Genomic DNA, 287,595 nt, shown 5'->3' on the forward strand with positions numbered 1-287,595 from the left:
ATTAAATAACTTGTCCAAGGCTACGATGTTTCCTTGGGGCAAAGCCTGGTTTGTGCACTCCTGGCCACACCCTTGCCTGCCCTCTGTCCTCAAAAGGGAAGAGGCAGATGCCCAGGGCTGGGCATCCACTGCAGCTGGAGGGCTAGGACCCCTGGGTACCACAGGTGATCTAGGACTGTCTCACTCCCTGGTGCTTCTAGAGACTGGCAGTCCGCCAGGAGTCAGGTTGAAATTTCTGCCAGATTTTGCTATGTGACTTTGGGGACAGTATTTAGCTTCATGGGGGCTTCACCAATGCTGCTTCAAACCTACAAGTCCCAGTTGCTCCCCTCCACCCTGGGTTTAAATGAGAGACTAGATGCAGCTGGGACACATCTGGACCGCTACTGAGAGCCAGGAGACTAGACAGGGGAAGGAGCAAAGGGCTGGCTGGCTGCTGCCCTCTGGTGGTGAGAGTGGGTGACACTGGGTACCCCTCTGACTTTGTCAAGGTGACTCTCCCCAGACCATCCCAGGACAGCAAGGAGAAGCAACCGTTTCTCAAGAAAGAGACGGGGACTTCGCAGGAGCAGGGCACCAGTCAGAGGAAGGGCTCCCTCCATCTTGAGGTACCCCATCTGTCCCCACTCCCTGGCTACACATGCAATGTGGATTTCAGCCTTTTCCCTAAGAATTTGTAGTCTAGGAATCTAGTTGTGGACAAAGCTGAATGGGGCAGTGGGCAAAAAGAGGGAAGGGATTAGGAGAGGAGACACAGGTCAAAAATATGGGAGAGAAGAGGAGGGAGGCATGTGAGGTAAAGGAAGGGCATGTTTGGGGGGTTAGAGGTGGGAGGGCTGTCCCAGGTCCCATCTAGATGGACTTTCAGCCTTCCAGAATCCTGGCTGATATCACATGTCCCCCAGGGGACAGGTGAGTCCAAAGAGGAAAGGTCAAAGGATGCCACACCCCTTGTAAAAGCAAACATGGACAGACACATGCCAGGCAGATATGAAGATAAAAGGGTCTCCAGGAATCACCCAGAGACCAGATTTCATTTCTTTGCTCTTGATTCTTTTTTTTTTTAATTTGGTGGAATAGTCTACTTGTTTTTAATCATGTTCAAAACTTCTCAGCAAAAGTTAGGTTCTTTTCATCTAATACTAGTATTCAGGAAAATTAGACAAACGTTTATTGTTGGTGAGTTGCCCTTGTTTTAGTCCCTAGAGGTCTTCCCGTCGAAATTGAGAAGGCCATGCTGCAACACCCACCCCTACCCCACAGTAGTCAGAGATACCCCAGGCCCCGCTGAAATCTGGCTCTTGGGACATTCAGAGAGGTCACTCACCTCTGGAAACTTTCTCCTGAGTGATTGAATCCTCTTGTGGTCACCAAATAGAGTCCCTCAGAGGAAAGGGGGACAGGACCTCTGAGCTTTTCCAGCAGGCTAGAGCAGAGGACAGAAGGGTTTCATTGGGCTGGCAGGGAGTCCATATTCTGGTTGTACCTAAAACCAGTGTTTCCCCCACCTCCACACTGGCCCCTCGCACCCCTGCACCTTTTTACGCAAGTGCTGTTACATTATATCCATGGGAATAGGATGGGAGGACACCTTTGGGGTGGGGAAACAAAGTTTGAAAATTCCCATGAATGGATGGTTGGAGGCCACAGGGCAGTGTTCCACAAGAAACTGCAGGATAAGGATGTGGCAAGGGGCAAGGATCCCAGAAATACTACAGTAACAAGTCCTCTGCTCAAGACTAGGTCTCCTAGTATCTATCACTAGAAATCACTTTCCACCACTAAGCTGGAATTCTCAACCTCCCCCAGACAGCACTCCCAACTTCACCATGGTTTCTTCCTTGGTCCCTTCCTTCACCACTAGCAATGCATTAGAAAAACAAAAGCCCAGAGAGGTCAAGCTAACATCCTGGGTCACACAGCATCAGAATCAGGATTAGAACTAGAATTCAAGGGTCTCTGCTGCCTCTTGGGAAAACTGCAGCCAGAACTTCCTCTATTGCCCTGGAGACTCCCCTTGGGTTGTAAGCTTGTTGTCCTGACAGCTGGGTTGACGTCCTGGAGCTCTGGTGCCAGTGAGAAAGATAGGACCAGGAGTCACCTCTGTGTTTCCCTGCCTGGGTAGACAAGCTAGGAGGGGATCTTCAGTGGACAAGGAGGTGGCAGCTGCCGGTGGAGTCTGGGGAGAGATATTTTTAGAGGTGGCTGGAAAGCAGGCACTCTGGCACACCCCCAGCTGGCCGGTGCTTCGCTCCAGTGCGGGGCGGCGGGGGGTGGTGGAGGGGGGACAGTTCGGTAGCCCAGGGGACTCGTGGGTGGCAGGGAGCAAGGAAGCACGGATTCCTTCGCCTTGTCTGTGTCGGGAATGTAGCGATAGCCAGACACCTAGTCCCTCGGGTAGGAGAGGAACTCATTCCTCTGCTCCAGCGACTCCCCCACGGACACGCGCGTGAAGGAGCGCTCTTAGACCCAGCGCAGCCCCCACCCCACGCTGGGATCCCAGCCTTCCCCTACCTCGGCGAGTCCAGGACTCACGTGGGGAGCGGCGGCAGCAGAGGTCTGTCCCGGCTGAGTTTGGAGTGTGAAGAGTAGGGGGACACGGGCTAGCTGAGGTATTTGGGCTCAGGATGGAGCAAGGGGTGCTTACGGGAATTGGAGGGGATGCGGTGTCTTATCCACCCCCGGATTTCTGGGCTTCGGCTCTCACGAGTCCCTCCAGTCCGGAGGGGCCGTGGATGATATGCGTCTGGGCCGTCCCCTCCACTTGCCCCCCATCCCCCCAGGCCGCCGCCGCGTCCCCTTTAAATACCGGGGAGCCGGAGCCGGAGCCGCGGCTGGCGCTGCGGCTGCCGCAGCACCGGAGCCCACCGCAGTCTCCGCACGTCACAAGCGGTTGTCCAATCACAGCGGCGTCGGAGCACATCAAAGGGGCGGGCCGCCGGTAGGCCACGCCTCCCGGCTGCTCCACAGGCTCCCGGAGCGCGAGCGAAGGTGGGATTGGGTGCCGCCGGGAAGGGTAGGAGGGTGAAGATGTAGCGCATCCCTTCAGAGGAGCGTGGGTGGGGGGCACCCTGATTAGAGCGGCTGCTGGGCTCTACGTAAGTCCCACCGACACACCTGGAGGTGCCAGGGCAATGGACTTTCTCCACCCCCGCCCCCAGAGCTCAGATCCCCGGGACTTGCAAAAATGCACTCCCACCTCCAGCCCTCATTCTGTTCTGCGCTCCTAAGCCCGAGGGCAGGCTTCGGTTGACCCCGCCCAGGGAAAAGCGGTTCCTCTCCCGTGTGCGCAAAGCTGGGCTGGCTGGGTGCTCTCAGCCCTCCAGGCGCAGTCACTTCGCCCCGCTACTTGGGACCCTTGCCCCGGTTACAGGTTACAGAGGACTGCGGACTTTCCCGCTCTCCTATCCTGTATACACTGAGTTGGGGACCAGACTCTCTGCCCCTTTGCAAGTAGTGTTGTAAATAAAAAGCCCGACTTTCTCCTCGCTTCCTGAGTCCTTTCCCAGCCACACCCGCTCCACCCTTATGCCCTCCCACCCTGGTGGTGAGGAGTAGAGATCGTGTTGAGAGAGGAAAGACATTTACTGAGAACACACTATGAACCTGGTATAGTACTAGGTCGCAGCACTTAACGTTTGAATGTTGACGGCAGGAGAAATTGAGTTCAAACCCCCGCGCAGCTAACTCAAACGGGGTCACAAAGGGACTGTGTTAGCTAGGAAGAAGGTGGTCACCCCTTCTAACTTCAGTCCTCCCTAGTCTCCCTGGCTCCATTCCTAGAAGAAGAGAAGGAGCAAATGCAAAGGGCCTGAGTCATCTGGGAGCTGGTAGGGCTGGAAACCAAAGGTAGCAGGGTCTGTCAGGGAGTACCCTAATCTCTGTGCTAGGGGTTAGGGGTTCATCGATGAACAGGACAAATGTGTGCCATGCTTCCATATATACAAAAGGAAACAGACGCTTTAAAGCTGCAAACCTGACCGTTGATACTCTTACCAGTAACTCCCAGTGTCCCAGCTCCTTCAACTGATTGGCTGCTTCACTTCATCTCACAGCCCTGTCTTCACACCTCACCTTTTTCTCTAGCTCTCCTGTTGGGGCCCTCTGCCCCTCAAGACCAGGTCCACCGCATTTGCTGAAGGAGCTCAGCCTGGACATCATCTCTTGCCCTGTTGTGCACCCTGCAGCCCCTTTTATTATCCTGCCACATGCACTAACAGAGCACACAGTAGACGCCCAAGTGCAAGCGCACAGGGTAGGAGGGCCCCAGAGGAGATCAGGCATGGCCTTCTTGACCCGAGAGGCCTTTTTTTTTTTTTTTTTTTTTGAGAGGCTATTTTTTCCTAAGCCATTTTGTGATCTTAGCCTGGCCACAATGATTATTATTGATAGGTCTCAGTAATTAACGAGCTTAAGGAAAGAACACAGGAAAAGCAGTCAAGAAAAAATAGTTCAGTGATAAAACAGAGTCCAAGTTCACCCTCAAGGGATACATAGCAATCTGATACATACCTTTGAGTTCTGCAGGAACTCTGGCCCCAACCCAGGCGGAGGATGGAATGATGGTGTTGACCCTTCCAACTTCAGTCAAGTAAAGCTTGAACTCTGTTGACCTTTGCCCCAACTCTTTGCTGAATCTCCTCTGCTCAAGCCCCTTCATGAATACTCATATACCAGACAAACCCCTTCAAAAACGCATGTACCCTTAGCTTAAAACTTCTCCAGTTTTGCTGATCAGAGAGACACTGCTTTGGGAAAGATCTCCTTGCTTGCTGTAAGTAATAAATCTTTCCTTCTTCCTCTCTTTGGCTTGGTTGTGTCTAGTGGCTCCACACCCACCAAGAGTTTTCAGGTAACGTAAGTATTTTTCCATGTATCAATTAATGGAATCCTTACCACCCTATGAAGTGGGCGCATGGCTTACTTTACTGTTGGGAAGTCAAGGCACAAAGAGTTAGCTGGTCCAGGGCCACCCAGCTGGTGAATGGTGGCGCTGGGCCTCCAACCTAGTTGCCTTAGTCATCACCCCACACTATCCCTTCTCATTTAGTGTCTGCCACCCTACTTCTCCTACAGGAGACATGAGGAGACCAAGTTCAGCTTATTTATTAATGTCCCCTAGTCTCTAGAATATCGGAGAAGGCAATGGCACCCCACTCCAGTACTCTTGCCTGGAAAATCCCGTGGACCTCCGGAGGAGCCTGGTAGGCTGCAGTCCACGGGGTCGCTAAGAGTCAGACACGACTGAGCGAGTTCACTTTCACTTTTCACTTTCATGCATTGGAGAAGGAAATGGCAACCCACTCCAGTGTTCTTGCCTGGAGAATCCCAGGGGCGGGGGAGCCTTGTGGGCTGCTGTCTATGGGGTTTCACAGAGTCGGACACGACTGAAGCGACTTAGCAGTCCCTAGAATATAGACCCTGGCACCGTAGGCCTTGGATATTTGTTATTGGATGAAACAAATCCCCTGCTGTGTTCTTGTCTCAATGTTAGTGCTCCATTTGTGTTCCTTCCTTAACTCTTCACACCAGTGTCCCTTCAGATTTATTTCCACTTTACAACAGGAAATTGAGATCAAATGACTTGTCCAGGGTCACATGCTCCCAGGAGGCTCTTAATGCAATTAGCCCTTTTAATCTTGTTTCCAGATTCACCCCTGGGGCTGGGGGAGGGATGGACAGAGAACTTACTCTGTCAAGAAAGTAGAGAGAACTCACTACTCTCTGTAGTGAGTAGCTGGGAATACCAAAGCTCTTGGGGGCTTCCTGCAAAGTGCCTTTGTGGAATAAATGTGGAAATTGCTAGTTCTCCCTACACTAAAAATTTCAGGACACAAATCTATTTCTCTTTAAACTTTCTCGTCTCATCGTGCCAATGAGTCAGCAAGTTGGATGATCAGTCATGTGTCTAAAGAAGGGGACAGAAGGAATGGGAATTCCTACTTGCTGCCCCACCCTATCCCTGCTCCCAGCAGGTTGAGGCCTCTGCCCAGCGTTCGGGCTGCTGAACTTCCTCCCCGACTATGGGGTTCACCTTAGAACTCAGGCTAGTCCATCTGGCAGAGAATTTGTGGGGACAGGAGTCATCTGAGGTGACAGTGACAGGAGTCCCTGATGAACTCTGACTCAGGCAACCAGGGAGGGAGCTTTCCAGCTCGTCCTCACAAAGAGGGTGTGATTCTTGCTGGAGGCTTCTGTGGTGAGCTGGGGTGGTCAGAAGGCCAGGAATGTGGCCTCTGACTCTCTGGTCAGCTTGGTGGGCAGGAGGGCCACAGACCAGAGAGAGGAGCGGATCACCGCCGGGAGAGTTGCATTTCAGACAGCAGGCACCAACTGGTGCCAGGCACATAATCCCCACATCAATCCTGGCAGATGGGTTTTAGCATTTCCATCTTACAAATAAGAAAGCAGAAGCACATTAAGAAAGCACCTTGCCCAAGGACACTGTGTAGCAACCCCAATCGTGGTCAACCCCAATGTTCAGGTCAGCATTTCTCTGTCTGCAAAAGGCACAGGTCCTTGGGGATCTGGCAACTGATGCAAGTGGGCTCAGTGGAAGAAGCCACTGGGAGTGACCCCATTCAGGCATTGTAGGTGCTCAGTGTCTAAGGCATTGTGCTGGGGCTTAAGGATCAGGGCTGGATAGATTCCTTTCCAGGTGTCTCATTTCCTTCCTAGAGAACAATTGCTGACATTGATAGAGCGCACTGTGTGCCAAGCAAGTGTTCCAAAAGCCTCAGCTTTCTTCATTCTCACGTCAAGCCTATGATCTATTAGTTTTTACAGATGAGAAAAATGAGGCACAGAGTGGTATGTAATTCATCCTATGTCAGTAGAGCTAGGAAGAGGCAGAAACAGGACTTGAACCCAGGCAGTCAGCTGCCGGTCTCTATTCTTAATCAGAACATTACATGACCTGCATTAAAAGTCTCTTGGGTTTTGAGTTGTCCTTTTATAGATTCTTCCCCCATCCTTGGAAGAATCTGGTCATAACATAGATCAAGGCTGAGATCTTCAGTAAAGTCAGTAGCTGCTGGCTGACTCATGCTCTCCAAATCACCACTACAATACAGGATTCCTGTGTTTGTGCTTTCATTCATTCAACAAATATCTGCATCCGGTACTGGGAGATATGACATTGAACAAGACAGAGACCCTGCCATCCAGGAGTTATAAGTTACAGAGAAGACCCAGACAAGCAAATAGTTCTTTCCAGAAGGGTGTCAGAGGGAATTCCCTGGCAGTCCAGTGGTTAGGACTCCGTCCTTCCACTGCAGGGTGCATGGGTTTCATTCCTGGTCAGGGAACCAAGATCCCGCAGGCCACGTATATTATGTGGCCTGGCCAAAAATAAAGAAAAAAAGGAGTGTCAGAAAGAGTGTCAGAGAACAACCGGCAGATCTGTTCTATTTGTGACTGTCAAGCCATTCTGTCTTGTCCTTCAGCAGGTAAGGCAACTGGAACCTGAGGTGCCTCCAGGAAAAAGAAGAGACTCATAATCCAGGGCTACGATCCCCCAGAGATGCCCCATCCTGGCCACTCTCCTTCCCTGGCCCACCCCAATGCCTATTCTTGGCTACTGCTGGCTGTCCCCTTCCCTCTCTTTTCTGCCTTCCCTAAACAGCCTGGAGATACCCTAGAACACCTCTCTTTCTGTGAGCAGATATGTAGGGAGTCCTTGGAGAAAGAGAATCAAACCTGGCTTTCTTGACATCAGAGAGGCCATTTTTGACCTTAGACCATTTTGCGATCTAAGCCTGGTCACAATGCATGCTCTTAAACAGGTCTCAGTCATTGAGATTAAGGGCAGAAACAAAGGAACAAGGATAACAAGAAGTAATAGCTCAGAGATAAAAGAGATCCAATTCCTTCTTAAGGAATATACATAACAATCTGATCCATGTCTTTGAGTTCTGCAGTAACTAAGGCCCCCACCCAGGTGAAGAATGATAACTACATGCTTAGTTCAAAAGGAATGATGGTGTTGATCTTTTCTGACCTCTATCAACTAAAGCTTGAACTCTGTCCACCTTTGCTGAATTCTATGCTGAATCTCTGCTCAAGCCCCTTCCAGAATGTGCGTATACTGCCCAAGCCCCTTCAAGAATATGCATTTACCATTAGCTTAAAAATTCACTGCTTTGGGAAAGGTCCCTAGTGTTCTCCTTACTGGTTGTAAATAATTAACCCTTCTTTCTCCTGCTCTTTGGCTTGGTTACGTCTTTGGCTTCTCACCAGCCAAGAGGCGAAATCAGCTTTTCAGGTAACATTTACCCTACTTCCTTCCCCAGCCCCAGTCCCTTCTCCATACAACAGGCTCACCCGGACTGAGCTGTCCTCTTTCACTTAGCAGGAAGGAGGGGGAGTAAGGTGGCAGGGGCAACAGGGCAGAGCAGAAAATGAGCAAACACTCTTTCTCCTATGTGGCAGACCCCCTGTAGTGGGGACAAAGTAATCCCGCAGGGCCTCCTCTGGGCCAGAAAGTCCATGCTGTCTGACTCAGATCCCACTTGCTGGGTATTTCCTCTCATTTCACTTCTCAGACTCTCCTGTGAAACAGCTTCAGAAACTTGAAATGTGCCACTCCCGTCTCTTCGTTTTTGCAAAATGTCACATTAAAGAGAACAAAGTGATTTAGTCTCTGTCTGCTGCCTCATGTCCGTGGTTGGTTCTTGTACCCCTCTCCTCCTCACACTGGGCTTCCCTGGTGACTCAGATGGTAAAGACTCTGCCTGCAATGCAGGAGTCACGGGATCAATCTCTGGGTTGGGAAGATCCCCTGGACAAGGAAATGGCAACTCACTCCAGTATTCATGCCTGGAGAATTCCATGGACAGAGGAGCCTGGTGAACTGCACAGTCCATGGGGTCATAAAGAGTCAGACACAACTGAGCAAGTAACAGACACACCTCCTCACACTGAGCCCTAGTTCAGAGCCCCTTTCCACCCCAGCCATGGTCTTTCAGTGAGTTCAGAGCCCAGCTCATATGGCACTTCTAAAAGAAAATTTGTTATGCCCACGGTCCCTTGATGTCAGGACCTCCCATTCTACATCTCTAAAGTACCCTGAGCTTGTCCTGGGTGATTAATATCTGCCTCCCACCAGACTGTCAGCTCCACAAGGATAGGGCCAGGGTGTGTTTGCTCCCACAAGTATCCCCAGAACTAGCACAGGCCTAGATCTACAGCAGCTGAACAATAAATACTTGTTGCCTGAAGGGCTGCCGAGTCTCCCTCTAATCTACTTGTGCGACCTGAGGCCTGGAATAGACCAAAGCAAGCTGCCTCAGTTGTGTTGCAACCTGGCCAGCTGACTGTGAATTTGCTAACAAAGCACAGGGTTGGCAGCTCAGCCTGTTTTTACACCTTCCTCTGAGCAGACTGCCCCACCCTGAAATCTCCCAGTCCCCAAGGCAAGCCTGTGCTGATGGGAGTCAGAGGCCTTGAGGGCAGGTTGACAGGAACTTTTTTTTGGTTCCTTTTGCCTAAATCCAACCAGGAGATCCAACCAGTCCATCCTAAAGGAAATCAGTCCGGAATATTCACTGGAGGACTGATGCTGAAGCTGAAACTGCAATACTTTGGCCACCTGATGTGAAGAACTGACTCATTTGAAAAGACCCTGATGCTGGGAAAGATTGAAGGCAGGAGGAGAAGGGAATGACAGAGGATAAGATGGTTGGATGGCATCACTGACTTAATGGACATGAGTCTGAGTAAGCTCCGGGAGTTGTTGATGGACGGGGAAGCCTGGCGTGCTGCAAATCCGTAGGGTCGCAGAGTCGGACATGACTGAGCGACTGAACTGAACTGAACTGAACTGCCTAAATCCAGGTGCACCCAAAATAAGAATTCCTCATATTTTCAGTGGCTTTTGGAGCTTTAAAACACTCTCTGGGAAATTTCTTGGTGGTCCAGTGATTATGACTTGCGTTTCCACTGCAGGGGGCATGGGTTTGATCCCTGGTTGGGGAACTAAGATCCCACAAGCCACACAGTGTGACCAAAATATAAATAATTTTTTTTAATTTAAAATAAAAATGACTCTCTGTAATTCACATTATTTTCCTGATGAGGAAAATGTGGCTGAGAGAGGTTAGGTGACAAGTCCAAGGTCATACAATCAGTGGGGTGGATAAGGCAAAACTTGAACCCAGATCTTTTGAAGCCAACCAGTTGTCCTGAGGTGATTATACCAAGGAGGATGATGTGCTGCTAAACAGCAAAGATTCCAAGATTCCCACCTTGGAGCAGTTCACACATTTTTTTTGTTGTTCATTAATACATTCATTCCTTTGATCAGGAGACACAAGGTTCGCATTGCCTTCAAGAAGACCACAGTCCAGTGCTAGCATTTTGAATCTGTGGTCCATCGGTGATTGGCCTGAGTTTATTACATACACTTTCTGTGTGTTTATGTACCACGGTGCATTTTTAATGTAAATTTCCCAAAAGTTTCCTGACACCATCTGGCCTGCTCTCCCCTTCCTGCAAAGAGGTTAACACGTCTGGTATTAACACACGCTACTTAGTGTAAGGGCTTCCCTCATGGTTCAGGTGTTAAGGAATCCCTTGGCAATTCGGGAGACCTGGGTTCAATCCCCGTGTTGGGAAGATCCCTGGGAGAAGGGAACAGCCACCCCCTCCAGTATTCTGGCCTGGAGCATTCCATGGACTGTGTAGTCTGTGGGGTCACAAAGAGTTGGACACGACTGAGCAACTTTCACTTCGTGTAAATGGACAGCAGCCCATGTACTCAGCAGTCTGTCCTGCTTTTTGGGTGACTAAGGCTCCATCACGTGACCATTTCTGGCCCAAGAGATAAGTCCGGTATCTGGACCACATGACATCCTCGGCACTGAGACCCTGGACAGCTCCGTTCAGCCACTTCTCCTGGAAGAGTAAACATATAGAAACACACATACACACCCAGTTCTTAAACTGCTCCTGACCTTAGGGAGATACTTTGGTTCCCCCTGCAACCCCACCGCTGGTATTTGTAGTACACAGTGCTGCCCTTGATGGCTACATTTCTTGAGGACTGTGTGAGTCAGACGCTACTATGCTTAAACACGCCTCTCTTTTCATCTCCCAACAGGCCTGTGAGTTTAGGAGCCTGCCCAGGGTCACGTGGCTGGGAAGTGGTGGAATTGAATTGTAAGAGGGCATCATGGGGACAGAGTGGGGGGCTGAGGGAAGCTGAATGTGGTCCAGACCCTTCAGCGATGGGGCAGTGGTCACAGCTCTTAGCTCCTCATGAGAACGGATACCTGCTGAAATCATTCTTACCTTCATTCTCTCACTCTACAACTGCTTCTTGAGCATCTTCTCTGTGTTGAGGATGTGTTGGAGATTGGTAGCCAGCTTCCAAGATGGCCTCAGTGATGCTTGCTTCCTGGTGGCCACACCCAGGGATGGCTTGAGTGACCTATGGCATTGGGCAGAACCAAAGGGACGTCTCTTCCAATATAGGCTATAAGACTGTGGCTTCCCTCCTGGGAGCTCTCTCACTCTCTTGCTCTTCCTCTTTTTGTATCACTTGCTCTCGTGGTAGCAAGGCGCCAAGTCACGGGCAGTCCTATAGGGAGGCCCACAGGGCCAGGAACTCAAGTCTCTGGCCAGCAGCCAGTGCACACCTGAGGCCTGTCAGCAATCACACAAGTCTGGATGCAAACCCTCCGCCTTGGTCAGGCCTTGTGCTAAGTCACTTCAGTCGTGTTCAACTCTTTGCGATTCTATGAACTGTGGCCTGCCAGGCTCCTCTGTCCACAGGATTTTCCAGGCAAGAATACTGGAGTGGGTTGCCATTTCCTTCTCCAGGGGATCTTCCCGACCCAGGGATAGAACCTGTGTCTCGTAGGCCTCCTGCATTGGCGTTGGCAGGCAGGTTCTTTACCACTGGTGCCGCCTGGGAAGCCTTGAGGTGACTGCAATTTTGTGAGGATTCCTGGTTCCCAGAAACTGTGGGAGATAATAAACACTAGTTTTAAGCTGCTAAAAATTTAGGGTCATCTGTTACATGGCCATAGAGAACTAAATAGATAGAGATGTATCTGTATGTGTGTTTCTTACATTCTGTAGAAAGGAGACAGACAGTGGAAGGAAGAAAAGGAGGGAGGGAGGGAGGGAGAACAGGAAGCTGTATGTTAGATAAGCAGCAGTGCTATGGAGTGGAGAAGGAAATGACAGCCCAATCCAGTATCCTTGCCTGGAGAATCCCACGGACAGCGGATCCTGGCGGGCTACAGTCCATGGGCTTGCAAAGAGTCAGACACAACTGAGCGACTAAGCGCAACGCAGCACAGTGCTATGGAGAAAAATAAAGCAGGGAAATGGGGTGGGAGTGAGGGAGGTTCATTTTTAAATTTTTTATTTTATTTTTTTTGCCCCATTGTGCGGCATGTGAAACTTCCCCGGCCAGAGGTACCAGGGGTCAAACCTGTGCCCCCTGTAGTGGAAGAGTGGAATCTTAACCGTTGTACTGCCAGGAAAGTCCAGGACTTTCCATTTAGTTTATTTATTTATTACTTAAATATTTTTTAAAAAATTTATTTTTGGCTGCATGTGGGCTTTCTCTTGTTGTGGTGAGTAGGCTCTAGAACTCAGGCTCAGTAGTTGTGGCACATGGGATTAGCTGACCTTGGAAGTAAGTTGCATATGGAATCTTCCTGGACCAGGGATTGAACTGGTATCCCCTGCATTGGCAGGTAGATTCTTAACCACTGCACCACCAGGGAAATCCAAGGACATTCCTTTTAAATAGGGTGACCAGAGAAGGTCTAAGTGCGAAGGGGTCAGTTAAACAAAGACCCATGGGAGTGAGACCTAGAAAAACGTGAGGGGAAGAGCATCAGCAGAGGAAATGGCAAGTGTAGAGGCCCTGAGGTGGGCTCATGTCTGGATATGGACCTACCAGAATTCACACTCTATTTTTCACTGCTAGATTGATTATCCTCACCAGGCCTGGCTTTGGCCACTCATCATGCAGCCTCAGGAGCAGGGAGGCGGTGTGCATAGCTGCCACCGTTGTCTCTCTAAAAGGCCTGGGCCCTAGACCTTGGCTTTATGGCTGTACACCTAGAAATGGGTCTCAGGCTCTCAGGAGGTAGAAGCAGCTGCAACGCCCACATTTTCCCAGCCTCCTAGGCTGGTGGTCTGGGACAAGTTTGAGTGAAACTTCAGGGTGAGAGAAATGATGGAAGAGATACAATTTGGATGCAGAAAGACTCAAATTTCAAAGATCCTGCAATAATTAATGGGGGTTAACATGTAGAATAATCTTACTCCAGCCTCACTGCTGTAGTTGTAGGCTGTTCTTTGCAGTGTCTGTCTTTGGAGCAAGCAAAGTGCAAAGTGTGCGATTGGAAGAGTGAAAGTGAAAGTTGCTCGGTGTCTGACTCTGCAATCCCATGGAATTCCAGTCCATGGAATTCTCTAGGTCAGAATATTGGAGTGGGTAGCTGTTCGCTTCTCCGGGGGATCTTCCCAACCCAGGGATCCAACCCAGGTCTCCTGCATTGCAGGCAGATTCTTTACCAGCTGAGCCACCAGGGAAGCCCGTGATTGGAGGAATCACAGTACAAAGTGCCAAAATAAGAACCCACTCTGCCCATTTGGCCGGCACAGCCTCCCTGCCTCTTAGTAACAGAAATGTTGCTTGTAAGTGACCCATGGCCTGTGGACTCCTTCCTTTTGTCCCTTCCTCCCTCTCACCTGAAGGATGTCTGCCTTATCGCGCAGTGCATCTTCACGGTCCCTCGGGGCTCCCCTCTGGCAGGCCCAAGGCCATAGCAATTGTATTTTCCAGATCAGAACAGACAGGCAGTGCAGCAAGACTGAAGGTATACTTAGAGGACAAAGGGACAGAGCACTGAAGAAGGGACTTTCTGGGAAAATGAAGGGCCCAAAGTAGCAAACACCCCTCCCCAAGAGACCCACTCATCTTGGAGGGCGGATGCGCCATCCCTTTACTCATCAGTGAGTTCTTTCAACTAACTTTTCTTGAACCCCTACTATACAGCAGAACTGGCCTGGGTGCTAGAAACAATCTGAGCAAGTCAGACTTCCTGCCCTGGGAGCCTTACGGCCAGCAAGGGAGAGAAACAGACCAGGGAGGGACTCTCATCTGAGTCCAAGGGGAGGACCTAGGAGGAGCGCGTACGTGTGGTGATATCAGGGGAAAGTGCCATGGGAAGTGACCTCTAAGCCGAGATCAGCAGTATGAGTAGGAACTAGATGAAGAGAAGAACTAGGCAGGGGAAGAGCTAGTGCAGAACTCCTGAGGTGAGAGAGGTGGTAGAAAGGGCAGAGAGTCTTGAGAGTTTCATCCCTAAGACCCATCGGGCATTTTATTTTTTTGTTTGTTTGTTTACATTTGCATTTTAGAAACATCACTTTTGCTACTGTATTGACTGCTCCCCACCCACTGCCTGCCCCTTCCTGGCCCTGTGGCTGGGCATGAGCTGAGGCAGAAGCCTCTGGGGAGACCTCAGCCCAGGCTGACCCAGTCTCCCCACGGTGTTGGGGGTGTAATGACAGGCTGTCCTCTTCTCTGCACCCCACCCACCCAGCAGACCACGGGGTCAGTTCTGAGGGCCGCTATATTGGGCTCTGGTGGGTGAGGGTTCCGTCCCTCCTCTGCCCGCATAGGCCGGGTTCTCCCCCGGGATTGAGGGGTCATTTATATCTCCAGGGTGGCAGGGCCTCCTCCCCAGAGCCACGGGCGCCTGAGATAACAGGGCAGCCCAGGCACTGTTTATGAAAAGGCAGTCTAGTGGCAGTGGGCAGGGCCTGAGGGAATGGTGACTGCTGCCACAGATAGCAACTGGGGCGGGGAAGGTTGTCTAAATTACAGCTCCCAGAATAGAGGGACCCGGAGGGAGTGGTGGGGCATCCTACCAAGAAAGCACTGGCTGCCTGCCAGGCACGTCCAGGCTCCGGGCCCTGCTGCAGGCAGAGGCGGGATGACCACACGCCAGCCAGGCCCTGGGGGATGCCATTCATCCCTGGCCAAGGCAGCGGGCAGCTCTGGGGTGGGCTGGGCAGTGGCAGGGAGGCTTCTGGGGCTTGGGAGAGAATCAGCCCGGTGTGACCTTCTCAAGGGGTGAGAGCATGAGAGGAGGGAAAACCTGGGAATGGGGGTGGGGGGCACTGACATCTTGCTCGCCCCGGAGGAGACTCCATCACACGCCTCTCTGGATATTTCACATAAGAAGTGTGAGATACTGTAAAAATAACAAGAATGACAGGCATAAAAATAGCAGCTACGTGTCGGGCATGGCTCTAAGCAATGACATACTTCACTTTAGTTCACCCTCATAGCTTAAGTGATGTGGGTATTATCACCCCCATTTTACAGCTGAGGAAGCCGAGGCCCACAGAGGTCGAGTAGGTGCTGAGTAAAGCCAGTGAGTGGGAAACCTTATTTGACTCCAAAGCCTGGGCTCAGTCAGGAGTCTGGTTGGAGCCTTTACCCACGGGGTTTGGGTTTTTTCTTCTTTTGTGTGGAATGCAGCTTCCTGCTTTGTATCAGCCTCCCAGAACTGTTGTACGAATCACATGCAGACAGCATGCTGGGCTGGAAAGATCTTCAGCTCTGAAAACCTGGCCAAACTGTATGGCTTACCCGCTCTAGGCCTCTCTGTTCTCATCTGTAAAATGGGGATTTCCTAGGGCCCTCTGATAATCAGATGAGAATATATATGTGGAAAAGTATTCAGAGCTTTGAAGGCAGGTTATAAAGAGAATGACACATTTCAAATGATTATTATTGGGAAGTTGAATTGTCATAAAGGCGACATTTCCAGTTCACTAGGGGAGCTCACCCACGCACACCGTCCCCAAGGAGCATCCTTCAATTTTTCTTTAAAAAATTATTTACTAATGGCTGCACACAGGCCTTCTCTAGTTGCAACTAGCAGGGGCTATTCTCTAGTTGCGGTATGTGGGCTTCTTATTACGCTAGCTTCCCTTATTATAGCATGGGCTCCAGAGCACTGGGCTTCAGTAGCTGCTGCTCGAGGGTGGATTCTTAACCACTGGACCACCAGGGAAGTCCAAGAGTCCTTCAATATGGACTTGCCCCTTGGTTTATCCTTGGGAGCGATTTAGTTTTCCTGTAAGCGGTGGCTTAAAGCAAGGCATACTCACATTCATTTTCCATGAGGATTTGCTGCTCTGAAACTGCCTTTCTTCAACTGCTTCTCCTCTAGTGCTGATTTTCAGCTGAGATGGGGGTCCCTCCCCACCCCCGAGTTCTCAGCACCAGCTGTGTTTGGGGCTGGGATCTCCATACAGAGACCCAGGCTTGGCCCTGGGTGACCCTTGTACCCAGGCTCCTCTCGGCTTCCTGAGCCTTCTACCCTGCCCTCCCAGGTGTGTTACTTAATGTTGTGCAAGATCCTCCAGTCCAGCCCCAGGGGGAAGTGGGGCAACAAGCCCCAGAAGCTGGAACTTGCTGACTCATCCAGGAGTCAAGGGCAGGTGAAGGAGGAATAAGCAGGGACACCTGGCCACCAGCCTCACCGACCTCCCTGCACACATGACTGCCTCCTCTCCCTTGGTCTCTGGCTCAGGGTCTTTGGTGACCTAGCTTTCCCCCTGTTTCTCCCAAGCCCAGTGGTAGTCTTTCCCAAGACCAGGTCTTCCTCCTCCCCCGAGGATCCTTGTCACTCACTGTGAGAAGCTGGTTCAATTGGGCTCCTACACCTTCTGCTGAGATTTATGTCGCACTCTCAATGACCTCAGAGGTGGCAACGTTCAGTTTCGGAGAAAGCAATGGCACCCCACTCCAGTACTCTTGCTTGGAAAATCCCATGGACGGAGGAGCCTGTTAGGCTGCAATCCATGGGGTCGCTAAGAGTCGGACACGACTGAGCGACTTCACTTTCACGCATTGGAGAAGGAAATGGCAGCCCACTCCAGTGTTCTTGCCTGGAGAATCCCAGGGACGGGGGAGCCTGGTGGGCTGCCGTCTATGGGGTCACACAGAGTCGGACATGACTGAAGTGACTTAGCTTAGCTCAATGACTACTCCTGGTGAAACTGCCCCTGCTGCTGCTGCTGCTAAGTCGCTTCAGTCATGTCCGACTCTGTGCGACCCCATAGACAGCAGCCCACCAGGCTCCCCCGTCCCTGGGGTTCTCCAGGCAAGAACACTGGAGTGGGCTGCCATTTCCTTCTCCAATGCATGGAAGTGAATAGTGAAAGTGAAGTCGCTCAGTCATGTCTGACTCTGTGCGACCCCATAGACAGCAGCCCACCACGCTCCTCCGTCCATGGGATTTTCCAGGCAAGAGTACTGGAGTGGGGTGCCATTGCCTTCTCCAAAACTGCCCCAGAGCCTATTAATGTGAGCAGCCCTCTCCATCCTAGGGAGGATTCTATGGAGAATCCTTAAGGGGAAACCATTCACCATCATTCACCCACTCACCCATTCAACGAATGCTTATTGCCTACCTATAGTGTCTATGGTGCTATTCTGGTCACCAGGGACACAAAACATTTTGCCCTCATGCAGCTCACATCTAATGGGAGAGGCAACTGATATGTAAATATACAGAATGCTAGCCAGCTAGATACTCCATGGAGAACATAAAGCAGGGAAGGGTATTGAGAGTGGGGGGAAGGGTGGTATTTATTCAAGGACAACTGGAAGAAACCCAGCTGGTAAAGTGTGGGGCAGGATAAGGGATCCAGCTGTGCAGATGTTTGGGGACAAGCCTTCAGGCAGAGGGAACAAGCAACAGGAGGCCAGAGCTTGTGAAAGAGTCCAGAGAGCCAGTGAGGGGCAGGGGCGGGGGCGGGGGGGGGGGGGGGCACTGGAAGAATAGAGTTGTTGTTTAAGGAGAAGCAGGTTTGAAAGATGGACATTTTGGCTGTAAAGCCCTAAACTCTAACCCAAGTCCCTCAAGCCAATTAGTTTAAATCAGCTGGGGTTAAATGTTCACGTCCTGATTTGCCGCTTCCTCGACTCTGACCGTGTCTGCTGGGAAAGTGATCTAGCTCCCCTGTCTGGCAGAGTATCCTGCTGTCTCTCCCACCTCTCCACCCCACGCCTCCTCCAGCTCCCCCAGATCCACAGAGGAGATGACTTACCTGCCTGCTCACCTCCCTTAACCCCCGACCCGGCACATACCTGCTTAATGTCATCACTTCTATTTATGTCTTTTCTTTCCAGCTACATTGAAAACAATGGGAGGGCAAGAACTAGTTTTAAACGGCTTGGAATTTATTGCACTGGACTTAACAGAGACGTCTCTATAAATATACTTGAATTGATCAAGATGTAGATGCTCAAAGGAGGCTATCTCTCATCCTGGGGACAATGGGCCTCCAAGCAGCCTTCTCTCTAAACTGCCTTCATGGGTTTGAGGGATGTGAGGAAGTCTGGTGGGGTTTACCAGACACCAGGGGTTTCCAGGGTTCTCCCACCTTGAATCTGAACATCTGAACACCAAGTTCTTGTCACCACTAGGATGTCACCTAAGATGAGACTGTGGTCTCTCAATCCTTGGGCTCCAAGAAGGTGCTGTAGGGGTTGCAATAAGGCAGAGGAAGCTCGCTAAACACCCACTACCCACCCCACTTCACCAGGAGGAGGAGCTCTGCTTTTCTTTACCTATATGCTTCCAGGTATGATTTCCTTTTGAAAAAAGATTTGCTACTAATCACACACACACACTCAGAGTCTGTAAAACACTGGTGTAGCTGAAAGTGTTGCAAACTCTGGTTCTAGATCTTATATGAAGCTGACCAGGTTTGGCCACAGTCTCCTCATTTAGAAATACTAACAAACATATGGAAATACCTTTCCACCACAGGATGATAAATGTCAAATTCTTCAAATCAATGTTCTCCAGCTCTAATGATTGTGGCCCAAGGAGCAGACACTCTGAGATTCTGACTCAGGTGATCTATAGAGCATGTCTTGACAAACATGGCTTTGAAAAATTCCTAAATGGGTAGGAGAGATAATTAGGATTAACATATACATACTCAGTTCAATTCAGTTCAGTCACTCAGTCGTGTCTGACTCTTTGCGGCTCCATGAATCACAGCATACCAGGCCTCCCTGTCCATCACCAAATCCCGGAGTTCACTCACACTCACATGCATCGAGTCGGTGATGCCATCCAGCCATCTCATCCTCTGTCGTCCCCTTCTCCTCCTGCCCCCAGTCCCTCCCAGCATCAGAGTCTTTTCCAATGAGTCAACTCTTTGCATGAGGTGGCCAAAGTATTGGAATTTCAGCTTTAGCATCAGTCCTTCCAAAGAACACCCAGGACTGATCTCCTTTAGGATGGACTGGTTGGATCTCCTTGCAGTCCAAGGGACTCTCAAGAGTCTTCTCCAACACCACAGTTCAAAAGTATCAATTCTTCAGCGTTCAGCTTTCTTCACAGTCCACCTCTCACATCCATACATGACTATTGGAAAAACCATAGCCTTGACTAGACGGACCTTTGTTGGCAAAGTAATGTCTCTGCTTTTGAATGTGCTATCTAGGTTGGTCATAACTTTCCTTCCAAGGAGTAAGCGTCTTTTAATTTCATGGCTGCAGTCACCATCTGCAGTGATTTTGGAGCCCAAAAAAATAAAGTCTAACACTGTTTCCACTGTTTCCCCATCTATTTCCCATTAAGTGATGGCACCAGATGCCACGATCTTAGTTTTCTGAATGTTGAGCTTTAAGCCAGCTTTTTCACTCTCCTCTTTCACTTTCATCAAGAGGCTTTTGAGTTCTTCTTCACTTTCTGCCATAAGGGTAGTGTCATCTGCATATCTGAAGTTATTGATATTTCTCCCGGCAATCTTGATTCTAGCCTGTGCTTCTTCCAGCCCAGCGTTTCTCATGATGTACTCTGCATAGAAGTTAAATAAGCAGGGTGACAATAGACAGCCTTAATGTACTCCTTTTCCTATTTGGAACCAGTCTGTTGTTCCATGTCCAGTTCTAACTGTTGCTTCCTGACCTGCATACAGATTTCTCAAGAGGCAGGTCAGGTGGTCTGGTATTCCCATCTCTTTCAGAATTTTCCACAGTTTATTGTGATTCATAAAGTCAAAGGCTTTGGCATAGTCAATAAGGCAGAAATAGATGTTTTTCTGGAACTTTCTTGCTTTCTCCATGATCCAGCGGATGTTGGCAATTTAATCTAAGGTTCCTCTGCCTTTTCTAAAACCAGCTTGAACATCTGGAAGTTCACAGTTCACGTATTGCTGAAGCCTGGCTTGGAGAATTTTGACCATTACTTTACTAGCATGTGAGACGAGTGCAATTGTGTGGTAGTTTGAGCATTCTTTGGCATTGCCTTTCTTTGGGATTGGAATGAAAACTGACCTTTTCCAGTCCTGTGGCCACTGCTGAGTTTTCCAAATTTGCTGGCATATTGAGTGCAGTACTTTCAAAGCATGATCTTCCAGGATTTGAAAGAGCTCAACTGGAATTCCATCACCTCCACTAGCTTTGTTCGTAGTGATGCTTTCTAAGGCTCACTTGACTTCACATTCCAGGATGTCTGGCTCTAGATGAGTGATCACACCATTGTGATTATCTTGGTCATGAAGATCTTTTTTGTACAGTTCTTCTGTGTATTCTTGCCACCTCTTCTTAATATCTTCTGCTTCTGTTAGGTCCATACCATTTCTGTCCTTTATCGAGCCCATCTTTGCATGAAATGTTCCCTTGGTATCTCTAATTTTCTTGAAGAGATCTCTAGTCTTTCCCATTCTGTTGTTTTCCTCTATTTCTTTGCATTGATTGCTGGGGAAGGCTTTCTTATATCTCCCTGATATTCTTTGAAACTCTGCATTCAGATCCTTATATCTTTCCTTTTCTCCTTTGCTTTTCACCTCTCTTCTTTTCACAGCTATTTGTAAGGTCTCCCCAGACAGCCATTTTGCTTTTTTGCATTTCTTTTCCATGGGGATGGTCTTGATCCCTGTCTCCTGTACAGTGTCACAAACCTCCATCCATAGTTCATTAGGCACTCTATCAGATCTAGTCCTTTAAACTATTTCTCACTTCCACTGTATAATCATAAGGAATTTGATTTAGGTCATACCTGAATGGTCTAGTGGTTTTCCCTACTTTCTTCAATTTAAGTCTGAATTTATTAAGTCTGTATTAATTAAGTCTGTATATATATATATATACACACATATATATATATATACTACTATATGAAAAATGGGGCTTCCCTGTTGGCTCAGTGGTGAAGAATCTGCCTGAAATGCAGGAGACACGGGTTCGATCCCTGATCTAGGAAGATCTCACATCCCACAGAACAACTAAGCTTGTGGGCCAAGATTATGGAACCTGCGCTCTAGAGCCCAGGACCCACGAACTACTGCAGCCCTCGAGTCCTAGAGCCTGTGCTCTGCAGCAAAAGAAGTCACCACAATGAAAAGTCTGTGTACAGCTAGAGAGTAGGACCCATTCCCCAAAACTAGAAAAAAGCCTGTGCAGCAATGAAGACCCAGCACAACCAAAATACATAAATAAATAAAAATTTTAAAGATGTACCTTTATACGTAAAAAAAGATGTATTTAGTTTTTCATTTCCGTGTGGGCTTTTCTCTAGTTGTGGTGAGTGGGGGCTATTCTCCAGTTGCGGTGCATGGGCTTCTCATTGTGGTGGCTTCTCTTGTGAAGTATGGGCTTTAGGGCGTGTAGGCTTCAGTAGTTGCAGCACATGGGCTCAGGAGTTAGCTCCCAGGCTCTAGAGCCTGGTGTATGGCCTTAGTTGCTCCAGGGCACGTGGGACCTCCATCAGGGATCAAACCCTCATCTCCTGCATTGACAGGCAGATTCTTTTACCACTGAGCCCCCAAGGAAGCCTCCCTTTATACTTATTTATAGGCTTTTATTGAGTGCTACTATGTACACGGGTGCTAGGGAGATAAGTATAATTATGATGGGGAGAAAAGGGAGAAAATTTAACTCTTTACATCAGAGAAAGTATGTGAATTAGAATCTTGGAATATTAGTGCTGCAAAATTTCTTAGGGGTTTATATAATCCTTCTTATATGGGTGGGAAAACTGAGGTTCATGATGGAGAAGGAGCTTACCCAAAGTACCACGAGTTAGAACGCTTATGTGGTCTTTAATCAGATTTATTAATGAGAAAATAGGAGTGGCCCTTAGCCTCCCACCCTGATGGAGTGAAGCCAGGAAAGGTGGAGACAAGAGGGGGAAAGTGGGGTCATCCTGTAAAAGGAAGCCAGGGAACATAAAGCAAGGTCCAGGACCTAGGTCCTCCCTCCCTCCCAGCTTAGATCCTTGAAGCCTGCCATCCCCTCACCAGGGGATGCAGGCAGGAAACAGGGAGATTGGCCTGTTCGATTCTGAGCCCTGCTAAGGAGGGTTTTCCAGAACTTCACTCCAGAGACTGACAATGGAGGGACAGCTCCTTTCTGTTAGTTGTATCTCGCAATGCGTTTTTGGCCAAGTGGCTTCGCTCCTCAGTTTTGCCATCTGTTAAAGGGAGTTATGGTCCCGCCAAGTCGCAGACGCAGATGGCAAGAGAATCAAGAGACCAGAGGCAAGGTTATCTGTACCCGGCTTTTCCTGAAAACAGATTCCGCCCCCCTCCCCCAGGACCTGTCCCAAAGAGGCGTCTGGAAATTCAACAGAGCCAGCCAGTCTAGGAGTTAAACAATCGGCAGCCTTCGCGGGGATCTGCAGAGACAGAATTGCTATTCAGACGGAGGGGGCGGTGAGCGGGGGCCGCGCAGTGACACGTGGAGGGAGCAGTGTTGCACACGCGTCCCCTCCCGGCCCCACCCGTTGCCATGGCCGCCCCCACCCCACCTCGCCTGGCGTCCCCGGCTTTTCCCGGTTCGCGGTCGCTGGAGAGCGGAGCCTGTCACGTCCAGGAAGGACGAGTTGGCCCGCGGCGGGGCCGGCATCAGGCTCCGGCTGGCAGGGGCCCTTTGGCTCCGGCCACGCCTCCGGCGGCGCCACATTCTGGGTCGGGTGCGGCCGCCAGGAGAGTCGCTTCTCGGGCCGGGGTGCCCGCGCGCCTCCCAGCCACACGTGGCGCTCCTGGGGCGCCGGGCGGCAGCTCGCGGTTGCAGGGCGCAGGTACGTCACTGGCCCCTTTGTCAGCGCCGGACACTTGCTCAACTTGAGTTGGCCTCTTGGGGGCCAAAACCAACGGGGAAGGGGCTCAAAGGACTTCCGCTGGGCCCCCCGCCTCTGCTGCCCCGGGTGGGGTTCCCGAGCAGAAGCGGTTCCCGAGCAGAAGCAGTTCCTTCGCGCTTGTGTGACACTCCGCCTGCCCCAAGGGTAACACTTTGCCTGCTCAGATGAACCAATCGTAGAACTGACTGCAGGAGAGCATTGCCTGGTGGAGCACGGTGGAGAGAGCCTAAGGGCACACCTGTGTGTTTTACTGCTGGGGAAACAGAGGCCCACCCAGAGAAGGGGGTTGATTTGTTCAAGGTCAAGGTCCCAAGGTAAGTTACTACCCAGCCTGAATTGGGACCTCTGTTTTCTATGCCCAGCGCAGGGCTCTTTCTCCAACACTCTCCTATCTACATTAAATTAAATCTCACCCACCTGGGGCTAAGGACAGTCAGACTTTTTGCCAAGAGTGGCTTGGGTAAATTAGTGAAATGCCAGAAAAATGGAAGGTTTCTAATAAAAGCTGTCTCCAGGGGCCCAGAGTGTTAGAAGGTCTCACTCACTGACTCCACAAATCACCTGCACAGCCTTGCTGGATGTTTGCCACCTGGCAACAGCAGACGGTCCAACACCTCCCTCCCAACCCCTCCCCTGCTCCGGACTCGCAGACACAATAGCATTTTCTTCTCTGGCACTTGGAAGGAGTGGAGATGTCCAGAGACCTGATTTGACCTCTTACTGCCTGTTTTTTCTCTAACTTTAACAAATCCTAGAACTGGGAAAGTGGGAGTCGGGGGGTGGGTTTGATTTTTCTCCTGTCTTGTACCTCTTGATGGGGTTCTTGCATTCTACCCACAGGCAGTTCTCAAAACTGTGTCCCAGAGTTATATTTAGATGTCCCTTCATTCCCAGTCTTTATGAAGGGCTAATTTAGCTATTATCCAAGCACACCATGGCAGCGTTTCAACCCGCATCAAGGAGGACCTTTTGTATGTGAGTCCCACATCAAAAGTATTGAGTAGCTCTTCCTAGGTCCCTGCCCTGCCCCCACAGAGTTCAGAGAGGAAATGGCCAGCTGTGTCTGCTGCAGTAGATTGAAACCTTAACCTGGTCGAGATTTTCTTTGGTCAGGAAAACCCAGAGTAGAAACTGAGAGTGTCAGCTGAGAATCTGGATCACCCCTCAAGATGTGTGTGGCTCAGCACATCACTCAACTCCTCTAGATTCTCCTCCTTCCATCCCCTTGGGGAAATGCTCCATCTTCTCACCTATTAAAGAAACACTATCTCATCTCACACTGTGATGACAGACCTCAAAATGCTTTCAGATGACTAATCTATGCCCACAGCAGGGGTGGGGGGAGCGGGGAGAGGCATGTCTAATCTCCAGATCTCTGTCATGCCGGTGTATATGATGTATGCATGTATTTCCCCAGACACCGGCATCGGTGTCCCAGAGGTGACTTCTGGGGTTACCTCTCAGAGAGGTAACTTGTCGAAGACCAGCTGGGTTGGAGCATTTGGATTGAGTGTGCTTGGTCTGAGGGTTTAAGGATCCTAGGTCTTCTACCTCTCTGTGCCTCTCAGGCATTGGGGCCCAACCCCTGAAGTGGAGTTGGGGTCATCATAGACTCTGACAATAAGGAAGCTATCTTCAAGATTACATTGGGGCAATTCCATAATTTTTTATTTGTTATTGAGTACCTAGAAAGATGAGATGATCAAGACAATTCTCTTCCTTCAAAAGCTCACAGTAGGCCCATACACAGAGGAAGTGGTGCTTGAGCTGGGTTTTGAAGGATGGACAGTTGGCCCAGAAAGGCAGGTTGTGATAGAGGCTGGAGTTAGGACCTGTTTTCTAGGCTGGTGCTCTTTATTTGGTCACTGCTTCTGTCATCATTTAAACAAATTATTTAAAAATATTTTAATTGATTTATTTCATTATTTATTTGGCTGCAGTGAGTCTTAGCTGAGGCATGCAGGATTTTCTAACTTTGTTGCAGCATATGGGATCTTCCTTTATTTGTAATTTTTATTTAGTCATTTAGTTATTAGTTTGGGCGGCACTGGGTCTTCGTTGCTGCACACGGGCTTTCTCTAGTTGCAGCGAGGGGGGCTATTCTTCATTGCGGTGCATGGGCTTCTCATTGCCTTGGCTTCTCTTGTTGTGGCTCAGAGGCTCTAGGCCTACAGGCTTCAGTGGTTGCAGTGTGCGGGCTCACTAGCTTGCGGCTCGTGGGCTCTAGTTGTGGTGCATGGGCTTAATTGTCCCATGGCTGTGGAATCTTCCCAGACCAGGGACTAAGCCAGCGTGCCCTGCACTGGCAGGCAGAATCTGAACCACTGGACCACCATGAAGGTTCTTCTTTTTTTTTAGTTGCAGCACGTGGAATCTTTATTTGCAGTATGCGAACTCTTAGTTGTGGCCTGTGGGATCTAGTTCCCAGAAGGCCTCCTGCAATGAGAGTGTGGAGTCTTTAGCTATTGGGCCATCAGGGAAGTCTTTGTTTCTATCATCTTGAGATGACTTGCTAGGGAAGCTGGAGACCTCAATTCCTAGCAGCCTGAAAAGGGGCACCGATGCAGCAGTCTGGGAAAGGCCCTTCTTAAAGGCCTTGATCCAGTATCCATCAGAAGACCAGAGGTGTCTGGGCAGTAGAAGGAGGAAATAAGAGACAGCCTCACAGATTCACTGTGCTAGGCAGCAGCAGTGGAGATTTGAAGCCTTCAAAACCTTGGCATCTCCTGGAGGGAAACCATGGTCAAGTTGTTCCATTTTTCCTAGGCAAAGAAAGGAGAGGTAGTTTCCATTTCTCTTTCCACTCATAGGCACCACAAGGATAACCTGCTGAATCTGAGCATTTGATTCTTGATTATCTGACTGTGGCTTATCCACTAGTAAAGAAGCTATTTCCTAGACCCCTTGGTCCCTGCCTTCTGGCATGGGTGTTCAAAGGATGCAAATATCTTAGCATAAGACAAACCCAACTCAGAATGGCAACATGCCACATTAAACACATGCTTATAGAATGAATATCTAGTAAAAATGAAGTTGGAACCTGTTGCTGTTTTGGATTAGTCTCTATATTCCTTCCTCTCCTTTGAAATATGAATGAATTAGAATTTTCATATTATTTTGAAAAACTGAAATGAGAGAAATACCAAGGTAACAGAGCACGGTGAGCGCAGGCCATAGCTCACAGCCATTGCTCAGCATCGTCAGGCACCCTGTTACTAGGCAACTGGTCCTGCTCAGTCATTGGTCAGTGCCTCAAATGGGCCCCTCCCACTGGCAATCAACAGTCAAGAAATGACAGTGAGCAGATTCAGACAACAGTAGAGTGGTGGTTGTGAGGTGGAGAGTAAAGTAAGAGGCAGATCCCCGCCTTCTCCCAAGGCCCTCCTACTCACCGGGGCCAGTGGCTGAGCTGGGGGGCCCAGAGAACAAGCTTGGGACTGTGTCCTACAGGGACACAGGGCTCTGTGTCCAGAGCCCTCACCAAGGCCACCCACTAGCCTTGGCCCAGGCCTGGAGGCAGCAGTGAACCTCTCCCCCATCCTTGTCTCTGCAACCTAATAGCAGTGGCAGTCTGCCTGGGTTGCAGTCTGTGGGACCTTGTCTCCCTGCCTTTGGGCGGCATGAGGAGCCTGAGGGCCAGATGGGTTGGGCGCCTGCCTCCTTCAGCAATGACAACTGGGTAGGGTCTGGGGACCTGGCCCTGAGGAAGCTGCCAGCTGAGAGCTGCCTCCTCTTAACCAGGATGGGGACCTTGGAGGGTAAAAGTTGTGCCTTGGGACCTGGCCCTTTCTTGTCAGGACAGAGAATAATATTCATTTGGTAGAGATTTACAGGTACTTGATTTGGTAGAGATTTACATCGTTACTTGACCATGACCTGACTTCAGGAACAAAGGATCTGATACCAAGAAATTTGCAACAATTAATTACACCCCTCCCTCACTTTTTGCTTTTAAAAGGGCTATGATGAAAGCTTTCAATAACTTTGGGGTTGTTAAGGCACGAGCCACCCATCTCCTTGCATGGCCCTATAATAAACCTTTCTGTGATCCAAACTCCAACATTGTAGCATTATTTGGCCTTCCTGTGCATTGGGCACGCTCACCTGCATTGTTTGGTAACATCAACATGCAAGTGGAAGGATGAGAAAGGAGTGCTCCATTGTGGTTCTGGAACTGACCTTCCAAGGGTCAGCTCTGCCATGAACTTGCAATGTGGCCTTGATTGGTCACTTCTCTCCAGGAGTCAGTTTCCTCACCTATAGAATGGGGGCAGATACTCCAGGGACTATGAAACATGGAGTTTAGTCCTAGAAAGCTCAGACTCCTGAAACTGAAACCTGTCTGACTTTATCCCCCATCACGTGGAAATGTCTCCTGGTGACTGTCCTGCACATCAGTCTAGAACACAAGAGCAAAAGTGGAGGGTGAGAGTCTGAGTCTGGAGCCCAGGCCTGGGTGAGCACACAGCGGGTGAGCTCAGGGCCAGGCAGAGGGGCCCATGTGACCGTAAGAGGGCTGGTCTGAAGGGAGGTAGAGGTGGAGGCAGAGGGGCTGGAGACGGTTTGGCCCGTTGCTTGTTAGGTGGCCTTGATGGATCCTGCTCTCCTGTCATTCTCACAACATGTGATTCAACTGATGGGGCAGCCCTCAGGATTCTCTAGAATGGGTCCCCGAATATGGTGGAGTTTTCAGATGCTCCACCGTTGGTCTCCTGAGGTGAAGTCCCCAGCTCTCTCCTTGACCCTTCTGTAGGGTCTGGTAACTTGGATCATAAAGAGATGGAAAAAAACAAATCCTTTGACAAGGGCTCTGTTCTTTCACTGAAGACAGCCGGTATGGTCTTCAAAGGCCCAACCCAAACATGTCACATCACCCCCAAGGACATCATTCTATTCATTCTGCTTGTGGTGCAGACCTGGACAGAAAGATGTGGCTCCCTGAGGGTGAGGAAGGTAAATAAAATGGTCTTAATTTGGTAACTAGCTAATGTCTGAAGTTCTAACTTTATAGCTTTCCAGGGTGAGCACTATTTTGTGGTCTGAGATTGTCTGGAATATTATTTGCTAACCCAAGCCACCGTCATTTGCCTAAGCCTGCATGCATTCCTGTTCTTTAAAAGTTCTGCTGCTCCATGCCCGCATTGGGCTGGCGTTTTCCCAGTGAGTTCCCTGATTTTAACCCTCCACTGGGTTGGCCTACGGTAATGAATGTCCTTTCATGGGCCCAGCATGAGACGAAGACAAACCCAGTTGTGGAATCAGAGCATCAGTCAAGGCAGATCAGTGGCTTCCTAAACTGATTTTTACAAAGTCACAACCGGAAAGCAAGAAAAGTAATTTTCAAATGCTGAATGCTGACTGTTCTCATTTTTTGGTTCAATATTCCTGACTCCAGAGGAGCATCTCTCATTACTCTGACTGGTCAACTTCTCATTCCTCTGCTTCTGACCCCTTTCAGGGCTTGATGTGGTCACTTCACACATGAGGGGCTATGGGGGGTCATGCATTCATCCTGCGGGGTCACCTGTCTTCACCCCAACTTCAGCATCTGCCCATTTCCTCAAGGGGGAGACTTTTCAATGAAAGTCTTCTTTGGATGAATGTGCCTGCACCCCGTCAGGCTGGCCACACTCTCTGGTTACCGTTTCTATCATCCATTGATAACATTGCCAAATGCGATTTACCACCATCTGTGATTATTAGCCTGGAGAGTTATGATCCTGAATAGTTTTCTTCTTCCTTGGTCTTGTCTTTAACATCAAATCTGTATTAATGGATACCACAGCAGGTGCTTGGGACAGGTGAGCTGTGGACTTATGAGTTCCCTGGAAACTGGTGATTTGGGAGCCAGAGGCTTTCTGTCCACTCACATGCTTTTTTTTTTTTTTTTAAGTGAGCCCTCAGATAGTGATGCTGCACAGGCCTTAAATCAGCCAGGGCTCCACCAGAGAGACAGAACCAGTAGGAGATATATATGTGTCTACCTATGGTTTTAGAGACTTATTGCAAGGAACTGGCTTATACAATTGTGGGGCTAGCTAGACATGTCCATGATTTATTAGACAGATCAGCAGTCTAGAACTCTTAGGCAGGGGCTGATGCTGCAGTCCACAGTGGAATATCTTCTTCCTTAGGGAAATCTCACTGTTGCTCTTAAGGCATGGTAGTGGTTTAGTCGCTAAGTTGTGTCTGACTCTTGCGACCCCGTGGACTGTAGCCCTCTGTCCATGGGATTTCCCAGGCAAGAATACTGGAGTGGGTTGCCTTTCCTTTCTCCAGGTGATCTTTCTGAACCAGGGATCGAACCTGGGTCTCCTGCAATGCAGGCAGATTCTTTACTGACTGAGTCACCAAGGAAGCCTTGATTAGATGCTACTGCTACTGCTAAGTCACTTCAGTCGTGTCCGACTCTGTGCGACCCCAGAGACGGCAGCCCACCTGGCTACGCCATCCCCGGGACTCTCCAGACAAGAACACTGGAGTGGGTTGCCATTTCCTTCTCCAGTGCGTGAAAGCGAAAAGTGAAAGTGAAGTCGCTCAGTCGTGTCCTACTCCTAGCGACCCCATGGACCGCAGCCCACCAGGCTCCTCTGTCCATGGGATTTTCCAGGCAGGAGTACTGGAGTGGGGTGCCATTGCCTTCTCCGTGATTAGATGAGGCCCATTCAAATTATTGAGAAGACTCTCCCTAGAGTCAATAGATGTTAACTATCATACAGCAAAACCTAGATTGAATTGGTGTTTCACTGAATAAGGGTGCAATAGCCTAGTCAAGTTGATGCAGTCCCTGTTAACTTCCCTGTGGCAGGAAAGGCAAACACATAACCAGAATATGTGTTGATTCCAGTCAAGATTAATTGCTGCTGCATCCAGAGTAGAAGGGATCCAGTGTGGTCAACCTGTTATCAAACGGCTAGTTGATTTCTTTGAGGAATGGTAGTGCTGTATCTGTACCATGGCCTTGGCCTCTTAGAAGTAGGTTGGTTGGCAGTAACCAGAAGAATCTTGGTGAGTGGGAGTCCATGCTAGTTGGACCAGTTACAACTTCTATTCCCTGCTCTCATGGATCTCCATTCATGTACCCACTGGGTGAGCACTGGATTGATCAGTGTTAATGGTTAATGTCAACTGGCCCAACCATTCGTTCTACTTGGCATGTAGAGGTAGACATGGTGGATGTCTGGGATAGTCCTTAATGTGTATTGTGAAGATCTTCACACTTCCCACCCATTCCCTTAAGTCCATCTGCATATCTCTTTACCATGCTTCTTTGTTCCTGATCATCCAAACTTTATTTCTCAAGCCCCTGGACAACTAGTCAGACCATTTGTGCCTATGCGTGTCTCTGGCATATTCTTACCGCAGGCTTCTCCATTTTCCACATGCAATGGATGTTGGCATGCGTGGCCAAAGCTCTGCCCATGGAGGATTCTCCTTCATTGCTCTTCCTCAGGATGACCCAGAGAGGGTGGCAATGTAACAGTAATCTATCCCAGAGTGTGTCCAGCAAGCCAAACCCTCTGTGAACCAAGCTTTTCCTTCAGATGATCCTAGAGGGCCCTCACCCCCCACTCCGTGTATCCACCACACATGGATAACTGGAGGAGAAGTGCCCATGTGGTGGGAGACATGGGGGTTTGGGCTGCGCTTGTGTGGCTTATTTGTGTGTTTTACTTGTGCCCTCTGTCTTTGCTCAAGTTCAACCCTGAATATATTCCTTACGTCTTAAAGTGCTGCTCAGCCCACTGACCTTGTGAGCTGGTGAACCTGACAGACTTGAGCTCACGATGGGAAGTTCTGGCTGCACGAACATTGATAGCTGAGTTCAGGTGTTCTGTGTATACCAGGGTTCAGTGGCATTCCAGGTAGCTGTTTTGCAAAAAATGTATAATGACCTTATGCAAATAGATCTGCTCCAGATCCCATAAGCAAAGTGTTAGTCATTCAGTTGTGTCCAACTCTTTGCGACCTCATGGACTGTAGCCCGCCAGGCTCCTCTGTCCATGGGATTTTTCCAGGCAAGAAGACCCCATGTCTATGTAATTCTATTTGGGCTTGCTATAAACGCCACATAATTTCACAGATACCTCTAACGCCACAGTTGTATGGCCCTAAGGTGTGAAGTGGTAGGCCCGCTTGCACCATGGCCTGGACCTGCCGAAGAACTCTTTTAAACTCTGGACCCCACTCAAGTTGGCATCCTTTTGTGCCACCATTTATATGAATTGAAGCCAAGTATGGAAAGATGCCTCCAGAACCCACTGAAGCCTACCAGGCATTATACTTCTTTAAGTTGAAAGGTGCAGGATGAAACAATTTGTCCTTTATTATGGATGCCCTAGGGGGCTTCCCAGGTGGTGCTAGTGATAAAGAACCCACCTGCCAATGGAGAAGACATAAGAGACACAGGTTTGATCCTTGGGTCAGGGAAGATCCCCTGGAGGGGGGCATGGCAACCCACTCCAGTTTCTTTGCCTGGAGAATCCCATGGACAGAGGAGCCTGATGGGCTATAGTCCATGGGGTTGCAAAGAGTCAGACATGACTGAAGCTACTTAGCATGCACGCATGGATGACCTAGATCACTGGACCCCTAAACATTTCACTGATGTGGCAGGCCCTGGAATTTTAAGGATAATTTTCCACTCTCTAGAGCACACGTGTCTTAGCAAAGCCTACAAAATACTTGCCACTTCTTGGCCCTGCAGTCTGATTAATAATGTCATCAATGTAATGTATCAATGTGATGCTTTTCAGGATGTCCAGTCATGTCCCTTTGGACTATATTATATCAGAGGCAGGAGAGAGGACACAGATGGAGGGTAGAGGGAATAAGGCTATAAAATATACTTCTATCCATCTAAAGTGGATGTAAATTTTTTTCTGCTTCTCTTTGACCGGCATAGCCATTCACTAGGTCAATGGCCATAAACCATGTATTAACACTTGAGGCTGTATTAATTACCTTTAGCAAAGATACCAAGTCTGGCACAGCAGTTTCAATGGAGCTACCATTTGTTGAGTTTGCAGTGAAGCCTGTTTTAATCCCTGAAGCCCAGTCTGTTTTTTTGCAAAGGCCAGACTGGTGAATTTAGTGAGGATATAATGGAGATTGTCATTCCTGCCATGTTCTATTAATCATCTCTGTAACTCTTTGCAGATCAGCTACCCTGCCCCCCAAATCTGACATGGCCACTCATTATAACTGAATCCACCTTGCCTCTGATGTTTAAGTGCTACCATCTGCCTCCATTATGTAAGGATCCTAGCATCCCCATTGCTGTTAGGAAGTCGAGTTCTGCACCATCAGCTCTAGTCAGCAGAGACAGACACATGGAGCTTCTCAGCCATGGTCTCCCTCTCACCAGAGATTTCTAATTCCTCTGGTAAAAGGCATGAGCTCCAGGTCCTCCTGTGGAATACAGTTATCTGTTGAATGTTCTAGCTTTTCATTGTATGTTCCACTCAAGCATGCCTACTTCTTTGAGCCTCCCATAGCAATTTCAGCTTATCTACTTCTCTCAGTGTAGGCCGTTTTCTCTCTGCATTTCCAACAGTCATCCTAGCAGCAGTATATTAGCACCATCTCCTGTGGGATCTTTGCTAGGGTCCATTTGCAGAATGCTCCCATATCAATAAACTGTCATCTATTCAACCTTACACCACTCTGTATCTCTTGATCTTGATCATAATACTGTCCTGGGTTCTGTCAGTACATGCTGGCTAGGTCCTACAACTTCTGAATATAGAGTCTGAATCAGTCAGAGTCCAATCAGGAGTCAGAAACCACATTGTAATTTGGACATGGAAACTTTAATATGTAGAATAATGAAGTATAATAGGGAACAGGAATGATAAATGATTGGCTAGTAAAAAAACAAAGAGAACTGAGAAGAGTATAAAGCAGCAAACTTTATATGTTGCTGTTGGGATGGAGCAGTCAGGAAGAGGCCAGCCCAGGGCTGAGATCCAGATCTTGTTTAGAGGATATAGTCATGACTCGCAGGATGGCAGAGAAGTCACTGTGGTGCTGAGCAAGTGGAGCAGGAAATTGGCCCTGCAAACTCACCAAATCCATCCTCCAGGCTGCCTGGCTCAGTCCACTATGAAACTTTCTGATGGGAGTGCTGGGAAAGGCTGCTGGCTGCTGGGTGCTGCTGACTGTCCTGCACCAAGACTGGACATGGAAGCTGCCCATGCTGCAGAAGCTGGGAGCTGGAGAAGCTGCAGGAACCTGCCAGGAGTGGCACATGAGACCTAGGAAGGAAAGCCCCTTGCTCCTGCAAAGGTTCTGCATGGCCCTCTAGTGCTGAAACTTAGCATCATGCCAGCTGCCAAAGAAGAAACATTTAAAGGGCTCAGATCCACTCCTACAGAGCAGGCAGTGAAGGTTATTTCCGGAAATAAGAGGCAAAAATTGACAACTGGCACAACTCTTTTCTTCCTTTGGCAAGGCCAGCATTTCCCTGGTTATGTTATGTTGTGACTTGATCCTAGTTATTGGTCTGGTAGCCAGGAGGAGAGATGGAATAGACCCAGAGAGGTGTGCATTATAGCAAGGCAGAGGTCTCTGCATCCTTTTTAAGCAAGAGGGGGATATTAGTTTCTTCCAGGAAGGGATGAGGTGTTTCTGCAGTGCTAGAGGGTTCAGGGAGACCTGGGATTCCTTGGCCCAGATGTCCCCATTACATCTCTTCCCAACCAGACCCCTGGACTTGTCATAGTAGACAATGGATGAGAATTCATCGGTTGAGAATGCAATGGATGAGAATGCAATGGATGAGAATTCAACTTTACCTGGAATTCTGCTACTCTTACATTTAAAAACTGGACCTGATCTTCAGCTTTTCTCCTTTCTGACTGCAGAAGATGAGGATTTGTCCTTATATGCTGCCAAGGCAGTTAGTTTTCTATTGCTGTGTAACAAAAGACCACAAAGAGTTGCTTTAAAAAACATCCATTTAGTATCATGCAGTTATGTGGTTTAGGAGTCTGGGCAGACTGGACTAGGTTCTGCTCAGGGTGTCAGGTCAGCTGTGCCATAGTATATAACATAAATATGGGGGTAGAATCTCATCATATTAACAGGTTCCAAGGATTAGGGCATAGAATCTTGGGAGGCCATTTTTAGAATTCTGCCTTCTATAGTCTATCCTGTGGTCCCCAAAGATTCACATTCCTCCTAAATGCAAAATATACTCAACCCCTTCCAAAGTTCCCAAGGGTCTCATCCTATTACAGCATCAATTCAAAGTCTAAAATCTCATCTAAACATCATCATATCAAAAGTACAAAGTTTTATCATCTAAATCAGGTTCAGATGAATCTACTGAGTGTAACCCACTAAGTACAGCTCCTGGGCACAATTCTCTATCTATTGACCCATGAAACCAAAGAAATAACAGGCTCTGGTTCGAAAAGCAGGAAATGTCATCAGTCCAAAGCAGTCATTAAATCTAATCAAGCAAGCTCTTAGATTTCAAGGTTTGGGACAACTGGCTCTTGACTCTGCCGTTGGGGCTCTTGGATCCCCTATTCTTCATTTTTCATGAAAGATAGCACATGTTTTCAGCTGAGATGTTTTATCAGCCTGCTTCTTGCCAGTGAAATTTGGGGGACCCAAAAACCTTCTTTCATTTTCCACTCTCTTTCCCTGTGGGTATAAATTTCTTGAGAACCTTGTGGGTTATGCATTGATTGCACAAGGATTAACCAAACATCTAATGAGACAAAAGTCTCTCCCATACATCTTTCTGGAATAATCCCTTCTCTACATTTGGCTTCTGCTGAGAAGGCTAAGGAGCAATAACCCCTAAGCTTCCTACAGGACCCCTGGTTTGCTTGAGATCTATGACAATGACAGAGACTGAACTGTGTCCTCCCAAAATTCATCCTTGAAATCCTACCTCCCAGTACCTTAGAATGTGATTTTATCTGGAAATAGGGTTACTGCCGAGGTAATTAGTTAAGATGAGGTCAACCTGGAATTGGTGTACCCTTAATCCAATATGACTGGTATCCTTATAAAAAGGGGAAATACACACACACACACACACACACACACACACACACACACACGGAGATGCAATGAGAAGATGGAAGCAGAGATCAGGATGATGCTTCTACAAGCCATGAACTCCAGAGATTTCTAGCAACCTCCGAGAAGCTAGAGAGAGGCATAGAACAGACGGTCAGTCTTCAGAAGGAACCAACCCTGCTGATACCTCAATCTCAGGAACTGAGAGACAATACATAATTGTTATTTAAGCTACCAAGTTTGTGGTACTTCACTGCGGCACCCCAGCAAACTAGTACAACCCCTGATCTCTGGTGACTGGCTCGTGAATCTTTCTGAAGTTTCAGCAAAAAGTTTTACAGCCACATATCAGGGCTTTTCTTTAGGCCAGTTTTTGGCAGCCATTTGGCTTCCTCTGTGGCTCAGATGGTAAAGAATCTGCCTGCAATGTGGGAGACCTGGGTTCCATCCCTGGGTTGGGAAGATCCCCTGGAGAAGGGAAAGGTTACCCACTCCAGTATTCTGGCCTGGAGAATTCCATGGACTGCACAGTCCATGGGGTCCCAAAGAGTTGGACATGACTGAGCAACTTTCACTTTCACTTTCTGTATTTTACTATCTTTTGCAATCTCGATAGGCTGAGAATTTGCCAAATCATTGTCTCCGTTCTCTTTCAACAATTCTTCCCTTAATTTCTTTCTCTCCTCTTGTATTTTACTATCATTAGCAAAAAGAAACCAGGCTTTGCCTAGAGAATTTCGGCTATGTATCTACATTCCTTGCTTGTAAGTTCTGGTTTCCACGTAACTGCCAGACACAGTTCTGCTAAGTTTTCTGCCACTACATAACAAGAATTATCCTCTCTCCAGTTCCAATAACATATTCCTCACTTCTGTCTGTGCCCTGCCAGCATCTTGTTTATGTTTCTTTTAATGATTTGTTCATGGAGATTGAGGCTTTCTCTAAGGCAGTTTAGGATCTCTAAATTTTCCTCATGTTCTTTTGACCTGCAGCATCTTGAATGTACATATTTCTACTAAGAGTGGGTTCAAGGCAATCTAGGTCTTTTCTGTCATGTCCCTCAAAATTCTCCTGGCCTCTACCCGCTGCCCAGTTCCAAAGCCATTTCTACCTTTTTAGGTATTTGTTTTGGTACCCTGCTTCCAGGTACCACATGTTTTAACCTTCTATTGCTGAATATCACAAACTGGGGTGGCGGAGGGGGGTGGTGCTTGAAACAACACAAGGCCCTTGGCTTTCACACTTGTCTTCAGTTGGTCATTAAGCACCCTCAGCCATTCATTATCTTACTCCAATGCGTCAATGGCATTCGCCAGTAGCCTTCAGATTCCCCTGTCTTTAGAGTTAGTACTTATTCCGCCTCTCAAAAGCCTGTGCCATCAACAACCGCACCCCTCAACCGCCATGCCCAGTGCATCCCCTTCTGCAGGGGCATCACTAGTGAGAGTCTGAACAGTTGTCCCACCTATCACTAGTGATCGTGATAGGTGCCCAGCTGCCCAGCAAGGGGCCAAAATCCCATTTTTGACTCTGCTTCCCTGAGCCAATCCTAATACCAACTGTATTAGGTCAGGTCCCGATAAAACTTGGAAAGTCTTCAAGGAAGAAGGACTGGACAGAGGTCAAGCTGGGCAGAGTTGAACTGTGATGCATTCACTGCAAAGACCTCAGCTGATCTCACAGGAGGTCAGGAGAGGGCAGCTCTTTAAAACTCCTGCCCCCTGAGGCAGTAAGTCTGGGTCTTTATACCTCTGCACCAACCAGTCACTGGAAGTGGGCTGCCCTTGGGGAAGGGAGGAGGTGTGACTTTGGGGGAGGTGGCTGTCTTCAGCTGAGAGCAATCCTGGAGAGAGACTCAGAAGCTGAGGCACAAAGGCTTTGGAGTGACTGGGAGAATGAGTGCCTGGACCCTGAAGCGGTGGCAGTGGGGTGGCAGGGGGTGCTTCGGGGGTAGAATTTGGAAAAGCACACCACAACATCTACTGCAATGATTGTTTTCTGTATCTGCTAATAGGTAACATTTATACTTTGTATTAATTCTTTATTGTTGCACAAAACTTAAAACAACAAACATATCATTTCATCGTTTCTTGGTCATGAATCTGAGCTCAGCCTAGACAGGTGTCTCTGGCTCAGGATCACCAAGCTACTGGCCTGGGCTAAGTCAATTCCAGACTGTACTGTGCTGGACAGCCCACTTCCAAGCTCACTGATGTGGCTGTTGGCAGGCCTCAGAAGATCACTTCCAAGTTCACTCACGTGGTTGTTGGCAGGCTTCCGTTCCTGGGCAAGTCATCCATAGGCTGCCTTAAGCGTTTTCATGACACAACAGCTGGTGATTAAAGAGGGAGAGACCACGACGAGGAGTCTTTTTTCTTTGCTCCCAAGTCTTCTTGTAACTAATCTTGGAAGTGAAGCTGCATCATTTCTGTCATATTCAATTCCTTAGAATCAAGTTTCTGAATCCAGCCCAACTAAAGGGGAGAGGATTGCATGGGGTGGAAATATCAGGAGGTGTGGGGGTCATTGGGGCCACCTGGCACAAATACTGCCTGGCAAACACTGAGCTGAGCATTTTACCTGCCTGGTTTTATTTAATCCTCACAGTGAACTTAAGGGAGCTGCTATTAATATCTTCTTTGCAGATGTGGAAATAGGCACAGAGTGGTTAGATAACTTGCCCAAAGCCATACAAGGGACTGTCAGAGCAGAGAAAAAACAGAGTCCAGTTTTGCAGACACACACAAGTCTATGTGTTTCTAATTCTTATACTGTCTCCATTAATAACAACTCAGGAAAGTCAAAATTGTTGCAAAGATCAAAGCTAGATTGGGGGCTACCAGCTTTAGGTACAGGGGCTGGGAGTGAGAGGTACCAACCAGAGGGGTCTAAACCCAGGCAATTCCTAACTCAGGAAGCTCAGGAAAAAGGCTGGGGACACAGGGGGCAGGCCAGAAGTCTGGGTAGAGGGGAATTTTGAACTGGTTATGTTCTTGATGAAATCAGCTATGGACATGAGGAAATCCCTCCTTCCTTTGCAAGTTTCTAGTTGCTGAGTAGGGACTAGAAATAGAAGTGGCGGGGTTACAAGTGAGCTACAACTATCCCTCAGTCATGCCCCCCAGAGTTCTTGCATAATGGGCTGTGCAAAGTTATAAGCTTTTAATTGTTAGACTTAAGTTTTAACCGTTCTGTTAGACTTAAATCTTAGGGCCTTTCCAAGTTATCTTATTGCTGTGTAACAAACCACCCCGAATCTTAGTGGTTTCTAACAAAAATAATTTCTAGTGATTCTCTGAGTTGGCTGGGCAGTTATTCCGCTGGCATCACCTGGGCTCTTAAGCAGGCGTTTAGTTAGAGTGTTAGCTCAGTTGAAGGGTCTGTGATGCCCTCACCCACAGGCCTGGAATCTTGACAGGGACACCTGGGACGTCTGTTTCCAGCAGTTCTTGTCAGTCAGTGGTCTTACCTGAGTTACTTCAGTCATGTCCCAAGAGAACAAAGGCGGCGGCTGCAGTAGGCTCCAGAACCACAACATCACTTCCTCACATTCTATTGCTCAAAGAAGTCATGAGGCCAGCTCAGGTTCAAGGTAGTTGAGAATGGCCACTAAGTTCCTACTGGGAGCTTAGTGGAGAGAGGGGCAAGGCCAAGACTACAAAAGGGTATGGACACAGGAGGCATGGCTCATCAAGGATCACTAGTATTACCATTTACCATGGAGACCTCGACACTGCAATAAGGTAGTTCTAGCTACCTGGGTACAGGCAGCAGTCATCAGTGCAGCTGAAAGTGTCTAACGAGGCCCCACAAGATAGGACTGCAGTGTGCCCAAGACTGACCTGTCTTCACTGCAGGGCACTGGAATAAGCAATGGCTAATCTGTGCCAGGAGCTTCAGAGTCTGGACCCGATCAGAAATAGAAACATGTTAAGACTTAAGATGTTGGAAGACCCAGTTAAAATAACCAGATTCTACATGACATTGAATTCAGGCTGCTATTGGGATAAAATAATACACATACACATATACCCTGCTTTAGAAAGATTCTTCAAACTGCAGGCAGAACTTAGTGGGTCTTAAAATTAATTTTGTAGTTCAAGGTCAGCATTTAAAAAACAGAAAATATCAAAGTAGATATTTTTATTGAATTTTTAATTCACTTATACAAACTCATCAATATATATATTGATGAGAAATAGCCAACTAATGAGAAAATACATTTCTTACTATGGGCCACAGCCAACGTTTGAAAGCCACTGATTTAGTATATGCTGGGGTCAGGGGCTATCTACTTTATATTCATGAAAAAAGTGTGTTAACATCAGTATTTAGAGTTACAAAATGATAGAAAATAAGAATGTCAATTCTCTGATTTGGGCAGTCATGCTCCATTCTAAAAGGCTTTAAACAAAAGGAACATTGAACAAGGTTTCCTTTCTGTGTGCTTAACTCCCTCAGTGGAATTCTTAATCTGAATCAAACAGGGCGCATCCTGAGCTGAAAGGCTCCTGGCAGAAAACGGTTGCTCCTCCAGTGGCTACAGCAACAGCTCATGTGTTGGAGAATGATTTACTTGCTTGTTGTTGGGTTTCCTCCACTGGAACACAGGCTCCATGAGAGCAGAGACTATCTTGTTTATGGTGGAACCCCCAGTGGGCAGATCAGTGCCCAATACGTGTTGAGCACTCCATAAACATTTGTGGAGCAGACAAACGAGTGCATGAACGAACGGGGAAGTACCTCATCCAAGTACCACATTTATAATCATTGCTTTTCACTGAATGTGCTTTGTAAGCGCTTTCCATCTGGCTTCTTTTTCTTCAGACTGATTCAGAACCCAATCATGATCCTTTTTTCAAACACTGTTTTCTAGGATACGTTCAGATTATTGCTCAGTAGACAGAGTAGTGTTACTGAAACCAATCAGCACTAAGCCAGGCAGCAGAGAAAAGAGAGAACTAATCACTCTAACTTTGGCCAGCAGCCATGAAAACATGCTACCTTTCATACAGAGGTCAGCAGGATTCGTGGGCTGCCAGCATGTTATGAAGACTGTCAACTGAGCATAAGCAAGAAATGAACTGAAGAAAGACACGCAATGGATATGGCTACTTTTTTTTTTTTTTACTGTGAACATTAGCATTAAATTGGTTACCGTACATATCCAAAGGCCCAGCATCTTGGAAATATCATGAAATGGCACATCTTGTACCAGAGTCTCACAAGAATAAAATAGACAATGCTACATCAAGTGGTTAAAAATACACAAAAAAGTAGTTTTAACAGTCTATAAATTTTTATACTTAAAATCATGATTGAGTTGAAATAAAAAAAAAAGTGCATTTCAATTGCTAAAAAAATATTGGTAAAGTTAACACAAGGGGGGTAATCAGTACATTGAGGGATCTGACAGGATGCTGGAATACAGAGGACTCCGGGAAGCTGGGCACGTTTGGAGATGCGGGAGGGAAGCGTGGCTCCCCCTCACCATGGTTACCTGGGGCCAAGCAGCTCTCCCTCCCCAGTGTCTTTCCCATCTTACGAGACCCTGTCCCATTACCTGTCACCTCCCCAACTGAAGACTCCTCTAAACTTCTTTGCAGCATGAGAGGTACCTGCCCTATATGAGTCCAACTTGACCTTCAACTGCACCCTCACAGAGGTAGGAGAGGGACACTGCCCTCTTCTGGACTTGACACAAGTACCCCAGCCACATGGCCTTAATCCTTATGACCTAGCAGGCAGAACAGGGACTAAGCAGCTTCTGTTTCGTCAAACTCCTTTGGACAAATGTTCAACATTCAACCACAAGCTCTGTAAACCTAACGCTGAACAATTCCTGGCAAGCAAACTGGATTTTTTCTTTAAGAAATGAAGAAAAGTGCAAGTGATTTCAGTACTGTCAGGGAAAACAAAAATAAAGACAAACAAGTTACACCTGGCCCCATTACCTAAACCGATCACAGCTTCAGTTCTCTTTTTCATCAAATGGGAGTTACAAGCAGACGCCTTTGTCTACCTATATTGCTCAGGGTCGGATTTGGCTGGGGAAGAGGGGCCAGCAGACACCTGTTTGGAAGGCCATTTCAGGTGCAAATGCCTCCCAGTTCTACAGGCTAAATAGTTAGGCTCTGGGGTTTCCTCTTGGTTGATATCTGACCTGCTTCTTGTGAGGAAGACGCCACTATAAGCACAAACAAACCTTGTGATCAGAGAGCTGATGAGGATTAGAAGCCCGAAGACAAATAACTGACACAGAGGGAACATGCGCTGAACTCTAACTGGGCGGAGTGGATGCCATAGCAGACCTCCCACAGGTCAGGATGCAGAGCTGACCCCAGTGACTTGCTCTCTGCTATAATGGACATGTGCTTGGAGCAGAGAAGGTAAGAAGCATTTCCTCATTCATACTCCAGTTATCCCTGCCGCTCTTCTTCTCAGAGACGTGATGGCCCTGCACTGGTGGTGGGATTTGGGAGGAAGAAGTAAGGAGGGTGGCCTTCCTACTTTGCATTTAGCACATGACAGATCCCTCAAGGGAAGGTTCTGGCTTTCAATTCAGATGCCTGACCCCCAAGGACACCTGACCCACACATCAACCTTTGTTTCCGTAAGGCTGAGCACTTAGTAATATGGGGAAATGTCTTAAAAACCAAGATCTGAAAACAAATATTGAGCCAAGAAAGAATATTCTGTAAGAGACTTAAAAGTGGGATGTTGCTTTAGAAGGTGAGAATCAAGAAGCTGAAGTATTTTGTTGCTCCCTTGTGGACAAAGCCAGTACTGCTGGTGGAGCAGAATCACTGCCCATGTCAAGAAAAGAGGAAAAGGCATACTCAAAACTTGCAGAAGATTGAGAATTCCTCTGAGGCTGCATATGTATGGTTGGGGATACAATTCTAGCAGGAAACACCAAAATTATGCCACATACTTTCTTTCTTTTTCACTTTTGGAAAAAGTCTCAGGAGTTGAATGATCAAGCATAGAAAAGGTATTTCCAGGTCAGGTTAGAGATTCTAAGAGAATAAAGTATTTCCCCATGAGCTTTCAAATGCAGTTAAACACAGCCTCAAGTCCTATGCAGAATGTGAGTTGGAGTCTCTGGCCTTGCAATCACACAGTCCCTTTCCACCCGTAAAAGGCCGGTAAGAAGGAAGCTGTGTTTGTCAAGGGAGCTGGATATTTAGAAACACCTGGACTCTCTGGCACATCCACTACAGAGACAGGCTCTTTGGTTGACCAAACCCAACAACACAAGTATCAGACTTCCTTCCAACTTTGGAAGGAAAACTCAGCTCCTACCCCTTCTTGCCCTGTCCCCCAAATCATTTTCAAGTAATTTGTAACATCCCTGATCTCACCAGGGAAGCTCAGATAGTGTGAAACTAGAAAGTGGAGGCGACACTTCTCCGGGGCAAAGACCCTTTGATACCTGTGCCAAATGTCTCATACAGACATGGACACGAAACAGGTCAACAGTCTGTCTCAGGGATGCGGCTTCTCAGTGTGAGCCCCCCATCACTCCCACTGCTGTACTGCCTGAGAGTCCCAGGAGAAAAGCCAGATATACAAAGCAGTTGCTTTTGGTAGAAAGTTACTACATAAAAAAGGCAAACTTCTAGGTCAGTAATGGGGACTACCAAGGCATATTAAAGTAAAAAGATTTAAAACAACAAGAAACTTTTGTTACTTACTTCTGTAGAAATCAACTTTTTGCATTTTGTAAACTGGTATTCCCATTCCAAATACCCATTGAAATCTTCAAATGTCTAGAATGTATTCATTATCAAACATAAGCATTCTCACAATTTTGCACTATCCCATCAATAACATACTGTCACCAGATAAAAAGCAGTAAGAATTTATTAACAGCTGCCTTCTTAGACTCCCACTTCATGTGGTTATTAGTTAGTCTTGAAAACCTGAGTATTAGAACTATTAGCTTTAAGGAAAGAGACATGACATTTCAAGTCAGAAAGGAAAGATTTTGACTAAGGCCAACATACTCAACTCAACAGCCTTCTTTTACTCTGATTTCCTCATTTGAAAGAATTGAACTTGTTTTCAGTTTTGGAGGAGAACTGAAAGGGAGCAAGAGACCAGTCAGTACACAGCACAAACCACAGTGCTGACCGTGAAAGGTGAGCCAATGACGAAAATGTTTTTAACAGTAAGGTGCTCATATCACATGGAGAATAAAAGGAAACCTCCTTTTTATTACATCCTTCATATATTACGTATCAACAATATTTTAAAAATTAATTAATTGAGAACAAGCAGAAGAGAAACTAACTGGAAGTTTTTGAGGGATAGGATAAAAGAGGCAGATCAAAAATCAGTAAGGGACTTCTGATAAACCCAGAGAGCAATTTGAAATTAGACTAAAATAATGAGTACAACCTTGCAAAATGTTTCTAGAAGAGAGAGAGAGCACATAGAAAGAGGGTATAGCAACAGCAGCATTCACGATCCCTTACTCAGAAAGGGGAGGCATTCAGGAAGACTAAGATGAGAAAAAGATGTTTGGAAGAGATACTTAGTGACCTTTAATTTGAAAGGACCATCTGGTTTCTGGTGAAAGAAAAACACATGAGGAGTAAGATAAGGATAAAATATTTCATCATTAGAGATGTAATACATGAAGAAACAAGATATAAATAAAAGTTTAAAGTATAATCTAAATGGGGGAACAAAACAGAAATGCATAAAAAATTCACACCCAAGGTTTCAGCGAGCTGGTAGAGACAAATCAACTGGAATATAGGTGAGTTCCAACAGTCATGGAGGATGAAATAATCAGAGGTAGGATTCAGATCAGGAAAAGAATGTTCCAGGATGCTGGCTTTTTGAAGGCACTCAAGAACAGAGTGAGAGAGACTGAAGCTGCAGCGAGAGAGATTAGAGAGATGTACACTCACTAACCTGTCATAAGAAAATTAAAAACAACTCCAGGAACATTGTGACAATACATATATTATCAAGTTATACACAGAGTCTAACAAGGTAGAAATCCACTTTGTAAGTAGTTTCTGACAACAGTATAGCTTCTACCTAGGGGATAAGGAAGAGAAGTTTGTTTTCTGGATATGCAATTCTGCAAATGATAAATGGTATATTATCTAATTCTTTAAACAAAAGTACCGAGTTACAGCTTCAAAGCTGGGAAAATTAAGGAGTGTGATTTTCCTTTGAATACTGTAAAACCTATCCTCTAAGACAAAAAGATCTGATCACAAAGTCTATAAAAAGTCCAGAGAGTATAAAAGTATAGAACTATGAAAGTAGATATCTTGATGGCAAATTTTATGGCTTCCATAGAAAGTCTAGAGAGGATCTCTGGTTTGCTTTATCGAGGTAGTGTCCAGGGTTGGAAGGTAATTGTCATTTGTCACACATGCTACAGATGACGGAAGCACGTTAGCTAGGGTGTTGCTAGTACATAATAATGCCAGTATCTCTTAATGGCTAATGACCTTTCATTCCTGAAAAAAAAAAAAAGAAAAAGATCTTTTGGGAAATTTCCTATCTTGGTTCAGGCAAAGGAAAATTAAAACCCAATATTTACTTGCTCAATTTTAATAGTCTGAAGGAATCCAAGTGAGTTGATTTTTGTAATGGGACATAGTTCATAAAATGTAATTTATCCCTAAATGTAATTTATCCCTTTTTCATCAAATACTTCTCATACAGTCTGGAACAGCATCAAAATGTTCATCATGTTGGTCAGCAACATAATAATAATAAAAGTTGTCTCTTCTATACAGTAGCTCAAACAGAAGGATTTCTCTAACTTTAGTTTTTCTTTCTCTCTTTTTTTCAAACATTAAAATCCCACCCACCATTCTGTATTTCACTAACTGAAATCTTTAAGATGTGGTAAATACACACACACATACACATATATATACACACACATCTGTAATGTATTTCTATTTCTGCTTGATTTTCTTAAAATTTAAAATTTCCAGTGAAATAAAAATTAAGCTAAACAAGCATATCCATTCAACAAACATAAAAACTGAAAAAAAAAAGTCAAGAAATAGAAAATCAAAAGTTTACAAGCATCTCTTCAGAGTATTTTGCCTTTAGAATACAAGGGACAATCAACCATATATATAGAGTGTATATAGGGAACATTCTAACCACAATGAAAATTTTCTTCCAATCAATGTTGGTTTAAGAAAGATGGTATGATTATGGCAATGTCCATGCTCAGTCATTAATTTAGAACAGGAAATGTAAATGGTAGACTGTAAAAGTATATGTAACTGATTTGTAAAGGCTACTGTGAACTATGTAGTAAAGTTTTATGTGGAGACTTCCCTGCCTGCTAAAAATAGGAATCAAATCACAAATATACATGGAAAGGAAGCCACATATTTTAAACTGTTCATCTTATTTTCTTCATTCAAATGTAAAAAGTCTAACTCTGTATAAGCCTGCCCCTCTCAATTTGAGAAAGCAACAAGCAGCCTTTCACTAAGGCTAAGGAAGAGTTTATATTTGAATGACAAATCTACGTGAAAGAATAGAAAAATGTAAAAAGAAAATTAAAAAGCAGTATCAACTCAAGCTGGGAATTTCTAGGTAAGTCTTAATTCTAGCAATGGTACAAGCCTTTGAAGACAGTAAAATTTAAGTCATGAAAAACAGCCTCAATTTGATATCTATATAATGCTGAAATGCGGCCTTTGTTGTCTTTAAAATTTAAGTACAGATAAGGGCTGAGAACTCAAACTCCTCCAGAGTTCTTTTTTTCATAAACAGATAACAAATAGGTAATAATTTCTGAAGAAGTCACAGGGTGCTGTACCATAGGTGAGAGGGAACACGCCACACAACTGTTATCTTAGTAAAGGATCCCATCAAATGTTTAACCCTGAGTTCGAGTCTTAAGCATGTTAAACCTGATGCACATATATGTTTAAGGCTTCATCCTGCAGTTCTTCTATTTAGAAACATTGTTATGAATATTCTTAATGCATTTCATTAGGCATATGTAATCTGACACTGATGAGCAGCCAATATATTCTGAGCAGTTTTCCTGAAGACCACAAACCCCAAATCAGGGAAGGTATACTTAACTAGGGGAAAAATGTGAGTTTCCAGATTGTTCTGTAATGTATTTCACTAAGAAACTGTATTGTGTGACAATGCTCATTTTTTAAAAAAGATAATCCTTTTTTTTTGCTTCTATTAAGGGTGGTAGTGATTTTTTGCTTAGTATTGGTTTTCCTACGTAGCAGATGTTTTATGGCTATATTCACTTGAATGAAAAAAGAAATATGACTAACTGGATTTTCCAGTGTATAATTTATAGTACACCTCATAAAATGATTGATTCTGTAAGTCTCCAGTTAGAATTCAGAACTGCAGCCCAATACTGTAAATTTATTTAGAATAAAATAACCAATTAATTAAGCTCAATTTACATCTTAAAAATCATTTTAATATTATAAGCTTGGACATGAAAAAATGGTTATGTCCACACAAAGGTGTCATGGAATGCCAAGGAAATTGTGGAAGTAAGGGGAGGCAGCCACCAAAGATAGAACAGTCATAAATTAACTTTTCTTATTGGTTTGGGTACTTGAGTGTTCAAAGAATGTATACAAACATTTAAAACAGCATTCTTTAGAAGTTACATCCAAAAATAGGGAGAAAAATATGATACTGAAGATACTTTTCTGCCTCACTTCCAAATTTTCCTATGCTCACTATAGAAGATAAAGGCAATAATCAGAAAGAAAAAAATCTGGAAGTATTAAACCAAAAAGCTAGCAGAGAATACAGCATTTTAAAAATAGGGACTTAACCTCAATGGAGAGTTCCAGTTTTTCCTACCACAGAGCTAATAAGCCAGAAAAGTGCTGCAAATATTTCTGCACACTTAATGTTAAAAATAAAAATAAATAAAAGTCAGGGTTCTGAGTCACGCAAAGATTTAAAAGCCCGAGGAAAGAAAAATGAAGAAATTTCAAGATTAAAAAAAACTGAGGAAGGGAGAGAGAGAGAGAGAGTAGACTTTCTGCTGGAACTCAGTTCACTGACATGAAAAATTACAAAACTTTTAGCTATACTGAGTCTGGATAAATGTGATCAGTTAAAAATAATCTGTTAGCCCTTCTGCTCAGCCTTTCCTATAATGAACCCCTGACTGACCATGCTCTTTAGAAGTTGCCCAAACTCTTCCAAACCTGCCCCAAATTAGAGACTGGCTCTTCTTATCACCAAGAAGACTGCTACCAGGTAATTACTTGCAGAGGACAGGGCAGCAAAATGTCACTTTCTTCCCCTCACTACAATTTTAACTGTGTTGAATAGCTTGAAGTTGTGACTATATCCATTGATACAAGAGACATTTTAGAAGTCATAACGCATTTGTGTTCTTATCCAAATTTCTCAGCCACTATCAGCAACATCATGTTTTGATTTTAATGTACTGTTTTATCCTTCCACAACAATTCTAGAAAAACAAGCAACCTCAAAATAAGCAGAGTAGCAGGAGACTTCAATCTATCATCCCACAAAGGTTGAACCTGAACACAGGTCTGAGGGAAGTGAGACGTGACTGAGATGAAACAGCCTCCCCAACTTCCTCCTCTTGATGGTGAACAGCTTGACTCAGATTTTCAAAACAGGCCAGCTTCAGGTGACTTCCCTGGAAAAGGCTCAACCCCCTGCAAATCATTCCATTTAACACACTAACTGAACCAAACGGAACATGGAGGATAGAGCATGTCCATAAGCCTAACAGACCCCCCAAGTGTTAAGCAGAGATTAAAAAACTACCAAGGACTTAGGTCAAGTTCTGAAAGCTAAACCTCATTTTTTGCAGTAACTTGGTCTGGAGCCCCTCTGAGATACATCTACTTTCTGAAGCACCTTTGAGTTGTACGGATGTAAGAATAACTTTGAACTATAGAAGTTATACGCATCTTTAAGAATCACATTTTGATGATTATAAAAATTTTTTCTATTTTACAACATAGGTCCAGCTACACTGAAAAAATTACACCGCTTATTGAAATACATTTCGTTTTAGAAACAGACTACTAAAGAAGTCTATACAAAAACTCTAAAATAATTTCTGTAGTAAAATAAAGAGTGCATTAGGAGAGCTACACAAAGAAGAAATTTTCTGTCTTTCTCTATAATGCTTGATATACTGTGAAACACAGCTAGCTCAACTCTGAAGCCAGCACCAAAAGCTGAAAATAATGTTACGATACACAGTGATACAATTAATGCTCTGGATTAATCTCACAGCCTTCCCGATTAGTACAAAGGAAACCAGGCCTGTCCCCTCTTTGAGGAGAAGTCCAGGATATAAAAGCAAGCATACCTCATCAGCTGATATGAAATTATAAAATTCCACAAGTCTGAGTATTTGAAATTTATAAAAGTCACCGGAAAATGCAAGCAAATTGGGCTTTACTTCGGTGGTTCCCTGGTTTAGATGACAGTTCCCTCCGTGAGCTCAAGGTCTTCTTGTTCACTCCCTCGGATGTGCTGATTCACCAAGACAATGACAAAGCTCTTGGTGGAGGCTGAGGGTCTGACAGCTACAGAAATGCTCACCAACCCCCTCTCTGCAAACTCAAACAGGGGCACGTAACTCGTGGAGAACACACTTAAGGAGATGGATGTTAGTGATGCTGTGCTGCACTGTTCTTCTCTGCCAGGTGCCGCAGAAACGTGTCCTCACCCTGGCCTCTGTTATTTAAAGGCTCACTCTTAAAGAGAGCTGGAGGTGGGGGCAGGTGAGGGACGGGGGGAATGGGAAGGTGGTGTGGGTGGTGAGGGTGAGCGTGGATGTGAAGGTGTGAGAAGGGGTGGGGGATGGGCCGAGGGGGCAGAGTGCCGACAGGGTTCATACTGACGGGAGGGGCGGGGGTCGTGGGGGTGTTCACCGCAGAAGGAACTGGGGTGGCTGGGGAGGTTGTGAGTGGGATCTGGACAGCAGGCGGCACGTTCACGGGGCTGGTCACCCGGAAGCACTTCTCCTTGTGGGCCTTAAGCATGTTGGAGAAGCGGAACCGCTGGCCGCACACGTCACACGGGTAGGGCTTCTCGCCTGTGTGAGTCCTACGGTGCCTCTTCATGTTGGGGCGGCTGGTGAAGCTTTTGCCACAGATTTCACAGATAAAGGGTTTCTCTCCTGAGATGAACACAGACACAAAGACATGATTAACACACTAGGCGGTAAGTATGTGCTCCAGCTACCCCTCATATTAAATAAGGTTACCACTCCTCTCCCTTACTGCATATTATATTCTGATAGTCATGAAAGAGTCCCCCAAAGTTGGGACTTCACAAAAAACAGCAGACACAACTAAAACTTATATACAACCTACCATCGGGGCTTGGGTAAAAGACTTAAAAAAAAAAAAAAGGCATCTACAAAAGTGATCTTCCACATCCTACAGGAAGAAGTGGTCGGATGGCTTTCCTGTGCTCAAGAGGACCAAGCCCACAGATGAATCTCCGCCTTTAAGCTAGGCCAGCTGATCTGTAAGCAATTTCTGGCATTCCAACACAACGTAGGACTTTGCTGAAAATGTCCCATGGAGTAAATGAGTCTCCTTATGTCTACACGTTCCTAATGCTTAGCATGTGGCTTACTTTTTGGTATTTGGGGAAATACTGGATTGACTCACCCTACAACATGGATTTCACAATGCAGTGTTTCTCTGCAGGCAGTTTTCTATCACATGAGACTGTCTGCACATCTGAAGAGCACTCAGTGGTCCTGGCTCCAGTTTACTAAATGCCCCCAAGAAATTCTGACCATCAAAAATGTCCCCATACCATTTCCAAATGCCCATGGGTGTGGGGAGGATTGACAGGCAGGCTACCGTTCTTGGTGGAGAACCTTTGGGATAGGGAGCCAAAAAGGAAACAAAACCCCATAATTCTAAGTGCACCTAGGGAGGAACTTGGGTTTGGGTTCTAAGGGATTAATTTTTAAGCTTTCCTTTGGACTTACTGCATAGTGGACTTACTGCTTATTCTATGCTGTTTGCCTGCCCCTTTCCCCACGTCATAGGGGAGAAACAAAAATATGTGTCTGTGATCACTTCACCCAGAATGCTGTGGTACGGTGTGCAGTACCTGTACACATGTGCTTCAGTGACCATGTGCTTGTATTTGTCAATTCCTTCACCAATGCTCAGTGTATGTAGCTTCTATCTTTACTGTAGCTCCTGCTACAAGAGTTTGCTCTCACTTCAATCACTGCTCCCTTTCTAACAGATGTCCTTATTCTATTCAGTATAAATAAAAGATACTGCATATTGTTCTAATATGCAGTATTACTTACTTACTATGTTCTAATCACTTAACATCTCCTTAACATCTCATTAACCTTTGGTGATCCTGACAGCCTTATGAGGGAGGTATGTTGTTATCCCTATTTTACTGATGAGGAAATTAAGAAACTTGCTAAAGATTCTATGGCTAGCGGAGAGGCAGGATTTAAAATTCTGCAGAATGGCTCCAGACACAAAAACCACAGCACTTTATACCTCAATGCTTTGTGCATTCCTGCACACACAAAGCAATGTTATTTTCTTACTGTTTTCCTCCACTTTGAGACTTCTAACCCTTTGGCAAACACCTCTTTATCCATATTGCAGTCTTTACTTCTCTCTGCCTTTGTAAAAGGAAATCTCCTGGTGCCCTCCCCTTCAATGGAAGCCAGAATTGCCCTCACTTCCTGAAGACTGAATTGAACTGTCAGGACAGACCAGTCTTCTCCACTGTTACCAGTACTATCTGCTGACTAGAATATTTCTTTTATCTTCCTACCTTTCATTCAATCACTGCCACTCTTCACTGTGATTCACATTCATCTTTCTAGATAAATTCTGTACTCATTTGCTTTCCTTCTTTTTAATCCATTTCCTCCAATTAAAAACTTAAAATTCTATGTTAAATGGAACTGATCAATTGTGATACACTTATCTAATGGAGAGTGTCATTAAAAACAATATTTTAAAAAGTATAGAAATGTAATTGTTAACATGAAAACCTATAATCTATTATCTATAGTCTATTAAATAAAACAAGCAAGTTATGAAAATGTATGCATGTGTTATCCACTTTTAATGAAAAATGCATATAGGAAAATATGGAAAAAAATACAACAAATGTTACAAGTGATTATCTTTAGATAATGGGTTTATGAGTGATGTTTTATTCTCTTTTATATGCCTATATGTACTTCCTGTTTTCTAAGATAAACATGATTCATTTGTATAATAAAATGTTTTAAAAGCACACCTATTTGATAACCTATTAATCCCCTTGACCCTTTCCTCCTTGACTCTCCAGAGTTAACATTCTTCATTCCTAACAGCCATATGAAACCAGAGCCAAAGGACCTAATCTTTGATTATTAATCTAATACAGGCAAACACTCTCCATTTCACTAATCACTTTGTTGGTTCACTATACATTTTACTGACTGAAAGTTTACTAAATATATGGACTTTCTGTTATGTGTTCAAACCTGGGTCCAAAACTGGATTGCTCTAATCATCTCTCATTTGTAGTCTTCCAGGCTATAATGATTTGCTACAGATAGATCAAAAACTATTAGAATTGGTCTACCACAAATCCATGTATTCAAATTTAAATGAGTCCTTTTTACTACTTACTAATCTTTTATCCATTTCTTGAGGTCCTACCAAATTTTCCACATTTGCTGTTCGAGACATAAACCCACAATTTCAACTAACTCTAACTCTCATTATTTATTAGGCCCAATCTTTCAACTGTGCTAATGACTGATGATAAAGTTTCCTTGAAACCTCAAGGCAAGATTACAATGAGGCTAAAACAAGGAAAAATAAAAATATAATACTTGAAATCAACCACCTGTACAATGTCCCATTTTAAGGAAATGCTAGTAAATGGGTGGCTGGAGGAGGTACTAGCATCTAAGTCCATCAGGGTAACTAGAAACACATATATCAATATACCTTATGATGTGACCTGTTACATACAGATAAAGCTAACCTAATTGTAAGAAATAGTATTATAGTGAATCTGAAGAACACACAATATAAACAAAGAGAGAATCTGCAGGGAAGATATAAAAGAGCAAGAATTTGGCTAGTTAGCTGTCTTCTGCACTGTTCAAAGGAAAAAGTGATCTGGCCAATAAACATAACCCCTCTAGTCTGCTTATAAATATCCGTGAGCAGCATCAGAAATCTGTATATCTATATATCTGGCCTACCGTAAGATTACAGTCCTTCACGTGGATTACTGCAACAGCCATCTGACTGGTTTCAGCTTATCTATTCTTGCCCCCACCCTCCAATCAGTCCACTCTTCACACTGTGAAGCCAGAGTGAACTTTCAGACAGTTGTGCCACACTCTGCTTAAAACCATTTAAGGACTTCCGACTGTCCTCAGAATAAAGCTCAAACTTTTCTACGTGGCTTATCCCGTGATCCAGTACTTGCTTACTGCTCTCAGGTATCATGTCTTATCATATTCCCTGCCTCCTCTCCTCCCCTAATTCATCAAATTCTAGCCAGTTTCATTTAGTTGTACTTCCTATGCTCTCATCACCAAACCACTGTTAGGCCTTGATTGTCTCTCACTATCACCCTAATCTGACAATAAGGTCTGTGAACCTAGGGACTATTTTAACCTTGTTCATTACAGTAACCCCATTGAGTAGATTCTTAACATCAATAAATAAATATTAGTTAATTCTAAGACATGCATTCCCCCCCGTATTGACATCTGTGAAACTGATATATACCATAACAATCGATGGCATTTCATTCTTTAATTTGCAGCATTTTCTTAGTGATATGTAAACTTAGCTTTGTCATGGAACTGATGACTTCTTGAATTCAATGAAGGTTGGGACTCACCATTAAGATCATTCAATTACCTTCCTTGCCTATGATTTCCTGTCCCTGACAATCTTGTGATTATAATTTAGCAACTAATATAAATTTTATTTTAGGCAAAGTATATTCTGACCAAAGAACATAAGAGTTCTGAACCACCTATCATTCAGGCTTTTTATTGTAAATTAGTAATTTTATTAATATATCATTAAGACTATTTAGCATACACACACAAAAAGACTATTTAGCACACACACACACAACGACTATTTAGCACAGATCAATCCCTCTGATCCTGACTGGGTACGCTGACAAATTCTGGAAGTTGAGAACCAGACTCTGGGATGGTGCTTTTTGCCCTCATGATGTCCTGTGTATCCTTCCATTTTATTACTTGCTTCATTAAATTTGTATCAGAATAACTTAAGTATGTGTTTCTGGAGTCAGATTGCCTTGGACAAGTTCTTTACTCTCTAAGCCTCATCTGAAAAATGAAGATAATAATAGGTTACTGTGATAAGTTAAAAATTTGAGGAGTATTTGATCAAATTCGACAGTATTTGATACACAGTAAACATTCAATGCATTTTATTGCTACTACTATTATTATTACCATTACTATCACTGGACTATAAGCTTTTTAAGGGCAAAAACCAGGCCTTAATTCATTCTGTATCTCTAGGTACTTAGCACTATGCCTGGTACAAGGAGAATCAGCAATTATTCTATGTTGAACTCACCCCATGTCCACACCATCCCAGGAAACCCTGCCTGAGGGCTGGTCGCTTCCCTAGAAAAGATCTGCCTCACTTCTGTTTAACTGCAAAGAAATAGCCCAATCAATGTCAGTTCCTGCAATGGCCTTAATCCCCACCAAAACACACTCTGCAAGTGGTTCCAACCAGCCGTAAAAGAGCTATCTTTTTTCTTCTGTAAAAGCTAACCCTTCTTGGGTCCTCTCCAAGGTACTACTGCCATCCTTATTTAATACTGATACCAACGGAACCAGAGGCCTACGGGGTTGCATAATTCAGGTAAGGCCACACTGCTAGTGAGTGGCAGTGCTTTCCCAAGGTGAGCATCATAAACAATATTAAAAGGCAGATGACCGACCGGGGGAAGTATTTTAATACTGCTGTTAAACAAGGTCCAGGGGACATAAATATATACAAAGAGCTATGATATAAAGAGCTACCACAAACAATAAGAAAAAGCCAAACACTGCAATGAAAGGATGAAGACAAATAAGGCACAAGCAATTCAGAAAAGAAAATACACTGATACCCAACAAGTGTACTGAAAGAAATGTTCCATCTTACTTAGCAATTAAGTACAAATTAACACAAAAAGAAGCCATTTTTCACCTATTAATTCAAAAATTATTTTATTTACATTGGACAGGGTTGGGAAAATGAGTGTTTTCATGCACAGCTGCTAAGAGTGTATATGGACAGCTATTTGGCAATACATACCACCAATTCTTAAAAATACACACATCCCTTTGCCCTAATAATCCCATTTCCAGGAATTTATCTAAGAAAATAATCATGGATGTGTTAGCCAGAAAGTTGTTTGTCACAGTACTATTAATACTTATAACAGTAGAAAACTTGGAAAAATCTAAATGTCCAATGGGGGACTGGTTAAATAAAATAGAGATAATGTCCTTAACAGGACTGTGGTAAAGGTTATATTAATTAAATGAGATAATGTATGCAGAGTGCTTAAGATAATACTTGGCATATATGTGCATAATAAATAATGGCTATTATTACAACAAATTTATAAGACTATTACACAACCATTAAAATGATATTACTGTTAATGACATAATACAGTAAAATAAAAGTAGGTTATAATAGAGCATAAAGACCCAACTTTGGTTTTATTACTATATATATATATATATATATATAAACAGTTTTTCACAGTGTCTGTATATATATTAAGAAATCACAGAATTTAAAAAATATATATGCTAAAATGTTAACAGTAGTGATCTTTCACTGATAAGATTATAGAGCATTGCATTTTTCATATTTTCTAATATACTTTCGTAAGTATGTACTACTGCTTTTAATGAGAAGAATAAACATTTAAGTGAATATAGGTGGCTATATTCCTTTAGAAGAAATAGGAAATGTTCAGGTTGCCTATTTGGTCAAAGAAGAATATGTTAAATATATAAAACTTTGTTTTTATTCAACAAATACATTAATCATGAAATGTACACTTCAGTTTCATACTCTGGGCATTTAAGGGCCTGAAAACAGAAAGAAGGACAAAGGAGAAAGAACAAAGAGGGAGAAACACAAGAGGAGAAGAGGGGGAGAAAGTCCAGGGAGGAAGCAGCACAGGGAGACAGGCAGGGAAGAGGTGAGCGCAGAGGCAGGGGCTCACACGGTGGACCCTTCCAGGCTTGCAGCAGACACTGACTGGGCGTCTACCATGTGCCAGGCACTGTTTGTGAGTGTGAAGCAGCTTCTGCCATCAAACAGACTTATTTTCTGCTGAATAGTTTCCTGCTGAATTAACAAAAGCTGTGCCCTAAAACTGACTCAGTTTTAGGATAGACTCTTGGATAGAGTCTATCCAAGAACCACCAGACTTTAAGGGGAGAATCTATTAAATACTCTGATATATACTGCTATCTGCTTAGGCTTCAAAGTTAGCATTACCTTTTGAAATGTAATTTACTTAAACTTCTCTCATGACGCTTCCTCTAGCTTATTCCTTAAAATCTGAGGTGCTCTGCTCTGAAGGGGAAAGAAGCCCATCAGGCAAGCATTCTTCCTTGGACTTTAAATATAGAAATGGGAACTACAGAGACCCAGACATGGGCAGAATTTCCTCACCACTCATAAGCAGGCTAAGCAAGATAATCTCTTGTGGTTCTTTCTAGCTCTGCTACTTTGCAGACTAATAAAACATAGAATTCTGTGATTAGATTTTATTTAAAAGCTTGAAAAATGTTTCATACTGTTCAGTTTGTGCAAAGACATCTAATTCCAGAGCATCAAGATGAGATGGAGATACAGTGCCCCAGTGTTTACACTGGGCTGTTATTCTAACCAGCTCTCTGAAGGCTGGGTGATCAAATGCTTACAAGACAATTCTATGCTATGAAGCACATACCCCTGAAAACATAAAGCAGTTAAAACATTATTTAACCTCAGTTGATGGTTATGCTCATGAAAAGTAGTGAATTTTGGTAAATCAATTCCAATCAAACTTTAAGAATACTGAGAGGGTTTTCTGCTAAAAGTAGTCAATAGCCTCCATTTTTTAAAGACCTAGAATCCTTTCCTCAGAAAAATAACATATACACATACACAAAATAAGTTTCATACAATTTCAGGAGATCCTGTGCCCCAAATAAAGAGTCCATCACACTGAAGGAACTCACAGTTAAAAGGCACTAACAATACTTTTTGAAATAAAATAAATTGATAAAAGCTTAATTTTTCAATATTATAAATTTGCATTGTTCAATATCAGATTTATGTAAAGCGGCATTTGCACTTAGGATGCAGGCTTGTGGTTTAGAATTTTAAGTAAACAGACTCACAGGTGATCATCAATAAGCACTCGAGACACATCTGTACCTTTCTCAAGAATTCCTTACCAGTGTGTGTTTTCATGTGCTCGTCGAAGTACTGCTTCATGTTGAAGTCCTTGCCGCACCACTGGCACATGAACTGTTTGTGCCCGATGTGGATGCTCATGTGGGAGCGGAGCTGGTACTTGTACTGAAACCTTTCGTCACAGTTCTGCATTGGACACAGTGGAGACTTCTGAGTGCCAGGCAGAGCAGCTTTACTTGCACCCACCCTATATAGTCTGAGATTAGCTTTATTTTTCACACTCAAAATAGAACCTGCTTGTGTCAACTGTTTGGCTCTGTCTGCTGTATTTCCCCAGCTGAGTTATTAATAAAAGGGAACATTTCTTAAATAATTATCACTGAAGTATATCCAACTTCTCTGAATTAGTGAGAAAAGTAAAATAATTCACCACGTGTTAGTCCCAACTTTAACCTAATCTAAGAAAGTCAACGCTGTGTTAAAAATGACTGCCCTTTACCCAGCAGTGAGCTAACAACACGCAGCACTCAGCACATGGGTCTGATGCTTCTGTGAAAACGCAGCCTGTGCCTTGCACAATGCATGCCTCTCTTCCCCTGCTCACCACGTACACACACACAAGCCAGCCCCCACACCGGGGCCTTGGGGGCAGCCCAGGCCTTACCTCGCATCTGAAGGGCTTCTCTCCAGAGTGCTGCAGGGAGTGCACCTTGAGTGACATGCTGCGTTTGAATGACTTTCCACAGGTTTCACAGGTAAATGGCATATCTTTTGTGTGTGCTGCAACACAGAATGCACTTAGAATCAGTTCACCAAAAGGCTGAAAATGGAAAAGAGATATGTTCTACTGTAAGGACATCTTAATTTACTACACTCTAATCTGTGAGGCTGTAACAGCAAAGGTGAAAGAATAACAATGTTGAAAAGAAAGCGCGCTTCCCTGGGTGTGGAAGACTCTACCATCCAGTCTGGTGATGCTTACTGAAGACATGTTGCATTTGGTTTTCAACAAGTCAAAACTGATTCAAATAAGGCCGTGTCTCATATGCTGCCCACTTTGAAGCATAAGACACACCAAAGAACAAGGGAAAATTATAGGTGTTAGAGAAAAGCAACTTACCAACCATATGTTTCCGTACATGAGCCATGGTATAGAATTTCTTCTCACAAATTTCACAGGAAAATTTCTTTTCTGCATATCCATGGACAATCTTGATATGTTCATGAAGGGACCAGAGTTTCTTGAACGATTTATTACAGGAAACACACTGAGCAGGATAAACAGAAATAATCTTTATTTATAGGGATTTCCAGAGAGCCTCACCTGTGGACCAGCAGCTGAAATTGGCCAAGTTGAATGGGTTGCAGTATCTTAGTTCCCTCGACCAAGGACTGAACCCAGGACACAGCGTAAAAGTGCAGAGTCCTAACCACCGGACTGCCAGGGAAGTCTCATGAAGTGGGTGTGTTTTAGATTTGTGGCACAGACCAGAATCCAAACCAATGCTATTCTTTCATGAAGTCCAGATTTCAAAACCAACATCTTTATGTTCCATTTCCTAAGATGAATTTTTTTAGAGACACTTTGGGAGTATGAAAACAATGGCAAAAAGTAAGACAAAAAGAAATACAAAGTTCCACTAATATCAAAGAATTGACTGCTTTTATCAAATTAGTATTGTACCTTTGAAAAGAACCTTCACGTTTTATTTTTTTTTTAAATATGGATTACCGTAAGCAGCTGTTTCCTACACATGGGTTACTATGTAGTTAATATGTGTTTACCAGAGAATACAAACTAATTTTAAATTAACATAAAAGCAAGATAAAACAAAGCATACGTGAATGGTTATAGATCTACAGAAGAATAACAATATTTTTGTAGCTTAGCGAACATATTCAGAGTCTTCATTAATACAAACTACTGATATTTTACTATATTTTCCTAATTTTCTCTATTAAACATTTCCCTCTGGCAGAATTTAACATAACCCCTCAGCTGCTGGTATCCTCCCTTTTCCTGAGGAGCTCAGATCCAGATCTCGCACAGGCATCTGTAGGAGACACAGGCAATCCACCTACTGCCCTCTATTATGCATCATTACTAGTCTAGGATATCATAACATGTATCAAAATAAAATATTTCTGGTTAAAAACAGTATTAGGACGTTCTAGGTAACTATCAGACTCTGTAATACATAAGGGAAAAACTTGTTACTTGCTGCAAAATTTAATAAAGATCTCTGAACACACTGTCACTTCAGGAAATGAGGACCAAGAAGAGTCACAGAGATAAGCCTCTGGCTGGATACCGCTGGAGGAAAGGACAGACAAACCCTATAAGCCATTCATTCTGTAGAGCACAGTTTTAATTTTTACTTGTTATTAGGTCATCAGGATTAGAAATGCAAAAAGAGTTCATTCAGCAGAATCCACAAAACTTAAATTATAAGTTTAAATGAAATTACGGTGAGGAACAGTGAATACAGTCACACAAAAAAAGGATTTATTAAATGTTTTCTTTTCTGCATTTCTTCTTGTTGTTTAGTCACTAAGTTGTGTCTGACTCTTTGGGACCCCGTGGACTGCAGCCTGCCAGGCTCCTCTGTCCACGGGATTTCCCAGTCAAGAATACTGGAGTGGGTTGCCATTTCCTCCTCTAGAGGACCTTCCTGACCCAGGGATTGAATCCGCATCTCCTGCACTGGCAGGCACTGGCATGCCAATTTTTAACCAGCAGAGCTACCAAGAAAGCCCCTCCTGTACTTAATGAAGCAAAGGTAAAAGAAAAAAAAACCAAAAAGCAACTACACAAAGATCAAGATCAAGAGACACCTTTTCAGCAACGGATCATTACAGAGCTAAGTCTGACCCCTAGGGTGCAGCACCGCATCGCACTCCCTCTGGCCTGAACTGCCGCAACCAATTGAGAACCAAGCCCGGCACCAGCAGTTACTGAGTTGACAGGCGCCACGATTCAGTCTTCTTTTATTTACCAAGTACGTCAGAGGTCAAGTCACAACTGATGGATCAAAACGCAGTGAATTTCTAGCAAATGTAATTTATATATATATTTATTTATAATTTATTTATTTTTGGCAGTGCCGGTCTTTGTTGCTGCGTGGGCTTTTCTCCAGCTGTGGAGAGCGGGGGCTGCTCTCTAGTCGCAGTCAGTGCTCAGGCTTCTCACTATGGTGGCTTCTCTTGTTGCAAAGCACGGGCTCTAGGGCACAAGGGTTTCAGCAGTTGCAGCACATGGGCTTAACAGTTGTGACTCTGGGGCGCTAGAGCACAGGCTCAATAGTTGTGGCACACGGGATTAGCTCTGGCACGTGGGATCTTCCTGGACCAGGGATCAAACCCATGTCTCCTGCATTGGCAGGCAGATTCTCTACTACTGAGCCAGTGGGGAAGCCCCTAATTTATATTTTTTAAAAATCTCTTTAAAGTAATGATTTCAGTTGTTGATTAAAAACAAGAAATAAAAATGAAAAATAAGGAACATTCCAAATCAGGACTACTCCAAGAAACACACTGAAACCAAATGGTTTCATCTTCTACAAGCAGTTCAGCTTAAGTATGGTACAAGAAATTTCTATTTTACATATCTTTTAGAGACATTAATAGACTTACCTTTTATGAATGAATATTCATAAATATGCACTTACATGTGCAAACCAACACAGCTCAACATAATATAGTTTACACAACATAATTAGCACACCTCTTAACCTATCACAATGTAGTCCTTTCAAGACACCAACCTGGTTTGAATACCGTGTTTTGTTACTTTAGTACTACACAGCAGCATTATATAAGCCTACCACCAGGTAGGCAATATTTTCAATCAGCTCAGCCTCCTTTTAAAGTTTGCATATTCCCATGAGCTTAGCCTCTTGACAAATTTAGTGCTGTCATCTCTCCACTGGTTTAGAAGCAAACTCACTCCTGGAGATCTTCCATTTCCACCAGTCTGAGTCATTATGGGTTTTGTCCCCAACAGCTGCACTAGAACCTGGCATCCTTTCAAACCTTAGAAAATCAAATCCTTAGAAAAGGACCTCTCTCTACTCCTGACTTTTACTTGGTATCTCCCACCTTGACAGTGAAGACACCAGAATGAACTATATTACGTGTCTTACAAGAGTAAATCTCAGTGCCAAGTCAGTGTTGACTATACCTCCTTGTCAATCACCTATAACAGATTCCCTTTTCCAATGGACCTGGGTTCCCACTAGTCCAGCGTCAGTTAAACTTATGCTTTTGAAAGAAAATGTTAAGCCTGGTTTTCAAAATACCAAAGCAGGGGCTTAAAAAAAAAAAAAGATAAATTGGTGAAAACTGTCCCTTCAGCCTCTACTGTATTTATTTTCTTGGGCAGATACCAGGTGAGTCTGAAACAGCCAGGTTCTATCCTGGAAAGTTTGCCCTCTTGGTGATAAGACCTACCTGAATATTTTTTTCACAGTCTGTTTGCTGGTGAAGGGACAGCTCACTTTCCAGGACAAACTTCTTGCCACACTTATCACAAATCTGCATGCGCCTATGAGTAACGTTCATGTGCTTCTCCAGGTACCAGCGAGTATTAAACACCCTGGGGCACTTCTCACAGGTCAGAGTCTCTTTCTCTTCACACTTAGCTTTCTGGACTGGTGCTTTGGGCTCCTTTGTGGCCCGCTTCTTACGCTTAGGTGGCTCTACACTCTTCCTACGACCTCTTGTAGCCCTGGGAGTAGGGGAAGCGGCAGCTGCGGCAACAGAGGCAGCTCTCCTCGTTCTCCTCTGTGTGACGCTGACCTTCTCCACCGTCTTCTCCTTTTTCTTCTGCCTTTCGTTCTCTCCATAGTCATTGCTGTCATCCGTGGCCTCTTCCTCACTCTCTTCCTCTTCCTCCTCACTGCTTGTCTTAAGAACAGGAGTCTCTTTGGACTGAGAAGAGACACCCTTTTCCCCTTTAGATACATTTAACGTTTGATTATTAAGGTTTACCTCCACTATGATCTGCTCCCTTTTGTAGGAGACTTCCTCCTCCTCCTCCTCCTCTTCTGTGTCATCAGAATTCTCTCGGTCTTCTTTAACACCGTGCACGTCAGACACTGCTCTTGTCTCCCTGAAATACGGCTGCTCCTCTGTTTCATGGAGATGTGGCTTGCTCATCTTGGTGTCCACTAACACAGAATAAGGACTTCCTGATTCCCTTTTGTACACTTTGGTGGACAGGTCGAGTTCTTGGTTGGCACCATGATAAAAGGAAGATGGCACTTGACCACGGCGGCTATCTTCTTGTGCCATTCCTGCTCCGTGCACAGCACGGTTTTCAATCAGCTCCTGACAAGAGCTGGCTGTGTGGCTCATTAGTAAGTGGCCTAATTTATTAAGCAGTTCAGACTATAGAGAATAGGTTTAAAACAGGATAATCATTTAGACTCAAATCTTTTTCTATCCATGAAGAATCACTCAAACGGGGGGGGAAAAAAGGTATTCCTGGAACCTCTGTGCAATTCTTCCAGTGTGTTGCAGCACCAATGCATAAGTCAAAAGGTTTGGTATTATGGCAAGAGCAGAGCACTAGCGATTTTCCTTTTGCAGAGAGCTGCAAGTGACTTGGAGCATCCTATCTGCAAAGAAAAGCAAAGAGAAAAAAGATCAGATATCTCTTATTTCCTTCTTATAGCATGCACTGACATCATACAACAAACATACCTTAAATGATTAAACTCTTTATATATACAATTCTTTATCCTGCTCAAATGGTTCAGTGTGGGCCATCATTTTACTGCATTACATGAATTCAACAAACATGTTGTTAGAATGTAAATTCTAAGACAGCAGGAGTCATTATCTGTCCCACTCACTGAGATATCCTTAGAGCTTAGTACAGTGACTACCAGCACTTAGCTGGTATTCATTACATACTTAATGATGCTTAGTGAACATCTGTTTTTGGATAGCAGTCATTCTCCTGGACATACTGACATGGAAGAATATACGGTCCATGTCCACAAGTTTACAGTCTAGATACACAGTATGTGAGGTCCATGAAACACACAAGAACCTCACGCTGGCTGGCTCTCTTTTCAACATCAGACACCACCATCCACCATAGTGAGAGCTTAAGGAACAAAGGAAGTAGTGGTCTAGGCACTGTGGACCCCAAAAATAAAGCAGCTAACTGACATAACAATAGAAGAGAGAGAGACAGATCCCTGGCCTTAAATAATTTATAATCTAGTTATAGATATCATTGTTTTCAGGTTTATTAGAATAATTTCAAAGTTGCTAGGTATTTTTAAGTTTGTTCTATGCATAGCTCTCTAGATTCACTCAATAACCAGATGATTTTCATGTGTCAGCTGCACAGACGTCTAAATTCTAAGAAACAGTAGCCATAAAGCTGATACGGTTCCAGGAAAAATAAAATCATCCATTAAAAAAAAAAAAAAGATGAGAAGGGTGCATAATTTGCTTTGTGACGTACCTCACATTGCTGCTTAGCCAACCACTTAACTTCTGAGTCACATAAATATTACTACAGGCAAATACCCCATCTAATGAACAAAAGGAAGGAAACTAGTCCTTACTGAATAGCTGCTGTGTGCACAGACACGGTAAAGGTGCTCATTATTTGTTATTTCTATTTAATACCTATTACAAAACTTTGCGGGTGAGTTTTAAACTTATTTTAAATCTTTCATCAAAGTAATCACTAATAAAAAAAGCGTCCGCAGTTTTACAAATCAAATATACTGCAAGGCTTATAACAAAAGCAGCCATCCTCTGCCTACTCCATCCCATCTGAGTCCTTTACCTGAGACAAAAGTGTTTCTTTTAGCTGCTCCTCTTCCCTTTCCCCCTGTATTTACTTTTATATTTCTAAACAATGTGGTTATATTTCTTTTCTTTTTCGTTTTTTTGGCTGTGCCACATGGCATGTAGAGTCTCAGATCTCCCATCAGGGGTTGAGACCAGGCCCCTGACAGTAGAAACGTAGAGTCTTAACTATCAGACCACCAGGGAAATCCCTGTGATGATATTTCTATTTCTTGACTTCCCCCCCCCAATTTGACACTACCCCTTATCTCCCACTATAGTTTTCTTACCTTATTGCTCTCAACTCTCCTTTCATCCTCCTAATATAGCTGTGTCACTTTTTTGTAAAGTATTTATTGCTTACATTATTATGACCATAATAAGTAATTCACAACTATTTCTATCATTCCTCTGCTACTGTCTCTCTTCCATTTTCTAAACAATTATTTTAGGGAATTCCCTGGTGGTCCAGTGGTTAGGATGCAGTGCTTTCACTGTCAAGGGCCCGGATTCAATCCCTGGTTGGGGAACTAAGATTCCATAAGCTGCGTGGCATGGCCCAATAAATACATTAATTAACTTAAAAAAATGTATTTTACTTTCATTTTAGTAAAATTTCAGAAAGGAGCAGCGATAAATGCCACCGTGCTTTACTTGACATCTTTATATAAATATATTTCTTTGTATTTATAAAAAAGGAAATTATGCCTATGAGAGATTAAATAATTTGTCTAAGATCACATATCTGTTAAATGACAGAAGCAATATCTGACCCCAGGCCTGACTCCAAAGCTTTACTTCTACTATGACAGAAGAATTCCAAAATAATTTAAACTCAACTCTTCCTGTAACCATATTGCTTTTTAATCAGTTTTATACCTTGTATTTTAAGTAGGAAAATCACAGTAGCTTTATTCTGCATTGCCCGAACTTCTGAAATAATGTAAACTACTACAAGTACCAGTAAATAAAACTGACCCACATTAATTATCTCAAATTAAGCAAGGGAAGAGGGACAGTAAAATTCAATTAACCAGCAAAAAAATAGCAACAGAACAAAATCATGAAGGAAAATAAATGAAAGGATATCCTCTATGGCAGTCAGTCATTCATGTGCTCTTCCCAAATATCCTGGCCCTCAGCCTTTGGACACATGACAGGCCTGCACTTTCTGCCTCTGCCCCTCCCCAGGAGTTGGGTGGGGCCGCAGGACTACTTTCGGCCAGTACAGTCGAGCAGAAGAGACACATGACGAGCAACGTGAGACCCTCCAGGCCTCTCCTCCCACTGTGACAGCGAGCAGCAACCCTCAAAGTGATGACTGCTATGGCTGCTATCAACCTAGGACCCTGGGTAACAGAATGACCCACAGGATATGCACAGTGCAGCAATCATTAAAATTCTTTTGTATTTTATTTAACTTGAGGGAGAACATGTTTTCAAAGCCACTGAGATCTTGTGTATTACTGCAGCATAACCTGGGTCTCTCCTAGCTGATACAGGTGGAATCCAGAAGTGTGGTACTGTCTCATCAAAAAACCTAAAGTATATGGTGAAGGCTAAGGACCTAGGGAGAAGGAGGTAAGGAAAAACTTATCAGAGGCTAAAAGGATATCAGTTCATAGTGTGCAGTGGTGAAGAGAGCTAATATGCCTTGAGAATTTATAGCTCTAGTGGGAAAATGGACCATTAAGAGATTGTGTTGGTTACTGCTGGCTGTATTTAACAAATTATTGGATGAATTCAGAAAAGAATCAATTTCCAGCGATTTGTGGGGTCAGAAGAATCAAGTGCTTAACCCAAAACTGAGAAGGTCTCTGAGCTACAAATGCTGATCAGAGTTCAGTCTTAAGGCAAGAATCAAATCAAAGATTTGGCCTTTACAACCACTGATAAAACCTCCCAATTGATTAAGATACTGCTGAATAAAACAGCTTTTCTAAAAAAAGACTAAAGAGGGGTTCTCTCATCAAAACAGCCTCTTAGTCTGTTTTGTTACTAAGCATGTTGCTTTGATGTGAATTAGTTCAAATGCTATTAGTAAATAAGGAAATGATGTCAATATAACACAGAAGTTGGTTTATATGCATTTTTCTCTTGTTGGAAGTAACCAGGCAAAAGCTTTCCCAAATTTAAAAGAAAGCCTTAGCGATATATGAAAACACTAAGAAAAAAGCTAAACATCCTACTTATGTACCTTTCTTTAATGCAAGTCGTGGCTGATTCAGTTGCTCCATGAACCACTGCATTTTCCGCTTTATATCTGGTGAAGCTGAGGATATATGTTTCTCCTCCTGTGTTTAAAGAAGAAAGTTTTTGACTACTGAATCATATACCACACCACAGATTAAATTTTTACTATAATGAAATTAGTTTCTATTGTAAGTGAATGTCTTGAAGACCCCAAAGTCTCAGAGGAAGAAACAAGCATTCGGGAGACTGAGTCTGTAAAGCTTCAGCCAACTGATGGAGATTTAATATGCTACTGTTTTGAATTACTTTGTTTGTATTCGTGCACTGGCTACAGTGGTCCACAGATTTTGAGTCGGCACAATCCTATTGTTTCCTATAAGCCCTGTTTATTTTAGTGCGCAATTTTGCAGAATTCAGGAAAGCATATATGGCATTATAGCAGAAACACCTGTACTCAAAATTAAGTCAAGAAAGAAGTATGAGACCAATAAGGCAGAGCCACACAACAAATCTATGAAGTATGGTTAGAAAGAATTATGGATGTGGCTAGGGCACATGGAGCTGACTGGAAACAAGTAAAAAGCCCAACTAAGTTTTTGAGGGTTATACTGATAAAAGAACCACCAGCCTACACTTGAGAGGCTGTGACTATTCAAGACTTTTTCTTTTTGGCCACATCATGTGGCATGTAGAATTTCCCTGACCAGGGGATCAAACCCATGCCCTCCTCAGTGGAAGCGGAATCTTAACCACTGGACCACCAGGGAAGTACTCAAGACTTCTAAAAAATGATCTTTGGGTTCCCAAGCATCCATGGCAGGAAGTGGATTAAAAAAGCTGTTCATCCCCTTTAGGGGGAATATTCCTCATTGTCCGTTTGGAATACAGCCAAGGAACATAACAGGAAAAAAGGAGGAGGATCAAGGAGATTAAGCCAGGGAGCAAACAAAGAGCAGACAACTGAGTTAAGGACCAAACTCGGGATCTTGTCAAGAACATTCACCATCCCTAGAGGGGTCCCTTCAATGACTGCTCAGAGGGACTGCCGTATTTGCTGTATGTCTCCTGTGCTTCCCCTTTTCAAATGGGAGTTTTTGTTTTTGTTTTTTTATCATCCTGCCACTAGTCACCACTGTACATTGTTTGTGAGGGCAGCCAATCATTTGTCAATTTTTTTCTTAAGTCTATGCATCAAAAAGAGCAACATTTGGGCCCTATGTAGAGATGACCATGCACCATCTCCTCACGAACAGACCACCAGGATCACATCCTTGCATATCCGCTCAGAGATCCTGGACTTCAAGCTTAATGCCATGATTGGATAGGAATTTAGGGTTTCCTACCTGGGGAGGAAGTGAGTATATTTTTCCTGTGTGAGAGAGTAGATCAACTAACTGGTGGCCAAAAGAATGGTGCTATTAATCAAATATTTTCAGCTGTCTGCCTGGCATAGGCATGATATGTTTCCTGGCCCTGCCTAGTTACATGGGACCATCACGTTGTGAAATAAGCAATGTGAGTCACTTCTGAGCTAATGAGAGACCCTCTGGACTTCATTTCCCTCTTAGCATGATGACCAGTAGAGTACAAAAAGGTGGCTGGTTGTTCCATCAGCCTGGATCACTTGGTGACACAGGCAGAGCTCCCCTGCTGATCTATCATGGCCACCAAGTGAGAAAAAAAGTCCTTCATTGCTTTAGTGAACCAGATTGGGACATGGTTTGTTACTGTAACACACAGCTAATGCAGTTCTTTATGAATATATATACATACATCAATGGTTTCAGTCTTAAGCTAAACAGAATTGCTAGGTGAAAGTTAAAAAATCAGAAAGATAATGAGATCAATTCTCTACTTAATAAGTTAGAAAATAAGACTTTTCCTTTTTTAAAAAAAAATTAGACTTAAAGGGCTTTATTCTATTTTTTTGTGGGGGTGGTTCTGCATGGCTTGTGGAATCGTAGCTTCCTGAGCAGGGATTGAACCTGGGCCCTGGCAGTGAAAGCACCAAATCTTAACCACTGGACACCAGGGAATACCTCTCCCCTCTTTTTTGCTTTATTCTATTTTTAACGACGTACGCATATATGGGAGCTTCTCTGGTGCCTGCAGTACAAGAGATACAGGTTAGATCCCTGGGTCAGGAAGATGCCCTGGAGAAGGAAATGGCAACCCACTTCAGTATTCTTGCCTGGGAAATCCCATGGACAGAGAAGCCTGGCAGGCTACAGTCCATGGGGTTGCAAAAGAGTCGGATACAACTTACCTACTAAAATTAGCAACACATATATGGATTTCCATATGAAGCTGAAAGTGACATCTCACTACTAATAAAATCAGGAAAGCTCATAGAAACATCAATAAATGACACTGTTACAAAATAAGAGGCAGTCTAATGGTTCACTCCGAAATACATATGGGCTTTCTGCTCACATTTTACTTTCTTCATTTGATTTTGGCACCTTTTCCCTTGTCTGAGTTTTGATGATAATCTTCCTGTATTTTCTTTCCAGAAAACTTAAAAATATCTCATAAGGGCACAACTGAGTAACTTTTAAAAAACCAAAACCACATTAGGGAAATTAAAACCTTCCATGTTCCATTATCCAACTCTTCATGTGTAACTGAGGATAGAGTTCTATCCTTACTTATAGAGTAAGAGCTCTAACTTACCTATTACAAATCATCTTAACTTAGTTTTTAAGAAGACTAAGTGAATATATTGAGCTGTAAGAAATTAAAGACAGACAGAAGAGGCAAATGAGAAGTAACTTTCACTGATATTTAAAGCTGTTCTATAGTATTAAAACAACATAAGTCCATCAGTTCTTAAAGATAATTTTCTAAAGTGTCATAAAATAAATTCCAAAATAAAGTCGGTCATTCTTTAGTGTTCTGTTATAATTAATGTATATAACTTGGGGGGAAATGTAGTATGTATGTCAGGGGTACACAAGCTGAGAAGCAGTCAGTCCTGTTACTCTATAAGTTGGACCAGCTATTGGGAAGAAAATACAATTTTTTTTTAAAAGTTAGAAAATATGTCAGCATATATATAGATAGTAAAGTACAGCCTCCAGAATGTGCTTTTTTCAATGCCATTTCCCCCCAAGTGGACTACAAAATAAGTTTATGCAGTCCTCAAGGGTGTTTATTTGAATTTAGTTTTAAAAGGAAAACAATTTTGTTCCCTGAGAATTTTAAGTTAATTTAAACAAATTTAACTTTTTTTTTCTACTAAAATATGTACCTGTGCATTCTCCTTGTATGTTAAAAAGATTCTATTTGGGATGAGTCTTTTCAAGTTGAAAAGGCAATCTTGTAAGGTATATCAATCTGGTACCTCTGCTTACTCTACTTCCTTCAGAGCTGTGGCCCCTGACCTGTTTCCAAAGCTCAAACCACCCATGTGCTGCCAGACCCTGGTCCTGCCAAACGGAGAGGTTTCTAAAGCATACAACTACCTACAAGGCTCAGGCCAAAACTAAAACCATCAAGAAATGGAAAGGAAAAAGGAGGGAGAGATAAATATGTATCAGCAAAGTTCTTTCGAAAAATAATCCATTAGGAAGAATGGATAAGATGGGTTTGTGATAGCAAGGGTCTGATGTTTTAGTCAAAGCTTTCTTGCTTTTGCTTAAGGCTATTCATTTCTTTCTTACTGGGAAAGTATGTTAGGGACACATTTATCAAATAACAATTAATCTCAAAGTCTTTGGATGGTCAAGTAATTATTTAAAACCACTAACTATATGTTTAATATGAATTTCAAAAGTAGAAATCTGAAAGTGTGGAAGATAAGTTGCTTTCAGGTGCTAAAATCAGGAAAGTTCTGTGAAGGATAGTACATTTCAGGAAAACCTGAAAGGCAGGCAGGTTTCAGAATGGCAGAAATGAAGGCAGAAGTAATAATTTGTAGTATAGGGAAATAAGAATGGGCTAACAGTGAGGTACACTCCTGAACAAGAGACAGTATAAGTTGTTTAGTTTTACTAGAATACAGAGCTTGAGCAACAGAGAGATGGCAAGATAGGTGAGTTATGCCATATAGTGACAAACCTTAAACCCTGGGCTGAAGAGTTCGTAGTTAATATGGATGACAAGATAGAGCAAAGGTTTTCCAAGAAGGAACTAATATAATTAGAGTCATGTTTTAGGGGTCAAATTATATCATAACAAACAATGGTAGACCTATATTTAAGTATGTCTTTTATATATATATATATGTGTGTGTATATATATATATATATATATATATATATATATATATATATATGTGCTGTGCTTAGTTGCTCAGTTGTGACTGACTCTTTGAGATCCCATGGACTGTAGCCTGCCAGGCTCCTCTGTCCATGGGCATTCTCCAGGCAAAAATACTGGAGTAGGTTGCCATGGCCTCCTCCAGAGGATGTTTCCAATCCAGGGATCGAACCCAGGTCTCCCACATTGCAGGTGGATTCTTTACCATCTGAGCCACCAGGGAAGCCCAAGAATACTGGAGTGGGAAGCCCTATCCCTTCTCCAGGGAAACTTCCCAACCCAGGAATCAAACCAGAGCTTCCTGCACTGTAGGAGGATTCTTTACCAGCTGAGCTAACCGGGAAGCCCAACATATACATGGTAAAACAAATATACAATTAAGCAAAATAGAAGAAATTTAAAATATGTAAATAAATTGAAGTAGAAAAAAACTAAAGTAGGAAAATAAGAAAATACCAGGAATTAGGATAAAAACAAAATGAAAACACAATTTTATTCTAAATACTATATTAATACAGACTAAAATTTACAATATCCAAATGGCAACTTTAAAGAGTTCTTTACAAGAATGCATTCTTTATGAAATAATTAATTCCCTACTTAGTGACTAAACTGAGTTTAAGACTCATGTTCACACTAAAATCTTTATATTATATATATATATAAAATACAGCAGGTTCTACTTTCAGTAGGCCTAAAGTAAGTGATATCTTACCATGTCCTGTTTTTTCCTTAAAAATAATCTGTGAAAGCAGCCACTATGAAAAACAGTATGGTGATTCCTCAAATTAAATTAAAAATAGAACCACCTTTGATCTAGCAATTCTACTCCTGGGTAATTATCTGAAGAAAATGCTTATGTTCATTGTAGTATTATTTGCAATAGCCAAGAAAAGGAAGCAACCCAAGGCACTGATATATGAATGGATAAAGAAGATACAGTGTGTGTTCACACACACACACACACACACACACACACACACACACACACACAGGAATATTACTCAGCCATGAAAAAGAATGGGCTTCCCTGGTGGCTCAGTGGTAAAGAATCTACCTGCTAATGCAGGAGATGCGAGTTCAACTCCTGGGTTGGGAAGGTGCTCTGGAGGAGGAAATGGCAACCCACTCCAGTATTCTTGCCTGGGGAATCCCATGGACAGAGAGGAGCCTGGCGGGTTACAGTTTATGGGGTCACAAAAGAGGTGGACATGACTTAGCAACTAAACAACAAGAACAATGAAAAAGAATGAGATCTCGCCATTTGCAACAGTATGGATGGATCCAGAGGGTACTATGCTAAGTAAAATAAGTCAGACAGATACTGTATGACTTCACTTATATGTGGAATCTAAAAAACAAAACAAGTGAACAAACATAACAAAACAGAAACAGAGTCACAGATACAGAAAACAAACAGATGGTTGCCAGAGGGGTGGAGAATGGGGGGAGAACAAACAGGTGAGGAAGATTAAGAGGCACAGACTATCACTTACAAAATAAATGAATCATGAGTATACAATGTATAGTGTAGGGAGTATAGTCCATAATTATGTAATATCTTTGTTTGGTGACATATTTGTAACTAGACTTATCGTGGTGAAATTCACAGAAGTACTGAATCACTATGTTGTGTACCAGAAACTAACATAATGTTTTAGATCAATTATAGGTCAAAACCAAACAAACACACTCACAGAAAATAGGATCAGATTTGTGGTTACCAGAGGCAGGGCATGGGAGGAGGAACTGGATAAGGTGGTCAAATGGCATAAACTTCCAGTTATAACTCAGTTAAGCAACATACAATATGATTAATATAATTAACACTTCCATACATTATACACGAAAAGTTGCTGAGAGTAAATCCTAAGAGTTCTCATCACAAGGAATTTTTTTCTATTTCTTTCATTTTGTGCTTATGTGAGATGATGGATATTCACTAAACTTATGGTAATCATTTCATGATATATATATGTCAAATCATTATGATGCACACCTTAAACTTATACAGTGCTGTGTGTCAATTACATGTCTATAAAACTGGGGGGAAAAAAATCTTTAGAAACCTTTCAGTATACAGTTGGCACCCCCTATCCAGGGGTTCCACATCCACAGATTCAACCAACCTCACATTAAAAATATATATATTTGAAAGCGAGGGTGGGATGATTTGAGAAATAGCGCTGAAACATGTATATTACCATATGTGAAATAGATCACCAGTCCAGGTTCGATGCATGAGACAGGGTGCTCAGGGCCTGTGCACTGGGATGACCCTGAGGGATGGGATGGGGAGGGAGGTGGGATGGGGGTTCAGGATCGGGGACACATGTACACCCATGGCTGATTCATGTCAGTGTATGGCAAAAACCACTACAATATTGTAATCAGCCTCCAATTAAAATAAATAAATTAATTAAAAAAAATTTTTTTAATTGCAGAAAGTTCCAAAAAGCAAAACTTGAACTTGCAGCACCCAAGCAACTATTACACAGCATTTACACTGTATACCTAGTACAAGTAATAAAAGTACTTAGAGATACCTACAGGAGGATGTGCACAGGTTATATAAATACTATATACCATTATATACAAGGAAGCATCCTTGGATGTTAGTATCATGGGAGTTCTGGAATCAATCCCTCATGGATACTGAAGGATGACTTTATCTTGTGGTATACACCAGAGGTCTGAACAACTTAAGATGATAAACTGCTACATAATTTTAATTAGTAAGAATCATTTAGACCCCTCTGTCCTTGTTCTTTTACATAAAACAAAGCCATATTATTATGGTAAAGAATGCATGATCAAACAGCCTTAATGATGGGACTGATAACCAGGGTTCATTTTTAACCTAAATTTTGGTATTGTCAACCCTTAAATTTTACTAATCTATGTCTCAATCTGCTAATCTGGAAGATGGGAGTTAAGAAAACAAACAGCAAAACTTGGTAAATTCTATTCTCTGATCTATGAAACATATACGGTAGTCGAGATAATTATACACATTTACATACTTTACATATTATATAAAGCACATTTATCATACATTTGTTAAACATTAACTAAGTGCCTACTTTCTAAAAGTGCTCACAAAATTGATCTGGGTTACACAAGAAAAGTTACCAACACCAACACATAAAAGGCAACTTTACAACAAACAAAACCTCAAATGATACGTATCACTGAACCGTACTTTAGATAAACGTCATAAAGTGTTCTCACATGCCTATACTGTATATAGTTGAAAAATGTAATTAATTTTAATGCTGTCTTATTTAACAAAATTTAATATGTCACATAATTATTTTTTAAGCAGTCCATTTAATCCATTAACTGTTAAAGATGAAATTGAGAAATGCCTGTCACCTCCAATTTTAAACAAACCTTCTGTAAAAATAAAATCTCACTGTGGTTTCTTACATATGCCTTTAAATGAGACTGTCACTGTGTTCCTTGGTAATATGCAAGTGAAGCTAGTGGAAGAGGACAGGGGAGAGGCACTCTTCCTAGGTACTACCTGATTACCTTCAAGCATCAACAGTCTCCACATTTCCATATAAGACAATAAAAACTAAAGTGCATTACTCATCACACTGTCGGCTTCAGCAACCTTCAGTTCAGTTCAGTTCAGTCGCTCAGTTGTGTCCGACTCTCTGCAACCCCATGAATCGCAGCATGTCAGGCCTCCCTGTCCATCACCAACTCCCGGAGTTCACTCAGACTCACGTCCATCGAGTCAGTGATGCCATCCAGCCATCTCATCCTCTGTCGTCCCCTTCTCCTCCTGCCCCCAATCCCCCACAGCATCAGTCTTTTCCAATGAGTCAACTCCTCGCATGAGGTGGCCAAAGTACAGGAGTTTCAGCTTTAGCATCATTCCTTCCAAAGAACACCCAAGGCTGATCTCCTTTAGAATGGACTGGTTGGATCTCCTTGCAGTCCAAGGGACCCTCAAGAGTCTTCTCCAACACCACAGTTCAAAAGCATCAATTCTTCGGCGCTCAGCTTTCTTCACAGTCCAACTCTCACATCCATACATGACCTTAACTTTCACCAATAACTCTCTGCTGCTACTGCTAAGTCGCTTCAGTTGTGTCCAACTCTGTGCAACCCCAAAGACGGCAGCCTACCAGGCTCCCCAGTCCTTGGGATTCTCCAGGTAAGAACACTGGAGTGGGTTGCCATTTCCTTCTCCAATGCATGAAAGTAAAAAGTGAAAGTGAAGTCGCTCAATCGTGTCCAATTCTTAGCGACCCCATGGACTGCAGCTTACCAGGCTCCTCCGTCCATGGATTCTCCAGGCAAGAACACTGGAGTGGGTTGCCATTTCCTTCTCCAATGCATGAAAGTAAAAAGTGAAAGTGAAGTTGCTCAGTCGTGTCCGACTCTTAGCGACCCCATGGACTGAAGAAGCCTACCAAGCTCCTCCATCCATGGGATTTTCCAGGCAAGAGTACTGGAGTGAGTGCCATTGCCTTCTCTGAATTCTCAGTCTAGCTTTGACCAAAGATTGTTTTATGGAACAGTTATTGCATTTAATGTACTAGCCTATTTTCAAAATTGCTATCAATGTGAGTATCTTGGTCATAATTAGTTGATATCCTGCCTATGAGAATGAGAAAAATTAAGACTTGAAAGGCCTTGTGCATCTTATATTTCTTAAACTCCTAAAGGTAACACGTTAAGTTAGAACTGAGACCTAATTAGCAGGTACAGATGTTCATACATGGCTACCTATATGGAAGCCATCATTAGAGGCCTATATGTATGTTGATTAGATCACTGTGAACTTGAATTAAAAGCTCATTTATAAAATGAAAATCAAGAAATTCTCTCATTACATTCATCCATGATACTTTACAAAAATAAAAACTGCAGTATTCAGATGCATGACCAACACCAGGAAATTACAGAATTTATATATTTGACCTGCATACATGCCTGCTCAGTCATTCACTCACACCCTACTTTTTGTGACCCCCCAGACTGTAGCCCACCGAGCTTCTCTGTCCATGGGATTTTCTCAGCAAGAATACTAGAGTGGTTACCATTTCCTCCTCCAGGGGATCTTCCTGACCTAGGGCTCGAACCTGTGTTTCCTGCACTGGTAGGTGGATTCTTTACACTGAGCACCTTGGGGTGGCATATCTGACCTACCAAAAGACAAAGGACTGTTTATGTTTTCTCATTGTTGCTGTTGTTGCTGTTCAGTTGCTCAGCATGTTGGATTCTTTGTGACCCCATGGACTGCAGCACAGCAGGCTTCCCTATCCTTCACTATCTCCTGCTCAAATTTGTGTCCATTGAGTCACTGATGCCAATCAACCATCTCACTCTCCTGCCCTCAATCTTTCCCAACATCAGGGTCTTTTCCAATGAGTCAGCTCTTCGCATCAGATGGCCAAAGTTTTGGTGCTTCAGCATCAGTCCTTTCAATAAATATTCAGGTTTGATTTCCTTTAGGATTGACTGGTTTGATCTTCTTGCAGTCCAAAGGACTCTCAAGAGTCTTCTCCGGCACCACAGTTTGAAGGCATCAATTCTTCGGCACTCAGCCTTCTTTATGGTCCAAGTTTCACATCCATACATGACTACTGAGAAAAACCACAGCTTTGACTATACGGACCTTTGTCAGTAAAGTGATATCTCTGCTTTTTAATATGCTGTCTAGGTTGGTCATAGCTTTTCTTCCAAGGAGCAAGTGGTTTTTAATTTCATGGCTGCAGTCACCGTTCCCAGTGACTTTGGAGCCCAAGAAAATAACATCTGTCACTGTTTCCATTGTTTCCCCATCTATTTGCTATGAAGTGATGGGACTGGATGTCATGATCTTTATTTTTTGAATGTTGAATTTTAAGCCAGACTTTTCACTCTTCTCTTTCAAGAGGCCCTTTAGTTCTTCTTCCCTTTCTGCCATAAGGGTGGTGTCATCTGCATATCTGAGGTTACTGATATTTCTACCGGCAATATTGATTCTAGCTTGTGATCCATCCAGCCCGGCATTTTGCATGATGTACTCTGTGTATAAGTTAAATAAGCAGGGTGACAATATACAGCCTTGATGTACTCCTTTCCCAATTTTGAACCAGTCTGTTGTTCTATGTTCAGTTCTAACTGTTGCTTCTTGATCTGCATAAAGGTTTCTTAGGAGGCAGGTAAGGTGGTCTGGTATTCCCATCTCTTTAGGAATTTTGACCAGTTTACTGTGATCCACACAATCATAGGCTTTAGTGTAGTCAATAAAGCACAAGTAGATGTTTTTCTTGGAATTCTCTTGCTTTCTCTATGATCTAACAGATGTTGGCAATTTGGTATCTGGTTCCTCTTGCCTTTTCTAAATCCAGCTTGTACATCTGGAATTTCTCAGTTCACATACTGCTGAAGCCTAGCTTGAAAGATTTTGAGCATTACCTTGCTAGCATGTGAAATAAGTGCAATTGTATGGAAGTCTGAACATTTTTTGGCATTGCCCTTTAGGACTGGAATGAAAACAGATAAATAAATGAAATGAAATGGGCTATCTGGACACTAATACTTCAAAGATGGTCCAAAAGAAAAGATGAAATTAGGTATTCTATATAAAAATGACATTATTGATTTACTGGATAGGTCATAAGTGATGAACTGGACTCTTAACAGGAGTGATGCAATGAGACTGAGTGGAAAATTTAAAACCACCCACAGTACTAAGGTCACAGGATTTAAACTGGCACTATTTGGGGCTCTTCCATACCACTGGGCAGGTTACTTTACCTTTCAAACCCTCAGATTTCTCATCTACATACTTAAGGGCATCACTTCCATCAGTGACACTTACTGTTTGCACTATTATTTCTTTCCATTCTCTTGCCTATTTCATCTGGTCACCTAATGCTGCATAGTAACCCTAATCTCTTCAACATGAAGGGCTATCATTTACACTCCCTTGCCACTCTCATGATGCCCCTTCCATGTGTGCATGCAGCATTGTTTTTGAAAGTTGTGTTTAGGAATTTGTATTTAGGTCATACTTTAAAAAAATTTTTTGTACTAACAAAATATCAAAACATAGCCTACCTTAATTTTTTGGTTAGGCTCTCCAGCTTTTACCATAATTTCCATTTGACTTTCAGAACACTAAAATTAGTTTATTAATCTCAGGATAGGGATGCCTGAGTTAAGGGTATATATTACCTACAGTCTTGAAGGAAGTATGAGACTAAATGGGACTGGCTCATAGCCTGAACCACAGTATAGGTAACTTATTCCAAAATCAACACTGGGTCCACCACACTTTCTCAGAGCAGAGAGAGATATGACCATGCTTAATACCGTTCCTTGGACAATTCAATCCTCAGCCTTGATCAGAAGGCATTTACGACAACATGCCAAATAGGATGTAGAAGAAATCTATGAAGCCTCAGATACCTGCCATATCCATTGCTACCTTATTTTTAATGGTACTTAAAAAAAATAAGTAGTAGGTTGAGTGAAACAAAACCAGGTAGCAATGCCACAACTGTGTCAAAAAGGTAGAGACACGTGGTAGCAAACTGAACCAATGGCTCTTCCTTCTCTTTTAGGAAGTACACTGAATATAGAGAATTGGTTGATACTGGGATGTGGGTTGTAACCCAAACCACACTGAGTTATGGTTAAAGAATTGTCACGAGACATCCAGTGAGTCACAGTCTTGGAAGTGATAGGACTCTACCAAAACTGCTGCTACTCAAACATAGGGTTTATTTGTGAATGCCCAGATATCCTTTCTTCCTCTAAGGAGAGAAATGTTTAACTTTTTTTCCTGATTATTAAAGGCAAAGTTTACAGGTCAAATGGGTTTATACACGAAGTGTTTTCTGTCCAATTATAGAACTCTACTCTTCATTCACATCTGTCATCTACACACAAGGTACCAAGAGTCTAATATAAGGAGAAGATATTTATTTATTCCTTCAAATAATTATTATATTGACCCCAGCCTTCATAGGCTTAAATTTGTTTGGAGAGCAAGAACAAAAAACAAGTCACAATTGCCCAATAAAACAAATGGTATTTTTTAAAGGCACCACATAACTATTTAAAAGGGCAAGAAAGATGGAGAATGTGCAGCTATGGGAGACCCCATGAAGAGCATGAGATCTGAGTGAGGTCCTGGAGGATGGAGGGATCTCAAGAAGCAGAGAGGAAATGAAAACACAGGCTGAGGAGAGTAAGGCTGTCATCATGAAGAAGCACAGTATACTCAGGCCCAGCCAAAGAGATCTTACCAGGGGTTATAAGCTTATAAATGTGATTAGTGCAGGGACAGAAAATGGAAGGGTTTGACTACAGGGCTGAGAGATACGGGCATTACTAAAAGTGGCAGAAAGCCACCAAAAAAAAAAAAAAAAGGGAAAATCAACAGGATTTTCTCATCAGATGTGAAGGATAAACAAAGAAAAGTAATGGACTTCCCTAGTGGTACAGTTCAGTTCAGTTCAGTCGCTCAGTCGTGTCCGACTCTTTGCCACCCCATGAATCGCAGCACGCCAGGTCTCCCTGTCCATCACCAACTCCCGGAGTTCACTCGGACTCACATCCATCAAGTCAGTGATGCCATCCAGCCATCTCATCCTCTGTTGTCCCCTTCTCCTCCCGCCCCCAATCCCTCCCAGCATCAGAGTCTTTTCCAATGAGTCAACTCTTCGCATGAGGTGGCCAAAGTACTGGAGTTTCAGCTTTAGCATCATTCCTTCCAAAGAAATCCCAGGGCTGATCTCCTTCACAATGGACTGGTCGGATCTCCTAGTGGTACAGTGGATAAGAATTTGCTGCCAATGCAGGAGGCGTACGTTCAATCCCTGGTCTGGAAAGATTCCACATGCTGCAAAGCAGCTAAGCCCGTGTGCCACAGCTACTGAGCATGCACCCTAGAGCCCATACCACAACTACTGAAACCCATGCACCTAGAGCCTGTGGTCCACAACAAGAGAATTCACCACAATTAGGAGCTCGCACACCACAATGCAGAGTAGCTGCTGCTCACGGCAACTAAAGAAAGCCCGCGTGCAGCAATGTAGACCCAGTGCCGCCAAAAGAGGAAAGAAATGAAAGTATCAAAGATGACTTAAGACAATTTGAATTTTCGTATCTAAGGCATCCTAATTTATACGGTCATGTTTGAGATGCAAATTAACCATGCAAGCAAAGACATCAAGTAATCAATTGGATAGAAGATCAGGGGTGAAGTCAGGACTGGAGTTACATATTTTGGAGACAGCAGCATACAGAAAGAATTTATATTTAAGGACTGGGAAGAAAGGATAGATAGAGAAAAGAAAGCTTTAGGGCACTCTAAGAGCAGAGGAGAAAAAGCCAACAAGGAAGAGTGAAAAAATTAATACTGAGGTAAAATGAAAATGCTAAACTGCAACACACAGAAGCCAAGAGATTAAAAAGAATTTTTTTTTCCCCCAAGAAAGAAGAACTGGTCAGCTGTATCAAATACTGTTGAAAACACTGAGTAAGACGGAGACCTGATGTGAAGAAGAGGCCCATTGGAAAAGACCCTGATGCTGGGAAAGAGTGAAGGCAGAAGGAGAAGCGGACGACAGAGGATGAGATGGTTGGATGCCATCACCAACTCAATGGATATAAGTTTGAGTAAGCTCTGGGAGTTGGTGATGGACAGGAAAGCCTGGCATGCTGCAGTCCATGGGGTCGCAAAGAGTCGGACACAACTGAATGACTGCACTGAACTGAAGACAGAGAAAAGTGACCGCTGAATTTAGTGGCTGAATAATTCCTTAACGTGAAGGGCCCCCTGTCCTTCCACAGCCTCCTTCTCCCTGGAAAAACAGGCGTGTTGAGTTAATTAGTACAATACGTCCCCTACATATGAGTGAGTTCCATTTTGAGAACATATTTGGAAATCCAATATGCTTTTAAGTCCAACAAAGTTAGCCTAGGTACCCAACTAACATAATCAGCTATGTAGTACTATACTGTTATAGGTTTATAATACTTTTCACACAAATAATACATAAAAAACAAACATAAAAAAATAAATAAAAAAGTTTAAATCCTACAGTATAGCACAGTAGTACCAGCTACATCACTGCTGCTTTCACGTTTGCTTCAGGACATCCTGGGCTTGAAATGTAGTACGGTATATTTCAAGCCTACATACAGTACTCTACAGTAAAGCACACAAAAGCACAACCACTTGTAAAGGATGCACGCCTATGACAAGGTATGGCCACATGCATACCAGACATGTGAACTAGCTTACGTGACTGGACATGCGAAACGTTTGCGTCTTGGAAAGTCTGCAACTTGAAGGTGCGTATGTGCAGGACTTACTGTGTAATGCTTGAGGGCTCAGGCTTAGGCCGAGTTCTAGAGCTTCCACTCCTAGCTGTGGGGCCTACTCAACTAACCAGCCCTGCCTGAGAGGAGGAGGGAATGGCAGCTAAGCAGTGGAAACAGAAACAGGACTCCAAAAAGACACAAAGTTTGATTTGGTTTTCAAGGATGGGAGAGATTTGAGTGCCATTAACTGCTGATGGGAAGGGACACCTTTTACCACAAAGAACCCACTACAAGAAAAGATTTTAGAATTTCATTATAGTAGGTTAGTTTAATAAGCTTTAAAAAATAATATACACAAGAAAAACTATGATAAAGTCACAAACTTAATCTCCACCTTATTTCAGAACATGTCAACCAAAAAAAAAAAAAAAAACCAACTATCTACCACAATAAGTAGTAACAGTAAATAATGAAAAGCAGAAAAGTACCTAATCTTCTCTTGGTTATACTAAAACAGTAATTCCAATATTAAAACACTGGGTACTAAATCATAAAAGTTCAGATATTTTAAAAGCTAAGGAAATCTATAACACAGCTACCTAAAACCTTTGGAAATACGCTCCTGAAACACTTTTCAGTCTTTAATAAACATTCTCAAATCTTAAGTATTTTTTCCCTGTGGTCTTATTGAAGAAATATGCTGTCTAGAGATAAGCTTTCTATAAACTTGTGTACAACAACCACATAAAAAATACTAAAACATTTTAATGTTCCCTTCAGAAACTTCTAAAATTTAAAACCACTCCAAATTAAAATATGACCACTTCAAAGAAAAAGGGATAATTTCAAAGTTAAGACCAAAACAGCTTTTGATACAAACCACGCATGTTGCAGAAGCAGTAACCTAGTTTCACTTTGAGTGTAGTGTTTGTTGCCCTCAAGGGAGCTGCAACTTTCAAGAAAAAAAATTTTTTTCACTAAATGCCATATAACAGGTAAAGCAGTGGAGAAAAAAAAAGTCAAACACATCTCAATAGTTCAGTTTAAGGAAAGAAAAGCACACTCCTTACGAACACATACATATATAAACGTGCATACATATACATGTATCATACTGACAAACTTATGCTAGTTATTGGTGACTAAACACTAAAATTTTAACTCAAGGCCAACCCATAAAACATGTGGCAATTTAACCATGTGTTTGTGAGGAGCAAAAATCCCTCAGCATCACACAAAATTATTCTTCACTATTTGCTCTGTGGTTCAGTAATTGGTCAGGGGTAACCTGAGCAGAGAAAGCTGGTGGAAGATGTTCAAATATACAAAGGTTTTTCCATACAGAATTTTTAATTACTTTTCCCCAAACATGGTTCTCTATATTGAGCTGTGAATGACTGTGCATATTTCAGTAAGACAAAAAATCCAAACATCCATATTTCCGAGTGAACAACCTGTTCCAAGGCACTATCTCTCTATAAGCCCCAGAGAGGTTACTTTGAGGGTATAAAATAAATTAACTAGTAACAATACACACTTTAAACATTTATATTTTAAATGCACTGGAATGTCTAGAAAATGGGCTTATGAACATCAAAGGCACTGAGCCCAAGAGGAAATGAACAGACAGACTCCTGGCTTGCAGACAAATGAGTGGGTAGAGGAAACGTTTATGTGGAGATGATTTTTACATGATGCTTTCCTTAATCTAAAGAAAACCACAGCTTTTCACAATATATGTGCTATAAATAGATGTAATCAGTCAAAAACCTGAATATCTATTTGCCTACTTTTTTCCTTTTAAATAACTTTTGTCATAACCCAAATCCAATGAGTGATCAAGATAAGCAAGCCAATATGACCAAGCAGGTTGCCCAATCAAAGCCTCATGGACATGTGACCAAGACAAATTCTCCTTCACCTAAACATTGAAGAAAATATTTTAAATAGTAATATGGATTTTTACTGTAATATCTTTAAATATACTTCCCTCACCAAAATCAAAGTGTTTTCACACTGGTTCACATCAATGCAAAATTTCTATCAACTATTTTTGGCAATACTTGAGAGTTTTAATCACATAACTATTGCTCAAGTAACTGCTTTCTCCTTCCCCAGCTCCCCCCTCCCCCGACAAAAACCCCACATAAATCTAAGAATTACAAAGTTCCTGTCAAATGCATATAAGTCTCCTTTATAAAGAGAGGAAATTAAGGTCCATTGGCTAAATGATGAGTGAGAGGGATTCTGAGAGTTAAGAACTAGTTGAGTATATAATTGCTATGCTCTTCTCTCCCTTAAACTAAAATCCAATCAAAGGATGTTGTTATTCTTTAGTTGCTAGTCATGTCTGACTCTTGTGACCTGCCAGGCTCCTCTGTCCATGGGATTTCCCAGACAAGAATACTAGAGTGGGTTGCCATTTCCTTCTCCAGGGAATCTTCCCCACCCAGGGATTGAACTGGCATCTCTTGCTGAGTCTCCTGAACTGTAGGCAGATTTTCTACCGTTGAGCCACCGGAGAAGCCCATAATCAAAGGATAGATGACTTTGAGGAGGGGGGGGAAGTAGAGGTGAGAGTTGCTGGTAAAGAGGAAACGTACATATTCTAATATTTTTACAATGAACATGTATTATTTCTATAATAAACAGAACAACAGATCCTAAACTTAAAAATTAAATGAATTCATCAAATCTATTCAGGTTCAACGTATAAGATCCCTTAGACGCAAGTGTTGATGAAAGCTGGAAGAAAGTGCAAACATAATTTAACAAAGCATAAAAAGCACTTAAATCTACACCAAGCCTCAAAATACCAGCAGATTTTCAGTAACACTCAACAAGTATTTACTGTGCACCTACCACATGTGAGTTACCACAGATATAACTACTAACATGCCAATATGATCCCTGGTCTCTGGAAGCTTACAATATTGCCAATTAGTTTATAAACAGGGTGGCGGTATAGTCCTGATTTATACCTGTTTCTCCCAGAGTAATTATTAATAATGCCTCTCTCACATTTCTCCCAATCTGGACAGTAAATTACATGGTTACACATTTATGCAAAAAACAAACATACTATTGCTCCTGCATGGCAACAGGTTTGTAAAATGTGTATCATTTCCAGGTTTTATCTTTTTAAAGTCATTCTATGAATTGTTATTACATATTAAATTTTAAAAAATTATTTTAGACCTTTATCTCATTCTGATATATACCTATCATACAATAAAATCAAAGATTTGCTTCAATCAAGTAAGAGAAAATCGAAATCTGATTTTACCACATCAAAATGTATGCAAAGTAAATAAACCAAATGAATAAAAAATAAAAACTTTAAAGACAATAAGCCCCTTGAGATCAGGTAGTTCTTTTTGAAATACTACTTCAGCATTCTAGCCTGTGTCTAGCTCAGTACTGAGAACATACTGAGGTTCAGATATTTCCCACTAAAAGGAAATAGGACAGGAAACATCTAAGTCTGAAACATCTTGTCATAATGGAAAGCAAAGAAGCTATCAGAGACTACCAAGGTGGTGTCAAAAGACTCAGAAGCCGGCCTGACGGATAAAAACAGGACAACTGAGTATCAACAAGGATGAGGAACAGAGTGCACTGAAACACATCAAACATGCTTAAATCCACTGGTTGCCTGTAGGGGATGACAAAAGAGCAAGCTCATGCTTCTGAAAACTGGTTAGTGAAGGACGAGAATCAAGCATTCAACTTGCCATTCCTACCAGATCTGTACTTCAAGGAAATGAAATACTTGTTGATGGGAAATTTCTTTCTATAGAAGTATTATAATGGAAGAAGAAATTATTTTTGTATCATTTTGCATCCTTTAATGAATTAATAAATATAGACAAAGATCATCAGTGGCTGGTAACAGTACCAAAGAAGAAACAACCGACACCGTACATCTCCTGGTAGCATTATACACCACCACCTGTTAGTCTTGCCCCACACCCACAAGAAAAACTGAACCTTAATCTGATCGAGTCCGTAGATCTAAAAACCAATTTACAGGAAATAAAAAGGGACCAAGGAACATGTTAAATGGTGTCACATGGATACAGTCAGCACAATCCAGACTATGGAAGATTATCCAATAAATGACATGCATTCCTCAACAAAAATTCCAAGGAAAAGGAAAAAGAAAGGAAGGAGAACCAATATATTTTATTTAATAGACATATTAACAAAGCTAGTGGAGGTGATGGCATTCCAGTTGAGCTATTTCAAATCCTGAAAGATGATGCTGTGAAAGTGCTGCACTCAATATGCCAGCAAATTTGGAAAACTCAGCAGTGGCCACAGGACTGGAAAAGGTCCGTTTTCATTCCAATCCCAAAGAAAGGCAATGCCAAAGAATGCTCAAACTACCGCACAATTGCACTCATCTCACATGCTAGTAAAGTAATGCTCAAAATTCTCCAAGCCAGGCTTCAGCAGTACATGAGCTGTGAACTTCTAGATATTCAAGCTGGTTTTAGAAAAGGCAGAGGAACCAGAGATCAAACGACCAACATCTGCTGGATCATGGAAAAAGCAACAGAGTTCCAGAAAAACATCTATTTCTGCTTTATTGACTATGCCAAAGCCTTTGACTGTGTGGATCACAATACACTGTGGAAAATTCTGAAAGAGATGGGAATACCAGACTACCTGACCTGCTTCTTGAGAAACCTATATGCAAGTCAGGAAGCAACAGTTAGAACTGGACATGGAACAACAGACTGGTTCCAAATAGGAAAAGGAGTACATCAAGGCTGTATATTGTCACCCTGTCTATTTAACTTCTATGCACAGTACATCATGAGAAATGCTGGACTGGAAGAAGCACAAGCTGGAATCAAGATTGCCGGGAGAAATATCAATAACCTCAGATATGCAGATGACACCACCCTTATGGCAGAAAGTGAAGAGGAACTAAAGAGCCTCTTGATGAAGGTGAAAGAGGAGAGTGAAAAAGTTGGCTTAAAGCTCAACATTCAGAAAACGAAGATCATGGCATCTGGTCCCATCACTTCATGGGAAATAGATGGAGAAACAGTGGAAACAGTGTCAGACTTTATTTTTCTGGGCTCCAAAATCACTGCAGATGGTGACTGCAGCCATGAAATTAAAAGACGCTTACTCCTTGGAATGAAAGTTATGACCAACCTAGATAGCATATTCAAAAGCAGAGACATTACTTTGCCAACAAAGGTCCGTCTAGTCAAGGTTGTGGTTTTCCCAGTGGTCATGTATGGATGTGAGAGTTGGACTGTGAAGAAAGCTGAATGCTGAAGAATTGATGCTTTTGAACTATGGTGTTGGAGAAGACTCTTGAGAGTCCCTTGGACTGCAAAGAGATCCAACCAGTCCATTCTGAAGGAGATAAGCCCTGGGATTTCTTTGGAAGGACTGATGCTAAAGCTGAAACTCCAGTACTTTGGCTACCTCATGCAAAGAGTTGACTCATTGGAAAAGACTCTGATGGTGGGAGGGACTGGGGGCAGGAGGGAAGGGGACGACACAGCATGAGATGGCTGGATGGCATCACTGACTTGATGGACATGAGTCTGAGTGAACTCCGGGAGTTGGTGATAGACAGGGAGGCCTGGCGTGCTTCGATTCATGGGATTGCAAAGAGTCAGACACGACTGAGCGACTAAACTGAACTGAAACTAAGGAATTACCGAGGTAAAATATAGTTTGAAAATCCCCCATATTATGACATTTTCTTTTCCATAACTTAAATTTCACATCTCTAAAAACTGTAATATAAAATGTACCAAATATGGTATATGTTTGATATAATAAAACTTTAATCCCAAATATGCTAACAGAGAATAATAAAAAAAAGTTAAATATGTTTGAATAAAGCAATTTGCCTAGTAAGATCATCACTCAGTCAAGACTGGTTAGACAGTAGACACTACTGTATTCTATACACTACGTCAACTTTTAATTTGTCAATGAAAGGACAATAAAACTGAACTACAAACATCTATCTTCATGTGGAACTCACTATGTAGCTCTGGCTACAGGTAAGGTTTTAGGTCTATATTGTTTACATGCTTAGCCAATGTTTTAGTAAGAACTGGCATTAAAGCTGCTTTACATGTGTTCTCTAGCTGATGGACTACACAATACATTCTGTCACCTTCATATACACAGGTCCAACTAAGAAGCCATCAGCCAAACAAAGTACGTGTATGTTTATAAACAGAGGCCTATGGGTGAGCAGAAGACCATTTTAGATGATTTTCTAAATCTGCTGCACTATGAGGCCACCAGGATTCTCATCTTCAGTCAGGGCTGTGGTGCTGCTATCGCCGTAAGCACGGTATGTGCTCAGTTGCTCAGTCACGTCCAACTCTTGTGAGTCCATTAACTGTGTAGCCTACTAGCCGCCTCTGTCCATGGAATTTTCCAGTTAAGAATACTGGAGTGGGTTCCCATTTCCTTCTCCAGGGGATCTTCCTGACCCAGGGATCAAACTCACATCTCTTGAGTCTCCTTTGGATTCTTTACCACAGTGCCACCTAGGAAGCCCAAGCAAGAATACTGAAGTGGGCTGCCATTCCCTTCTGCAAGAGATCTTCCTGACCCAGGTACTGAAACCAGGTTTCCTGCATTGCAGGTGGATTCTTTACTGTTTGGGCCACCAGGAAAGCCTGTAAATAAAATGGCCTACACCCTTTCAGCATATAAAAATCAGATGCAAGTACAAGCCATAGCAATGGTTCTCCACTGTTAAATGAAAAACTACCTTCTTCCTTCCCTGGTTTGCTTCCTCTATCTTGAGTCAGTTCTAAGCTGCATTTTATGGTTTCTGGAACAAGGAGACTACATAATTTTCCTCAGTTCTAGGATATTATTGATTTTAAGTTCTTATTTTATGGTCAATTTTGTGGAAGATCCAAACGAAGCAGCTGTAGTTTCTGACATAGGATCCAAACCTCAGGTTCATTCTGGGCTGTTCCTTCTACCTTACCCCAATACTTAATGAACCAACAAGTCCTGTTTTTAAAAACTGACATATCCTCCCTATTCCAATTGCTAACATAACCTCTGAGTTCAGGCCCTAATCATCTCATACACACATTACAATAGTCTTTCTGCCTCCCTCTTTTAAACCACCTTACACAGAGATTTTCTAAACTACATTTTCCTAAAGAATTTGGATCATGTCATTCCCTAGCTACAAAACGATTATTGGCTTCCAGCGCCTTGGAATAAAGTTCAATACCTTAGCAAAGCATTCCAAAGCTCTCCTCCATCTGACCCAACTGACTTTTTCAGACTTGGACCCCCAAATCCTTCTCTCCAACCTAATGTCATCATGCTATTTCTAAAGTGCACCCTGACTTTTTCCACTTCTAAACCTTTGGTTATGTCATTCTTTGCTTCTACCTAGAACACCACCACTCCACCCCCACGGCCTATATGACTATAAAATTCTAGGCACATTGCAGACCTAGCTCAAAAGTACCTATTTCCTTCATGAAGCTTTTGTTGACTACCACTTTTGTTTCCAAGAATGCTTAGGAAGATTTTTATTTACTTTTAAAAGGACATGTAAGCGAATGGAACACTCACCAGTTTTAAGCTGGGAGGAAAGTGATTTTTAAAAATCCATACCCATGTGATATTGCCAATCTCTTCTGCCTCTTCCATAATGTAAACTTTCAATAAGTCATTTAAATATAGTGAGTTTGGATGCCACAGTTTGCCACAGGAGGGATTCTCTGCATTAGCAAGTGAAGAGTGAAAGATAGCCAAGTAAGTACCCCCTCTATAATGGTTCAGTTCAGTGCAGTCACTCAGTCATGTCTGACTCTTTGTGACCCGATGGACTGCAGCATGCCAGGCTTCCCTGTCCATCACCAACTCCTGGAACTCGCTCAAACTCATGTACCTAGAGTCGGTGATGCCGTCCAACCATCTCATCCTCTGTTGTCCCCTTCTCCTCCTGCCTTCAATCTTTCCCAGCATTAGGGTCTTTTCCAATGAGTCAGTTCTTTGCATCAGGTGGCCAAAGTATTGGAGCTTCAGCTTCAGCATCAGTCCTTCCAATGAATATTCAGGGTTGATTTCCTTTAGGATTGACTGGTTTGATCTCCTTGCAGTCCAAGGGACTCTCAAGAGTCTTCTCCAACCACAGCTCAAAAGCATCAATTCAGTGCTCAGCTTTCTTTATGGTCCAACTCTCACATTCATACATGACCACTGGAAAAACCACAGCTTTGACTATATGGACCTTTGTCAGCAAAGTAATGTCTCTGCTTTTTAATATGCTGTCTAGGTTGGTCATAGCTTTTCTTCCAAGAAGCAAGCGGCTTTTAATTTGATGACTGCAGTCACGGTTCCCCAGTGACTTTGGATCCCAAGAAAATAATGTCTGTCACTGTTTCCACTGTTTCCCCATCTATTCCCCATGAAGTGATGGGACGAGATGCCATGATCTTCATTTTTTGAATGTTGAGTTTTAAGCCAGATTTTTCACTCTCCTCTCATTTTCATCAAGAGGCTCTTTAGTTGTTCTTCTCTTTCTGCCACAAGGGTGGTATCATCTGCATATCTGAGCTTACCGATATTTCTCCTGGCAATCCTGATTCCAGCTTGTGCTTCATCCAGCCCAGCATTTCACATGATGTACTCTGCACATAAGTTATATAGACTTGATGTACTCCTTTCCCAATTTTGAACCAGTCCATTGTTCTATGATCGGTTCTAACTGTTGCTTCTTGACCTGCATACAGATATCTCAGGAGGCAGGTAAGGTGGTCTGGTATTCCCATCTCTTTAAGAATTTTCCAGTTTGTTGTGATTTACATAGTTAAAGGCTTTATAGTAGTCAATGAAGCAGATGTTTTTCTGGAATTCTCCTGCTTTTTCTATGATCCAACAGATGTTGGCAATTTGATCTCTGATTCCTCTGCCTTTTCTAAAGCCCGCTTGAACATCTGGAAGTTCACGTACTGTTGAAGCCTAGCTTGGAGAATTTTGAGCATTACTTTTCTAGCATGTGAAATGAGTGCATTTGTGTGGTAGTCTGAACATTCTTTAGCATTGCCTTTTTTGGGGATTGGAAATGAAAACTGACCTATAATGGTATTCTGCTGCAAAACCAGCACCATTTTCTCTTTCAAGAACTGCTTAATATTCATATTCTCTCAGAGCCAGACAGTGCAACCATCCAGCACAAGATAATTTCTTAGTAAAACAAAAGGTAGCTATGTGCTCCTGGAGATAGAGACATAACTGGACTGAAAAGGGTATCACTGTGCAAGAACTATACTTACTCATATTATAAATTATGCTTCTGCATGGACACAAGAAGGGTAGGGGAAAAAGACCTCCAAACCTACCCTAATATGGCCTTGGGCAGACATCTGTGAACATCAAAAGATAACTTTCAAAGATAATAACGTCAAAGACACTTTAAACTTATCTAGACAAATATGGAGATCCAGATACATTATACACGGTACAAATGTACAATGTATGATTAAAATTAATCTATGAAAAGATATTCAAGCTTATTTAAGCACAGAGTTTAAAAGCTTGATTTAGGATGTTTCCAAATAGAAAAAGAATATTAGTTGAAAAACTAGTGAAATCTGAACTAAATCTGGAGTTAAGCTGATAGTAATGTACCAGCGCTGGTTTCTTAGTGTATGTAAGACTTTAACAATAACAGAACTAGATGAAGAGAAACATATTCAATATTTTGTAATAATGTATAAGGGAAAATAATCTGGAAAAAAAGATAAAGATAAATATCTGAATCACTTTGCTATATATCTGAAACTAACACAACACTGTAAATCAATTATACTTCAACAAAAATAAAGTTAAATTAAAATTTTTAAAAAAGAATTAATATATGAGAAAAGTATCTCAAAATCCTATTTGTTGTTGTTGTTCAGTTACTAAGTTGTCTGACTCTTTGCAACCCCATGGACCACAGCACTCCAGGTTCCCCTGCTGTCCTTCACTGTCTCCTGGAGATAGCTCAAATTCATGTCCAAAACCCTACACAAATGTTATAATTATTACTATGCTTTGTGTTTATATGATTTTCAACTTTATTCATAAGATATAATCATCTGGAATATTTTCATATTCTACCTTTATTATAACTTAACGTGAACAAAATGTCAACATAGTGAAGTAATTTTCAAATGCTAATTTTCATAGTTTGCCAAATATACAATAAAAATATACCAACTTTAATGTTCTTACCATTTTATTTTACCTGTTCTAACAACTATAAGAGAACAATGAATTTAGCTAAAAATAATTACAGATTCATTTCTCTAATATAAAGTACTTAACTTCTAAAATCTATGTAGAGTAAGTAATAAGCTCAGAAATACTGATATATAATTGTTTTTTAAGTAATCATTTGTTTTCAATTTGGTTCAGAGTAATGTGAAAGACTAAATTATATTATTTTAATGGCTGTTAGGTAAAACTCTCAGTATCAGGTTAGGAAACGGAAACACGGTCATAGAAAAAACAAAAATAAACCTTTAAAAGTACTGGACCTTAAACTCTACCATTATTCCATAAACCACAAGAAGACTATAAAGTTATTGAACATTATCAATAGCATTTATAATATTTCTATAGACAGTTAGTGGTACTGTGTTACTGTAACATTTTTAAGTGTATATTTTAACCAAAGGCTTTCTTTTTATAACCAAGCAACAAATGCATATACAGTCATCTTAAGAAAAAAGAGAGAACTAGATGAGGTGATATACACGTACTTGTTTTAGTCTACAAACAATAAATGCTGGAGAGGGTGTGGAGAAAAGGGAACCCTCTTACACTGTTGGTGGGAATGCAAACTAGTACAGCCACTATGGAGAACAGTGTGGAGATTCCTTAAAAAACTGGAAACAGAGCTGCCATATGACCCAGCAATCCCACTGCTGGGCATACACACCAAGGAAACCAGAACTGAAAGAGACACGTGTACCTCAATGCTCATCGCAGCACTGTTTACCATAGCCAGGACATGGAAGCAACCTAGATGTCCATCAGCAGACGAATGGATAAGAAAGCTGTGGTACATATACACAATGGAATATTACTCAGCTATTAAAAAGAATGCATTTGAATCAGTTCTAATGAGGTAGATGAAACTGGAGCCTATTATACAGAGCAAAGTAAGTCAGAAAGAAAAACACCAATACAGTATATTAACACATACATACGGAATTTAGAAAGATGGTAATGATGACTCTATATGCGAGACAGCAAAAGAGACACAGATGTAGAGAACAGACTTTTGGATTCTGTGGGAGAAGGCAAGGGTGGGATGATTTGAGAGAAGAGCATTGAAATATGTATATTATCATATGTGAAATACATCACCAGTCCAGGTCCGATGCATGAGACAGGGTGCTTGGGGCTGGTGCACTGGGATGACCCTGAGGGATGGGATGGGGAGGGAGGTGGGAAGGGGGTTCAGGATGGGGGACACATGTACACATGGCTGATTCATGTGAATGCATGGCAAAAACCACTACAATATTGTAAAGTAATTAGCCTCCAATTAAAATAAACTAAAAAAGAAAAAAAGTACCCCCTTTGCATCTTTTCTGTGAATCTAAAATTATTCCAAAATTTAATTTTTTTTTAATTTAAAAAAAGAGAACTTACAGGGGTAGTACAAATCGAGGTATAACCACATCAATGAAAAGATTTTCTTTGAATTAAAAAAACAAACTGCTTTATTAGTTTTTCTCAAAAGTGAGGGCTTTTTAAACTTTTTTTCCCATGCCACGTGGCTTGCACGACTTCAGCTCCCCTACCAGGGACTGAACTGCAGCCTTCAGCAGTGGAAGTACAGAGTCCTAACCACTGGATCACTAGGGAATTCCTTAAAAAACTGCTTTTTTTAACTTTGATGTTTTTCAACATTTTCAGGTTTACTTGGTAAAGACTATCAATTACCAAATGGACTGAGTTTTTTCAGCAGGATCCACCTACAAACATGTATAGATATGTTTTATGGCTTAAATCCCAAACTGGCTAATGCCAAGATAACCTGACTTCTGACATCAGCTGGTTTGGCCAATACAGACCAGAATGCTATGTGACTATGGAATAACCTTCATTAGAGCAACTCAGCACTATTTTCCTCAGTGTGAAGTGTGCATATTTTTGGACCCAGCTTATCGAGAATTCCTCATTAGTAGATAATAACACAAGTACAAAAAGATATGTATACAAGGGTATTCATTTTATAGCACTACTTAATATAACAAAAACTTGAAACATAAATAATGATACACACAGATCCTGGCATACTACACAGTCATTCGAATGATGATGTAGGTTTATACTAATTGACACAGAAATGTGTCCACATGAGAAAAAATAAGAGTAAAGTACATGTGGGAGTGGAATCACGCAATCCCACTACATAAAACTATGCATATGTATGCTCATACTGAGAGATACCTAGGATAGGGGTAAAGATGAAGGAGATACTTTGTTCCTTCATATTTTTCTGTAATCCTTAAATAATTTTGGATAAGCTTGTATAATTCTTTAGAAAAATAATAAACTATTCTTCATAACATTATAGAAGCAATTTGTTTCACGCTCAAGTAAGACACTAAGTACCCAAATACGTAATTTTTAAAAAATGATCTCCTGTTCATGACTGAAAATAGTAAAATATTTGTTACTGAACTTACTGTAAACAACAGCCTTTCTAGAAAGCTGAGAAATAGTTCTATTATGAAAACATCCAACATTAGCCAAAGACTCTCGATTGTCAATGTTAACTGCAACATTAGCTATATAATTTTAGCTTATAGACATGACAGACACATCTCAGTATTATTTCTGCTTTATTGACTATGCCAAAGCCTTTGACTGTGTGGATCACAATAAACTGTGGAAAATTCTGAAAGAGAGGGGAATACCAGATCACCTGAGCTACCTCTTGAGAAACCTATATGCAGGTCAGGAAGCAACAGTTAGATCTGGACATGGAACAAAAGACTGGTTCCAAATAGGAAAAGGAGTACGTCAAGGCTGTATATTGTCACCCTGTTTATTTAACGTCTATGCAGAGTACATCATGAGAAACGCTGGGCTGGAAGAAGCACAAGCTGGAATCAAGACTGCCGGGAGAAATATCAATAACCTCAGATATGCAGATGACACCACCCTTATGGCAGAAAGTGAAGAGGAACTCAAAAGCCTCTTGATGAAAGTGAAAGTGGAGAGTGAAAAAGTTGGCTTAAAGCTCAACATTCAGAAAACGAAGATCATGGCATCTGGTCCCATCACTTCATGGGAAATAGATGGGGGAACAGTGGAAACAGTGTCAGACTTTATTTTGGGGGGCTCCCAAATCACTGCAGATAGTGACTGCAGTCATGAAATTAAAAGACGCTTACTCCTAGGAAGGAAAGTTATGACCAACCTAGATAGCATATTCAAAAGCAGAGACATTACTTTGCCAACAAAGGTCCGTCTAGTCAAAGCTATGGTTTTTCCAGTGGTCATGTATGGATGTGAGAGTTGGACTGTGAAGAAAGCTGAATGCTGAAGAATTGATGCTTTTGAACTGTGGTGTTGGAGAAGACTCTTGAGAGTCCCTTGGACTGCAAGCAGATCCAACCAGTCCATTCTGAAGGAGATCAGCCCTGGGATTTCTTTGGAAGGAATGATGCTAAAGCTGAAACTCCAGTACTTTGGCCACCTCATGCGAAGAGTTGACTCATTGGAAAAGACTCTGATGCTGGGAGGGATCGGGAGCAGGAGGAAAAGGGGACGACAGAGGATGAGATGGCTGGATGGCATCACCAACTCGATGGACATGAGTTTGAGTGAACTCTGGGAGATGGTGATGGACAGGGAGGCCTGGAACACTGTGATTCACGGGGTCGCAAAGAGTCAGACACGACTGAGCGACTGAACTGAACTGAACTGAGAGCTAAATTACAGTTATAAATATCAAGTTATTTCAAATAGATTCTTCTTACAAATAGACATGTGTTGTTTATAGTGTTTATACCTTAGCTTAGATCCGTCAATAGATTTTTTTGCACAAGCAACACAGATCTTTCCTGTTGCCAAGGATTTATGCTTCCACACCAATGAACCAGGGAGCTGCAAAAGAGCTTACAACATATTCAGTATTCTCTATTATATGAGAGATGAGGAAAAATGAGGCTTTAAAATGTTAAATGGTTCCTGTAAGGTCAACAGTTAGTTGACGGCACAGCTTGGTCTATTACCCAGATTCTGGTCCTAAGGGTCAAAATGAATTATTTCTACATACTCATTAGGACTCAGGCTTCCTTGGTAGCTCAGATAGTAAAAAAATCTGCCTGAAATGCAGAACCGGGTTCAATCACTGGGTTGGAAAGATCCCCTGGAGAAGGGAATGGATACCCACTCCAGTATCCTTGCCTGGAGAATTCCCTGGACAGAGGAGCCTGGTGGGCTGTAGACCATGGTTTGCAAAGAGTTGGACATGACTGAGTGACTAACACTTTCACACACACACCCATTAGGACAGTGAAGATAAAAATACAATTTCAAGTGTCAGCAAAGATGTAGACCAAACAAGACTTTCATACGTTACTGGTGGAGATACAAAAGGGCACACTCTCTCTGGAAAACAGTTTGGCAGTTTGTTACAAAGTTAAACACACACACCTATCATCAAGCAATCCCACTCCTAGGTATTTACTCTAGAGAAATGAGAATTTATATTCACCCCAAACTAGAAACAATCCAAATGCCCTTTAAGAATGAATAAACAATCTGTGGTGTACCCACACAATGGGATATTACTTGGTGATAAAAAGGAACAAACTGTTGATAACCAAAAAACTTGGATGAATCTCATAGGCATCATGCTAAGTGGAGGAAGACAGTCTCAAAAGGCTACATACTGACTGATCCACTGTCCAAAAGAGAACACTACAGAGACGGACAACAGATCAATGGTTGCCAGAGTGGAGGGTGGGGGAGAGTACCAGTGCAAAGGGATTACAGGAAAGAGTCTTGAGTGACGGACTTGTTCTGTATCCTGACGTGGTGGTGGTAACATGAATCTATACAGGTACTGATACAAAGAACTGTACACATGCCAAAACATCAATTTTGCGGTACATTATTTTAAAAATAAAACAGGGACTCCCCTGGCGGTCCATTGGTTAGGACTTCAGGCTTCCACTGAAGGGGGCACAGATTTGATCCCTGGTCGGGGAACTAGGATCCTGCACACTACACGGCATGGCCAAAATATCTCTTTTTAAATAACAATTTAACAAAATTACTTACATAGTCTCTGGCTTCTAAAAGCCAGAAATATTTATGGGTTTTTAAATTTAATTTTAAAACTAATTTTTCAATTACCAAAATAAAATCATTTGACGGGTCTTTTCTACAAAATCTCAACACTAAGAAAAAAATACATTCACTTTGGCAAGTTACATAACCTCACTTTGTCTTAATTTCCCTGTTGAAAAATGGGGATAATAATACCTACCTCAAAGGGTTATATGAGGGTTAAATGGTAGCTAAATAAAGAAAAATACAGACATAGTCACAGTATACATAACTTTGGGTATGGAAATGAAAGACAACTCCAGCCAAGTAACTTTTAAGTTTCGTCCTTCCACTGAACCAGGTTCTGATGATTGCTTTTCTGACAGAGATATCTCTGAAATATAGTCCAAGCCCAGAGTCTGATTTTCACACAGAGGTAAAAATTCACTATTGAGTCGATAATGTATTTTTATTCTGTAACCATTTTACACAAGTAAATTGATATTTAAACCACACTTTGTGTTAAAGGTTATGCTGTATATATTTATTACATTTGTATATATTTATATGTATTTGTATATATTTCTTAATCCACTCAATTCTACCTAACAATGAATAAACAGGTAGCCAGTGTTTGACTGTGTGTGTGTGTATTAAGCAAGAGTAAGTGTCCCATCTTTTAGAAGAACATAGTTTAAATGTTAGGCAAAATGAGAATCCAATTTTAACCTTTCCAGAGTTTCATCTTTAAGAATTAATTCTCTTTATGCAATAACTGGGCTTCCCTGGTGAGGCTGAGCGGTAAAGAATCCTCCTGCCAATGCAGGAGATGTAGGTTCAATCCTTGAGCCAGGAAGATCCCCTGCAGAAGGAAATGGCAACCCGCTCCAGTATTCTTGCTGGGGAAATCTCACAGACAGAGGAGCCTGTCTGTGGGTTATATCGTCCATGAGGTCTCAAAAGAGTCAGACACAATTTAGCGACTAAACAGCAATAATGCAATAACTAAGGTCATAAATATGATGATTTCCTTCATGCCATGTTTCTTAACACTTCAAACTCATACCATTAAGCACAGCTTTTCATTTTATCACTCCCCCCATCCCCATTTACTCCAGTAAGCATTTGTTTAGCATCAACTTCAAGAAAATACTTTTTGTTAAGTTCTACTTAGGGCAGTGATTTTCAAACTGTCTGTCCCAACCCAAGTTTTACAAATGAAACAGTGTAAAATAACAGACTGTCTCACAGATGGTAAGGCTAAGTACTGTTTCTGGAGCTTTGTTTCAATTGTAGGTGGTGGAACACATGTGAGGGAATACACGTGGGCATGCATATACTGCTTCTCTATGTGGATTATGGTCCAAAAGTTTGAGAAACAGTGTTACAGAGAATTAAATAAACACCAGTTCTAGATTTAGAAGAGTCCAACCCTGCAACAGCTGGCTCCTGTGGAATGTCTTTAGGACTCTCTGTACCACCTGACCTTAGACACACAAGACATCTTTAAAGAAAAAAAAATCTAACTTTCCATTTGAGGTGATGAAAAGGTTGAGGAGTTTCTGAAAGGCAGAAAAAACTACCTTTTGGATGTAGTTTTAATTCCTGACAAGTTGGAATGGATGCATAGTGTATACGTTGTCTACCACAATCTGACAGGAGGAAACTAGCCATTTGAAATTATATAATTTTTAAATTAGAAAAATTTAGTATACATATGCAAGGATCAAAAAATTTAAGTACAGAAGAGAATATAGTGAATACAGCAGCATTAATCATGACAGCTACACCAGAAACAATCCAAATGTCCATTAATGGTAGAAAGTGAAAGTGAAGTGAAGTCACTCAGTCATGTCTGACTCTTTGCAACCCCATGGACTGTAGCCTACCAGGCTCCTCCATCCATGGGATTTTCCAGGCAAGAATACTGGAGTGGGTTGCCATTTCCTTCTCCAATTAATGGTAGAATGGAGAAATAAATTATAATGTATGTATACAATGAATATTATACGAGAATAAATGAAGCATTATTACATACAATATGAATGACTCTTATAAGCCATACTCAAAAGAGTACATACTGTATTACACTTAAATATGGCTTAGAGATTTTTCACAATATATAGCTTCTTCATTCTTTTTTGTAACCATATAAAATTTACTCAATTGCACGAATATACATTAACTTATTTATCCAATTCTTACTGTAAGGATTTAGGATTTTCCTAAACACTTACTGAGTTAATTTAAATGACTTTGTATGCCTAGTGCGTATGCCTGGTATGCTGAAGAAAACTGAAGAGCTCAGGATGCTTCAGGCAAGGTTAAGTTCAAACTCTTGTTCAGTCACTCATTCATGTCTGACTCTTTGCAACCCCATGGACTGCAGCACACCAGGCTTCCCTGTCATTCGCCATCTCCTGGAGTTTCCCCAAACTCAAGTCCATTGAGTTGGTGATGCCAATCAATCATCTCATCTTCTGTTGTCCCCTTCTCTGCCTGCCTTCAATCTTTCCCATCATTAGGGTCTTTTCCAATGAGTTGGCTCTTCGAATCAGATGGTCAAAATATTGGAGCATCAGCTTCAGCAACAGTCCTTCCAATGAATATTCAGGGTTGATTTCCTTTAGGATTGACTGGTTTGGTCTCCTTGCTGTCCAAGGGACTCTCAAAAGTCTTCTCCAACACCACAGTTCGAAGGCATAAATTCTTTGGCACTCAGTCTTCTTATGGTCCACCTCTCACATTCATACATAACTACTGGAAAAACCATAGCTTTGACTATACAGATCTTTAGAGGCACAGTAAATGCTGTCTACGTTTGTTATTGTTTTTCTTCCAAGGAGCAAGAAGCTTTTAATTTTATGGCTACAGTCACTATCTGCAGTGATTTTGGAGCCCAGAAAATAAAGTCTGTCACTGTTTCCATTGCTTCCCCATCTATTTGCCATGAAGTGATAGGACCAGATGCCATGATCTTAATTTTTTGAATGTTGAGTTTTAAGCTAGCTTTTTCACTCTCCTCTTTCACCTTCATCAAGAGGCTCTTTAATTTCTTTAATTCCTCTTCACTTTCTGCCATAAAGGTGCCGTCATCTGCATATCTGAGGTTATTGATATTTCTCCCCTCAATCTTGATTCCAGCTTATGATTCATTCAGCCAGGCATTTCACATGGTCCGTGAGCCGTGAACTTCCAGATGTTCAAGCTGGTTTTAGAAAAGGCAGAGGAACCAGAGATCAAATTGCCAACATCTGCTGGATCATGGAAAAAGCAAGAGAGTTTCAGAAAAACATCTATTTCTGCTTTATTGACTATGCCAAAGCCTTTGACTGTGTGGATCACAATAAACTGTGGAAAATTCTGAAAGAGATGGGAATACCAGACCATCTGACCTGCCTATTGAGAAACCTATACGCAGGTCAGGAAGCAACAGTTAGAACTGGACATGGAACAACAGACTGGTTCCAAATAGGAAAAGGAGTATGTCAAGGCTATATATTGTCATCCTGCTTGTTTAACTTATATGCAGAGTACATCATGAGAAACGCTGGGCTGGAAGAAGCACAAGTTGGAATCAAGATTGCCGGGAGAAGTATCAATAATCTCAGATATGCAGATGACACCACCCTTATGGCAGAAACTGAAAAGGAACTAAAAAGCCTCTTGATGAAAGTGAAAGAGGAGAGTGAAAAAGCTGGCTTAAAGCTCAACATTCAGAAAACGAAGATCATGGCATCTGGTCCCATCACTTCATGGCAAATAGATGGGGAAACAGTGAAAACAGTGTCAGACTTTATTTTTGGGGGCTCCCAAATCACTGCAGATGGTGACTGCAGCCATGAAATTAAAAGACGCTTACTCCTTGGAAGGAAAGTTATGACCAACCTAGAGAGCATATTGAAAAGCAGAGACATTACTTTGCCAACAAAGGTCGGTCTAGTCAAGGCTATGGTTTTTCCAGTGGTCATGTATGGATGTGAGAGTTGGACTGTGAAGAAAGCTGAGCACCGAAGAACTGAAACTTTTGAACTGTGGTGCTGGAGAAGACTCTTGAGAGTCCCTTGGACTGCAAGGAGATCCAACCAGTCCATCCTAAAGGAGATCAGTCCTGGGTGTTCACTGGAAGGACTGATGCTAAAGCTGAAACTCCAATACTTTGGCCACCTCATGCGAAGAGTTGACTCATTGGAAAAGACTCTGATGCTGGGGGGGATTGTGGGCAGGAGGAGAAGGGGATGACAGAGGACGAGATGGCTGGATGGCATCACCGACTCGATGGACATGAGTTTGGGTGAACTCCGGGAGATGGTGATGGACAGGGAGGCCTGGCATGCTGCAATTCATGGGGTCGCAAAGAGTCGGACACAACCGAGTGACTGAACTGACTGACTGAACTGACTCTGCATATAAGTTAAATAAGCAGGTTGGTAATATACCCTGACATACTCCTTTCCAAATTTTGAATCTATCTGTTTTTCCATGTCTGGTTCTAACTGTTGCTTCTTGACCTGCATATAGGTTTCTCAAGAGGCAGGAAGGTGGTCTTGTATTCCCATTTCTTTAAGAATTTTCCAGTTTGTTGTGATCTACACAGTCAAACGTTTTAGTGTAGTCAAGGAAGCAGAAGTAAGATGTTTTTCTGGAATTCTCTTGCTTTTTCTATGATCCAATGGATGTTGGCAATTTGATCTCTGATTCTTCTGCCTTTTCTAAATCCAGCTTGTACATCTGGAATTTCTTGGTTTACAAACTGTTGAAGTCTAGCTTAAAGGATTTTGAGTATTATTTTTCTAGCATGTGAAATGAGTGCAATTCTGTGGTAGTTTGAACATTCTTTGCCCTTGCCCTTCTTTGGGACTGGAATGAAAACTGACCTTTTCCAGTCCTGTGGCCACTGCTGAGTTTTCCAAATTTGCTGGCATATTGAGTGCAGCACTTTAAGAGCATCATCTTTGAGGATTTGAAATAATTCAGCTGGAGTTCCATCACCTCCACTATCTTTGTAGTGATGCTTCCAAAGGCCCACTTGACTTCACACTCCAGGATATCTGGCTCTAGGTGAGTGATCACACCATTGTGGTTATCCAGGTCATTAAGATCTTTTTTGTTCAAACTTCAGCTCTTAGTATATTAATATAGGAAAACTCTGTGGGCAGCTGGGGCATAGTTTTAAGAGGAACCAGGGGAAAAAAACAGATTTATGTACCAAACTGAAGTCACAAATGCTCTCCTTGCCACCCCCTCAAGAAACAAAACAGTACTTTACTGTATTATTTTTTACATTTCAATATTCATAGGCCACTGATATTATTCTAGATATATTAAAATGATATATTCAAAAGGGTAAAAACAATTTATAAGGGCCTAGTTATAAATCTCATTTTATAGCTCACACAGTATAATTAAGAAGTTATATGCTGGGACTTCCCTGGTGGTCCAGTGGTTAAGAATTCACCTGCCAATGCAGGGGACACAAGTTTAAATCCCTGGTCCAGGAAGATCCCACATGTTGTGGAGCAACTAAGCCTGTGCACCACAACTACTGAAGCCCCTGCGCCTACAGCCTTTGCTCCCCGAGAGAAATCACCACAGTGAGAATCCCATGCACCGCAACTCTAGGGCAGTCCCTGCGCCATGCAACTAGAGAAAGCCCATGAGCAGCAACCAAGACCCAGTGGAGCGAAAAATAAACAAAAAATGTTTAAAAGATTATTTTAAAAAAGAAGTTATATTCCATTGAATCCCCCAAACTGAATCTAAATCACAAAGCTGAAAAGTATAAATGTGTTGAAGATTATATTCTACATTAGCATTGAAGTCAAAAGGAATCACCCACACTGCCTATCTTGGTGAAATCCAGGTAGAGTCACAATTCTCTGATACCATGGTCTTTACATCCATGGTAAAGACCAAAAATCATGCTCAGGAGCCATTCTTTGCATTATTTCCATTCTTATTCTCTTCCAGCAATCCCTTCTCACCACACACTGACTGGCCTATCAAGAAACTGACAAAAGCAACAAGCCATCTACTGAGCCATTTGACTCCAGTAAACTAGACAGAAAAAAAAAAAAAAAAAAGCACCACTTCCAAAAAAAGTTTACTTGGCAAAATGTACTATAGTTGAGAAAAAATTATGCTAACTCATTCATCTAAACCTTGTTTAGTCAGTGGGCTCACATAGCATAAATGCTGCTGTTATACATTCTGGCCAAGACTAAGTTTTTTTCAAGTGTTCTGCAAAGTCTAAGGTGAGGCTAAGACCATTACTTGCCAACTCCTCTTTATCAGCAATCCAATACTAGTGACTGATTCCACTCATGGGCAAGCCCCTAGGTGGCTCAATAATAAAAGAAAATAAGGCTTAGCAGATTCCTTGAGCTATTTCCTAATGCATTACTGATGTGCCTACCTTATCTGAAAAGTCTCTAGCTAACTCTTGGGTTATGGACTTATCACAGTGATATTCTGCAAAAAGGACAGAATAATTTAATTCTATAGAACTCAAGAAACCCTATTTTTAAAGTTCTGTGTATTGAATAAAACTGTATACGTGCCCTGAATCTACTTTTCAAAGTAACCAGACTCTTAAACTATGTTTATGTATGTAAAGTCGCTCAGTCATGTCCGACTCTTTGAGACCTCATGGACTGTAGCCCACCAGGCTCCTCCATCCGTCCATGGGATTTTCCAGGCAAGAGTACTAGAGTGGGTTGCCATTAAAAAAAAATAATGTATTTTACCATAAACTTGCCTTTTTGACTAAAAACAATGCTGGGAACTATATACACAACCTAAAGTTATAGGTCTAAAGTGGAGAGCTGATCAAATTTGACAGGTAAGGGACCTTACTTTTCTTTCCTTCACCCATCAAAGCAAAAATGCCTTAGGCACTCAAAGTTATAGCCCTAATAATAGTTTATGATCAAAACCTCAGAAGACCAATGAGAATTTTTTAAGAAAAAAATGTTCATAAGTGTTTTCAAATATCAAAGATAACTGCTATATAAACAAACAGATTAACTAAAATAAGCATTGGATGTCTTCACTGATTCCACCAAGCACTTTATGACTTGCATTAACCATGAAAATTTACACAAGGCTTTGCACGTGATTCAGCTCTGGACACAGAACTCATTGAGCTACATTAGTGTCCTAAAACACCCCTTTCACCACGTAAGCTCTGAAAAGGCTTAAAACAAGCACAGCCTGTGGGTAACACTGTTGAATTTGGAGCTAAGTTTTATTGTCTCCACCAAGTTCAGCCAGCCATAGAGCAACAAATCAAAGTTCCAACAAGCACAGTGCACCTGCAAGACTTAGGTATGCACCAAGTTAAATATTTGCAATTTTTTCATCTCAAATCAGCACAAATTAAAGTATGCAGATCGCAGCACCAGACTTCTAAATCCTGTAAGCCAAAATGATCTGCAGTTTCCCTCCATCACTCCTGTCCTACCATTGAGTCCTTAATGTGTATATGTGCCTGTGTTCCAGAAGTTCATATCTATTATCTCTAATATCATAACAAGCCCCATTCTTCTGATGAGGAAACTGAGGCTATAGAGAGGTCAAGGTGACTAGTGCAATGCTGTAAAGGCAGCGGAGCTTTATTCAAACCTAGTTCTGCCTGGCTCCAAAGAACCATCTTCCTGATCATCCCTCAGCTAAAGTCACTAACTCCAACACCAACTTACTTTTATTAAAATAAATTCTGCTTATCAAAATCATTTTTATCAAAATGCTGTCTGAAATGATGACAATAGATGAGAAAAACATCATACCTAAAACGGTAGCATAAGACTCAGGAATTCCTGGCGAGGAAATGCAGTCACCTCCTTTAGTTCCAAAGGCTACGATTCAAAATACGAGAGAGTCCAGTTGAGTTCTTTTTTGCTTTTGGTTGTCTCTCAACTGACTTTTTAGAACAAGGGAAATGAAACTCAAGAGTATATTCACATTTTGGTGAAATTTTCCAAAACTCTTGAGAAAAGGGTGATTTGTTTTTAAACAGTTCACTTTTACAAGTTTGCTTCTTCGAAAGGCTTCAGACATTCAAAAACAAAATCACATCAGCAGCATTACTAATCAACTTTTTTCTACAGACTTGAAAAGTATTTTCTTACCACACTACAAGATTACTTCCCATACTGAAAGCAGAAATGGAAACAGCTCTGGGTGTCACGCATCAGATCTTGAGGCCACAGTTGCAGAAAGTAGGTGCTGTTTCCCTTGAGTAGAAGCTGCTGATCCGAAACCTCCTAAGGGAAGGGTGTCTGAAGAAGAGCGTTGAAAAAACTACAGCAAGCTGTTTGTGTTAATGAGGGTGAGCAGCCGGCACCACTACTCCATGTTTCACTGCTATGCAATTGTTTTCCAGCTTCCAAGCTCTGAATTTGTCAGAGAGAATGCTGTTCTCACAGCCATATGAGTTATATGATCAGCTGCTTTGTGGTGTGTGGGTGTTTACCTAGGTAAGTGACTGGTTAGAAGAGGTTCTGTGATGTTAAATCAAGGAAGCACACTGTCCCCTGAGATTTTAATGATTTGTCATATACTATACTGAGAAAGAAAAGTAACATATTTGCAATTTTGAAATTCCTTGGGCTTAGGATAGGCAAATAATTTCTGACAGTAAAACTTTAGGCACGACATGAAAGAAAACATAACCTGCAATATAAGCCACCTCAATCACGTTTATTAGATAATAAAAATGCAATATTTGCAATCTCAGCATGCTTTCAAATTTCATAGGATATACTGCATAATTATTAGAATAAATGCTATTCTTCAGGTGAATGAAACAAGTTTTATCCAAGATTCCAAGGCTCCCTTGCCATCCAAAATGCAGTTAATACCATAAATTCCTTAGCCTCTCAGAAACTCCAAAATATCAAAAATATGAACGTCCTAAAGGATTTTGTAAGCGAAAAATATTATCAGAATTACAAGCTCCTGGAGAGCTGGGGACCTGTTTCTTTTATCTCACTGCCCATCATAACACTATCACACACTGTCTCCTGACTGAGACATGGTCAAAAGGCAAAGGCTGAGGGCAGGGTGATTTAAACAAGAATAGTTGATATTTATCCCCTGCTTATTTTAGAATGGTGCAACATTCATACCTAGTTCTAGATTTTAAACATGGAGATTGAATTTCCTTATTATAATTAAAATCCTTCCATTAAAACAAAATTTAAAAATGGATGATTCTGCTGCTAACATCGCTCTGAAAAAGAGACATGAAATCACATTTAATAAAGTTGAAAAATCTTCACAGAGCAGGTACTCTACCATAGGAAAGATAAGGCCTTCTTTTAAGAGATCAGATCAACCTCAAACAACACAAATTGATTCCAGATAGGCATTAGAAAACGGACCACTGATTCTGCTGTTGAAATCTGCTATACTTAGAAGATAGTGCCAGGCACATTTAAATACATTTAAACAAGTTATTCTGACTCCAGTTTTAACTTTTTCTGAAATTCTCACATACATTTCTTTACTGCAAGACAGAGAAATGATACCTTACAAATACCTAACTCACTGTAATCAAAGAACAAAACACGAGGATACATATTTCATCTAGTTTGTTGCTTACTGCTCAGGACCAAAGTAATGCCAATCCTCAAGAAAGAAAGCAAAACACAAAACTCAAGGTCCTTTCAATACAGATTTTAACCTCAGGGCCCAGGACCAGGCTCAAGATGACTGTAATTGCATACAAAATTACGAGTGTCTATTTCCCCTGGAAGAGGGTCCTAACGGCTTCCATGAATCCAAAGAGAGGTTAGGAACCACTAAAATAGACATTTTCAGAATCCCGAAAACACAGCAGTGTACATTTTCAACAAAATTATACTAAAGGCAGTATCTATCTGAATATATGTGCACAGTCCTGATACAAACATCCCAGATGCCTGCCAGCCCTGTCACGGTACAGTTCACCACTCTCAAATCAGCCCTACATGGGAACACAACCAGCACTCAGTGCACACACTCTCACACGCCAACCACAGCAGCTCTTCATTCCCTAAGCACACACATGTCAACAAAGCATGTGCTATTTGCCATTCCCAGAACAATACGGACCATGCCATCTCTGGAAAAGAAGAAAAAAAAAAAATTCGTCCCAAAATATTACCCTATATATTTACTATGCCTTGACCACAGATGTTAAACATTACAACAAAACAAACGAAATTTTAAAAAAAATGAAATTCCCACACACCATACGTAATTAACTGGGGGGAAAAAACCCATCACTCAGGTATTACTGGGGATCCACGGGAGATGTAATGTACATAGGGCAAACGCTGGAAAGATGATACTTGAACACAGAGGCAACCTGAGGACAATCAAAGACAAGACTCACACAGCAATATCCTGAGAGCATGGTTGTGGAAAGCACCCTTCTCCAAAGGCAAAAGCACATTCCTTTGATTGGCACAAGCCATTCCTGACAATGGATCCGCGATGACAGGGACTGTTCAGCAATCAGGAAGTGTGTGTGTGTGTGTGTGTGTGTGTGTGTGTGCACGCGCGCGCGCGTGTTGTGGGGGAGGGATGTGCTAGATGTGATCAAAGACTGGCCCTCTTCAAGAAGAGCAGACGGGATCTTAAATCGTGAAGACAGTGTTCCAGGGTGAAGCAGGGGTTATTTTTCATTTCTGGCGGAGACATTCCTCGACAATGAACATGTTCTGTGCATATGTAACGGGGGTGTCACTACCTTTAGTGGCTCCCATCTAAGAATCTTAAGCAGAGCCTGATTGGAGGGGAGGCTGTGGTGGGGGTGGAGAAAGGTCTGCATTACCCTCTGGGTGAGTATTGGGCGGGTGTACACTTAGATGCATTTTTATCTCAGGCGGCACAATACTCCCGGGGGTTGGTGGTTTGGCCGCAGCCGCAGGGCAGGGGAGGCAGTGGGTGCAAGCCACCAGCTGCTGGGCAGGAGAATGCTCGAAGGAGGACCGGTGCAAACCTCCCCTCGGCCCGCTACCCCGTGCAACCCCAGCTTCCCCTCGGGCCTTTGGGCGAGCGCACTCTGCAAAACTGGAGCCCAGCCCGGGTCCGAGAAAGACGGGGCGAAGGAACAGAAGCCGGCGCCTCCAACCAGGCTCCGGGCCAGAAGAGCTCAACGCCCGGGGCCTCCCCTCCGGATGGGGGCTGCTCCGGCCTAGTGCACGCAGCTGCCTCGGCGAAGGGTTAACCCGGCGCCCAGAGCCCCTGTCGGCTCGGAGGGCGGCGGAGAGGAAGGGCTGCTGCCAGGGGCGCAGCCGCGACTGTGGCGTGTACGTGGGGGGCAGGGGCCCCTACTCACCCGGGCCGGCCGCCTCCGCCTCCGCCGCCCCGACCGCCGCCTCGGCGGTCCATCCCTGCGGCGGGGGGCCTGTAGCCGCGGCGCTCGAGTAACAACCGCCGGCCGGGCCGGCCCCTCCCCCCTGCCCAACGTCTGTCCTCAGGGCCGCTCCGCAGACCCGGCCTCGGCCGCCGCCGCCGCCGCCGCAGCGCTACGTGGCCGCCGCTCCGACGTCTCGCGACTCCCTTCCGAGCGCGCGAGGGCGAGCGGGGCTGGCGGGGCGGGCGGTGCGCGGGGAGGGAGGCAGGGGAGGGGGGGGGTGTGCGTGTGTGGTTGTGTGTGCAGAGAGGGGGGCAGGGAGAGAGGGAGAGCGAGCGGCGGCGAGAGCGCGCGCGCGCCCGCGGCCCCTTCCCTTGCCGGCCCCCCCCGCCCGCCCAACAGGGAGCCCGACACCTCCCTCCGCCCGCCCCCCTGGCATCCCGGCCGCTGGGCGCGGCGGCGCGCATGCGCAGCCCTCGGGGCCGGCCCTGGCGCACCTTTTCTCCCCGCTGCCACATTGTGAGCTCTTCGCCTCCCACACAACCGCCGACTCCCGCTCCACCCCCGCCTCCCCTACTCCGCCCACTGCCGAGCGCCCAGGTAAAGGCGTGGAGTGCGCGTGCGCGCCGCTCTCCTTGGGTCTGGGGGCGTGGCTGCTGAAAGGAAGCCAAAATGTAGAGTCGGAGGGAGCTTTGGGCTGGAGAGTGGGAGCGTTCCACGAAGTAGAGAGCGGGTTAAGATTAGGGAAAGTGAAGTTCAGAAAGGGGGCCAAAGTAGAAAAGTAGGTCCAAACGAGATTTAGTAGAAGTCAAGGAGGTTTTTTGGTTTATAAGGTAAACAAACAAAAAACAACTTGACTCTGGCCCCCTTGTTACTGAAGGGCGGTGTGGGTGACAGAAGACAGAAATAAAAAAGACGGAATGTAAGCAGTCGTGGGTTATTTGTCTGATGAATGAGACAGCTAATAAAAACGAGAAATATAGAGATCGCCCAGACTTGTCAGAAAAACAAATTTAGAACCCTGCTTGTTCTGCGGCCAGAAATAGGGAAGGGGATTGTGTGTGTGTGTGTGCAGGCGCGTGTGCGCTATTGTGCTTGAGATACGGAGCTGCCGAAAGAAAGGAAGCCTCCATTTAAGCATTACAGCATCATGACTAATTAGCTATTAATCATTAATATAATTAATGGTACTATTAGCTAACAAGGTAGCATTTATCCAAGTTCATCGCCAAGAGAAGCTGTCCATAATTGAAAGCGCTTGCAGTACAGGGAGGGGAAATGAACCAGGCAAAGTAAAGGCCTCCAGTGGAGTAGAACCAAGTCATGACCTTTCCCACCATAAACCAAAGTTCCCTGATGTTTTCCAAATTTTATCTTAATTGGAATTCTTTATTATTCTTACACTACACTTAATAAATGTTCTTGCACTAAATCTGAGCTCTCAACATTTTTAATATGTATGCAGCTACTTCTCCAAAAATTGCACCCCCAAAAATTCCTGTGGGGAATAAAATGACCTGAGTCTGGGAAAAGGGAAGAGATTGAAACTTTATAAATTAAAGGGTTCCAGGGCTGACTCTATCCTTGGCTACTTCTCAAAACAGATGCTTCGTTTTTATTACACTTGGACTCCAGGGATCATAATTTAGCAACTTTGGGTCAAGTTCTTCAATAGTGAATGTCTTCAGTGGATAAACACTAAAAATAATGTAATGTAAACACTAAAAATAAAAATACATTAACTAAAAATAATGTAATATTGAAGCAGGTGAGAGAAAATCTTCAAGAAAAACAGGAGGAAACAAGCATGAGTAGTAAAAGGAAAAACCTAGATTCAATGTGAGAAAAACCTTGGCATCCATGGAGGCTAGTGAGCCTAGAACATCTCACTGAGATGTCTAACTTTGCCTTCTTGGACATTTGTTCCATCCCTTCTCCCACTCTGCCTCTTGGAAGAGGGGTATGCAGAGTGAGGGCTGAAGAACCAAGTCTCTCGGAGTTTCTGCCCATGGGCCAAACCTCTGAAGGGCTCCTAGTCTTTGGAATAGTAGTAATATCACCTTCCACTTGAAGAGTGCTTTACGGTTTTTGCACACAGGTTATATCCATTATCAGATTTTCCAACAACCCCATGATGCAAACAGAACAGGTATTATTCCCAATGAAGGCAATTCAAGCCAAGGTGTGTCTACTGGCTCAGCCTAAATCACCCAGCCCAGTCAACAATGGAGGCAGGGCAGGACTCAGTCTTCTGACTCCCACATGCTGTCCTCTCAAAGGGCTTCTTGGAAAAATGGCTGCATTTTCCTGTGGAGTGAAAACAAGTAGCCGCACCATGTGAGGGATAATAGTTCTAATATTCAGTTTTACATATCTCCTTTATTTCATGTTTTCTTCCTCTTTGCTCTCTCCAGGCACTTGGGACTTGACCCGTGTATTTGAGGTGTTGGTGACAGGTACTTTGGAAGGCCTTGGGCCTGGCACGGTGATCCTAGTTCCTCTGCTCCCCCTTAACGCTTCCCCCTTGAGAACCTACCCGAAGAAGTGCTGTTGGCACTTGGCTAGTTTCAGTGCCTCCCTTCTTCTGCTTGGCAGTCATTACAGGCAATATTTAGCACCCACATCTGGCCTTATTGGAAAATGAGACTTCTGTCATCCTGGTTTCCTGGTCCTGGATAATTCTTCACCATCTCATTAAGGCCATCAGCCAAAACCAGCAAAACTCCCTTACCCCCACCCGTTTATTGGCCATGCCGTGTAGCTCGTGGAATCTTGGTTCCCCAGGGATTGAACCTGGGCCATGGCAGTGAGAGCCCAGAACCCTAACCACTGAGCAACCAGGGAACTCCCACCATTTTTTTTTTTTAATTTAAACATTTTAGTAAAAAGTTCTGTATATTTTGACAGCTCTGAAAATCTTACAGATTTAATTTAAACAGCAGCAGAGCTATCTGGTTCCTATAAGGTGAGCTGGACAGCCTAGTACAAGCTCCCGATTCACTGCATTTCTTTGCTCCCCAAGTTTCCAGGGATGCAGCCCTAGTCAATACTAGTTCTTTCCACGTGGAGGGGCAGTGGCTGTGGCTCCCTGCCTACCCGTTGACTAATGTTACCCCAGGTATTGCACCAGACTTGGGGCCAGAGTTCTGTTCGGGGTTTCCTAGGCCCTCAAACTTGTAGTGCTGTGACCTTTGTTCAATCACTCCACCTTTGAGGTTTTGTAAGAAGAGGGGATTATATGGCTTTTAGAGCCTTTCAGATGTAATACCTAGGATTCTCCTTTAGAAAGTTGACTGTGTTCCTTAATACCTTGTAATTCCATTCCTTTCCTAAGAGTTACTATCTAATTTCTCATCTCGAAGCCCTTGCTATAAGAAACTGCCCCTTTTACAGAATGGATAAAGTTGTCCTGGACTTCCCTTTGGTAGCCACTTTTTTCTCAAGTGATAATGTTTAGAGACAACCCAGAAAGCTGGACTCTTGGCTTGTCTGCCAGGGGGCTTGTGTGTGTGCACTTGTGTGTATGTGGTCCATGGGCGCTTTCATTCTGTACCGTCTCAACTTGCACCACCCCCACTAAAATTCCAATGAAAAGTTAAAACAAATGCCAGAATGCACTAAAAGGTCAGGTATGTGAGTGGAGCTCTTTTGCTTTGGGGACAAAGATGAGGGAGGCTCTTGAGGCTCTTGGCCACTTTGATCTCAGCTGATTTAGCTGCCGCATGGCCTGGGACCATCATCTGGTTCAGAATTCCATACAGCTGTGGTCTCTACACATCAGCTTCTCCAACTGAAACATCTCAGAGTTTAGGTCATAATTACTCTGGTGTCCTTATCATCAAAATGCATTTTATAATTTTTTTTTTTTAGTTCTACCAGTTTATTGCTATCAACCCATCTTCCTCCACCCTCATGCACTCATGCTCAGTCATGTAACCCCATGAACTGCAGCCTGTCAGGCTCCTCTGTCCATGGACTTTTCCAGGCAAGAATACTGGAGTGGGTTGCCATTTCTTTCTCCATATAATTTTTTTAAAAAACACACTCTATGTGACAACTTCTACAAATCTTTCTTTTACAATATTTCACTTAATTCTTCCTTCAACACTGGAAGGTAGGAAGGGCAGAAAATGTTTGTTTCTGCTAATTTTTTTAAAACAATATATTAAAAACAAGGTCCAGATTTTAAGGATAACATGACCAGAATGAAATCCTGGGTCTCTAGGGTCCAAGTCCAGGACTTGTCTGTAATACTGTACTGCAGCCCTTTGCTGGACACCATACAAAGCAAATGGAACACATGTGGTCTCTGCTCTCTGGAAGTTTGGACTCAAATGGCCAGCCACGATTCTGGCAAAGATAAACGGACAAAAAGATTCACAGGTGACTCACGTATGCCAATAAAGAAATGAGTTAAATAGAGAAGGAAAGCCACATTTACGTGGCCTACTAATGTGTTTGTTTGTTTGTTTTTTTAATTCCTATTGGGTAGAAAGGACAAAGTTAATGAGGCTGAGGTTTTAAACCAATCCCATATGTCTACTTGCTTTGCACATGGAAAACTGTTTGTAGATGTACTGCATGCTCTTACCCCTTTCTGTCTTCAGCATTCTATGAACCCTCCTGAAATATCTACCAAGTGTCTGTCATGCAAGGTGGGAATCAAGGACTATTAAGAAATTATCTCTACCCTCAAGCAACATCTGTGACTGTTTTCCTAATTCAAACCACTGTGAAAGCATTAGTTAAGCCTGTGTCTACCATCTCTATGGATGGAAGGACAGATTAACTTAGTCCCCATCCTGTTGTGTGAGGGCCTCAGATTCATCTTTATCCAGGCAAGATGACCAATTAGGACAGTAGAGAGGCGGGCTTTGGAATTTGAGAGACATTGTTACTACCCGAGAGAAACCACCTGAGCTTCCTGACTATTTAAGCAAAGGCCAAGAGGAACCCTGGGGTTAGGGAGCATGGGTGGCCCAGGGCAGGCACCCACAACAAGAGAACATCTTCCATTCCTAAGTGGACTGCTGCAGCTCGATTCTTCCCCTGGGGGTTCGGCCTCAAGGTGCATGTACAGCTGAGTGATCTAAGGCAGTTAGGCTCAAGCTGTGTTTGAGTTGTTTAAGAGGCTCACAGCTTCTTTAGGCAGCAGACTTAATTGTTGTGTGTAATTGATGTGACATGTGCCCCAGAGGCATGCACTGAGGTCCAAATGAAGAGATGATTTTTCAAAAATTGGAAGTAATTAATTAAAGAAGGCAGCTGCACGGGGCTGTGAGTTAGTGCCAAACTCTGTAACCCTAAACCAAACCCACCCAACCGGCCTTGCCACCTGAGGAGCACTCCGGAAGGTCTCACAAAGGTGGGATTCGAGACCTGGGATGCAGTGGAGGACATGGGGAATGCAAGGGTGAAGGACAGGGCTCAGGGAACCCCCTCTTAGCTTTCGTGATCCTCAAAAGCCTTGGCTCTGGAGAGCAGTTTGGGAGTCAAAAGAAATGTGTTGGGAGTGCTAGAAAACTGCAGAAAAGGGGAGACAAGGTCAAGAGAGGTGTGTGAGATTCCATGGGGGAGAGGTGGCAAAGGGGATGCGGGTCTCTGGAGCTGGGAGCAGTGGGAGCTGGAGTGTTTGCGGGACTGAAGAACGATGGAGTCCCTCAGACAGGGCCTGGGAAGATCTGCCAGGTTGCTAGGACCCTGAAGGCGGAGCTCCAAGGAGGTGGAGCCTGGATGTGGAGGCGGGAACATAGTGCCTGGGGCCTCTGGCATTCAGAAGAGGTATTCATTAAACCCCTGACCTGAGGTCACTAACAGAGCTGTGGCAGCTTTTCACAGGAGTTGGGTTAAGAACAACAATAACAAAAATAATAACAACAATTAACGATAATGAGACCTTATCTGCAGCAAGTTGTTCCTAGAGCTTTGTGGGCATTAAGTCATTAATTCCCCTGGCCCCTCAGGGTCACTTTTTCTAGAAGTAATGGAGGTGCTAGAGAACACAGTTAATCCTGTGTGGTTAGGCCTCCTGCCTTCAGCTGGGTGGGTCAGTTCACATCCAGAGGGGGTAAAATTCCTTCCTGTTTCATAAACTGTTATAATCTTTTGCATTTACTTAGAGTTTCTGAAATGATGCTGAAATGGGGGTGAGTACAGAAATGTAGAAACCAGCCATCACAACATGTCTAAACAACTTGGATGTGAAAACTCAAGTCCCACCTAACAGCACCAGGCTGAACAATATGCTGCAGTGGAGAGTGGCTGCAGATGACCAGGGAGTGACCTGGAAGTGATCATCTGCTTGAAGCCCTAACTGGCGGCAGGGCTGAGCCTCAGCCTGCAAACAAGGTAAGTTGGAAGATTTCAGGTGTTTACCCCCCACTCCCCGCCACAGACCGAAGTTTAGAGGGCTCAAGTTGAATAAAAAAGGAGGGTCATTCTAGGTTGGAGGAGTTACATGGGATGGAGCTGCTGCTGCTAAGTCACTTCAGTCATGTCCGACTCTGTGCAACCCCATAGACAGCAGGGATTCTCCAGGCAAGAACACTGGAGTGGGTTGCCATTTCCTTCTCCAGTGCATGAAAGTGAAAGTGAAGTCTCTCAGTCGTGTCCGACCCTCAGCGACCCCATGGACTGCAGCCTACCAGGCTCCTCCATCCATGGGATTTTCCAGGCAAGAGTACTGGAGTGGGGTGCCATTGGAGCCTGAGAGCCAAACCTTGAGCAAACCTAGTGCCAACAGTGACTAGGCTTGCAGATTTCAGCTGTTCTTTCGTTTATGTGTTCCATATAACAGTGAGTGCAAATTATACACACCCAATCCAGAGACAGACTTTCACTTACATCCCATAGATGGTGAGAGTCATCATCATTATCCTAGTCCAGATCAAAGGCGGCCATGTAGACAAAATAATCTCAATATACTTAAGCAGAATGGGTGTCCTGGTCATCCTTGGGTCCTGGAGCAGCAGCGATGATCCTCCACATTAAGGTGGAGGGCAGATGCTATACGGAGCAGGAACTGAGCTTCTCTGAATCTCAGATTTGGGCAGAAGAAGAAACTGTATCACAGTTATCACCATTCATATCAGAGAAATAGAGGGACCAGTCCTCACTATTTGGACCCTTGCCATCCCTCTGGAAACAGTCTTCCCTCCTTTTCCTGTGTTAGTACAGAGAATGTCTACCCGCAGAAGGTGCGAGAACTTTCAGGGCTTGAATACCAATCTCGCTTGTAGATTACATCAAAGAACATAAAGTATTATATGATGAATTTAGGGAACAGAGTATTCTGGTTAATCAAATAATCTGGTTTTTAAAGTATTACTAAACATAAGGCAATGGCAACCCACTCCAGTACTCTTGCCTGGAAAATCCCATGGGTGGAGGAGCTTGGTAGGCTGCAGTCCACGGAGTTGCTAAGAGTCGGACACAACTGAGCGACTTCACTTCACTTTAAACTTATAGTAACATTTGAGACATACTAAAATCATTCATTGTTTAGCTGAAAATTCAGGTTTAACTGGGTGTCCTGTATTTTATCCATTTGCAGGTAAACTTCTAGGCAATCCAAAACTGCTCCTTTAGAGTTCTGTAGAGAAAAATAACAGGGAAGGCAATGGCACCTACCTCCAGCACTCCTGCCTGGAAAATCCCATGGACGGAGGAGCCTGGTGGGCTGCAGTCCATGAGGTAGCTAAGAGTCAGACATGACTGAGCGACTTCACTTTCGCTTTTCAGTCTCATGCATTGGAGAAGGAAATGGCAACCCACTCCAGTGTTCTTGCCTGGAGAATCCCAGGGATGGGGGAGCCTTGTTGGGAGGCCGTCTATGGGGTCGCACAGAGTGGACACGACTGAAGCGACTTAGCAGCAGCAGGAACAGAGAAAAACAACAGAAAGGAGAGATTTTCTTTGATAGCTTCAGGTTCATTGGTACCAGAAAATAGGGACAGAGAAGATAGGGAAGAAGAGGCCCCAAACCAGTTGTCCATCAACTCAGAAGCACACTCATGGTCACACTGGGTATGTGGCTGAGATGTTGCCAGGTTTTTCACTGGCCCTGTGTCAAATCAAATACTTGTTCCAGGGATCTCAGGGAAGAGCTTAAGACAAAGCATCACCTACTACAGCCATGAAATTAAAAGACGCTTACTCCTTGGAAGGAAAGTTATGATCAACCTAGATAGCACATTGAAAAGCAGACATTACTTTGCCAACAAAGGTCTGTCTAGTCAAGGCTATGGTTTTTCCTGTGGTCATGTATGGATGTGAGAGTTGGACTGTAAAGAAAGCTGAGCGCCAAAGAATTGATGCTTTTGAACCGTGGTGTTGGAGAAGACTCTTGAGAGTCCCTTGGACTGCAAGGAGATCCAACCAGTCCATTCTGAAGGAGATCAGCCCTGGGATTTCTTTGGAGGGAATGATGCTGAAGCTGAAACTCCAGTACTTTGGCCACTTCATGTGAAGAGCTTACTCATTGGAAAAGACTCTGATGCTGGGAGGGACTGGGGGCAGGAGGAGAAGGGGACGACAGAGGATGAGATGGCTGGATGGCATCACTGACTCGATGGACGTGAGTCTGAGTGAACTCCGGGAGTTTGTGATGGACAGGGAGGCCTGGCGTGCTGCGATTCATGGGGTCGCAAAGAGTTGGACACGACTGAGCGACTGAACTGAACTGAACACTCTAATATTATCCAACACAGACAGAACCCCACCTAAGGACAGGAACAGATTGGTGCAAATTCTTTCTCTCATTTCATTTTGCCAGCAGAGAGGAAGAAGGTGAGAGCTCTGCTGAGCAACATGGTGCCATTCAGAGGGCCTGCATGATTCCTCTGTGCCATAGAATCCCCTGCCACTTGGAGACCTCCTTCCTATCGTGTTGATGGTCCTGTGGAAATGGGTCCCCTAGAAGCTATGTTCTGCTCTGCATGGCGTTGACTGCAGTCTTTTTCCTGGCCAGATTGCTGTTCTTAGCATGTACTGAGCACCAAGATGTCCCCAGCTTGAGTCCTTTCCACTCTCCTAAGTGTTGCACCTCTGTTAGTCTGCAGAATCCTTCCGACTGTCTTTTGAGGTAGATATTCTCATTTCACAGATGAGGAAACAGAGAGAAGTGAAGTAGGAAGTGATATAAGGTCACATAAGTCTTACATGATGGAGTCAGGATTGAATCCAGGAGGTCAGACTCCAACAGCTGCTCTTTGAACCACGATGCTGTACTACCCAATACTCCAATTACCCCCACCCTCCTGCTCAGAATTCTGGCATGCCTCCTGTGATAAGCAGAATAATAGCCTTCTAAATATGTCCACATCCTAAACCCAGAAGCTGTGAATATATTACCTTATGTTAGTGAAAGGGATTTTGCAGATGGGATTAAGTTAAGGATCTTGAAATGCAGACCTTAACCTGGATAATCCAGTGAAAGAAAAAAGAAAGTGAAGTCACCCAGTTGTGTCTGACTCTGTGACCCCATGGACCCCATGGGATTTCCCAGGCAAGAATACTCGAGTGGGTTGCCATTTCCTTCTCCAGGGGATCTTCCCGACCCAGGGATTGAACCTGGGCTCCCGCATTGCAGGTAGACTCATTACTGTCTGCCAGGGAAGCCCCATTATCCAGTGGGTCCAATCTAATCACAAAGATCCTTAGAAAAGAGAGGCAAGAACATTAGGGTCAGAGGAGAAGTGACCAGGAAGCAGAGGTCAGAATGGTGTGATTGCTGGCTTTGAAGATGGGAGAGGGACAAGCGCCAAGGAATGTCAGCAGCTTTTAGAAACTGGAATAAGCAAAGAGCTGACTCTTTCCTGAGGCCCCCAGAAGAAACACAGTCTGCTGACGCCTTGACTTTGGCCCAGTGAATCTCTTGACCTCCAGAACTGTTAGATAATAAATCTGTGTGGTTTTATGCTACCAAGTTTGTGGCAATTTGTTACAGCAGCAGTAGGAAACTAATTCAGCTTCCATTGCTTAAAGGGAAATCTGAACTGCTTTGCAGGACATTCAGGGGCCTCATGTTATCTTCCCCTCGTCTAACTGCCTGGCTAGCTTATGCCCACCCCACCCCTATGCCACCCTCACCATTCTTTACAGATTGAATTGCTTCACGATCCTCAACAGCCATACCCTTTCTTATGTCAGTGCCTTTGCCTGGAACACCCTCTCCTCACTTGTTTGTCTGGCAAACTCCTCATCCTTTATGTCTCAGCTATTATAAAACAATACCTCCTCTGTGAGGCTTATCCTACTTCCCCAAAGGAACGTGGGACTCCTTTCCTGTATCTCATGCCTCTGCTGTTTTTCATGTTCACTCCCGTTAAAGCAGATTGTAAGAACCTGTCTGTTCCCTTCCTGGGTTATGAGCTGTTTGAGGGCAAGGACCTCTCTTTTCAGCTCTGATCTCCTTTAGCACCTAGCATGGTCCCCAGCACATCAAAGAAAGGTCCCCAGAGAACAGAACTCTTATCCTGACCTGTGATGCAGCCCCTCCAACCCCATTTCACCATCAGTAACAAGCGTTCCAGGACATCATCCCTTCCCTTCCCTGTTGAGAAATAATGACAAAGAAAATCAGACATGGAAGTGTTTCAAGTTTTGTGTTTTTTTTTAAATAGCACTAATCAAAGTTTTGTGATATTCCAGCTGTACCTACGGTAGAAAATGCTTCCTGTCCAAGTCTCAATTTTTCAGCTGAGAAATGGATCAGAGACGAGCTGTACAGAGACAGGAGCTGTGGCCCCTTTGCATCCTATTGTATCCCCCGCATCTCCCCTGCTCTTGACTCAGGTGAATCCTCTGATGTTGGTTGGTAAAGGTCCCGAGGGAGATTTGTCCACATTCTTCAGATTCATCACTTCTCTCTAATGTGCACGCCAGTGTTGGGTCTCTTAAGCGAAGGTTTCTCCACATCAAGTTCTATGTAACTAAGTTCCAGAACACTGAGTCAGATGAGCCTTCCAAGCCTCCAGACTCACCCGAGGGCTCTCCCACAGACACATCAGATATGGGGCTTCTCTCCAGTAGGAATTCTCTGATGTATAAAATGGTTGACAACTCCACCCAAAGGAAGGCTTATTCACTTTTATTATTTTTATTTTCGTGTGTGAATTCTCTGATGTTTAATGAGAACTAAAGGGCAAGTGGAGGTCTCAATAAAGTCCTGTTAGATACCCAGCTCTGGGCTGAGGGACTCTAAAATGTAAGGAATGGCCCCTGCCCTCTAAACGTTTTCAACCTGGTTGGAGAAAGAAGACTTGTACACAAAACAGCTGGGGAACACCAGACACTGTGTAGTCATACCAAGTGATTCAGGGAAAGGAGTGGACAGCCGGAGATTGATTAGATGGGAAAGGTGTGTGAAAGAGGTTAGCCTTTAGCTTGACCTGGAAAGATGGTAGAATTGAGGCTGGAAGAGAGGAAGAAGGTGTTTCCATTGAAAGAGAAACAAAAGGAAAGATGGAAATAAAGAAGCAGGGGGAGGCAGGAAAGATGGAGGGAAAGAAACTTTCTAGTGTAGGGATTTGCCTGTTGGTTTAGGAAACCCCCAGCGACTTAGGGCAGTGGCCTTTGAAAGTTTTTTTCTGATGCTTTTCTTGTTTTAGCGCTCACGCCACTTTCACTTCTGCCAGGAGCATCTAAAAAGGAACACTCGACTGCTGCCTTGCTGCCTTGCGCAGGCCAGCCCCACCCCACCCACCACCTCCACAACATTCTTAGGCCCACTCCAGTTCCACAACCAGATGATAGAGGCCCCAAATGGGGAGAGACCCCCACCCACGAGAAGGCCCCGGGGAAGCACCCAGCAGGCTTATATTCAAGAATATGGGAGCTCTCTGCCCCCACCCTCTTACCCCACCGTCACGTCCTCTAAAAAAGTTTCTGCACAGGATCCTGACCCTTACAGAGAATGAGGGTCGTCAGCTCTGAAACCCTTTTATTTTTGTCAGTTTTATAGATGTTTTCTGAAAACATTAGGAGTAGGGGATACTTCATAACTTTTCCTTATTTTCCCTATTCCACAGAGAGCAGTGGACAAGCAAGTCGAGTGGAATATGTAGTGTCTCGTCTTGGTTAGATTGTTGGAGGACTTTTCTGCAAATTATAGTGGTTAAGCACTGACTCAACGTCCAACAACTGCATAAGAGCTTAGAGCCTTCGTTCATGGACAAGTTTCAAAATGAAACATCGTCACCACCTCTCATGGGCGGTGTAGTCAGAGAACAGAAGAGAGTGAATTTCACCCTTAACAAAGTGGCTGCTTTCTGGAGAAGTGGCAGGATCTGGTATTTCCCAGCACGGTGAAATTGGGAAGTGCCTTTTGCAGCCCTTCTCACTTTCATGGTTTGTTTGGACATGGAATTCTTAAGCTCTTAATTCCGTCCCTGCTTCCTGTGTCACTTCCCTAGGAGACTGAATTCAAGGAGGGCGGGACCTCCTCCCCAGGGGCGGGGGGAGAACAGAATGGGGACTGATGCCTTTGGGCTCTTACCATGTAGACATCCTGTTGGCACATTCTCCACTCCTCCCCAGCAAAGCATGCTCTGCTCTGTGAAGAATCCAGGCAGGAAGTAAAAGAGATCTGTGCAGCCACAGTGGAAATGCCCGGCCTCTCAGGAACCCCAGATGGCCATCCAGTCTGACCACACATCCCATTCTGTTTTCATTATTAGTGTCCGTCCTGTTTGTTCATGGGCTCCCCCAGGACAGGAGGCATATCTGCCCTAGTCACCATCAGAGCCATCTTAGTACGTCACAGTGCCTGGTACAGAGTGGCTGTTAGTAAATATTTGTTGAATAAATCAACTATGAATGTGGAAGTGGTTCTCTTAAAGAGCTCTTTGCTCTTTCTCAGCTACTGAGTTACAAGACGAGTGTGCTGATGGTGAGAAGGGACACCTTTGGGTTATAATAAAAGGAGCTAGAAATGTGTGGGAGGGCTCCTAAGTGTTCCAGTTGTATCTACTAAGCAACAAGGAACCTCTGCGACTTCTTTAGGTCACCAACAGGAGATGGCGAGCCGGTGGGGGCTGTGTTATTGTTGTTGTTCAGTCGCCCAGTTGTGCCTGACTCTTTGCAACCCCATGGACTGTAGCACGCCAAGCCTCCCTGTCCCTTACCATCTCCTGAAGTTTACCCAAGTTCATGTCCATTGCATTAATGATGCCATCCAGCCATCTCATCCTCTGACACCCTCTTCTTCTTCTGCCCTCAATCTTTCCCAACCGTAGGTAACCCCTGGGAGTGGGGACTTTGCAGGCTGTATTTGATCTGAAAGAGGGTAGGATCACCTGAAGAACAAGTACATCTTCTTGAAGAAGTCTAATCACAGTTGCAAGCTACAGAGATGACTTTTGTGACTGAAGGGTGACTATTTTAGCTAGGTAAGTGTCAAGAAAGTGGTAGGAATTCTAGTGAGCCTTGCTCCTGAGTGAACTCAGAGCTGGTGGTGGCAACAGAAGCAAGTGCAGTCATGGTCAAAAATGGCCAAAGAGGAAGATGCCTCGGGACTCAGCCCAGGATCCTGGTATTGCACTACGTGGAGTGGGGGGGACGAAACCAAGTAGGAAGATTTGTCTTTATTCTGAAGGCAGAGGCCATGTCTTAAGAATCAAAGCCACGGCTCAGAGCAGAGCACCTGACATATCATAGCTGCTTAACACATGCTTGGTACTGAATGAATTGGGCTTCCTAGGTGGCTCAGTGGTAAAGAATCTGCATGCCAACCCACAGGAGACACGGCTTCAATCCCCAGGTCGGGAAGGTCCCCTGAAGAAGGGCATGGCAACCCATACCAGTATCCTTGCTTGGAGAATCCCTTGGACAGAGAAGCCCCGCAAAGAGGCAGACGAGACCGAGCACGCAATGAGTGCTTGGGTAGTTGGCTGGCTCTGGGACTCGCTGAGAACGCGAGAGCTTGTGGAGGCCTCCGCAGCTGTGTCTACCATCCTCTCTCTTCATCCTTCTCAGCCTGCCCTCCGTGGTCCCACCTCTGTATTAAGCCAGAAGACGTTCCCAAAGCTCACTGCTCTCTCGGTGGACAGCACCAGCTGGGTCTCAGCCTCAGCTGATCAGGCCATTCCCTCCCTTCTCCTGGGGGTTCCCACTGCCAATAAGATTCCTCTCAGCCCCCCACCCAGCCATCAGATTGGTGTTCACATCTTTTGCTCTTCGATCTCCTCTGGGCAGGCAGGGACATGCCACTGCTAGAAGCCTGGCCTTAGCGAACGCGTGTGTGCATGCACACACTCCCCTCTTCCTGTCTCAGAGCCTCATCTGGCCCTCCGCCCCTGGCCTGGCCCATCTTTATGAGACTCGGGCTCTTCCTCTCCAGGTGCTGAATGTAGTGTCTGATTCGAGAGAACCGGGCATTTCGCAGGTCTGCATCTGTGGCCTTGGCCTCCCTCAGGGGCTTGGGTTGATCCACCCATAAGGAGGGACCTTCCAGAGAGACGCCAAACCAGGAGTCTGACCTCATGACGCCTGCAGCACCTGGCAAGGAGGGTACCAGCTCTGCTGTCCTGGCCCAGACCCAGTTCTCTCTTCTAGCATCCACACCTTCACCTTCCCTGGCTCCCCTCCAGGCCGACAGGACCTGCCCCGTCTGGGGAAGGATAAGCCTGGTCTGGTGAGTAGGGCCAGGATAGTGAGGACCCCCAGGATCTTGGTCAAATCATTCCCTGGCTCTGTGCCTCAGTTTCCCCCCTGAGAAAGTCTGTCCCTGGTTCCAGGGTTAGGAAGTTAATTCCCTGGTCTCACTGGGGAAGAAACCCAAACTAGTGTTGTGTTTCCTTGCAGCCAAGACCTGCCCGCCCCGCCCTGCCCCAGGAGGCTTTGCTAGTTAGTGACGCCTTGCTAGTTGGTGACTCCCGGCCAGCAAGGCAGGGTCCTGCAGGATGAAAGCTCAGAGAAGCCAGAGCAGGAATAATAATGATAATCATCAGCTGTGGCGTCTCAACCACCCGGGAATGCGAGGCACACGCCCTGTGCTCCCCACACCCTGAGACACTCTGAGGGCTCCTCTCCCTTCATTTTATTGCAGTGATCCCACACTCAGCCATTCCCAGCCCAACCTATTTGGGTTCCCAAGGACTGCAGTACAGCTACCTGCTCACTCAAGCCGCATGGGAAGAGTGAGCTCGACAAGACCCACTTGTCGAAGGCAGGACGCCCGGCTCCTTGGAGACTCAGGCTCCTGGGTTTCCCAGAGAAGCGTCTGGCCATCCCTGGCCTGAAGCACTTTCCCACAGACCCATTTCTGTCAGGTTAGCGTCAGGTCTAGGAGCTTTGCCTGTGTCAGTATAAATCTGCATTCAAGTCCTGGCTGGGCCACAGATTTACTCACGGTAGGACCCTGGGTGACTTTTGTTTTGATTTCGACATTTTGTGTCCACTACCTCAGCTGCCCCTTGCTCACTGCCGATAAACTCTGAATCTTGTAGTCCAGCATGTGGCTGTTGAAAATCTGGTTTTAAATCACTTTTCCAACCCCACTGTTCATTCTCTAGATGCCAGCCGAAAGTGACTCCTCACTGCTGGCCATGCATATCCCATGCCTTCCCATTCCAGAACTTCTGTCCTTCTTTGCGAATGTCATTTGCTCTGTTTCTACCTTGTCAGACCTTCCTAGCCTTTGAGGTCCAAGCCAGGGTCATCACCTCCATGACTGTGCCTGACTCCCCACCCTCCTTAGAACGCTTGCTGCTCTTTGTCTGAGCCTCAAGCCCCCGGGTCTGGCCTGTACCATGGTATGTGCAGATGTCAGGTCGCTCACTGAATCATCCGTGCACTGGATTCTCCATCTCTGGGTCCTCCTGGTGCCTCGTATAGCACCCTGCATACACAGCACATGCTCGATAAGTGTGTTGGGCATAAATTGTGGGAAATAATCATCCCCATCCTATTAATTTCCCCACACAAACATGCTTTGAAAAAGTAAAAGTAGTTATTTTAACATAAAATTGTATGCATGTGTGTTCTCCCCAGTTTCCTCGGGGGCAGTGGGATGCAGGTACTCAAGCAGCAGGGGAAGGCATTAGCTCCCTGGTGTTGGGCCACTAGGTGGAAGGCTTTCCTCAGCCAGTCTGGTCCAGTCTGGTCTTGGATTCCGGCTCAAAGGAGATGAGCGCTTCCCTCCTCAGAGAATAGCAGTCCCATCCCTTTGGAGCTTCTAAACCCTAGCGGCCTCCATGCCCCATGGGACTCACACCAGCAGGACCCCTAGATGCAAGTGTTGTAAAGAGATGAGTGGTTGGATGTGTTTAGAACCCTCTCAGCTGGATCCTTATGAGAACACCTTGGAGCAGCGTCCACTGCTGCTGCCTGTTTAGTGTTGCGAATAGTATTAATAGTAACGTAACTTCAGCAACGCCTTGTATACTTAATGCTTTTCTCTAGGGAGCTCAACTAATCTTTCCCTCATCTCCAGAAGGAAGAGAAGGACCAAGACAATGAAAAAGTGAACCACTGGGGCCACACTTTGAGTACAAGCATCCTTTGTTCTAAGAGGTAAATGCAATACGTAGCATTGCAGATGTGTGGAACTGGTAAAGTAGGAAACCTGTTCATGTCCTGGGACCTGGAACCTATGACTTAAGAATTTCCCCCCAAATCAAAGCCTGTGTGAGACGACAGCTCTCACACTGAGAAGGTGCATCTCATCAGTAATAAAGTTTGAGAATGCACCCTTGACAGAAGTTCAGTCACTGACAAATCATACACATGACCCACTATCATTATATTTCAAGACACAAAATACACTTGGGTGAGGTCTGTTTTTATCAATGGTAGGAAGTGTAATTCACATTTCGAACAGTGACCTTGATAATGACAAATTATAAAGCAAGTTCGCTGGCTGTCATTATTGAGTTAGACCTGATGAGCTTGTCCCTGTGTTACCCTCCCGATGGGGCTGACCAGGAGCTCCTGTGAGGAGCACCAGTGCTGCTCCTTTCTGGTGTGCTAGCGCTTGCTGAGTTACAGAGATCTTTAACCTGCAGCTCCCTTGCAGGAATTATTTTAATTCCCATGTCCACTTTGTGAAGGTAATTTAGTTCAAGTTGGATAATATAATCCATAACATCATTTAACCAGGCAATGGAAACTGTGATATTAATACTCTGTGGTTTTCTAGCCTCTTGATGAAAGTGAAAGAGGAGAGTGAAAAAGTTGGCTTAAAGCTCAACATTCAGAAAATGAAGATCATGGCATCTGGTCCCATCACTTCATGGGAAATAGATGGGGAAACAGTGGAAACAGTGTCAGACTTTATTTTTGGGGGCTCCAAAATCACTGCAGATGGTGATTGCAGCCATGAAATTAAAAGACGCTTACTCCTTGGAAGGAAAGTTATGACCAACCTAGAGAGCATATTGAAAAGCAGAGACATTACTTTGCCAACAAAGGTCTGTCTAGTCAAGGCTATGGTTTTTCCAGTGGTCATGTATGGATGTGAGAGTTGGACTGTGAAGAAAGCTGAGTGTTGAAGAATTGATGCTTTTGAACTGTGGTGTTGGAGAAGACTCTTGAGAGTCCCTTGGAGTGCAAGGAGGTCCAACCAGTCCATTCTGAAGGAGATCAGTCCTGGGTGTTCATTGGAAGGACTGATGTTGAAGCTGAAGCTCCAATACTTTGGCCACCTCATGTGAAGAGTTGACTCATTGGAAAAGACTCTGATGCTGGAAGGGATTGGGGGCAGGAGGAGAAGGGGATGACAGAGGATGAGATGGCTGGATGGCATCACCGACTCGATGGACATGAGTTTGAGTGAACTCCAGGAGTTGGTGATGGACAGGGAGGCCTGGCGTGCTGCGATTCATGGGTCACAAAGAGTTGGACACGACTGAGCAATTGAACTGAACTGAACTGAGCTATAAGCTAAGGATTCGGGGAGCCCTGTCAGCCCCTCTTTTGTCACCTGCTCTGGTATCAGCTCTTCTGGTGTCATCCCCTCTGGTACCAGCCCCTCTGATATCAGCCCCTCTGGTGTCAAACCTTCTAGTATCAGCCCCTCTGGTGTCAGCCCGCTGGTGTCAGGTCCTCTGGTGTCAAACCTTCTAGTATCAGCCCCTCTGGTGTCAGCCCGCTGGTGTCAGTCCCTCCGGTATCAGCCCCTCTGGTATCGGCTCCTCTGGTATCAGCCACTCTGGTGTAAACCCCTCTGGTATCAGCCCTCTGGTATCACCCGTCTGGTGTAGACCCCCCTGGTGTCAGCCCTCTGGTATCAGCCCTCTGTGTCAACCCCTCTGGTATCATCCCCTCTGGTGTCAACCCCTCTGATATCAGCCCCTCTGGTATTAGCTCCTCTGGTATCAGCCCTCTGGTGTAGACCCCTCTGGTATCAGTGCCTCTGGTATAAACCCCTCTGGTATCAGCCCTCTGGTGTAAACCCCTCCGGTATCAGCCCCTCTGATATCAGCCCCTCTGGTGTCAGCCCTCTAGTGTCAGTCCCTCTGGTATCAGCCCCTCTGGTATCAGCTCCTCTGGTATCACCCCTCTGGTGTAGACCCCTCTGGTATCAGCTTCTCTGGTGTCAACCCCTCTGGTGTAGATCCCTCTGGTATCAGCCTTCTGGTATCAGCCCCTCTGGTGTCAACCCCTCTGGTGTCAGCCCCTCTGGTGTCAACCCCTCTGGTGTCAGTCCCTCTGACATGCCTCCATGCCTCTCCCAGCAGCCCCCTGGTGTCTACCATGGCCTCTGGCTTCATGTCCCAACTTGCTTGATTCAGTCTAAAGCGAGTCTTCTGCAACTGCACCTCATTTCCATCACTGAACTACCCTTTCTTCCATCTCCAAGCCCCTCCTGGCTATCTCAGGCACCTCACGCTCACCCTTTTCTTTTCCTTTAAAAAAAAATTTTAGTTATTTATTTTTGGCTGCCCTCGGTCTTTATTGCTTCAGGCGGACACTTTCTGGTTGTAGCTTGTGGGCTCAGTAGTTGCGGCACACAGGCGTAGCCGCTCCACAGTTTGTGGCATCTGCACAGACTAGAAATCGAACCTGTGTCCTCTGCATTGGCAGGAAGATTCTTAATCACTGGACCACCAGGGAAGGCTCACTCTTTCTCTCTCTTTTTCTTTTTTTTGACTGTCCCATGGAGCTTTCAGGATCTTAGTTCCCAGACCAAGGATTGAACCTGGGGCCTCTGCAGTGAAAGTGCTGAGTCCTAACCCCTGGGCTTCCAGGCAATTCCCTGAAGCTCATCCTTCCTAAACCTCCTCTGTCAAGCCTAATGTGTTCCCTTTCTTCCCCATCTCTGATAAGGACACCACTAAACACTCAGACTAGAAACTACAGGGGCATTTCTTCTCTTTCGTCCTTGCCATCCTTCCAAACTAGTCCACTTTCTTTTGTTTTCTTGAGCAGTATTTTTATTATTATTTTAATTGTATAGTTGCTGTACAATATTATATTGGGTTGGCCCAAAAGTTTGTTCAGGTCTTTCCATAACATATTACCTAGTATGTTGCTGTTTAATTACTTAACCATGTCTGACTCTTTGCGGCTCCATGGACTATAGCACGCCAGGATTCCCTGTCCTTTACCATCTCCTGGAGCTTGCTCAAATTCACATCTGCTGAGTCGATGATGCCATCCAACCATCTCATCCTCTGTTGTCCCCTTCTCCTCCTGCCTTCAATCTTTCCCAGCATCAAGGTCTTTTCTAATGAGTCAGCTCTACATCAGGTGGCCAAAGTATTGGAGCTTCAGCTTCAACATCAGTCCTTCCAATGAATATTTAGGATTGATTTCCTTTAGGATTGACTGGTTTGACCTCCTTGTATGTTATAGGTGTACAATATAGTGAGTCACAGTTTCTAAAGGCTATACTCCATTTATAGTTATTATAAAATATTGGCTGTATTCCCCATGCTGTACTATATTTTTTATTTTCTAATTTTTTTACATTTATTATTTTATATTGGAATATAGTTGATTTACAGTGTGTTAGTTTCAGGTGTACAGCAACGTGATTCAGTTATATATATGCATATATCCATTCTTTTCCATATTCTTTTCCCATATATTACAGAGTATTGAGTAGAGTTCCCTGTGCTCTACAGTAGGTTCTTGTTGTTTCTCTATTTTGTGTATAGTAGTGTGTATGTGTTAATCCCAAACTCCTAATTTATCCCTCCCTGCATTAGTCCACTTTGTAAGGGTCCTCCTTTTGGTGTCTCTGGCCCTTACCATTGCTGGGCCAATAAACCAATTGGCCTCCCTGCCACTGTTCTGGTCCCTCTCATTTCCCCTCCACATTTATGCCAGAGAATTCTTGCAAATACATGAGTCTGATTTGGGTCTCTCCCTTCCTAGCCTCTGCACATGCCTCAGACTTAAAGGATGAAGTTCTACCTCTCAGCAAAGGATTGTATGGCTGGGCCCTGCTGACCCTTCTAAGCTGGACAGTCCCAGCTACTCTCTCTGCTCCCGACCCCCAGGCATTCACCCAGGAGCCACACCTTGATTACCATGCTCCCTTCTCAGCCTGCTGACTTACTCTACTTGACCTCTAAGACCAGTATACCAGGCACCTTCCAAACACTGAAAGCAGGGAAGTTACTCCATCTTCATGCACTCTAGCACTTAGTACAAAATGCTTTTGTTTAATGCTGAAATGTGATTGGCTGTCTGTATCCTCTTGGTTCCTGAACGCTTAGGCAGCATCTATCTTAGTTCTATCCCCTCCTTCCTCCCCTTCCTGCCTAGCCTGGGGTGGTGCGGGCTCTCTGCAAAGCGCTGTCCCCTGGACATGGGGCATTGGGAACTCCTTCCTACCCATCACCCGCACTGTCTCCTACTGCAGGCCCCAGTGGCTAATGCTGAAAAAGCAATACTTGGTACCAAGTACTGTTCTAGAAGCCTTGGGCAAACTAGCTCACTTAATCCTCCCCCAACACCATGAGGTTGCCCTTTTTGGCATCTCCATTTACTGACAAGGAAGCTGAAGCACAGAAAAGTTATTTGTCAGTCCCATGTGGTGGGGCTAGTAGGCGGCTGAGTCAGGAGTCAGACTCAGGATCCCGGGTACAGGGGCTGATGGTTACCTCTGGTCAGTGCCGTGCCACCTCACTCAGCCCTCTCACTCTTCTCCCTTCCCTCCAGAAGAGTGGGTGCTGTTCCCAAGGCCAGTTGAACCCCCTTCCACCCTGTCCAGGGGAGAGACTGAGGGTCTGGTGGCTCAGCTGGCTCTCTCCCCCCAGAGGAAAGGACAGACATGACAGTCTCCCGCTGGTCACCCCTGCCCCACTGTCCCTGGGGGCACTGATTTCCTGGGCCAAGGCTCTTTGCAGGGGATTTGAGCCCTGGTCTCAGTGGATCCGAATCATTTCTCTGGGAATGTCTGCCTGAACCCTGCCCACAGGTCCCTCGGGCACCTGGGGGGCTTTCCCCACCTCTTTTACCTGATCAACTTCTGGCATTACTAACATCTCATTCTCCTTCTCTGGGGCTTTTTTTTCTATTCTGCCTTGCTTCCCCACACTTCCTTCCTGTTCTTCTTTCTCTTTACAAGAAGACCGGGTATTTTTAACCTGAGGTTTCCACTCACCTCTTACTGTCCGGTTGGGACTAGGTGGGGCTGCTGGCATGGTTTGCCAACCATGGGGGTTACAGTCTGTGGCCTCCCTGCTGAGCCCAGCTTCAGCCCTTACCCTTAGCCATCTCCCTAAGCTCTCCCTTTTCCACTTATAGAGGAAACACCCTAAACGGGCTGTTCACTGAAGCTTTGGAAATTGTGCAGGTCAGGTAGGGAGCTGACTCCCCCCACCTCCGGCAATGCTGGGAGGCTGCTGTGGAACCAGGTGAGGATCACTCACACTGGAGCCTCACCAGGTTCAGCTCTCGGTCCACCTGTGTGACCCTCATTAGGAAGCGTCAGGGGGCTGCTGGTCCCTGGTCTGTGTTGTCTGTGCATTTTTGGAGAGGTAGCTCTGACCCCCTCTCTCCCCTCCCATGCTGTCCGACGACGTCTCTGCCTCCTGGCAGCACTTCCTGCTTCACCTTCCGCCTCAGCCCCAGCCTGGTCCCCAATCACTCTGTCCTCACCAGCCTCCAACCAACCCCCTGCTCAGGCTTCCCAGCCCTGCCAGTGCTTAAAAGAGAAACTTTTATTTGAAGACCAAACAAATGCAAAGGGAAGATAACTGGGCTTTTAGAGTTTCCCAGTTATCGTTGTTTATTTTTAAGTTTGGTTTCTGCTTTCTTAAATAAGAGAATAGTGGCAACTAAATGAGTTGATAGCTGAGATTCTCTTTTAAGCAGCTGACGGTGACTCACGGCAGGCTGCGGGGCCCACGGCTAATGTTCTCTAAATAATTGATAGGCGTAAGGGCCGCCCCGGGCAGCGCAGTATCCCACTGCGCCCTCTGAGTCACCACGAAGGATTAAAAGTATATTCAGCATTGTTTTTATCTTGTGCGTGTGTGCGTGCTGAGTTGCTTTTAGTCGTGTCTGACTCTTTGCAACACTATAGACTGTAGCCCGGCAGGCTCCTCTGTCTATGGCATTCTCCAGGCCAGAATACTGGAGTGGGTTGCCATGCCCTCCTCCAGGGGCTCTTCCTGACCCAGGGATCAAATCTGCATCTCTTTATGTCTCCTGCATTGGCTCACTAGCGCCACTTGGGAAGCCTGTTTTTATGTTGACTGTGCTTTAAAAATTTGAATTCCTTAAAAAACAGGCACTCCAGCTCCCCCCCCACCCTCCGCCCCATATAACCTATATAGTAACTAGCTGATTACTGATTGGAAATAGGCTTTTGGGCCTTGTAGACCTGACAGCAGAGAAGGCAATGGCACCCCATTCCAGTACTTTTGCTTGGAAAATCCCATGGACGGAGAAGCCTGGTGGGCTGCAGTCCATGCGGTCGCTAGAGTCGGACACGACTGAGTGACTTCACTTTCACTTTTCACTTTCATGCATTGGAGAAGGAAATGGCAACCTACTCCAGTGTTCTTGCCTGGAGAATCCCAGGGATGGAGGAGCCTGGTGGGCTGCCGTCTATGGGGTCACACAGAGTCGGACACGACTGAAGCGACTTAGCAGCAGCAGCAGCAGCAGCAGACCTGACAGAGTGCAGCCCTCATCCCTGGCCTCGGCCCCAACCACCTCTCTGCTTCACATTCTCTTAATTGACCTACCACTCCTGCTGGTCAGCTGCCCCACGGTCTGCTCCAGAGCAGCGATGCCTTCAGGCTCCACCATGAGCTTGGACTACAACCCTGTCCTGCCTCCCCTGTTCCCTGGCACCCCTTTTGGAGTTGGTCAGTCGTTCAGTCTACAGACACTTATTGGGCATTCCGCATGAGCAGAGTGCCATGCTGGGTAGGTGCTGGGAAGAGACAGAAGAGGTTGGTGCTGCCTTCAAGGGGAAAGCTCTGCCACCACAAACACCCAGAGAGCTGCTTACTGCAAGTTCACAAGAACTCTGTCTCACAATCAAAGAAGAAGGGGGAGTCAAACAGGGGTGAGCTTTATCAGAAAAGTCTTCTTGAAAGGGAGAGGCTGGAGTCTAACTTTGATTCTCAGTAGGGCCGTCCCAGCTGGGCGAGTAGATGCACAGGGCTGCGGAGCTCATCTGGGAGTGGAACCAAAATTCCCCACCACCTCTGCCCAGCAGCTGCCTTGTGAATCCTGGGCTGCCCCTTCCCCCCTGGGCCAACTGGGTGATAAGGACGGGGGACCAGCCCCAGCAAGGAGGAAGTGGCCTGGCTTCCTGTTTGTTTGTAAATCTCAGAGCAGCACCATGGAGCCATGAACCTCAGCTAAGCAGAGCAACCCCAGCCTGAGCCAAGAGCTCTGGGGAGCTCGCCAACCAATCCAGCAAGCCCTCAGCCAGCTGGGACTCAAGAGCAGGGACCTGTCCAGGGCAGCCGCGCTTGGATGGCCAGCCTGGTAGCAGCCATGCCAGCTTGGCAGGGACAGGAGGTGGAGTAATGACTTCTCCAAAGAAGTTAGAGTCACACACTCACAAAATGAAGCCTCTGGGCAGCTCAAAGGGCTCAAGTAATACCATCCTCCCACCCCAAAGATTATTTCCTAGGACCTGGGCACATCTCTTTTGCCCTAGGGGGAACCTTGTGCAGAGATCATTGGACCCTTTGAAAAATGGAGATGTGTGCATTGTGGTTTTGTTTGCAACACCAAAATACATGAAAAACCACCACCAAGTCATACAAAAGCCAATTGGTGGCAACAAAATATGATAGATTCAGGGGAAATGCTGCAGCCATTCAAAAGAATGGGGTGGATTTGTTTGTGCTACTGCGGTGAGATGTCCAAGATAAGTTCAGTAAATGAAAGCAGTCAGATACGGAAGAGCATGATCCCTTTTCTGTAAATAACCACAGAGGACATGTTCATATAAGCTTAGAGATGGATATGCTCCTGAATGCTTGACTTTTTGTTTTCTGAAAGGAAATTTAAGGGACCTAACAGTGATTATTTTGGGAAAAGCAACTGTGGGAGAAAAGTGGTGGAAAGGTATTCACTGTTCACTATTTATTTTCCTGTGCTTTTTTCATTTTTAAGTGATATATATACGATATTAAATATAATATTTAAAAAACACCACCGTGAGCACTGGGATTGTGGTTTACTCTGTTTAATTCTTTGTACTTCTCTGTATCATTTAAAATAAAAAATATTAGGCTTCCCTGGTATCCCAGTGGTTCGGACTCTGTGATTCCACTACGGGGCGCCTGCCGTTTGACCCGTGATGGGGGAAGATCCCACATTCTGTGTAGCCAAAAAAATAAACAAATGAAATTAAAATATCAAAGCAATAAGTATTATTTTTAAGCCAATTTAAGGAGTCAGGCAGCGTGCATTTGCAAGATTAAACAGAGTAGAGCTAGGATCACATATTCTCCAGAAAAATTGACCAGAGGAGATGGGGAGAATGCTTTGCTTTAAGATCTGTACACATTGGTAAGAGTGGAGCCAATTCAATGCTCCACTTTATGGATTCCTATGGCAAATGTTTGAACCGTCTCTGTTTTCCTTTTAACCATTCCATTTCCCTGTTTCTCCTCCCATTTCATGCCCTCATCATTTAACTTTTGACCTGAACCAAACAATAGGAAACAGAAATCTGAAGGGAGAAGAAGATACACAATATGACTTCAATACACACAACCCGATCACCTGTCATTTGACTTAAGTTGTACTCACTTCTTTACAAAAGATCTGTGTTTGACTCATCTTCTGGTCCCCCGAAGCATCTAGCCCAGGACTGCACCCAGTAGGCACTCAGTAATCATTGTTGGATGAGTAAATGGACCAGCTCGTGCATATGACACTTGTCCTTTTCAGGTCTATTCATTCACAGAGCATCCACGCAGTGCAAGTCCAAACTACTCCTAAGACTATCAGATTTGATTTTGCTTTTCCTCATGAGTGTTTGGGGAGTTGGAAGGAAACTCTTGGGGTCTCAGAAGGAGAATGTGATGTCTCCTCTGTGTCTCACTAATTCATTAAAAACTGGTTAATGAAACTGACCTCAGGCTGCCAAAGCCTGAGTATCCAACACAGTAAGAGCCTGTCTGGTTTTAGAAAGAGTTAAAGCTGAACGAGTGGCGATCTCCCACCTGGCAAAGAGAGGGGTAGCACCAGTTTGGCTGGTGGTTGGGGCAGAACATTTGGTATATTTACAGTCACAGATGCCCAGGGGGTTCTATATCAGGAAGTTGACTGCCGAGGGCCACCTCTATCTATTTACTTACCCTCTGGTTAAGGGTAATGTTAGCTGGCGCTAACATCCTCCTGGTCCTTTCCCTGGGCTCTTTTTCTGAACATCTTGTACTTGTCAACACAGCCTGGCACCTGCAGCAGCAGGCAGGTTGCTGCCACCTGGTGGAGAAGAGAGGCCACAGCCTTGCCGGGCTGGGCCTGAAACAGACTTGAGAGATGGAAGTGAGTGAAGTCGCTCAGTCCGACTCTTTGCGACCCCATGGACACCAGGCTCCTCCGTCCATGGGATTTTCTAGGCAAGAGTACTGGAGTGGGTTGCCATTTCAAACAGCTTCCACGGGACAGTGGATTTCAAAATTTTATAGCCATGGATCTCTTCCTTTAAGACCACTAAGTGACTGAGGCCTTCCTGTAAGACTGCTGAACTCAACACTGCTGTGGCTATAGCGGGGGGAGGAGGGACTCGGAGCCCCAGGGGACACGTTCCACACTCCCCTGAGCTCAGTGGGCAAACAGCTGTTTACTCGCTCATTGCAAGGATGGGAAAATGGAGACTTGGAGATATAATGAGATTTGTGCAAATCCTTTGTATGAAACACATTTTGGAATATGTGCGGCCAACTTGTACCCCCAATCTCAAATAAGGAAGGTCTGAACGCAGGTTTCTGAGTGCTAGATCAAGCCTCCTACCTCAAGACATCTGGGCTCTGGGGAGGAGGAGCCTGGAACTCAACTCCTCCAACATCTTCTTGTTTGAATCAATCCAGGGGTAGACCCATGATGGTCCCTATGCCCCCTCTTCAATAACTGGCCTTGAATCAGGGGCCTGTAGATGCCCAAAAAAGTTTTTTGATATCTGATGTTAGGGAGAGGCAGGCAGCACCTTCGAACACAAATGGGGATAGGAACGAGGAGATTTGGGGCATCTCCTGTGTGCTGAGCCCTGTGCTGAGCATTTTCACATCTGTCATCTCACTTATTCTTCAATAACCCTGCAATGTGGATATTTGTGCCCTTAGTTTTAATGAGACAAAAAGGATGGTTAAAGTTGTTGAGTAATTTACCCAAGGTCTCCCAAACTAATAAGTGGCAGAGTCAGAATCCCAAAACGAATCTTTCTGATTCTAGAACCCATATCCTTTTACAAACTTAGTTGTCTTCTGGGGTGAGAAACCTGGGACTTCCAGGCCAGCTCAGAGTTTCAGTGTCAGCAAGGCTGAACATAGTGCCCTGGCATGAGGGCCTTAGAAGGCGTAAGTGCTGTCTCTGCCTCCTAAGTGCTATGGTCTAGCTGGGGATGGAAGTGCGCCCACAAAGGGAATGAGGACCCCACACGCACTTGCACACCCATGAGTGCCAGGGATTTATAGGACAGGGGCTCCTGGGTATAGAATCCTGGAAGCTGAGAGATGGGATGGAAACAGTACTAAATGAAGGGTGGACGCCGGATTCCACCCTTGGCCTTACCACCTGCATCCTGTGGGATGCTGGGCAAGTCTCCTCCCCTCCTCCCCCAAATGACGGGCTATTCCTGAGGCCCTGAAAACCTTCTGCTCAATTCTGTGCTGTTGTGACTGCAGTGGAAATTCCCGAAGGAGGTGAGTGAGCTGGAGGGTTGTGGACGTGGGAGAGGGAAATAGCATTTCCCACTGAGAGGCCGGCAGAGGCAAGTAAGATAAAGAAGCCATCGTTAGCCAGAGACGGCAAGCTCCTCTGCTCTTGAATGTTTGGTGGAGAACAGGGTTGGCACAATCTACAGTGAGGAACATCTGTGGGTTCTTTTGGGGTCTCTGATTGTCCAGGATAGACACCTTCTTAACCAAGAGACTCTCCTACCCAGCGGCTAAATGTCCCAGAGGCCGCATCTCTGAAGTCATTGCTGCACCAGGCTCCCTTCCTTGGCTGTAGCCTCGCCTGGCTTGGAAAGGACAGTCCGGCAGCAAACCCTCCTGGAGGGCAGACAAATGGAAAAGAAGTGGTTTTACCCCAGGCCTGGAGATCCTCAGACCCCTCGATGACTATGGGGTCACCTAATTCCCATCTGTCTCCTTCCCCATTCCCACTCGGCCTATTCCAGAACCACGTGCAGCCATGGAGACGCTGGTGTTGCAAGTCTGTGCACCAGGGCCTCCGTGTAACTTTGCTTCCCAGTTCACTGTAGCCTCGGACACAGTCGAGGACTCGGGTGACAATCACATTGTATCTGACATAAAGCCCTCCGCCTGAGACTTCCAAATTTCAGGCTTCACCCCATCTTTAAGGCTATTTAATCTCCTTAAGTCAGAGGTCAGCAAACATTTCCTATAAAGGGACAGACAGTAAATACTTCAGGCTTTGCAGGCCATATAATCTCGGTTATAAGTATTCAAGTCTGCTGCTGTAGTGCAAACGTGCATAGTTATTTCCCAATGAAACTCTACTTATGAACACTGAAGCTTGATTTTCATATCTTTTTCGTGTGTCACAAAATAGTATTCTTTTGATTTTTTCCAACCATTGAAAACCAGTGAAAACCACTGTTAGCTCAGGAGCTGTACAAAAACAAGCAGTGGGCTGCATGTGGCCTGCATGCCAGACTTTGCCAGCCCCTGACCCAAATGTTTGCAGCTCATTCAGGCAAATTTAGATGATCCAAGCCTGTCATCAATAAAAGGCTTTTCTGACTAATCCAGGTGGTTTGTCTGATCTTCCCTGGATGACAACAGCTTCTAGTTCCTTCAAAGTAGCCTTGCCCTGTTAGCTGTACTCTCTCTTCCAAAGTAGCTTGATTGGAGGACGCTGGAAATACACCCTCCTCCTCCTCCACACAGCGTCCTGGGCAAAGTCGTCCTCTTTCAAATCTAAACTAGCTTCCCCAGGCCGGTACATTTCCATTCTCTCTTCCAGCCATGTGCGTCTGGGCCTTGCCAAAGCATCCCAGCCTCTACCGGCTGGGACAGGCCTCTTCACTCCTTTTTTTGTTCAATCCTCAACCCCTCTGTTGCCAGAGTTCCAGAGCTAAAGTCTTTTGAATAAAAAGAGACCTTCTGTGTAAAGAAAGGTGGGAAGAGGTCAGCCACAGGCAAATTTCTGGAGAAGAAGGATTTTAAGTTGGGCTTGAGACAAAAAGGGACCGGGATTGAAAGAGGGAGGTGAGAGAAAAGAGGTGCTCCAGCGAGAAGCAACAGAGGGCAAAGGAGAGCGAGAGGAGAGTCCGCACACGCAGGCCGCAGGAAGTGAGAGGGTGGTGGGACCTTTGTGGGTGGGTCCGTCTGCAGGACCGTGAGCCCTGCTTCAGAGCAGCCTGAGGCAACCTAGGGAAAAACCCTCACTTCACCTCTAACCTCAGTCCTGTATGTCTATTCTTCATCTCATCTGACTGACAAACATTCAGTAACTCCCACCAAGAGCCAGGCATGTTTGACTTGGGGGGAAAAGGTCACGGGGGTTGGGGGAAAGAAGAGGAAGGGGAAATGTTGACTCACATAAGGGGCCTGCCCTCCTTAAACGCACACACACCTGCAGCCCAAATGAGCACGAGTGCCTCCCGGGACTGTGGATCGGGTAAGTTTTGTGTGTGTTAGAGAAAGAAGCTGAGCTAGCACTCAGAGGATGTGAAGGAGGAAACAGAACAGGCTCCATCTTGAAAGCAGGACTCCATCTTGGGCCGGACTCTGGACTTGGAGCTATATGCCCAGTATCTATGGAAACGACATACCAACTGGAAAACCAGACCCCCTGGATGGAAGAGCCCCAGGGTTTGTACCTAGACTCTCCGTAGCCTGAAAGAATACCCTAATTATCTGTGTAACCGAATAGAATCATAAATTCTCTTGTGCTTATTGGGGTATGACCATAGGCCTATTAATAATTGTCCACTGTTAACTACCTAGGCTTAAGGCATATGAATCACGGGTTAACTTTGATTGTGTCTTTCTTTTCCTTTGTTCAGGCTAGTTTCAGGGAATTTGGGGAGGTGGGTTTGGGCATGTACACTTAGGGTATATAAGGTTTTCACAAAAGTGGTCAGGGTCCTAGGCTAAGAGGAGACTGCCTTGAGCCCGCTGGTGTAATAAACTGCACTCCACTATCTGCATTGTCCTTCTGAGTGAGTTTGTTTCCCAAACACGTGGCTACAACAGATGGGGGACATCTGGACTTGTGAAATGTGGGGGAAGGGCTGACTGGAGGAAGTGACGCTGTGAGCAGAGGGGTGCAGTGAAAGTGGAGGGTATGCCAACAGGAGCAAGGAACTCAGTTTGGTGTGTTTTCAAAGAGGGGTTTCACTGGCATTACATTTGGGACTTCTGTTGTGTGAGTCTGTCCCATACGAGGTAGGCCTCATAGTGTCCCCGCCACCTCCACTCGCCATCACCTAAAGCTAGTAGCAGCTGCCCCTCTCCAGTTGCATTTTCAAACAGCACTCCCCATCCCATGGGAGCCACTAGGTAGGTATGCGACAGTAAGCAGTCAAGTATGTTGGACTAGAAAGGCAGCGAGGGCCTTGAATGCCAGAACAAGGTATTTGCACTTTATTAACCAAGGGAGGCTTCCCTTGTAGCTCTTCTGGTAAAAGAATCCACCTGCAATGCAGGAGATCTGGTTTGATTCCTGGGTCAGGAAGATCCACTGGAGAAGGGATAGGCTACCCACTCCAGTATTCTTGGGCTTCCCTCGTGGCTCAGCTGGTAAAGAATCTGCCTGCAATGTGGGAGACCTAGGTTCAATCCCTGAGTTGGGAAGATCCCCTGCAGAAGGGAAAGGCTACCCATTTCAGTATTCTGGCCTAGAGAATTCCATGGACTGTGTAGTCCGTGGATCGCAAAGAGTCGGACACGACTGAGCAACTTTCACTTCACTTCAATCAAGGGAGGAGTAGCTGCTGAAGGTTTTTCAGGAGAAAGGGGACGAGACGTACTTAGAAAAATGAAGTTTGTTGACATATACTCATTACTGCATATAAAATAGAAAACTGATGAGAACCTACAGTATAGCACAGGGAACTCTATTCAATGCTCTGTGGTGACCTAAACGGGAAGGAAATCCAAAACAGAGAGGATATATATATATATATATGCATGCTAAGTCACTTCAGTCATGTTCGACTGTTTGTGACCGTATGGACTGTAGCCCACCAGGTTCCTCTGTCCATAGGATTCTCCAAGCAAGAATACTGGAGTGGGTTGCCAGGCCCTCCTCCAGGGATCTTCCCAACCCAGGGATTGAACCCATCTCATTATGTCTCCTGCATTGCAGGAGGGTTCTTTACCACTAGCGCCACCTGGGATGTGTATACATAGAGCTGATTCATTTTGCTATACAGCAGAAACTAATACAACACTGTAAAGCGACTATACTCCAATAAAAATTAATAACGAAAAATGAAGCTTGGAACAGTGTGCAGGATGAACAGGAGGCCAAGGAAAGGCAGGGACATCAATTACAGCTTCCTGTGACTGTCTCACCCAGGTTATTTTCAGTCAGGACGGGCTGCTTTGCCCACAGTATTAGCAGATGGCAAAGGTCCAGGGAGGGCCTAAACACTCTTCCCTGCTGATGGCTGGACCACTGGCTCATTACAAGAGCATTTGCTACACCAAGCTTGGACAATATTCCATTGCCTCTCTCTCTTTCCAATTGACCCACCTGGGGATGGGAGGAGCAGCACAGCTCCTCCCACTTTGGTCCACACCAGCAGAACTTGTATAAAATGCAGCAACCTTTGAGGGTCTTCTTTCCTGGTTCCCCCAGTTCAGGGCCCAAACAAGGGAACTATTCAGCCTGACCAAAGGAGACAGGGATGAAGACACTCCCTGCTTGGCCCCCTCCCTGGACAGGACAGGACAAGGCTTTTGATCCAAGGCCAAGAGAATCCCAAGCTGATAAAAGCCCATTGTGGCAGTGTCTGGAGAAACCCGGAGGCCTTCAGGGGATGCTGGGGCTAAGCAGTCAGTTAACAGCCCTTGAACATTTGTGAAAAGAATTACTTGGCGGAAGTCAAGGCAGAATGAGGCCCCGGGTTACCACTGGCACCATCCATGGCAGGGAGGCTACAGACAAAATCAGCAGGAACTGGCCTGCCTGCTGCTGAAGGGCTGACCTGGAGGCAGAAAGAACCCAGAAGCTGGGGAGGGCTCCCCTCACACACCTGGGTGGGAAATCCAATCTCCTGCCAAATGCAAGAAACAAGCTGCTCTTTTAAAAAGGGCCTGGGGAAGAGAGGCGCCTCCTGCACCGCCCCCCTCCAAGGGTGTCGGAGCAATAAACAGCAGGAAAGGAGGAAGGCCGCTGAGTGGAAGCAGGTCTGGAACCTATTTAGCAGTCAAGCTCTTTCTGCTCCAGTCTTCCACGCGTTTTGAGTTCAGGCACCTCACCACTTGCAGGCCTCGCTACTCTTACAGCATAAAAACACAAGTAGGAAGAGTTATTCCGAGATAACTGATGCCAGGGAGGTGGTGAAGTGATGGGCTGAATGAGGCTCGCTCAGCATCAGAATGAAGCTTTGGTGGGAAGTTCAGCCGAGGGTCACGGGCCCATCACACTCCTGTCGGCATGCTCACAGTGGTGGGAAAGGATGTGATCCCCACGGAGGGGCCCTGGAAGGGGAGTGGGGTGTAGTGCCGGGAGAACTCAGTCCCCAGCCAACCCCGAATTGGTGCATCTGTCCCCTTTCCCAGCTGACAGCTGGCCCTATCACTCCGGGAGAGGAAATGCAGAATCCAGGTCACAGACCAGCCTGCAGAGTCCTCTTAAGAGGCCGCTCTCCTCGGCCAGGTGGTGAGCCTGGGATTAAACCGAGAGCAGAGGTTAAAGCACAGTCCGTGTGGGTGCTGACCGCACTGCTGCTCCCGTCCTGCTCCTCAAAGGATGAGGCGGGTGACCAGCACAGCTCATTTCTCAATCCGGTCCCCTCTCCCCCCGCCCTTCAAAGACCAAGGCCTTTCCACAGCAGACTAAAGCAGAATAAGCAATACAATCCCGTGCCAGGCAAGGCACCTGAAGCCATCTACTGTGTCAGTCTAACCAGAGCGCACCAAGGGCTTGGCACAGTGTATTTTATGTCAATCCCTCTTTCGGTAAATGCGCCTACAACTCCCAACTTAAAGATAACAAAGGAAGTTAACAAGCCTCCATCCAACCTCACCTCCTAAGTACCCATGTCATGATAAACCTCACTTGACACCACTGATTAAGTTCAGGCTGGAGATGGATCTGGCACATGGCAACCCAGTGTTTTCTGAAACCAAAGCATTTCCTGCCCTGCTGGAGAGTCTGTCCTCTCTGGTGATACAAATGTGCACAGACTGCTGGAATGTTCTGTCCTGAGCCCATGGCTCCCACAAACAAACAAACAAAACAAACCCACACGACTGAGCTAGAAGGTCTGGGTGTCATTTATTGATAGTAGTTTACACACATTTGTCTTCCCATGGTCATTTCCTTCAAGGCATAGGCACAGAGCCCTCTAGAAGGGCAGTCTCTGAACCAGGGAGCCAGGAACACTGGATGCACACGTCTTTGGCAGGCCTGTACAGCTCTGGCCGGATGCAATCCTTCAAGCTGGAAATCCGCCGGGTATTTGAGACACGAAGGTGGGAGGCGGAGAGGAAGGCCACAGGACTCTCATCTCGGGCCAGGCCTGCTCACTCTACTCAAATCCATTCCAGGACTCTGGGGCGGGGCGGGGAGCAAATCAAATCAGGCCCACCCACCTTCACGGAGGCAGATTCTTCAATCCGTGCCGTTTGTACACACCTGCTTCTGCTGGTCCCGCAGTTAAAGAGCATCAGCTTTACGGTAAGAGATGGATCACTTCCTCTCTGACCCACCCCAACACCTCTCTTCCTCTGAGTCTGTGCAGGAACCACTGGAGAAATCCGAGGCCTGTGTTCACCATTCATCTGCGTGTGCCCTCTTCCTCAAATCCTGAATGAAGGGTTGGTTGGAGGCTCCAAGTTTACTCAGGCCTCCCACTGACTCCCAGCTCATTACACACAAGGCCCGGCCCTTCTTCTGCCAATTGTCAGTGCCTGGGCAGGAGTGCCAGCCAGCCCCAAAGACAGGAGCCAAGCTGTCTGTGTAGGCACTTAGCAATTTTGGGTAGGAAGCTAAATTAACAAAAAAGGGGGATGGAAATGAGAAGAATCAAAGAGCTTCATCTGATTGAGTAAATAAGAGATCTGAAGTGATTTTACTTTTATTTCCTTCACTTTAAGCCAATCATGAAGTTTCACAGTGATTTCTGGGGCAGGAGAAGGAAGGTGGTGCTGAGCGACTTTGGGGCTGTGGTCCAGCTGGCCCAGGAGGTGTGGGCCTCACTGGGGCAGCTGGAGGAGCACCGACTGCCCGGTGGGCAGGTAGGTGATGTTCCGGGAGCGCGACAGCTGGTACGCGATGTCTTCCGCGGCCTCCAGCTTGCGCAGCTCGATCAGGCCGTCGCCTGCAGTGGCGAGCGAGTTGGCAATTAACTCCGCCGCCTTGGAGTCGCCCTCTGCGGAGATGATGGCTGCCTTCTTCTGCTGCTCAGCCTGCGAGGGTGGAGGCAGAGACCAAGATGACACTCTGGGGCATGGATGGCCGGTTACAGCCTCAACAGCCCTATGTTAGGCACCCTCTCTGGGTCCTGAATGAGCTCTGGGATTTCACCTCTCCCTTCAAAAGGGCTCAACAAACACTGTTCACTCAATCCTCCTTGCCCCCGTCATGCCCACTGCTCACTACTATAGGGACACGTTTCTGTTGGCTGTATAGACAGCTGTCTTATTTCAAAGTCCTCAATAACATTAACAGCAACTGAGGCCAGCCACCTACTCTGAGCCTGGAGGATCCCAGGCCAAGGAAAGCAAGAGAGAAAGGAAGGTAGACTCAACCTTCATCTTTCCCTCCAGGCCCAAGTCAAAGTGACTTTCATCAAAACCAGTGCGGCCAAGTAGGAGCAGCAGGCACACGATGCTCCTTAGACTGTGGGCTGAAGGGGTTCCCGACCAGGAACTTGGGCAGCCAGTACAAGACCTCCTGGCTCTTCCAGCTCGTATCAACAGGAAGATGTCTATCTACAATGCATGACCTGCAGAAGGGTGGGAGGAGAGCACGGTGCAGGGCCTCCCTGAGGTTAACACACAGCTGCTCAACTGAGGCTCTGGGGCTGTTCACTCAACAAATGTTTACGGATACCTAGTATCTACCTTAGGCACGGTTTTGGTATGTTCTAGACACTGGAGAGACGAAGAAAAAAGGAAAAAAAACAACTCCACCCACTTGGAGTCTATATTCTCTAAAGTTAAACGTCTACCCATGCATCTTTCTTTGGTTGATTCTAAGGACTAAGGCATCTTGATTAGGAATAAAAATCCAAGTGTGTTAATGGTGGGGAGAAGGAGATACATGAAATAAATACACCTTCGCAAAGACTGAAAGACCAGGCCCTGTGCAAATCCACTGCATCCCAGCACACTCTGACACATCTGGATGGATTTAGTGCTTGAAAACAATCCAGCGACAATAGTGTATCTGGTGCAGCGTTTGATCCTTTAGGCTGTCAGCTTTCACTGTGTGACCAAGGTTAAAAACAACTTCTCAGTGAAGCTGAAAATATTCCAGAAGAAACATTTTTATTTGTGGGAGAGTGTTTTTGATCTTAGGGACGTGGAAAAGAAATTACTCTTCAATGATTTAGGAACATAACCTCACATATCTCTGACTAGACCCTAAAGACTCTGGAACCAATTGCAGGAGTACAGTCTTTTCAATCCCCTTCCGATGATCCCGGAAGAAGAGATGACAGATGATGAATTTCCAGGCCACCCAGCAAACGGGGCAGCTGAGCACAGAAGGGGAGAGAGGCTCCTGCCATCTGGTTGAGCACTCACCTTTTCCACCACAAATCTGGCCCTCTCTGCTTCCTGCTGAGCCACCTGTTTGGCTTCCACCGCTTCTGTGAACTCCTTCCCAAAGGTCAGATGCGTCTAAGGGGAGAGAGTGAGAGCAAGATGAGGCATTGTAATTGCTTTGACAGGGCTGCTGCAGAGCCCCCATGGCGGCTGGAAGAAGAGGCCAGGAATGGCTCTAGCAGCTGGAGATAACATGAGGCCAGAACACCCTTCCACCTCCACATCCGTGTCCAAACTGAGTTCACAGCCCAGAATCCTCAGTTGCCCAAGTGCTCCTGTTCATCACTGTCCTCAGGTAGGAAACAGCCATGGGCACCAGAAGGTGTCTGCTCAACTGACCACCTCCCCAGGGGAGGAGAAGGGTGGCTTCCAGGACCCCCAGCACCAACAAGTGCTCTTCCAAGGCCCTTTGATGCCTGCTCAAAGCCCCCAGAGAGACCAGACGGAAAACTGAGCCCCTGCGAGTGAGGCACGCAGCTGGTTCTCAGGGATTCAAGAGTGTGAGGCTCTCTGCTCATGGATTAACCAGTCCACTGCTTTCTCACAGCATCTCCATCACAAAACAGGAAGAGGAAGAGTGAGACTTCCAAATCATGATTTTGCAAATCACAGTATTCCTTATGAACAAGTCCTTCTGGTAAAGGGTTTAAAAGAAAGAGAAAGCAGGTAAAGATTGTTGCTTAGGGTGAAGGTTTAAAATTCTGATTATGCATAGGTCTTCCCTAGTAACATAAGTGACCAAGTGCAAATAATGGGAACAGAGCTCAGCACTCCTAAAGCCAAATTTATTTATCCAACTTTTTATTAAACGGGAAGAATAATGGGGAGAATAGTATGAGTTCTGCTATCAAATTCTACTTGTTTCATTCCACCCCCACACTCCCAATCTCTGCTTTAAAAAAAAATAAGCAGCTCAAACCCTCTTCTGGAGAGTAAATTGCAGTGCATTGTCTTTTCAGAACTTTTAACACTCCTAACTCTTATATTGCAGCTGTTCTACCTTGCTTGCTCCATTACTGGACTCCTGTTCAAAGTTTGGGGACGAAAATACGATCCTGAGCAATGAAAATGGAAGTGTGCAATTAAGGAATAAAATTTCTTTCCAGAAGGGCCAGCTGAAGGCAGCAAACTCCCCATGAAACCTAATTTTCTCCTCACACCTCTTAGACACCGTTTCTTGTGGTCAACCCGCATTTCCCCAGAATGGACTATGTGGTTAAAATTTAGCAAAATGCCAAGGTTCTCCTTAGGTTTTTACTATGTTCTCATGGCCAAGGTGTTTAGATTAACACTAAGTGGGAGGGCCTGAGAAACTGCTCCAGTCTCAGGGGCCAAGTGGCTGCAGCCTGGCATCTTGCCAGTAGAGGGAACCCAAAAGCCCTCCACGGAGGCAGAGCCCTGGGGTGAGCAATGGGTGTGCACAGGGTGACTGTTTAAACAGCTGCACAGATGCTGAGTGGGAAACGGTGCCTTTCCCCAGCGACGCGCAGGAGAACGGAACAGGAAACGCTCTACCTCACTACCCAAGCAAATCACTCCAAATGATTTTTCCCAGAGAATCAGAAACACGACCCCTTTCCCTCATCCTCCCTGATCTGAAATGCTATCCTGCCTGTATTGCTTTCTGTCTGCACTGCGGCATTCAATGTCGTATAAATACACGGACCACACAGTCTCAAGAGGGTAACTCATGCCTCAGAGATGCCCCCATACCAGGCTTTGGGGGACAGAACCATTCATTTACACTCTATCACCTTTCACAGGGAGTTCTCAGAGATCACGTCACTGCACTTCAAACCCTAAGTGTTAGGAAATTCCCAGGGGTCAGGCTGGGAGGTCTGTGCACGGGAGAAAAGACGATGCCAGCTGCTCCCCAGTCTCTATCAGGTAGTTTCTGCGCCAAACGAGGTAAACGTGACAACACTTTTGAGGAGCCGTGAGGAACACTCAGCCTGGGGAAGGGAAAAAACCTAGTGGCTAGGGACCACCTGGGCAGGACCAAAAACCAAAGTAGAAACGCCTGTGGCACAGGGCTGGTAAAAGAATCCTCATCTGAAAATAAACCCAAGGAGACTGTCTCATAGCACCAAGAAGGTTCCATGTTTTCCAGTCTTCATCAAGGAAAGTGGAAGGTAGGACCTTATAGTATTTACCCAGAAATGGAGCCAGGCACCCCCACTCCCCAAGACCCTTACCAAGGATACGTCATCCAGGATGAGCCCAAAGGTCGCTGCTCGCTCTGTGAGGTCATCGCTCACCTGTCTGGAGACCAGCTCTCTCTGGGTGATCAGTTCTCCAGCATCAAAGCGAGCCTGGTTCCAAGGGAAGGCAGAGGAGCCAGTCATGATTGCGAAGAAGCAGAATCCCAACCAGTCATCAACAAGCTCTTCCTGCCACCGAGTGCGCTCTTGGGGGCAGGGCTCGAGGACAAGGCCCTGCTCACTCACCACCACGGACTTGAGGATCTCTGTAGTGATGGATGGCAGCACGCGCTCGTCGTAGTCCTCTCCAATGCTGGTGAAGATGCGAGGAAGCTGACTAGCAACCGGCCGGAAGAGGATGCGCAGCGTGATGTTGACATTCTGTAAATCTGAGGGCAGGGCACAGATGCTGGAGTCAAAAATACACATCACATGGCCTCCTATGACCTCCCCAATGCCAAATCTGCTACAGTTTATAAGTAAAGTGGCTGATTAACAAACCCTTCAAGGTGAGGTGCACAGGTTCATGGTTTCTTTGGTAGAGAACCCAGCAGAGCACCAGCGCTAATAAGTTCTCAAAGGATTCTGGTGATGACAGCTTTTCCGTGTCCTGAATGCCCTCTGACATGAGCAAATTCAGATTATAGGTCTAGTAGTGCCATGGAATCTCTGGAATAACGAATATTTTAAGCAAAGAGATAAGCCAATGCCAAGAATTCTAGGATAAAGCCTCTCCAAGGCCAGGTCAATGTGGCTCAAGGCTGGAGTATGCCTCAGAGAGATGACTGTGAGCCCAGTGGACTGAGTCCAGGGCCTGGCTGTGCCTTAACTCTCATGTTTACTTATTACACAGCCTTAGCCTCTCTCAGCGTATTTCCTCATCTGTAAGAATAGGGATGATATCATCTGCCTTCTGGGCACGTTGGGGGAAACTGAAGGAGGAGACAGATATAAAGGCACTCTGTCAAATATGCAACAGAGGTGAGGGGTTATCAGACTCATTGAGAGGCCGCTTCTCATTACTGGTCAAAGGACCCAGGAAATTACAACTTCCCCTGACAATCCAGTTGTGCTTGGAGCTGAGGCCCTGCTTGCAGTCTTCAACAATATGGATCAAGTGCCCACGAGATGAGTTCTGAACCAGGCACCAGAGCGGGAAATGGTTACACACGCACTCGTTAAGGCCTTTAAGTTAAATTATTTAAATTATATGTAGAGTACATCATGAGAAACGCTGGACTGGAAGAAGCACAAGCTGGAATCAAGATTGCTGGGAGAAATATCAATAACCTCAGATATGCAGATGACACCACCCTTATGGCAGAAAGTGAAGAGGAACTAAAAAGCCTCTTGAGGAAAGTGAAAGAGGAGAGTGAAAAAGCTGGCTTAAAGCTCAACATTCAGAAAACAAAGATCATGGCATCTGGTCCCATCACTTCATGGGAAAAGATGGGGAAACAGTGGAAACAGTGTCAGACTTTCTTTTTTGGGCTCCAAAATCACTACAGATGGTGACTGCAGCCATGAAATTAAAAGACGGTTACTCCTTAGAAGGAAAGTTATGACCAACCTAGATAGCATATTGAAAAGTAGAGACATTACTTTGCCAACAAAGGTCCGTCTAGTCAAGGCTATGGCTTTTCCAGTGATCATGTATGGATGTGAGAGTTGGACTGTGAAGAAAGCTGAGCCTTGAAGAATTGATGCTTTTGAACTGTGGTGTTGGAGAAGACTCTTGAGTCCTTTGGACTGCAAGGAGATCCAACCAGTCCATTCTAAAGGAGATCAGCCCTGGGATTTCTTTGGAAGGAATGATGCTGAAGCTGAAACTCCAGTACTTTGGCCACCTCATGTGAAGAGCTGACTCATTGGAAAAGACCCTGATGCTGGGAGGGATTGGGGGCAGGAGGAAAAGGGGACAACAGAGGATGAGATGGCTGGATGGCATCACCGACTCGATGGACATGAGTTTGAGTGAACTCCGGGAGATGGTGACGGACAGGGAGGCCTGGCGTGCTGCGATTCATGGGGTCGCAAAGAGTCGGACACGACTGAGCTACTGAACTGAAGACGTTTCTTAATGAACCCCACCCCACTGTTGATTTCCTCTGATGTAGTAGGCAGGCCAGACCCTTTACAGGAGGCTCGGCCTCTCCCTAGTTGGGAGAAACAGGACAGATTAGACAATACTGTGTCCCCTCCCCTGTGCAACACACTTCTCACTCTCAAGCACCAGCACAGAGGCCTGTTCCTCACAGCTCCCCTCTGCTCCCCTACATGCTGCATTCACCACACCCCATTCCTAACGCCTGTCCACGTCTGTCTCCCTTGCCAGACTGAGCTCCTAAAGGCTCCCGCTTTATTCATCGCTGAACTACCCCACGCTCCGACCCAGCACAAAGCCTGACACTACTACAGAAAGCAAACATCCTCTGAGGACCAGCAACATCCACGCGATCCTCTCCTCCCACACAGAAAGGTCACAGCAGAGCCAGCATCTGCCACTCCATTTACTGCCGTGCACCTCTGTGTGTACGATGGGGAGGAGAGAACCATGATAGCAATTCATTTCGGGCTCCAACCAGGGAGTCGGTGGCATGTCAGACACCAGGTTGCTCTCAGGGATGTGGGCCTTGGCCCAGGAGGTAACAGTGTGAGAGCAGCACTGCTGGAAACATAGGCCTGGAAGCAAGGGCAAGCCAGCTGTGAAGGCAACACAACGGCTGCATCAGTGTACAGTCACCCTGGGGAACAAGGACGGATGGGGAGGGTCAACCGAGAGAGAGCAAAGGCGCTTTCAGATTTCTTTAAAACTGGATCGCTATGCGACTACTGAAATATATCCGTTCATTGCTCTAAATTCATACAGTTGTGTGTGTATCTTGAATATACAGGCACACCTCACATATTTGTGCTTCGCATACACCGTATTTCCTACAAACTGAAGGTCTGGGGCAACGCTTTATCAAGCAGGTTTATTACCACCATTTTTCTAACAGCACCTGCTCACTTCAGGTCTGTATCACATTTTAAAAAATATCTATTTGGCTGATTTGGGTCTTAGTGGCACACGGGGTCTTTGGCTGCGATGCGGGGACTCTCTAGCTGTGGCTCATGTGCAGCCTTTGTTGTGGAATCTAGTTCACTGACTGGGGATCGAACCGGTATCCCCTGCCTTTCAAGGCAGATTCTTAACTACCAAGAAAGTCTCTCTGAGTCACATTTTGGTAACTTACAATATTCCAAACTTTCCAATATTATTACATTCACTATGGTGATCTGTGATGTTACTACTATAATTCACTGAAGGCTCAGATGATGGTTAGCATTTTTTTAGCCATAAAGTATTTTTTAATCACGGTATGTACACTGTTTCTTTAGAGACAGAGCTGTTGCACCTGTAATAGGACACAGTATGGGATAAACATAACTTCTATATGCACTGGGAAACAAAAATATTTGTGTGACTCGCTTTATTACAATATTTGCTTTGTTGCAGGGGTCTGGAACTGAACTCATAATATCTCTTCAGGCATGCTTGTATATTTCTTTTTCTGTAGCTACGTAAAACTCTTCAGGAAAAATATTTAGGGAAGTTCAACCCATTCTGGATCCCACAGCTGAGACTCACCTTTGCTACCAGTGATTACTGGCACATTACGTGGTCGAGAGCGGCAGTCAAAGATAATTGGTTTCTGTACCCAAGGGATGAGGAAGTGAGTCCCTTCTCCTACGACAATGTCCTGCACTCCCCGGAACCGGTCAAAGATGACAGCTCTGTGCCCAGCATCCACTGGGAATGAAGGATAACAATGGGTCAGAAAAATCCCCTCACCCTTTAACCGAAAGGATCGCGTCTGAAAGACCCCTGGTGTTTTCTGTTCATAGTAGGTCTCTTGCTCTGTCTTCCCACATTTCAGGACTCCAGAGGCTTCTTAACAGCTACAAAACAAAGCAATCCCTTTCTGTCCCATGTCCTCCCAAGGACTTCGGTAAAAGGATATATTCTCAGCATTCTTCCTCCTTGAAACAACTGGCTGCTGGTTTTCTGATTAACCACTCCACCCATGAACTCCCACCAACACATTCCTAGGAACCAGCTCCCAAAACTTCCTTCTAAAACTCACAGTCCATCCTGGTTCCAATTTAACCCAGAGTTCCCAGAAGCAGCACCCTTCCTATGGCAATTCTAAAATTTGGAAGTCCTCATTTTTTCCTTTCCAACGGCTTGGTTTCTCTAAACTCTGAAGGGGTTATAGAGCTGTCTTGCTAATTTCAGAGAGCAATTAATGATGGTGATTACAGTCTAGCCATGCAGGATGGCCAAAAAGATCAGAGTATAAAGCTGGGCCACAGAAGCAGAGCAGGCTTTTCTGATCAGCCGCTTTCTGTCTCTGCCTTTTTGGACTTTATAGGTGGTCCAGTATCTTCACTCTGAAAGTACTCCTCCTGCTGTCAGAGGCTCGCATGAGATGGGTCAATCTACTGCTGCTTTCCAACAGTGAAAAGTTAAGAGAATTTCAAAGCAGGAGGGTCTTAGACATAAACTAGTTCAATCCTGCTGCTTGACCAATGAGAAAGCTGAGTCCTATGGAGGGGAAGGTGACTTGCCTAAAGTCACACAGGAAAGTGGAAGAAAACCTAGCTGGTTTTTTTTTTTTTTTTTTTTAATTTTTGGCCATACCGCTCCACCTGCAGGACCTTAATTCGCCAACCAGGGACCAAACCTGAGCCCCCTGCAGTGGAAGGACAGAGTCTTAACCAATGGACTGCCAGGGAAGTCCCCAAAGACAGCTTAAAGCCTGGTTACGCTAATAAAAGCTGGGCAATGCATCTCAAAGATATTTTCTCAGGAACAACTCAACTAGAGCAGAGCAAAAGTTTCTGCTCAGATCAAGGTCATCAACGGTCTAAAGCCCTTGCTGAGTTACTCCCCACACAGGCAGAAGAGAACAGACTCTCCATTTCAACTGGCCAGCAAAATCCTGACATACTGATGCAGCATCACTTTAACAAGAGAAGGTGGAAACACCCAACTAGGTTGGGAGGCTCTTTGTAAAGAAAGGCTCTGAGAGAACCTAAGGCTCCAAGGACAGAGGTTCTGATGACAAGGCCATCATATGGTGCAGGATGGCAGCAGGTGAGCCTTCTTGGTCAAATATGTTCACAGCAAGTGGTTCCCAGCAGGAGTGTCATATGGGCTAGGCAGACCGATGAAAATCCTCTGGCAAAGGTCAGTGACCTACCACCCCTCAGTGCCTCACCATTATACAAGGCAGAGTTCACCACGCCTCCTGCAACGGCTAAGGCAAGACCAAACTTGCCAATGGACTCAAACACTTTGGCAGCCATGTCTCCTTTGGCTGGACCCACTCACACCTAAGGGGGTAAAAACAAAACAAACAAAACAACTCAATCCCCAATCCTCAGAGGAAGCCCTCTCTGAGGCATCACATGCATTTCTCAAGCTAGCTATTTATTTCCCCAGTCCTGAGAGCTCTAAATCTTCAACTGAAAAACATTTCATAAATAACACTCTGCAGCTTGTAAAAGCATATAATCAATTCCTCTGATCTTCTTTTTCCGCTGCCTGCTTCTTTTTCTACTACTTAAGAAATGGCGTCTGGGGGTATTGGTTCAAAATGGGAAGAAGGCATGGGCTGGATTACCCATAGAAAACTTAGCACCATACCAAAACAGCCTCTCATCTCCTGGACCTGCAGGCCTCAGAAGAGAGGCTGTGGAGTTGGTTCTGTGCGATTTTGATTCCAAAAAAAACACGTGATTCCAACAACAAAACAACAGTAGCAGCTAACCTTTACAATAGGCCGTCTTCTAACAGCAATTGGTGTATTTAATCTTCACATCAACCCCTATGAAGTAGAGGACTACACAGATGAGGAAACTGAAGCACAAAGAGAGGTTAAGTTACAAGGGAAGCCTAAGATCAGGCAGCTATGAAGGAGGCAACCAGGATTAGAACCTGGAGGTCTAATTCTAGAAGACACAGCTTAACTCCTCACCAGGGTTTCTCAACATCAGGTATTAAGAATGAATGACCTGTTACTATGGAAGCAGGCCCTGATGACGTTCTGGGGCCAACAAATCACGAGAAATAACAGGGCCAAAAAGGTACTAAACAGCTGCACCGCGAGCAACAGCCCTGGAAGAGGTTGGGGTGGAGGCAGAAGTGGGGCGGGCGGGAGCGCGGCTGACCTCTCTACAATCTGCTCTTGCACTTAAACTTTGTCTTTCCCCGCCCCATCGTCGTCGGCCACTTCAGCCTCTCCTCTTTCTCAGGCCTCAACTTCTGAGTATCTTCATCTCTATCCGTGCACTTAACTATTCTATTCCCGTGATCAGGACGCCTAGTCCTGACCCCTCGGCCTTTCCATTCCTAATAGATTCTGGATTATTCCTCTCCCTGCCCCCATACACACCTACCTCACTCGACGCAACTCCAGGCTCCTCCCAGGCTCCCCCCCTTCCCCTCCGACACGAGGCGGACCCAGGCATACACTCCGCCCGCCCAAACTTGAGGAGAATGGGAACGCAGAGGGGAGACTGCAGGGACTCCAGAACGCGGACCACAGCCGCTCCCCAGCTTTCTCACCTGCTTCCACTCTGACCTCCACATGAATTCCCCAGCCACAGACAGCGCGTGCGCCGGACAGCTCCTCCACGTCCCCGCCCTACTTCCAAGATCCGCGCTTCGGATTGGTGAGGACGAGCGCTATGCATTCTGGGAAGGGTGGCTTGCTGCCTTACTGTTGTTCCCAGGCTCTTCGCAGATGAACTACAATTCCCAAAAAGCCATGCAGGGGCTGACCCGCGCTGAAAAACCTTTAGTCTTTGGTAGTACTGAAGGCCCAGAGGTTGCCGCAAAGCATTTGGGGGGCTGTAGTTTCTTGGGGGATAAATGCACGTGCCTGTTGTGAACTGAAGCTGGAGGCCTTCAGAACGAGTAGCTGGGCCTGCTGGGTGGTGGACGAGATGGGCAAGGGCAAGTTTATGGCTGATGAAAGAGGGCGGGTGTGCACCTGGGATAAAGTTGTGAAGTAACTGGTGGACTGAGAGACAGAGGAGATATCTTCTTTCCAAATCCCTGTCTAGAAGCGACCTGAGTTGTGGGACATTGATTGCCAGAGTCAGAGAGAACCTTAGAAACCATCTGGACTAGAAAATGAGGTCTAGAGAGAGGAAGGGAGTCATTCAGGGTCATGCAACAATTTAAAAGAGGGATTGGGCTTAAAGTCTGGGTTTGGGGGACACATTTTTTAAAAAGTCTTATTTGGAGAATTTGCAAAGATAGTACAAAGAAGATGTGTAATCTTTACTCAAATTCACCTACCGCTAACAATTTGCTCCATTTACTTTTTTGATCTAAAGCAATAAAATAGCCGGTTATTTTATCAGCAAATTGGGTTTACTTGAGAACAGCAAGGAATTGCAATTCTGGGTGAGCAATCCATGGCAACCCACAGGCAAGTCTGCAGAACAAGGAAGAGAACTTTCTTTTTTTAGTGGAGAAGGGTGGCTTGGAAGGGACTGTCATAAAGAGTTAGAGGGAACTGGGAATTTAAAAGTGTGGCTTTTCGTTGTCTCAATTGTGACAGTCTCTTTCTTATTGGCTGGGCTGTTTCTGAGCAAGGAGAAAATTTTCCTTCCTTCTGCTGGAAACTAGTAACCTTCCTATTGGAGATGCAAAGCTGTCTCTTCCTGTTGAGTCTCTACCTGTTGGTAGGTTGTGAGAGTTCCCCTTTCTGTTCTGCTGACTCAATTTAAAATGAGGTTTCTGCTTATTAATTTTCACATTTTATCCTTTGTTCCCTCCTTCTTTCCCTGCCTCCTTTCTTCTCTCTTTGTATTTTCAATGAATAAGGATATCCTCTTACATAACTTGAATAAATTTAATCTACCTTCTGCATTCCATTTTTTTCATTGACCCAATAATGAACTTTATAGCAGTCTTCTCTCACCCTCCAATATAGGAGGCAGTCAAGATTAGGTACTATATTTATTTTTCATGTCTCTTTAGTCTTCTTAATTTGTCCTCAGGCTTCCTTGCCTTTTGTTATATTAAAATAGAAAAAAAGAATGTCCTGGTATTGGGTTTCTCTGATGTTTCCTCATAATTAGATTTGTTGTTTTGCATTCTTAACTGAGGTAGCTAAGTGGTGTATGGAAACTTAATTTTAATGAAACCAAGCCCATTTCTGGATTCTAGTATGATGGGATTCTTTCAAGTTCTTTTTCCTGCATTCCTCTCCTCTCTTTCTCTCTTCTTTGTCCCCGCTTGGCACCAGTGGGGTAACAAAGGGCCAGAGATATGCATGGCAGCACTCTTCAGGTAGTGTGTATTTACCCTAAGTGCCCACAGGCTTTTCCTCTGCCTACCAGAATGCAAACTCTATGAGAGCTGAATATTTAGTCTACTGTCTTCATTGTTCTGTTCCCAGAAAGTACAACAGTGCTTGGCACACATTGGGCACTCAATAAGTATTTATTGAATGAATGAATAATGAAGAGCATTGAAGTGGCTGGTTAGGCAGACTGTGGCCAGGAAACGCAAGGCAGGATGCTCCAGAATCCTGCAAGAATAGCCTTAGTATTGTTTGCTTCTATTCTCATCTCACTAGCAGGAATGCTGAAAATATGAAAAATAAAACAATATTTGTATGTTTTATAACTTTCAAGTCTGTGTATCTACAACATCCCACATGAGCATCATTACAACCCCTTATGTTCTACAGATAAAGAAGTCAAAAGTTCAGAGGTTAAATCACTTGTTTGGGGTCATTCATCCATTCAGAGCCAGACTGGACCTGATCACACGTCTTCTAGGTCTAAGCCTTGTTTCCACTTCCCCTCTGTGTCCTGGGAAGCAAAGGCAACAGGAAAGCTCATGTGACATGAGGGCACTGTGTGGACCTGGGCTAGTTGTAGGTGGAGAGATGGGAAGGATAAAGGATAATCATACTGAGGGGGTTATCTGGGAAGAATTTAATTGGGCTGAGGCAAAAATTAAGAAAGAACAGCATTGGGGCAGTGTGGAGATTCCTTAAAAAGCTGGAAATAGAACTGCCATACAACCCAGCAATCCCATTGCTGGGCATACACACCAAGGAAACTAGAATTGAAACAGACACATGTACACCACTTTTCATCGCAGCACTGTTTACAATAGCCAGGACATGGAAGCAGCCTACATGTCCATCAGCAGATGAGTGGATAAGAAAGCTGTGGTACATATGCAAAATGGAATATTACTCAGCTATTAAAAAGAATGCATTTGAATCCGTTCTAATGAGGTGGATGAAACTGGAGCCTATTATACAGAGTGAAGTAAGTCAGAAAGAAAAACACCAATACAGTATATTAACACATATATATATGGAATTTAGAAAGATGGTAACGATGACCCTATATGTGAGACAGCAAAAGAGACACATATATAAAGAACAGACTTTTGTACTCTGTGGGAGAAGGCGAGGGTGGGATGATTTGAGAGAATAGCATTGAAACATGTATATTACCATATGTGAAATGGAAGACCAGTCCAAGTTTGATGCATGAAACAGGGCACTCAAAGCCAGAGCACTGGGACAACTGGAATGGGGAGGGAGGAGGGTGGAAGGCTTAGGATGGGGGACACATGTACATCCATGGCTGATTCATGTCAATGTATGGCAAAAAAAATCACTACAATGTTGTAATTAGCCTCTAAATAAAGTAAATAAATTAATATTTTAAAAAATTGGGAAAGAGCAGCTTTGGGGCACCAGCTTCAGGGGTGGATCCAATTTATTGCTACATAAGGCATTTCCCCTTCAGCTCTTCTTCCAGCCAGTTGTGCACGTTGGTGTTAAGAAATACATCTTGAACACTGACTGTGAACCACTTGCTTCATAAATACAGTCTTATTTCAATTCAGTTCAGTTCAGTTGCTCGGTCATGTCCAACTTTTTGCCACCCCATGGACTATAGCACACCAGGCCTCCCTTCAGTTCAGTTCAGTTCAGTAGCTCAGTCGTGTCCGACTCTTTGCGACCCCATGAATTGCGGCACGCCAGGCCTCCCTGTCCATCACCAACTCCTGGAGTTCACCCAAACTCATGCCCATCGAGTCGGTGATGCCATCCAGCCATCTCATCCTCTGTCGTCCCCTTCTCTCCTGCCCCCAAACCCTCCCAGCATCAGAGTTTTTTCCAATGAGTCAACACTTTGCAGGAGGTGGCCAAAGTATTGGAGTTTCAACTTTAGCATCAGTCCTTCCAATGAACACCCAGGACAGATCTCCTTTAGAATGGGTTGGTTGGATCTCCTTGCACTCCAAGGGACTCTCAAGAGTCTTCTCCAACACCACAGTTCAAAAGCATCAATTCTTCGGTGCTCAGCTTTCTTCACAGTCCAACTTTCACATCCATAGATAACCACTGGAAAAACCATAGCCTTGACTAGATGGATCTTTGTTGGCAAAGTAATGTCTCTGCTTTTGAATATGCTGTCTAGGTTGGTCATAACTTTCCTTCCAAGGAGTAAGCACCTTTTAATTTCATGGCTGCAACCACCATCTGCAGTGATTTTGGAGCCCCCCAAAATAAAGTCTGACACTGTTTCCACTGTTTCCCCATCTATTTGCCATGAAGTGATGGGACCAGATGCCATGATCTTAGTTTTCTGAATGTTGAGGCCTCCCTGCCCATCACCAACTCCTGGTGTTTACTCAGACTCATGTCCATTGAATGGCTGGTGCCTTCCAACCATCTCATCCTCTGTCGTCCCCTTCTTCTCCTGCCTTCAATCTTTCCCAGCATCAGGGTCTTTTCAAATGAACTGGTTCTTTGCATCAAGTGGCCAAAGTATTGGAGTTTCAGTGTCAGCATCAGTCCTTCCAATAAATATTCAGACTGATTTCCTTTAGGATGGGCTGGTTGGAGCTCCTTGCTGTCCAAGGGACTCTCAAGAGTCTTCTCCAACACCACAGTTCAAAAGCATCAATTCTTTGGCACTCAGCTTTCTTTATAGTCCAAATCTCACATCCATACATAACCACTGGAAAAACCATAGCCTTGACTAGATGGACCTTTGTTGGCAAAGTAATGTCTCTGCTTTTGAATATGCTGTCTAGGTTGGTCATAACTTTCCTTCCAAGGAGTAAGCGCCTTTTAATTTCATGGCTTCAGTCATCATCTGCAGTGATTTTGGAGCCCAAATAATAAAAAATTGTCACTGTTTCCACTGTTTCCCCATCTATTTGCCATGAAGTGATGGGACCAGATGCCATGATCTTAGTTTTCTAAATGTTGACTTTTAAGCCAACATTTTTACTCTCCTCTTTCACTTTCATCAAGAGGCTTTTTAGTTCTTTTTCACTGTCTGCCATAAGGGTGGTGTCATCTGAATATCTGAGGTTATTGATATTTCTCCCCGCAATCTTGATTCCAGCTTGTGCTTCTTCCAGCCCACCATTTCTCATGATGTACTCTGCATATAAGTTAAATAAGCAGGGTGACAATATACAGCCTTGACGTAGTCCTTTCCCTATTTGGAACCAGTCTGTTGTTTCACGTCCAGTTCTAACTGTTCCTTCCTGACCTGCATACAGTTTTCTCAAGAGGAGGTCAGGTGCTCTGGTATTCCCATCTTTTTCAGAATTTTCCACAGTTTGTTGTGATCCACACAGTCAAAGGCTTTGGCATAATCAATGAAACAGAAGTAGATGTTTTCTGGAACTCTCTTGATCCAGTGGATGTTGGCAATTTGATTTGTGGTTCCTCTGCCTTTTCTAAATCCAGCTTGAACATCTGGAAGTTCATGGTTCATGTACTGTTTAAGCCTGGCTTGTAGAATTTTGAGCATTTGCTAGTGTATGAGATGAGTGCAATTGTGTGATAGTTTGAGCATTCTTTGGCATTACCTTTCTTTGGGATTGGAATGAAAACTGACCTTTTCCAGTCCTGTGGCCACTGCTGAATTTTCCAAATTTGCTGGCATATTGAGTGCAGCACTTTCACAGCATCATCTTTTAGGATTTGAAATAGCTTAACTGGAGTTTCATCACCTCCACTAGCTTTGTTTGTAGTGATGCTTCCTAAGGCCCATGACTTCATATTTCAGGATATCCAGCTCTAGGTGAGTGATCACATCATCGTGATTATCTGAGTCGTGAAGATCTTTTTGTATAGCTCTGTGTATTTTTGCCACCTTTTCTTAATATCTTCTGTTTCTGTTAGGTCCATACCATTTTTGTCCTTCATTGTGCCCATCTTTGCATGAAATGTTCCCTTGGTATCTCTAATTTTCTTGAAGAGATCTCTAGTCTTTCCTACTCTATCGTTTTCCTCTATTTCTTTGCATTGATCACTGAGGAAGGCTATTCTTTGGAACTCTGCATTCAAATGGGTATATCTTTCCTTTTCTCCTTTGCCTTTCACTTCTCTTCTTTTCACAGCTATTTGTAAAGCCTCCTCAGACAACCATTTTGCCTTTTTGCATTTCTTTTTCTTGGGGATGGTCTTGATCACTGCCTCCTGTACAATATCACAAACCTCCATCCATAGTTCTTCAGGCACTCTGTCTATCGGATCTAATCCCTTGAAGCTATTTCTCACTTCCACCGTTTAATCGTAAGGGATTTGATTTAGGTTATACCTGAATGGTCTAGTGGATTTCCCCACTTCTTCAATTTAAGTCTGAATTTGGCAATAAGGAGTTCATGATCTGAGCCACAGTCAGCTCTTGGTCTTATTTTTGCTGACTGTATACAGCTTCTCCATCTTTGGCTGCAAAGAATATAATCAATCTGATTTTGGTACTGACCATTTGGTGATGTCCATGTGTAGAATCTTCTCTTGTGTTGTTGGAAGAGGGTGTTTGCTATGACCAGTGCGTTCTTTTGGCAAAACTCTATTAGCCTTTGCCTTGCTTCATTCTGTACTCCAAGGCCAAATTTGCCTATTACTCCAGGTATTTCTTGACTTTCTACTTTTGCATTCCATACCCTATAATGAAAAGGATATCTCTTTTGGGTGTTAGTTCTAGAGGGTCTTGTAGGTCTTCATAGAACTGTTCAACTTCAGCTTCTTCAGTATTACTGGTCGGGGCATAGACTTGGATTACTGTGATATTGAATGGTTTGCCTTGGAAATGAACAGAGATCATTCTGTTGTTTTTGAGATTGCTGAAAGAGATGGGAATACCAGACCACCTGACCTGCCTCTTGAGAAACCTATATGCAGGTCAGGAAGCAACAGTTACAACTGGACATGGAACAACAGACTGGTTCCAAATAGGAAAAGGAGTACGTCAAGGCTGTATATTGTCACCCTGCTTATTTAACTTCTATGCAGAGTACATCATGAGAAACGCTGGGCTGGAAGAAGCACAAGCTGGAATCAAGATTGCTGGAAGAAATATCAATAACCTCAGATATTCAGATGACACCACCCTTATGGCAGAAAGTGAAGAGGAACTAAAAAGCCTCTTGAGGAAAGTGAAAGAGGAGAGTGAAAAAGCTAGCTTAAAGCTCTACATTCAGAAAACTAAGATCATGGCATCTGGTCCCATCACTTCATGGCAAATAGATGGGGAAACAGTGAAAACAGTGTCAGACTTTACTTTTTTGGGCTCCAAAATCACTGCAGATGGTGACTGCAGCCATGAAATTAAAAGACACTTACTCCTTGGAAGGAAAGTTATGACCAACCTAGATAGTATATTGAAAAGCAGAGACATTACTTTGCCAACAAAGATCCATCTAGTCAAGGCTATGGTTTTTCCAGTGGTCTTGTATGGATGTGAGAGTTGGACTGTGAAGAAAGCTGAGCCTTGAAGAATTGATGCTTTTGAACTGTGGTGTTGGAGAAGACTCTTGAGAGTCCCTTGGACTGCAAGGAGATCCAACCAGTCCATCCTAAAGGAGATCTGTCCTGGGTGTTCATTGGAAGGACTGATGCTAAAGCTGAAACTCCAGTACTTTGGCCACCTCATGCGAAGAGCTGACTCATTGGAAAAGACCCTGATGCTGGGAGGGTTTGGGGGCAGGAGAGAAGGGGACGACAGAGGATGAGATGGCTGGATGGCATCACGGACTCAATGGACATGAGTTTGAGTGAACTCCGGGAGTTGGTGATGGACAGGGAGGCCTGGTGTGCCGCAATTCATGGGGTCGCAAAGAGTCAGACACGACTAAGCAACTGAACTGAACTGAACTGCATTTCAAACTCTTTTGTTGACCATGATGGCTACTCCATTTCTTCTAAGGGATTTTTGCCCACAGTAGTAGATATAATGGTCATCTGAATGAAATTCACCTATTCCAGACCATTTTAGTTAGGTGATTCCTAAGACGTTGATGTTCACTTTTGCCGTTTCCTGTTTGACCACGTCCAATTTGCCTTGATTCAAGGACATAACATTCCAGGTTCCTGTGCAATATTGCTCTTTACAGCATCAGACTTTACTTCCATCACCAGTCACATCCACAACTGGGTGTTTTTGCTTTGGCTCCATCTCTTCATTCTTTCTGGAGTTATTTCTCCACTGATCTCCAGTAGCATATTGGACACCTACTGACCTGGAAAGTTCATCTTTCAGTGTCCTATCTTTTTGCCTTTTCATACTGTTCGTGGGGTTCTCAAGGCAAGAATACTGAAGTGGTTTGCCATTCCCTTTTCCAGTGGACCATGTTTTGTCAGAACTCTCCACCATGACCCGTCCATTTTGGATGGCCCTACATGGCCTGGCTCATAGTTTCATTGAGTTAGACAAGACTGAAGAAATGGAGATTCAGATAAGCCAGGTAACTTGGTTACAGTCACATGGCTGGCAAGTGGCAAATATGTCTTAAGCCATAGCCTGTGCTATTCCAAGCTGTGGAACTGTGCAATCTGTAATTAATATCTAAACAGAGGTTGATTCTACTTCCAGGATCAGTGCCATAATGGGAAGGATGGTAACTAAAGCAAGTAATTATAGAAAAACAACTCTTTCTTTATTCATTTGACACATGTTTATTGGAGGCCTCTTGTATCATACAAGACACTGGAGATAAGTGATGAAGAAGACAGAGAAGGCCCCTGTCCTCATGGAATTTACATTATGGGATGAAGGGAGAGTGGTGTATTCAGGCAAAAGAGAAGTACACAAAGGAATAAATGATATGGAATTTTGACTAGCTTCATGAAGGAAATAAACAGACAATAAGACAATGATGAATCAGTAAGGAAGTACTGCAAATAACAGAAGAGTGGACTCAGTTGACTTAAACAGTAAAGAAATGTATCAACTAGCAAGTCCCAGGGGAGAGCTGGTCTGGTGTTGGTTAATTTAGTGGCTCACCAAGCCCTCAGTGACTCAGAGTGTTTCCATCTTTCAGCTTTGCCATCTTCAGGTGTTGACTTTCATCCTTCTGCTTGTCCCCACAAGGACATGAGATGACTGTAGAAGGTTCAAGTTTAATGTTCTCACACAACAATAACCAAAGGCCAGAAGGCAGGAAAAGGGTATGTCATGTTTTTGGTCCCTTTAGATGAGTGAGGTAAAGTTTCTCAGAAGCACGCAAACAGACTTCCACCCATGTGCTGTTGGGCAGAATTGTGTCATCTGCCCCTTTATACAACAGTCACTGGCAAAGGAACAGCATTACAGTGTTGGAATTTGATGGGCCAAAAGTCAGCCTCTGGAACTGGGTAGGGGGGGTGGCTGGCCTCTCTTCAACAACATGACAGGCTAATATGCTAAGAAAGCAAGATGAGGCTGCTTATTAGCAAGGAACAGGATGCAAGGGAGAATGGATGTTGGAATTGCAACCAACTGTGTCTGATACAGTGCGTCTGTTTTGAGTGAGCTAGTCAAGGAGGGCTCCATGAGGAAATAACATTTACAGCAAGAAGTAAAGAAGTTAGATGTGAAAGGTTGGGTGGGATGGGAAGAGAGAATAACATTGACATGTCCAGCCCAAGGAAAGGCATGGCAGAGAGATTTGGCTGGTAAGGAGACAAGGAGCCCTGTTTAGACTTAAGACAGTTTATTACTTATACAGACACCAAAAGGAAGAGTAGCCAAAGATGCTAACTCCTAATAACCTTTGAGTGGAGAAGGCAATGGCACCCCACTCCAGTACTCTTGCCTGGAAAATCCCATGGACGGAGGAGCCTTAACATTAGGCTGCAGTCCATGGGGTCGCTGAGAGTCGGACACGACTGAGCAACTTCCCTTTCACTTTTCACTTTCATGCATTGGAGAAGGAAATGGCAACCCACTCCAGTGTTCTTGCCTGGAGAATCCCAGGGATGGGGGAGCCTGGTGGGCTGCCGTCTATGGGGTCGCACAGAGTCGGACACGACTGAAGCGACTTAGCAGCAGCAGCAGCTGCAATGACCTTTGAGTAGTGCATCACAGAAACAAATGGGGCCAGAGGTTAGGACGCCCTGTTGCTGAGGAGCCCACGCCCTAACGGAGTGGTGGGGTGGGTGAGACAGAAAGCCTCAGGCCTCACCAGAACCCAGAGGCTAGGAGAAACTATCTCCTGACAGCTTTCCTGGTAGATAAGGAAATGAGTAAAAAATGGCCTTGTAGCAGCTCCTCACCGGCCTCTCTTTTGTCATAGGAGGATCACATGGTATTCTGCAAGACAAATTTCGCTGAAGTTCCAGCATTGCTGATATGGACTCTCTTGAGACGTGTAAGGTTGCCAGGGTGGAGCCGTTTCCCTACACTGTAGAGACCTCCAGGCAGGCTGGACCTTGGTGCCCTGAAGGAACCCAGTGTGGCCGAACTATAGCAAGTGAGTGGGACTGGGAGAGTTACCCACCACGACAGTGGTGAAATAAGCAAGCCCCAGATGCAGGCTTTCTAAAAACGTTCTAAGTACAGTGAGAGGTTTCTGAAAGTTTCTAAGCAGGAGAAAACCCCACAGATCCTGACAGTTGGAAATCCCCACTGAAAGCACCCTGGCAGGTCATCCTTATGCAATGGTTCTTAAACTTTTTGATCTTAGGAACTTCTGTGTTCTTCAAAGTTATTAAGTATTGCAAAGAGCTTTTAAAAATGGACTATGGAGGGGGCAGAAATAAGGAGTTTTGGGATTAACATATACATATTACTATATGTATATAAAATAAATATATACCTATACTATAAAATAGGTAACCAACAAGCACCTACTATGTAGCACAGGGAACTATACTCAATATTTTGTAATAACCTACAAGGGAAAAGCATCTGGAAAATACATATATTACTTATTTATATACATATACTTTTTCAGATATATGTTAATCCCTGGGCTATACACTGAAACTAATACAACATTGTAAAGCAACTATACTTCAATTTTAAAAAAGATGGATTATACGTATTCAAGATTGAAATGAAAAAATTAAAGAATATTTACATACTCATTTAAAAATAACAATAAATTATGTGTCAATGTATTTTTATGAAAAATAACTGCAGTTTTCAAGTAAAAATATTTAGTGAGAAGAGTGGCATTGTTTTACATTTTTGCAAATCTGAGGTTCTTCATTCATTCTGTTATGCTATCACAGGTCATGTAGCTTCTGGAAAACTCTGCTGACACTCAGGAAAGAATGAGAGTGAAAAAGGTAAATAATAGTTCAGTATTGTCACGAAAATAATTTTGACTTCAAGTACCCTCTGAAAGGGCCTCAAGGACCCCCAGGTTATCTGGACCACACCTGGAGAGCCACTGCCTTGGCGTGAAACTCACCCCTGGAAGTTCACACCTGAAGCTTCCAGCCAGCTTTTCAGTGCTTGTATTAGCTGAAATATCAGTTACAGCAGAGTTTGATTTGCTATACCAAGGAGACCCCAAAATACAGTGGACTAAAGAAGATAGAATTTAGTTTCTCTTTGTCCCACAGGTCATTCACAGACCCAGTTTCCTTTCATTGGTTGGTCATCTCCTAAAAGATTGTCTTCATTTAATCATGGGCCATCTGTGTTCCAGCTTGCAGGAAGGAAAACAGGAAAATCAGGGCAGCAATTTTGTTGTAAGCATATGAGGCAGAAGCAGCACATAGAAATTCCACTTCAGTTTATTGGTGAAACTTGGCTGCATGACCTCATCTAGTCACAGAAGAGGCTAGAAAATGTATCCTTTAGCTGGGCAGCCAACTACCCAGGAAGAAAGGATTTGGGGACTAACCAGCAGTCTGCAGTACCTCACTTTCAAATATGAATAGACAGTGATGTAAGTCCATTTGAGAAAGCCATAAAATGAAAAAGAAAAGCAAAACAAACAAAAACAACTAAGCAAAACAAAAGAACACAAACAAAAAACTTGGCAGAATCAAAAACAAGGCAAAGAGCATCGAAAATCTAAAACAACTAACCAACCAACACTATAACTTATATCCTCAAGTAAAGGCAAAGAACCTTGAAAGATGCATGAAATGAGAACAGATGCTATTAAGAAAAATAGGTAGAGATGAAAGGTGTTTTCCCTTAAAATCAAGATCAAGGTAAACAGGCCCACTTCCGTCACTTCTGTTCAATATTAGGAGGTCTTTGCCAGTACAAAGCTGTAACAGGCACAGAAAAATAAATAGGAGGCATACAGATAGGAAAAGATACAGTATAACTGCTTTTATTTATTGTATATGAAGAAAATCCTAAACGTTTTGGAAAGAAACAATTAGAACCAATAAGTGAGTGTAGCAAGGATGCAGGATGTAAGGTTGATAAACAAACTGAAAGATGGAAATTGAAAATTAAAAATACTCTTTATAATAGCATCCAAAAAATGAAATACTTAGGGATAAATTCAATACCACATGTCCAATAAAAACTACAAACATTGCTAAGAAAAAATTTAAAAGACCCCTAAAGAAATGGAGAGATCCACCATATTCATTGAATAAAAATTCAATGTTATTAAAATGTTATCAATTCTCCTCACATTAATAGATTCAAAGCAATCCCAAACAAAATTCCAGCAAGCTTCTTTTGGATAAAAATTGACAAGTTAATTCTAAAATTTAAATAGAATTGCAAAGGACCTAGAATTGGCAAAACTATTTTGAAAAAGAAAACAAAGAAGATATAGTGTATATGGAGGATATAGTGTCCATCCATCCATAAAGCTACAGTAATCTAGAAGATGTGGTATTGATTCTCAACAGAACAGAATAAAGAGTCCAGAAATAAACCCACACATCTGTAATCAGTTGTTTTTTGTTTTTGTTTTTTTTTTACAAAGATGACAATGTAATTCAATGATCAATGGATTGTCTTTTCAAAAAATGACACAGGAGTAAGTGAATATCCATATGGAAAAATGAAAGTACTTTACCCTAATCCTTCTCCACACACAAAAGTTAACCTGAAATGAATCATGGACTCAAACATAAAAGCTAAATTCATAGAACTTCTAGAAGAAAAGCAGGACAAAATCTTCAAGACTATGGTAAGAATTTCTTACATAGGACACAAAAGACACAAATCATAGAAGAAAAAAATGGATAAATTAGACTCCATTAAAATTTAAAATTTTATTTTTTGAAACAGACTGTTAAGAAAAAAATTTAAGCTGCAAATTGAGAGAAAATATCTGCAATGCATTTATGTGACAAAGGACTTGTATCCAATACATGTTAAGAACTCTTACAACTCAAGAACAAGAATATAAACTCAGTTTAAAAAAATTTTTTTAAAGATTTGAATGGATCCTTCATCAAAGTTTTTTAGCACCAAAAAGCTAACAAACACATGAGAAGATCAGTCACCAAGGAAATGCAAATTAAAATCCAACAAGTTACTACTATACATCCCCTAAAATGATTAAAATGAAAAAGCCTAAAAATATCAACTCCTGGAAAGAATGTAGAATAATTGGAATTCTGCTGGTGGAACTCTAAAATAGTACAACCACTTTGGAAAACTGTTTGGCATTTTCTTATAAACTTCAACATGTAACTATGCAATTCAGCAATTTCATTCCTAGATATTTATTCCAAAGAAACAAAAACCTATCCATACAAAGACCTGTGTACAAATTTTATTTCAACTTTCTTCCTAATCTCAAACTGGGAGCAACCCCACCGTTAGTCGCAAGGTGAATAGATAGAAATGTGCGAGGTGCAGTAGAATGCTATCCAGCCATGAGACGAAATGACTGATACAGCAGCCATATAAAAGCCTGAAACCATTTTCTTCGTGAGAGAAGCCAGGTGCAAAAGAGTGAACATTTAAAATTCCATTCATATGAAACTCAAGAAGAGGTCAGTCTAATCTGTATTGTCATAAAGCAGATTGGTGGATGCTTTAGACCAGGACAAGGGGATGATCAAATGCAAAAGGACTCAAGGGAACTTTCTGGTGTGGTGAGAATTTCCTATATCCTGATTGTGGTGGTGGTTACATGGGTGTATTAATTTGACAAATTTTACCAAATTTTATCACACTTAAATAGGTTCCTTTTACTTCATGTAAACTACACCTCAATAGGGTTGGTGTTGTTTTTCAAAGAAGTAGAGTATAAATAGACCCAAAGGAACAGCAGTTTTTGTCTTTCTTCACTGTTAGATCCCTGTCAGGGATCTAGAAGAATGCCTGGCATATGCTCGATTCTCCATAAATATTTGTTGAATGAGTTATTGAAAATATTAAAAAGCTCTTGGAGATTAACATTTTGAGATAAAATTTAACATGAAAAATTCAATAGAGGAAGTGGGAGATAAATTACTCCCAGAAAACAGAACAAAAGATAGAGATGGGTAGTAGGAGAGAAGAGATTGGAGAATCAATTCAGGTCTGACATCTACTAATAAGATTTGCAGAAAATAAGAACAGAGGAAAAAAAGAAGGAAGATATGATAAAATAGACAACATAGTGAACTGAAGGATATGATTTTCAGGCTAAAAGATCACAGCAAGTAGGGCACAGCAAATGAAAAAGAGTGCTTGACATCAGCACTCATCATCATGAACTTTCAGAATGATGAGGACAAAAAGGGGATTCTCAGTGCTCCCAGAGAGAAAAGAACTGGAATGGATAGTGTGAAGATTTTACCAGTCCCACTGGAACTTAGGATATAACAGAGCAATGCTTTCAAATTCTAAAGGAAACTGATTTGCTACCTAGTATTCTATGTGTGACCAGTCCATTCTGAAGGAGATCAGCCCTGGGATTTCTTTGGAAGGACTGATGCTGGAGCTGAAGCTCCAATACTTTGGCCACCTCATGCAAAGAGTTGACTCATTGGGAAATACTCTGATGCTGGGAGGGATTGGGGGCAGGAGGATAAGGGGATGACAGAGAATGAGATGGCTGGATGGCATCACTGACTCGATGGACGTGAGTTTGAGTGAACTCCTGGAGTTGGTGATGGACAGGGAGGACTGGCGTGTTGCAATTCATGGGGTTGCAAAGAGTTGGACACGACTGAGCGACTGAAATGAACTGAACTGATTCTATATGCAGCCTTCCGAACATGTGAGAAATCAAGACGTTTTCAGAATACAAAATCTTAAAATTTTTACCTTCCATGCACCATTTCTCAGGAAGCTGCTTACGGATGAGCTGCATTGCAGCAAAAGAAGGAGAAAAAATTTTCAAAGGACTTAGGAGATCTAACCACAAGAGAGGCAAATGGGATCTTTAGAATGATGGTTAAAGGAGCAGAAGGGAGCAGGTCTCCAGGGAGAATATTGTGAGGAAAAATATTTTGTTTGGGGCTTCCCCAGTGGCTCAGATGATAAAGAATCCGCCTGCAATATAGGAGGCCCAAGTTTGATTCCTGGGACGGGAAGATCCCCTGGAGAAGGGAATGGCTACCCACTCCAGTATTCTTGCCTGGAGAATTCCATGGACGAAGGAGCCTGGCGGGCTGCAGTCCATGGGGTCGCAAAGAGTCGGACATGACTGAACAACTAACACTTTCACTTTCCTTCTGTGGCAAAGCAACCGCCTGCAGAGGACATGGGTTTGATCCCTGGGCTGAAAGGATCCCACATGCTATAGAGCACGTAAGTCCATGTGCTACAAAGACTAAGCCAGTGCTCTAGAGCCCAGGAGCCACAGCTACTGAAGCCTGTGTACCCTAGAGCCCATGCTCTGCAACAAGAGAAGCCACCACAATGAGAAGCCCTTGCAGCACAACTGAGAGTATTGCACACAGCAACTAAGATCCAGCACAGCCAAAAATAAATAAACAAATAAAAATTTGAAAGTCTGAAAATACTGAGAGATTTTAATTTCTGTCAAAGAGTGTGGAGATTAGCAATAAGCACATAAAAATAAGCAAACTTTCTAAAAAGACAAGTTTAAGTCCAGAGAAAATGAAGTTTTTCAAGGTAGGAAATAGTATCATAGTACACTAACTGGCTCAATGTGAATAACATTCTCATAGTCATAATAATGCAAGCATTTAATGAGCTCATAAAAGGTGAGACAGCAGCTCTATTGGGAAAATGAGGGGTGAAGATGATGTGTACGTGTATGAGCTAAATCTCCAACTTCCATAAGTAATACTGGCAACTGCAAGGAGATCCAACCAGTCCATTCTGAAGGAGATCAGCCCTGGGATTTCTTTGGAGGGAATGATGCTAAAGCTGAAACTCCAGTACTTTGGCCACCTCATGCGAAGAGTTGACTTATTGGAAAAGACTCTGATGCTGGGAGGGATTGGGGGCAGGAGGAGAAGGGGACGACAGAGGATGAGATGGCTGGATGGCATCACTGACTCGATGGACGTGAGTCTGAGTGAACTCTGGGAGTTGGTGATGGACAGGGAGGCCTGGCGTGCTGAGATTCATGGGGTCGCAAAGAGTCGGACACGACTGAGCGACTGAACTGAACTGAACTGAAACATTCAGCAAATAGTTCTACAAGCATGTGGTTTAGAAATATGAAGGAAAATACCAAAAGAAAAGATAAAAGGACTTCTGTTTGTCTTTGTAAGGCTTCTGAAACTCTTTGAATTATTTAAGTATGTACATATATATCTTTGATTAAAATGAAAACTAAAAGAATAAGAAAGAAAGATGGTAAAAAGGAGAAAGCATACACAAGAATATATGACAAAAGTTGTCTTCCTAATCTTCTAACAAATAATTACAGGAGATAAAAAGCTGTGACAATTTCGCAGTGCAGGAAGATATATATTCTACTTAGGCAGAGACACAACAGACTTTTAGTTACAAAGAGGCTTCTACTCTCTCATATGTATTTTACTTTTTTGGATTATAAAAAGGTAAAATTTGTTCACTGAATAGGAAAAAAGAAAAGCATCCCAAGCAAACAAAAATCACCTCTAATCCCAACATTCACGAATGACCACCGTTAGAATTTTGTTCTTTCCTTTATTTTTAATGTATAAATAATTGGAATCAGACAGAATATGCAGCTTTATATCCAGCCTATATTCACTTTACATTCTCTTATGAGAATTTTCCTGTCATTAATTCACTATTCTTTGTAAGCATGGGGGAAGAAAAACAGAATAGGAAGTAGGGAAGTGGAAACTGAGCGTGTCAGCAATTCTTTGGGGAAGCAGAGAAGAGAAATGAGGCCAAAGCTGGAGAATGACGTGGGAAAAGGGGGGATCCCCACCCCTGGGAGTTACTCAGTCCTGTTTGTAGACTGACAGGAATTATTAGGTGGTGAGAAATGACGTTCAGTTCAGTCGGTCAGTCGTGTCCGACTCTGCGACCCCATGAATTGCAGCACGCCACCCCTCCCTGTCCATCACCAACTCCTGGAGTTCACTCAAACTCATGTCCATTGAGTCGGTGATGCCATCCGGCCATCTCATCCTCTGTCGTCTCCTTCTCCTCGTGCCTCCAATCCCTCCTAGCATCAGTCTTTTCCAATGAGTCAACTCTTCGCATGAGGTGGCCAAAGTATTGGAGTTTCAGCTTTAGCATCAGTCCTTCCAATGAACACCCAGGACTGATCTCCTTTAGAATGGACTGGTTGGATCTCCTTGCAGTCCAAGGGACTCTCAAGAGTCTTCTCCAACACCACAGTTCAAAAGCATCAATTCTTCGGCGCTCAGCTTTCTTCACAGTCCAACTCTCACATCCATACAAGATCACTGGAAAAACCATAGCCTTGACTAGACGGATCTTTGTTGGCAAAGTAATGTCTGTGCTTTTCAATATGCTATCTAGGTTGGTCATAACTTTCCTTCCAAGGAGTAAGCGTCTTTTAATTTCATGGCTGCAATCACCATCTGCAGTGATTTTGGAGCCCCAAAAATGAAGTCTGACACTGTTTCCACTGTTTCCCCATCTATTTCCCATAAAGTGATTGGACTAGATGCCATGATCTTAGTTTTCTGAATGTTGAGATTTAAGCCAACTTTTTCACTCTCCTCTTTCACTTTCATCAGGAGGCTTTTTAGTTCCTCTTCACTTTCTGCCATAAGGGTGGTGTCATCTGCATATCTGAGCTTATTGATATTTCTCCCGGCAATCTTGATTCCAGCTTGTGCTTCTTCCAGCCCAGCATTTCTCATGATGTACTCTGCATATAAGTTAAATAAGCAGGGTGACAATATACATCCTTGACGTACTCCTTTTCCTATTTGGAACCAGTCTGTTGTTCCATTTCCAGTTCTAACTGTTGCTTCCTGGCCTGCATATAGGTTTCTCAAGAGGCAGATCAGGTGGTCTGGTATTCCCATCTCTTTCAGAATTTTCCGCAGTTTATTGTGATCCCCACAGTCAAAGGCTTTGACATAGTCAATAAAGCAGAAATCGATGTTTTTCTGGAACTCTCTTGCTTTTACCATGATCCAGTGGATGTTAGCAATTTGATATATGGTTCCTCTGCTTTTTCTAAAATCAGCTTGAACATCTGGAAGTTCATGGTTCACATATTGCTGAAGCCTGGCTTGGAGAATTTTGAGCATTACTTTACTAGCATGTGAGATGAGTGCAATTGTGCGGTAGTTTGAGCATTCTTTGGCATTGCCTTTCTTTGGGATTGGAATGAAAACTGATCTTTTCCAGTCCTGTGGCCACTGCTGAGAAATGATGATCCCAGAGGCTAGTTCACGAGGGAGCAATCTTCGGAAAGGCAAGGAGTGTAAGTGGAGGCATTGCAGTCTCAAGCTGAGAGGAGGAGGAAGGACGGTGTGATGCAGGAAGTTCAGGGTTTGGTGGTGGGAAATGGCAGTCAGGTCAGATGGTTTCTCAGTTAAGTACATGTAGGGTCATTGGTTGAGAGGCAGGAGGAGGAGGAGAAAGCAATGAGATGTCTTGGGGAGTGAAACCAAAGCTACCAGAGAAACACAGCAAGATGGCTGGGCAGAGTCAAGCCCACTGAGGTCTGTGAGCATTAGTACCCAGTGACCTGCTCAGCATCGAGATTCTCTGCAGCCACGGCCAGGCTTGAGGAATGTGGATGGCTGACTGATTCCAGTGTTGGGATTTTGCCTCATGGGTTATGACAACAGAAAGAGGAGAAGGGTGGGTAGAGGGACTGACTGCCAGGGGTGGACCTCAGAATCCAGGCTGGGCTAAAACGGGGCAGGGGGCAAGTCAGGAAGGGCTTAATGGCTAGTGCGAAAGTGGTACCCAACAAGGAGGTCTCAATGAGCCTGAAGTGTGGGCATAGCAGGACCTGAGAAGCAAGTTGGAAGGACAGGAATTGGCGTTTGGAGTTAGAGATTTCAAAGGAGGTGCAGTTTCTGGTAAGGATGAGGTTCAGGGAGGTGGATTAAGGAACAGACAGTGACAAGCTTAGGAGAAGGTAGATGGATCGCAGGAGCATCAATAAAGAAAAGAAGAAGGAAAAAAGAAATTGGAAGCAAGGACTCTTGTCTCCCCTCCAAGCTGCAAGGTGTTCAGGGTGTGAGAGAAGAAAAGCCTTCAACTGAACAGGCTTCAGGAGGGGCTTCCACGTGGGACCAGTTGCTCCTGACAGAGGGGAAGGTAGAAGGGAGTCTGCCCCCCACAAGCTGGGAGCCCCAGGGGGCCCTGTGGGAGGGCCAGGAGGACTGGGGGCCAGGGTGGGATTTGGGTCCATTGGAGGGAAGCAGAGGGATGAAAGAGTGGCCTGGGGTGACTTCTGGGGGAGATGGAAGTGAAAGAGGAGTGAGGCTGGGGACTGGTCTGGGGCTTTGGGGGTGGGAGTGGGTAGGGCTCTCTTCCTGTCCCAATGCCCCCTTCCCTCCGTGGCTGGCCTTCCTTGGCAACATCTCTCAGATCCTGCTGCTGGAGGTGCCCAGTCACGGTCCCCTGCTCCTCTTCCTCTCACGGGTCTTCTGTGCTGCAGCAGGACCTGGACGTGCCCTGTCTTCCCTGCAGAAAGGAGCCGCCTCAGCCCTGGATCGTTCATGTATTGGCTTGTTGGTCCCCCTCGCCCTGAAACCTCTGGAGGCCACACTGATTTCCCTTTGAGTGTGCTGTGCTTAGACCTCGCAGTGCTCCAGGCGGTGCTCCCCAGGCTCCTGCTTGATTAAACTGAACTCATTCAGGAGGGGAGAGGGGAGGGAGCATGCTTAATGAGCGCCTTCTGCATCTAGACGTTCGTTAGACCATTTAAAATCATGTTTGTGGTTTCTCTAGCGGAGCACTGGCACTCGGCGAATGTTAAGGGTTATTATTGAATCTTCCTAACACCTCACTGGATAGATATTAACTATTCTATTCTATGTAGTCACGTGTTTCTTGAGTGCCCGCTGCATATCAGGCACTATGTTAGACTCCTGTAATACTACGTGTATGTGAGTGTGCTGGTCCATCTTAGTTTAATCCCAGATCCATTTCTTCCCTGCCTGTAGGTAGGGAGGCCAGTCATTTCACGAGCATCCACCCAGCTTGCCCACTACTTCCTGGTGAGTTAGGCCTGTGGGAGGCTCTGGTAGAAGATGGGGTGAGATAGAAATTGAAGTGGTTCTTCCTCGCTCCTCCCTTGCTTTGGGCTGGGTTTCTGGCAGTAGCACAAGTACCACACAGGGTCACCCCCTCCTTGCAGTTCTAGCTCTTAAGGGACTTTGGTAACAATATTCCCCTCCCTTCCTCGGTCTCTGAAAGGTCACAGATTGTGTAAAGGGGGCAACTCTGCTGGAGAAAAAAGACAGGGAACTTGAGAATCAGGAGACACAGGTCCCAGCTTTGTCCCTCTTGCCAGTTCTGTGACCTTAAGCAACATATTTGCCTCAGTTTCCTCCTCTGCTAAATGGACATGGGAGAACGTACCTTTCATGTTCAAAAGTCTTGCATGGAATCACTTCAGGACTTGTGCGGATGTTAGTTGCTGTTATAATCACATCTAACCCTGTCCCCAGGGCAGGACGCCCCCCTCACACAGGACCGTGACTTCTCGCTTCCTCAGAAATGCAGGCACAGCCAGGAGTGATGAAAACATTACACCCTGGTTGGATGCCACACACAACCGACTCTTTATATAAAAAAGGAGGAAAAAATCATGAAAATCACACCAGCTCCCCTCCCCCAGAATTTTTTTTAATTTTTATTCTTTTTCCTTTTTTTTTTTTCAGGATTGTTGAATAAGCAAAAATCTTCAATTTTTAAAAGACCATGTGGAAAAAAAGAGAAGGATGGGGCCTGGGAAGTGCTGACAAAGCCTTGATAGGGTCTCTGATTCACCTTCACTCTCTGAGGTGGAGTCGGGGAGGCGGGCAGGGAAGGCTGGAGCCTGGAGGGCTGGGGGCTTGGTACAGATCCGTTCAGACAGCTGGATGCAGTTCTGGGAGGTGCTTCTCCATTTCCCCTGAAGCCTGGAGGGACCTGGCACCAGCCAAGCAGAGTAATCTGGGTTTTTTTTTAAAAGGGGGAGCTTCATGATGAGCTGAAACCTAGAGGAGGATGCTGGTCCTGGGAGTGTGTGCAAAGAGGAGGCGATCTGAGCCCGGTGGGCGTTCACTGAGCACATGGTATGTGTGAGTCCCTGTGTCAGACTCTGAAGAAATAGAGGTGAAGTAAGCACTGTTCTTGCCCCGAGGAGCTTTCCGTCTGGCAAAAGTATCTAGGTATAACAGGGTGGGATGTGGATTATAAGCCATGGAAACACATCAGTCATGGCCCAGGAGTCTGTCCTGGAAGAGAGAGGGTCTTGCTGGGGTCAGGCCTCAGCTCTGGTGAGAGTGAACGTCCGACAGTTGCAGTCCTCTGTTGGGGAATGAGGAACAGGGAGTGGGCCCATTCTGGAGATTGGTCAGAGGGAACTGGGGTCCTATGCTCCAGGGACCTGGGACTCCACGCAGACCTGGGACCAAGAGCAGTGTTCCTTGTGACCACTAGGAGGAGCCAGTGTCCTCGAGTGGACTGCAGGGTGGCGCTCTCTAGGGAGAGGGAGCATTCGGCAGGAGGGAAGGGAGAGCCCCAGAGGCCTGACAGAAACACCTCCCCTTTGACCTGGGCTCTGGCTGCCTCCTCTGTCACACTCAGGGTGGTGGGGGCAGTGGGGTACCAGGTTCTGTGGAAATGGGCAGATTGAGCGTAAATCAGAAGCAAATCTAATCACCCCCAACCCAGAGGAGGAGCAACTTGGGGGGCAGTTTTAGCCAGGCCATTCTACCCACCTGAGCCTCAGTTTCTCCATCTGTAAGATGTGGGGATTCGATCAGCTGGATGGTTTTTGAGGCCTTCTGCTACGGTTGAAGAAAAGATTCCATAACCATGGGGCTCCTACCATCCGTGGTTCCCAGCACCGCCCCTTCCCCTGGACCCCTGGCCTTCCCTGATTTCTGCAGGTGAACAGTGCAGAGTGTCCTGCCCCTACTTCCCCCTCCGTAGCCCCCAGTTCAGGGGCAGTTCTCTGCGGAGGGGACTGCTGTGAGAGGCAGCATCCCTGGGAGACTGGGGAACCTACGCTGAGATACTCGCTACTCTCTGTCAGTATCTCATTTGCAAGCACAGCCTGCTTCCCAGCTGACAGCCAGACCCCCGCTGCCTGCATCTGAATGCACCCAGGCTGAACCCTCCACACCGATTCTAAGCTGCTCTTGTTCTGTGCTGTTCCTCCCAGGGGCGGTCCAGCCACTCTGCCAATCACCCTGACCTGAGGTGTGGGTATCAGCATCATCCTGTCTCTTCTCACGCTTCACTTTCTCATATTCACCAAAAGTCCCGACAGTCTTACCTGGAATGTGCCCTATTCTCACTCGCTGCCACCCCTGCCCTGGCTCAGCCTATGTTCTTTCTTTCCGGAACTGGTCTATCTCTCTGACTCCAGTCTGTCCTCTCTCTAATCTATCATCCATCTGTGTTGCTGCCAGAGAGCTCTTTCTAAAACACAAATCTGATTATGCACATCTCTGCTTTAAAATCTTGGCTGTAGCCTTGTGGCCTAAAGATAAATCCAAAGTCCTAACGAGCTTCCAAGTCCATTCATGGTCTGACCCTTGCTTCTGCAGCCAAGTGCATTTCCCAGCATGCTCCTTGATCCATCCACACCACACTTTGCCCCACCAAGTAGCCCATGTTCTTTCAGGGTTATCGCCTTGGCAGCCATCACCCCCTCAACCGAAAATTCTGACCCTGATTTCTGCTTGGTGAACTTGGGCTCCTCCTTGAAGTCTGATCTCAAAGCTATGAAGCCTTTCCCAGTTTCCCAGGCATATCTCAACTATCTGTCTGCCTCCCCCACTAGACTGTAAGCCCCTGTTTAGCTCTGTATCTCCATATCTAATCAATGCTTGATGTGTGGCAGCGATTCAATACCGGAGTCTGAATGAATGAGTAAATATATGAATGGCCTGGGAAATCGCACACTGGGTTGAAATCTTCTTTTTTCTCTGCTAGAGCCCAGTGAGAAAAGGAAAGGCAAGAGTGGTAAGAAACGAGCTGGGGAAAGTTGGGGAGGCCATTCCAGCTGGGTCCTGTGGATCAAAATAAAAGAGTTTGGATTTCTTTTTTCCTTACTGGCTCTCAGGTCCACATATTTAATCATTCAGCTCACACTCTTAGAGTGATCTAGTAGCATCACCCTCAGCCTTCTAATTTGACTATTTTCTTGATGTCTTCCCTCACACTCAGTGAGAACCCACCAACATTTATCTCCTGTGAATCTTCCATTCTCCCTGCTCCTATTGGATTGACAAAAAAGCTCGTTTGGGTTTTTCCATAATCGCTTATGGAAAAATCCCAAAGAACTTTTTGGCCAACCCAATAAAGAAGAATTTGAGTTTCATTCTCAAAGCAATAAGTCTTCAGAGATTTTTAAGCAAGGGTGTGACATGATCTAATTTTCACCTCATAAAGATTGCTCTGTCTCCTCTGTGAAAAATGCATCATAGGGGACAAAGTGGAGCTGGAACACCAGATAGAGGCCACCAAAGTGGCCCAGATGCCCAATGGTGTTAGCTGGAGAGTGATAGTGGAGGCAGAGAAAGTGGGCAGGTCAGTGTAGGTTTGGGAGGGAGAGCAGATCAGATGGGTGCGTTGGTGCATGAGTTGTGAGGATTAAGAAAGAAAAAGAGGAGGGGGGCATAAATTAGGAGTTTTGAATTAACACATACACACTGCTGCTGCTGCTGCTGCTGCTAAGTCGCTTCAGTCGTGTCAGACTCTGTGCGACCCCATAGACAGCATCCCACCAGGCTTCCCTGTCCCTGGGATTCTCCAGGCAAGAACACTGGAGCGGGCTGCCATTTCCTTCTCCAAATGTACACACTACTATATGTAAAAAAGATAATCAACAAGGACATACTGTATAGTACTGGGAACCCTATACTCAATATTCCATAATAACCTATATGGGAAAAGAATCTGAGAAAATAATATAACTGAATCATTTTGCTGTACACTTGAAACGGACACAGCATTGCAAATCATCTATATTCCAATAAACAAAAAGACTTCAATAGTGAAGCTTCCAGAATTTCAATATAGAAGGGTTTGGGGCGCAGTCATGTTTTTGGAAGAGGAGCCAGGGACCATCTAGCAATTGTGTATAGCAAGCACTGTTCTTACTTAGACTGCATTTATTTGGGGCAGGTGAAGAAGGATGCTTAGGGGTATAATGGAGAGGGCAGTTTTGGCCCTCCAAATTACTTCTTAATACCATCCCAGGCCACAGGGCCTTTACATGGAAGGCTCTCACTCTAGCCTCGCTGGAGAGAGGACCTCTGCATGCCTCTCCCACCAGCACTCTGTCATGCTCTTTTACTTTCTTTGTAGCATTTATCAGCATGTTGGCATCGTTCTCGGCTACAGCCCCTTTCTGGAGCTTTTGGTGCATTTTCAAGGCTCCTCTCTGTCAACTACCAACTGGCACTTGCCAGGGGCACTCACCTCTACAAGGATTAAGTCACATGCTGCTGTAGTTGCTAACCGTCAACCCCTGAAAGGCGCTCAGGGTAGAGAGCAGAAATGAGGCACTCTATGCTGGGAGTTAGGTATTTTCAGGAGCCAATTTCAAGAGCCCAATTCTTGTATCTTCTCATAATCCAGAAAAGTACTAAAATCCTTCATGGTGACGACGGCTGCTCATGACTAGCAGAAACTTTCTGGAAAAATATGTGCTTGATTGCAGGTATTCCTGCTTCACCGAAATGGCATATATACTGACCTTTCGCCCCCAGCCTCTTTGGAACAGTTTCTCAGAGCTATCTGAGCTGCTGTCTCCTGGGCTGCAGTCCTCATTTTGCCCCAAATAAAACTTAACTCGCGACTCTCACGTTGTGCATTTTTTATAAGTTGACATTCTCCCTGCTGGGGGACCTGGGCAGGTTGGATGGCAGCTGAGAACTGAACAAAACTGGGCTTTGTGAGGAACTGGTGCCAGTGCCGCATCCAGGCGCATCCAGGGCGGGAGGAAAGTGACCAGCTTGGCAGTCAGGCTGGAGTAAGTTAACCCCAGAAGGTGGTGACTGTCCCCTACCTCTACTGTCACCCCCTCCCCCAGCGCAGCCAGCTGCTGGGGAGGGAAGCTGGGGAGGAAGGAGGCCTGGTGATTAAGAGCTCCGGTTTTCAGGGCTGGGGCCAGGGGGCACGCCCCCTGGGTGACATTTTCTCGCATTGTGTCCTCAGAACAAAAACGAGTCTTATTTGAGGAGTTGGAGGGGGGCGGGGGCAAGGGGCCGAGTGGAATCGTGGCTCCAGGGAACGGCGATTACTCATCAAAGGCCAGGGCAGCCCGCGTCTTTGTGTGCCCTCCGCAGCCTGCCCGTGCCTGGCCACAGGCCCTCAGCCATCGACTCCCCCGCGTCCGACCTCCCAAGAGCCCGGCTGGGGATCGTGTGTGGGCAAAGAGCCGCTGCAGGCACGGTGGGGGGAGGGGGTGTCCAGGCAGACTTCCTGGAGGAGGGGAGACGGCTAAGGAGAGAAAAATGGAGTGGGTCTCCCGAGACCAGAGGGTGAGTGCACGGGGAGGGCGGGGCAGACCTCTAAGGTGTCAATTCAGCCCCCGGATGGAGAGTCCTGGAGGGGTCAGGGGAGGGGGCTGCTTCCTGCTACGAGGGCTATTTTGGGGCCTGAAACAAATCAAACCCGCCGCAGCCCCCAGAGCCCCCAGCAGCTGCGCACAACAGCTGTCCCTCGGAGGGCGCTGAGGGCTGGATGCTCGCTTCCTGCCCCCATCTGATCTCTCCCGCCGCCCGGGGGTGTGGGCTGCGGGGAAGGGGGAAGAGGATGTGAAAGGGCTGTAGGCGCGAGTCAGAAACCTGGGCGAAACCTGGGCCTTTCCTCCTGTGCTGGGCTGCCTCGGGGCTGAGACTGGCTACTCCATCTGTCTTTGAGATGCTCCTGATCATGGGAGGAGAGTCACCCCAGAAGCTCTTCCCTGTACCCCCCACCCTTCTTTGAGCCCCAACTGGGTGTCTCCCCAGGTCCAGACATTCCCTGCCCACAGTGCCTGCCCAGAAGCTCACCTACCTCTGGGAGAGGTAGGTGGGATGGGCCAGGTCCTTACCTAGCCCCTCCCGCCTCAAAAGCCAGTCACCACTCTCATCTCCCTGGGTCTTCTTGGTCTTTGTACCATGATGCATGGGTCCAAACTGCCCTAGTAGACTGACCCTTCCTCCAGTGAGGGCTGGGGGCTCTGAGAATGGGAGGAGTCTTAGCAAGGAGAGGGCAGGAGCCAAGTCCTTCGTTGGAGTAGAGGCTCCCTGGAGGCTGGGGACACATCTCCTTTCTTCAGGGCAGTGCCCAACTGGGCGGTGTCTCTCCACCAAACTAGCTTTGATTCCTTCCTCTTGACCCACAGGGACTGGCATGTGGGTGCTCTGGGACATTGTCAGCTCCAGGGCAGGTGCTATTCAAGCTCCCCATTGCTCTGAGCAGGGAGCCCCATGCCCACACCCCACCAGGCCCACCCACCAGAACCCCAGATGTGGGCATGTCAGGGAGCTGGAGGGCAGTATTGACCCCTCCTCCAGGGAGCCTTCTGGGACAGGCAGGAAGAACCTCTCTTTCGCTTTGGTCCACCCTGGCTCAAGGCCAGTCAGTGTCCACAAGTGTGACCAAGGCTGGGATATGCCCTGGGGCAGCCCTGTCCCTCAGGTCACAAGTCCATGCCAGAGTCCCTCGTGCCCATCTTGTGCAGAAAGAGCCCCGTTGTCCTGGGGGCATAGCTGAGGGGTGAGTTCAGAGCCCAAAGATGTGGACCACTTGACTGGTCACAGGCTTTCTGACCGCAGTAGGAGGGAGTCGGGGAGAATCGCTGGACTGCTTGTTGGGGAAAGGGGCTGGTACACACAGCAGTGCACACGGAGGGGCTGGTGCACACAACATGCATATGAGCTGTAGCCCAGATACTGCCATCTTCACTCACACGGGCCCACTTGCTCACAAGGCTCCCCAACACACACACACACACACACACACACACACACACACACACACAGTCTCCCTTCAGGACAGCCTCTCCTCGCCTCTTTCCACATTCCTGCCAGCAGATGCTCTATTCTTTCCTTCCGGGAGCTACTGAAGCAGAATCTCCCCACCTTCCGGGGGTGGGGGGTGGGCTCCGGACATGGCAACAACAAGGGGATTGTGGCACCTGTCCCTGGGGGCAGGGTCGTCCCTTGGAGCCCCACCCACACTGGGCTGAGAACCCAGGTGCTTTGATGTCCTGTCTGGGTGCGCTTGTGATGGGCGCTGCCAAGGTTAACGGAGATACACTCTTTCAGCCAGTTCTGCGTTCCTAAGCTTGAGTCCACATCTAAGCCCTCATCTTCCTCCAGAGCCCTCTCCCCTGATGAAATCCTCTCCCTCTCACTGAGCACCTCACCGTATGGAAACACCTGTCCCCTCACTGAATTCTCTTAACTCACTGAATTCCTCTCCTTTCCCACCCCCATCCGCGTCTCCCTTTCCAAGAGAGCAGCATCCTTTCCTTCTAATGTCTGTGGACCCCAGAGGCTCTGGTCTACAGCACAGTCTCCACAGATGGTGCTGAGACAGTTGCACTGGTCTGCCCAGGCCCTGTCCCCCAGCCTACCCGACCCAGTACGCCCATCACCACCACACAGGCCAGGCCTGGGCCTGGACGGTGGGCAGTTTTGGTACCAGCCATTTCAGCAGGTTGGGCCTCCTGGCCCAGCAGGGCCCACCACGCTTCAAGCAGACCAGTACTGAAGAGAAGTGAATGGCCGAGGGATAAGTTGAACTTGATTCAGCTCTGAATCCTGGCCTCCTTGAAGGATCATTCCCAGAAATCACTATTCCCCCTCGCGCCCCCGTACCCCGCTGCCCTGCCAAGCTTCCAAAAGCGGGGAAGTTCCCAGACAGCTCAGCCAACTGGCCTGGTCTTGGTGGCCAAGAAGTCACCATATCTGCCTGGTCCCAATCCTTCCTGCAGTGGTGGAGGCCCCACCCCAAGAGAAGCAGGGCCTGTGGGATGTGGGGGTCAGGGAGGAGGGAGGGTGAGACCCAGGGAGCCAGAGACAAGGACAGAGTCAGCGAGCCAGAGAGGAAGCGATGAAGACACAGGGGGCAAGAGGGAGGAGAAAAAAAAGGAAAAGATAAAATGAGCAGACAAGCAGGGAGGGGGCAGAGGAGATTGAGAGAGTAGCCAAGTGCTGAGCCAAGAGATAGGAGGAAGGAAGCTATCAGCCTCCCTCCCTCGCACTCTGCTCCTTCCTCCAGCCTGGCCATGCCAGGCAAGCTCCAGACCCAAATGCAGCCTACTGGGCACAGGCTCCAAACTGCTGCAAGGTCCTCCTGGGCTAACCTGGCCAAGGGTGTCAAATCACGCATCACCCATCACCCCACATCCCCTAGAAACACAGGCCATGAGTTCCACTGGGAAGATGATTCTGGGAATCAAAAAGAAGAAGGCAAATCAGCTCAAGCCCCCCCAGAAAGCTCAGCCCCTGCATGGCTGGAAATACTCTCCTCCCCTATAACAGGGCTGCACTGACCACCAGGCGGCCAGGCCTGCTTGCAGGAACAGACACCACCCCCAACCTTCTGCTGTGCCTTGCCAGTGACTATTTGCTGACTGTCTCTTTCATGTCGCTAATCGCCCGGCCCCATCTAATTGGTAATTAGCCTTGAGAGCCCAGCCTGTGCTTGGCTAATTGCTGTTTGTCTCACCCTCATCTCCGGCAGCGGAGCCGTGCCAAGGCTGCTGCCTGGGCTCTATCTGGGCTGCTGGCATCCATGCCAAGGCTCCGTGGAGGTTTCTGCAGCCCCACCCTGCTGTATTCCAAGGGGGCTGCAGGGTGGAGCATCTCTCAGCAGTGGTCTCTGCCCTGAGAGGAGTGGTCCCCAACAGGTCTTCTGGGTCACTGCAAAGAGTGACCCCAGCCTTCAACCATGTTCCACACCCAGTTGCAGAAGGAGATGGCCCTGAGTGAGCCATCCTGCTGGGGAATAGAGTCTGGGAGGGCTCCAGGGAGGGTGAGATGTCTGAGATAGTTCCTTGAAACTTGTCTAGGATTTAGCCATCAGAGAAGGGAGAAAGGACATTCCAGGCAGAGGGTAAGGCAAGGGCTGCTTGTAAAGAGGGTTCCACAGCAGGGCTGCACAAAGGCTGTTCAGTACCTGGAGGTGGTTGGCCCAGTGTGACTGGAGAGTCTGGCATGTGGGTGGTAGGAGAGGAGGCTGGAAAGGCAGGCAGGGGCTGGATTGTAGAGGAGGGGCTTTGGGTGCCAGGCTAAGGAGTTGGGTTTCATTTTTCCTGGCAGTGGGAGCCATGGATGTTTTTTCAGCAGGCGGGAGGCCAGATCTGCTCTGCTCTGCTCTGGAGGCCATGGGGAGGAGGAGGTTTGGTGAGGAGAGACCACTTAGACCAGGCTGCTGCTTTGGGTTGGAGGTAAAGAAGAGGGAAGAGTGGAAAAATCATTTTAGAGGAATCCACGGGATTTGTTGACTGATTAGAAGCAGGAGTCATCCATGGGGACCATGTGCTAAGGGTAGAACCCACCAAGAGTCCTCTCCTCCCTTGATAGCCCTGTTGAGGGGCAGGGCAAAGGGCGCCTCACATGCTTTCTGTGGCTCAGCGTAGCTTGGGGATCTGTTTTGAGAACTGACCCTTCTGGTCCCTTTAGGAGCCTCTTAAGGAGCTGCTGCCATTGTCACAAGACCTGACACTGGCTGGGCCCTTACCGTGGGCCAGTCACTGAGTGCCCACTTGTTTTGTGTTCAAAGAATCCTAGCTGGAAGCCCCTACTATTAACTTCATTTTTCAGATGACAAAACCAAAGCTGCAAGAGATTAAGTCACTTGCCCAAGGACACACAGCTAGTAAATGACTGAGGCTGGATGTAAACTCAGGTCTAAGTCCTCAGCCAGAACTGTAAATGTGGCTTCCACTCTCCTGTAACGATTGTGCTAGACTAGGGTTTATTTTATCTACTGATTTAGTTTAGCCAAAATGGCGCCAACCAGCTTGTCCCCTCTACCTGAAATCCCCTTCCTATTTAACTCTGGGTTTTGCTTAGTTGATCAGTCATGTCTGACTCTTTGCGACCCAATGGACTGTAGGGCTCCTCTGTCCATGGGGATTCTCCAGGCAAGAATACTGGAGTGGCTTGCCATACCCTCCTCCAGGGGATCTTCCTAACCCAGGATCAAACCCAAGTGTCCTTCATTGCAGGTGGATTCTTTACTGTCTGAGCCACCAAGGAAACCTAAGAATACTGGAGTGAGTAGCCTATCCCTTCACCAGGGAATCTTCCCAACCCAGGAATCACACCAGGGTCTTCTGCATTGCAGGCGGATTCTTTACCGGCTAAGCTACCAGCGAAGCCCTCTATCCAAATCCTATTTAAGTCTATCAAAATCCTATTGATCCATTTAAGCTCAGGACAAAGCCTGCCCCTCCAGGAAGTGATCCTGGATTCTGTAAACCCTTCTCCACACGCTGGAGATAGTCTCTCAGGTGTGCTTGATTTTGAACCTCATGGCAGCACTTTTCCCACCTTTCCCCTTGTCCCGGAGCACCCCCGCACCCGTGCACGGAAGGCCTGCCCTGCAGGAGGCCCCACATGTGTTGTCCACATTGCCCTAGACTGCTGGGGGTCTTCTTCCCGCACTGGACAGCAAGTGTTCTGGACCTCTTGGTCTTCTTTGGTCCCCCACGCCCACCCCAGCCTGGCCCTGCGCCCCTGGTTTATCCCTGCTCGCCAGCCGAGTGCTGGCTGAGTGATGCCTCCCGGATGGAAGCAGCACATCTCGCACACCATGCTGGACTCCAGGGCCTCTTGGCTGCCCCACACTCAAGCTGAGCCCTCACAACTGAAATCTTTGACTTTGTCCTAAAGAGCCAGAAGCCTGAGCTGCTAGCTCTAAGACAGGCCCAAAACCTGGGGTGGGGGAGGGGCTCCTAGAAAGAGGGCTTTGAAAGAGACCACACGTGGTCTGATGAGTGACTCCTGTTGCTTTTATCAGAACCATCAGTGACATCTTGTGCTTTCGTTTCAGGGCTCCTGTTTCCTCCAGCAGTGCTGGCCTCGAGCCCCTAGAAACCATGCACTCGTACTTTCCACCCAGCCTGGAGGGGCTTCGGTAAAAGCTGGAGGGGCTTCGGTAAAAGCTGGAGGAGCTGCAGTAAAGGTGGGCCGGTGGGCAGATGAGCCCATTGTCTTTTGCCCTCAAGTGGGTCCCAGACTAAAGCAATCTAAGACTCATCTAAGAGCCATGGGTTGGAGACCCCACTGAGGACAGTCTCCTGGGGGGAGATTTAGAATAGTGTTTTCAGTTGTGATCGAGACCTGCAAGATCCTTTGAGGTGCCTCGGGGGACTGCCTTGGGGTATGAAAGGGCATCCTGTGGCCCTGGTTCCCATAGCCATTGCAGATGTGGGCTCTGCGACTGAGCTGCCTGGGTTCCACCTGCTCTTCCTGCCCTGCCTGTGTAACCTCGGGCAGTCGCCTGACATCTCCAGGTGGCATTCCTCATCTGCAATACAAGGACATTGATAATCACATACACTTCAAGGTGGGCTGTGATGGTTGGAAAACCCATACCAGGGTGCCTGGTCCTCAGTAGGACTTTATAAAGTTAGCTTGTATTACTTTAACCATCTGCTCGTTTTTCGAATCCCCTCTAGCCTGTCTGCCAGACTTAGAGAACAGCTTGGCACAAGGCTGACAAAGACTGAGGAGGCTCCCACCACTGTCTTACTTCTGGGCACCCTTCTTCCTGGCCATCCAGGGCTCAGAGCCAAGGCAAGAAGAGCCAGGTGTCCCACAGCCTGGTCCTTCCGGGAGGCCCCTCGGCCTTCCCACCTCTGAGAACATTAGGCCTTTGAGATGTGCCCCCGGCCTGCCCCCAACCCCCCCGGCCTGACAATGGGGGCTTCAGAGGGGATGGGTGGCAGGACACAGTCCCCTCTGTGAACTGGAGCCGCCCGCCAAGCTGGTGAGCCTCTGAGGACACATTCCTCACGGGGCAGGGAAGGACGAGGGGAGGGGGCTGGGCATCAGCCCCTCGGCCTGGCCCTGACCCAAAGAGCTGTCATCTCTGGGGGACTGGACAAAGGTCCCCTCTTCCTTCTCTCTGCCTCTTGGTGCCCACCCGGGAAATGGTGCCAATAGGGCCAAGAAGGAAAGCATGAGGCTGGGATAGGGTAGGGGTCACCTCCAGGTTTGAATATAGCAACCATAGTTCTGTGAGGGGAAGTGGGGCAGGCTGGGCAGGCAGCCAGTGGAGAGAGTCTGCTGGAGTGTGTGGTGGCCCTGAGGGCATCCTTGCTGTCTTCTCTGCATCCCCATCCCCAGCCCTCTGGACCACCTCTTGGGCAACATCTCCATCATTCTCAAAATTCTCCTCTTCCTCTCGGGTCTTCTTGGATTAATGGGGGAGTGGGGATGGCTTCACTCAACCCCACTCAGTGTGAGGAAAGGAATTTCAACACCATGTGACAATCCTCTTCCCTCATCAAGATCGGTGTCCAGATAGCCATGTCCCTTACCCCTGGCAGGAGGAAGATGTCTGAACCAGGAAGCCCACCTTTCCCCAGCAGCCCCATCTCCCCTCAGGACTTAGCTCACCACTAAAGTGAACTGAGCCATCCCCACAGGCTGGACCTCTATAACATCACCTCACTTAGTCCTCTCACAGCCGAGGACCATCACTGTTCCCAAGACGTGACCCAAGGTCATGCAGGTAGGAAATAGAATAGCCAGGATTTGGACCCAAGCTGTGTGACCCCTGAGAGTCATTCACTTGAAGCAGAAGCTCAGGAATGATACCCTAATCCCTGTGCCAGGCCAGTGGTTCCAGAACCAATGACTGCTTGACTCCTACAGAGGATTCTTGCTGGTGAAGGTAACAAGCAGGATAGAAAGATGAGATCGGTACTGATGAAGAATGTGTTGATGAAGAGGTTGGATTCCTAGAAATTCCTACATGGGAGTCATTAAGTTGTTCATTCATACATTCCATCAACCATCTAAAGAGCTCTGTAGAGCGCAGTGGTGAAGAATGTGAGCCCTGGAGTCTGACAGACAGTCCAAACCCCAGCTCTGCCGTGATTCACTGTGTGACTCTGGCAAGTTGCTTTGCCTCTCTGAGCTTCAGATTCCACATCAATAAAAGTACTTGTTTTGTAAGGCTGTTGTGAATAATACATGATATAATATATAGGAAGTGGTTTGTATGGTACCTAGTACAGAATGAACACTCAATAAATGTTAGCTATTACTTCTACTCCTTGCCAGGCACTGGGCTAAGATGCCAGAGTTACAAAGATGAATGAGACTGCTTCTTCCCTGGAAAAGACTAGTGGAAGAGATAGAGGTGGACAGACAATATAATAGGTGCTGGGAGAAGGGCCTATACAAACAGCTACTAACTGTGCCTGGAATATTGAGGAAGGCTTCCTGGGGGAGGTGACCTTATCTGGGACTTGAAGAATAAATAGGAACCTGTCAGGGAGACAGGCAAAGAAAAGATAAAAACCAGACCAGCAAGGGAACAGCAAATGCAAAATGCTCTTGTACAAAAGGAGCATCATCAAGGGAGCAGGAGCAGTGTGTGCTTGGCAGGCAGCAGGCGCTGGGTCTGGCTCTAGTGTTGGGTGTGGGGTAGGTTAGCAGCAGGAGGTAAGTCTCTTACATGACTAGAACCATGATGCTTCTCCCAGACTTGGCTTCCTTAGTGGCTCAGTGGTAAAGACTCACCAGCAATGTAGGAGATGCAGGAGAGCCAGGTTCAAGCCTTGGATTGGGAAGATCTCCTGGAGAAGGCAATGGAAACCCACTCCAGTATTTTTGCATGGGAAATCCCATGGACAGAGGAGCCTGGCAGGCTGCAGTCCATGGGGCTGCAGAGTTGAACACCACTTAGCAACAGACTTTCTTACAGACAGGGATAACCAGTGAAGGGTTTTAGGTAAGGCAAGACATAAGACAATCTTAGTAAAGCTGATCCTGAGAAGATAGGGTGGACATGAGACAGACTTTCTGGTGATTGGAGACCCTTGGGATTTCTTACACAGGAAATATGGGGCCCTTTGCTGATGCTGAAGGAAAAGGTGGACAGCTCTTTTGTGGAAATGAGAGTCAAGACACATTTTTGGGGCTCTCCAAGCATGGACTGTGGAGATCTTGCCTGCCTTAGGGGTGTAGCGTGAGACCTGGAATGTATGTGTGTGCACATGTATGAGTGTGAGGACTCATGGGAGAGTGAAGGAAAGACCTAGAAACCATTCTGAATCATGGTTTGGACCTAGGAGAGGTGGACACTCCCAGGAAGTCAGAACCCTCTCCGAAGAATAAAGCAGAGACAGGGAGAGCGAGCATCAAAACCTCTTGCCACTCAGCCTAACTGAAACCCTTGTCTATCTAAACAACTCAGAAGCACAGACCTGGAGTCTTGCCCACGTATAGTGGAAGGTTCTAGAACAGTGACTCTCAAACTTCAGCCTGCTTTAGAATCCCCTGGGAATCTTGTTAAAATACTGATTCTGATTCAGCAGGCTGAATCAGAAATGTGCATTTCTAATAAGCCTCCCCTCCCCCTTGGTGCTGATGTTGCCAATCCAGGAACCACACTTGAAGTGGCCAGGATGGTTTTTCTTTTGGTTGCACATTTACAGTCACCTGGGGTCCCAGGTGGTGCTAGTGGTAAAGAACCCGCCTACCAATGCAGGAGACATAAAGAGATGTGGGTTCGATCCCTGGGTCGGGAAGATCCCCTGCAGGAGGGCATGTCAACCCACTCCAGTGTTCTTGCCTGGAGAATCCCTTGGACAGTTACAATCCATAGAGTCACAAAGAGTCAGACATGACTGGAGTGATTTACTACACACAGGGAGGTTTTTAAAAGGAAAAAAAAAAAAAAGGATGCCAGGGACTCATCCCAGACCAATTGTATCATAATTTTTAGGAGCAGCGTGTGGGTATCCATCCACTCCTGAAATGATTCTGAGGCACTGTGAGGACATGAAAGGAAAATTGCTCCAGAACGTGCCCATTCAGACGGGAGCAAGGGGTTCAGAACTCCCTTTCCAGGGCGGAAACTAGAAAAAGAAGGCAAGTCACACAAAGTCCCAGACCCTGATTCTGTGAACAGCATTCCTGGTAACTCCAGAAGGGCAACGGAGGGGTATCCATATCAGGAAGGGGAAGGGGCAGGAAGGGCAGCCCCCTCTCAACTCTGTCCCCACCAGCTCCTCGGAAAGTGGCTTTGTCCAGTGTTTGAGGCACGAGTCTAAATATAGCCTAGGCTGGGTGCTGAATTCAGGCTATTGAGGGAACAGGCCTGTTGCTGCCCTGCCCCAGGCCCAGGCCACAGAGAGCTGGTGCAGAAGAGGCTGGGAAAGAAGGCAGTAGGGGTGGGATCAGGAGCGTGGGCCTCCCAGAAGGTGGGGCGGGGTGGGAGACAGTTGGAAGGGGAGATCCGAGCTAGATCATCCCCCAAAATGGGGATACAATGTGGGGGAAAAAGGGAAGAGAGATGCCTCACCCTGTGCCGTGGACTGATTCGTGTCTCACCTGGGAATTGGTATGCTGAAGCCCTAACCCTAAAGTCATCATATTTGGAGATTACATATATATGGCCTGGAATGAGATAATTGAGGTTAAATAAGGTCGCAGGGCGGGCCCCTGATTGAATAGGATTAGTGTCCTTATAAAAAGAGAAACACCAGAGAATTTGTCACTTCCCTGGCCACCTGCATACATGCACCAAAGAAAAATCATCTGCAAGCCAGAAGAGAGGTCTCAGCAGAAACCAAAATGGCTAGAATCTCGATCTTGGACTTCAAGCCCTCAGAACTGTGAGAAAATAAATTTCTGTTGTTTAAGCCCCCCAGACTGTGGTATTTTGTTATGGTGGCTGGAACTAGGACAAGAGTCAACTTCCCTTCCAGAAATTTAAGGATGGTTACTCTAGTCTCCCATCCAACACACATGAGGAAGTTCCTCTTGCAATCTAGCCACAATCTTTACAGCTGCAACTAGACACATAGGAGAGAACGATGCTCAAATCCTAACCTGCAAAAAACCTACATTTCTTTGTTGGAGTGCCTACCAGAGGCTTACGAGAGGCACAGAGGTGTGGGCTGCGAGTACAGCAGAGAAAGAGTCAAACCCACTCCTGGCCTCTGGCACACCCACTCCTCTCATACGAAGCCACTGTGGCAGACAGGCACCCCCGTAACACACACAGCATCCCTGAAACTCAGCTTGCGGCGGTACCAAGCCCCACCCTGAGGCGTGTGAGCTCTGTGGCTCATCCCCATCAGCCTGGAGTGTTTAAGTGGTGAATTTGCACAGCAGTGAGGCCAGAGGCACATTAAGGATTAACTTCCTGGCTGCAGCCAGCCTGGCTCAGTCTTCCTGTTAGAGGATTCTGTGGGCAGCCTCTGCCCAGAGACACAATTCTGCAAAACCACAGCCCCCTCCCTAGCCTGGGCCCCCACACATCCACCACAGCCCCCTCTGGCGCCCAGGCAGGAGCTGTTCCTGTGCCTCTTGCCAAGGCCTTCCAGATGTCTTTGAGCAGCCAGCCAGAGACTTGAGGGGTCTCAGGTTGGGGGGAGGTGTGCAGAGTTGTCTTGTCTTTGCTGTTTCAGCTCTTAGCAATTATGCTTAACAAAGTCCAAAGGTCTAATTGGCCTGACTACCTTATGGAGGGCACACTCCACTGTCTGCAGTCTGGATTTCAGGGTTTGGGGAGACAGCTCCAGTCTTCCAGAGCACCCTCCCATAGAGAAGAATGTCTCTGCTGCTTAGGGGGTCCCAGACCAAGGGGAGAGACACAGTCTGCGTGCTTAGGGCTCCTAATCTGACAAGGGAGTATGCACACATCTGGAGATGGGTGAAATGAAGTTGGGAGGATCAGAATGGGGGAGACAGGGAGGGGCATGCTGGGCTAGGCTGGGACAGTTATGGTGGGGGGGTGGTGATGGCAGATGTCAGGGAGAAGAGGATGTGGTGACAGGGTATAAGTTGGTCTCACTGCATACCTCTTTTAACAGTCACCAGGAGAGCCCCATCTCAGGAGAGCTGCGCCAGTCACCCCATTGAGGGCAGAGCCCTCAGCCTTCTACACTGTGTACTGTGTGCGGGATGGGGTCATTCCTCCTTTGCTCCCCAAATGACAAGAGGCTCCCAGGGTGTCTTGGGGCCCAGACTTGCTCAGACTGGTCCAGCCTGTCTCCAGGTAGCAATACCTCTGACTGGGCTCTGGGTGTTGCCTCCATCACCTCGCTCTTCTCCTTGAGCACCGGCTGCCTCACAGTCCCAAGTAAGCAAGGAACTGCTTGGGGTGGGGGTGGGGTGGGTAGTCAGTGTGTGGAGGGGAGGGGGAGCCATTAGGGAGCCGAGTTGCTGCAGGACTAGAGGATTCTAATCGATGAGCTCATGTTATATTTATCAGCCACAGTACTTAGGCGCTGCCCTGAGCAGGACTAATGGCCTCCCCATTGGAGACGCCATTACAGGAAGTGTAGAGGGAGGGCCAGCGTGCTGAGAGGAGATGAACGCCTGGCAAGGTCTACTTCCCCTGGCAACGACCCTCCACCTCACCCCCCACCCCTACCTCAGGGGCAACTGATCTGCAGGCTGTTGTCAGAGTGTACTCCAGACTTCCTCTCTTCCCCACTGACGGGGGAGGAATCACCCAGAATCCTCTGTCAGAGGTCACTCCAGCCATCCCTTTGCCTCCCTTTCACCTTTCCTTGACTGAAGCCACACCCCCTCTACCCTTGTCTGAATGACAGCCATGTGAGCCAATCAAGTGGCTCACACTTTTCTGGGGTGGAGCCAGCAGTGGTTGCCATGGTGATCTTTCAGGGTGGTGGCTGGAGGGGCCTGAATTCTTCCTTTAACAGCCTTAATTGCTCATTTATTTAGGGCAATTAGTCCCTGGTGACCCTCCCTTCCTTGACCCTAGCAGTGACTATTCTCAGCTCACACAACATTCCACCGAGATGGGGTGGGGCCTGGACGGGAATGCCTGGAGTGAGGAGGGGCCAGGAGGCAGGGTGCTCCCAAAGTCTGAGAATCCTTCCCTTGTCCTGTCACTGGCCCTTGCACCCAGCGTGCTCTTGTCCTTCTCTGGGCTGTCCTTTCAGCCCCACGGGTGGATCCACCCCTCCATACTGCCAACGTTGGTGGTCTTTGGACAGCCACACTCTCCACTGAGGGCACGAGGGTCTTCCCTGGCAGCATCTGTTGTGGTTGGCTCCTGCAGAGCTTTCCCCCTCCATCCCCGTGACAGCCTCTCCCATAGCTAAGGCTCTGGAGGGCACTTCCCTGCCCTGCCAGGTTGCACCATGTCTCATCCGATGACCACAAGGGGCCCCTTTGCCTGTGCCCCAGATCTGTACCTCCACACCCTGCTTCCTAGGACATCTTAGTTGGGACTGCTAGAACTTTGGTTCGGGAAGGGTCTCATTGCACAGATGGGGGAAACTGACCCAGAGGAGTGAGGCAGCCTGGAGCTCTTGGGTGAGTTAGAGGCAGAACCAGGACTAGAACCCAACACCTTTGATTCCCATCCTGGTGTCCAGTGACCCAATGAGGATGTGTCCTCCAAATTCTTCATAGAAGCCCTCTTGTCCCTCTCATCCTCCTTCACCCCCTCCTGACAGTAGAGCCCCAGGAAGGCCTCCCAGCTCAGCTTCTCCCATCTCAGTGCTTCAGACTCTGGCTCTGTTGCCCTTCCAGGCTATGGACAAGCTCTCCTACCTTCCGCAGCCCCAGCTTTTCCTGTACTCTGGGCCCCAGACACCCTCTGCTTCACTCAAAGCCTTCTCTGACCGTGCCTGTCCAACTCGCTGTTCACTCCCTCCCCTAAGGCCTCCTGGTAGAATGTTAAGGCAAGCTACTGGGGCCTTTTGGATCAGACCTCTCAGGTTTTCCTTTCGAGTTTGGAACTGTCTTTATAGATCAAGCCACTCTAGAGTCAGGAGATCCTTGTGAGGAAGCGTCACCCTGTAAGTTTGGGACTGTTCCTCAGCCCCATGCCCTGAGTGTACCCGTGTCAAATCTTCTGCACCTCTGCCAGTGCCCCCTGCCTTCCTGCTTGTTAGTGCTCCTTCCTGTGCCTCTGGGAAAGCCTTTCTTGGGGTGGGGGTTTTTCCAGGGTTTTGGGGACAGGGGAAGGATGCCTGGATTTAGCCTTGGTGTCTCCTTGGCTCTAGGACAAAGAGAGCCGTGTTGGGGGTGACCTCACCCTTTGGGCATCCTCCTGTTGGACAAAGGGCCCAATTGTTCCCTGGTTTGGAAGCAGGAGGCGGGAGGATGACACTCCAATCCTTGGACCCTTTTTAAAGACCCTGCACTCTTAGCTGATGCGACTTCAGCAGTGCAGTGAGGCAGGTCCTGTGGAAGGAGGCTGACCCAATTTGGAGTCAAGAGCAAAACCTGGAATATCTGTGAAGTCCTTCCTAGGGTCTAACTGCAATCTTGGGACACTGTAGTCACTGCTCTGAAGTGAGAAGCAGACACTCTCAGCTTTCTTTAATTCCAGCAGTGACCTCTGTTTGGACTTGGGGCGGGGGCAGGAATCTTATCTTCTATTCCCTGGGAAAGCAGTGGTTTTCAATATTTCTTTTCCAATAATATTGGGAGCCTTCAAATGAAATCTTCCTAGAAGTCTGATTAAAATGACAGTGGAAGCTATTTTGATTGAAGTGGTAGGATTGGTGGGGTGGGAAGCAGAGACTTCCTCAAGCCCCTTTTCCCATCCCCCATGGCAGCATCTTTGGGGTAGGGGCGTCCACAAAGCACAGTTTGAAAACAACTGCTTTACACTTCTTTGTTCCATGCTGTCCCCTGTGTATCCAGGAGCCAGGTCTCTGTAGATGCTTAAAACCTAGTGGATAAGTAAATAAATAGATTTCTCCATCCCCTTGCTTATGGGCTATAAGATTTTGTCCTCGGTTCTCTTAAGGGCCTGGCTTGGGGCCTCTCCCATTTCCCCCTGCTCTAGGCATAATTGGGATCCTGGCATGTCCATCCCCAGTTAGGGGCTCCCTCTTGATTATGCAGAGCTATCCAATGTCCAGGCACTAAGAGCCACAGCAAGGGACGTCAGGGGTGTCTGCTGAAGTAGCAAGCAGAGTGGGGGCAGGCATGCGGGCCCCCTGGACACTGGTTATCGCACAGAATCTGCCAACAGCCCAGACACAGATTGAGTCCTCAAGACAGAGCCTGAAGTGGGACAAAAAATGAGGACCACCCTAACCTCATCCTCCTACATGAGCCGGAGGCTCTCAATTCTAGCCCCACTTCTACCACTTACTGCCACAGACCCATGGGCAGGTCACCTCCCTTCTCTGGGCCTCTGTTTCCTCCCCTATGAAACTGATGGAGTAGGACTAATCAGACACTCTAGGCTCCTGGTTCTGAGCTGTGCTCCTTCCCCCATGGCTCAATGGTAAAGAATCTGCCTGCAGTGCAGGAGACGCTGGAGATATGAGTTCAGTTCCTGGGTCAGGAAGATCCCTTGGAGAAAGGAATGCAACCCTCTTCAGTATTCTTGCCTGAAAAAAATCCCATGGATAGAAGAGCCTAGCGGGCTACAGTCCATGCGATTGCAAGGAGTCAGACATGACTTAGTGACTAAACAATAACAAACCCAGGGTTGAGCAGGAATGGGGACAAAGCCCCGGGTTAGTTGCCACGGGAGGCTACAGAAAAAGGGAGAGACATAATCCCTGCCCAGGAAAAGGTTCATCTGGAAGTTATGGAAGAGAAGGAAGGTGAGCAGAGCCCGGCCCCTTCATGCCCTTGGCTGCACAGTTATGTCCTTGGTTTGGATTTCCTCCTGGGGCTGGGCCAAATTTCTTTGCCCCCTGCACCATTGTTCTTTGCCACTTTGCCCATAGAAGTTCCATATTCCTACCTCTCCCTGAATATAAGCCTCCCCTCCTACACATTCTTTCTCATCCATGTCTCTTTGTATTTTTATAATCCCCCTCCTCCAGGAAGCCCTCTCTGATCTCCATGTCCCTGTGCCCTGGCTTGAGTTCATAGCCCCTGAGCTGACTTCTGTCAAGACTCTCCTCATATGTTGTCATCATCTTTTTGCTTAGAAGTTCTTGAAGATAGGGACGCTACCTTCCATTTTTGGGGGGGCCATGCTGCGTGGCATGTGGGATCTTAGTTTCTGGACTAGGACTGAACCTCTGCCCCCTCCAGTGGAGTCTTAATCACGGGACTACGAGGGAAGGCCCCAGGACACTCCATCTTTTCATCCCAGAATGCCTCTCGCCTGGTTCACAGCAGGGGCTTGTGGAAGGCAAGACAGGAGTGACCCAGAGGGAAGCACTCATGTGGGGATTTACATGAGTGGGATTTACGAGGCTGGGCTTGTGTGCAAGGCAAACACTCCAGACCATCAAACTCACCCCCATGTATACACAAATCCAGACAGTCAGGCGCAGACACACACCCATGTATATGTCTGCGCCTGGTGTGAGCACCTCTCTCACACTGTGGGGCGGGATGTGCTATGGAGGAGGATGTGAAGGGGACCACCCTCCAGATGTTGTTGGAAATCCAACACATCCCCTCCACCCGCCTCTCCCGCTTCCCATTCCATTTCCCCTAAATATTTACTGATTTTTATTTATATTCTTTGCCTGAGGTGCTCAGCCCCTGTCAGGTCCCATTTGCTTGCCCTTGTTCCCTCCTGCCAGTTCCCCTCCTCCCTTGAATCTGGAGCCAGGAGTTGTGTGTGGTTGGCAGAAACCTCCTCCAGGCGCATGGGATGTTGGGGGCAGTGAAGCCAGTGGACCAGCAGCTCTGGGCAGGGCTGGGGCAGACAGGGGCGGCTTGCCTCCACACTGTGGCCTGTCCCCAATCTGGGATCACTTTCGCAAAACCCTTTGTTTCACAGAGGCTTCTGGAAGGGACTGATGGATGCCAGATGCCAGGAGCACAATCACCCAGAGAAGACCCTGAAGGGCGGGAGGAGGGAGAGTGGGACAGATGTGACCGTGAGGGGGACAGGTCTGTCCCTGGCATGCCGGGTGATTACTCCAAGCTGGCGGCCACTCTGGGTCTCCTCAGCCCTGGCTGACCTAGGAGCCTGGAAAATTGAGTTTCCGCCCCATTTTCAGTCTCTCAGCAGCACTTATACACTCTCCGAAAGTTATTTAATCAGTCGGTATCAAGTACCTACTATGTGCCAGGCGCTGTCCCAGGTGCTGATAACATATCAGCAAACCAACAGATAATTTTTTCCTACTCCATGGAGCTTGCTTTCTCTTGAGAGAGAATTAAGTAAACTGTGGGGCAGTTAAAAGGTTGTAAGTGCATGGGGAGGAAGAGAGAGCAAGGTAAAGGGGTGGGGCTGGGGAAGGAGTGCAAATTTCAATAACACTAGCAGAGGAGGGTCCACTGAGAAGTTGACACTTGAGCAAAGTCTTGCAGGTGAGGAAGTGAGCCATGGGGCTGAGGCAATGGTTTCAGGAAGAGACAACAGCCTAAGGAGGCTGGCCATGTGTTTGAGGAGCCCTCATGGAGGCTGCCGTCTAGTGGGAAGTAGACATACAAATAGCCACACAAAGGCAGTCAGAATAACAAACATGGCCAGTGCAAAGGAAAGGTAGAACATGATGCCCTGAGAATATATATGGAGTGTTTGATCAGCCAGGAAAACTAAGGGGCTTCTTCAAGGAGGTGATGCTCAAGCTGAGGGAATGGAAAAATAGTCCAGGTAGAGAAAACAGTACATGCAAAGACCCTGTGGTGGAAGGGAGTATATAAAAGGGGCTTCGAGAAGGTGGTTGTGTCTGAATTTCAAAGAGCAAAGAGTACAGACAGAGGGAGAAGTGGGCCAAAACTGACCGTGCCAGTCAGTTTCAAACCTGGGTTTCAAACCAAGTGTTGGAGAGTGTTTTGGAGTTGTGTTGGTTAGGTAACACAGCATCACAGGTTGGCTGCAGATTGGGGGTAATGAGGATGGAGATGAGGAGACTTGTTAGAATGTGTTGGCAGTACTTCAGGTAAGAACTGATGCCAGCTTGAACTAGGAGTTGGCAGGGAATTAGTAAGGCGAGGAGGGTGGTGACAAGGAAGTCTCCTGGATTTCTGTCTGCAGGGTTTTCCACCTGTGAAGAAGAGAGAAGCAGCTCTGCTTTCTCCTGGCATTAAGTGAACTAACAGAGACCAAAATTCTCCTTCTCAGAAAGGCATGAGAATAAACTCCCCACAAACAGATAGTTGTACCTTGGATCTACCTCCAACCCTTCAAGCTATCCATACCCCTACAGAACCTGGAAGGTAAGAAGAGGTGCACCTTACACCACCGTGAGCATGACATAGATTAGACTGCTCGCTGCCAGCGGGGCTAGAGGAAAGTTAGTAAGAAGCAGGGGCAGGGGATGAAGAGGAGACAGGATTCAGGTGGAGGGCCACATGCCAGGAGCACAGGACAGAGGCTGTAAACACCTGCAGAACAGTTAGGATCTGGCAGAGAGGAGGGGTGATCTCTGAAGCTGGCACTTTCCTGGAACACAGCTTCAAAGGGGATCCCATATTGTACACCAGCAGAAGAGATGTTCTCCAGAAATCTCCACAGCCTCACAGGCCATGGACATCGGCCCGCCGCCTGGAGTCTGGGTTTAATGGAGACAGAGCACCCCCAGGAAATAGAGAGATGAAGGGTGTAGGTACAGGAGCTGGGCAGACATGCAGGGAACACTCTGGTGGGGCAGAGATGATTTGAGAAGCCTTCCTATAGGAGGTAGAGGAGGAGGGACACTCAGAATGGGCTTTGGGACAGCTGGATTTGTCAGCTGTCTCTGGCGCAGCTGGGATTTACTCATTTAAGTTGACAGCAAGTTGGGTGTTAGGTGATCCCCCGTGCCCCACTGCCTGCAGTACTTCCCTCCAGGATCCCATCTTCCTGTCACTTTCCAAACTCCCAGTAAAAGGATGGTGGGCTCATTCCTCTGGGCCCCTCCTCCACTAATCTTTCCTCCTCTCTCACTCTGATCGCTAGCATCAGTGGCTTTGGAAGATCTGTATGCTTGGCTCCCTGCTCCCACCCTGCTCCTCCCAGGACCCTGGGTAGGTGGCGCTCCCAGAGTGAGCACCGCTTGCCTGATGGTGTAGGGTGTGCTGTGCCTTTGGCTCACATGCTGGCATTTGGGAAGGAATGAAAATCCTGATCTTCCCTGAGCATTGCTCCACTCCAATGAGGCCCCCAGGAGGAACCAGCCTTAACCTGTAGGATATGGAAGTTCAAGTGCAGGAAGGATTTCCTAGGCTGCATTTTGAGGAACCAGCTCAACTGCAGTCTGCTGTGTGGAAAGTCCACAGCTGAGGGTTTGGCTGGGGGAGGGTCAGAATCTTGAGGATCAGGAACTTCAGTGCCACATAGGCAAACAGAGGCAGCCAGACTGGACATCAGAACCACCTTGTGACACAGAGCAGGCCTTCCGTGAAGGCCTGTGGAGAGAAGAGGTTTTGGTTCCCAGCTGAGGTTTCCAATAGGTCTTCCTGAATCTCTAGCTTTTTACGTGCAAAATGGGTCATAATCCATGCACTTTCTTTCTCATTAAGCTGAAGTTCATGGGGAACAAACAAAAGGATGATGGTGAGGGTCTTCTGTAAACACAGTCAGCACAGCACAGTGCCTGACACGAGATGATGGATAAACGTGTGAAAGATTGGGTCCCCAGCAAAATGAGCTCCACAAGGGCAGAGACCTGGCTTGTTCTTCCTGGTGGTGTTTCTCGCATGCCAGCCACATAGAAAGAACCTGATAAATATTTGGATTGAATGAATGATGGATGAATGAATGATGAAACTTAATCCTACCCTTGAAAATGTCTAGAACTTTGGAGGTGATGACCCTTAAACCACAGGGCAATGAACCGAACAGGCTTTGGAGACATCACAATCTCCATTTGAATCATGACTCCCTGAAAGTAGCTATTTCCCATTTTACAGGTGAAGAAAAAGGCTCACAGAAATTGGGTGATTTATGCATGGCCTCACTGCTCCTAGTATGTGATGGGATCAGGATGGGAAGCCAGGATTCTGCCTCCAAAGCTTGTGCTTTTCTTTTCATAGAAGGTTCCTGCTATAGCTGGTCCATTGGCATACGGTCTCCATTATGATCTACTTGACAAGCCGGTATATTCTTGTGGGTGGAGAGCTCATAATTACATACCATCTCAGTGACTTCCTGGTCAGGGGCTTCTGGGTCTAATGAGAGGCCATGATTCTTTGGGGATGTGCCAGGTCACACACTTGCTCTTACATCTGTGTTCAGATGAGGAAACAACCTAGAAAAGAGAACTGTTCATGGATTCTCCTGACCCACGGTCTTGGTCACATCCACCCACAGCCACACCTCCCCTTGTCATCCTTGGCCAGCACTGCCCCCCCTCCCCGCCCCACTGCTCCTACAGACCCAGCTCTGTCAGGCAGGGACTTGCCATCTCACAGCTGCCCTTTCCCTCCCCGAATGGATTCAGTTCACTGCTTCCCAAAGTATAGGACAGTTTCTTGGGCTGTTAAGAGGTATTTCTTGCAAAAAAAGATTGTGTGTGATAAAGTTTGGGAAAACTGTGTAAAACATGCTAACCTTGCAGAACTTCTCAGAGCCTTAATTATGCTCATGTGGACTGTGAGTCTTGAAGGGGTAAGAAGCTCCACTGAAGAACATTTTCCAAATCTATTTGACCCCCAAGCCACTTCTTCAGGAGTATCACTTGGGGCTGACATGCCCCATCAGTTTTGGAATTATTGCTGTAGTTGTGGAGAGTCCCTGTAGGCATTTAAGCAGAGTCAGAGAATCTGATGGGAGAAGGCAATGGCACCCCACTCCAGTACTCTTGCCTGAAAATCCATGGACAGAGGAGCCTGGTAGGCTGCAGTCCATGGGGTTGCTGGGAGTCAGACATGACAGAGCAACTTCACTTTCACTTTCATGCATTGGAGAAGGAAATGGCAACCCACTCCAGTGTTCTTGCCTGGAGAATCCCAGGGACGGGGAGCCTGGTGGGCTGCCATCTATGGGGTCGCACAGAGTCGGACACAACTGAAGCGACTTAGCAGCAGCAGCAGAGAATCTGACTCTTGTCATGAGAACCTCATGAACAGTATGAAAAGGCAAAAAGATATGACACCAAAACAAGAGCCCACAGGTCAGAAGCAGGATTGGACAATATGCTACTTTGAAAGAGTGGAAGGCAATTACTAATAGCTCCAGAAAGAATGAAGAGTGGAAACGATGCTCAGTTGTGGATGTGTCTGGTGGTGAAAGTAAATTCTGATGCTGTAAAGAAAAACCCTGCATAGGAACCTGGTATGTTAGGTCCATGAATCAAGATAAATTGGACGTGGTCAAGCAGGAGATGGCAAGAGTGAACATTGACACCTTAGGAATCAGAGAACTAAAATGGACTGGAATGTGTGAATTACATTCAGATGACCATTATATCTACTACTGTGAGCAAGAATCCCTTAGAAGAAATCATAGTCAACAAGGGCCCAAAATACAGTACTTGGGTGCAGTCTCAAAAATGATAGAATGATCTCAGTTCATTTCCAAGGCAAACCATTCAACATCACAGCAATCCAAGTCTATGCCCCAACCACTAAGGCCAAGGAAGCTGAAGTTGAACAGTTCTATGAAGACCTATAAGACCTTCTAGAACTAACATCAAAAAAGATGTCCTTTTCACCATAGGGGATTGGAATGCAAAAGTAGGAAGTCAAAAGATATCTGGAGTAACAGGCAAGTTTGGTCTTGGAGTACAAAATGAAGCAAGGCCAAGGCTAACAGAGTTTTGTCAAGAGAACACATTGGTCATAGCAAACACACTCTTGCAACAACAAGAGACAACTCTACACATGGACATCACCAGAAGGTCAATAACAAAATCACACTGATTATATTCTTTGCAGCTGAAGATGGAGAAACTCTATATAGTCAGAAAAAACAAAACTTGGAGCTAACTGTGGCTCAGATCATGAGCTCTTTATTGCAAAATTCAGGCTTAAATTGAAGAAAGTAGGAAAAGCCACTTGGCCATTCAGATATGACCTAAATCAAATCCCTTATGCTTTTACTGTGGAGGTGATGAATAGATTTGAGGGATTAGATCTGGTAGACAGAGTACCTTAAGAACTATGGACCAAAGTTTATAACATTGTACAGGAGACAATGACCAAAACCATCCCAGAGAAAAAGAAATGCAAGGAGGCAAAGTGGTCATCTGAGGAGGCTTTAAAACTTGCTGAGAAAAGAAGAGAAGTGAAAGGCAAAGGAGAAAGAGAAAGATATACCCAACTGAATGCAGAGTTCCAGAGAATAGCAAAGAGAGATAAGAAAGCCTTCCTAAATGAACAATACAAATAGAGGAAAACAATAGAATGAGGAAGACTAGATATCTCTTTAAGAAAATTGGAGCTAGTAAGGGAATATTTCATGCAAGGATAGACATGATAAATGACAGAAATGGTAAGGACCTAATAGAAGTATAAGAGATTACAAAGAGGTGACAAGAATACACAGAAGAACTATATCAAAAAAGTCTTAATGACCCAGATGACCACGATGGTGTGATCACTCACCTAGAGCCAGACATGCTGGAGTGTGAAGTCAAGTGGGCCTTAGGAAGCATTACTATGAACAAAGCTAGTGGAGGTGATGGAATTCCAGCTGAGCTATTTCAAATCCTAGAAGATGTGATGCTGTTAAAGTGCTGCAGTCACTATGCCAGCAAATTTGGAAAACTTAGCAATGACCACAGGACTGGAAAATGTCAGTTTTCATTCAAATCCCAAAGAAGGGCAATGCCAAAGAATGTTCAAATTACTGCATAATTGCACTTATTTCACATGCTAGCAAAGTAATGCTCAAAATCCTTCAAGTTAGGCTTCAGTAGGATGCGAACCAAGAACTTCCGGATATACAGGCTGGCTTTAGAAAAGGCAAAGGAACCAGAAACAAATTGCCAACATCCATTGGATCGTGGAGAAAGCAAAGAAAGTCCAGAAAAACATCTACTTCTACTTCATTGACTAAGCTAATGCCTTTGACTGTGTGGATCACAACAAATCGTGGAAAATTCTTAAGGAGATAGGAATACCAGACCACCTTACCTGTCTCCTGAGAAACCTGTGTGCAGGTCAAGAAGCAACAGTTAGAACCGGACATGGAACAATGGACTGGTTCAAATTGGGAAAGGAGTACAACAAGGCTGTATATTGTCACCCTGCTTATTTAACTTATATGCCGAGTACGTCATGCAAATATGCAGATGATACCACTCTAATGGCAGAAATTGAAGAGGAACTAAAGAGCCTCTTGATGAGGGTAAAAGAGGAGAATGAAAAAGCTGGCTTGAAACTTAGCATTCAAAAAAAAAATCATGGCATCTGGTACCATCACTTCATGGCAAATAGATGGGGGAAAAGTGGAAGCAGTGACAGATTTTATTTTCTTGGGCTCCAAAATCACTGAGGATAATGAGTGCAGCCATGAAATTACAAGACACTTGCTCCCTGGAAGAAAAGCCATGACAAACCTAGACAGTGTATTAAAAAGCAGAGACTTCACTTTGCTGACAAAGGTCCGTCTAGTCAAAGCTATGGTTTTTCCAGTAGTCATGTATGGATGTGCGCTTCGGACCATAAAGAAGGCTGAGTGCTGAAGAATTGATGCTTTCAAACTGTGGTGCTGGAGGAGACTCTTGAGAGCCCCTTGGACCACAAGGAGATCAAACCAGTTAATCTTAAAGGAAATCAGTCCTGAATATTCATTGGAAGGACTGATGCTGAAGCTGAAGCTCCAATACTTTGGCCACCTGATGCAAAGAGCTGACTCACTGGAAAAGACCCTGATGCTGGGAAAGATTGAGGGCAGGAGGAGAAGCAGGCAACAGTGGATGAGATGGTTAGATAGCATCATCGACTCAATGGACATGAGTTTGAGCAAACTCCAGGAGATGATGAAGGACAGGGGAGCCTGGAGTGCTGCAGTCCATGGGGTTGAAAAGAGCTGGACACAACTTAGTGACTGAACAACAAAGGATCCGAGCTGTGTTTAGGGAAGACTGTTGGGTGGACTGAAGGAACCAAAACAGAAGTGTAAAAGCACTTCAGAGACTGAATCAACAGTGTGCAAAAGAGGAGCATGGTTTCCGCCAGCCAGGCACCATGCCAAACCACAGTCTCTGTCCTCAGCGAGCTTGCAGTCAAGTGTGGGAAGCTGAGGGCCCATCAGGAACTCTCCTCTAGGGCAGAAGATGCTAAGCGCACAAATTGAACCACATGTCCAATATCAGAAGGGTCCTGATGACTTATTCAAATGGCAGCCAGTGGCTTTGGCTGGCTTCCTCTCCTTCCTCTTTTCAAGAATCAATAAATTATTTGAGATTAAGTCAGGTGGTCTTTTGTTGTTTTTCCACCTTCATTGATGAGTGAAAAATGGTCTCAGCATTCATCCCCAGAAGTAATTTGGAGTCAGCTTACCACATCACTGGGGCATTGAAACTCAAGTCAGGAGACTTGGTTCCAAGGTTTAAGCTGAAATGCCTGGTTTATTTTTAGTCTATCATGTTGTCAAAAGGCCAATCCACTGGCACTGAGGACAGCTTAGATTCAGTTAGGCTAGGGTGCAGATACAGTAATACTGCCATCCTCCCCTCTCCCCGGCTCTGCCCTGTCCCTCACCCACTCTGCAGCTCCAGTTAGAGGGAAATGGGCTAATATAGCACTCCCTCCCCAGGAAGGTCAGGCAGCAACCAGGTCCCCAGAAAAACTGGATAAGAACAAAGACTCCCTTCACCATCCCTCTGCAGACTCTATGTAGGGGACTGTCAGTTCTACTTAAGTCTCTGCATCCAGCTTGGGTGTTCATCTAGCTGTCATGGCTGCTAGGGTAGGTTGGATCTCATAAGGACAATGGATATTCGGGTCTTGCCTGCTGACTTGCTAAGATCCTGAAGCCCCCTCCTCTTTAGAGTTCTTCTCTGGGTTCACAACTGGAGGTAATGGAAACTCCTTCTCCTCCCTGTGGTGGTGGTTTAGTCTCTAAGTCACGTCCAATTCCTGCAGCCCTGTGGACTGTAACCCGCCAGGCTCTTCTGTCCATGGGATTCTCCAGGCAAGAATACTGGAGTGGGTGGCCATCTCCTTCTCCATCTCCTCCCTATGCCCACAGGCTGAATTTGAATGGATTCCCTCTCCCAGTCCCTTTTCTTTTTTTGGAACCAACTCAGAAGACAGGTTTGTTTTCCAACATAAAATCTGATTGGTTCACTCCTGTCTTCAGCAGCCTTCAGCGGCTCTCTATTGGCTTCAGGATAAAATCATCCTTAGAAACTGCAAAAAGAGCCCTCAGTCATTCAGCTCCTGCCTTCTCTCCAAACATGTCTCCTGCTTCTCAGCCACGTTAGACTCCAGCCTCCTGAATTCCATTGCAATCGCCCCTGAAATTTCCATGTCCCCTGCCCCACTGTGGTTTTCCTGCTCAGATCAGCTTTCTCCAGCTGGTTTATCCAACCAATTCCTACTTGGTTTTCAATTCTGGGCTCAAATTCGAGCTCCTCTGTAAAGCCTTCCCTTTTCTGAGCACTTACTATGTATGTGCCAGGCTCTATGCCAAGCACTATCTGTCCACCATTGTTTAATTTTCACAATCCCAGGAGGCAAGTATTGTAATTTGTCCTACTTTCCAGATAAGAAAGCTGAGGCTCAGAGAGGACAAGCAACTAGCCCAGGTGACAAAGCTGGACACTTAGGATTGGAGCTCACCTGCTCACTTCTTTCTTGCAGCTCCTGTCCCCAAGCAGGTTGCATCTTTTGTTCCCCCATTTCATTCCCTAAAAACCACTCTTTTAAAATTTTAATTGAAGTATAGTTGAGTTACAGTGTTGTGTTCCTTTCAGGTATACAGCATAGTGATTGCTGCTGACTGTTTTTCTTTCCTTTTTTTTCTTTTTTTTCACAGATTATATTCCATTGCTCGGTTCAATTCAATTCAGTTGCTCAGTTGTGTCTGACTCTTTGCAGCCCCATGGACTGCAGCACGCCAGGCCTCCCTGTCCATCACCAACTCCCGGAGCTCGGTCAAACTCATGTCCATTGAGTTGGTGATGCCATCCAACCATCTCATCCTCTGTCGTCCCCTTCTCCTGCCTTTAATCTTTCACAGCAGGGTCTTTTCCAATGAGTCAGTTCTTTGCATTCGGTGGCCAAAGTATTGGAGCTTCAGCTTCAGCATCAGTCCTTCCAATGAATATTCAGGACCTATTTCCTTTAGGATGGACTGGTTTGATCTCCTTGTGGTCCAAGGGACTCTTAAGAGTTTTCTCCAAATATTCCATTGTAAGTTATTACAAAATATTGGGTGTAATTCCCCATGTGCTGTGCTGTGCTTAGTCGTTCAGTCGTGTCCAACTCTTGCGACCCTGTGGACTATAACCCAGCAGGCTCCTCTGTCCATGAGGATTCTCCAGGCAAGAAGACTGGAGTGGGTTGCCCTGCCCTCCTCCAGGCAATCTTCCCCACCCAGGGATCGAACCCAGGTGTCCTGCATTGCAAGCGGATTTTTCACTGTTTGAGCCACCAGGGAAGCCCAAGAATACTGGAATGGGTAGCCTATCCCTTCTCCAGGGGAACTTCCCGATCCAGGAATCAAACTGGCATCTCCTGCATTGCAGGCGGATTCTTTACCAGCTGAGTTACCAGGGAAGCCTGTAATTCCTCATACTATACAGTAAATCCTTGTTGCATATCTATTTTATGTATAGCACTGTGTATCTGTTAATCCCATACTCTTAATTTGTCCTTCCCCTCTGCCCTCCTCTTAGGTAGCCATAAATTCCCATTCTTTCACCAACGGTTCTCATGAGCTTGCCTGGCTGTAGTCCTATTAAGCTGGAATCTGCTTGAAGGCAAAGGCTGGGACAGTCACTTTGTTATGTGCCTGATGCAAAAGAGGTGTGCAGTTATTGCTGGGGGAGGAAGGATGAAAGAACCCAAGGAGGGGATCATCAGAATCCCCACTTGAGCCAACACATCCCTGTGTATAATTAGTAATTCATTAGCATTTTGTTATCTAGTGCTGCTGCAACTAATCACCACACAGTAGTTTTTAAAATGTAAGTTCAGGTCAGAGGTTAGAAATCAAAAATGGTCAGCAGGGCTGCACCCTTCAAAATGGGAGAATCTGTCTCCTGGCCATTTCTAGCTTCTAGAAGCTGCTCACATTCCTTGGCTCATAGCCCCTCCCTCACATCCCTCTGACCTCTGCTTCTATTGTCACATGTCTGTGACCCTCCTGCCTCCCTCTTTCCCTTATATGGACCCTTGTGGTTATATTGAGCTCATACAGATAACGGAGAAGGCAATGGCACCCCACTCCAGTACTCTTGCCTGGAAAATCCCATGGACGGAGGAGCCCGGTAGGCTGCAGTTCATCGGGTCGCTCAGAGTTGGGCATGACTGAGCAACTTCACTTTCACTTTTCACTTTCATGCGTTGGAGAAGGAAATGGCAACCCACTCCAGTGTTCTTGCCTGGAGAATCCCAGGGATGGCATAGCCTGGTGGGCTGCCGTCTATGGGGTCGCACAGAGTTGGACAGGACTGAAGCGACTTAGCAGCAGCAGCAGCAGCAGCATACAGATAATCCTAAATAATCCCAGTCAAAAAATCCTTAACTTAATTACACCTACAAAGTCCTTTTTGCCATGGAAAGTAACATATTCACAGTTCCAGGGATCAGGTAGAAGGTGGGCATCTTTGGGGCAGGGCAGTATCCTGCCAACCACACCCTGGAAACAGAATGGATCAATTTGGGAGGAAATACAGCTTCTAGAGTCTCAAATGAGACTCCTGTGTGGTCCCATTTGTAGTCAGGATCCCTGAAGTCCTCTTTGGGGACGTTTTAGGAGCCCAAAGTTCTGCCCCTGAAGCAGGAGGGAATGAGATGAAACCCCAGGAAGACGAGCTCCTTCTCCTCCCACAGGTGACACCTGCCCTTCCCAGTATGAACTCTGACTCTTCCCAGAGCCTCCATCAGGCTAGAGTCCTGCTGCTCCTGGCATCCTCCCACCCCAGAGTCTGTGCCATCTTTCCCTGGGGCAGGACAGGGGGCTTTGTCTAGGCATCCTGTGTCCCCATGGAGCCCTACAGCGTGATGCAAGTCAGCGCACAGGGCCTAGTCAAGTGCCTCAAGTGGGCAAAGCCAAGGGGTGAAACACGAATTCCTTCTCAGTCAAAGACTTTTCAAGGGAAAGTTTGGTGATTTAGCTGAAAATAAAAATAATTTCATTTGGAGCAACACAGATAAGTTATGGAATAGAATACAAAATTGGCTAGAATTTTGCAAACAAAACTGCAGGACTCATTGTGTGGCAGCCACTGAAGGGAAAGCTGGAGGAAGCAAAGCAGAGGCCCTACTCGGGGCCTGAGGGGCCACAGGAGGAGCTGAGAGAGAAAACAGGTGTGTGTCGGGCAGCGGGACTGAGGGAACTGGAGATTAAGGGCAAATCTGTGTTGAATGAGGCCTCAGGGAGGTTCGGGGTGGGGGGGTGGAGGAAGATGAACCTCCGCTCTTTCCCGTGGCTGGTTCCCCCCACCCCCGCCTCCACTGGCCCTTCCTTCAGAGCCTTACCTCAGATGTTTCCAGAGGAGGCCAGATGCTGAGAAACCAGGAGGCTTGGCCCCTTCAGGGGATGAAGGAAGGACAGGAAGTGCGGGAGGAGGGGTATGATCTCAAGCCAGGGCCTTACAGACAGGGTCTCAGCTAATCTCACGAATGGGGAAGCAGGTGTGGGGCCCACTTTTACAGATAAGTCAACTGAGACTCAGCAGCGCCACCTCATCTTCTAAGATTGCCCACCTTCCTGCCTGGCCACCTACCACCCCTCCCACATGCTGGATGAAAAAACCTGTACCTCCCTGGTAGGCCCCTCTTCCCTCTCCCAGGCTCACCATTGACCCTTCCTCTTTTCCTTGGCCTTGCTCTTCTGTGCTCTCCTTGCCCCCTCCTCCAGGAAGTCCACCTGAGGCCCTCACTCAGCACTCTCCTGCTGGACTGTCTGTCTCTTCCATCTGTCAGCAGAGGTGGGAAGAGGAGGATGTCTCTTCCATTTGTCACCTGTCCCCATCAGACTGGGCATGCACTCCTCCCACTGAGTTGCCTAACTACTCCAGGCTTAAGGGCTGCTCACTTGTAGACCCCATGGAGGGGGGCCAGGTCAATCCCCCATGGCCGGCGCTGGGCATTGGGAGAAGTACAAAGGCTCCAGATGAGGTAAGAGTCTTGGCTACATCCCCACACCCATAAAGAAGGATGTTAACAGCCTCTGAGGGAGTGCGTGAGGGTCGATCAAAGTGGTGGGTCGGGGGTTTCCTGCTGGGGGAATGGCTCCTTCCAGGCTCTGGGTCAACACTGGCACCTCCTTTCTGCCCCATCAAATGGAGTATGTCATCCTGAGGCTGCTGATGGTAGGAGAGTGGTTTGTTTCAGCTTCTCACTCTCCCTCCTGTCCGCCACCACCAGGGCCCATCTCTCCCTGCTCCCCCAGGATACCCAATGTTGTCCTCCCCGCCTGTGGACAGCGAGGGGACCAGGGTGCTATCCATAGGGATATGAGGAGGGGACAGGCAGGATGTCAGACTGGCATATAACAATCTGCACTCCTACCAGCCTGACTGTGAAAATAAAAATCAGTTGGCTGTGCCAGCTGACTGATTAAAAAACCAGGATCATGAAAAGGCTAGACGGTGTGCTTGGAAGGGGGAAGTAGGGAAGCAGAGAGGAGGACAGGAGCTGCTTTGGAAAGGAGCCTGGAAAGGCCAGCCAGGCATGGAAAGAACCCAAACATGGCACTAGACACCCGAGTCAAGGGGTCAAAGATAGTAAGTATATGGGGCTGGGGCTGAGGCTGTCAGGACCCTTGGTGGAACCCTGTGGTTAGTGGGCCTCGCCCATGCCCCTCAGAGATGGTCAAGAACACCCCATTATTACTATTTTTAAAGTTTATTTATTGAAGTATAGTTGCTTTACAATGCTGTGTTAATTTCTGCTATAAGCAAAGTGATTCAGTTATACGTATATATTAAGCTGACCAAAAAGTGAGATTGGGTTTTTTTCTGTAGGATGTTATGGAAAAACCCAAACGAGCTTTTTGGTTAACCTAATATATTCTTTTTCATATTCTTTTCCATTATGGTTTATCACAAGACATTGAATATAGTTACCTGGGTTACATGGTAGGACTTTGCTGTTTATTTGTTCTACATATAATAGTTTGTGTGTGCTCAGTCGTCTCTCAGTCCAACTCTTTGTGACCCTTTGGACTGTAGGCTCTTCGGTCCATGGGGTTCTTCAGGCAAGAATACTGGAGTGGGTAGCTATTTTCTCCTGCAGGGGACCTTCCTGACCGAGGGATCGAACCTGTGTCTCCTGCATTGTGGAGGTGAATTGAGCCATCAGGGAAGCCCATATGATAGTTTGCATCTGCTAATTCCAAATTCCCAATCTATCCTGCCCCTGCACCCCTCCCTTGGCAGCCACAAGTCTGTTCACTGAGTCTGTTTCTGTTTCGTAGAGAAGTTCATTTGAAGAATACCCCGTTATTTCACAGATGATGAAATGGAGACTCAAAGGCAAATAGAACTTGCTCAAAGTCCCACAACCACAATCCAGTGGCAGAGCCAGGACTCGATCCCAGCTCTGGTTCAGGGGTTGACTGCTGTGGAGGCCTCATCTCCCGCATCATAAGTCCATTTAAATGCGTGGCCATGAGGTTCTCTTTGTTTTTATTGCATCCCAATTCTCCCCGTCTTCCCCACCACCAATTCTAATGGAAGGTTTTCCCTCTTGCTTTGCTCCTTCCCTGAACTCCAGCTCTTCCAGCCCTGTTCTTCTATAGTAACCTCGGGTCAGCCCTGAGAGAGGCTGCAGAAAGGATGCCACCCCCCATCCATTCATTCCCTGAGAGTCTCCAACCCCCAGGCTTTTCCCTGGCTCCCGCCTCAGGCCAGACCATTGATTTCCTCAGTTAACTGAATCAGAAGAGCTACAGCCATCCTCTCAGTGAGTGTCTGCCCTGACCTTCTCTCCAATTGATCCCTCTTGCTCTTAGGCACCACCTCCCTGAATGATCCATCCTCAAGATACAGCTCTTGTTTCTCATTCACATATCCTGCCAATGATCCAGAGACCTCCACAGGCCATGAACTCATAAAGCAATAAATTCATATGACATCAGAACTGGAAGGGTCTTTAGAAATGTCATCACCCTCTACTCATTCTCTCACTTAACATAAGATCACTGAGGCAAGAAATAACAAGTATGGACAAGGATGTGGAGAAAAGGTAACCCTCCGACACTGTTGGTGGAAGTATAAATTGATGCAGCCACTATGGAAAACAGTGTGGAGTTTCTCTAAAAAGCTAAGAATAGAAATATCATAGGATCCAGCTATGCCACTTTTGGGTATTTATCCAAAGAATACAAAAACACTAATCCGAAGAGATATCTGCACCCCTGTGTTCATCATGGCATTATTTACAATAGCCAAGACATGGAAGCAGTGTAAATGTCCATCAAAAGATGCCTGAACAGACTTATGGTTACCAGGTGGGAGAGGGTGGGGAGGAGAGATAGTTAGGGAGTCTGGGATTGACATGTACACATTGCTGTATTTAAAATGGATAGCCAGGGACTTCTCTGGTGGTCCAGTGGTTAAGATTCCACGCTTCTGCTGCAGCAGCCACGGGTTCCATCCTGGTCAGGGAACTAAGATCCCACATGCTGCACAGTGCGGCTAAGAAACCTATTTTAAAATGGATAACCAACAAGGACCTACTGTATAGCACCGGGAACTCTGCTCAATGTTATGTACAACCTAAACGGGAAAAGAATTTGGAAAAGAATAGATACATGTATATGTATAAATGAATCACTTTGTTGTGCACCTGAAACGCATATGTCATTGTTAATCAACTATATTCCAATGTAAAATAAAAAGCTTTTTAAAAAAGAAAGAAAAAGGATGCATGGACAAGGAAGATGTGGTAATACAAAAATAGAATATTACTCAGTCATAAAAAAGAACATAATTTTTTTCATTTGCAACAACATGGATAGACTTGACAGTTATGTTTAGTGAAATAAGTCAAGGAGAGAAAGGCAAATACTGAATGTTTTCACTTACATGTAGAATCTAAAAATTAAAGCAATGAATGAATATAATGAAACAGAAATAGATTTCAAGGATATAGAGAACAAACTAATGGTTACCAGTGGGGAGAGAGATGGAGGCAGGAGCAAAATAGGGGTAGGGGATTAAGAGGCACAAAATAATAGGTGTGAAATAAATGAGATACAAGGATGTAATGTTCAACACAGAGAATATAACCAATGTTTTATAATTACTATAAATGGAGTATAAGCTATAAAAATACTGAACCATTGTTATAAACCTGAAACTAACATTGCAAGTTGATGATAATTCAATTAAAAAAAACTGGTACATACATACACAAACACATACACACACACTACTCAGCCATAAAAAGACAAAATCTTGTCATTTGCAACAACATGGATGGACCTTGAGGGTATTATGTTAAGTGAAATAAGTCAAATGGAGAAAGACAAATATGGTATGATTTCACTTATATGTGAAATATGAAAAAACTAATAAACGAAAATAAAATAAACAAACCAAATCAAACAAATACAAATATAGATAAAGAGACCAGTGGTGGTTATTGGAGTGGAAGGGGCAAGGGGAGGGTGAGATGGGTAAAGGGGATGAACTGTTTGCTGAGAGATGGAAACTAAATTTTTGGTGGTAAGCACACTGAAGGATATACAGAAGTAGAAATATAATGCTGTACTCATACAATGTTATTATAATGTTAAAAATCAAGTTACCCCAATTAAAATTAAAACAAACAAAAAGAACACTGAGACCCACAGAAGAGAAATGACGTGTTCAAGTTTTGTAGTTTGATTCAAAATCCAGATCCCCTGACTGCAATTTGTTTTCTGGTCCAGATCAGGTACTTGAGTTCCAGGGGTCATGCAGACCATGGCCAACTGTCAGGATTGCCTTTCAGCAAGACTCCTTGAATTGGATGGTTTCAGCTTGGGAGCAAGGCCAGAAGAACAGGAAGTTAGAGACAAGAGAAAAAAGTGAGACTGAGCCCTCCAGCATCTCTCAAGCCTTTATTGAACATCTCTAATGCCCCAGACCCCATCAAGGGAGCAAAGTTGAGCAAGCCACAGCCCCTCCTCTCAGGAATGGACAAGCAGATACCTGCTAAGGGATCTGCTGGTGTGGAAGTGCTGGGCTAGCAGTTTGAGCAAAGTGCTGTGGGAGCACAGAGGAGGGAGCAATTCATCCTGCTGAGCAGGGCAGGGAAAGCTGCGTTGAGAAGATGACATCTGTCTGATCTTAGAAGGAATAGTACAAGTTTGCCAGGTGGAAGCGGGGAAAGGGGTGTTCTGGGCAGAGGTTCAGTGGGAGCCAAAGCAAAGGGGAGTGAAAACCTTGGCACATCTGGGCAAGGGGAACAATCCCATGTGGCTAGCAGCTCGTTAGATGTGAGAGGGAGGTGGTCAGAGGTGGGTTTAGAAAGGTTTGCTGGGGACTTCCGTGGTAGTCCAGTGGTAAAGACTCCACGTCTTCAATGCAGGTTAGATCCCACGTGCTGCAACTAGAGATCCCATATGCTGCAAGTAAAAGATTCTGTATACCACAGCAACTAAGACCCAGCGCAGCCAAATATATATATATTAAAAGACAAGTATGCTGAACCCACTTCTTATTTATCTATTTTGGTTGCGCTGGGTCTTCATCGCTGTACGCAGGCTTTATTTAGTTGTGGCAAGTGAGGGTACGCTTCATTGAGGTGTATAAGCTTCTCATTGTGGTGGCTTCTCTTATTGCGGAGTACTGAGTTTTAGGCTCAATAGTTGCAGCAGGGTTCAGTAGTGTGGCACTTAGGATTAGTTGCTCTGCAGCATGTGGAATTGTCCCCCTCCAGGGATCAAACCTGTGTCCCCTGCATTGGCAGGCAGATTCATAACCACTGAGCCACCAGGGAAGTCCTGGACCCACTTGCTTTATTTTGAAAGTTGTGGGAGCCAACATTTTAAAAGCAGGAAATGAAAGATTGTTATTTGGAGATGTGCATTCAGTGAGCAACATGGAGGAAGGAATTTAGTTGGAGGTGGGCTGGAAGCCCATTGAGAGGGTCCTGGAATTGTGCAAGTGTGAGGGGCTCTGGGGCTGAGCCACCCCACTGCCTCACAGCTGGGGAGCAGGGACCCAATAGTGACAGGCCCATTTCATAGAGTGGACCAAATTCCATCCTCTCATGCCTGGTCAGACATGGAGGAAGAAAGGGAAGAGGGAGCAATAGCCCCATGGTGCCAGCTTGGGCAGCCAATGCTGGCTTGGGCAGCTGTAGCTGAAGGTCCCTTTTGCAGGAGGGAGGGGTGGGCTGGGGAGTGAGGGATAATGAGCTCAGACTGCAACAGGTTGAGTTTGAGGCCCCTACCAGACAGCTGGTTGATGATGTCAACTAGGCAGTGAGATAAAGGAGGCCACGTTCAGGACAGAATCAGAGTCTCAGATCCACATGGTTCAGAGGACATTTGCTCAAGCACCGAAGTCAGCCAGGCTGGGGTTCAAATCCAATTCCCACATTCTTGCTCTGGGACCTTGGACAAGTCCCTTAAACTCTCCATGCCTTAGTAATCTCATCTGTAAATTCACGTGGCAGCCAAAGCTCTGGTAGTTTCTCTCCCCACCTTCTCTGACTCGCCCATTGCTGCTATTAATTCTCCAACTAATCCCACCCAAGAGTGTCCGGAGGATCCTTCACTCCCTTCCTCATCTGCTGCTGCCCAACATGGACTTGAAGCCAACCACTGACCAGGCCTGAGGGTCCAGCTTTGAGGCTTCAGCATGCTGTGACTGACGTCAACACAGAGACTCCCGAGGGCTCAGGAGAGACAGCAAGGCACTGGCCGGGCTGACTGGGTGTGGTTGTTCGCTGCCTGACCTGGGTCTCTGACAAGCACCTTCTGTGCCCTTCACCTTCGTCATCTGTCAGAGGAGGGGCAGGTTTGGATCTTGGGGGCTGACTTGGGTCTGAAGCCATCCAGGACTCATCTTTCCTATAACCTGACAACTCAGATCTAGCTCTCTGACCTTGGAGGATGGAGAAAAGGGGGAAAGGCCAGGCTAAGGGGTCACCTATCAGGTCTTCTCTCAGGTTGAATCAGTCTGGTTGGTGGTGGGGGGTGGGAGTGTCCCATCTGGGAGCATCCAGTGCCCTCTGCTTTGCCAATGGCATGCTTCTGGGATATGAGGGTCAAGGGTCTTCTCAGCAGTTCCGAGAGGGAGGTGCTCTGGGGAAGAGAGGACCATCCAAGGGAGGAAGGACCTCCCCTCCCCATTTGGGGGGGAGGGGCAAGCCGGCCTGACTAATGGGCTCATGATTCATCTCCCGGCTCTTGTCTACGCTAATTGGCTCTGCCGGCCGCCTGATTCATGGCAGGGAGCCGGGCTCTGGGGGACCCCCGTGTCCCTCCCCCGCCTCCCGCCCAGGATGGCTGCGTGAGGCTTTTAGATCCAGGATCCGTTCCAAGGGACTGCTGCCCAGCATCCATCACTGCTGACAGACTGGGGCTCCAAGGTGGGGGAGGGGACACCGGCACGGAGCTGCCATCTACAGCTTCCGGACCCCACCCCAGCTGCGGAAGGGCATGAGAGGGCAGTGGGGGCACCGGGGTCTTAGGGAGCAACACATGGGGGTATCCAGGCAGGTGTGAGTGGTGAGGAATGGTTTTCTAGAGGAGAGAGAAATGGGATGCAGTTAGAAAACGGAAAGAACCCTGGGGACAGGAGGAAAGGCTTGGGCATGGGCTTAGAAGCAAGTGAGGATTGGGCTAGGAGGGAATGGAGAATTGTGAGCTGAGCTTGGTGACTCAGAGCAGAGCTGTGTAACCTAGAACTTTGGGCATCTCAAGATACCCAGAGCAAGACAAATGAGACCTGAGGCTTTGCTTGAGAAACTGCTGTGACCTTTGGTAAGTCACTTAACCAGTCTGAGCCTCCACCGCGCAGGACCTTCAGAAGAAAACTATGACCCTCAGGCATAGGCACTCTTGGGGATCTTCTGGCAGTGTCTTGGTCCAGGCGCCCAAGACCCCTGAGTAGTGACTGTCATTCATCACCCTCCACAACGACAAGTGTCTATCAGGACCTGCCTTCCTGGGTACAGGGATTGGTGGGGACTCCATCCCCTGGACAGGAATGCTCCCTCTGTTCCCCCCATCCTCCTTCAGAGCGTATCACTACTCAGAGACTTTCAAGCTCTCCAAGGCCCCTCATGTCCACCCCACATCTGGGCAGCAGTGTATGAGGCCACACCCTGCAGGCTGGATGGAAGGGTAGCTGTCTACCCTGATTGCAGAAGCTGGACAGGGTCTGGAGAGGGCAGGGCTGGGGACTGGAAGGGGCCTGACTTGAGCTCAAGATATACCTCTTGTGGGAATCCATGAATGAACCTGTCCTGCAGCCTCTGCGGAGGCAGACCCAGGATGGCAGCAGCAGGAGATGAATGGAGAATGCAGTCCACACAAGACACAGCGAGGCTCCACCAGCCTCTCAGCTGCTCCCGCCAAAAGCCCAAACGTCATCTCCTCTCCTCCTGTTGACCCTCAGCCACAACCAGTTGTCAGCAGGGCTTGCTGGCTCAAATTCTAAACCAAACCCAGAATCTGGCTCTTCCCTCTGTCTCCACTGCCGCCAGCGGCTGTCAGCCCAACATTGCAGCAGCCCAGGTCTGACCTTCCCTCCCAGCCTCCACGCTGGCACCTATAATCCATTCTCCACACAGCAACCGGATCTTTTAAACACATAAATTGGATCTCGTCACTCCCCTACTCAAAAAACCCTCTAGTGGTTTTCTCTCGCATTTAGTAGAGAATTCAACCTCCTTGCCTTACCTCACAAGGCCCTCCATGATCTGGCCACTTCTCTGACCCCACCTCTGGCCAGTTTCACTCCACTCACTCTGGCCTTCTTGCTGTGGCTCAAAATCCACCAAGCTTTGCACTGGCTGTGCCTTCTGCCCAGAAAGCTTTCCCTCTCGTTCTGCACATGGCTGGCTCTTTCTTGGCTTTTGGGTGTCAGCTCGAATGTCACCTCTTTAGAGATACCCCCCATGACCACTCCATCTATTGCAGCCCCCAAGAACTCTCTATCATATCAATTTATTATATTTTTTTAAACCCTTAATACTCCCTGACATTCTTATTTGTTTAAAAATCTTCCCTCTGTCACAGAGTTCTGTCTCCTAAGCTTTCACTCCACCAGCTGCTGTTTTCCAAGGTGTCTGGGTCTCTCCCAGCATCTGAGGGTTGAATAAAGGACTCAAAAGGCAGGCCTTGCCACCAGCTTTTCCTAGAGGAATGTTTTTCTCCTTCTTCTTTTTGTTTGTGAAAATGTTTGTCTTCTCCATGCCTTTCCCCCACAATTGGACAGCTGCCCCCACACTGCCATTCTATCCTTTTCACAGATACTTCATTTCTCCCCACCTCATCTTACCCCACTGCCTCCACCAAGCAGGAAGCCCAAGGCCAGAGCTGCGATGGAAGGGTAGGCACCAGAAGGTGGTCCCTCTTGCAGAGGTTCTATGTGGCTTTATGATGGGACAGGTGGCTTGTGGGTTCGTGAAGCTGGTGGGGAAGAGCATCCCAGCAGTGTCCAGGAGTCTAGCCCCCTCCATGCCACATGCCCCTTCCCTGCCCCCAGGAAGGAGGCGGTCTTGGGAGAGAGGATCCCCCTTCCCATTGGGGATGTGGCCACTCCCTGCAGGGCCACTGCCTGCTACGCTAGGAAGTCCTTCTGATTTAGTATCCATCCATTCTCCTGCAGTTCAACCTCACAAGTGACCTAAGTGACTCTCACTCTCCCTCAGGATTTATTTCCTGTTCCCTGACCCCACTACAGAGGAAACTGGGAGTCAGAGGTCAAGAGAGAGAAGGCCAAGTTCATGTCCTCAGTGCTTAGAGGCCAGAGTCAGCAGGGAAAGGCTCTTATCTACAATTAGCAGCGGGGCCAGGCTGGAGAAACAAATCTCTTTTCTGGCTGGAAAAACTGAGGCCTGGAGGCTTGCTTCCCCCTGTCTGAAGTGGAGAACCAGGTTCCTCCTGCTGTTCCCGCCTGCCTCATCCCCCAGGGGCCCCAACTGCAAGCTTCTGCCACAAAGCCATGCCCCCACTGCCCGCCCCCCTACTCAAGAATTGTAATGGGAGTAAAGAAATGGCTATGGAATTCTTTGGAGAAGGCAATGGCAACCCACTCCACTACTCTTGCCTGGAAAATCCCATGGACAGAGGAGCTTGGTAGGCTGCAGTCCATGGGGTTGCTAAGAGTCGGGCACGACTGAGCGACTTCACTTTCACTTTTCACTTTCATGCATTGGAGAAAGAAATAGCAACCCACTCCAGTATTCTTGCCTGGAGAATCCCAGGGACAGAGGAGCCTAGTGGGCTGCCATCTATGAGGTCGCACAGAGTCGGACACGACTGAAGTGACTTAGCAGTAGCATGGAATTCTTGAGTCAAGAATTGTGACTCAAGAAGGTCCCCTGGGATTTCTGATGCGCCCTGTGGTCCTTTCCCGTCAGAAGGGTTAGCATGATGGAAGGAGTGTGGTGACCTTTGATCCTGATGTGGCCACTGGGCAGAGCCACACCAGGAGGTGGGTGCTGTGGCTCCTGGAGGCAAGTTTTTTCCTTCTCTGAATGCCAGTTTCTCCATTTTCTATGAGCCCAAGTGGTGGTGGTTTAGTTAAGTCATGTCCGACTCTTGCGACCCCATGGACTGCCAGGCTCCTCTGTCCATGGGATTCTCCAGGCAGGAATACTGGAGTGGGTTGCCACTTCTTTCTCCAGGGGATATTCCTGACCCAGGGATCGAAGCTGTGTCTCCTGCATTGCAGGCAGATTCTTTACCAACTGAGCTATGAAGGAAGCCCATGAGCCCAAGGGTCTCCCCCAACTCTGCAGCATTTTCTTCTGTGAAATCCGTCTAGCTAGAGATCTAGGAGAGATGTCAATGCATAGAAAAGAGGATGGGGTGTGCCCACAAAAGGGAGCTGCCTGGAGACTGTAGTGTCATTCTGAGACCTGTCACATTGGCCACTCTGGTCTTACTCATTATGTTCTTCACTGACCCTACTTTTCCCCAAACCCAGTCCTGCTAACTAACTGGGAGAAGGAAAACTGGGGAGAGGGCTATGGAAGAAAGCAGCAGAAGAGAAAAGACATTTCCTCCCAAAAGTCTACTGACATCAACATGAAGACTGATGTTGTTCCAACACCAGAAGAGACTTGGCAGCTGCCCTAGTTCCTGGGGGCTCAGAGAGGGTGAGACAGGGGTCTGAGACCACCCTGTGAGTGAGCCACTAAGACTGTGGGGGCTGGAATAAGCCTACCCTTGGGGACACTGAGAAAGGGGCAAGAAACCCAACAGGTTGAATTTCTGAAAAATACACCAGGATTAGGCATATTTTCCCAGCCATCTCGAGTGTGGTTTTAAATGGAAAACACAGCCTATCAGGGCAAAAACATGTTTAGATGAAGAGAACTCCCTCCTCCCTCACTGCCTGGAAGCTCTCTTTCTGCTGAGACAAACATGTGATTATATTTATTTTGCAGGCCTGGGAGGCCTGATTGTCACCCCTCCCCTCTGCACAGCTGGGGGCATACAGATCTAGGCTTCATCACCAGCGGTTTCTTCTCCTAGGGGCCTGGGGATGGTGGGAGGTTGCTGGGATCACAGAGTAGAAAAAAATCAGTGTTCAAGCCTCTGCTTTGGGTGACTAGAATAACTCTGGTGGGCCTCAGTTTTCTCCATCTGTGAAATGGAGGTGATCAGGTCACCTGTGGTAGCCAGCTTCCAGCATGGGCCCCATGAATCCTACCTCCTGGTTTTCATATTCTGAGTCCCTGGACCCCCACTAAATAGGGTCAAGTGGCATGAAAGACAAATGACTTTCTCCTTATTCTTTCCTAGATCACTTGCTTGGGAGGAAAGCAGCTGCCATGGTTGAGAACACTCAAGCAGCCCTGTGGAGAGGCCCATGTACTGAAGAGTTGAGGTCCCCAGCCAACAGCCATAATCAGGCGAGTGAGCCATCTTGGAAGTGGTCCCTCCAGTGGTCAAGTCTTAAGAGGATGGCAGTGACATCTGACTATGACTTCTCAAGAGACAGCTAGCCAGAACTACTCAGCTAAGCTCCTCTGAAACTCGTAACCCACAAAAACTATATGAGATAATAAATAGATGAAATTGTTTTAGGTCTCTACGTTTTAGAGTAAATTTGTTCACAGCCATAGATAATCAGTATACTCCTGTAGTCCCTTGTCCTTCTGGCTTGGAGCTCCCCAGCAGCTGTCCTCCTCATCCATAAGTCTTGGGTCCCTCTATCACACTCCTGCTGCCCCCGCAATGCTAGAACTAGCCTTCTTTTGATTTGCTCACCTGTGTTTCCCAAACTTGTCTGACTTAACAACCACCCAGGACCCTTATTAAAAACACTTAGCCATGGGCTTCCCTGGTGGTCTATTGGTTAAGAATCTGCCTGCCAATGAAGGGCGACATGGGTTCCATCTCTAGTCCTGGAAGATCCCACATGCCATAGAGCAACTAAACCCATGTGCCAAAACTACTGAGCCCAAGCACCTAGAGCCCATGCTCTGCAACAAGAGAAACCATGGCAACAAGAAGCCCAAGCACCACAATGAAGTGTAGCCCCTGCTTGCTGTAACTAGAGAAAGTCCATGTGCAGCAATGAAGACCCAGCACAGCCAAAAATAAATGAGTAAATCTTAAAAAAAAAAAAAAGTCCCCTACCCTTATGGCAGAAAGTGAAGAGGAACTAAAAAGCCTCTTGATGAAAGTGAAAGAGGAGAATGAAAAAGTTGGCTTAAAGCTCAACATTCAGAAAACGAAGATCATAGCATCTGGTCCCATCACTTCATGGCAAATAGATGGGGAAACAGTGTCAGACTTTATTTTTTGGGGCTACAAAATCATTGCAGATGGTGATTGCAGCCATGAAATTAAAAGATGCTTACTCCTTGGAAGGAAAGTTATGACCAACCTAGATAGCATATTCAAAAGCAGAGATATTACATTGCCAACCAAGGTCCGTCTAGTCAAGGCTATGGTTTTTCCAGTGGTCATGTATGGATATGAGAGTTGGACTGTGAAGAAAACTGAACACCGAAGAATTGATGTTTTTGAACTGTGGTGTTGGAGAAGACTCCTGAGAGTCCCTTGAACTGCAAGGAGATCCAACCAGTCCATCCTAAAGGAGATCAGTCCTGGGTGTTCATTGGAAGGACTGATGCTGAGGCGGAAACTCCAATACTTTGGCCACCTCATGCAAAGAGTTGACTCATTGGAAAAGACCCTGATGCTGGGAGGAATTGGGGGCAGGAAGAGAAAGGGACAACAGAGGATGAGATGGCTGAATGGCATCACCGACTCAATGCACATGAGTTTGGGTGAACTCCGGGAGTTGGTGATGGACAGGGAGGCCTGGCGTGCTATGATTCATGGGGTCGCAAAGAGTTGGACACGACTGAGAGACTGAACTGAACTGAACTGAGAGGATCTAAATCACCCCATTGAGTCTTATGACCCACCAACTCTGGAAAACTCTAACTGGTGTAGAAGTTTCTTACATAGCTCCTAGCACACAGGAGTTATTAAGTAAATGTTAACTTTTCTCCCAGAAGTCTGATTCTACCATTCTCTCCCTGGGACTTCCTATAAGGAACATACATGCCATCAATTACCAGGGATTACACTAAGTGTTAGCCTGCTTAATTCTCACTCTTCTGAGATGGTGGGTACTAGAAAATTGTGAAGCCAGGATATGGCTTTTTCCTCTCCAGATCCTACCCCTAGCCACTTCCCCACGTGGAGCCCCCACTGCCTCCTCTGTCTGGTGTTCCTCAGGACTGCCTTCAGCCCCTTCCCTCACTGTCATCCCACTTTGGCTCAATTTGATCCAGTTCACAATTTCTGGTATCTCCCTTGTGCCCATTCAATTCTCCTTTTCTCCCAAACACCACCTTCATTAAGTTTCACACCAGCTATTTCCCGCCTCCACCTCCCTCCATCCCTCCCTCTTGCCAGGAAGCCTGTCCAAACTGCCCACTCTGTTCTCCACCCTGCTTCCATGTTTCCAGTTCTAGGATGGCCTCGGGTACTCCGTCTGGACACCCACCCCACACCATCTCCCTCAGTCAGAAAGCCCCGTGAGGGCCAGAGACTCTACACAGGGCTTGCTCAGCTCTGACGCAGCTGTAGCAGCCACTGCATGACTGCGGGTCAGTCACTTGATTTCTCTGAGCGTTAGGCTCCTCATCCCCGCACTGAGCATCTAAAGCCTACCTCCCGTGGATTGTGGGGAAGGTTAGACGAGATTGTGACTTCGAGAAGAACCTAGCAAGATGTCAAGTGTCATATAAATGTGAAGCGTTATTAGATGTGAGCTTTTTCCAAAAGTGTCTCCACCCACCCCACCCCACAGACTCATGCTTTGTCACAGCTCAGAGGTTATGTTATTTCCCCTTCAACGGTCTAGGAGTCTCCTCTCTTATTTCTGCCTTCTTTGCTCCTATTCACTCTTTTCAGCCTTGTTCAAGTGTCACTGCCTCCAAATATTGTGGTGGCTCAACTGTCCTTGTCAGCCTGCTTATCTCTACTTACTCATCTGCCTCCCTGTGGACCATTTTATTTACCTCTGTAGGTATGCATGTAGCAGGTGCTCAGTAAATGCACCTTAGCTTTGTATTCCTTGCTATACATTCCAGTCCTACTTAATAGCAGTTTGCTGTCTTCCTATAAAAGTCGCTCATCTATGTCTGACTCTGTGATGCCATGGACTATACAGTCCATGGAATTCTCAAAGCCAGAATACTGGAGTGGGTAGCCGTTTCCTTCTCCAGGGGATCTTCCCAACCCAGGGATTGAACCCAGGTCTCCCACATTACGGGCGGATTCTTTACCAGCTGAGCCACCAGGGAAGCCCTAGGTATCCACAAGCATGTTCTCTTCCAAATAAGTCTTCAGGAATCACTACCACTTCCCTATAAAACTCTCCATCAGTTACCTGCCCTCTGCAAAAAAGAACCAAAATGAGGCGTGACTGTGGTCTGGCACTCAGCCTCTCTCCTAGGGCCTGAGACAGAAAGAAAAGCTTGGGGAGGGGTGCAAGCGGGTAGGAGCTCCAGCTCCCCACCCCCACCCATGGGGAATTGGCTTTGACTCCACTGTTGTGAGGTTGGGGGTGGGGGGTCAGTGTTTGGTTTTCTGGCATTTCATTTATGCCTTGGAAGTTGGCTTAGGCTGTCAGGGGATCTAGGGAGGGGAGCCAGGCTGGTGGCAGGGGGTGGCTCCATAAGCAGTCCCTGACATTTCATTGGCTTCCTCCCTGTGCTGAGGGCAAGATCAAACATCAAACACGGTCTGGCTGGTGCCTGGGGTAATGGAGATGGGCAAGCGTCTTCCAGATGTGTGCAGCTGTTTTCCCCCACTTCTAACCCAGAATCTTGGGTTAGAGAATCATGTCAACTACTCTGGGGGTCCCAGGCCCTCAGGTTTGGGCCCAAGGAGGCCAGCCTCCCTTTCTCCCACCTGTGACCTCAGTGCTTCACGGATGGAGACTCCTTCACTTTCTCCCTTCCTCTCCTTCTATCTAAGGATTCTTTTAATGTACTACCATGGGGCTTTCCTAGTGGTTCAGGCAGTAATGAGACCTCCTACAATGCAGGAGACCTGGGTTCAATCCCTGGGTCAGGAAGATCCCGTGGAGGAGGAAATTGCAACCCATTCCAGTATTCTTTCCTGGAGAATCCCGTGGACAGAGGAGCCTGGCAGGCTACAGTTCATGGGGCTGCAAAGAGTCAGACATGACTGAGTGATTAAACCACCAACTGGAAGTCCTTCTTGCTGTATAGTCTGCATCCTTCTGCTGTAGGAGATTGTCTCCTGGGACTGGAAGAAGGTAAAGGAGGAGAAACTCTCTCAGGCAGAGAGGAAGGAAAGAGAGAGACTCAGGATGATTCGACAGGGGGAAATGTGCAGAGATAATGAAATATGTTAAGCACAAGTTAATTTGCAAATGGGAGCACTTCACTTCCAGGCACTCAGCCGTCAGAGAGGATATCAGCCTCTTAGCTGCCCGAGCCCCTCTTTCCAAATGCTATAAACTTCTAATAAGGATGTAATACAATTGAATTTATTACAAACTTAATTGTTTACAGAAATGTACCCAGCTGCAGACATGGACTAGGAGGATTGACCCAGTGGAAAGATGGGAGAGCTGGAGAAGTACATTAGGAAAAGGACAAAGAATGGGGGACGAAGCGGAGATAGGAAGAGAAAAAGGAGGCAAGGGACACAAGAGGACGAAGGAGGCAAAGGGTCTGAAGTAGTAATGAGTCCGTCTGTGTCAGTCTAAGGATTTCTGCCTCTTCAGGGGCTCAAGGAGGCCCCATCTCCACACTGGCTAAAGAGTGTTGGAGGAAGGATGGGCCCAAGAGGAGGGGCTTCAATGACACCTCACACTGGTCTAGGTAGTAGCCAGGTGGGACACTATGGGTGAGGCTTAGAGAGGGCAGAATTTCTAGGATCGGTTCAGAGACAGGAGTGCCTATGGAATGCTTTGGCAGGAAAGCTTATTAGATGGATCAGAGAAGTGGGCTGGCTTTTCTGTCAGAGCCTTAGCTGGATCTAGAACCCTCCAGGCCCTTTTGCTGTATGTCGTCTTGTCCTTATCTTTGACTGACCCTGCCTCCCCCCAGTACATAGAAACACACCGAGAGGCACATTCAATCATGCAACAAACAGGAACAGAGCAGGTGTCAGGGACTGAGGATTCACCAACTTGGCACCCATCATCAAAGCGCTTACAGTCTAACAGGCAGACGCAGGGATGGGTGTAGACATGGTCTATAACAATAGGATGGTAGGAGGAACCACAGAGCCTGGTGTGCAGTAGGTGACCAGTGAATACTGAGTGGATAATGTGAACCTGCTACCAGGGAGCAGAGGGGGAAGGGGGCCTCATTGTGGAAGCTGGCCAGGTAGCACAGAGGGAAAGCCTTTGGACAAAGCTGAGGAGACTCTGAGCCCCTGGGAGGTAGGGGCTGGGCTTCCACATCCTTGGATTCCACCACTCAGCTCAGTATGGCACAGAGGAGGAGCACAGTAAGTGTTTAATAAATGAAATGATGCCTGTCAGGAAAGAAAGTCATCTGAAACTGGCTTAAGTGAAAAGAGAGAGAGAATGTGGCTCAACATAACTAAATTTCCTGGAGTAGGGTAGGGTGTTAACATCAATATCCAGGCAAAGCTGAGTGCAAATACTCATTGTCGCCATTGAGCAGCTCTTGGCTCTTCTTCTTGTACTGGTTTTACACTCAGTCAAGCTCTGCCCAAGGGATGGTAAGAAGGCTTACTGTACTCTAGCTCAGCATCCCAGCACAAAGAAAGCACTTCTTCCCTTACAGTCCCAAAGAAACCCCAGGGCTGACTCTAATTGAATGGGTTTAGTGATATACTTATTCTTAAATTGATCACATGTTACCAGGCTTTGGTCACAGGACCACTCCTGGAGTGAGAAGAGGGGTGAAGGTAAAGTGAAAGTAAGCTTCTCCTCACGAAAGAGTTGGGAAGAGGAGGCTTCCCATCAGCTAAAAAGTGGTGCTGAGCAACAGATGTCCATGACAAATGGATACCTGAATGATTGGATAAATGGATTGGGCTTTGAAGGGTGAATAGGAGTTCACCAGATGGAGAGAAGAGAGAGGGTCATCTTATATGTATGTGTACACACACAGAGTCTGATTTTTCATCCCTGGCCGCCCATTTATGTCTGTCCCCGTCTGTGTGTCTGGCATCCTGAAAACCCCAGAGGGCAGGGACAATGTCTGCTACACTCTATTTGGGCACTGCCCAGGCCTGTCCATTTAGACACTTAATCAAGGCTACTTAGGCTCTGCAGTTGCCCTCCCCTGCAAGCAGGGTACTCTCTCCTTCCCCCAGCAGATCTGGGTTCAGCCAGACCACAGTCCAGTCCTGGAGGAGGAGGTGGGAACTGTGCAGAGCCAGAGACCTGACAAGCGGACAGTGGGGAACCCTCTCCACAATCTCTCCTGGTCATCTGGGGATTCTTCCCTGCTCCCAACAACCTCAGAATGTCTTTAAAAAGGCACTCATGAATTGTAAACATAATAATCCAACATTAAAGGAGAGTTTTTAAAATGGAAAAAAACGCAATTGCTCCCTTCTGGTCTTGACCACATGGCATATTGAATTTAGGTAGAGTTGCAGCTCCACTTTTATCTACGTATTCCTCTCCCCAAGCTACCGCTTGGTTTCTAATTAGAGTTTTAAAGGCTACGGTAAGTTCATGGAGGGCACGCATTCTTGACTTTCCCTATCCTCTCCCAGTGCTGTTTACGCTGCTATTGGTTCATCTTCTCCTTCCTCCATTCATTCCTTATCCACGCGTTCATTCACCCACAGTTATCTAGTATTTGCTACACAGGCCTGTGCTAAGCGAGGAGGAATACCAGATGGATAACAGACACACTCACTTTCCTCCCCAAAAGGCTCAGCATCCAGCCAGATAGTGAAGGCAATCACTGACCATGCGGCAGCATGCTGGTGAGCGGGGCGGAGCAGGGTGCCTGAGGTCCACGTGGGTCACACAGGCTGGAACAAGATGGAGGGCTTCCCCGAAAAGGCAATTCCTAGGTCAAGCTGTGAATGTGTAGGAGGGAGTAAGGCAGTTCTAAAGGGGGACAGGGTGGGGTGATGAGGCTGGAGAAATAAACAGGGGCTTTGAGTTTTCCCTTGGCTGAGTTCTTCCCCCAGCCCCTGCTTGCCATGTCTTCATTCATTTATGCGCTTGACCATTCATGCAGCTCATTCACTCTTGCCTGCCTCCCTTAGGGTGGAACCCGACACAGATCTTCTGCAGAGGCCCAGTGGAGCAGTCAGTAACCCTTTCTCTCAGACTCTGGGGTGTATGCTGCAGGTGGGGGAGGGTACAGTCAGGGACCCCAGGGGAAGTAAGCAGGGAGAGGGGAGTTATCTTTTATTTGGGAGGAAAGGCAGCGTTCTGCGTGCCCCCAGAGTTGGGCTGAGATTGAAGGTCATATCATGGGCACCCCCATAAAGCTCAGACTCATCTATACCCCATTGCTGATCCACTGGAGGAGGGGCCTCCAAGGAGGACTGGGATGGGAGAGGGACCTCAAAAGGAAGAGGAAAGAGAGAAAAGCCGCCAGGGAAATTACACGTTGCCGAAGCCGCCTGGGCTTCAGTAATGAGAACCAGAGAAAGGCCTAATGGAGATCAGATTGCCCAGGGGCTGGCTCCCAGCAGACCCCTCCCCAGGCTGGCTCCCAGCAGACCCCTTCCCATCCTGCTGAAGGAGAGGCCAAGGACAGGATGTATCAGGGAACAGCCACTCTCCCGACCTGGTCCATCCCTTCCTTCATCTCAGCCAGAGTTGAGGGGATGGAAGCTGAAGGAGGAGGAGGACCAGGTGGACTGTTTCCAATGGGAGGCAGCAGGATCGGGAGAGAGGGCAAAGGTTAGCTGGAGTCAGCCCCCTCGGCTGTGGCTTCCACAGGCCAGTCAGTCAGTTCGTCAATAACCCACCCCAAGTCCCAGGCCCTCTGGCCATGAAGGGCCAGAGTGGGCACTCAGGGTCATAAGGGAAACTGGGCTGCACCTCCTCTTCCAGGGGATTCCCAGCCCACCTAAAAAGAGTTCAGAAAGCCCCCACTCTGGGACGAGGGACACAGCCCTGCCTCGGGATCCCCAATCTGAGTCTGGTGGGTGGGGAGGCTGGTGCCAAAGCCCACCTGCTGCAGGATAGGATGGTGTGTCATCTGGAGGCGCTCACTGCCAGGGGGTGAGAGGAAGAAAAACCAGCCCTCCTATTAATACTGGTACTTCTACTACTGGTATTGCTTGTAATAACAACAGCCATCTTGAACTGAGTGTTCATTTCAGGACAGTTTTTGTGTACTCAGTCACATCTGACTCTTTGTGACCCCATGGATTGTAGCCTGCCAGGCTCCTCTGTCCTTAAAATTTTTCCAGGCAAGAATACTGGAGTAGGTTGCTATTTCCTATTCCAGGGATCTTCCTGATCCAGGGGTCAAATCCGTGGCTCCTGAGTTGGCAGGCAGATCCTGGTTAAAAGTTTGGTAGGTATTTAATTTCATTTAATCTTCACGACCATGTCAGGAGGAGGAAAGGTGGACATGACCACTATCTTGCAGATGTGTAAAGAGGAGGCAATCGCTTGCCCAAGCTCACAGCACTTGAGGGAGCCCACCCAGCACTGGCATCCCGGGACTCAGCTCCAGCAGGCCCTGTGATTGGGACTCCAGGGGACCAAGGACCCCTGAGCCAAAGCCATTTTCCTCCTCTCTCCTCCTCTGTCTCTATGTCTGCCTCTCAGTCTCTGCTTTTCTGTCCTTCCTGCCATCTCTTCTTGAACTTGGTCCTTCTTTCTTCTTCTCCATGCTTCAGCTTCTGTCTCCTTTCTCCTTTTCTGTCTCTTCCTCCTTGCTTCTCTTCTGACTCCATCTCTGCCCTCTAGTGCCCTCCACCAGGCAACCGTCCAGCAGGGCACTTGGTTCAGGAAGCCAATGAGCAGACCCTACGGGGTCTTCTTCCAAGTAGGGAGCCAGAGCCAGGGCCTGCCTGCAGGGTACTGCAGGGCACTTGGGCAGGGCACATAGGCCACCCAACTGCTCAACGGATGCCCACAGCCCAGGAGAGGAGACACAAGAGGATGCTGGCATAAGGCAGCTGAACACAAGGTAGGGTAGCCCTGGAGAAGCTCGCCAGGTCTCTGGCAAAGTCATGGCATAAGGTGGGGATGGAAACGACCCTTCCACCCCCTCCTGCCTGTCACCCTTCCCTTCTGCCCTCCTTCTTATCATTCTTTCCCTTTCTCATTCCTTTTATCCTCTCCCCTTCTCTTACTCCCCTTCCCTGAACTGATTCTGGGGCTTGCATTTTCTCTCTCTTTTTCTGCTCTCTCTCTTTCTCTCTCCCCCTACCCCATCCCTCCTCCTCCTCTATCGATCAGTCTCCCCAGCTCTAGCCAACACGGAGGCCTTGGATGGCGCTCACAGTCTTGCTTTAAATTTATTGCCCAGTAAAGGAGGCGGCAGATGGAAATCTCCGCACCCCACCCCCACCCTCCATGTCTCCTCATCCCAACAAAAGCCAATCTAGACACGAATGTCGTCCATCAAATGCACCAATATGGGGTTATTTATAGGCCACCCCCTTCCAAGAAAGCAGAGTATTTTTCCTTCCTCTCTTTTTTCTCTTTGAGCTTTCTCATCTCAGGAGCCAGGGATTCGATATTTGAAAAGCTGCACAATGAGGTCCCTATCCCTCAGATTCTAGGGTAGGGGGGCGCAGAAGTGTCTTGATTGGGAATGAATTAATTAGAAGTGAGGCTCTTCAAGTCTCCGAGTTGGGTTATTTATAGTGTTTGGTTAATTTTGATAATTAACACTGGGGATGAAAAGCGAGTTCCGGGCAAGGCTGTGCCCGCCAACAGAGACACACTTCCTACCCCTTCAACTGCCCCTCCCCACACTGCTCTATTTGGACTCTGTCAAAATAGGCTATTCCCTGCCACGGAGCCCCTGGTTTTTCTAAAAACAGAATGAAGATGGTAAGGGCAAAGGCACAAGGGCTGCTTGGGCGAACTGCTGTTTCTGAGAAGTGGGGGATGGTCTGGGGTCAGCTTCCCCATTCACCTAGTGTCAAGCCAGTATCCCTCCCCTCTCCTGCCAAATTTCTTTCCTGGAGCAGCAGGTGCCAGGTTGCTGGTCTGGGCTGGATACTGCACGGTAGCCTATAGAAACACGGGGGAGTCAGGGAGACTGTGCCTGAGGTTTGGGCATAGAGGCTCATTCTTCCGCAACTGCTGGGGAGAGGCCTTCAGACAAAGGGTGATGGGAAACAGAGACAGCAAGACACAGCAGGGAGAGGGTGGATGGGCAGAGATTTCCAGAGAAGCAGGAAGTTTTGACTTGGATCCTGCTGCCTGCCCCCTGGGCAGGCTGGGCATTTCAAGGAGAAGGAGTGATCTGTCACCCAAAGAAAAGGGGCCTTCAGAGTGCTCCCAGAGTGCATTGCCAGCTCCATCTCAATCCACTTGCTCCCCTATCCCCTGTGCTGCCCCACATTGATGCCTCAGCAGTTCCACACGGACAGCCTCCTTCCACACTCGGACAGCCTCGGACAGCCCTGGTGCTCAGAACCACCTCCCCTCCCGGCTCCAGCGAGATCAAGGCCCAGCACACCTGTGACCTCCCCTGGGAGCCTCGCTTAGCTGGTGGTTCCCCTGCCTCCTGCTCTCCTAACTTTGGTGGAATTCACGGTGGAAGGTGGCTGTAAATATAGAACTGGAAAGACCTGGGGATGGACTCTAAAAGGCCCTGTGAGCCCTTCCCTGAAGGTACGGGGAACTTCTTCTTTGCCTGGGAGCTGGGCAGTGGGCTGTGGCCTGCCCTACAACACCAGGGTAGTTTACCAGGAAGGGATCACTTTTCTTCCTGGGATAAAGACCAACTGGACACCCTCGCATCCCAGTGGAGGCAGGTGGGACCACTCAGCCCAGGTACAGGAAGTGGTGGGAGGCCTTTCTCCCTCCTGCAGTGTCCTCTCCCCGTGAAGTGCAGAGGCGGTCCGGAACTTCAAATGCAACTCTCCCGGTGACCGAGGGCTGTGGGCTCCTGTTGTTCCTGCAGCCTGTGCCAGCTCCTCCGCCCTCCCCTCCTCCCCTCCCACAGATGTTCTCAGGTGTCTGAACCAAATCCCTTCCCCGCCATTCCTTCCCTTCTCTCCTGGCTCCCAATCCCTGATAGGAGGAGGAGAGATGGCTTCTCCCTGCCCTCCTCATCTCTCCATCTTCATAGTAATATGCAATAAAACCCTCGGTGTCTCATCTCACTCCCCTTTGCATGGTCTTCCCGCTGCTGCCCCGCACAGCCCCGTTTCGCTGGCATCTGAAATCGCCTTCGAGAAGCTTGCTGCGGCTGCCCTAGTTCTTTTAGTCTCCAGTCATGGGTACACTGGGCCACCCCCCGGCTTTGCTTCCATGTTGTTCTGGGAGGTACTTATTGGTTTGTTATTTTCTATCTTAAATGTTTTGTGCAGACCCCAGCCCTTTTGGAGGATGGCAACCTGTTCCTGCCCCAGCCTGGAGGCCCCCCTGTAGTGAGGGTCTTGGAAATGGAACTCCTGCTCCCCACTCCACCCCCACCCCAGGGTGCAGGCATGCTGCCGCCCGCCCCTCCCCCCGCCCCCACCAGCCTGCCTCTGCTCTTGTTCTGTCTCCAGTGCCCAAGGCCTCCGGGCTCCTGCTGCCCTCTGTGGGCAGGGCCCTGGGCATGTGGCAATTCCAGGCCAGGCCCCTGACCCTAGGCCACCACAGTCCAACCCTCAGACATCCCTGAGCATTCCCCACCCAACCCCCCACCAACTTTTCAGCACAGGGCCCTTTGGGGAGCTGCTATTTCATCTCCAGCTTCCTCTGAATGGTGAGCCCATTTTTAATTAAAGTGGAAAAAGAGCTGAAAATCTGTTCGCATTTAATCATCTTGACGACCTTTTTGCTTAAGAGTTTCCAGCTGAGGGGGGGATGCTGAGAGGGGGATTTTGAATGGGGGGAGCATTTCTTGAGAGTGGGCCTGGGTTGGGAAGGAGGAGGGAAATCTCTCACCAGGATGAATAATGGAACAGGAGCTCTGAGTGCCGACTCAGCACTTTCCTCCAGGAGGTGCCCCCACCCGCACCTGCCGCCCCTCCCTGGAGCTCCCTGTGGGCTGGGCCACACAAGAGCCTGGCCTCAGGCTCCACAGGGAGTGGAAACACGGGCAGCCTGGGAAGGACAGGTGAGCACAGGCCTGGAAAGGCACAGTGCGCGGTCCCAGGTGACACACCTCTTAGACTAGGCGGTCCCCAAAGCCCTGGGCCATGTCCCCTCTCCCCAGCCCCTGAGAATACAGGAGGGGACGGCAGCATTGCATCCCTCTCCATGTTTCAGACATGCTCCCACAAGACTAGAACCAGCAGTCTAGGTATCGCATCTCCTCCTCAGAGTGCCAGGACCCAGGCAAGGGCGCTCTTCCCCTCAACACTGGAATCCGCTCAGCCAGTGGCCAGAGCGGGTGGGACTGAGAGAGCCAGGCCTGTCTCAGCCTCCCCCAGTGCATCAGGTCTGGCCTTGGGACGGTGGGGATCCTTCCCGGGCAATTCCTCCCCCTTCCCTCCTGGGGATCTTGTCTTGACTGGGACACTTAACAGACTGTGCATCTATGCCCTTTACCCTCTTCTGCTAGAAAACCAACCCAGACAATCGCACTTGACCCCACTTCCCAGACGCGCCAGAGTGAAGATAAGCTGGAGCCTGGGCTGTCTCCTCCCCCAGCGTTTCCCGTGGGAATTGTGCGGGAGCCTGAGGCCTGTCACAGCTCCGGCTCTTACTGGCAGCAGGAAGGCCCCCCAAGCTTCCTCTCCAGTGCTGAAATGTCACCTCACCTCTCATCTGGTCTCCAGCCTGCAGGCCAGAAGCCACTATCAGCAGGAGCAAACAGAATAAGAGTAATTGACATCTGCCCAGTTCCCATGACACACACTCAAGACCTCTTTGATTCCTCACAGTAACTCTGAGACTGATTATCTTATGCCCATTTTATAGATTAAAGAAACTGAGGCTCAGAGCAGGGGAAAGAACTGGTCCAAGGGCACACAGGAAATAAATGTCAGGCCTGGGCCTTTGCATGCCTCACCCTCTCACCTTCATGTTCCTCCAGCAGAGTGTAGTCCTACTCAGGTTTTCTTTAAAATGTCTTGAACTGTCCTGGGCTTCCCACGTGGCTCAGTGGTGAAGAATCAGCCTGCCAGTGCAGGAGATGCAGGTTCGATCCCTGGATTGGAAATCCCTGGAGAAGGAAATGGCAACCCACTCCAGTATTCTTGCCTGGGAAACCCTGTGGACAGAGGAGCCTGGCAGGCTACAGTCCCTGGGATAGCAAAAAAGTTGGACGCCACTTAGGCACTAAACAATAGCAACTATAATGTCTTTGGATGCAGGATAAAAAGCGGGAGAGATGACTCAGTCCTTGCGAACTGCATGGCAACTCTGCCTGGGAAGGCTCTAACTGGAGTGTCCAGAGGAATTTCCTAGAGAAAGGGTACTTCAGGGGAAATGTGCTATTGAGAGGAAGGCAAAGACAAAGAGAAGGGAGGCCCCCAGAGTCAGCAGCAAAGGTGCGGCCCTGAGGCGCAGGGTGCCCAGTCCCTCCCCTGTGCCCTTACCACAACGCCTGGAGCCCTCTCCATCCAAGCACTTGTGTATAGCATTGCCCTCTCTGGGAGCCTCTTCTTCAAGACACAGAGTCCAGTAAAAATAAGTCCTTACTGCTTATGTATGAGCAAACCAATCAGATGTGATGCCTTGATGAGAGGTATGAGTGCAAAACAGGACACGTGTGAGGAAGGGTGGCCTTTGAAGGGAGACTACAGATGGGAATTATGGAAGACTTTGACCAAGGCCACAGTTATGTTGAAGGAAGAGAAGAAACAACTCTCATGGGGGCCATAGAAGGGCTCAGAGGTGGGAGAAACTGAGTAATGGGGGTTAGACGGGGTGGAGGCAGGAAAGGAGCGCCAGTCTCTAAGGCTGGTGCAGACAGTGGGGGAGGGCACCATGGAACTGGCCCACTTTGATGCTCCAGTTAATCTAACTGGTCCCCAAAATTAGTGAATTCCTCTCCCCTTTCACTATTGATGCAGTTCCAGAATCCAACTGGGTTGACCCCAAACTAGTCCCCAGCCCACCCTGCCCCTTCATTGGTCAGAACCCCTTTGCAGCCCAGAAGGAGGCAGCTCAGAGGTAATCACTGCATCACGCTTCAAATCCAAGGAGCTAGCTCCTAATGGGGGGCAGCGGGTTTCACTTACCTGGCCTGGCGGCCTGCCGGAGGCAGATGGGATGCAGCTAGGGGAGGCCCAGCACCTCCTTGTTCCCCTCCCCTCAGAAATTGTCCTTTCCTTGCCCATTGCCCTTCAACCCTTCTCTGCTTGGACATTGAACTGAAGGGGGGGTGGGGTGTGATTTTCCCAAAGCAGGAAAAGTGAGTGCTCACTAGAAGAGCCTGGAAATCATGTCTTCAATCAAAGGACAGAGATCATCCCCTGGCTTGCCTCAGCCCTGGCCAAAACCCAGATTCTGCAAATGCATGTCAGGAGTGGAGAGCAGCTCTAGTATTGAAGGGCCACTGCAGCCCCTCTGAGTCACAGGTTCTGTCTCCCCAGCTCACTGGAGGGAAGGCTGGAGGGGCTGCACTGGAAGAAAGGAGTGGTTGGAACATGGGCGTTAACACTGAGACATGTGGTTGTGGAGGGCCTTGTACAGTGGCCACTTATGGCATACTGCTTCCTTTTGGGATCCTTGAGCTAGTGGCTTAACCTCCTCAAGCTTCAGTCTCTTCATCTGTATATAGTGAAGCTAGCACCTCCTTATGAAATTATGTGCTGTGCTGTGATTAGTCGCTTAGCAGTGTCTGACTCTGCAACCCCATGGACTTTAGCCTCTGTCCATGGGGATTCTCCAAGCAAGAATACTGGAGTGGGTTGCCATGCCCTCCTCCAGTTATAAGATTATAGTGAGGATTAAAGGAGATACTTGTGTGGATCTCTTGGCTCACAGGACATCTCAGTAAATGTGAGTTCTCATTGTCTGCACCCCCATTTCTACTTAGAAGTGAGTTGGGGCTGCAGACTGGTTCCCCAGGGACTGCTGGACACAGGGACAGAGAGCTGTGAGTAAAGTTCTACAGGGGCCCACGGTGAGGGGTCCCAGTGGAAAGGAAGGATAGGGAGTATGAGTTAGGAGCTTGCCTTCCTGGAGGAGCAGGGTGATGGAGTATGGTGAGATAAAGAGGGGAGGGGCAAACCCTTCCCACTTCAATTCCTGAAGATGCAGTCTGACCCACCACTACCACTTTCAGCTCCATGTAGATCTGCACTGGGATCCTCCACCTTTTCATCTTGGTCGCTCTTTGGCCCAGGAGGCCTTGGTGTATACGTGGTGGGAGGAAGGGGCCTGTATACCTGTAGTTCTGTTATAGGAGATGGTTTGGGGGAACCCTCCAATTAAAACTGCTGCCCCCTTGGTGCTGCCTTGCTGGTCAGCTCCTAAGAGTCCTCTCCCCATCCCCCCTCCCATAGCTGTGACTGCAAGTGCTGAGGTTTAGGGGAAAGGGAGCTGAGTCAGACAGAAATTTTTGAAGCATGCTCATGTTTGTGGCCAGGAATCATGACAATTAGGGAGTTAGGCTGGGGCAGGCAGTGGCACCATAGAACCTCCAATATTGTTCCAAGGGAAAGGGGTGGACCTATGTAATCAGCACTCATTAGAACAGGATTCCCTGCTGCTTGTGGTGCAGATGTCAAAATGCAAGTGGTGGCAGTGGCCATGGCCCTGGCATTCGTGGTGATGATGTTGATGGTGGTGATGATGTTGATGGTGGTGATGATGTTGATGGTGGTGATGATGTTGATGGTGGTGATGATGATGTGGCAATCGTGACAGTGCTGGGGACAGCTGTGGGACGCAGTGATGGCAGTGGCAGCTGTGGCGCTTCTGGTAGTGATGCTCGTGTCATGGTGAGGGTGGCCATAGTGCCGCTGTTTCTGGTCTAGGTGGGCAGGATGGTGACAGTGATGGAGATTGTGATGGCGGTGGTCCCAGCAAAGGAGCACTCGAATCACCGTCTTGCCATCTATCTAACGGTCAAGCCAAGGTGTCACATTATAAAAGAATCCTTCGTATCAAATCACTAACACACTGGAACATCAGCTCCATGAAGGTGGCTGCTGTTGTTCACTGCTGTATCCTCAGTACCTAGAGCAGGGTATGTACGGCCCATAGCACGTGCTCAATAAATGCATGGGTTCAATGAATAAAAGGAGATGGAGTCTCTTTTTTGATGCACTTTATTTTGCTGTTCAAGATAGGATCTTTTCTAAAAAATTCCCATTTTATAGATGAGGAAACTGAAGCTGAGAGAGATGACATAACCACAGACCAGGCAGAAGTAACTGATGTGAGGATGAGGTGGGACCTGTAGGCATCTGTGGCCAGGCCTGTCTGACTCTCAGTTCAGTGCTCTTTTCTCTGCGCAGTTCACAGCGTCTCCCCACCAGCACTCAGGATTACATCGTGGTCTTGTGCTTAGGCTTAATCATAGAAATACTGCTAATAATAGTAACAATTGCTGTTTGTAATTGTTCGAGTAAGGCTTAAATTGATCAAGACCATGGAAATTATTAATAACCCAGGCCCAGCCATGGTGATGTGGGTCATATTAAATTGTGTTGAGATGGATAACCTTGGCAATAATAGTAACCAGGATCATAAATTAATAACAGAAGTATTTAAATTAATGCCATACTGCCGATACCCTTGGTAGTAAGCTGCTCAATGCTGCTCTTAGTACTAATGTTGCTCCTTCCTGCCTTCCATGAATTCAGCTGAGAGGAAAGGCAGGGCTCTAAAAGCAGCAGGAGGAGACAGAGGCAACCCCTGTCTGGGGGGAGGGATCCTCAGGGATTTCTGAAGAGGGGATGGCTGCCTGGTGTCTTCTGCCCAGCCGTGGGAGGTAGCTTATTCACATTCACGGTCAAGGCCACAGTGATTGACGTCTACCTGTCCTTTCTGGGGATATCCACTGGATTTTGTTGGTTACACAGGAAAGAAACTCACAGGGCAGAATTTTTACTCCCACAAATGAAGGATTTAACTGGGAAATCACCTACCAGTAGTAAGCTTGCCCTTAGCACAAGTGTCTGAATCTCTCCCTTCTTCCTGTAAGGCTATTTTTTCAAAGTTGAAACTGAGGTCCACACCTGGCCAAGTTCAGGGTGAGGGGATGAGCTTTATAGACTTGCCCCCTACAACTCTGTGCTCCAGGGCTGTCTGGGAACCAGGAAAGGGTGGGGACAGGCAAGGTGGGGGTGACCATCAAGGTGGAGGTGGGAGTGCTTCCTGCCAAAAGACTGGTGGCAAACTCCTGGGGTTGCCAGGGCCTATAATTTGAAACTTCCAAGTTTTCTAGAGCATGGTGAGTATGGTCCTGGAGATGTACATGGATAGGTACATGGATGTGAGTCCATTCAACTCTTGTATTCTTTCTGCAGACCTTTATTGAACACCTACTGTGTACTAGGCATTCAGATAAGAAACTATAGTCCCTGCTTCCAGGGAGCTCATCAGCTTATGGAAACACAGTCTAATAAAGGCAAATGGTTGAGGATACATCTATGTGTTCATATCTGTGTGTGTGTGTGCACTGTGTGAGAGGGCTTTCATGGAGATGACTGCACACGAACACATGTATGTGTGAGTGTGTACGTGAGGACGTGTGTTTGAATGTTATGAGCACACGGAGGATGAGTGTGCATGTGTGGAGGTGCACAGGCGTGGGCAGAAGGCGCCGGTCCTCAGGACTGCGTGAGGATGGTGGGGACATAGGAGACTGCATAAGCACATATGTATGTAACCTTGGGAGTGTGTATTCCTTTTTGTGTGTGTGCACACCTGTGGTCGCTTCAGACCCGTCTTTTGAGAATTCAGATGATGTCGGGATGGTCTCCTTGAACGTCCCCGCTGTCTGTGGTCGGTGTCAGACCACTTGCCACCTCTCTCCCTCCTTCCCCTAGGCCTTTGCAGAGAGAACCCCGCACTGGGAAGGGGCAGAGGAGGGCTTGGGTATAGACCGGGAAATGAAAGGAGGGGCGGGCAGTGAGCATTACTGCTGACAACGGCTGGGTAGGGAGCAGGGCACCGGGGAAGAAGCTGAAGCCAGAGGCAGGGAAAGATGCGCAAGAGAGGGAACCCAAGCCCACAGCATCCGGGACGGACGCGTAGCAGCGCGGATCGGGCGCCGGGTACCAGGTCAGGGATAAGCTTTGAGGGCGGGGCGCGGAGAAGCGGCAGCGGGGCGCACGGGCGCGGCTCCCTGCCCGATGTCCCTTTCCGCCTCTCCTCTCCGGGAGACCGCGGGGAGGGCGGGCGCGGTTCCGGGGGTGGGCGGGCTGGGCGGGGAGAGGGCGGGGCCGCCGCACTGGCTTCTCCTAGCCCCTCCCGCCGGCAGCCAGAGGGAGCCGAGCCTCCGCCAGCTCTGAGCGGCTGGCGCTGGAGCGCTACGCAGCGCAGCCCTATCGGTCCGCGAAGCGGGCTGAACTGAAAGTCGAGCGCTGCCGCTGGAGGCGGCCGATGGGGTCAGGTGCCGCCGGCCGCGCCATGGACGGGCCGCGCCTGCTGCTGCTGCTGCTCCTGGGGGTGAGTGCTAATTGAAGGGGAGCTCGCTGTCTTTCCCGGGACCGAAACCTCGATAAGTCCAGGTTTCCCTGAGGAAAAACAGAAAAGAGCCTTGGGGTCCAGATGCTGGGGGCGGCGGGGGCGGTGGATGGCGAGAGAGGAGCTCCGATGCCAGTATCCACGGAGGAGCGTCTCAGGTTCTCAGAGCGAAGAGGCGACTCTTGAGATTTAAGGTAAAGATTCGGAGAAGAGGGGCGCACGGAAGCAGGTCCTCGTGTGCCATAGGAGGTGTGTGTGGAGGAGCTGGGAGGGGTCTCTCAGGAGAGAGTCGTGGGGCTCTCGGATGCCTGGGTTCTTCGGAAGAGGGCGCTTGAATGCGGGATCTCGAGGCGACTTTCCCTCTGAGCATCTTGATCTCTGGAGAGTCGTGGGACAGAACCCAGGCTAGAGAAGGACGAGGAATGGGACGGGAACTAGAAAAGTGAGGGGCGAGCGTGGCTGGGGTGGGGAACCGGAGACGAGGAGATAAGAATTGTGTGGGAGGAGGATGAAGGGACTGGAGGCAAGGGGACCGGGCATCGGACAATGAAGACCAGCCAGACAATGGGGTGGGGGGAGGGGCGTGGGAGGGAGAGGTTCGGGGAGCGGGGCTCTGTTGAAGGGGGAGAAGTGGGTTAGGCAGGGCAGAAGGGACGCTGGTGAGGGAGGTGGAGAGAGGGAAGCAAAAGGAAAGAGGACGGAGTAGGGAGAGCAGACCCTGAGTGGTCTGGGCCCCGCCTGTCCGCCGAGAGACAGTGGGACGAGAAGAGAGAGCAGAGACAGACTCTTCCCGCATGTGTCGCGCGCTCTTCCTCGCGGGGTCGGGGAATTGTGGTTTGGGGTCCGAGGCTGGGAAAGGAGTGCCCACCTCGCCAGGGCGAACCCGCCTCCCCGGTTCCCCAGCGACCGGCGGGCTCCCGCTACGCACTTGTTCTCGCGGTTAGAAGCAGAGCTGCGGACTGGATGGGACGAAGCAGGCGTCGTCTGACGGGTTCTGCCGCTGCCACTTTCTTGGGGTGCAGAGAGGCGGGACTCGCAAAGCCGGGAAGGTCTAGGCAGTGCGCCGCTGAGGGGGCGCGTCGGCGAGGGCTGCCGGCAGGGGGCGCTGCGGCGCGAAGGCTGCGCGATCGCGGCTACTGGCGCGACCCGGACTGAGCGCTTCACCCGCCACCCGGACCCCCTGTGAAGTCAACCTGCCGCAGCGCCGCCCAGACGGTTCGCTACGTTTCCGCGAACGGCGTGGGGCGGGGGCGGGGGGGGCTCGGGGTTCTGCCCGCGACCCGCCCAGCTTTCGGTGAAAGACTCCCGGCTCGGAACAAGATAGAGGCTCTCAGACATCTCGGCAAAGAACTGCGGGTCTTAGAAAGCGTCCAGGTCCGCCCGGTAGATCTGACAGGACATTCAGGACCCGATGTGTGGCCGTGAAGGGAGTGCCCTGGAAGGTTCTGCAATGGAGATGTCCTCACTCTCCCTGCCGTCTTCATCTCCTCTGAGCACTGAGCCCCCAACCCCCCATTTTACAGACTAGGAGACTGAGGCTCTGAGAGTTTTAACCAATTGGTCAAGGAAGGTCCCACAAGCGAGTTGAGCCAGAATCCTAGGGAGACTGCCCCTCACCTGACTGCCAGCTGGGTACCTCCCGTACGTCTTACGGGGCAGCCCGGCGTCCCAGCTCCGGAGAAGAGCTGCGCGTCTCGGCGGCAAGCGGGCGGGAATCTGGGGGCTGGGATGGACAGAGACCCATCCCCGAAGCTCAGCACAGCCCCCCGGGGCGGTCAGTACCTGTGGCTGCGTCTGGGGATTTGGGAGTGACTGCGGGCACGTCTGCGCATTAACACCGCGGGTTAGAGAAGCCTCCTCCGGGCGGAGGGTGGGGGTCGAGGGGGGTGGCCGGGTGCGGGGATTGCGGCAGCCAGTAGTGCGGATTCCGGAGGGGCGAGGGCGTGGGCTCGGGATTTGGGCTGGAGAGTGTCCCCCGAATAGAGAAAAGGCGAGGAAGGAAGGGAGCAGGGGGTGGAGGGCCCGGGGACTCGGGAAGGTGGACCCGCACAGAATCTGCCGCCCGCACCCCTGCTGCTCTCGCCCCTGCCTCGCCGCGGGGCTGCTGAGTACGGGCTGGCCCTGCGCACCGCAGCGGTCCGAGTTTCTTCCTGGGCCGCGGCGAGAGAGTGCTGAAACCGGAGCGCATCCCGGCGGGTCGACTGACGGGCCGCGCCGGTAATGGAGGCACTTTGTCATTCAGACGTCTGTAACCGGAGCCGCCGGCTGGCTAATGCGCCTAATAGGGACGCAACTAGGACAGCAAACGCGAGGACAGGAGCGGGTGGGGGAGGAGACCCCGGCAGGGAAGGGGTCCCCGCCCCGGTGCACCAGCCGGGTCGCGTTCACGCGCCTAGATTCTTCCCTGGGGTGGGAGACGTGGAGGTGGGAATAACAAAATTGGTTGAGTGCCTACCGTGTGCCACGCACTGCCCTGGGGAATTTCTCCTGTCCCAGCAGAGGGAATCTAGTTATTCCCATTTTACAGTTGAGAAAGCTGAACCTCTCAGGCCTTCAGAAAGGAAACCAGGTTCCCCCAGTTAGTATGTAATGGCGCCCTTGTTGGAACCCAGGATTCCTGGCTTGGAGTTTACTCTTTCCTCCTTATGCCAGGCGCAATCCCCTGCCCAGCCTTCCAAATCACGGAAGGACGCGTGGCCCTGAACCACCACTAGACCTGGAGATTAGACTCTGTCCTATGCCCTTGGCACCGCAGATTTGTAGCTGAGCCCCTTCACTCCCCCCACTCAGAGCCCTGCTCCCTTTCAAAGTCTTCCTGCAGCATCCTCAGTAATTAGATCTTGTTTTTCCCCTCAAACTCCACCCCTGTTTCAAGGGATGGGAGGGGGGCATGTGCCAGTGCCTCCTCAGGGTTTGCATTGGTCTCAAAAGACCCTTCCCATATTTGAAAACTCTCCAACCTCTTCACCCAGCCAATGGCACCATTCACCTAAGGAACCCTTTGCTGAAGCTATTGTGAATAGTTAGGACTCATCACCGTGAAGCCTTCCTATAGTTTCAAATTCTTTCAGCTATTTTGGTGTGTTTTCTGTTTTGTCCAGTTTTTTTTAAATTATTAAAAGTCAGTTCACCTAAGCGTATTTGCACCTTAGTTTCTTGAAAGCCTTGACATGGGAAAAAAAGATTTGCAAACATTCTTGAAAATGGAATGAGTAAGTATAATAAATGTTAATTTCAAGCAAATGTGTCTATCATTTTGGTAAATTGCTCATTTTGGAACAATTAGCCTGAGTCCTAGTGACACCCACCCCACTTCCCAGGATTGCCCGGCCTTGGACCAATAGATGGTGTAGTTGGGTTAGTGCTTCCTGGCCACTTAGCAGGATGACCTCTGAGGGCCTCAGTTTCCACGTCTGTCCCTCAAGCCTTCCTCATCAGCTTCTGGAACAGCTGTTTGAGGTGATATTTCCTCTCCCTCATGGCACTGTGACTCCTGCCAGGAATCAGGGACCCTTTCTCATTGGAAACTCTTAGTTTAGTGCTCAGTAAATATTTGAGTTAGTTAACTTTAAACAGAGCTGTTCTCCAGCCTCCTTTGGCCTGCATACCCTGTTCAGACTCCTCTTGGTGGGTAAATCTCTCTCCATTTCTATCCTGCCCCCTACTCTGAGATGGTTTCCCCTGTTTGGGGATGGCTCAATTCTCCTCTCCCACTACCTACCCCTTAGGCTCAGCAGCTCACTCTCTATAAGACAAAACACTTCTTTGGTAACCAACATTTTTTGAACTCCTATTATGCACCAGGCAGAGTTACATACCTTATTTCATTTAATTTTCAAAGTAAACTTGGGCAGTGGATATCACCAATCCAGCGTTTTAGGGGGGGGAATTGAGGCTTAGAGAGATTGAGAATTGATGCCCAGAGTCGGACAGGACTGAAGCGACTTAGCAGCAGCAGCATACTATTAAGTAGCAGATATGGAATGTTTTGAAATAGAAAACAAAACAAGTTTAGGAAACACATGGTTACTAATTATGTGGCCTGGATTCCAAACGGAAGACTTTGGAGAAGACAGAGGACCACAGGCTGCCACAGGGAGAGGAGGCTTCCAGAAGAGAGGCTTGCATGAGGCTGCCCCTCTGCCCATGACTGCCACAGACAGACCCCCTCAGCTATCTGGAGCCCAGTTCTCTCTACCAGCCTCAACTAACTGGAACACAGCCAAAAGCCACAAAAGACCTTGGAAAAGAGAAAAGAGAGGTCCCAAAGTGAATAAACACCATACTCATTTATTTACTGCCTCCAGCAACCCTGAGAGGCAGAAACTGTCATGGTTACCTAATGACAAAGAAACTAAGGCACAGAGAAATTCCAAACCTGTCCCAGGTCAGCCAGCTTGTAAGCCGTGAGCCAGTACTCAGAGCAGTGAAGGCAGCAGAGGAGGAAGGTAGACTTTTTACTCTGAGTATTGCCCTCTGCTAGATCAGATCCTGCTTACACTCGATTTATATACCTTCTTCCCAGGGCTAGTTACATATTTTCTAAAGATTGAATTTGTTGTTGTTCAGTCACTAAGTTGTGTCAAGCTCTTTTGCTATCCCATGGACTGTAGCTGTCTTCCATGAAGCCGGCCAGGCTCCTCTGTCCATAGGATTTCCCAGGCAAGAATACTGGAGTGGGTTAACATTTCCTTCTCCAGGAGATCTTCCTGAACCAAGAATTGAACCCACGTCTCCTGTACTGGCAGGGGGATTCTTTACCATTGAGCCACCAGAAATTAGAACGGAGGAGGGGCTGCTCAGGTCCCACTAGTAGCGCGAGAATTGACAGCTGATATCCTGACAGGAAGGGAGCAGGCAGAACTGTAAGAAACGCTGACAGGGGAACTCAAAGAGACAAAAGTGTGTTACTCTGGGATAAAGAGCACAGGGCTTCACTGCATTGCATCCTGGAATACTTGTTGATGTAAATATTGAGTCCCTGAGTCATGGGGAAACCGTGAAGGCATGTTCCAGAGAAGGAGGAAGGTGTAGCCTCCATGGTTAAAGTGAGAAACATTAGGTGAGAACAGCAAAGCCATGACTTTCCGGAAACTCAGCTATCCAGAAAGTCAGTCCCTGGAGTGCTAGTTAATTGAGGCTGTATAATATTATGTTCTTAAATATTCCATAAGTATACATGTTGGGTCCCTAATATGTGCCAGGTACCATCACAGGCACTGAGGCAACCAGAGTCCTTGGCCTCAGGGAGCTGACAGTCCAGTGGGGGACTCTGTAGAGTGTCAGAGCAGACAGGAGTGAACAGGGAGGACATGTGACAGGGCAGCTCTGCCTGATGAAGCAGAGACTGGGGCCACAGGACCAGTTCCCCGATGAAGTGCCGTTAAGCAGAACACTGAAGGATGAAAAGAAATCCATACAGACTCTCCTGGAATCTTGCTCACCTCCTGGGGGAAAGCCTGCATCTGGGGCTACCCTCTCCCCAGGCCAAGGCTTCTGGTCTGCAGATGTTCCCAGCCCTGTGTTCCTGCCGCCTGGGAGTGGACAGTGGCAACACCCAAGGTTCCCCTCCTATGCTGCCTGTATCCTCCCCACCAGTCTCTTGAGGACCGCAGGCTGCCTCCTAGACTGATCCAACCTGTCTATCCCCCTGCCTCACCTGAACCCTAGTGAGACCTCAGGACAATTGGAAGGACTGAAGGGAAAGGAGTATTGGAAGCCATTCTGGCCAATGTGGAAGCAAGGAATGCCCAAATGATCCTTACGGCTCCTCTCTAGTTCCATGACCCAAGAGTCCATACTTCCTCTGAGCATCAAATGGGAACTGCGTGGTCTGGAGCCAGGGAAACAGGCTGTGGAGTTTTATTAGACGTTAAGATTTTTTTCAAGGAACAGAAATATAAAGCAATCTGCCAGCAGCCCCTCCCTCTAGGGAATCTGGTGCTAAATCATTCCATCCATGAGCAAAGATGCCTCGGCAGCAAGAATCTGACTCCCTTTTCCGCTGTTTCCAGTGTTGTTCCCACTGACTGTATGGGGGCAGGGAGAAAAGGGCTGGTGGCTGGAAATCAAACCCTGGGGGAGCAGGGCTGCTGGGTGGTGAGAGCAGCCACTTTCTCATCATTGGTAACAGGCATCCTTTTCCCCCGTCTTGGCACCAGAGTCCTGATGATTGGCTGTTCATTTGCTTTGGCCCTGAGCTGTCTCCATCTCTTATCTTTCCAGAGAGATGAAAACTCAGAGGGAAATGAGCAGGTCAGAATTCCCAGAGCAGAGTCAGGATTTGAACCCAAGGTCCCATCCCTCTGCCTTTTGGTCTTGGGTACAGACACCTCCCATTTGATACTTAATATATGGAATGGTAGGATTAAGGACCGAGAGTAGCGCTCTGCTAGCCTTTCTTAGAAAAAGATTCCCTTCAGGGTAGACGCATCCCTGCAGGTGTGCAGCTTAGCAAGTGGCATTTGGGCTAGATTTCAACTTCAAGTTGCCCCCTTGGCTGGGAGCCCTGAGCAAGCTGCAACTCGCCTGCTGGTTCCTGACCGCCGCCCAAAGGCCCTCTGCTGGTCCTCAGGTTACCTTCCCACATGGTGTATCCTTGGGATTCCAGGAGTTACTGTAACCCCAAGGTGAACCTTGCAGAAGGTCAGCATCCGAGGCTCTGATCTCACAGCCCAGCAGCCTGCAGGGGTGTGCTGTCCCCCTGCCTTTCTTCCCTGTCAGCTTTCAAGTGCCAAATGCCTCCCTGGTGAGCTCATCCCAGGCCAGGTGGTTCCAATAGAAGGCTTTAGGAAGGAGTGTTTGCTCCCTCAGAATACATCCTGTCCCCTTTCTCTTGCCAGTCTGACCTTCTGATCTTCCCCCATCCAGGTGTCCCTTGGAGGTGCCAAGGAGGCATGCCCCACGGGCCTGTACACCCACAGCGGAGAGTGCTGCAAAGCCTGCAACCTGGGCGAGGGTGTGGCCCAGCCTTGTGGAGCCAACCAGACCGTGTGTGAACCGTGCCTGGACAGTAAGTAGAAAGTGTCCGGTGGGGGAAGGAGAGCAGAATGGAAGGGAGGGCAAGGGGACTGGCGGGCATGCCCAGTAGAGGCCTTACAGGCGCTCTGGGTCCTGGCAGGAACTCCTGCCCACCACTGCATGGGTGCCAGAAGTGAGTCTGACCCAGCATAGGAGACAGAGAGGGGCAGCTCAGAATGGATGAGGGAAGTATGCAGAGGCAGAAGGGGGGCATGATGGGGGATGCCCAGGGGGTGCCCGTTCCCAGCCCCCAAGTAGAGAGGCCTAGTAGAAGAGTGTGGCTAGGTGGGAGGAGTAGCTGATGCTAAGATCAGCTAAAAATATCATCTGCGCTGCAAAATCAATGGCTGCCACTTACCCTCAGCGCTTTTGGGGGGAGGGGAAGAGGATCAAATCCTAGCTACCCTGGAGACTGACCTTGGGGGATCCTGGGAGGGTGTGGCTACCACCCCCCATCAGCCCCCAGCACCTCCCACTACCCAACCCCCGCCGACCCCCGCCACTGCTCCCCAGGGCAACTGTACTCCAGTTCTGACAGAGGAAACAAGAGTTTTCCCTAGGCAACAGGGATGGGGGTTGGAGCATTACAAGGATGTCCTTACTGGGGAGTGAGGTTGGGTGCAACAGAGGGGTGGGGCGCTGTGGTCATTCCTACCTGGGGATTTCCTTGAGGAGGGGAGAGAACCCCATCTTCCAGAGGTGCTGGATGAGGTGGTGGGTCTGTGATCTGAAATTCTGTGTCCTTGTCTCATCTCTGATGGATGCCCTCCCACCAGTTGCTTTCAGGCCATGAACCTTTTTCCTGACTCTGTCTGGAAATCTTTCCTGAGGACAGTTAGGTCCTGCCTTCTACCTGGCACTCAGTGCCCACCTGGGGGCCAGTGGGAACTCTACTCAGATTGTTCTTTAATCACGTTGGGAACCAGGGAGTAGGAACTGGGAACTCTGAATCCGCCTGTCTTACCTTGAATGTCTTGCCACCGCTGCCGCCACCACCACCTCCAGGCACCACACTGCACACAGCATATCTCTCCTTCAGGCAACCCCAACTCCTTGGTATCCCAAACACAGCTTTCCTATTTCTGTGCTTGTGGATCCTGTAACTCCATCCCCCAGCAGAGGGATGCCAGGTAGGGAAAGCTAGACATCCCTTTGCTACCTTACCATCTGGGTACCTCCCCTGGCCCTGGCCTAACAGGGTTTCCATCCCAGGGCAGGACTAGCCAATCACAGCTGCCCTGGAATCTCCCATGTTTTCCTCTCATTTCCTAGACTCTTACCCAGGACCTCTTCTCTTTGGACAGCAAGTCTCCCAAGATGGGACCCTAATCCTTCTGTCAAAGCAAGGGCTGGGATACAGGAGGCTGAGAGAGGGCATCTCCAGAGAAGGGGAGAGGAAACAGGAGCAGAGAGGCAGCTCAGAAATCCCACTTGCTCCCTCCACTCCCCTCCCTTCCTCTTCTCTCATATTTCCCCCCCTCCCCCAGCTGTGTTAACAGGCTGCCTTTAAAAGTCTACTTTATGGGATGGAGACCCCAGCGGACTTTCCCTCTATCCTCAAAACGTTTCCACAAGGAAACCCATTAAGCTCCTGCCTTCATTCTCTGCCAAAAAAGACCACATTTTTCCCACCCCCTAAAACTCTCTCCTAGGAGTTCGCTGCTAATTTTCTGTATTTTCCCATGAGCAGGGCCCTCTCCTTTCCCTCCCATGTGACTAGACCCACCCCACTGCCACAGGCCAACGAGATAGGAGCTTCTTGTATAAATCAGACATCTTGCCTTTGCTGTTTATGATTGGAAGTCCTTTCTGTTTGACTGTATCCCTGCTACTGAATTTATCATTGCCCACCCCAGGGGCCCAACTGTTACAGGATCCCTGCTGTGTGTCAAGTGCTTAATGGTAGAATTTCACTTACTCCTCACCACAACCCTGTGAACGGAGACATTATTCCCAGTTTTACAGAGAAAGAAAAAAGCTCAGAGAGGTTAAGTAAGACACCCAGAGTCACACAGCTAATAAAGTGATGGAAGCAGGTTTTGAATCCAGACCTGCTTGATGCCTAGGAACAGAAGCACAGGAGTTGCTCTGTCAGAAGTGAGTTGAAACTGAAGGCTCCCTCCAGGCCCATCTCTATCTTTTCTTCTCTCCAACCCCCCCCACCCTACTCCCAACTGCTGCCCCTTTGACTTCTCTCTGCTTTTTCCCTTCTTTGCTTCTCCAGCCCTAATCCCAACCTCCTAGATAATGACCCTGTGCTCCATCTTGTGTCTGGATGCCGTTAGAGACCCCCACAGCAACCCCAGTTTCCCTCCATTGGGATCCTAATCTGCTACCTCTGCTTCCACATTCTGAGCTACCCTCCTTCCCCAGTTCTCAGGTCCTAACTGTGTGCTCTTCCTGCCCTTGGAGCAAGGATACATTCTCTTGGATTCAGTTTGGCATGGAGTTCTCCACTCTGGGCTTAGAAGAGGTAGAGAAGATCTGGCTCTGTGCCTACCCACTCTTTGCACGAGGCAGAGAGGACCCTGGCATCCGTCCCCTTACTCCAGCGCATGAGTCAAGAGTGAGCTTAGAGATTTTTCCTTCATGCCCTTTGACTCATGCTCCAGAATAAGGGGAGGGATGCCAGGGTCCTCTCTGCCTCGTGCAAAGAGGGACCACACACACAAGTCCTCTTTCCCTTCTAGCTTCAACCCCTCCTGCTGTGCCTTTCTTACCAGGAGTCCCATCCCCACCCTCTAGAGCCAAGCCCTTCAGCAGCGTGGGGTAGCGCCATGGGTGGGAGATTTTGTCATCTTAACCCTAGTCACTCCCATTCAGGCCACACCTGAGCCTCGGCCTGTGTGGATAGAAATGGAAGGGCAGCTGAGGCTCTCTGGGAAGGCTGGCCATGCCTGGGCTGGGTTCACAGCTCAGCTCTGGCCTGGGGGAAGGGCTGGGTGGGAACCACGCTCAGATTATTCCTTAATCATGCTGGGAACTCTAGGAGAGACTCTGCCAAGAAATTTACCGGTACCAGCTGTGTTACCCCCTGAGACTTCAGGGCCAGAGTTTCCGGGGCCGGAGCATGGGGCTCCTGGCTCCCTTTCTCCTTCCCAGCTTTCCCACACCCGGAATCAGGGACGGGCGGGAGAAGGGGGTGTCAATGAGGGGGTGAGGTGGGCCGAGGGGCTCCAGCGTCCCAAGTGCCCCGAGTGCAGGTGACTAAATTCGGGGTGCGGCTCCCCCACCCCCATCCCGCACATCCCTCTGTCCTCAGGCGTGACCTTCTCGGACGTGGTGAGCGCCACAGAGCCGTGTAAGCCGTGCACGGAGTGCGTGGGACTGCAGAGCATGTCGGCGCCCTGCGTGGAGGCCGACGACGCCGTGTGCCGCTGCGCCTACGGCTATTACCAGGACGAGACGACCGGCCGCTGCGAGGCGTGCCGCGTGTGCGAGGCGGGCTCGGGGCTCGTGTTCTCGTGCCAGGACAAGCAGAACACCGTCTGCGAGGAGTGCCCCGACGGCACGTACTCAGACGAGGCCAACCACGTGGACCCCTGCCTGCCCTGCACGGTGTGCGAGGACACGGAGCGCCAGCTGCGCGAGTGCACGCGCTGGGCCGACGCCGAGTGCGAGGGTGAGAGCCCGGGGCTGCGTGGTGCGGAGGGCGCCCACCCTGGCGGGCAGGGTCTGCAAGGGTCCGCCCATGGCCTGCAGGGGCAGCCTCCATGGCCTCGAGCCAACAGACACCCTCCTGATCTTTCCCACCAAAGGACCCCATCCATTGTTAGCCCCTCTGGGCTAAGTGTTTGGAAAGCATCCTCCCAGGCTGCACTCGGTTCCCACGCTTTGGTAATCTGTGGCTGCCGGCTCGGGACTGGGTGGGTGGCAGAGAGGTGGCCTCCGTGGCCAGAGCACAGACAGTGCATGTTTGAGCCTGAGGTAGACTCTCTGAACTGGAGAGGGGGTCTAGGACCCTCCAGAACTGGGACCCTTTGGCTCTGAGACCACTGTGGCTCTGGGACTTGGGATGGAGTCCGCCACACTCTCACTTAAACTGAGTGACGTCAAGAAGGTCACTTTGGTTTCTGGACCTCGATTTCCTACTGGTCACAGGGTTTCCAGGTTAGGGACGGGGGCTGGTTCACGTCACCTTGTTGGGGAGGGGTCAGAAGTCACTGTTACATTTTAGCCAAGGATGAAGTGAGACCCGGGGAACACTAAGGAGATCGTGGGAACAGGGGCTTTGGGACAGAGAAGGAAGGGGAAGCAGCAGGCCTGGGGTTTGGGAGCCTGAGGAGGTGGCAGGTGCATGTGGAGGGCCCTCAGCTCCCCGGGGGGATGGGAGCTGGGTGTGCCCGCCTTAGTCCGATGGGCAGTTCCTGGCATGGGAGAAGGAAGCCCTATGGTAGCCAGGGCAGAACTGTTTTGGTCCCCTGGTTGGTGACATCCATCTTGGGGGAGAGGTTGACTGCCTTTACTTTCTATCGCTCTATATGACTGGGCACCCGTGTAGCTATTTCCCTTTGGGACCTAACCCTCAGGGTGCTCTCTTATTTTGAGCAGGCAACAAGTGCCTCCTTCTGGGAGCCCTGAGTTGAACAGGAGAGAGCTGGCCTTTGCCCCAGTCTGCTGAGGGAGACATGGTGCCAGTACTTAGTTCCCAGGAGATCCCCCTTTGTGGTGGGGGCAGCACAGCCTCTGCCTTCAGTCTGCCTGCAGTCGGATGGGGGAGGCAGATCCCCTGCTGTGGAGAGCCTCTGCTCTGACACACCCGTGCCGGCCTTCCAAATCCTGTGATCCTCTGGTGCCGGGACCTCAGGGTGGAGAGGGCTGTTAAGCTGGGCTGAGGCCAAGCATGTGTGTGAAGCTTCCTGCACTGGGATGTGGGGTTGGGGTGGAGGAGTGGGATGTGGTAGTTCCGGGGGCAATTGCCCTGGTCCAGGAGACAGGCAAGTAGCATCAGGCGCAAGGCAGAGCAGGGGGAGTTTCAGCAGCCTGCAACGGGCAGCGGGTGGCACGCTTCTGTGGGCAAGTTGGGACCAGCTGGTGGGGGGTGGGAGTTAGGGGTGCGGTTAGAGCAAAGAAAGGTGCCAGCTGGGAGAGGGGTGGGCTCTGCCTTTACGGGCATTCACAGGTTCCTTCCAGATACCGCTCTGCTTTTCCAGCCACGCTGAAGGGGTGTGTTTGTCCCTGCCCCTCTTCTCCTTCTCCCTCGGAAGGGTTACATGTCAGCTCCAGGGCAGGGGGAGCATTTCGGGACTTGGAATTTGATCTGTGGTAGTTTGGCTGTCGCCCTCCCCTCCAGGGCAGGGCATATTCCTTGCATATACATTTCAGGTGTCCACATGGTGACTCATCCACCTTGGGGGCAGAACCTGACCTCTAGCCCTCAACTAAAGAAATTCGGGTTTAGGAGGAGTAACCCAGTCCTTCTTTCCACACCCCCCCCCCCAAAGTCTGAGAGCTCCTATGCCGGAAACGGCTGTCAGGACCTGCCAGGGGCTTAGTGGATTGGAATGCCAGAGGACGTGGTCACATCTGGATCTCATCCTCGCCCTCTGTTAGGGGGGCATTCGGGAGACGAGGGGAAAGCGCCCTGGAAGCGCTGTCTTCAGCCTGGTCTGGCTCCCACCCTCCCTCAGCTCTTCCCCTCTGCTCCTAAATCTCTGTGATGCCTGATTCACTGACCTTCCACCTAACCGTGCCTTCAGCCTCTGGGTTCGGGTCACTTGAGCAGAGCTGTACCCTCAGCCTCGGGGGTCAGGTTGCCCCTCCAGCTGGCCCAGTCCCCTAGCCAGGCAAGAGAAGACCCTCCCCAAACCAGTGCCTTGTCAGAAGGTAGGGCTGTGTCTCCTCCACTCCCTGCCCCACCTCTTCCACCCTATCCTTCCCAGGACTGAGATGAGGGACAGGAGGAATAGGGCAGCAGATGGCAGCCTCCTCGCCAGTGGCAGCCTCCTCGCCAGTGCCAGCCAGATGGATTCCAGAGTCACATCTGGGGACCTTATTCCTCAGAAGGTGCTGAAAGTGGGGGCCTTTGAAGCATCTTTGCCTTGAGCCAAGGAGGTCTAGGAAACCAGTGGGCAGCTTCAACTCCCATTTGGGTGGGCAAACTTGAGGGCTGAGTGGGGCAGATCTGGGGAGCAAAGTCCCTGCCCTTCACCCCAGTGGCATGTCCTGTCTGCTTTCCCTCCCTGCCTCAGGCGTGGGAAGCAAGGATAGATGGAGTAGGCAACTTTGCCCAGACAGGTACCCCCAGGTCATCCAGAGCCCACAACCCCAGGTACTGCCTTCAGCTGGGTGACAGAATGGAAAATACCACCCACTGCTGCCAGGGAGTCCTCAGTCCCCTACCAGGGGGGCTGGCAATGCCCAGCTGATATGAAAGAACCTCAGTAGGTGGCAGAGCAGTCTCCTTCCTCTGAGACAGGGCAGTGCCTGGTCTGTGGGCTTGCTCTCCGCCAGCAGTCCTCATCCTTTCCCACTTGGGTTTGAACTATCTGACACTGTCTTCTCTGGATGGCAAGAACAGATGGTATGGGGGCTACACAGGGCAGGAAATAGAGGCTAGCCACTATCCATGGACTGGCTGGAGGGAAGCAAGCCAGCTGTGCACCTCCCCACCCTGCCTGAGCCTAGAGCTAGGACACGAGAGCCTGGAAAAAAGGCTGGATGCCAGCTTTCAGAGGGTAGTGCATCGGACAGTACCTCTCTGCCACACCCGATTACTCTTATCCTTCTTTAGGACAGGGATGACTGGGACCACTAGGACAAGCTGGGGCCAGAGAAATTACATTCGCTAGCCTGCCTCCACCTGGAGGCACCCTAGTGCTTATTTACTTCTTTGTGTGTTTATCTCCAGGCGAGGCTTCTGAGTACCCAGAGTAGGCAGAATTGAATTCTAGGGTCACAGCTTTCCCCAAGATGGAAAGGAGCTTAAAGACTATCTCTTTTAATATCCCCATTCTATAGATACGGAAGTTGAGGTCCTGAGAGGTGAAGGAGCTGGTCCAGAGTCACACAGGAAGTCAGTGACAGAGCTGAAGGGGGCCGAGGGCTGTTGATTCTTAGATCCTTGGTCTTCTCCACCATCGTGATGTCATATAGCCAATCCCAGCCCACACCTGTATGTGTAGCCGCCGGGCATACAAGCACCTGGGGCAAGGCCAGGACTGGGGTAAAGCTCTGGGGGTCAGGATCTAGGGGAGGGACTCGGGGGAAAGTGGGTCCTCACTCCTGTAGCCTTTTCTTCCAGAGATCCCTGGACGTTGGATTACACGGGCCACGCCCCCGGAGGGCTCCGACAGCACAGACCCCAGCACCCAGGAGCCTGAGGTACCTCCAGAGCAAGATCCGGTAACCAGCACTGTGTCAGATGTGGTGACCACGGTGATGGGCAGCTCCCAGCCTGTGGTGACCCGAGGTACCGCCGACAACCTCATCCCTGTCTATTGCTCCATCCTGGCTGCTGTGGTTGTGGGCCTTGTGGCCTACATCGCCTTCAAAAGGTGAGAGGGGGAACCTGAGACAGGGAGCCAGATCTTTGGCCTCAGGGAGAGCTTTGCTGTGACCATGACCTGAAAATGCACACACTCTTTTAACTTAGCCCCAAACCAAGCTCATCCTCGCTTGCCATCAACTTCACCCTGAAGTCTTTACTTCAAGGTGTGGCAGGCCTGTCCTGCCCTGGCGTCAGCACCTCCCCACCCGCACTGTCCTCCCCTACCTGACTCCTCAGCCTCCAGCTGCACACAGAGCTGCTTTTACCAGCTGCTTGCATCCTCATTCCCTGGACCCCATTTATTCACACAGTTACCTGTGTGTGTGTGTGTGTGTGTGTGTGTGTATCTTTCTTTCCCATGACACACATGGATGTTATGGCACTCATGTCCAGAAATCCAGGATGTGGAGAAGACCTCGAAAGCATTTTAGATGTTTAAATGCATTTTCCATTCTTTAGAAAAAATCATCAAAGAAATAACATGGTTGTTTGGGATAATGCAGAGACGACCAATGTCTTGTAAAGCAAAAAGTAGTAAAACCTCCTTTTATCTCTCCAAATCTTACCTACCCCTCTCCTTTTTGGACTCTGTCTGGAATGGATCCCTTCTAGCCATTTTCTATGCATTTATAAACACATGTGTATAAAACCTTTTATAGTTATATGTACACACAGGTTGGCTTTCTTTTTTTTTTAATATCAATGTGATCACACTCTACATATGCTGCAACTTACTTTTTCACTAATCTCCCTTGGGAGAGCTTTCCTCAGAACATATAGAATTATCTGATTATTTATAACTGCTCATTCAATAATATGGGTGGAGTATAATTTATTTAACCAATCTCCTATCGATGGACATTTGATTTGCTTTTACTTTTTCCTTATTGCTTATAGTAGCAGGGGAAATCCTTACACGTACGCCTGCACACATGTGGGAGTACTTTAGAAGGAAAGATTGGGAAAAGTGAAATTCTGGGAAGTCATTTATTTGTGCACCATTCGTCCCATGGACATTTACTGAACGCTGGCCACATACACCAAGCCCTGGGCGCCGCTGTGCCCTCACGGTGCTTCCGGTGTGGGCCGGGGAAAGGAATGTAGAGGACAGGTATGAAGAGAGCCTCCCGTGCTGGGCGGGGGTTAGGGACCAGCCCCCACCAGGCCTCTGGTGCCCACGCGCCAGAGCATAGACACTTTAGCCATGTGGCCGTGTGGCTCCTCAGGCTCTGAGACTGGGCCTATGCTCCGGCTCCAGGTGGAACAGCTGCAAGCAGAACAAGCAAGGAGCCAACAGCCGACCCGTGAACCAGACACCCCCACCAGAGGGGGAAAAGCTACACAGCGATAGCGGCATCTCTGTGGACAGCCAGAGCCTGCATGACCAGCAGCCCCACACGCAGACTGCCGCAGGCCAGGGTGAGTAGCAGGGCTGGGCGGGGGGGTACTGAGGCAGGGAGAACAGGAGTAATTAAGATTAGACTGTAGGAGGGACTGCAGAGGGGCTGACTGCAGGCCTCTGGGTGGAAGGATGAAGAGGCAGGGTGAGAGAGTGGGTAGGATAGGCCCTTGCCAGTGGAATGACTTGGGAAACAGAAGCTTTGACAAACTGGAGCATCTAGACTCATCAAGCTAATTGTCCCCCAGAGCTAATTACTCCTCAGAGTGGCTGCAATTAGCCTCCTGCCCAGGACTTCTGGGGAACAAGTAGTTAATTATGTCCCCTAATTGGTAGCCCATAGCCCAGCTCCAGACACTTGCTGCAGTTGAGTCTAGGACCAGAAGTCCTGTCTCCTCTGCCTTGATTAATTGCTGGGGGGCGGGGGCAGGGAAGTTAGGGGCTGGGGATGGCTCTGGAGCTAAGGATGAGGAGGAGACATGAGTCAGCATCCCCCAGGTGCCTCCGCTGCCCTGCCCACATCCAGGCCTGCATCTTGGGCATCCCTCTGCTTTTAGGCTCTTGGGTCCTCCCCAGACTGAGAGGAGAAGTGCCTCAGCCCTTCTTGGGTCTTATTCCAGGCCCCCACACCCACTTTGGGAGAAAGGGGGTCTAGTGGGTAGTGCCTGACTCCCCCTGGGTTCTTGGCAGCCCTCAAGGGTGATGGAGGCCTCTACAGCAGCCTGCCGCTGGCCAAGCGGGAGGAGGTGGAGAAGCTGCTCAACGGCTCTGCAGGGGACACCTGGCGGCATCTGGCAGGCGAGTTGGGTTACCAGCCTGAGCACATAGACTCCTTCACCCACGAGGCCTGCCCAGCCCGCGCCCTGCTGGCCAGCTGGGCCGCCCAGGACAGCGCCACACTCGACACCCTCCTCGCGGCCCTGCGCCGCATCCAGCGCGCCGACATCGTGGAGAGCCTGTGCAGCGAGTCCACGGCCACATCGCCCGTGTGAGCCGGCCCGGGAGCCCCTGCTCTGCCCCCACATTCCGACGACTGATGCTCCTGCCAACCCCGCGGGTCAGAGCTACCTGCCTCTGGGCAGGGCCTCAGAGCCGGGCCCCCAAACCACAGCCCTGTCGCTGCTCCTGTGCGGCCCCACCGCCTCCAATCATTGCTTCTCCCTCTCGTGCCGCAGGTGCCCCTGCAGCCTCTCCCCCCCTCTCTGCCCCCTCGCCATTTCAGGCCTCCTGCTCGCTTCTTGCCCTGTTTCTCAGGGTGCCAGCCCCTCCCACCTTAGCAGGTTGTCATATCTGGGGGGCTGACACCAGGGATGGTGGTGGGGGCATGACAAGGCTCCAGAGACTCAGAGGGAGAGACTGAGGAAGCAGAGCCATGGACACTACACTGTGAACTCGGGGAATGAGGGAGCACCTGTATGGCCTAAACCTCTCTCAGCCCCCTCGCTTCCTCCCCTGTGGCCTAAGATGAAGAGCCTCAGAGGTTTATCAGAGCTGGTAAGGGGGTTGAAATCTAGTCTATCCCCCTCCTCGTATAGAACCGTGAGGCCCAGAGAAAGAGATTCATTTGCCCAAAGCATCCAGCAATGGAGAAGCCAAAGATGAGCTGTCCCCTCACCCTGAATGAGGGGCGCAGACCTCAGGCTTGCTGGAGGGGACCAGACGACCCTCTGGCAAGTGTCTCACAGCCAAACCCAGTCTGCTCTTCACCATCTCCAGACCTGTCCAGCCCCTGTGAAGGGCAGATGCGTCACTCAAGGCCTGACCCCCTGGTCTGTCCTGACCCCAGTCAGGGTTGGGGTTTGTGGCGAGGGGTGCGGCTTCCCTCTGCCTGTCCCCTCAGGTATGTCAGTGTGACATCTGTGGTGTGGCCAGTCTGTAAGTATTTGCCATCCCAGCATAGACCTGGAGCTAACACAGGCAGCATCTTCCCCTGGAGTCAGCCTTGGGGGTCGGGGACTAAGGACCACCCCCCCCCCCACCTGCAGCACGCAGATTCAGAGAGACACACACAGGATGAGAAATCTTGCTTCTCTCCAAGAGTTCTTTCTCTTGGGCCAAGGCCGGATCCTGCTGGGGCAGCTGCCAGAGAAGCATCGAAGGGAATTGAACTCTGCTCGCCGTCTTCCCTCACCCCCGGGTTTGGCGGGCCAAGGACGACTGAGGCTTGAGCTGGCGCCTGCCTTCCAAGGGCCTGCACGTGGAGGAATGCTCCCCCCTCCACCCTTTCCCTGCAAGCACGGGTTTGGCTGGGCTCCGGAGGCTGCAGTGAAGAAAAGTGGACCAGTGTGGGAACGCAGCAGGAAGAAACGGAGTTAGAGTGTGGCCCATCGAGGGTCTCTTCCGAGTTTAGACGACCCTTCAAAGGACTGTTTCTTTCCTAGCTTGGTACCAGAAAGGGGACGTGAGGTCCCTCCTGGCCTGTTTTGCTTGATGTTGGAATGAGTGTGGCCCCGCTCTATTTAGCATGAACGAGCCCCAAGCAGGGTGCGCACTGCCAGCCACCCCCTCCCCAGCCCAGGGGTCTCTCACCCCTGTATAAGGGACTGGGGACATTGTACATAGACCGCACTTCTTTGACCTGAATCAGTAACAGGAGGAGGAAACTCACCTGCTGACCCCTCACCTGTGAATTTGGGGAGTGGGACAGAGTCTGAGGTATTTATTTTCCTCCCCGGCAGCAGGGGAGGGGGTTGGAGGTTGCAAGTATGTTTTAGCATGTGTTTGGTTCTGGGGCCTCTCCTGCCTCCCTTTGGGCTGAGATGGAGCCTTTTTGCCCAGTCCCTCCCGCAGCTGGGAGCTGTGAGCTCCAGATTCCTTGTCACCCTCCCTGTCACCTGCCCCTTGCATCCTGTGTAATCATTTCTTGGGTCCTCCTGAAACCTACACATAAAACATAAATGATGAGCATTAAATAGCAAAGAAAGAAAAATCGTACAGAGATTTTCTGGAAACATACGTGGTTTGAGTTGGTAGGGGGTTGTGTGTGTGTGGTAGGGACCTGGGTATAATTTCCAACTCAGTGAGTTCCTGTCCTATTTTTCTCCCCCTACATAACGGGGAAGTTTTAACAGAAATCCAGCAAATTCACATGTGTCACCATGGAGTTAAGTGGGATGAAGACAGAGTGGGGGGCCTTAGCCGCCGGACCTTGGAGAGGGAAAGTGAAAATGGCCATGCAGGAAGCTGGCCAGCTGTGAACTTGACCAGATGTCAGAAGTGAAACTGATCACAGGGGAGCCAGAGGCTTGCTAGGAGGGCCAGGTCACAACCCCACAGCTCCCAGCCACCCACATGACCTGGGAGGCACCCCTCAGCCCAACACACAAGCGCACACACACAGTCCTGCTCCAGATGGCCTGGCAGGAGCCTGGCTGGCCCAGCCTGAGTTGGGCAGGGCCCTCCCCTGTGGCTCTCCCAGGCAGGTCCCAGCCCTAGCTCCCACCAGCCTGGCTTTGCGCCCTGCCTGGTCCAGGAGCTGCAGACTTCCAGGCCCTGGGCCTGTGCCCCTCTCCCAGGCTGGCCAGACAGCTGGTTTGAGCTGCTCAGCTTGTGGTTGCTAGGGAATGCCACGGGAGGCTTGCTTTCCCACAAAGAACAGCAAACAAGCCTTCCTGATCTTGGGATCCTGGGAAGGGCCAACCGGACCCCAGCCAAGTGTTATGTGTGAGGTGGAGGGAGGCGTCTTCCGTCTCCCACTCCCAGCTTGTGAGGGTTGTGAGGAAGGTGGTGGGGAGGGGCAGTGATTTAGAGTCAAAATTAGAAATGATCCTGGGTCTTGGGTAACCCCACTGTGATGGGAGAGACAGACTCTTAAGGGACCTCGCCTCTAAAGAGGGGAGACACAGCCCCAGACTTGAGGATGCCTCTAATCTGATGAGGGAGGCACAATTCCTGTCCTAGAAGAGCCCCCATTCTGATGGGGGAAATGCCTCTAATTTGGTGGGGGAGAGCCAGATGCTGCGTGTGGCAATAAGGAGATGCAGACCCTTCCACAGTCTTAAGTTCTTGGCGGGGAGGCAGCAGACAGCCCCTGATGGTGTGCAGTGCCATGCTAACGGTGAGTGGGAGTCCCCTCCCAGGGGTTAGGGAAGGTTTGCCAGGAAAGAGACACTGAGGCTAAGCCCTACTGAAGTGGAGTCAACAAGCTGGGGGAGGAGAAATTTCCTGGCAGAGGAATCAGTGCAGCAAAGGCCCTGAAGAGAGAGAACAGAGCACACGGGCCCTGGGGAGACTCCTGTGCCTGGAGCCCAGAGAGCGAGTCAGTGGGGCCAGACAGGGAAGGGCTTACAAAGAGACACATTAAAGCCACCTGGACTAATCTTAGAACACTGGCGAGCCACTGAGGGGGATTAAGCAGGGGATGCCATAGACAGGTTTCCATCTCAGAAAGCACAGCTCTGGTTGCCATGAGGGGCATTAGGGTGGGACAGGATAAGGGGGCCAGGAGGTGGAAGTGAGAGGTAAAGGAGGAGCCACAGGGCTGGCAAGAAGAGGGCATCGTGAAAGCTCCTTATAGCACACGGGATGGGATAGGAGGTGTGGAGGTAACTGACGCTGGTCTGGGGCTCCTGGGGACAATGGGGCAGAGAACCCGAAAGACAGTGCCAGAGATTCACACCCACCCACCACCACATCGTGGAGAAACCCTCTTTGTCCTCCTTCGACCTAACTTTCATCCCTTCTCCTAATTCCCCAGCAAGAGCAAAACGGCTTCATTGGTTCCCGATCTTTAATGTTGCCTCAGAGGCTGTGTGAGACTCCTGCCAACCCCTCAGACGCTGTGTGAGACTCTTGCCAACCCCTCCAGACTCACTGCCTTGCTCCATCTGTCCTCATCCTCACTCTATGCTTCCCCACACCAGCACTCTCACAGTTCTTCAAGCTTCAAGCTACAGGACCTTTGCACATGCTATCCCTTCTGACTTCAGTCCTGAATATTCATTGGAAGGACTGATGCTGAACTTGAAGCTTCAATACTTTGACCACCTGATGCAAAGAACTGACTCATTGGAAAAGTCAGTTCTTTCCCACCTGATGCTGGGAAAGATTGAAGTCAGGAGGAGAAGCAGATGACAGAGGATGAGATGGTTGAATGGCATCACCAACTCGATGGACATGAGTTTGAGCAAGCTCCAGGAGTTGGTGATGGACAGGGAAGTCTGGTGTGCTGCAGTCCATGGGGTTGCAAAGAGTCAGACACGACTGAGCGACTGAACTGAACTGACTGATCCTTTCTGTACCATTCTTCCTTTCTCAAGTTACCTCCCAGTTCAGTGCTTCCTTGGGGAAAAGCTCTCACCGTATTCTGGATACAAATCAGGTTTTTTGAATCCAGGTTCAGAGAGCATCAGGTTCCACTCCTTCCCCGCCCCCACTGGTTGTGTCCCGTAGCACGTGGAATCTCAGTTTCCCCCACCAGGGATCAAACCCATGCCCTCTGCTTTGTAAGCACGGAGTTTTAACCACGGGACCACCAGGGGAGTCCCCACAACTCCTTTTCTTTAAACTAGTTATCTCTCTTTGCATTTAGGCACCCGTCTGAGTGATTATTTGATTACTGTAATCTCCAGGAAACCAGCGACAGGGTCTGGTTTTGCTCACCTTCTAATCCTCCACACCTTGCCTGGCATACAGCTAGCACCCAATAAAATTTTGTTGAATAAATGGATGAATGTGCTCTGAAGCAGCACTGTCTGATAGAAATATAATGCAAGCGACATGATTTTCAATTTTTTAACAGCCACGTTGTTGTTCAGTTGCTCCGTCATGTCTGACTGTTTGTGACCCATGGGCTGCAGTATGCTAGGCTTTTTTGCAGTACGTCAACAGTAAAAAGAAACAGGTGAGATGAGCATAATAATATATTTTATTTAGCCCAATATATCCAGTGTCTTCAACATATAATCAATATTTTAAAATCATTAATGATATGGTTTACTTTTTTCTGCTAAGTTTAAAAAATCCAGTGTGCATTTTATTCTTACAGCACATCTCAGTTCGGATTAACCCCTTTTCAAGTGCTCAGTAGCTGCGTTTGGCTGGTAGCTGCCACACTGAACAGCTAGCTCTAGTTTCAGCCCTCATTCTGAGCCCCCCAGTGGGCTCAGAGGGTAGATAGATGCTCCCTGGCTTCCTCCTGTGTCGTCAGTCTGTTTGGGCCTGAGGCCTATTGTTCTTTCCTTTCCACCCCTAAGGCCCCTCTCCTCTCCGCTGTCTCTTTCATTCTCTAGGTTACAGGATGAGACCCTTCATCTTTGTCTGCTCATCACAGCCCCTTCTCTTCTCCTAGAGCCTCCTTCCCCTCTTTCATCTGGTGTAATGATGCTGAGATGAGTCTTGGAACAATAGGAGAGGCCTCTTTACCCAGTGGGGAGGGGCGTAATGGGGGCCACCAAGCCTGCACTCCACAGGAAGAAGGGGCTCAGCCAGAGCTGGGGTCAGAAGAAGACCTCTCCCATGATGCTCGGGGCTGTGGGGTCTGCTGACCATATGCCTGGAGGAGGCAGCTCCTCTGATAATGCAAAGCAGATTCCTCCCAGCTCTGTGGCAGCTGATGGGCAGAAGGCCAGGCGACAAGACTGAGGCCCCAGGAATCTGGGTTCAGAAGAGCTGAGGTCAAGAGTACTCCTTCAGCCTCCAGTCCCCTGACTCCCCCCAGTACCCCTGCCCTCATACTGACCTCTCCCAACCACACCAGGCTCCAGATCACCCTCCAGCTCCATCAGAGACCCCCAGTTCTCAGCACACATCCTTGGGGATCTTTGATGCAACTCCTCATTGAGAAGGGCCCCCAGCATTCTTCTCAAGGCAGACCCTGAGTGGGGCTCTTCATTTTGGGCCTGGGATCATTCCTCCCAGGCCCCACTGAAACTTAAGGCTTTTCACATTAGTCCCAATTTCCATACCCCATTCCACCTATTCCAATCCTCCAAACATCTCAGAGGTGAAGCCTAGATCATTTCTCTAAGGCTATGTCATGCAAGAACATTAAGGAACATTCCAACTCTCACCTCCTATTCCTCCAAGGGCACTCAATCCTGCCCTCGTCCCACAGCATCCGGGCACTTCCCAGTTCCTATACTCCCCTCCCAGCAATCCCTGTTCCAGCTGCTTCCAGCAACATTCCCAAAGGGCTCTTGGGAGAGGTGTGATTGGGTCTCCTCCCTGGGCAGGAACTGCTCCCTTTGGAAAAGTCTGGGAATGCACCCATCCCTTTCCTAGCTTCTGGTGACTCATAGACGCTAGGGGTCCTTCTGCATCATCCAGGAGGCTGTCGCCCTCCTAAGAAGCCCTTTACACTCTCTGGCCTGGGCCTGGGCTTGGTGTCCACATTCCAGGGGCCCAGCCCAAGGCCTAAGTCTTCAATCAGCAGTCCAGATGGTTCTCATTCTACGCCTACACACCTTGGGATGCCAGCAGTCCACATCGGATATGCAGGCCAGGGGCACGGGGCAGCCAGGCCTCCATTTGTCAACCTTGGACCCAAAGGAGATCACATGGTGACCTCCTGTAAGACGATGCCGAGGGCTCAGAAGCCAGCCACCTGGGAGCTCCCCTCTCTTCACTCTGTGTAGCAGTTTGGATTTTTCATGTCAAAGGGGAGAAAACCCAACTCAGGGTGGTTTGCAGGAATTTACTGGCCTCAGAAGTGAAAGGTCCAGTGGTATGGCTGGCTCTTGGCACAGTGCGATTCAGAGATCCAGACACTACCCTACCACCCCGTGTCTCCTTCTCCGTCTTATGCTTCCTTCTCTTGAATAGACTCTTTCTTTGTGATGATAAAACCTCCTTTGAAAGTCTCCAGGCATCCCCGGTTCTGATTGACCCAGCCAAGGAATGCCAATCACTGGTTGGGTAAGGTGGAGGTCATATGATCCATCCACAGGACAGGGATGTTGCCCTACCTAAGACATTGGGACTGAGAGTGGGGGAAACAGGTACAGTCACCAAAAGTGAAAGTGTTTAAGTGTTAATCTCTCAGTTGTATCCGACTCTTTGCAACCCCATGGACTGTAGCCCATCAGGCTCCTCTGTCCATGGGATTCTCCAGCCAAGAACACAGGAGTGGGTAGCCATTCCCTTCTCCGGGGATCTTCCTGACCCAGGGATCACACCCACATGTCCTGCATTGCAGATGGATTCTTTACCATCCGAGCCATCAGGGAAGCCCATACAGTCCACCAAAAGGGGACCCCCAAAAATGTAAGGCTTCAGCCTAGATCAACACCTGGGCTCCTCCCTCTTCACCAGGTAACCTGAGCAAGACTCCATCCCCAGACCAAGCATATCTTTCTAGTGAGAAGGACTTGAATGCCAGGCTGAGGAATTTGGACTCAACAGGGAGCTACTGAGGTTGTCTGTTCTGGAAGGAGAGGCAGGAAGACCAGCTGGGAGACTGGTGCTTCAGACACAGGGACTAGCAGTGTGGAAGAAAGGAAGGAAGCAATTTAGGAAATACTAAGAAGGGAGAATAAACTTGGCACAGGATCAGATGGGAATAGTAAGACAGAGAGTACATGACTCCCAGTCTCCAGCTTTAGCAGCTGAGGTGCTGTTCGCAGAGCGTGGTCCCTAGAGGAGGAACTAGCTTTCATGGAAGATCAAGATTTTGTTTCCATGTTGAAACAAAACAGAGTCATAGATACAGAGAACAAACAAGTGGTTGCCAGAAGGAGGGAGGTGAAAGGAGGAGAGAAATAGATGAGAGAGACTGAGATATAAATTTCTGGTTATAAAATAAGTAAGTCACCAGATCTGAAATATATGGGCTTCCCAGGTGGTGCAAGTGGTAAAGAAACCTCCTGCCATTGCAGGAGATGCAAGAGATGTGGGTTTGATTCCTGGGTCAGGAAAATCCCCTGGAGTAGGAAATGGCAACCTGCTCCAGTATTCTTGCCCAAAAAATTCCATGGACAAAGGAGCCTGCTGGGCTACAGTCCATCGGATCCCAGAGTCCGACACCACTGAGCAACTGAGCATGAATACATGAAATATACAATGTGGGGAATACAGTCAATAATTATGTAATATCTTTGTAGGGTGACAGTAACTAGACTTATCATGATGATCACTTTGAAATATATAGAAATATCCAATTGCTATACTGTGCACCCAGAGAAGGCAATGGCACCCCACTCCAGTACTCTTGCCTGGAAAATCCCATGGACGGAGGGGCCTGGTAGGCTGCAGTCCATGTGGTCGCAAAGAGTCGGACACGACTGAGCGACTTCACTTTCACTTTTCCCTTTCATGCATTGGAGAAGGAAATGGCAACCCACTCCAGTGTTCTTGCCTGGAGAATCCCAGGGACAGGGGAGCCTGGTGGGCTGCCGTCAATGGGGTCGCACAGAGTCGGACACGACAGAAGTGAGTTAGCAGCAGCAGCAGCATGCTGTGCACCAGGAACTAAATAGTGTTGTAGGTCAATTATACGTCAAATGAACAAACTCATAGAAAAAGTGACATACAACATGATAAGTATAATTAACACTGCTATGCATTATATATGAAAGTTGTTAAGACAGTAAATGCAAATAATTCTTATCAGAAGGAAAATTTTTTCTTCTATTTTTTTAAATTTTATTATTATATGGATATATGGATATTCACTAAACTTACTGTAATCATTTCATGGTGTACGTAAATTAAATCATTACAGTGTACATCTTGAACTTATAAAGTGCTGCATGTCAATTATATCTCAATAGAACTGGAAGAAGAAAGTTTCTGTGTTGAGTTTGAGAAGCCTCTGAGACATTCAGAAAAGAAAGGCAAGCAGTATTTCTTTAAATCAGAAGCAGGGAAAGAAATTCGAGGGCTACAGTGCCTAAGTGGTAAAGAATCCGCCTGCCAATGCAGGAGACCCAGAAGATGCGGGTTGGATCCCTGGGTCACGAAGAGCCTGGAGAAGGAAATGGCAACCCACTCCAGTATTCTTGCCTGGGGCATCCCATGGACAGAGGAGCCTGGCAGGCTCCATGGGGTCAAAGGAGTCAGATACAACTTAGTGACTAAACCACCACCAGCAGCAGCACAGTGGAATATTTAAAAGTCATCTGTCAGCCACTGGGTAAGGTCCCTGGGAGAGAGAGCCCTTGAGGTAGTCCTGCTCAGGTGACCAAGGAAAATGAGGAGGCAGAGATGACCATGTTAGTCAGAACATTGGGGAGTCAGTGAGTTTAAGGGCCTAGATCTTGCAACATCCAGGAAGTCTAAGAAAGGAGAAAGTTTCTGGGAGAAACAGCAGATGATTCCCAATGCAGGTGCTGCAGAGAGGCCTGGGAGAGAGAGGCTGGGGGAGCCGCTGCGTTGGACCCTAAGACTGCAGGAGACAGATGACTGATCGGAGGAGAGGCTGGCAGGTGAGACAGTGGAGACGCTCCTGGATAAATCTCCTAGAAGCTTGGTTGTGAGAGGGACGTAGGGCTTGCCGTGGGATAAGGAGGGGCTTCCTTGGGGAAATGGGGAGGGAAGACGTGACCTGCACAGTCAGGGAGTTTTAAGGTTTAAAGCCAGGCTACCTTGAGCTGCTGCTCTGGTCTTGGACTCAACAGCCTAGTTCCACCAGCACAGCCCTTCTGTCTCAAGGGTCCAGGCCAGCTGAAGGGGGGTCAACTTCGGTCCTCAGGTCTCAACCCTCTTGTCCCAACCATCTTGCCCTCTACCCCACCCATTCTTCAGTCCCCCATCTCATCGCCACGAATACAGGATTAATTAGCAAAAAACAGTGCCTGGTTCACAAAGAGCTCAAAATTCAGTTAAAACAAAGAGGGAAGTTGTCTAAAAATTCTAAATGGGACTGGATTCTGCCAGGAGAACCACAACCTAAATCACCTGTCAAAATGCCACCTCTTTGAGACTTTAATAAGCAGCCATTAGGCCCTGCAAGTTATAGCCTCATTCCGCCCCTTCCAGGACTGAAGAAGCTGCCAGAATCACATTAGGTTCCTGCAGAAGCCACCTTGGCAGTTCTAGGCACCAAGCCCCACCCACCTCTCCCCGGGGTAACACATGGGCTGGGCACGTGCCCAGAGAGTGCCACATGTCTGTCAGGTTGCAGCCTGCCTCATGCCTCTCCAGAAAGGCTGCCAGAAGCCTTGGACCAGGGCAGACCCAGACCCTCAGCTGAGGGGCAGGGGCTGCAGTCTAGGCCAGACAGCGGTGCCTGGCCAGCCAAGGGAGGGGGAGGGAGCCCAGGTGCCAGGGGCAGGGGCTTGGCCTCCCCATGTGGGAGCAAGGTGATGCCTCCCTGGGCAAGAGGGAAGTCTTCTGGCGTTGAGGCTATCTCAGGCTGACCAAACGGAGACGATGCTCTGAAGCCGGGCAGTCCTCCGTCCATGAAGAGCTTCCACACAGGACAAAGGGCAGCTATGGTGCAGCTTGCAGGACCTGGCCCTAAGGCCTGCTGCGAGGATTAGAGTGGAGGTGAGGGTGGGTGAGGGGCATCAGGGAGCCATAGCCCCATTCTCTGGACTCTGGGCCCCAAGTCTGGCCTCACAGTAGGGGAGAGGCCCTGGCTCCCCCAGGAGACCCCTGGGGACTTGGGGGCCAACCAGAGCCTCTGAGGTGGCTGAACTGAACAGCACAGCTGCCTGTTAACCAGGGCCTCTGGAGACACTACTTAATGATAACAAATGCCATTCTTCTAGCATTTCAAAGTTGACAAAGCACTTTCACAGCTGTAATGTCATGTGATGGTCTCATGAGCCCTGACTGAGAGGTATTATTGAACCCACTTCATAGATGAGACAACTGAAACCCAGAGATTTGCCCAAGGTCACCTGATAGGAAGTAGCAGAGCCAACCTGGGAGCCACATCTCTCCCGAGCACCCTGGTCACCTTTCCCTCTGCCCTCGCCACCTCTAACCCTGCCAGGCTGCCTCTGTTGCCAGAAGGATGAGGAAGGAGGCGGTTGTGTTGGGGGTAAGGTGACATGAAGGGTGGGGGTGAGAGGCTGGCCTGGGGAGACAGGGAGCCTAGAGTGGGGACTGGATTTCAGATAGGGGATGGAAATTGGAAATAAAGTGACCCCAGTCAGGTATTTCCCAAGACTTACTCCTCTTCCAAAATCCCTTGCCCGCTCCTGCAAAGAGTGACAGGGACAGCTGGAGCCCACCAGGAGAAGAAAGGGGATCCCCATTTAGAGCCCAGTGTCTTAACACGATGCACAACCGGCCCCCCTCCCTCTGCCCCCAGCCCCCTACCCAGGCTGCAAGAGGCTGGCGCCACACAGGGGAGCCTGGCACAGAGCCACACTAGCGGGGCTTGGTGGAGGGGGACGAAGACCACTGCAACCTGAGTCCCACCCTGGGGGACCCCTGCCTGAACCCCTCTGCCCATCCACAGCTGCTCACCTCTCTGACTGACCACTGAGAGTCCTCAGGGCCTGAGCTTCAGTCTGGGATTCAGAGAAGTCTGCCCTGTGGAAACACCCCTCTCCTTCCCGCCCACAGGGACCCTTCCTGGTTCCTGAAATGAAGTTCCAAGGTCAGAACGCTCTTCCCACCTTTGCTGCTGGTTATTTGGGCTCTATCACCCAAGGGACGTAAGTGTGACCTTTAGAATCACACAGTCCTGAGTTCAAATCCCAGCTTTGCCACTTACTAGCTCTGGGATCTTGGACAAGGTAGTCGCACATTCTCACAGAGTCTGTTCCTCAGCTGTAAAGGGAAAATAAATAGCAGGTCTTTTGGAGATTTGTTATAGAACTTAAAGCTAATATGTGTGAGATTAGACCTAGGACAACCCTGGGTCACAGCAGATATTTGAATCATTGTCATCCCCCCCCCACCACCACCACACTATCATTACTGGCTCCCACAGGAACCCACCCTGCCTTCCAACCTACCCCCAACCCTGCAGCCAGACAAGGTGACTTTGTGTTCCCTGAGTTAAGCCTATGCTTCCTATTTGGGGCTTTTACTGCTATGCCGACTGCCTGAGGAGCCTCTGCCCTGCTCTATCCATAGCCACATCCCTTTCCCAGCTCCTCCTGGAAGTCCTCCCAGATCCCCCTCTCCCACTGCCTCCAGGATATCTCCTTTGCACCACAGAGAAAAGACTGTCCATTTGGGTCCTTGCTTTATCTTACAGTAAATTATAAACTGACTCACCTCTGTAACCCTTTCCATCTCCATGGGGGGCTTCCCTACCCTCCAGCGCCTGTAAAAGCCCATGGAGTGCTGACTGTGTTCCCCCTCAGTGGAGCAAGTTCAGCCCATGTCCCTCCAGCCTGCTTGGATCCACTTCTACATGGAGCCTTTACATCATCCAGCCAGGACAGAGCATTACCATTCAAAGAGAACTTGGAACCAGACTACTTGGAACCTGTATACTCAGATACGATAAAGAGAGCGGGAAAGTGGAGAAAGCAGCATAGTAATGGGAGCCAGCCCCGTGACTTAATCCAACTTGACATGGTTGAGTAAAAGCCATTCACCATTGTCCCTCTGGCTCCAACCAGGCCAGCAACTCACACCTTCCCCCATTCCTGGCTGTCTGCTATTGCAGACGTGGAGCTGGAGTAGCCACCCACAGACACCAATCTGCAAGACAGAGCCTGGGCCTCCATGCAGGGGATAAGGGGAGGCTGCGGGATTGGGGCAAGCAAACTTGGGGATAATCGCTAAGTTTGGCTGCAGCTGACACAGGGCTGGAGACGAATGCATCAGACACCCATTTGCCTTCTGAGCTGCTCTCTACCTCCAATGACCACGGCCCACCCGGGCAACATCCTCCATATTTTGAGTAAAGTCCCTTCTTCATTTCACCTGAACTGTGAGCTCCTTGAGAACTGGCCCTCACCCCGTGCTGTGCCTCATGAACAATTATTAGTACAATCACCCCATTGTACAGATGAGGAAATTGAGGCTCAAAGATGTATAGTGACTCATAAGGTGCACAGGTGCACATGGATTCACAGCAGAGATGGGAACCTATTTGAGACCTCGGGCCTCCAATATTCTGGACTCCTCTCACAGTAGTACCCTTTTGAGGGGGAGGTCAGTTTCTCAAGGCAAGATATTCTCCTCAAACTTCCAAAGCCAACAAGTTCTGGAGGATTCAGGAGCAGAAAACAGGCTCCTTCCTCTCCACCCACACTCTCCCAGGGCTCCCCAAGTCACCTCCTAGCTTTGGAGGCCCTGAGCAAGGTCACTGGCCAGTGGCCAGAGGGGTTTCTTTCCTGGTTTTTCAACAAATCCTTAGTCTCCTCCTCCCCTCCCTGCCTCCGCTCTGCGGAGGAGGACTTGAGGCCCTAGAGGGGCAGTGAGCCAGCCAGTGATGCCTCTGGAAGGGGATGCCAGGGTCTGGCTCTCAGGTGCCAGTCTTTCTGGAACCCCAGGCCATTCCTGTATAAATAGCAAAGCTCTGCACTCTCCGTTCTGCCAGCCCTATCTCCAACCTCAGTGTCCTATGCTATTTGGAGCAGACAAAAATTTCTGGCAGCAACTGTTAAGCCCCCAGAGTGATGGGAAAGGCACGATTCTGGTCTCTGGTCAGCTCCTCAACTGATGGTAGAAACAGGTCGCACTTGGAGGACGGCAGAGAGAGGAAGAGCAGTGGACGTTGGTGCCGGGCAGAAGGGTCGGCAGGGGAAAGGCGACTTGTGGGAGCAGGGCGCTGGGAAGAAGGGCTGGCCCGGGAGTTTTTGGCCGGAGGAAAGGCCTGGGAAACCGGCGGCGGCGGCCTGCGTGGGTTGGGGCAGAGGCGCCGGCCAGGGCTGGCCCAGGGAGCGGGTGGCTGAGAGGCTGGGGGAGGGCAGGACCTCGGCGCTGGAGGTCCCGTCCTGGACCGGCTCCGGAGGCCCCAGCCGGGAAACCTAAGCCTGCGGGCCCTCCCCCTCCCCAATCATCGGGTGCTAAAAAGCCCACGACATTTACGACTTCAGGAGGGTAAAGAGCCTGAGAAAGAATCGCAGACCATATGGATTTGTTTCCTGGGTTTAAAAAAAAAATCTAAACTTCTAATTAGGCCGGGAAAAGCCATCGGCCTCAGTCTCGAGGCCCCTGGATTCAATTACTCCCCGGGATCCCCCACGCGCGGCGACAGGGCCCTCCTCGCCCCCTCCACACGCGAGGTCAAGGGTGCCTGGAGACGGGGCGTGGAACGGGGGTGTCCCAACAATGTTTTTATCCACTTGGGATGGATTCGATGTTAGATCCCCTCGCGGCTGTTGTGAGTCTTCAGAGCCCAGCCCTCCCCTCCCCCCGCGCCCCGCCCCGCCCCGCCCCTCGGCTACTTGCCTCCCTGAAGAGAGGTCTTGGGATAGGACCTCCTTGAAGGCCCCTCCTCTCTGCTAGAAAAACTTCTTGACATCAGGCTAAAACTGAATCACTGAGCAAGTTAGAAGGTAGAATTGGGGATATTTTCACCAAAAAAACGTTTTTAAGAGTTGGTATAAGACTTTTTCTGGAGAAGGCAATGGCACCCCACTCCAGTACTCTTGCCTGGAAAATCCCACGGACGGAGGAGTCTGGTGGGCTGCAGTCCATCTAAGTCACGACTGAGCGACTTCACTTTCACTTTTCACTTTGTAGAAGGAAATGGCAGCCCATTCCAGTATTCTTGCCTGGAGAATCCCAGGGACGGGGGAGCTTGGTGGGCTGCCGTCTATGGGGTCGCATAGAGTCGGACACGACTTAGCAACATAAGACTTTTTTTAGGATATACGGAAACAAACCGGAAAAACCCCCTTCGTGGGCCACACGTGCTCTGGGTTCTCCCGGAGACGGTCCTCTCAGTCTATAAACACCTTCTCTGAGCCCTGTCACTTTCTCAAGTCTGTTCTTGCACCCTCTCCGTCCAACTCTAGATTCTGGGAGAAAGAAGTCACCCCCCTCCTGCCTCTCACCCTCAACCAACCCTGCTGACCTCCACCTCCCCACGCTCTTCCTGCCCCTAGCTGGCCTCCCTCCTTGTGGGACCCCCTGAGTGCTCCAGGCCTCACCCTCCCAGACTCCCTGCCCCTGCCCCTGTGCTCTGAGGGCCTGGTCACCCCTGCAACGGGGTCCTCCCTAAGCTGCCAGGACACAGCTAACTCTCCACTGACTCCTCCCCCCACCGCCCCAGGGTCAAAGCTTCTGGGTTCCCTTCTGGGCCCTTCACTCTGTCTAGGCTTTGCTGTCTTTCTGGCTCACATCCCTACTCTAAATGGCTTCTGAGTCTATTACCTTAGCACTTTCTCTTTCCTTCTGATTTCCTCAAGTTTCTGGTTGCCTATAAGTACTGCCTTTTGCATGTTCTACTAACATCTTCAACTCAATGTGCTGGTAATGCAACAAGAATTCATTCTTGGGACTTCCCTGGTGGTCCAAGACTTGATGCTCCCAATGCAGCGGGCCCAGGTTCCATCCTTGGTCAGGGAACTAGGTCCCACATGCTAAAGATCTCACATGCCTCAATGAAGATCGAAGATCCTGCGTGCCACACCTAAGACCTGGCAGCCAAGTAAGTAAATCCATTTTTTTTCTAAAAAAAGAATTTATTTTTTATCTGCATCATCCTTCTGAAACCAAAGCAACAACAAGAGTTCCTCCTTCACTGCTCTGTATTGTTTTTTAATATATATATTTCAAAAAGCAACTTTAGGTTCACAGCAAAGGTGAGTGAAAAGTACCAAAGAGTATTGACAATTTCCATGTACCCTCTATCACCCCAACACATATCTTCCTCCACTGTCTACATCCCAGACCACAGTGTGCAGTAGTTACACTGGTGAACCTACACTGACTCTTCATCATCACCAAAGTCCATGTTCACATTAGAGTTCACTTTAGTGCTGTACATCTTATGGGGTTGGACAAATGCATCATGACATGTATCCACCCTTATAATATGGTACAGAATTGTTCCACTGCCCTAAAAATTCTCTATTTGCCCCTCCTATTGACCCTTCTCTCTCCTAGTCCCTGGCAACCACTTATTCTTTTACCGTCTCCATAATTTTGCCTTTTTCCAGATTGTTATATGTATGACATACAGTTTGTAGCCTTTTCAGATTGGCTTCTTTCACTTAGCAATATGCATTTAAGTTTCCTCCATGTCTTTTCATGGCTTGATAACTCATTTCTTTTTAGTGTTGAATAATATTCCATTTCACTTCACATTCCAGGATGTCTGGCTCTAGGTGAGTGATCACACCAACATGATTATCTTGGTCGTGAAGATATTTTTTTGTACAGTGGGCCTTAGAAAGCATCACTACGAACAAAGCTAGTGGAGGTGATGGCATTCCAGTTGAGCTATTTCAAATCCTGAAAGATGATGCTGTGAAAGTGCTGCACTCAATATGCCAGAAAATTTGGACAACTCAGCAGTGGCCACAGGACTGGAAAAGGTCAGTTTTCATTCCAACCCCAAAGAAAGGCAATGCCAAAGGATGCTCAAACTACCGTACAATTGCACTCATCTCACACGCTAGTAAAGTAATTCTTAAAATTCTCCAAGCCAGGCTTCAGGTGTGGATTTAAGTTTTCAGTTAGTTTGGGTAAATACCAAGGAGTGTAATTGCTGGATCATATGATAAGAGTATGTTTAATTTTATAAGAAACTGGTAAACTGCCTTCCAAGGTGACTATACTACTTTGCATTCCCACCAGCAATGAATGAAAGTCCCTGCTGCTCCTCAGCCTCCCCAGCATTTGTTGTCTCAGTGTTTTGGATTTTGGCCATTCCAATAGGTGTGTTGTGGTATCTCATTTTTGTTTTAATTTGCAATTCCCTAATGACATATGGTGACATCTTTTCCTATGCTTACTTGTCATCTCTTCTTTGGTGAGTTGTCTGTTCAGGACTTTGTCCATTTTGTAATCAGGCTGTTTGCTTTCTAATTGTTGAGTCTTTGGAATTCTTTATATATGTTGGATAGCAGTCCTTTATTAGATATGCCTTTTGCCAATATTTTCTCCCAGGCAGTGGCTTGTTTTCTGATTCTGTTGACATTATCTTTCACAGAGCAGAAGTCTTTCACTCTAAAGAAGTCCAGCTTATCAGTGATTTCTTTCAAAGATTGTGCCTTTGGTATTTGTGTCCAAAAAGTCATCACAGTTCACCAGGTAAACTAGGTTTTCTCCTGTATTATCTTCTATAAGTTTTCTAGATTTTTGGGTTTTACATTTAAGTCTATGATCCATTTTCAGTTAATTTTCTTGAAGAATGTGAAATCTGTGTAGATTCTTTCTTTTTTCTTTCTTGCTTTTTGTGCATGTGGATGTCCAGTTGTGGAAAAGACTATCTTCTCTCCATTGTGTTGCCTTTGCTCCTTTGTTAAAGATCAATTGACTATATTTCTGGACTCTCTATTCTGTTTCTTGATCTATTTATCTATCTTTTGCCAATGCCATAGTGTGTTTTGATTATTGTAGAACAATGGACTGGTTCCAAATCAGGAAAGGAGTATATTGGCTGTATATTGGAACCCTGCTTATTTAACTTATATGCAGAGTACATTATGAGAAATGCTGGGTTGGATGAAGCAAAAACTGGAATCCAGATTGCTGGGAGAAATATCAGTAACCTCAGATGACACCAATCTTATGGCAGAAAGCAAAGAGGAACTAAAGAGCCTCTTGATAAAAGTGAAAGAGGAGAGTGAAAAAGCTGGTTTAGAACTCAATATTCAAAAAACAAAGATCATGGCATCTGGTCCCATCACTTCATGGTAAATAGATGGGGAAACAATGGAAACAGTGACAGACTTTATTTTCTTGGGCTCCAAAATCACTACAGATGGTGACTGCAGCCATGAAATTAAAAGATGCTTGCTCCTTGGAAGAAAAGCTATGACCAACCTAGACAGCGTATTACAAAGCAGAGATGTTACTTTTCCAACAAAGGTCCTCTAGTCAAAGCTACAGTTTATCCATTAGTCATGTATGGATGTGAGAGCTGGACCATAAAAAAAGCTGAGTGCTGAAGAGCTGTTGCTTTTGACCTGTGGTGTTGGAGAAGACTCTTAAGAGTCCCTTGGACTGCAAGGAGATCAAGCCAGTTAATCCTAAAGCAAGTCAATCCTGAATATTCACTGGAAGGACTAATGCTGAAGTTGAAGCACCAATATTCTGGCCACCTGAAGCAAAGGACTGACTCACTGGAAAAGACCGTGATGCTGGAAAAGATTGAGGGCAGGAGAAGGGGATGACAGAGAATGAGATGGTTGGATGGCATCACCAACTCGATGGACATGAATTTGAGCAGACTTCAGGAGTTGGTGATGGACGGGGAAGCCTGGCGTGCTGCAGTCCATGGGGTTGCATAGAGTCGGACACGACTGAGCAACTGAACTGAACTAAGTCTTAAAGTCAGATCTTCCAACTTTGTTTTTCTCCTTCAGAATTAAATTGGCTATTTTAGGGTTTTTTGCCCCTCCATTCAGATTTTAGAATCAGTTTGTTGATATCCACAAAAAACTAAGTGGTATCTTGATTAGGATTGCACTGAATCTGCCGGTCACATTGGGGATAATTGAGACCTTGACAAAATTGAGTCTTACTATCTATATACATGGAATATCTCTCTATTTAGTTCTTCAATATCTTTCATCAGAGTTTTGTAGTTTTTGTCATATAGATCTTATATGTATTGATTTATACATGAATATTTCATTCTAGGGTATGCTAGGTAAATGATAGTGTGTTTTTAACTTCAAATTCCTCTTGTTCATTGGCTGAATGTAGGAAAGTGATTGCTTTATGTATATTAACCCTATATCCTTCAACCTTGTGATGATCATTTTCAGTTCCAGGAGTTTTTTTGTCAGTTATTTCAGATTTTCTATATAGATGATCATATAATCTAAGAAGAAACACAGAGCGCAGAGCGGTTTGGTCGTTCGTTGGAAGGAGCTTTTCCCGTGTTTCAGCTACTGCAGCTCTTTGGGCAGCAGAGGCGGCGCGGTGGTCGGAGAAGCGGCCTAAAACTTCGGCGTTAGGTAAAAGAAAATGGCCCGAACCAAGCAGACTGCTGGTAAGTCAACGGGTGGGAAAGCGCCCCGCAAGCAGCTGGCCACCAAAGCGGCCAGGAAAAGTGCCCCCTCTACTGGCGGGGTGAAAAAACCTCATCGCTACAGGCCCGGGACTGTTGGGCTTCGAGAAATCCGTCGTTACCAGAAATCCACCGAGTTTCTGATCCGGAAACTGCCTTTCCAGAGGTTGGTGAGGGACATCGCCCAGGATTTCAAAACCAACTTGAGGTTCCAGAGTGCCGCCATCGGCGCGCTGCAGGAGGCTAGCGAAGCGTACCTGGTGGGTTTGTTTGAAGATACTAATCTGTGTGCCATCCACGCTGAGAGAGTCACCATCATGCCCAAAGACATCCAGTTGGCTCGCCGGATACGGGGAGAGAGAGCTTAAGTGAAGGCAGTTTTTATGGTGTTTTGTACTAAATTCTGTAAAATACTTCGGTTTAATTTGTGACTTTTTTTGTAAGAAATTGTTTATAATATGTTGCATTTGTACTTAAGTCATTCCATCTTTCACTCAGGATGAATGCGAAAAGTGACTGTTCACAGACCTCAGTGATGTGAGCACTGTTGCTCAGGAGTGACAAGTTGCTAATATGCAGAAGGGATGGGTGATATTTCTTGCTTCTCATGATGCATGTTTCTGTATGTTAATGACTTGTTGGGTAGCTATTAAGGTACTAGAATTGATAAATGTGTACAGGGTCCTTTTGCAATAAAACTGGTTATGACTTGATCCAAGTGGTTAACAATTGGGGCTGTTAAGTCTGACCATACATCACTGTGATAGAATGTGGGCTTTTTCAAGGGTGAAGATGCAAGTCTTAACCACAGTGTAACTTACAGTTTCCTTAAAAAAAAAAAAAAAAAAAGTAAACCTGGCAGCTATAGAATACACTATGTGCATTTATAATAGCTATTTTATATATTGTAGTGTCAACATTTTTAAATTAAATGTTTTACATTGACATGTGGTGGGGAGTGTTGTCTTTAAGGTGTGTAATTTAGAGTTTGGGTTTCTCCTGAGTAGACTGCACTTGTTTATGTAGTAAAATGCTTTGTGCGTTATACCTTGCATAAGTCCTCATTCTACCACATGTTAAACTAACCTTCTAGCTGATAATGCAAACACTAACGGGGAGGGGGATTTATTTATAAGGGCTCTAGACTATAATACAAGTTATTCACACCAGCATCATCTGTTACTAATATAGTAGTTAGCGCAGCTTTTCTTTGTGTTGTGATTGGTCTCATAACTAGGTTGAACTTTTCTCTACCAAGGGGGAACAATACCGAACTTTTTTTCCTTGTGGGGTTTGTATTATAACTTAGGGTGAACTTGCTGTGGGGGAGGGACACAGCTTCAGCTTATGGAACCTCTGCCAGTTAAAATGGTGTTCATGTGGCATAGGTTCTGGGAAAATCACTTCATAGAGATGGCTTTCCAAGTGGTTTTAAAATTTATCCTTCTATTGAAGTTTTTAGGTCAATTATGTATGTTGACTAAATTTACAAATAAACTTGTTTATTCAACTAAAAAAAAAAAAGAAGAAACACAGTTTGATTTCTTCCTTCTTATACCTTTTTTTCCCTTCTTTTGTTTTGCTGCATTAGCTAGGACTCCCAGTACAATATGGAAAGTCAGAGAGAAAGGGGCATCCTTGCCTTGTTTCTTGCTCCTTAACAGGAACAAGCGTTTAGTTTCTCATCATTTAGTATGATGTTAGCTATAGATTTTTTGTAGATGTTCTTTATCAAGTTGAGAAAATCTCCTTCTATTCCTAGTTTGCTAATAGTTTTTATCATGAATGGATGTTGAATTTTGTCAAATGCTTTTTTCTATACCTATTGATAGGGTCACAAGATGTGACCCCTTGTAGATGTGATGGATTACATTAATTGGTTTTCAAATATTGAACCAGCTTTGCATATTTAAGATGAATTCCATTTGGTCATGGTGTATAATTTTTTTCTACATTGTTGGACTGGATTTGCTAATATTTTGTTGAGGATTTTTGCATCTATGTTCATGAGAGATATTGGTGTATAGTTTTATTTTCTTGTATTATTTTTGTCTGGCTTTGGTATTCAGGTAATGGTACTCTCATAGAATGAATTGGAAAGTATTTCCTCGGCTTTTATCTTCTGGAAGAGATTGTATTAGTAGAAAACTGGTATAATTTCTTCCTTAAGAAAAGTAAAGTAAAAAAATTCACCATCTGGGACTGGCGCTTTCTGTTTTGAAATGTTATTAATTATTGATTAAATTTTGGTAATAGATACAGGTCTATTCAGATTGTCTGTTAGTGTTCTCAGTGCTTTTGAACTGTGGTGCTGGAGAAGATTCTTGAGAATCCCTTGGACAGTAAGGAGATCAAAGTAGTCAATCCTAAAGGAAATGAATCCTGAATATTCAATGGAAGGACTGATCCTGAAGCTAAAGTTCCAATACTTTGGCCACCTGATGCGAAGAGCCAACTCTTTGGAAAAGACCCTGATGCTGGGAATGATTGAGGGCAGGAGGAGAAGGGGGCGACAGAGGACGAGATGGTTGGATGGCATCACTGACTCAATGGGCATGAGTTTGAGTAAGCTCTAGGAGTTGGTGATGGACAGGGAAGCCTGGAGTGCTGCAGTCCATGGGGTTGAAGAGTTGGACATGACTGAGCGACTGAACTGAACTGAATATCCAATTGTACTACAGTTTGTTTATCCATTCAATTGTTTTTAAAATTAATTTTTATTGGAGTATAGTTGATTTACAACATTGTATTAGTTTCTACTGTACAGCAAAGTGAGTCAGTTATACAAATACACATATCCACTCTTTTTTAGATTCTATTCCCATATATGTCATTAAAGAGCATTGAACACTCAATGAAACATTTGCGCTGTCTCCAGATTTTGACTGTTACAAGTCAAACTTCTGTGAACTTTCATGTGTATCTGTCTTTTTACATTTGCTTTTCTCTTAGATCAACTCTTCAGAGTGGAATGATTGGATAATACAGTAGGTATATATTTAACTTTTAAGAAACTGTCAAACTGTTTTCCAAAGTGGTTGTACCATTTTACATTCCCTCAACAGTGTATGAGAGTCCTAGTTTTTCCATATCCTTGCCAAGACTTCGTATGATTAGTTTCTTTTCTTTTTAATTAATTTATTTTAATTTTAGGATAATTACTTAATAATTTGAGCTTTTTTTAAATTTTAGCCATTAATTAACCTATTATGTTGTGGTATCTCACTGTAGTTTTAATTGGGCATTTCCTTAATGACTAATATTGTTGAGCATCTTTTCATGGGCTTATTTGCCCTCCATATATTTTCCTTAAAAAATATCTCTTCAAATCTTTTGCCCACTTTTTATTGGGTTGTTTGTTTTCTTACTGTTTTGAGAGTTCTTTATATATCTGTAGCTACAAGTCCTTTATGAGATATATGCTTTATAAATATTTTCTTGTGTTTTGAAAAATAAGCTTTTAATTTTAGGATAGTGTTAAATTTACAGAAAAATAATGCAGAGAATTCCCACATATCCCACACCCAGTTTTCCCTGGTGCATTAATGTCATACATTTGTTACAAGTAATAAACCAGTTATTATTGTTCAGTGGCTAAGTCCTGTTCAACCCTGTGTGACTGCCGTGGACTGTAGTCTGCCAAGCTCCTCTCCATGGGATTTCTCAGGCAAGAATACTGGAGTGGGTTGCCATTTCCTTCTCCAGGGGATCTTCCCACACCAGGGATTGAACTTGTGTCTTTTGCATTGAAAGTGGATTCTTTACCGCTGAGCCACCATGGAAGGCCAATAAACCAACACTGCTATATTAATAATTATTATTATTTTTATTTTGGCCACACCACACGGCATGCAGGACTTTAGTTCCCAGACCAGGGATTGAACCCGAGATCCCTGCAGTGGAAAGGCAGACTTAATCTCTGGACTTCTAGGAAATTCCCAGATTTCCTTACTTTTTATTTAATGTCCCTTTTCTGTTTCAGTATTCCATCTTGGATACTATACTTATCTCCTTAGACTTCTTGCTGCTGCTGCTGCTGCTGCTAAGTCACTTCAGTCGTGTCCGACTCTGTGTGACCCCATAGACGGCAGCCCACCAGGTCCAGGGACACGGGAGCCTGAGACTTCTTAGGCTGTAACAGTTTCTCACACTTTCCTTGTATTAATACCCTTGACAGTCTGAGGATTTTGTAGATTATCCCTGGTCAAATATTTTGTAGCGTGTCCCTCCACTGGGATTTGTTTAATGTTTGTCTCATGATTAGCCTGGGGTTATGGATTTGGGGTGTCATTTTTATCATACTATATCGAGGGTATGTTAACGTTGATCACCTAGCCAAGGTTGTTTGTCAGGTGTTTCTACTGTAAAAATACTCATTTTCCCCTCTTTCCATACTGCATTTTTTGGAAGGAACTCACACTTAAAGGATGGGAAACTATGCTATACCTCACAAGTAGGATATATATTATTTAGACTTCTTTGCATGAGATTTGTTTCTCCTCTATTTACTTACTCAGTAATTTATTTATATCAATATGGACTCATATACATTTATTTTCTACTTTGAGCTATAATCCAATACTACTTCACTTAGTCTGTTGTGCAGTTTTTTCCAGCTTTGGCCACTGGGATCTCTTTCAGTTTGATCTGTGTTCCTTTGACATATCTTCATGACTGTGTATGTAGCAGGGGAGGTTGCCTTTTTATGTGTTTTGTTTTGTTTGAGTAGTTTCTTACTTTTGGCACTACAAGATTCTCCAGGCTCATCTCATATATTTCCTGTCCAAGTCCTGCAAGCGTGTGTGCTCAGTCATTTCAGTCGTGTCTGACTCTTTGTGACCCCATGGACTGTAGCTTGCCAGGCTCCTTTGTCCATGGGATTATCCAGGCAAGAATGCTGCAGTGGATTGCCAGGGGATCTTTTCGACCCAGGGATCGAATCAGGATCCTGCATTCCTTGCACTGCAGGCAGATTCTTTACTGCTGAGCCAGCAGAGAAGCCCGTTCATGGCCTAAAATCAATTTTCTAAGAATCCCTTGTTCCGTTTATTGGAGAATGGTATTAGAAACCAAGATCTGGGCACTAAAGTGCTCATTTCTAATAGTGTGTGATTGCTTCTAGGCTGTCTCAGTTGTTACAGTAAGGAAATATATGTATACAAATCCATGTATATAGATATGCCTATATATTTCTATATATAACCATCTATTAAGTTGAACATGAGTTTATACTAATGTCCCTAACTGTAACCCACAAATCATTCTGTCATTCTAGCCTCCTCTCCTTGCTTACATGTATCACTGCTTAGTGAGAAACCCAGCTTCTACAATCCACTATCCATTTATGTAGCTGTTCAATTCCAGTATATACACATACCAGAATAGAACTGTGAACCTGTGCCCCTGCAGGAAATAACTTTACCAGCCAGAATCCCGTGCTGATGTACCGTTTCTTCTGACTTTAATCCTACAGATGGGACTCATTCACAATCTCCTCTAGAGAGGTTGTTTCATACATTCATTAACAGATTATTTTGTCACAATCTGCATTCCTTTGTAGCTGAGCTTGGGCCTTCCCAGGACAGAAGTCCCCATCATGTCCCCAGACTCCCCTGCTCTTGTTTGTAGAAAAACTTTAGACTCCTAGGCCTTCTCCAAGTTCCAAAGAATAAATTTAATCAGAAATGTGAGAAAAACCCAAAAGAAAGGAAAACAGTCAAACAAGGCAAAATAATAATAGTTTTGGCATTAAACAAGCTCGAAGACCTTTAATTCCTCCTCATGGACTATAGACAGTATTCTGAATCATATGCTTTGAGCAGTTTTGCAGATACTGAAACTCTCAACAGGTGGATAAAGTTTGCTGACCACAAGCCATAGACCCTGACCTAGAAGGTTGGAACTAGAAGGTTGATGATGCTGACTCCTGATTACCTCACCATCAACCAATCAGAAAAATGTTCTTGAGTTGATCACACACTTCCCAACCCCTTCCCTCATCCTGTCGTTAAAAACCTTTCCTTGAGAGCCATCAGGTCTTTTAAGCACAAGCTACCTGGACTCCTTGCTTAGTGCCCTGCAATAAACACTACAGTTTCCTTCACTATAACCCAGTGTAAACTGACTTTACTGCACGTGGGTGAGCAGACATGAGTTTGGTTCTGTAACACTTTCCTGAGATTCCTCAGTTCCCCAGATGAATTTCTAAATTTGCATGCATTATGGTTAACTATTTGTGCTCTAAAGTAATGTGCATTTAAAATTCATCCATGACTTTTCTTTCATCACTGAATAATACTCCCCTGGATAGATGTGCATGGTTTCTCTATCCATTAACCCATGGAAACATCTTGATCACTTCCAATTTGGGGCAATTATCAATAAAGCTGCTAAAAACATTTGTATGTAGGTCTTCGTGTGGACATAAAGTTTCAGATCAACTGGATAAACACATAGATGTGTTATCATTAGATCAAATATTTAGCTTTGTATGAAACTGCCAAACTGTCTTCCAAAGTGGCTGTACCACTTTGCATTCCCACTGCCAATTGTTTCTTACCCTTGCCAGCAATTGATATTATCAATGTTTAAAATTTTAACTATTCTAATAGGTATGTCATTTTTGTTTTAATTTTCAATTAAATTTAAATTTTCTTAATGACAAATGATGTTGAGTGTGTTTTCATATACCTATTTGCCATCTGTGTGTTTTCTTTGGGGAGGTATCTGTCCATATCATTTGCCCACTTTTCAATTGGTTGGTTTTATTTATATCAAGTGAAGGCAATGGCACCCCACTCCAGTACTCTTGCCTGGAAAATCCCATGGACACAGGAGCCTGGTAGGCTACAGTCCATGGGGTCGCAAAGAGTCGGACACAACTGAGCGACTTCACTTTCACTTTTCCCTTTCATGCATTGGAGAAGGAAATGGCAACCCACTCCAGTATTCTTGCCTGGAGAATCCCAGGGACAGGGGAGCCTGGTGGGCTGCCGTCTATGGGGTCGCACAGAGTCGGACACGACTGAAGCAACTTAGCAGCAGCAGCAAGAGTTCTTTGTATATTCTGGATACAAGTCCCTTTTTTTTATACAAGTCTTTTTTGTTTTTTTTGATACAAGTCCTTTTTCAGAAATATGTTTTGCAAATACTTTTTCCCAGTCTCGGGCCTGTCTTTTCATTCTCTTAATGGTGTCTTCTGAAAAGAATTTTATTTTGATGAAATTCAGTTTATTAACTTACTCTTTTATGTATCCTAGTTTTGATGTCATATATAAGAAATCTTTGCCTAACCCAAGATTATAAAATAAAAAATCTTTTATTAATGTTAATAATTAACATTTTATTAATAAAATTAAAATATTTTCTCATGTTTTCTTCTAGAAGTTTTATAATTTTAAGTTTTATGTTCAGGTCTATGAAAAATTTTGAGCTTATTTTATATATGATACATTATATGAGTCAAGATTTTTGTTTTTTGGCTGTGGGGAGTTTTGGACATACAGATATCTGATCGTTTTAGCACCATTTGTTGAAAAAACTACACTTTCTCCATTAAGTTGCCTTTCTACCTTTGTCAAGAATCAGTTGCCCATATATGTTGGTTATTTTTTGGACTCTATTCTATTCCATTGATCGATTTGTCTATCTTTGTGCCAATACTATATTGTCTTGATTAATCTGCCTAGTCAAAGCTATGGTTTTTCCAGTAGTCATGTATGGATGTGAGAGCTGGACTATAAAGAAAGCTGAGCGCCAAAGAATTGATGCTTTTGAACTGTGGTGTTGGAGAAGACTCTTAAGGGTCCCTTGGACAGCAAGGAGATCCAACCAGTCCATCCTAAAGGAAATCAGTCCTGAATGTTCATTGGAAGGACTGATGCTGACACTGGAACTCCAACACTTTGGCCACCTGATGCGAAGAGCTGACTCATTTGAAAAGACCCTGATGCTGGGAATGATTGAAGGAGGGAGGAGAAGGGGACAACAGAAGATGAGATGGTTGGATGGCATTACTGACTCAATGGGCATGAGTTTGAGTAAGCTCCAGGAGTTGGTGATGGACAGGGAAGCCTGGCGTGCTGCAATCCATGGGGTCGCAAAGAGTCAGACATGACTGAGTGGCTGAACTGAATTGAACTATAGATTTATAAGTTCTGAAATCAGGTAATGTTAGTTCTCCAACTTTGTTCTTTTACAAAGACAGATTCAGAGTGATGCTTGGGCTAATCATTCGTATCACTGAAATAAGACCTTCCTGCATAGTCTACCCAATGCATGAATTATGAGTTTTTCCAGTCAGGCTGGTGGAAACAGGTGCTATTCCCAGATGGACACTGCTCTCTATTCCTTTTGGATTGTCTTTCCCGGCTGTTGGTAGTTTTATCAACCGCATATGCTGATTGGTTCTCTGTGTAACACTCAAGAGATGCCCTCGGTAGATCTGAGCAGGTCTCTCCTCTTGGGTACCCTTTCCTGTGGACTCTAGACTCCTTGGTCTGCTTGGACTCTCGTGTCCACTCCTCCTCTCCAGGAGCCCCTCAGGCTCTGCCTCAGTCTCTCCTCGAGCATGGCCTGAAAACCCTCTCTAGGCCCAGCACGTGGTTCCCATTTCTCAGGGATTACTGCCTTTGTCCCCTAATGTCCACTGCCTTGATGACCTTCCTTCACATCTTCTGTCTGGTTGTTTGGGGTTGTTTTGAGGATGGGCAAACACAATCCGTATTACTCAATCCTGGGAAGAAGCTAAAGGATTTTAAAGTCTCTGGCTCTGTCTGACCCAGGAGCTCAAACTCAACTGCTTGCAACTCTGCCTGCTCTGAGAGACCAACAAAAAAGATAAAGAGAGGGCTTGCATGTGGCCCAAGCCAAGGGACCCTGACGGATGCTCGCAGCTCCCAAGAAGAGCAGAAAAAATGGGCAGAACTGGGCTTTGCTGGGTCGGGAAGGGCCTCTTCCCTCCAGAAGACTGAAGGGAGACCCTGTTATGTGAGAGGCTTACCCCTGGAGGCCTCCCAGGAGTTCAGAGCTCCCCCCAGTGCCCATGTGGTGCCAAGGACTGGGGGGCAGGGGCAGTGTCTCAGGGTGGACACCTCATGCCCTGAAGGTTCTGGGGGTGGGACAGGTGCAGCCCTGGGGTGTCAACCTGGCAACTTGCTGAATGTGCAGGAGCCCAGGCCCCTGCCACCCGCCAGGATGGAGATTAGGGTTCAGTGGGGCTGGGCCTCTGAGTCCCCTGTAAGTTTGTGGCAGCAGGTGGTTTGAGATTCCATTCTGAGAGGCCATGGGCATCTTTCGTCGAGAGTAGATGAGGCTTGGGGAGCACAGGCAAGTACGGAAGGAAGGAGCCCAGGTAGACAGGCAGAGGTGCACTCGGAAGGGGGCAGCTGTCGGCTCCCCTTTAAAGTCTGTTGAGCCCTGGGCTCCCTCTCATCCCAGATCTTATCTTGGTGCTGGCCCCGGATGGTGCTTTCTCCAGGACACCTCGGGATCCCTGGGGCAGGAGGAAGGGCAGATCAAAGGGCAGGCGTCCCAACAAGGGAACCTGAGATGGCTTCTTTGTCTGCACCCCAGCAAGGCCCGCCCTGAGACAGGATGGATGGGAGCCCTGGGCCAGGGGGTTGGGAGGGAGTGTGAGCAGAGAAACCAAATCCTGATGCATTCACTGTGGACAAAGGGAAGGGCTTGCAGGGGGGCTCAGCCTCCTCTCACAGCTGCTCTGGCTGAAGGCTTCCAGCACAGTCTGGGGACATCTGGGTCAGTTCTCTTCAGAGGCAAGAAGGACCCAAAGGGGGTAGTGGTTTGCACGCCTGTCGGTTGGGGACTGAGGCCCACTCACTAAACCCTACTTTTAGCTGATCTGAAGTTACCCACATCCAGAGGGGGCCTAGGAGCAGAGCTGGGGTTAGGAGGAGTAGGAAGCAGCGCCCCCATCCCCAATCCCAGACTCTCAAATCCCAGACAGCCCCGACATCACCATCCTCCTGGGAAAGCAGCCTAGCCACTTGGGTGTAACTCTAACCCCAGGCTTGGGGCTCCCCCACATCTGGAGTCCCAGCTGCCGACCCACCATGGAGGCTGTGAACTCTTCCCCCCAAGTCTGCCTGGTCCCAACAACAGAAGAAAAGCCAAGGGAGCAGCAGCTGTCTCCCCGGGGCATCGGGGCCACAGGCGGGTGCCGGTGCTCTGTAGGGGGGTGATGGGGGAGGATCTGGGTTTCACTTGCCTCTATGGTAATTTGGGGCCTTGCAGTTGGTGTTAAGGTTGGGGGTGTATTGGGGATACAGTTAACCTTATTGTAACTTTGGTCTGAATTCAAGGAGACCCAGAGAGACTAGGACCCGCAAACTGTATACCCCTGCCCCTCTGCAAGACCCCTTCTGGGACCAGTTGGATTCCACATAGACTGACTGGTCTAAGCACCCAATTCAGCCAGGCCAGGTCTGGAGGTGGAGATGGGTGGAGACTGGGCAGGGTAAACCCAGTGGCAGGTGGGGTGTGAAGGCCTGAATTCAGTCCCCTCTCCTCCAGTTTTCTCACTCCCCTTGACCCTCCCCCTAGCATTCTGCCTGAGGCTGGTTGTTCTCAAGCCCACCCAGACTAGTTCAGTTCAGTTCAGTTGCTCAGCTGTGTCCGACTCTTTGCGACCACATGAATCGCAGCACGCCAGGCCTCCCTGTCCATCACCAACTCCCGGAGTTCACTCAGACTCACGTCCATTGAGTCAGTGATGCCTTCCAGCCATCTCATCCTCTGTCGTCCCCTTCTCCTCCTGCCCTCAATCCCTCCCAGCATCAGAATCTTTTCCAATGAGTCAACTCTTCGCATGATGTGGCCAAAGTACTGGAGTTTCAGCTTTAGCATCATTCCTTCCAAAGAAATCCCAGGGCTGATCTCCTTCAGAATGGACTGGTTGGATCTCCTTGCAGTCCAAGGGACTCTCAAGAGTCTTCTCCAACACCACAGTTCAAAAGCATCAATTCTTCGGTGCTCATCCTTCTTCACAGTCCAACTCTCACATCCATACATGACCACAGGAAAAACTGTAGCCTTGACTAGACAGACCTTTGTTGGCAAAGTAATGTCTCTGCTTTTGAATATGCTATCTAGGTTGGTCATACCTTTCCTTCCAAGGAGTAAGCATCTTTTAATTTCATGGCTGCAGTCACTATCTGCAGTGATTTTGGAGCCCCAAAAAATAAAGTCTGACACTGTTTCCACTGTTTCCCCATCTATTTCCCATGAAGTGATGGGACCGGATGCCATGATCTTCGTTTTCTGAATGTTGAGCTTTAAGCCAACTTTTTCACTGTCCACCTTCACTTTCATCAAGAGGCTTTTGAGTTCGTCTTCACTTTCTGCCATAAGGGTGGTGTCATCTGCATCTCTGAGGTTATTGATATTTCTCCCGTCAATCTTGATTCCAGCTTGTGCTTCTTCCAGTCCAGCGTTTCTCATGATGTACTGTGCACTGTAGAAGTTAAATAAGCAGGATGACAATAGACAGCCTTGACGTACTCTTTTTCCTATTTGGAACCAGTCTGTTGTTCCATGTCCAGTTCTAACTGTTGCTTCCTGACCTTCTCAAGCGGCAGGTCAGGTGGTCTGGTATGCTCATCTCTTTCAGAATTTTCCATAGTTTATTGTGATCCACACAGTCAAAGGCTTTGGCATAGTCAATAAAGCAGAAATAGATGTTTTTCTGGAACTCTCTTGCTTTTTCCATGATCCAGCGAATGTTGGCAATTTGATCTCTGGTTCCTCTGCCTTTTGTAAAACCAGCTTGAACATCAGGAAGTTCATGGTTCACATATTGCTGAAGCCTGGCTTGGAGAATTTTGAGCATTACTTGACTAGCATGTGAGATGAGTGCAATTGTGCGGTAGTTTAAGCATTCTTTGGCATTGCCTTTCTTTGGGATTGGAATGAAAACGGACCTTTTCCAGTCCTGTGGCCACTGCTGAGTTTTCCAAATTTGCTGGCATATTGAGTGCAGCACTTTCACAGCATCATCTTTCAGGATTTGAAATAGCTCAACTGGAATGCCATCACCTCCACTAGCTTTGTTCGTAGTGATGCTTTCTAAGGCCCACTTGACTTCACATTCTAGGATGTCTGGCTCTAGGTCAGTGATCACACCATCGTGATTATCTGGGTCATGAAGATATTTTTTGTACAGTTCTTCTGTTTATTCTTGCCACCTCTTCTTAATATCTTCTGCTTCTGTTAGGTCCATACCATTTCTGTCCTTTATCGAGCCCATCTTTGCATGAAATGTTCCCTTGGTATCTCTAATTTTCTTGAAGAGATCTCTAGTCTTTCCCATTCTGTTGTTTTCCTCTATTTCTTTGCATTGATCGCTGAGGAAGGCTTTCTTATCTCTTCTTGCTATTCTTTGGAACTCCCAGACTAGTTACTGAGTAACAAATTATCACAAATTCAACAACTGACAACAATGCACATTTATTATCTCATGGTTCCCATGAGTCAGAATCTGGGCCCAGCTTAATTGGATGCTCTGTTTGGGTCTCACAGGCTGTAGTCAAGTTGTCCATCAGGCTGCATTCCTCCCTGAGTTTGGCCTCTTCTGAGCTCACGTGATTGTTGGCAGAATTCAGTTCCTGAGGCTACAGGACTGAAGTCCTGATTTTCTTCCTGGCTGCCAGCCGTAGGCTACTCTCAGCTCTCAGAAGTTGCCCACACTTCATTGCCATGTGGCCCTCTCCCAGCCCTCTCACGACAGGACAGTTTCCTTCTTCAAGGTCAACAAGAGGATCTCTCTGACCTCAGTCTCCGTTTGAGGAGCTTTTATCTGATTAAGCCAGGCCCACCCAGAATCAGCTCCCTTTTGATGACTCATCATCCACTGATTTGGAACCTAACTATAGCTGCAAAACTCCTTTATCTTTTTCAAATTCTACCAACTAGAAGCAAGTCATAGGTTCTGATCATGAGCAAGGGAGGGGATTGTATGAAGGTCTGACTCACTGAGTATCCCCTTTAGCCCTGCCTCTGCCACACCAGCCACTGAGGATCTTTGTAACGTGACTATCCCTCCTTCTGCAGAGCTCTGCCATCTCTGGACTGTGGCAGCAAGAGAGCCAATAACCTGGGCAGGGACCCGTGTGGACTCTTCTTTTCTTGATTTCCTCTCAGCAAAGGGCTGAGATGTGCACAAGGCAAGGCATGGGGAGGGGCAGGGGGAGGTGGCAAGCCTGAGACCCATCGCTGGAACTCACATCCTCAAGGATGAGGCCAACCCCATAAAGAAGTCACTTTAGGAAGCTTCCAAGAGGAGGGATGGTCTGAGCTGACTCCAGTGGGATTTTGAAGGCAACCAAGGTTGGGAGTGGAGGGGAAAGGGCTGCTCTGGCTGAGGGACAGGCTGAGGGAGGTGAATTTGGGGAACGGGGTGCCTGTTGACAACAGGGGCTTTATTTGTTTATTTGACCACACTGAGGCAGCGTGGGATCTCAGTTCCCTGACCAGGGATCAAACCCATTGCTCCCTGCATTGGAAGCAGAGAATCTTAACCACTGGACCACCAGGGAAGTCTCTACCACAGGGCTTTGGCTGGAGAGATCAGACTAGAAAGCAGATGCGGGAGGGCTGAGGATGGCAGGCTGAGGTGGCAATGGGGAGCCGTGAACCTGAACTTCCATGAGCCAGGGAAAGACACAATATCCTGCCGTGACCACATCCTGGGAGGCCCGCGCCCCTTTCTAAACTGAGCCCCCACTCCGAACCAGACACTCACGGTTTGGTGCTGTGAACACGATATTGAATCAGCAAAGCGGGGATTTCAGGGATCTGAGAGACACAGACACCAACCAAATCATCAATTCCATCTGGAATATGAACTCAGAGGAGAGAAAAGGGTATCGTATGAGCAAAGACCTGGGCCCCGACCTAGTCTGGTGAGTTCGAGGAGACCACAGAGGGGTGAGGGTGGCTGGACCACCACAGCCCAGCAGAGAGAAGAGTGGGCCCAGATTCAGCCTGGAAGCAGCTGCCCGTCCCCAGTTCTTGCCCTCTCTAATGGCGAAGGCCACCAGCACGTGCCCCTCCCGTGTGCCCAGCTCAGGGCCCTCCCTCTACCTTCACATGCAGGGAAGGAAAAGCCCTCCTCCCTCAGCACAGAGCCCACAGCGGAGTGTCCCCAGGAGGTGAGAGCCCCTCTGTGTGACCACGGCAGGCCCAGGGCCCTGCCCCACCGCCTCGATGCTCCGCACCCCCAGCCCCAGCTGTTCTCACGCCCCATCGCCCCAGACACAGCCCTGAGAACTGCACAGCTGGTGGCCTGTGGGGCCGAGCGCCTGCCAATAGCCCTGGGAAGGAGGGCGAAGGAGGGACACCTCAGACAAACAGAGCCGGCTCCCTGAGCCAAAGCATACACCGCGCGGAGGCCTGAGTGAGCAGGCTGGCCAGGGGGTGGGCTTAACCCTTTCCCGCCCAGCAGAGCACCATGGAGCCCCGGGTACTCTCATCTCTGCCTTTCCCCTGCCTCCAGCCAGATGTCTCCGCCCCTCCACCATCACAGCAGACTCTTCTGGCTGGACAAAGGGAGTCCTTCCCTGCTCCCCGGGGGGAAGATTCATTCATTTTCACAGAAAGAAGACACGGGTCTTGTCCCCAAGAGGCCAGGGTCTGGAAGTCGTTTCTGCTGTCTGACCTTGCTCCCTGTCTCTGACTTGGTCACTGCTGTCCATCTGCTCCGGCAGCTGCTGACTGCCCTCCCCCACTGGCCCTGATCTCCAGGCAGAGGAACAGGAGACGTGTCCGGGAAGAGCAGGAACACAAGGGACGGAGGCAGGGTCTGGAGGCGGCTCCGGACCCTTGGTGTCCTGAGGGTGTTGCCTTGTTCTGGACGAGGCACAGGGCAGCAGATGAAGCCTGCACCCCCATCTCAACCCCCCAGCCACTGACACTGTGTCCCTAGACAAGTTGCTGAGGTCTCTGCTGTCCTGTGTGTCAGATGGGCCAGAGTGTTGGAGCTGCCTCCCCAGGGCTCCCAGGAAGAAAGAGGCAGTTCATGCAAAATACCCACTTAGCCAGGGCTGCTGGCTGCTGCTCAGACAGCAGGACCAGCGCGCTCCAGGCAGAGATGGAGTCTCAGCCATCTCCAGCTCACTCGCCAGGGGCCGGGGCTGGCAGTCCGCAAACGAGATCAACGCCAGCTGTGACAGGTGATAGGAAGGTACTCAGAGCAGGGCGAGCAAGGGTCTGGATGGATGGGTAGGAAGCAGAATGGGGAAGGCTGAGTGTTAGACAGAGGCTGTTTGTCCATCTCTCTGAGTCTGAGCCCTGGCGAGCATATGGAGACTTAAAGGTAAGCAGGTGCCAGGCCCTGTACCCAAGACAAATAGAGAGACAGAAGGCTACATGAGCGCAGAGCAGACATCCTTCATCCCCAGGTGGGCAGAGGGAGAAGAGAGGCTTGAGGGTATTGGAGGGAACGTGTGAGACTGGGATGAGATACAGAAGCCCTGTGAGACCAGGAGTGAAAGGCTGTGAATGCCAGACGAGGAGCTGGAAGTGCGGAGCCATGGAAGGTTTAGGCCCAGAAGTGATTGTTCAGATGTGGGTCTTGGAAGGACCACTCTGACTACAGTGAGGAGAAGAGATTGGAAAGGCTGGCCTGGGAGTTGGCAGGAAGTCCAGATGGGCCAAGCCTGTGATTTTTGGAGAAAAACCAGTAGCTTCTGGCAACTGACTGGACCCGCAGAGGGGAGAAGACCTGGGTTTCCCTGAGCTGGACTGTGACTGTCCCTGCCCTGTTCTGTCCAACACATCTCAACACGTCTGCTGGGGGCCAGAGACAGCCGTGAACAAGCTAGATGTGGGCCTGATCCCAGCGAGGGAAACAGCTTTTACACAAACTGCACTGGGAATGCAGGCTTCTGAATTACCAAAGGGAAACAGGATGGCTGTCTGCTTTAAACTTGAGCTCCCTGAGGGCAGGGGCTGTGTCTCCCCTTCACCCTGGAGCTACCTCAGGTCGGGGCACTGTTTTCTCCGTGAGGCTGGAGGCTCTCTGAGAGAGGCTCTGCTTCCTGTTGGCGCTGGGGCTGTGGTCTGGCAGCCAGGCGCCTGGCCGCTCCCCACACCTCCCAGGAGGCCTGGGGCAGAGGGAGCGGGTCATGTCCTCCTGCAACACTCTCCAGCCACCCACCGCTTGCCAGTGAGCCCACAACTCTCGAGGCAGCAGGGCCACCCCTCTATCTGAGCAGGGCCCCTCAGGGTGTGACCAGGCCAGGGGAGGGTCAGCTCCCCACAGTGGGTCTCCGCAGGGGCTTGCTGCCCTCCCCCAGCTCCATCCTTACCTGCCTACTCTCCCTCAACGGTAAGCTCACTCAGCAGCCCATGTCAAGGGAAACTGCTAAACGGGGCCAAGTGGGCCCTGGGCTGAAGCCAAAGGCCTACACTCATCCTCAGGAGGGGCTTGAGGGCAGGACCAGGGTGGAAGAAGACGTGTGAGAGGCTGCCAGAACGGGGAGGGTCTAGAGCCAGGAGACAGAGCCTCTGCCCTCAATTCCCCGGGGGCCTCGGGCAGGCCCTTCCTTTCTATCAGCCTGTTGACCCACGAGGTGACGGGCCTGGGGTAGTCGCTGCAATCCCTCTGGGCTTCACTTTTTTTTTTTTAATTTAAAAAAATTCCAACAGAGACAATACATCCTGGAAAACTGTAAGATTAGGAGACCTGTGAGAGCCCCAGGAAGCCCAATGAGAGGAAACGCTGTGGAGCGTGGGGGAGGTTTGAGGCTGACACTGAGGAAGCCTTCCTGGGAAGGAGCTTGAGCCCCTGG

General features: G+C 46.9%; 5 protein-coding genes and 1 long non-coding RNA gene across 28 annotated transcripts in view; 3 read left to right on the forward strand and 3 right to left on the reverse strand.

The window, feature by feature from the left end:
• The window catches only part of PHOSPHO1 (phosphoethanolamine/phosphocholine phosphatase 1), a 6,368-nt gene extending 3,447 nt beyond the window's left edge, over nucleotides 1-2,921 (reverse strand). For 4 of the 12 annotated variants that reach the window (XM_055576137.1, XM_055576131.1, XM_055576136.1 and 1 more), the window contains exons 1-2: nucleotides 2,515-2,793; nucleotides 1,328-1,426 (exon numbers count right to left, since the gene is read on the reverse strand). The gene's annotated coding sequence lies outside the window, so the exon portion shown is untranslated. The other 8 variants (XM_055576140.1, XM_055576135.1, XM_055576132.1 and 5 more) reach the window with 4 other exon arrangements.
• A 42,392-nt stretch (nucleotides 2,922-45,313) lies between these two features.
• Nucleotides 45,314-107,484, reverse strand: ZNF652 (zinc finger protein 652). 10 transcript variants are annotated; one of them, XM_055576145.1, is made up of 9 exons: nucleotides 107,339-107,415; nucleotides 103,627-103,776; nucleotides 103,285-103,353; nucleotides 65,652-65,748; nucleotides 61,094-62,262; nucleotides 57,765-57,912; nucleotides 57,309-57,424; nucleotides 56,686-56,830; nucleotides 45,314-49,347 (listed from the first exon to the last, which is right to left on the reverse strand). In XM_055576145.1, exons 5-9 carry the CDS (start codon nucleotides 61,997-61,999, stop codon nucleotides 48,836-48,838), a joined length of 1,827 nt encoding a protein of 608 aa, XP_055432120.1. In that variant the 5' UTR covers nucleotides 62,000-62,262; nucleotides 65,652-65,748; nucleotides 103,285-103,353; nucleotides 103,627-103,776; nucleotides 107,339-107,415; the 3' UTR covers nucleotides 45,314-48,835. The 10 variants fall into 10 exon arrangements, with proteins under 10 accessions (XP_055432120.1, XP_055432124.1, XP_055432119.1 ...); XM_055576149.1 differs by lacking the exon at nucleotides 103,627-103,776 and having other exon boundaries at nucleotides 61,094-62,258; nucleotides 107,339-107,420; XM_055576144.1 differs by lacking the exon at nucleotides 103,627-103,776 and having other exon boundaries at nucleotides 107,339-107,420.
• A 3,974-nt stretch (nucleotides 107,485-111,458) lies between these two features.
• LOC129649115 (uncharacterized) lies at nucleotides 111,459-119,657 on the forward strand. The gene is made up of 4 exons (XR_008712972.1): nucleotides 111,459-112,206; nucleotides 112,961-113,189; nucleotides 117,492-117,635; nucleotides 118,871-119,657. It is a non-coding gene; the product is annotated as an uncharacterized LOC129649115 (long non-coding RNA).
• A 21,021-nt stretch (nucleotides 119,658-140,678) lies between these two features.
• PHB1 (prohibitin 1) lies at nucleotides 140,679-151,344 on the reverse strand. 3 transcript variants are annotated; one of them, XM_055576154.1, is made up of 8 exons: nucleotides 151,220-151,264; nucleotides 150,423-150,511; nucleotides 149,871-149,985; nucleotides 148,238-148,399; nucleotides 144,853-144,995; nucleotides 144,601-144,717; nucleotides 142,385-142,480; nucleotides 140,679-141,043 (listed from the first exon to the last, which is right to left on the reverse strand). In XM_055576154.1, the coding sequence occupies exons 3-8, from the start codon at nucleotides 149,956-149,958 to the stop codon at nucleotides 140,831-140,833; spliced, it is 819 nt and encodes a 272-aa protein (XP_055432129.1). In that variant the 5' UTR covers nucleotides 149,959-149,985; nucleotides 150,423-150,511; nucleotides 151,220-151,264; the 3' UTR covers nucleotides 140,679-140,830. The 3 variants fall into 3 exon arrangements, with proteins under 3 accessions (XP_055432129.1, XP_055432130.1, XP_055432131.1); XM_055576155.1 differs by lacking the exon at nucleotides 150,423-150,511 and having other exon boundaries at nucleotides 151,220-151,344; XM_055576156.1 differs by lacking the exons at nucleotides 150,423-150,511; nucleotides 151,220-151,264 and adding an exon at nucleotides 151,051-151,196.
• Nucleotides 151,345-234,721: 83,377 nt separating this feature from the next.
• Nucleotides 234,722-253,496, forward strand: NGFR (nerve growth factor receptor). The gene is made up of 6 exons (XM_055579996.1): nucleotides 234,722-234,883; nucleotides 241,772-241,913; nucleotides 245,184-245,543; nucleotides 249,165-249,417; nucleotides 250,669-250,829; nucleotides 251,500-253,496. Exons 1-6 carry the CDS (start codon nucleotides 234,818-234,820, stop codon nucleotides 251,799-251,801), a joined length of 1,284 nt encoding a protein of 427 aa, XP_055435971.1. The 5' UTR covers nucleotides 234,722-234,817; the 3' UTR covers nucleotides 251,802-253,496.
• Nucleotides 253,497-270,616: 17,120 nt separating this feature from the next.
• LOC129649117 (histone H3.3A-like) lies at nucleotides 270,617-271,503 on the forward strand. Its single transcript, XM_055576157.1, has one exon. The coding sequence runs from the start codon at nucleotides 270,748-270,750 to the stop codon at nucleotides 271,156-271,158; it is 411 nt and encodes a 136-aa protein (XP_055432132.1). The 5' UTR covers nucleotides 270,617-270,747; the 3' UTR covers nucleotides 271,159-271,503.
• Nucleotides 271,504-287,595: the final 16,092 nt, after the last annotated feature.

This window comes from Bubalus kerabau, chromosome 4 (genome assembly GCF_029407905.1).
Source record: "Bubalus kerabau isolate K-KA32 ecotype Philippines breed swamp buffalo chromosome 4, PCC_UOA_SB_1v2, whole genome shotgun sequence".
NCBI classification, from domain to species: Eukaryota; Metazoa; Chordata; class Mammalia; order Artiodactyla; family Bovidae; genus Bubalus; species Bubalus kerabau.

What these genes read in the sequence shown, in the direction of transcription:
- NGFR (XM_055579996.1), top strand. Translation starts at nt 234,818, where the DNA reads ATGGGGTCAGGTGCCGCCGGCCGCGCCATGGACGGGCCGCGCCTGCTG. An exon ending in TGCTGCTGCTGCTCCTGGGG is followed by an intron (nt 234,884 to 241,771) that starts GTGAGTGCTAAT and finishes TCCCCCATCCAG; the next exon opens with GTGTCCCTTGGAGGTGCCAA. An exon ending in GCAGACTGCCGCAGGCCAGG is followed by an intron (nt 250,830 to 251,499) that starts GTGAGTAGCAGG and finishes GGTTCTTGGCAG; the next exon opens with CCCTCAAGGGTGATGGAGGC.
- LOC129649117 (XM_055576157.1), top strand. Translation starts at nt 270,748, where the DNA reads ATGGCCCGAACCAAGCAGACTGCTGGTAAGTCAACGGGTGGGAAAGCG.
- PHB1 (XM_055576155.1), bottom strand. Translation starts at nt 149,958, where the DNA reads ATGGCTGCCAAAGTGTTTGAGTCCATTGGCAAGTTTGGTCTTGCCTTA. An exon ending in AGTAATCACTGGTAGCAAAG is followed by an intron (nt 144,996 to 148,237) that starts GTGAGTCTCAGC and finishes CCCTGCCCTCAG; the next exon opens with ATTTACAGAATGTCAACATC. An exon ending in AGATCCTCAAGTCCGTGGTG is followed by an intron (nt 144,718 to 144,852) that starts GTGAGTGAGCAG and finishes CCTTGGAACCAG; the next exon opens with GCTCGCTTTGATGCTGGAGA.
- ZNF652 (XM_055576150.1), bottom strand. Translation starts at nt 61,999, where the DNA reads ATGAGCCACACAGCCAGCTCTTGTCAGGAGCTGATTGAAAACCGTGCT. An exon ending in ACTGTGAAAAAAATATTCAG is followed by an intron (nt 57,913 to 61,093) that starts GTAGGTCTTATC and finishes TATCCTGCTCAG; the next exon opens with TGTGTTTCCTGTAATAAATC. An exon ending in GCACATGAAAACACACACTG is followed by an intron (nt 49,348 to 56,685) that starts GTAAGGAATTCT and finishes TGTTCATCTCAG; the next exon opens with GAGAGAAACCCTTTATCTGT.